Below are 288358 nucleotides of genomic sequence, written 5' to 3'. Positions count from 1 at the left end.
ATGACTGAAACAGTTATCTTTGGGAAGTAGCCTGTGAGGTAAACGCCTACGGCCAAATTTTTTTTTTAAAGAGGACTCATTGTTATGACGGAGAAGGCAATGGCAGCCCACTCCAGTACTCTTGCCTGGAAAATCCCATGGACGGAGGAGCCTGGTAGGTTGCAGTCCATGGGGTCGCTAAGAGTCGGACACAACTGAGCGACTTCACTTTCACTTTCCCTTTCATGCATTGGAGAAGGAAATGGCAACCCACTCCAGTGTTCTTGCCTGGAGAATCCCAGGGACGGGGGATCCTGGTGGGCTGGTGTCTGTGGGGTTTCACAGAGTCGGACACGACTGAAGCGACTTAGCAGCAGCAGCAGCAGCATTGTTATGAATAGAACTTCCTTTAAGGGCATAATACATCACACAATGGCACAGTTGTGGGAATAGAAGCAAGAGGCTTACAAATAACTTGGATTGGAACCTTTGCACTTAGAGTAAATAATGTTCATGAATGGCACAGGCTAATAAAACTGTCCTAACTGGGGTGGCAGCTTGCCATCTGTGTGCTCCCAAGGCCTCAGGATGGGTTCCATCTCTGGGTTGGGAAGATCCCCTAGAGGCAGGCATGGCAACCCACTCCAGTATTCTTGCCTGGAGAATCCTCATGGACAGAGGAGCCTGTCGGGCTACAGTCCACGGGATCACAAAAAGCCCTACATGACTAAGTCACTGAGCATGAACATGAACTGGCGCAGCTGTCCAAGCTGAACAAGGACCTCTTCTCTCAGAGTTCCAGATGGGGCCCTGGGCACATCCCCTCTGCTTTCTGCTGGAGCCTACTTCCCTACCCTGGGACTTTGCCCAGGAAAGGAAGCTGAGACACACAAGTCTCCACACGCTTCTGCAGACTCCACACTCTTCCTTCTCCCCCAGTCTGTGGAGCAAAACCAATGCTATCTCATCTTTCCTTTCTGTTGTGTCAGGGCAGCCCCTACATTATAGTCTCCTTTCTGAAATGCTAGCTACCCTCCCACTTTCACTGGAGACAGAATAGAGGCCAGAGTGCCTAGACAGAAAAACTGCTCACCGATAAGAACACTTCAAAGAGCTGAACACGACTTAGCAACTAAAACAACAACAAAATGCACACACAGGATTCCATGTAAACTGGTGAAATCTAAGTGTTAATGAATTGGGTATATATCAGTTTCCCAGTTGTGATGTTGTGCAAGGTGTTATCATTGGGGGAAACTAGGTGAAGGGTAAAGGAGTATCTCTATATTATTTCTTTTTTTCTTTATTGGAGAATAATTGCTTTACAATGTTGTGTTTGTTTCTGCCGTACAACAACATGAATCAACCAAAAGTATACACATATCCCCTTCCTCTTGAACCTCCCTCCCACCCCCCTCTGCATTATTGCTTATAACTGCATGTGAATCAAAATTAAAAGTTTATTTTTTAAAAAAGAAGAAAGATAATAAAGTGGTTAGCCTTGTGGAGAATACTCCAGGCAAAGTGAATCACTTGGCTGGAGGCTGGGAAAGGGCTTCACAAGTTAAGGGAGCTAAATGAGATAGTGGTCGGAGCTCAGGCAGGAAGCTGGCATGTGGCCAGTGATGAGACTGGGGAGGAAGACAGGGCTTAGCACACGGGCTTTCCAGTTGCTGCTGCTGCTAAGTCACTTTAGTCATGTCCGACTCTACAGAGCTGTCAGCTATTTTGAATTTTATCTTAAGTGCAACGGAAGTATTTGAAGCAGGACAGTGATGTGATCAGATCTATCCTTTAGAGACACCTCCAACTTCATGGAGAATGTCTGGGAAGTAGATGAGAGGGGAAGAGGGGAGACTTCTGCAAGGGTCTAGGTGAACGAGAATGCTGTAATAGTTGGGGGTGATTTGGTGAGATATGGGCAACTTTTAGAGGTAGAATTTGCAAGTAGAAAATAGGCACAGTATATAGTAATGAAATGTATGGTAAGGGATAAAGAGTAGGAGCATGTCAAAGAAAATCTTTATGCTTCTGAAATGAGCAACAGAGTAAATAGAGGTGCTTTACTAAGGGGAGGAAGGATGAAGAGGAAGCGTGTTCAAAGGAACACTAAAGTGGATTGATTCTCACACCAATACTGCACAGTTCTAAATACAGAACTTCTAAATATGTTTGGTATATATGGGACAAGTTTCCCCAATTTCACTTTTCTTTTTACACACTTTCCTTGGCTTTCAATAACTTTTTGTTTTTCTATGTGATTAGAATCAGTTTATCTAGTTAAAAAAAAAATCATGTTGGCATTTTTACTGGGATAACAGTAAATATGTAAATTAACTTAGAGGTAATTGGTTTCTTCTTGGGCTCCAAAATCACTGTGGACAGTGACTGCAGCCATGAGATTAAAAGATGCTTGCTCCTTGGAAGAAAAGCTATTACAAACCTAGATAGCACATTAAAAAGCAGAGACATCACTTTGCCCACAAAGGTCTGTATAGTCAAAGTTATGGTTTTTTTGTACAGATGTGAGAGTTGGACCATAAAGAAGGTTGAGCGCCACAGAATTGATGCTTTCCAACTTTGATGCTGGATAAGACTCTTGAGAATCTCTTGGACAGCAAGGAGATCACACCAGTCAATTCTAAAAGAAATCAGCCCTGAATATTCATTGGAAGGAATGATGCTGAAGCTGAAGTTCCAATACTTTGGCCACCTGATGCAAAGAACTGACTCATTGGAAAAGACTGTGATGCTGGGAAAGATTGAAGGCAGGAGGAGAAGGAGGTGACAGAGGATGAGATGGTTGGGTAGCATCGCTGACTCAATGGACATGAGTTTGAGCAAACTCTGGGAGATAGTGAGGGACAGGGAAGCCTGATATGCTGCGCTTCATGAGGCCGCAAAGAGTCGGACATGACTGAGCTACTGAACAACAGCAACTGGTATCTTTATGAGGTTAACTTCCTCTTCAGGGACATAATAAACCTTGCCATATGCCTAAGTCTTCTTCAGACAGATCTCAATAATATTTTCAAGTTTTCTGTAGTTCTTGTACATTTTGTATTTGGCTTATTTAATCCATCTTTTTTGTTATTGTAATCGAGGTCTTTTCTTTCATTATATCTTCTAACTGGATGTTATTTGTACCTTTGAAGACTGTTATTTTATTTTTATGGTTTTCTATCTACCTTACTGATTTCTCTCATTGATCTAGTTTTTAGATTATTCTTTGAGGTTTCCTAGGTATAAAATACCTTTTGCAAATAATTTTACTTTCTCTTTCCTCATTTTTATACCTCTTATTTCTTCTGCTAAAATCTTGGCCTAAGCTCATATCTCTAAATATTGTTAAATAGCAGAAAACATGATGGACCTTTTTGGCTTGCTCTTGACTTTAATAGAACATTTTTAGGTTTTTTTCTCCATAAACTTTATGATAATTTGGGTGAGACAGATACTTTTTTAAAATCATGGTAAAAAGTTAATCTGTAATTTTTTATCTATTCAAAATCTTTATTAAGAATGGATGTTTATAAATAGATGAATCATAATCATATTACTTTTCTTTTGGGGGTATTTCTTTAACATTGAATATCCTTATTGAACTATCCTTGCATTCTCCAAATAAATTCCAGTTGGTTAAAAGATTACTCTTTCAACGTTTGCAGAGTTCTGTTTCTAATATTTTATTCATGATTTTTGTATCAGTGTTTATAAGTGAATTTAGTCTGTAGTTTTCTTTTTGTGCTACAGTTGTCAGGCTTGAGTTTGCTAGCTTTACACAAAGAATTTAAAAGATTTTCTTCTTGTCTATGTACTGAAAAGTTAGAAATTGTATTGGAGTCATTTGCTCCTTAGAGGTTTGGTAGAATTGCCTGTAAAATCTTTGAGCCTGGTTCTTTGGGGGTTATGAGTGTTAGAAACAAAACAACAGGCCCAGAATGGGGTTGCTTATGCCAAGCCCCATGCCACCAAACCAAGACTTAGTTACAACTTTTTCCAGAAATGGAATCTTAAACTAATCAGAAATCACCTGACCAGTACTAGGAGGTCATCTGTCCAATAGACCCCTGCCCTCCCCTAAAGGAAAGCAATCTTGCAATAACCAATCTCATTTTTTGCCTAGAACAATTTCCTTGTTCCTGATCCCTTCTGCCTATAAAAGTCTTTGTACAGGAGCTTGGAGCTTCTTTCTGTCTGCTTGGTTAAATGTTGTCCAACTCACAAATTGTTGAATAAAGTCAATAAGATCTTTGAAATTTATTCACTTGAATTTTATTTTTTAACAGGGAGAGAGACAATAGTTAGCAAGAAGCTCTTGGACAAATTCCTATTCCTTCTGTAATGATTGATCTGCTTATATTTATTTTCTCTCCTAAGATCAATTTCATCTTCCTGGAGAACCGTCCACTTTATCTAGAAATTTAGATTTATTTGCATATAAGTAAGAAAAGTAATTTTTTATTATTCTTTTAATTTCCTCTGTGACTGTGACTATCTCCTTTTTCATTTCTTATTTTGTGAATTTGCATTTTCTCTTCTTTTCACAATTAGTTTAGCTATTTCTCTATTTTGTTGATTTTTAAAAAGAAACTATTATTTATGTATTGTTTTCCTTTTCCTGTTCTAATTTCTAAATTATCTTTCTTCCTTTGGCTTTATTTTATTGTTCTTTATCTAACTTACAGATACTTACAGATACTTAAGATACTTACAGATATTTAAAGGCAGATACTTTATTAATTAGTTTTTATGTATTTCAGGCTATGAATTTTGGTCCTAAAATGTGATATTTTCACACTCATTGTTTTATTTAGTTTCGGCTCTAATTTCCTCTTTGATCTAAGACTTGTCTGAAACATAGTTTTAAAATTTCTAAGTGGAAGACTATTTTGCTTGCTTTGTTTACTTTTTTCATATACTTTATCTTGCATTATGATTAGAGATTTTATCAGTTATATATTTTAGAATTTATTGAGATTTTCCTTGTGGTTTAATATATAGTTGGTTTGTGTGAATGCTCCACAGGCATTTGAAAATAAGATGTCTCTTCTCAGGTGGACTTCTATATCTTCACTTTTTTAAAATATATATTTATTAATTTATTTATTTTGACTGTACTGGGTCTTGGTTGCTGCATGCAGGCTTTCTCTAGTTGCAGTGAGTGAGGACTACTCTCTAGTTGCAGTGCACAGGCTTTTCATGTGGTGGCTTCTCTTGTTGCAGAGCCCAGCCCTAGGTGCACACCAGCTTCAGCAGTTGTGGTTAACAGGTTTAGTTACCATGTGGAATCTTCCCAGACCAGTGATCGAACCTGTGTCTCCTGCATTGGCAGGTGGATTCTTAATCACTAGACCACCAGGGAAGTCCATATCTTCACTTATTTTTAATCCATTTGATTTGTTAGAATCTAAAAGAGATGAATTAAGTTTTCCAACTTCTAATGTTTCTATTTCTCTTTGTAGTTTCTGTACTTCTTTCTGTATGAATATTGACAAAATTATTTGCTATATAGATATTTTAAATGATTACATTTTCACTGTAGATTGCATCATCTATTATTAATAACAGGTCTTTATTTTCCCCCCTTTTTTTTTTTTGCCCTAACTTCAATCTTCTGTGATATTTGAGGTTAAGAGTTCTTTCTTTTGATTGGCCCGATATTCTTTTATCTATGTCTGATTTTGAAAATCATTTTGAAATAAATTCTGAGTACTTTGTTTTGGGTTTATCTTTTTGATACAGAAAATGTTATGTTTTGCCTTGTGATACAACATTACTGTCCACTTTAATAGATGAGTGTCGTCCCTTTACATTGATTTGATGTTACAGATGTGGTCGGCCTAACCTTGGCATCTCTATTAATCTTGTGTTTTCTGTCTTCATTCCCTTTAAAATATCTTCTACTGCATGATTTGTCTTTGCTTATTGTAGGTAGGAGTTTTACCTGATAATTTAGAAATGTAAAATGTTTGTCCTGGTGAGTTTCTTTATAACTTTATAGAATATATTTAGCCCTCTAGGTCCTAAGACAATATATTCTAACTCACAGCTGTGAGTAAAGCAAGTATATTCTACATGTCCCACATTTTCTTCTTCTTCTCTACCAGCCAATCTTTTTTATTACATTTTAATGTGTTTTACTTTTGTGTTTTTACATTTATTCATTTGTTTTTGGCCATGCCACCCAATTTCTGGGATCTTAGTCCCTCAACCAGGAATTGAACCTGGGACCTCAATGGCCAGGGAATTATCACTTTTGTTATTTAATGTGTCAGCTTTACATGGTTCTTTCGACTCTCTGCTAAGAAATTGTCTAACTTACATAATCTCTATATGCAGATAGAGTGTCTTTCTTTGTTGATAATAATACTCTTGATCTTGAAATCATTCTTTTTTTTTTTTTTTTTTTTTTTTTTTTTTTTTTTTTTTTTTGAAATCATTCTTGTCTGATATTAATATGGCCACTGCAGTTTTCTTTTGATTAGAACTCTCATGAAATATCTTTTCCCATTATTTTAACTTTACTCTATTTGTGTCTCTGAATTTTAAGTGTGACATACATAGCATTACAGTTAGCTCTTGGGTTTTGTTGTTTTTAATTTTTTAACACAATCTATTTTTACCTTTTGATTAATGTGCTTAGTCCATTTATATTTAGCATGATCCTTGATAAATTTGGATTTGATCTGCCACTTTGCTTTTTGTTTTCTATTTGTCTTATCTGATTTTTTTTTTTTTAGTTCTTCCTTTTGTGCCTTCTTTTTTTAATCAGATATTTCTTAGTCCAAATTTTAATTTTCCCATTGTCTTATTAAGCTATATCATTTTGCCTTATTATTTTAGGTGTTTCTCTAGGGGCTATCCTTATGCTGAACATATAACAGTATGTTGTTTTTCAGTCGCTGAGTCGTGTCTGACTCTTTGCAACCACATGAACTGCAGCACTCCAGGCTTCCTTATCCTTCACTCTCTCCCTGATTTTGCTCAAACTCATGTCCACTGAGTCAGGGATGCCATCCAACCATCTCATCCTCTGTTGTTCCCTTCTCCTCCTGCCCTCAGTCTTTTGCAGCATCAGGATCTTTTCCAATGAGTCGGCTCTTCACATCAGGTGGCCAAAGTATTGGAGCTTCATTTCAGCACCAGTCCTTCCAGTGAATATTCAGAGTTGGTTTCCCCTAGGATTGACTGGTTTGATTTTGCTGTCCAAGGGACTCTCAAGAGTGTTCTCCAACACCACAGTTCAAAAGCATCAGTTCTTTGGTGGTCAACCTTCTTTATGGTCCAGCTTTCACATCCATACATGACTAGTGGAAAATTCATAGCTTTGACTATACGGACCTTTGTGGGCAAAGTGATGTCTCTGCTTTTTAATATGCTGTCTAAGTTTGTCATAGCTATTCTTCCAAGGAGCAAGCGTCTTTTAATTTCATGGCTGCAGTCATTGTCTGTAGTGATTTTGGAGCCCAAGAAAATGAAGTCTGACATGGTTTCCACATTTTCCCTATCTATTTGCCATGAAGTGATAGGACCAGATGCCATGATCTTAGTTTTTTGAATGTTGTTTTAAGCCAGCTTTTTCATTCTCCTCTTTCACCTTCATCAAGAGGCTCTTTAGTTCCTCTTCACTTTCCTCCATGAAAGTGGTATCATCTGCATTCTGAGGTTGTTATTTCTTCTGGCAATCTTGATTCCAGCTTGTGTTTCATCCGGCCCAGCATTTTGCATGATGTACTCTGCATGTAAAGTGAAAGACTTATTATAAAGTGAAAGACTTTATATAAAGTAAAACACTTTACATAAAGTGAAGGACTTTATATAAAGTGAAAGACTTTATATGCAGAGTACATCATGCGAAATGTTGGGCTAGATGAGTCACAAGATGGAAACAAGATTGCCAGAAGAAATATCAACAACCTCAAATATGCAGATGATACCACTTTAATTACAGAAAGTGAAGTGGAACAACAGTATACTTAATATCAGATTACTTAACACCAAAATGGGAGTATTTTAAATAGGAGTATTACAGATGATTCTTGAGAATATCTCAACATAGGACCTGAAGCCTTTGGAAACTTTCGTATAATAAATTTTTCTTAAGAAGAAAATAATCTGAATCTGATGTTGATGCTTGTTTTGTCTCTTCAGACTCAGTGTGTGTGTGTGTTAATTTTTTTTTTTTAACTTTTTAGCATGTCTTGTAATTATTGGTTGGAAGCTGTATGTAGTAAGAATTGAGGCAGATAAGCATTTAATGTGAGGCTTTATATTAATCTAACTAGAAGGTGGGCTGTGTTTGATGTTTGCTGTAGCTACAAGAGCCAGAGATTTGAAATTTTTCTAGTGTTCTTGTTTATGTCTCCTCTTTTGACTTCAAGTTTCATAACTGTGCTTCCTCGGAGAGAGTCTGCATCTTTCAGCTATAATCCACTCTTATTGTACTGGTCCCCACTGATGTGTGATAGTGTGTAGAGGAGGGAAAACAATTTATAATTTTATGATTGAATCTTAGTCCTTTGTCGGTCTGTGCTTTTAGGCTGTGATTTTCACAAGTATTTCTTAGTTCTCTCTTCCTCCACCCTTGAATGAGGTAAGAAGTCTGAAGGGCTGGAGTGGAAGAAATGCTCTTTCTTTATACCAGGTGGGATAGGCTCTAGTGAAGCCTTTTACCCTGGAGAATAGGCTTTGTTATGGAAAGTACTCTGGACATATTTCACAATGTTTTCTCCATCCTTACCCCTGCCAGAGCCATATAGGGATTTTTCTTGGCTCTTCACCATGAGAACTTGGTGGAGTTTCCAGAGATAATAATGAAAGGGTAGGGCCCTCTCCCAAGACTGTGGCCCCCACACTCAGCCTCCAGCAATTTGTCCAAATTATTGTTTAAGTTTATGACTTTATCAGCTTCAGCTCCAGGTAAGCAGATCTCACTGTACTCTCTGGATTCCCCTATCTCTGCAGATCTAGGGGAGCCAGTTTTCTCTGCAAACTCAATTCTCTGATGAGTCCAAGAAACATCATTAAGTTTTAGTTGGTTTAACTTTTTCTTGTTGTAAAGATGGAAGTGATGACTTCCAAGCACTTCACATGTCAGAGCTGACCCTGGAAGTCATTTACCCTTGTTTTTCTTATTTTTCTCTTGCTGCTTTCCATTTTTTCTATTTATCATTGACTTTCTGCAGTGTGAATGTCTGTGCCAGAGCATGGTATTCTTTGTATTTGTTCAACTTGGAGTTTGTGGAGCTTTACCGGATTTTTCTTTTTGTTTTTAAACTTTGGCTGTGTTGGGTTTTCATTGCCGCGTATGGGTTTAGTTGCTCTGTGGCATGTGGGATCTTAGTTCCCTAACCAGGGATTGAACCCACGTTTCCTGCATTGGAAGGCAGATTCTTAACCATTGGACCACAAGGAAAGTCCCTTTACAAGATTTTTTTTTTTTTTTTACAAAATATTACTCATATTTTGCCAGATATGAGGAGTTAGCAATTTTTCTCTTGTATTCTGTCTCTCTCTGTCTCTCTTCTTACTTTTGAGATTGAAATTTAGTATTATGTTGGACTGCTTGATACTGTTCTATAGGCCTCTGGGGATCTGTCTTTTTCTCACTTGTTTTTCTTTCTGCTCTTTAGGTTGGATAATTTCTGTTTGCTGCTGCTGTCAACTTCATTGATTTCTTATTCTGTCATCTCCAATCTTCTGTTGAGCCTATTCAATAGATATTTTTTTTGTTTCAGTTATTGTACTTTTAGCTTTGTAATTTTATTTGGTTTTCTTTTATAATTTTAATGTCTCTGTTGACATCCCCATTCTATTCACTCATTGAACTCACGCTGCTTTTAATTCCTTAACCATGATTGTAACAGCTGTTTAAAAATCTTAGCGTACTAAATGTAACATCTAAACCAATTTCAGCAAGGGCTCATAAACTGTCTTTTGTCCTAAATGTGGGCTACGCTTTCCTGTTTCTTTACATATTTGGTAATTTGGGGGTGAAAATTGAACATTATGAATGATATGTTATGGAGACTGCCTTCTGTTACATTCATCTGATGATTGTTGGATTTTGTTCTGTTAGCTACTTGGTTTGCCTGAATCCTAGCTGTGAACTTTATCTCCCTTACAGAGGGCAGCAGCTGAAATATCTGCTCAGACTGATTAGCTGGCTGCCTTGCTCCTGGGGGTGTTCTCTACCTATATAGTTAAGCCAAAAGTTCAGGAAGAGTTTACTCAGATTTAGGGTCTCATTCTCTCTGAGGTTTCCTTGCTTCCAGCTGATCTGCCGGGCCCAGCTCTGGCAGATACCACAGGCCATTATGGCTTCAGCTTTATGTCACAGCTGTTCATGAGTTGGAAACACTTACAGTCAAGAGTGACAAATATTGTCCTACTTGTGCCTGTCCTTTGTTTCATCCAGGAGAAAACCTGATTGTCAAGGCTCACATACCCAGGCTCCACAAAAACAAGCCTAGCCAGATTCTCCTGGACAAGAGACTACCCAGCCATGATCGATGGGGTTCCCACCTGCTGTCTCCTGACCCCAATCACACATTACCACCCAGGCTGCCCTGCATGGGGCTCCAGCATCTCCTCTGTGTTGCTTGCTACACACGTGAGTGCTGAGTCCCTTCAGTCATGTCCAACTCTTTGTGACCCTATGGACTGTAGCCAGCCAGGCTCCTCTGTCCATGGGATTCTCCAGGCAAGAATACTGGGGTGGGTTGCCAGGCCCTCCTCCAGGGGATCTTCCTGACCCAGGGATCTAACCCACATCTCTTTAAGTCTCCACTTTGGTAGGAAGGCTCTTTACCACTAGTGCCACCTGGGTAATAAACGCTTTCTGTGACTGTCAAAAAAAAGAGCGGCAAAGACACCTGCTGTGCCTGATGCAGTTCTGGCTTTTGAGAACATATTCCTCTCACATCTGCCTTTTTTTTCTTTGAGGCCCTTGGGGTCTCTCTCACACGTGTATAGGTTAGCAGTCAGCCAAGCATGTGGATAGAATTTATACTCATATTTGGTTACCTACCCTCTCTGTGGTTATTTCACTTCCAGCATTTCCCACTACATTTCCAGGTACTTTGCAATCCTCAGTCCCATCCTCTGACTCTTTAGACCAGGCAGCCTTCAACGTTTTGCTGTTTAAGCTGAACACAAGTTGGAGGATACACAGAGTCAAAAGAACAGTGAATAACAAATCTTACCTGGTTCAGTTTTATCTTTCAAATGTAGATTTCTCTCTTGTTTCTGCCTCTTGTTTCCCTAGACAACTGCCTGACCCTCAACCCCCTATTACTGCCATACACGCACAGTTTATTAACCAGGGGTTTGGGCAAAGTTTACACTCATATTTTGAGTTCATTCCTTCTGAAACTCTCTTGATTTAAGATATCCTAAATTCTATCTTCTGCCACTTTCAGCCGGTTGAAGCTGTAATGTTCTGGAGTAAGATTTTGGACTTGGAATAGAAAATGCTCCCAGGCACAGTAAGCCACACACTTGCAAATTTTTCTCTTACAGTCATCTTTTAAGAGTAAATTCCCCTGCAGTTTCTACCTGTTTCAGCCACTTTCCAATGCCTTCAGATGGTTAAAAAAAATTTTTTTTAAACAGTTTTTGTAAAAACTTTCCTGGGAAGGCTTGCTGGAGGTAGCTCAGATGGTTAAGAATCTGCCTGCAATGCAGGAGACCTGGGTTCAATTCCTGGGTCGGGAAGATGCCCTGGAGAAGGGAACGGCTACACACCCCAGTATTCTTGCCTGGAGAATTCCATGGACAGAGGAGCCTGGCGGGTTATGGTCCATAACTGAGCAGCTAATACTTTCACATTCTTCACTTGCTGAAAAACCACACACCACAGTCGTTAGTGAAAGTTCCAAAGGGTTTCTTTTAAAAACGTATTTATTTTTATTTGGCTGCCCTGGGTCTTCTGTCACTGCACTTGGCCTTTGTCTAGCTGCAGCCAGTGAAGGCTGCTCTCTAGTTAGGGCATGTGGGCTCAGTAGCTGTGGCGAACTGCTTAGTTGCTCTGCAGCGTGTGGCATCTTTCCCAGACCAGGACTCTAACCCATGTCCCCTGCATTGGCAGGGGGATTCTTAGCCACTGTATCACCAGGGAAGTTCCTACAGAGGTTTTTTGTCTAGTTTTGTTTGCTATTGCTTTTATATAACTTCTTCTTTTGTTTTGGTAATATCTTGATCGGCTTCGCTGGTGGGTCAGCAGTAAAATATCTGCCTGATAATGCAGGAGATGCTGGTTCGACCCCTGGGTCAAGAAGACGTCTGGGAGAGGGAAATGGCAATCCACTCCAGTATTCTTATCTGGAAAATCTCCTGGACAGAGGAGCCTGGCGGGCTATACAGTTTGTGAGGTTGTAAAGAGTCAGACACAACTGAGCGCAACCACACAGGCACTATTATAACTTTTGCTTCTGCTATCAAACATAATATAGAAAACCCAAGAGAAGAAAGAAGTATATTGCATTTACTCATATTTTTGCTTATATTCTGACCTCCTTCCTAATGTCTTAAGATTTCTTCTTTTTATCATTTCCTTTCTGTTTAGAGAAACTTCTTTAGCCATTCTTTAAGGGTAGATCTGCTGGTGACAAATTCTCTTGGTCTTCCATCATCTCAAAATGTCTTGATTTCTCTTTCTTTCTTGAAATACATTTTCACTGGATATAGGATTCTAGGTTGAATTCTTTCATTTCAGTACCTTAAAATATTGTGCCACTCCTTTACCCATGGTTTCTGATGAGGAATCCTATGAGTTTGTTTTTCACTTAAGGTTAAGTCTCATGTGTTTTTAAGACTTCTCTTTGTCTTTAGTTTTCAGAAGTTTGACCACGATGTGTCTCCGTGTGGATTACTTTGGGTTTATCCTGTTTGGTTTTAGCTTAGCTTCTTGAATCCGCAGATTTATACCTTTTACAAATTTGGGAAGTGTTCAGCTATTATTTCTTCTAGTACTTTTTCAATCCTGTTGTTCTCCTCTCCTTCTGAGATTATGGTGACATATACATTAGACTTCTTGTTATCAGTCCCACAGGTCCCTTTGGCTCTATTCCTTCCTGCTCCCGACCCCCAATTTTTCAGGTTGGATCATTTCTGTTATTCTATCTTCCAGTTCACTGATTCTTTCCTTTGTCCCATCCATGCTTCTGGTGAGCCCATCCACTGAGTTTTTCTTTATTAGTCATTATATTTTTAACTTCTAAAATTTCCATTTGGTTCTTCTCTGTATCTTGAATTCTTTGCTGAGAATTTCCATTTTTTCCATTTCAAACTTATTTGTAATTGCTTGTTGAGGTATTTTTATGATTTTTATGATAACTGCTGTCAAAAGTCTTTGTCAAATAATTTTAACATCTCTGTTAGATGTTATCATGCCAGATGTGCTGGCATCTATGGATAGTCTGTTTTCATTGAATTTGGGATCTTCTTGGGACTTCGTATGCTGAGTGATTTCTTATTGAAAACCAAACATTTAAAAATTTATTATGATTCTAAATCTTATTTAAATCTGATTTCTCTAGCTTCCTCTGACATTATTATGGTAGGGGTAAGGGAGAATGTCAGGTTGCCCAGGTAACTTCTGTTGAAATCTGAAGGTTTATCCTGGGCTGTGCTGTGAGTCCCAGCTCCCCACTGAGCCTCCACTGCTACCTGTGTGGGTGAGAGTATTGTCACCGCTCTCCATGTGGCCGCCAATGACACCATGAGGAGGGGAAGCTTTCTAAGGCCCTTCAGGGATGCCAGGAATGAAATCCTTCTCCCTTCTCAGCCTTCTTCTATACAACCCCAGTGCGGGGATTGGGGCACTTCGTTACAGGCTGGTGAAGGTCGAGGGTTAAGCTCCCCATTTGGCCTTTGTTGGCATGGCTATATGTGAGGCCCCAGTTTTTTTCAGTGGAGATTGGCTGAAGTAGAGCTGTGGTTGTCTAAAAATTTTCTGTCTTGTTAGTCGGTCCCCTTCCTTGTCCTTTGCCTAGAGAGAGCAGGCTTCTGCTAGGTGTTCTGTCTTTTTAATCTGTATTCTTTAGTGTTTTCAGGTTGCCGACTTTCCCCAAGTCTAGAATATATGAAGCAAAAAGAAAACTCAAGGAACTCAGTAGCGTGTAATTCCTTGGTACATTAGTTTGTCGGGGCTGCAATAAGAGGCACCACAGACTGAGTGACATACACAATAAAATTAATTTGCTTACAATTTTGGAGGCTAGAAGTCCAAGACCGAGGTGCCTATAGGGTTGGTTTCTTCTATGTTCTCCTTCCTTGGCCTGTAGATGACCACCTTCTCGTTGTGTCTTTATGCGTGCACACATCCCCCTGGGGTGTGTGGGTCCAAATTTTCTCTAGACTACAGTCCATAGGGTCGAAAAGAGTCGGACACGACTGAGCGACTTCACTTTCACTTTCATGGAGACACTAGTCATATTGGATTACAGCCTGTCCTGATGACCTCATTAGACCTGAATTACATCTCTGAAGATCCTGTCTCCAAATATAGTCACATTTGGAGGAACTGAGGGTTAAGATTTCAACATTTGAGTTTTGGGGATTCAGCCAATAACATATGGATCCCGAGATTCCTGGCTTATCTTCTTTCTCTCCACCTTTCTGAGTCCTTTATGTTTGTTTTGTATATAATATCCAGGGTTTTTAGCTATCGTTAGTGGGAGGAATAGGGAATAGTCAGTCCCCCATTAAATTGTCAGACCGTTAAAACATAGTTGATGACTGAGGTAGGGTCTGGACTAAGGCCATGGAGCAGAGCTCCTTTCATTGGAGCTCTCAGTTCTCAGGCAGTGGAGCCCCTGGGAGAGCACCTGGTATAAAGGAAGAGACAGACTGAAACAACAAAAAACAAAAAAACAATCAGAAGTAAGGTCCAAGAGCCCAAGGAGCATTTTAGTAACAATGTTGTAAAAAGTGAGGTACTAGGTGGCTTAGGAGGTAAAACTGAAGGTTTTCAACTAGCCAGAGAATGAAGGAATTCTTGGTTCTAAGCATAGGACTAGAACTTCTTCAAGACACCCATCCCAGGATTGTGGGCTCATCTTGGGAAATGGCTCTAGAGTGAATCTGAATAATCATAACTTTTGCTGAGGATAGGAACCCCAATATAGAGTGTGACACAGAGAGGAAACCACCTCCCATCATGATTGCATGGTTGTTGCCTTGGCAAGCTGAAAATGGTCTGCACCAAGGCCAGCAGGGTCCATGCAGCAACACCTATGACAATGGCAGATGTCCTGCTGCATTGGCCAAAGGGACCGCAGACTGTCTCCCACAGTAGACGCAGCCCTGGTGCTCATGAGAGATCAGAAGCTGAGATCAGCAGACATGAGAAGCTGCACTGGAGTGGAGTTCCAAGCCGCCCTCCCACACCCTCGCTTCGCTCCTCATCAGGCCAGCTGCAGACTCCTCTGAGCATGCCTGGGATTTCTCACATATCTCTGAGATACTATCCCCTGGAAAAAGCTGCTTTTCTTACCGGTCATGTAAGTGGTTACAGAAGCATCAAGATTTGTGATATTGATATAAGAATGACCTGACTTGCAGTTAGCGGGTACATTAAGAGAAGCACATTAGTCATTATTATAGCTCTTGTCTGAGTCTCTGAGCTGCAGCCAAGAGGGGAAATGTGGGTTTTAAAAATGAAAACATCATTTTTATGCAGGAAGTACTCCAACACCTCCTGTTTCCTCACAGTCCTTCAGCTTGTCTGGTTTCTGCCTTGTCATCTCATTTAAGTTAGGATCGTGCAGCAGGCTAGAGAAAAGGGAAAGCCTGTCTGGAGCTGAAAGAGCACCACTGGGGTTGGCAACACATAGCATGATTCCTACCTTCATTTTCTGGGAGCAAAAGGAGAGCTGGGTCTTCAAATGCTCTGCAGACATTCTGGTCACCGACGCTGGAGCATGCATGTCTCATATTCATGACCATCAGCCCTATAGTCGCTGATTTCTACTTAGCACTTACTAGAGGTCAAGAGTGGAATTTCTTCTTCCTTTATTGCTTCAAAAAGGCCCTCATCAGGGAATTAGGGGGGAATTACACTTTAGGATCCAAGACCTCTAACAAGATGAAAAGAAGTAACACAATCACTTGCCGTTATCTTAGACAGATTCCTTAGGAAGAGGAAAGTGTGCCATTTTGGCTGGAGTAGACAGGAGCCATATGTTGTCACAGAGTAACATCTTTGATTTTATACAGAACTCAGGTTCATTTTTAAATCTTATTTTCTCTCTGAAGGGCTTTCTCTTTCAGTTACTGCCTACAGCTTGAAGCTAGGACCCCATGGAGGAGACCTATAATCCTGCACTCCATTTTGCAATAATTATGTTATGTTCAAGCAATGATGTCTTTAGTTTTAAAGTGATCTTTCCTTAGTGCAAATCTGACCTTGTCAGGCGGGGTTAGATGCCTGATCTCGGTGTCCTTGTGATGTCTATACCTTTATTAGCACTCATCACACTGTATTAAAATCCTGATGTACTTATCTGTCTTTCTTACTTGGCTGTGAACTTAACAAGTAGGGGAACTGCCTATTACTCATCTTACAATCCCACAATGTGGCAAAAATCCTGAAACATAGGTGGTTTTCAATAAATACTTGTTAGTTAAGTGAAGGGCTGACAAAATGATCAAGTGAATGACTAATCCATGATTTTTTATTCTGAAGAACAGTTCAACTTGGCATTACTTGCTTACTTCCCAAGTGTTCAGTGTTCAGTTGCTAAGTCTCGGCCAATATTTGCAACCCCGTGGACTGAAGCACACCAGACTTCCCTGTCCTTCACTATCTCCTGGAGTTTGCTCAAATTCATCACCATTGAGACTGTAATGCCAACTAACCATCACATTCTCTGCCGCCTTCTTCTCCTTTTGCCTTCTATCTTTCCCAGCATCAGGGTCTTTTCCAATGAGTTAGCTCATTGGACCACTTTGGGTGGTCAAAGTATTGGAGCTTCAGTTTCAGCATCAGTCCTTCCAATGCGTATTCAGGGTTCATTTCCTTTAGGATTGTCTGGCTTGATCTCCTTGCTGTCCAAGGGACTTTCAAGAGTCTTCTCCAGCACCACAATTCAGGCATACATGTTCATTAAACTCAGTAAATATTTATAGGCCACTTAGCTATGTGCCAGCCCAGCACTGGAGGTACAACGATTAAGAAGCACAGTGCCCAGAAGTCTCATGTAGCTTCCGATCTGGAAAGTGGTACTGCCACTGGTCCTATAGTAGATAAATACCACAGGTTAAAATAGCCTTACATCAGACCAGGTCAATTCTTCCTCCAGTAAGATTCAGGCCTGGTTATCCTGCCAGATAAATGAGTTATGAAAACAGCAGCTGGCCTTTTCCGGTCATGTTCCCAGACCAGGAAATGGGTCTGCATTTAATAATGCAGCTATGTGACCTGCCACAGAGGTGCAATGGCCCTGAGACAAATGCAGAAGTGGTCTTGTTGCAGTAAGGTGGACCTCTTCAAGGACCTGAGAGTGGACTCTCGTCTAACACTTGGAAATGAATTGTCCGATGAGATACACATGCTGATAAAGCAAGAGACTTTATTGGGAAGGCGTGCCTGGATGGAGAGCAGCAGGAGGACCACTCTATCACGTGGCTTGCAGTCTCAGGTTTTATGGTGATGGGGTTAGTTTCTGGGTTGTCTCTGGCCAATCATCTTGCTTGGCCCATGTTTGGTGACTCAGGGTCCTTCCTGCTGGCGTACACATCTCTCAGCCAAGATGGATTCAAGTGTGAGGGTTTCTGGGAGGTTGGCAAGACTCCTCTCTCCTCCTTTTGGCCCCTCTTGAATTCTCCCACTTAGTTTTCGGTGGCAGCACCTCATTCTTTGTAGTGATCTCCTGTGTGAGACAACTCAGGCAAGTGGTTGCCCTCATGCCTGGCCAAAGTGGGCGGTTTTTGTCAATGGTTCCCCAACAGTCTGACTGGAAGGGATGGGGGAGGGCTGGTGGAAAAGACGGGATTTGTGAAGCTGCATTTCCCCCCCAGCTCTAACTTAGTGTGGGTATTAGAAAGGACTTTTGGTGAATCTTTTAGAAGGGTATTGACAGACTTGTGGGAATGCCAAAACCTCCAAAGTCACCAGCAGTGCCACCACTGAATGAAGATTTTTGTCCTTTACCGAGTCTTCCCTGGTGGTTCAGATGATAAAGATTCTGCCTGCAATGCAGGAGACCCGGGTTCAATTCCTGGGTCAGGAAGATCCCCTGGAGAGGGAAATGGCAGCCCATTCCAGTATTCTTGCGTGGAAAGTCCCATGGACAGAGGAGCCTGGTGGGCTACAGTCCATGGGGTCACAAAGAGTCGGACACAACTGAGCAACTAATGCACACAAAGTATCACCATGTGCCTGTCACGGAGGTAGGACAGTGAGAATTTGGAGACTTAAGACCCTTCCTGGCAGCTCGAAAACCACAGGGTGAAAGGATACTGGCTATAAGGGTCTTTTTCATTTTTGTCATTCCTTCAGAAGCTAGTAAAAGCTATTACAGAGTTAGGCTTAATAAGGAAGATGGGAAAACTAAGCTCACTCAGTCACTTTCAATGCTTTAGTTTTATGTAGGCAGCTCCATTCATCTGTCACCGTTTCTCAATTCCTCACCAACAGTCACAAAGTTCAGGAAAGATGGTAATATCTTTATTCTGAAGAGCCAGACATAAGCCCAGGTCTGGTTGGGACATTTAGTCCTAGATGGGAAACTGGCAGGGGTGAGACTGAATTTCTGGTCTGAACATGGCAGAAGCTCCTCACTGTCTTCCTTTTGCAAGAGGTTTTGACAGAGCAAGTGCACATATGATGAAAGAGAGGGAGAGAGAGGCAGTGGGGGAGGGGGTGAGCGCAAGGGGAGTTCTTTGGAAGCCTGGTATGACTCTGTCATGTTTCATCACCATCACAGACCAAATCTGAAGTAAAAAATGGCAAAGACTCAAAGAAAATAAGTCATGCAGACTGGGTAATGACCTAATTAAAAAGCTACTCTATCTGCTGCCATGTTCTATTTATAGCTGAAATATGAGCATTCCTGACAGGAAATATAAAGTATAGCAAACCTAAGATTTTAAGGTGGTAGGTTCAGGTTTGCATAATAAATCATTCCTCTGTTCATGAGGCTGGATATTTTTATTCATATGATTTTTCAATTTTAACGAAATTGTTAGTTCATTCTCTTTTCTGTATGAGATGACATTCATAGGATTTAGTTGCTATTCAGGGATGGTGGAGAGAGAAGGAAAAGTATCTTTTTGTTTAAAACATTTTGCTAAATGCACATGAACTTCATGCATACAGCATTACCCTCAGTATACCTTAATGCTTGTTCTCAGTGCTGGCTTTTTAGGTTATATTGTAGCAGCTGTTTTTTCCCCTAGAAATGACCATAAATAATTGTATTATGTTTTACTGAAATCATTACAAAATTAAAACAATAAGAAAAACAAAATCTTTTTCAAAAAGTATCTAGACCCTTATACTAAATGTTAAGAGAAAAAAGCAGAATACATATTGTGTGAGTAATCAGGCCCACATTTCTGAAGCCCTGTTATCCAGGACCTGGATGAATATGCCAGCAAATCCCTCACTGGCAGAATTAATCTTTCATGAAAGAGTGTTTTTCAGTTTTGGGGAAAAAAAATATTTACTAGGCTCTTCAGTTCTACAAAGAGTGCTATTGAATCTGAGGGTAATTCAGAATTTTTTGAAAGAAAAAAATGTACAGACCCTTCCCCACTCCCCAGAGCTGATGTAAAGTATTTTTTTTTCAGTACTATAAAAGTATATATTTAAAACAAGTTTTAAAATCTTGATCTTCGTGGCTCTTGTATAAGTGCAAAGCCAAAACAAGATGTGATGTTTAATTTCATTTGTCAACTTGGTAAGGCTACAACGCCTACATATTTAGTCAAATTTCAGGCTTAATGTCCTGTGAAAGAATTTTTAGATGAGGTTAATACTTAGATCAGTAGGCTCCAAATACAGTAGATTACCCTCCATAATCTGGGTGGGCCTTGTCTAATCAGCTGAAGGCCTTAGAAGACTGAGGTCCCCTGAGGAAAAGGGAATTCTGCCTCCAGATAATCTCTGGGCTCAAACTGCAGCATCAACTCTTCCCTGAGCCTCCAGCCTGCCAGCCCATCCTGCAGATTTTAGATGCCAGCTCCTATAACCTCATGAGTTTCTTAAAATTTTCTCTGCTTCTATCTGTATTCCTCTCTCTCTCTCTCTGTCTCTCACTCTCTACACACACACACACACACACACACACATACACATACATGTCCTGTTGGTTCTGTCTCTCTGGAGAACTCTAGTACACAGATCCACAAATTAAGTAACCATAAAGTATGAAACCAATAAAAGTTGAAATTAACAACTCTAATAGAATGTGACAGATGTTGTCAGTTTACTAGTCTCTGATGTTGAATTTCATGGTGGAAATATGGCTTCTTGGAATTATTTCAATTTTTTCATCTGTTTCTATATTTGACTTTAAAAATACTAATGCCAAGAAACATTGCCTATATAAATGCATTGTAGAAAACAACATAAATAACTTTGCTCAGTAGCTTCAATCATGTCTGACTTTTTGAAACCCTATGAATTGTAGCCTGCCAGGCTCCTCTGTCCACGGGACTTTCTCAGGAACAATACTGGAATGGGTTGCCTTGCCTTTCTCCAGGGGATCTTCCCAACCCAGGGAACAAACCTGCATCTCCTGCATTGCAGGCAGATTCTTTACCACTGAGCCACCAGGTTTTAAGATTTTATTTTTGCAAGTCTTGGAAAATTAGACCTTACATTTCATTAAAATTTTAACAATAAGAAATCTACAAATAATTCTATAAAGTTGCTTAATTCACTGGCATGCATGTATGCTCAGTCATTTCCAACTCTTTGCAATCCTGTGGACTGTAGCCCATCAGACTCCTCTGTCCATGAAATTTTCCAGGCAAGAATACTAGAGCAGGTTGCCATTTCCTACTCTAAGGTATCTTCCCAACCCAAGGATCAAACTTGTGTCTCTTGCATCTCCTGAATTGGCAGGTGAATTCTGTCCCACTGTGCCACCTGGAAAGCCCTTAATTCATTGGAGGGTAACATAAAAACCCTCCTGAAAGTGGGCATAGAGGGAACATAATAAAGGCCATATATGACAAACCCACAGCTAACATCATATTCAACAATGAAAAGCTGAAAGCATTTCCTCTAAGATCAAGAACAACACAAGGATGTCCTCTCTTACCACTTTTATTCAACATAGCTTTGGAAGTGCTAGCCACAACAAAGAAGAAAAAGAAATAAAAGGAATCTAAATTAGAAAATAAGAAGTAAAACTGTGATAGTCTGCAGATGACAAGATACTATACATAGAAAACTCTAAAGATGCTACCAGATGTCTACTAAAACTCAAATAAATAAATAAAAATAAAAAGCCAAATAAATAAAAATTAAAAAGATTGCCAAGAGAAATATCAACAACCTCAAATATACAGATGGTACTACTCTAATGGTAGAAAGTGAAGAGGAACTAAAGAGCCTCTTGATGAGGGTAGAAGAGGAGAGTGAAAAAGCTGACTTGAGACTCAACATTAAAAAATTAAAATAAAAAACTAAGATCACAGGATGGAAGCATCTGGTCCCATCACTTCGGCAAATAGAAGGGAAAAAAGTGGACGCAGTGACAGATTTTACTTTCTTGGGTTCTAAAATCACTGTGGACAGTGACTGCAGCCATAAAATTAAACGATACTTGCTCCTTGGAAAGCTATGACAAACCTAGAGAGCATATTAAAAAACAGAGACATCACTTTACTGACAAAGGTATGACTTTTCCAATAGTCATGTATGGATGTGAGAGTCGGACCATAAAGAAGGCTGAATGCCAAAGAAGCTTTTGAACTGTGATGTTGGAAAAGACTCTTGAGAGTCCCTTGGACAGCAAGGAGATCAAACCAGTCAATCCTAGAGGAAATCAACCCAGAATATTCATTGGAAGAATTTTGCTAAAGCTTCAATACTTTGACCACCTGATGCAAAGAGCCAACTCATTGGAAAAGACCCTGACCCCAGGAAAGATCAAAGGCAAAAAGATAAGGGGTCAGCAGAGGATGAAATGGTTAGATAGTATCACCAGCTCAAGAGACTTGAATTTGAGCAACTCTGGGAGATAGTGAAGGACAGAGGAGCCTGGCGTGCTGCAGTCCATGGGGTTGAAAGAGGCAGATAAACTTAGGACTGAATAACAAAGATAAAAATCTCTTAAATCTACAGTATTATCTAATTCAATGATTGATGGGACTGGGAAGAAAAATATTCTTCATTGTAAATAAACTGCTTTAGTTGATGCATATAAATACTGGGCACCCAATGCAACTGCTTTTAAATATGAATGTGGAAGGACGATCTTTGTAAGCAGCATGCTCGCATCATCATATGCACAAGCTGATTCTATTCTTCTAGCAATCTCTTCAAGCTGTTACAAAAACCCTTCATGGTACAGTGTGCCATGATAGCATGTGGGCTTCAGCTCACAAACTTCACAAGTGCAAATGAAAGCACTAAACATTCTTGCCAGTTGTCGTTTACAATCTATTTCACCAGATAATCCAGAATATAATTTTATTATTTAGGTTATCATTGAGAGAAAGGTAAAATATATTTAAAGTAATTGTATCTCTTTATATGAAGAGCTCTTAAATATTAGCGAAGAAAGATAAGTAATCTTATTGACAAATAGAGAAAGAATATGAATAGATACATAACAGCAATGAAATTAAAATGGCATGTAACAAATGGAAAGACTTCTGCTTAAGCATGGCAAATTAAACATACGTATTTCCCCTTGCTTCCTTCTATACTCTGTTAAAATTGCAAAAAGTAATGAAAAAGCACAGCTCACTGGGAAAGGCATGAAAGCAGATGAGGAACATGGATGTCATTTTGGAAACTGGGAAGCAAGTAGACGAGCGACTCTCACTTAGCAGCCAGAATGGAACCTGAGACCACAGGAGTGGCGGGTAAGGGTGGCACACAAGCAAGAAGAAGGAAATCCATTCACACCGCAGTCCTCTGAGGGCACAGGGATTGTTTATTACAAGCTTGGTTATAATGGTGTTGTTTTTAAGCCATATATGTGTGTATTATTGACCCTTGCCCCTTGGTTTCATGCCCTTGTGTAGTCTCTTCCCACACTAAATGCGGTGGTATAAGTAATAGGACCTTGTGGCAATGACAAAGTGTGACCTCAGAGGCTAGGTCACAAAGATTCTATTGTTCTGCCTTCCTTTCTCTCATGGAGAACCGCTCTTGAATAGGGCAGCTACATGTTATCAGGACATAGGAGTGGCCCTATGGGGAGGTCTGTGTGTACTGACCACCAGCCTTGCTAACCGTGAGAGCAAGCGAGCCATTTGGAAGCAGCTCCGCCAGCAGAGCCAAGCCTTCAGATGACGGCAGCCCCTGCCAACAGCCTGGCTGCAATCTCAGGAGAGACACTAAGCCAGAAACACCCATGTAGCTGCTCCAGGATTCCTGAAGTGGAGAACCTGAAATGAGAAACCTTTCCTAGCCACTGAGTTTTGGAGAAATTTTGTCACACAGCAACAGACAACTACTGTGAGCAACCATAGACTAGAAACATTGAAGAAGAAGGTGCAGGAAGTGACAGGAGAGCCTGAAGTAGCCATAGTTCAGTGTGAATGCGACTGGCCACCAGGACAGAAGACCCCAGGATGGGCATGTGAGACATACAGACATCTCTTAGAAACTCCTAGAAGTTTTACGGAGTAAAGGCACTGTGAGAATAGTAGCGGGCAGGCTGTTTACTCAGTTGCTCAGTCATGTCTGATTCTTTGTGATCCCATGGACTATAGCCCATCTAGCTCCTCTATCCATGGGATTCTCCACGTAAGAATACTGGAGTGGGTTGCCGTGTCCTCTTCTGGGGAATCTTCCCACCCCAGGGATAAAATCTGTGTCTCCTGCATCTCCTGCATTGGCAGGTGGATTCTTTACCACTGGGAAGCCCAGTGGGAAGGCTAGACTCCTGTTAATGGGGAATGGGAAGCGCAGGTTGTTTAACAGTGGGGTAGCACTGCACCAGGACACAGATGACTCTCTAAGCCAACAGTGATGTACCTATGTTGTTGTTGTTCAGTTACTAAGTCGTGTCCAACTCCTTGTGACCCCATGGACTGCAGCACATCAGGATTCCCTGTCCTTCACTACCTCTCAGAGTTTGTTCAGATTCATGTCCATTGAACCGATGATGCTATCTAACCATCTCATCCTCTGCCAGGTTATATATAAAACAGCTGGAAGGAAATTTTAATAATGAAGGTATCTGGATGGTGAGATTATAAGTAAACATTTACCTGTTTCCTTAGTCTGTTTTGAACCTTCCACATTTTCTGCAGTGAGCATGTGTTGGGTTAAAATTTGTTTTAATTGTGGCAAAATACACATAACATAAATTTTGCAATTTAAGTGTACAGTTCAGTAGTACCAAGCCCATTCACATTGTTGTGCAACCATCACTGCTATCCATCTCCAGAACTTCTTTTCATCTTGCAAAACTGAAACTCTAGACCCATAAAACAACTCTCCATTCCCCCTTACCCAAGCCCCTGTTAACCATGACTCTACTTTCTATCTCTATGGAATTGACTGTTCTGGGGATCTGTGTAAGTGGATTCATGCAATAGTCCTTTAGTGTCTGGTTTGTTTCACTTAGCATAATGCCCTCAAGTTTCAACCATATTATAGCATATGTCAAATTTTCCTCCTTTTTAAAGGCTGAAAAATATTCCATTGCATGTATATACCACATTTCGTTTATCCGTTTGTCTGTTGGTGGGCACTTGGGCTGTGCATCAGCCTGCTCAGGCAGCTAGAACAAAATACTCAGACTGGGTGGCTAAAACAACATAAATTTATTTTCTCACAGTTCTTCAGGCTGAAAATCCTACATCAAAGTTTTGACTGATTCAGTTTCCGGTGACGGCTCTCTTGCCAGCTTGCAGACGACTGCTTCCTTTCTGTGTCCTCATACGGCCTTTCCTGCATGTGTACACACAGGAGGGGGACTGCTTCCTCCACCAGCTCTTCTCTGTTGTTGTCGTCTAGTCGCTCAGTCGTGTCTGACTCTTTGGGACCCCATGGATGGCAGGATGCCAGGCTTGCCTGTCCTTCAGTATCTCTGAGTTTGCTCAAATTCACGTCCATTGAGTCGATGATAACATCCCATTATCTCACCCTCTGTTGGACCATAAAGAAGGCTTAGCACCAAGGAATTGATGCTTTTGAACTGTGGTATTTAGAAGACTCTTGAGAGTCCCTTGGACTGCAAGAAGATCCAACCAGTCCATCCTAAAGGAGATCAGTCCTGAATATTCATTGGAAGGACTGATGTTGAAGCTGAAGCTCCAATACTTTGGCCACCTGATGCAAAGAGCTGACTCATTGGAAAAGATTGTGATGCTGGGAAAGACTGAGGGCAGGAGGAGAAGGGGGTAACAGAGGATCTCTTCTTATAAGGGCATTAATCCTATTGGATCAAGGCACCTCTGAAATTAGGATGCCCTCCCCCGCAGGAGATCAGAAAACTTGCACTCTGACATTTTTCCTCCCTGGTTTCTCAGAGTTCGTATGAAGATCACTGCTTGTGTTAGCAGGTCTTGTGGTCAACAGAGATGTTAAGGGCACAGGTTAGAAGTCACTCCAGTCCTGAGGACGTGAGCTGCTCACCCTCTTGGTGGGGTGCACCTCAGTAACAGAGAAAACTTCTTCCAGGGTATTGCATTGATGGGTTAGTTATCCACTCATTTCTCTCTCAAAAAAAACTTCCTCTAAGCCCCAAGAGTTGCTCCTTATGAGGTCAGCACCTGTGAGATCTGGTGCTGGGTAGGGCTGTGCAGAGCATGGCATCCTCAGTGGAGGAAAGTGCAAAGCATAGACATTAACAACATGGAACTCACAGCAGCCAGAAAGGTGTATGGGCTGGGAAAAGTCTGGGGGTGAGAGCACCTAGTTAGGAGGTTTTCCGGGGAGAGGTAAAGGAAATCATGTGATGCTGTTAGTGATTGTATTTATGCAGCACTTGCCCCCAGGACCAGGGAACAGAGGTGAGAGACTGACCCCCTAGGGCCTCGGGAGCAGAGCGCCTGCATGAACGGCAGTGTCCAGAACTTAATCTGTTAGGGGGTGCTTAGCTGCCTTTGTGTTGGAGGTGACCAGATAACTGGGCACTTCAGCTTCCTTCCCTTTGGTAATATTTAGCTATTAACCCACACACTATGACCAAATCAGCCTTTTTCATTTTCTTTTCTTCTTGAGGAAACATGTGTAAGAGACAAAATGGGACTTCCCTGGTGGTGTGGTGGATAAGAATCTGCCTGCCAATACAGAGGACATGGGTTCGATCCCTGGTCCAGGAAGATTCCACATGCCTCAGGGCAACTAAGCGCATGTGCCACAACTAGTGAGCCCCTGTGCCTAGAGCCCGTGGTCTGCAACAAGAGAAGTCACTGCAATGAGAAGCCAGCACACCACAACGAAGAGTAGTCCTCAGGCTCCACAGCTAGAACGCCCGAGTGCAGCAATGAAGACCTGGCGCAGCCAAAAATAAAGAAATAAAATTTTTTTAAAAAGATTGAAAAAACCCGCACTGAAAAGGAAGGAAAGGCAAAATGATTTCTGTCAAGCATTTACTTTCCTTCATTTTGGCAGCTAAACTGGTTTCCAAACCATACCTACGTTTCTGTCTCTAAACCATATTTTGATGTTACAATTGTCCTGATAGTGATATCTATTGCTAATGGGGAAAGTATTGAACAACTGTGGCTGCATCCTCTCATGTAATTTCCACACCACAAATGAAGCGTTACTAGTTCCGTTTTATATATGGTGATTTTATAGATGGCATTTTATAGAAAAGCGAGGCAATCAATGAATGGGGAAATTCATTAATGAATGAAAGAATTATGAATTAATGAATGGAGCAATTAACCAAGGAGCAATTAAATAACTTACCAGTTGATATAGCTAGTAACTGAGGAAGCCAGAGTTTGACCTTAGCATATCCTCCTCCACCCACCATGCATCTTCCTTTTGGCCTGAAACCTCCACAAAATCTGCAAGATTTATTTTCTGTATAACTGACTTCACTCATACCTGCACTCCATTCCGTTTTAAATAAGATCCCAAACAGTCTGGGAAATGTGTCCATTGTAGGCTCAGCTCTCCAGCAAGTCCAAAGCAGAGTGGTATCTGTTGTTGAGGAAGGGGGATTTGTGAGAAATTTGGTTTTGTGACCATAAGCCGGCTGTAGGGCTGATTCACCACCTTTCCAGGCCCCGTGAAACCCCAGCAGAGGATGCTGACAAACTTTTCCCTGTGCTGAATCAGGATTTCACAGACAATGAACACAAAGACCTGTCACCCCTACAGAAGAACAATGCTGTCCTTCATCCTGGTGCATGACAGCCAGGCCCCAGGCAGACCCAGAGTGGGCCCTGTAGGGTGGTGGGCTGCCCACTTCCTGGACCACCCTCCTGGGCCCCTCAGATCACATGGAGGCTGATGCTCAGATGACACACTTCTGAGTCAGATCTTCCTCATGGAGTGGAATTTAAGGATGTTTTCCAATATTTCTCACCCCCTCCCTCCCCCACGCTGCCTTCCTCATGGAGTTGACATGGCAGCTGCAGCACCTAATGGGGTATTAATGCCTGGAAATTGGTAAGTACCCCATACCAAGAAACTGTTGTTGTTGTTGTTTAGTTGCTAGATAGTGTCCAACTCTTTGTGATCCCATGGACTATAACCTGCTAGGCTCCTCTGTCCATGGGATTTCCCAGGTAAGAATACTGGATTGGGTTGCCATTTCCTTCTCCAGGGAATCTTCTTGACTCAGGGATTAAACCTGAGTCTCCTGCATTGGCAGGTGATTTCTTTACCACTGAGCCACCATGGAAGCCCATATCAGTGGATAGCATTTTCAAAAATAAACATAAAAAATCCTAGAGGGAGAAAGGAATGGATGATAAGCACAGGCTCACTGTACATGTGGGTGATATTGGGTGAAATGTGGCTTAGAAAACAGTCCTTGTCCCCCACCCCACTTCCCAAGCTCCACATCACTGTCCCAGCAACGCATGACCAATTCCAGGGTAACTGTGCCCATCTGAAGATGGCCTGAGAAGAGGCCTTTCTAACTTTCTAAAGCCAAGGAAGTCACTTGTGTGCAAGATATAAATCATAGACACACAAATCCCTCTGTTTCACAGGGAAGCGTTAAACACACTGCCTATATATAATAATGTCTGTCATTACTCAAGAAGAAGTTGTTGAGGATCTACTATTAATATATGCCAGGCATTGGAAGAGACCAATATCTCAAAAAATTGTTATAACACTGTGTGGTAAGTGCTATTTCTCACATGGTATTTAAATTAGAAGATAATAGTGGATTATATACAAAGTAATACAGGATCACATAGAAGGAAGCAGATAAATCTGTCTGGGAGAGCTGAGGAACACATCACAGACGTTGAACTTCGAGCTTTGTTTTAAAGGCACATAGGAATTCATAAGCAGAGAATTTGTAGGTTACCTTAGGCAAATGTTGTTGTTGTTTAGTCCATAAGTCATATCCAACTCTTTTGTGACCCCATGAACTATAGCCCGCCAGGCTCCTCTGGCCGTGGGATTGTCCAGACAAGAATACTGGAGTGGGTTGCCATTTCCTCTTCCAGGAGATCTTCTTGACCCAGAGATCAACACGTGTCTCCTGCATTGCAGGTGGATTCTTTACCCACTGAGCCATCGGGAAATCCTTATATATTCATTAACTGGGCTTCCCTGGTGGCTCAGATGATAAAGAACCTGCCTGCAATGCAGGAGACCTGGATTCCATCCCTGGCTCGGGAAGACCCCCTGGAGAAGGGAAAGGCTACCAACTCTAGTATTCTGGTCTGGAGGATTCCATAGACTGTATACTCCATGGGGTCGCAAAGAGTCAGGACACGACTGAAAGGCTTTCACTTTCACTTTTTAGCTTTGCTAAGCAGCATGATGGGTTTGTGATTGCAAATTTAAGAGTGAAAAGCCAAGAGAACTGAATTTGTATGGTTTAGCATAACTTTGAGAGCTAAGGCAGAATGTGGGTGGGAGAAAGAAAAATCTAGGGCCTGGTTTGGGGGAGGATCACAAAAAACAAACTTTTTTCATTAATTCATTTATTCAGAAAATATATATTGAGCTCTTCTCATATCCAGAAACTGGAGCTAATAGTAGTGAATATCAACAGGACTTAAGGAGAACAGAAATATCTACTACCATGCAGATTTCTAATCCCTGTCGTCTCTCCTTCTAAATTTTCAGGAAAGTTTGTGTTCTTGTTAGTCTTTTGGTCTAGGGCTGCAAACTGGAGGCTGTATTTTCTAGTCCAAGGATGCAGTGAATCACAGAGATCACTTCAGAGATGAAGATGCTAGGTATCAGATGCAGCCAGAAGAGAGTTAGTCCTTGGAATTTGCAGAATTTGTATAGGACACAGGAATTTGGAATGTGGGGTCCAAAGCAATTCTGTCTAGATCTCTAAGGCCAGGGAGTCTCAACTCCAAATTTGGTTTATTCTTTGTTGCATCATCTTTTCCCACCACATCCTAAATACTGGTATTTAACAACGTTCTCATCTTACTCCCCTCTTTTCTCAGTCTGTGTGTTTTTCCAAGGAATTGTCATCCAGGTCTATAGCATCAGCAACCACCTCTATAATTATGACTCATAAATCTCTCTTCCTGCCTCTCTTCTGAGCTCCAATCCCTTATTTTTTAATTTGATACTGGATATCTTTTTTTGAACATCCCTCATGTAGTCAAAAATGAAAAACCAAATGCATCATCTTCATCTTTAGTTGTGTTTGCCTATGTTCCCTGTGTTGGTTAATGTCTCCACAAACTGCTGAGGATGTCTTTGAATACTTCTCCTTCCAGTCAGGCTCTGAGTCCCATTAATTCCTAAGCATTCCCTAAATCCATCTTGTTCTCTCTACCTGCTGTGTGATCACTGTTGGAATTCATCATCTCTTACCCTGTCAGTTACAAAAGAGTCCTATTGCCCCCCCATCTCCCCGATTGAATCCATCTTTCATACTTTTAACAGAATGGAAAATACAATTACTGGTTTTCTACCCAAGATCCACTAGCTAATTTTTCCTTCCCAATGACCTAACTCACTTGTTCCTTCTTAACGGAACCTCAATTTTGTTCAGGCATCCTCCCCTCCCCATATAACCCCTGTACCTTGGGGGACGCTGACCCCAGTCCTAGTTCTAGGAACTAGTCCAGTTATATAGGAGATGTCCACCTTATTGTCAGCAAAGAGTTAAAAATTAGTATGAAATTGATTCTGCCAAATGAGACAGGAAGAGAGATTTGTTGGAAGCCACCAGGAAATTGCTTCTTAGTCTTCTTAGAGGGCCTGTGGGAAGCCACTCAGCAGATATGAACACGGAAACATTTAGTCTCAGTTGCTACTGGCAGCTGTTCTCCAGTAGAAGAGCCAGCTTTAAAATGAAGCCAGCACTGTGGACAGCAGAATGGAGAGACAGATAGACATCACCAGCTTCTGTAGTAACAGACCTCTATCACCTCTAGACTGATTAGGTGAGTCAATTGCCATTATGTCAGTTAGTTTAGGGGCTTCCCCAGTGGCTCAGCACTAAAGAATCCATCTGCAATGCAGGAGATGTGGGTTCGATCCCTGGGTTGGGAAGATCCTCTGGAGGAGGAAATGGCAACCCATTCCAGTATTCTTGCTTGGAAACTCCCATAGACAGAGGAGCCTGGTGGGCTACAGTCCATGGGGTCACAAAGAGGTGGACATGACTGAGTGACTAAGCATGTATGCAGATAGTTTAAGCCTATTTTAGTTGGCTTTTCTGTTACTTATAGCCAAATGTATTCTACCAGAGAATACAGAATGATTCTCAGAATCACAGAGTGATTTAACATAAAGATCATGTTATATAAATCTGCTTGAAGGCTCTCCACTCCTAGAGACAAAATCCCTTCTCACTGCTTCAGGGCAGAATGCACTGGAGGCTGCCTGCATGACTTACAAGAGCTGATGGCAAATATCCCTTCTCAGATCTGCATTTGGTGATGCCATGGTACAACTTGAAGTTGGCCACTGTAGGAGTATTTATACTTAGGGAGTTGGAAAATACTGCAAATCAGGGCTTTCTCTCCAGAGAGCTGGCTGTTAAGCATTTACCAGCACACCACTGCCTTGGTGTAACATTCCAGACCTTTCTGAGTTGGCTCAGGTCTGCCTCTTCAGCTTCTTCTCTTCCCCTTAGTGTCCCTGTTGCTCTAGCTGGATTGAACTTGTCATTTTGAGTTCTTACTTAGAATGCCTTCTCCTTCATCCTCAGGGCTGACTTCCCCACCAGGCACATGAGTTACTGTGCATGGAGTCCATAGAACTTTCAGGGACCCGTAAAAATGTCTTAGCTTCTTTTAAAATCAAAAGAGAAAAATGAACTTTTAGATAAAAGCACTTTACAGAGAAGAAGAAATATCGTATGACAACCCTTATATGTGGAATCTAAAAAGAAATGATACAAATAAGCTTATTTGTAAAACAGAAAGAGACTCACAGACTTAAAAAGTGAACTTATGGTTGCCTGTATTTAAAATGGGTAACCAACAAGGACTTATTGTATAGCACAGAGAACTCTACTCAATGTTATGTGGCAGCCTGGATGGAAGGGGAGTTTGCGGGAGAATGGATACATGTATATGTATGGCTGAGTCCCCTGGCTACCTGAAACTGTTACAACGTTGTCAATTGGTTATACCCCAATACAAAATAAAAAGTTTAAAATATGGAATTAAAAAAAGAAAGTGCTTTAATATGTAATATTATATATTTGTCTTCTACCTGTTCCATCAGTAAAATGTAATTTTAAATTATTTCTTAGGAGGAGAAAGCCCACAAGAGCAAGTGTCCAGATCTCATGAAAGTTACTGTGTGGCCCTAGCTCATCTATCTATCAAATTCATCCCAGTGAAGTTTTTCTAAACTCCTCCAAATTAATTCTCCTACCCATCACGATACTGTTTATACTTTTAAAATAATTCTCATAACAAGGTGTGATGTAAATAAATAAAATTTCTGTATAATAACACATCATAATAACACTCATAGGTGTATAAATATCTACCCCTCTTCACAAACCTATGAGTGTTTTTGAAAACAGCCATTCTATTTTATTTTACTCTGTAGCTCCAGGATCTTGAATGAGCTTTTCACAACAGGTGCTATACATCTTTTCTTTGAATGAATGAATGAGTGGATGAAAACCTATGTGTATTGGTTTGCTCAGGCAAACTAATAATATAACTAGTATAATATTAATAATATAAAATAATAATACCAAAATACCACCCACCAGGGGCTTCAGTAACAATTTATTTTCTTACAGTTTTGGAGGCTGGAAATCCCAGACCAAGATGTTAGGGCTTCCCTGGTGGTTCAGTGGTAAAGAATCTGCCTGCCAATGAAAGAGACACAGGTTTGATCCCCCATCCGGGAAGGTCCCACATGCCGAGAAGTAACTGACCCCATGTGCTACAGCTATCAGCCTGTGCTCTGGAGCCCAGGGACTGCAACTGTTGAGCCCATTGCCGAACCTGCTGAAGCCCATGCACCCTGCACCTGTGCTCTGCAACCAGAGAAGCCACGGCAATGAGCAGTCCCCACACTGCAGCCAGAGAGCAGCTCCCACTCTCCACAACTAGAGAAAAGCCCTCACAGCAACGAAGACCCATCACTGCTGCTGCTGCTTCTAAGTCGCTTCAGTCGTGTCCAACTCTGTGCAACCCCATAGACAGCAGCCCACCAGGCTCCCCCATCCCTGGGATTCTCCAGGCAAGAACACTGGAGTGGGTTGCCATTGCCTTCTCCAAAGACCCAGCACAGCCAAAAGTAAAAAAAATTTTTGAAGAAATCACACTGATTAAAAAAAAATTGGGTGTCAACAGGGTCGATTCTCCTGCGGCCTCCCTCCTTGACTGGTCACCTTCTCCCTGTGTCTTCACAGGGTCTTTCCTCTGTGTGTGTCTATGCCCTAATCTCTTCTTTTTAACTCGATTACTCCTTTAGACGCTTTTCCCAAATACAGTCATTTTCTTAGCTACTAACAGTTAGGACTTTAGCATAGGAATTTGGGGAGACACAGTACAGCCTGTAACACTATGCTATAATGTATTATATTATTTGTTTTCATTTTAGTTTCCTCACTGGGCTAGACTGTGAAGTCATGAAGGGCAGAAACTCTTGAGTTCTTCCTGTCTCCATTACCTAGTGGAACAGTGCATGGGTGGAAAGTATCACGGGAATGTTGTGCACGGCCAGGAAGGAGGCATGGTTCGTGAGGCAAGCCCTCTGGTGACAAGAGATTGCAGAGGCTTCTGGGAGCCAACAGCACTGGGAGAGTATTGAGAGCAGGAACTTGACCATTCTGCCTTGAGCTGGAGTAGCTTGTGTTGGACTGCTTTACACTTGACTTTGATGGATGCTTTAGAGACAGGCCTTAAAAAGCAAACACAGACTTCCCTGGTGGTCTAGCAGTTAAGAATCTGCTTGCCAATGCAGGGGACACGAGTTCGATCCCTGGTCTGGGACGATCCCACATGCCAAGGGGCAACTAAGCCCATGTGCCACAACTTCTAAGCTGATGCTCTGCGACAAGAGAAGCCACTGCAATGAGACACCCAGGCACCCCAACTAGAGAGTAGCCTTTTCTCCTAGTGACTGGCGAAAGCCCCAGTGCAACAAAGAGGACCCAGCACACCCAAAAAGAAAAAAAATGCTTCTGAGTTTTTAAAAGCTTATTTATTAAGAGTGATTTGCATAAAATAGTTTTGTAAAAGGGGAAGCTGTTTTCTTTTTTCCAAAAGGTTTGTTAGGTCATTACGAATCACAGGAATACTCTCTGATTGTACCATCCCCAAAAGATGATGTATATACAGCTGAGGGTAATATGAATGTTTTTGATAGGATGATGGGTTAAAGTCCCAAGCTATATCTTTCCACTTAAGCTGCATTTCTATCTTTCAGAAAACTGGAACCTATTCTAAGCTTCTAAGATGCCAAGACGCCCTGCCATGTGATACACATTTCTCGGATTATATCCCATTTTTTATTCTGGTCGTTTTGGCTTCTCACCTCAGATCACTGAATGTTGAAGCTGAAAATCCATTTCCTTGTGTTCCAGCTGAGGAAACAGAAGGTCACAGAGCGGGTGAGGGGTTGAGTGTAATCCGAGTCTCTACCTCACAGTCTAAGATTATTTCCAAACTTTCTGCTTCTCTACCACTCAGTTCTCAGGCTTTGCTTTCAATCCTTTCTGAAACAGAAGTGGACTTGGAGTATATACGTAAGAGGTCAAGTATCCAGCAGATAGATAAATGGTTGTGCATGCATGTGAAGTGCTTCAGTCATGTCCAACTCTTTGTGACCCTGTGGGCTATAGCCTGCCAGGCTGTTCTGTCCCTGGGATTTCCCAGGCAAGAGTACTGGAGTGGGTTGCCATTTCCTCCTCCAGGGGATCTTCTCAACCCAGGGATTGAACCCCAGTCTCTTGTGTCTCCTGCACTGGCAGGTAGATTCTTTACCACTGTGCCACCTGCGAAGCCTCAGGCCTGAGGGTTAAAAACAAACCTGGGGGACTTCCCTGGTGGTCCAGTGATTAAGAATCCTGCCAATGCAAGGGGTGTGGGTTCAATCCCTGGTCAGGGAGATAAGATCCCACGTGCCTTGGGGCCAAAAATCAAAACATAAAACAGAAGCAATGTTGTAACAAATTCAAAAAAGACTTTAACAATGGTTCACATTAAAAAAATCTTTAAAAAAACAAACACAAACCAACCCTGGGTTGAGACAATTATGCCTGGAAAACAACATTGTTGTTCCACTGTTCACTCCTCAACATGCCACGAGCTCTTCCTGTGAGCTGATGCTGCTGGGAGCAGCAGGCACAAGTCCCCAAATCACCCAGGATTCACAGCATTGGCTTGCAGAGACACTGCCACTGTTTGAATTATACTCTGTGTCACTTTCTAGGTGTGCTGTGGAAAGTCACTTAGGGACCAGACTGTGGTTTCTCTGTCCCCAGTTCGACGTGAGTTGTCATACATTTGCACATAAGACTGTCTACCACAATTGCCAGGCTTCCTAATAGGTGCTCAAGAAGATTTTAATAGTCACTGCAATTGAAGTTCCTAAACAAACTTGAATGGACCAGCAACGAATTCTAAACGAGCCTAGAAATCAAGGAGTTCTCTAAGTGGAATTGCAGCAGTTCCTCTCGATTCCAGAGAGATACAGAAGCACCATCCCCATTTCCTGCCCAGTGACAGGACACCTGGAGAGGGGTTTAATTGTTGTTGCTCAGTCATTCAGTCACATCCAACTCTTTGTGACCCATGCACTGCAGCATGCTAGTCTTCCCCGTCCATCACTATCTCCCAGAGTTTGTTCAAACTCACGTCCATTGAGTCATTGATGCCACTCAACCATCTCATCCTTTTTCATCCCCTTTTCCTCATGCCTTCAATCTTTCCCAGCATTGGGATCTTTTCCAGTGAGTCGGCTCTTTACATCAAGTGGCCAAAGCAGCGGAGCTTCAGCTTCAGCATCAGTCCTTCCAATGCATATTCGGGCTTGACTTCCTTTAGGAATGACTGGTTTGATCTCCTTGCTGTCCAAGGGACTCTCAAATCTTCTCCAGCACCACAGTTTAAAAGCATCAATTCTTCAGTGCTCAGGCTTCCTCATGGTCCAACTCTCACAACTGTACATAACTACTGGGAAAACCATAGCTTTGATTATATGGGCTTTTGTTGGCCAAGTGATGTCTCTACTTTTTAATATGCTATCTAGGTTTGTCATAGCTTTTCTTCCAAAGAGCAAGCTCTTGGTAAAGCTTGGTAAAATGAGGGAACTTCCTGGCTGTCCGGTGGTTAAAATTCCACATTTCCACAACAGGGGGCTTGGATTTGATCCTTGGTGCTGTGGGTGTGACCAAAAAAAGGAGGATTATTTCATTAAAATGAGGCAGATTCTGCTGAGAGCCTTGCAAGCTTGTCTCTGGACAGAGCTTACCCTGAGCAGTCCACAGAATGCACGTTGCGTAGCTTGCCTGCACACACACCTTCCACACTCCAGGTGTTTTAGCCACAGCTGGCTTCATCTTTACAGTGTGCTGGGTCTTTCCTGACTCTATAGGGTGTCCATACACCTTCAGGGAAGCCAGAGTCATGCTTCAGCATTTGTCATGACACTTTCCACAGTCTGTAATGACTTTGAAACAGAAGGGAAGGGGCAAAGGGGCAGGGCATAACCTTTGAAAGAATGACATAGCCTGAGGACATAACATAAATAGATTAGAGTCAAATGGGTCCAAGATGGCAGACAAGTCAACTTCAACTAGAATTTGATTCTCATTATATGCTCCTTCGGACACGACTGACGCGACTTAGCAGCAGTAGCATATGCTCCTTTTTACACATCCGCAAGCTAAATCATACACCTAAAGGATCCATGACAGTTCCAAAGCCGACCATCAAAGACCAAAAGGTGGTTATTGTTATTGTTCAGTCACAAAGTTATGTCTGACTCTCTGCAACCCCATGGAAAATAGCATCCCAGGTCCCTGGAGTTTGCTCAAATTTATGCCCATTGAGTTGGTGATGATACCTAACCATCTCATCTTCTGCCACTCCTTCTCGGTGGCCCTATTACTGGAAATCTCTGCTCTTTCCCCCAAATAGTTTGAATAATCCTCCCACTCACTAGCCTATGAAATTACCCAGCCCATGAAAGCTAACCACACCACATTTTGAGGCTGCACTTGCCTTCTGTGATGGCTTGAGCACTTGTCTATGGAGTGTGTTTCTCCCAAGGCCTTTCTTGCCTTCTGAGATGGCCCACACTCTGTGTGTGGAGTGAGTTTCTTCTCAATAAATCCACTTCTTACCTACCACTTTGAATCTCACTGAATTCTTTCTACAATGAGACATCAAAAACCTGAGCTTCATTAGTTCCTGAAACCAGGTGTGTGATCTCAGTTAGAGTTTCAAAGAATAGCAAGGAGAGATAAGAAAGCCTTCTTAAGTGAACAATGCAAAGAAATAGAGGAAAACAATAGAATGGGAAAGACTAGAGATCTCTTCAAGAAAATTAGAGACACTAAGGGAACATTTCATGCAAAGATGGGCATGAAACAGAAAGATATTATGCTCTGACAGAAGCAGAAGATATTATGTAGAGGTGGCAAGAATACACAGAAGAGCTATACAAAAAAGGCCTTAATGACCTGGATAACCATGATAGTGTGATCTCTTGCCTAAAGCCAGACATCCTGGAGAGTGAAGTCAATGGACCTTAGGAAGCATTACTATGAACAAAGCTAATGGAGGTGATGGAATTCCAGCTGAGCTATTTCAAATCCTAAAAGACAATGTTGTTAAAGTGCTGCACTCAATATATCAACAAATTTGGAAAACTCAGCAGTGACCACAAGATTGGAAAAGGTCAGTTTTTTTCCCAATCCCAAAGAAGGGCAATGCCAAGAATGTTCAAACTACTGCACAGTTGCACTCAATTCACATGTTAGCAAGGTAATGCTCAAAATCCTTCAAGCTAGGCTTCAACAGTACAAGAACCAAGAAATTCCAGATGTACAAGCTGGATTTAGAAAAGGCAGAGGAACCAGAGATCAAATTGATAACATCCACTGGATCATAGAAAAAGCAAGAGAATTCCAGAAAAACATCTACTTCTGCTTCATTGACTATGCTAAGGCTTTTGACTGTGTGGATCACAACAAACTGTGGAAAATTCTTAAAGAGATGGGAATACCAGACCACCTTACCTGCCTCCTGAGAAACCTGTATGCAGGTCAAGAAGCAACAGTTAGAACCAGACACAGAAAAATGAGCTGGTTCAAAATTGGGAAAGGAATACATCAAGGCTGTATATTGTCACCCTACTTATTTAACTTATATGCAAAGTACATCATGCAAAATGCTGGGCTGGATGAGACACAAACTGGAATCAAGATTGCTGGGGGAAATATTGATAACCTCATATATGCAGAAGACAGCACCCTAATGGCAGAAAGCAAAGAGGAAATAAAGAGCTTCTTGATGAAGGCGTAAGCTGCTGCTGCTAAGTCGCTTTAGTCGTGTCCGACTCTGTGCAACCCCATAGACGGCAGCCCACCAGGCTCCTTCGTCCCTGGGGTTGGAGGAGAGTGAAAAAGCTGGCTTAAAACTCAACATTCAAAAACTGAAGATCATGGCATCCAGGTCTATCACTTCATGGCAACTAGATGGGAAAAGAATAGAAACAGTGACAGACTTTATTTTGGGGGGCTCCAAAGCCACTGCAGATGGGTGACTGCAGCCATGAAATCAAAAGATGCTTGCTCTGTGGAAGAAAAGCTATGACAAACCCAGTGTGTGTGTGCATGCTAAGGCCCTTCATTCATTTCTGACTCTTTGTGACCTTGTGGATTGTAACCCACTAGGCTCCCTTGTCCATGGAATTCTCCAGGCAAGAATACTGGAGTGGGTTGCCATTTCCTACTCCAGGGGATCTTCCTGACCCAGGGATTGAACATGCATGTGTTACGTCTCCTGCATTGGCAGGCTGTTTCTTTACCACTAGTGCCACCTGGGAAGCCCCAACAAAACTAGACAGCATATTAAAAAGCAGAGCCATCACTTTGCTGACAAAACTCCGTATAGTCAAGGCTATGGTTTTTCCAGCAGTCATGTACAGATGTGCGAGCTGGGCCATAAAGAAGGTTGAACACCAAAGAATTGATGCTTTTGAATTGTGATGCTGGAGAAGACTCTTCAGAGTCCCTTGGACTGCAAGGAGATCAAACCAGTCAATCCTAAAGGAAATGAACCCTGAATATGCATTGGAAGGACTGATGCTGAAACTGAAGCTCCAACACTTTGGCCATCTGATGCAAAGAACTGACTCATTGGAAAAGACCCTGATGATGGGAAAGAATGAAGGCAGGAGGAGAAGGGGACGACAGAGGATGAGATGGTTGGATGGCATCACCGACTCAATGGACATGAGTTTGAGTAAGCTCTGGGAGTTGGTGATGGACAGGGAAGCCTGGTGTGCTGCAGCCCATGGGATCACAAAGAGTCAGACATGACTGAGCAACTGAACAACAACCTACTACCCACAAGCACATAGTCCCCAGACTTGTTGGATCCAGGAGTTTGATGATGTTGACTCCCAAATACCTCACTACCAACCAATAAGAAGAATGTCAATGAGCTGATCACACACCCCACAACCCCACTTCCTTACCCTGTCTTTATAAATCTTTCCTTGAAAACCATTAGGGAGTTTGGGCCTTTTGAGCACCAGCTACCTGGACTCCTTGCTTGATGCCTGCAATAAATGCTGAATTTTTGTTCACCTGGTGCTAGTAGGTTGGCTTTACTGGATGTGGGCAAGCAGACTCAAGTCTAGTTCCATAATGAAGAGATGATATTGTGCCTCTCTGTTGAAGCAGGGGAGAGGGGCTTCACTCAGCTCCATACTTCCCCTGCTTGGGCACTTTGAGGGGCCACTTGGAACCTGGGCCTTCTGCAAATACAGCTTAAAAACCACTGTGGTAAGAAGAGACTCCTCTATCAAGGGGACTTGGGGTCCTAATCACTGAGGCCTTCCTAGCCTCTAAGGCCCAGAGAGCAGACATGAAGCTACAGGTAAGGGCTATAACATCAGCTTCACTGCAAGGGCAAAGAGAAGGTCTTTCTGCGGCTTTCAATCTCATCATGCCCCTACCAGCCCACTCTGTGAAGAAGGATCATACAAGGAACCGAGGCCTGAAACTCCTCTGGTTTGGTTCAACAGCAAATCAGCTGAACAATCCCCCAAACTATGTTCTCTGTCTATTGCAGAACACTTGATGGTGAGGAACCTACCGCCATTGATGCCACACAGGGTCCTGTGTGCTTCTGGGCATGGAGACCTTTTTGTCCTCCATTTCTTATAGGCAAGACTCCAGCCTCCATGGCCTTCTCTGAATCCCAAAGGGCAGAACAGTTACTAATCAAAGGAAAAGGAGCCATGAAACCTGAAGGGAGATTTAAGGGACCGGATATGTTCATCAAGATTAGGAGAGGACCACCTGAGACCCTGCACATACCCATATCTTGTCAGCAACTCCACCCTTTTGAAACTTTGCAGAAGAAAGAAGAATGCAAGACTGTTACTGCCTTGATCCTTATCACCTCTCCCTACTCACCAGGGAGGGGGCACAGTTCTTGAGACATGACCCTAATGTGTTCCCCCTTTGCCTGGCAAAGTTGTAAAGCCTCACTTTCCTTCTCCTCCATAACTCTGATCTGATATTACTGTTTGGCATTGGTGCACAGAAAGCCAAGATTTTGGCAACACCATCAGGGGTTCAAGTTTCTGTGCTGGGAGGTGGGCATCCTATTCGGCTCCAGCCTCTTCCTAACTCACCTGGGCAACTACCTTAGACATCCTGGTGTCCTCCCCTGCAAGCAGATCTGCCACTGCTCCTATCTCTCAGCATGCACACATGGCTGTACATGCTGCCATGCTTGTCAGACAACCTGCCCTTGACAGCCATGTGGAGAGAGGAGGCTCCTCTGTCCATGGGATTTCCCAGGTGAGAATACTGGAGTGGGCTGCCATTTCTTTCTCCAGAGGATCTTCCTGACCTGGGGATTGAACCTAAGTCTCCTGCAGTAGGAAACGGATTCTTTGCCACTGAGCCACCACTAAAGGCTGCTTTTGAAGCCCAGTTCCTCCAGGAAAACAGACCCCTGTCTCTGAGCACTGCCAACATGCTCCCTCCCCCCTTCAGGAGCCATTTTCTTTGTTCTTAGGCACAATGGTTGACCAACACCCTTTCCTCCCAGGTCCCCTCCCCACCTCTCCAGAGATTTTCTTTTATAACAAGGTTCACTTACGCACGCTTCAGGAAGCTTGGGGCAGGTGGTCCCTGGGGCTTTTTCTCTGCAACTGGCCCCTTGCCTTGTTAAAGGAATAGGGACTCCCCAGCAATCTCTGGTGGTACTTCAGGGGAGCCTAGAAAAGGCTGACATGCCTGGGTCCAAACAGAATAATTTGATCTCAAAAATCACTTAAGAGCATTAGCCCAGATTAGAACAGAATACCACCTAGGACAGTAGCTGGTAAAGGATGTGAAGAGACAGTAGTCAGAGCAGGAGAAAGGGGACCCTTGATAAATATTCCTTAGCAGCCGCCCTCTCCAGCACCCTTGCTCCTTTACCAATCCATGGGTAAATGATTTCTGTGACTTTGGGTGGGCCCAGGACAACATCTTCCCTGGTGGTTCAGACGGTAAAGAATCTGCTTGAAATGCAGGAGGCACGAGTTTAATCTTTGGGTCAGGAAGATCCCCTGGAGAAGGGAATGGCTACTCACGCGAGTATTCTTGCCTGGAGAATTCTATGGACAGAAGAGCCTGGTGGGCTACAGTCCATGGGGTTGCAAAGAACCAGACATGACTGAGCGACTTTCACTTTACTTTACAGGACAACATCACAGACCCCAACCTCCAGACAGAGTCTATGGGCAAAATTGGGATTAGCAGATAATGCGGCAAGATGCTGAGGGAGGTAGTGTATCTTGTGTCTGTTGATAGGCATGTTAAAGAGAGGAAGGAAGGAAGGGAAAGGGAGTAGGGGAGGGAGGGAGGAAGGAAGGAGAAAAAGGAAAAAAAGAACTCAGCCCCAAATTACACACCATGAAGAAGAGAAAATATATTACAATCCAGAGAACCACAATTGCATATGTCTTTTTAAATATCAACTCACCAGATTTTTCTGTAAAAAATTAAAAAAAAAAAAAAAAGAGCAAGCAAATTAAAATTCCTTCCTGCTCACTTCTGAAAGAGTCTTAATCTCACAAGGGCAGACGATAAACAGAGCTCTCTTTCAGCAAACACTGATCCATTGACACAGAAATTGTCTCCTTTTCAAACAAAGGCGGATAGACAGGCCAGCAACGATCCCTTACGCACCATCCTGTATGCCCCCTGCACCCGCCTGCCTTGGATACCTGCCTTGACCTGTTGCCAGCAATTATAAATGGCATAATGAGATTGTGCCAAGTTACTGAGCTTTGATCAAAGAAAATTCAGGCAGAAGGCAGGGTATATTTTAGACTCATCTTCTTTTATTTGTGGCCCTTGTACAGATGGAGTTTCAGGTTCCCATTCCCTGCCTTCCTTTGAAAGCAGCTTTGTCTTTTTCCTGGACTGAAGCATTGTATTTGCTGTAATCACTCCAACATATAAAGCAGCCATTTCTAAGGTGGCATCTGCTTTTACGGCTCACACCATGAAAACATTGCAGGGCAGAACTCCCCACCCATATCTAGCTATGTGTTGGTTTATAGCTATGTGTTGGTTTATAGTCATGGGGAGAGAGAAAATGCTGGTTATTTGGTGTATTAGTATGCCGGCCCTGCCAGAACAAAGTGTTGCAGATAGGTGGCTTAAACGACATTTATTTCTCCCAGTTCTAGAGGCTAAAAGTCTGAGATCAAGGTGTCAGCAGGTTCGATTTCTCCTGAGGACTCTTCTCTTGGCGTGCAGATAGCCACCTTCTCCCTGTGTCTTCACGAGGTCTTCTGTGTGTGTGTGTGGGGGGGATGTGTACTCAAATTTCCTCTTCTTATTGGATTTGGGCCCATCCCAGTGACCTCATTTTACCTTAATTACCTATTTAAAAACAAATCTCCAACTACAGTTACATTCTGGGTTCCAGGGGGTTCAGTCTTCCATATACGAATTTTAGGATACACAATCCAGACCATTCAGTTCAGATTAGTTCAGTTGCTCAGTCAGGTCTGACTCTTTGCGACCCCATGGACTGCCCCACACCAGGCTTCCCTGTCCATCACCAACTCCTGGAGCTTACTCAAACTCATGTCAATCCAGACGATGATGCCATCCAACCATCTCATCCTGTATTGTCCCCTTCTCCTCCTGCCTTCAATCTTTCCCAGCATCAGGGTCTTTTCCAATGAGTCAGTTCTTCATATCAGGTGTTTGAAGTATTGGAGCACCAGCTTCAGCATCAGTCCTTCCAAAGAATATTCAGGACTGATTTCCTTTAAGACTGACTGGTTTGATCTCCTTGCAGTCCAAGGGACTCTCAAGAGTCTTTTCCAACATCACAATTCAAAAGCATCAATTGTTCGGTGCTCACCGTTCTTTATAGTCCAACTCTCACATCCATACGTGACTACTGGAAAAACAATAACTTTGACTAGATAGACCTTTGTTGGCAAAGTAATGTCTCTGCTGTTTTAATATGTTGTCTAGGTTGGTCATAGCTTTTCTTCCAAGAAGCAAGTGTCTTGTAATTTCATGGCTGTAGTCACCATCTGCAGTGATTTTGGAGCTCAAGAAATTAAAGTCTGTCACTGTTTCCATTGTTTCTCCATCTATTTGCCATAGAGTGATGGGACCAGATGCCATGATCTTAGTTTTCTGAATGTTGAGCTTTAAGCCCAATTTTTCACTCTTCTCTTTTGCTTTCATCAAGAGGCTGTTTAGTTCTTCTTTGCTTTCTGCCATAAGGGTGGTGTCATCTGCGTATCTGAGGTTATTGATATTTCTCAGGGCAATCTTGATTCCAGATTGTGCTTCATCCAGCCCGGCATGTCACATGATGTACTCTGCATATAAGTTAAATAAGCAGAGTGACAATATACAGCCTTGATGTACTCCTTTCCCAATTTGAAACCAGTCTGTTGTTCCATGTCCAGTTCTAACTGTTGCCTCTTGACCTGAATACAGATTTATCAGGAGTCAGACTGAAATTGATTGAAGACTTAAATTTAGACTTAAATTGAAGAAAGTATGGAAAACCACTAGACTATTCAGCTATGACCTAAATAAAATCCCTTACAATTATACAGTGGAAGTGAGAAATAGATTTGAGGGATTAGATCTGATAGACAGAGTGCCTGAAGCACTATGGACAGAGGTTCGTGTATAAGGGGCAGGGAACAAGACCATCCTCAAGAAAAAGAAATGAAAAAAGGCAAATTGGTTGTCTGAGGAGGCCTTACTAATAGCTGTGAAAAGAAGAGAAGCAAAAGGCAAAGGAGAAAAGGAAAGATATGCCTATTTGAATGCAGAGTTCCAAAGAATAGCAAGGAAAGATAAGAAAGCCTTCCTCAGTGAGCAATGCAAAGAAACAGAGGAAAACAATAAAATGGGAAAGACTAGAGATCTCTTCAAGAAAATTAGAGATACCAAGGGAACATTTCATGCAAAGATGGACACAACAAAAGACAGAAATGGTATGGACCTAACAGAAACAGAAGATATTATGAAGAGGTTGGAAGCATACACAGAAGGACTATACAAAAAAGATCTTCATGACCCAGATAACCACAATGGTGTGATCACTCACCTAGAGCCAGACATCCTGGAATGTGAAGTCAAGTGGGTCTTAGGAAGCATCACTACAAACAAAGCTAGTGGAAGTGATGGAATTCTAGCTGAGCTATTTAAAATCCTAAAAGATGATGCCATGAAGTGCTGCACTCAATATGCTAGCAAACCTGGAACACTCAGCAGTGGCCACAGGACTGGAAAAGGTCCGTTTTCATTCCAATCCCCAAAAAAGGCAATGCCAAAGAATGCTCAAACTACTGCACAATTGCTCTCATATCACATGCTAGCAAAATGCTAGCATGCTCAAAATTCTCCAAGCCAGACTTCAATAGTACCTGAACTGTGAACTTCCAGATGTTCAAGCTGGATTTAGAAAAGGCAGAGGAACCAGAGATCAAATTGCCAACATCTGTTGGGTCGTACAAAAAGCAAGAGAGTTCCATAAAAACATCTATTTCTGCTTTATTGATTACGCCAAAGCCTTTGTGTAGATCACAACAAACTGTGGAAAATTCTTCAAGAGATGGGAATCCAGCCCATAACATTTGGTAAAAATTATACTGTTAGTTTGACTTTAACCCTTTCTCATATAGAGAACAGCCTAGAATATTGGAAACAAAAACAAAATAAAACAAAAACGCCGTTCGACCACATCTGCAGATGCTAGTTGAGGACTCTGGCCTATTCAAAGGGAACTTGCCATTTTAAGTATCATGTTGTGGGAAACCCTGTCTATGGTAAATCATGAGATGAATTTTTTCATCTGATACTTCTTCAGTGACCTCAGAGGACTTGATTAATTAGTGTACTAAAGTGATGGATAAATAGATCCCTTAAGCACGCAATACTTCCATTAAGAGAAACGTATGTACGTCAAGGCTGTATATTGTCACCCTGCTTATTTAACTTATATGCAGAGTACATCACAAGAAATGCTGGGCTGGAAGCAACACAAGCTGGAATCAAGATTGCCAGGAGAAATATCAATAACCTCAGATATGCCAATGACACCACCCTTATGGCAGAAAGCGATGAAGTACTAAAGAGCCTCTTGATGAAAGTGAAAGAGGAGAGTGAAAAAGTTGGGTTAAAGCTCAACATTCAGAAAACTAAGATCATGGCATCTGGTCCCATCACCTCATGGGAAAACAGTGCAAACAGTGTCAGACTTTATTTTTTTGGGTTCCAGAATCACTGCTGATGGTGATTGCAGCCATGAAATTGAAAGACGCTTACTCCTTGGAAGGAAAGTTATGACCAACCTAGATAGCATATTTAAAAGCAGAGACATTACTCTGCCAACAAGGGTCCTTCTAGTCAAGGCTATGGTTTTTCCAGTGGTCATGTATGGATGTGAGAGTTGGATGGTGAAGAAAGTTGAGCGCCGGAGAATTGATGCTTTTGAACTGTGATGTTGGAGAAGACTCTTGAGAGTCCCTTGGACTGCAAGGAGATCCAACCAGTTCATCCTAAAGGAGATAAGTCCTGGGTGTTCATTGGAAGGACTGATGTTGAAGCTGAAACTCCAATACTTTGGCCACCTGATGCAAAGAGTTGACTCATTGGAAAAGACCCTAATGCTGGGAAGGATTGTGGGCAGGAGGAGAAGGGAACGACAGAGGATGAGATGGCTGGATGGCATCACCGACTCGATGGACATGGATTTGGGTGGACTCAGGGAGTTGGTGATGGACAGGGAGGCCTGGCGTACTGCGATTCATGGGGTCGCAAAGAGTCGGACATGACTGAGTGACTGAACTGAACTGAACTGACTGATGGAGCAGACCATTTAATGGGCTTTTGGGCTCAGAACTTGCCACTTGTGAGTCTAAATCAAATGCCTGTCTTTGATCAGCACATTTTCCCTTGTTGGGGGCTGTTAATTTTTTTTCTTTCCAGATGATATTGTTCCATTTAGGTTTATTAGACCTTTCAAACAAAGGCTTTAAGTCAGCCACATAATGCAGTATTATGACATAAGAATTTCTTGTGTGACCAACCCTAGGAAAAAAGAAATTCTTAATTTTATTGAAGAAAAGACATGTGATTCACCTCTGCACATGCTAGTGAAAGATCAGTTCCTTAGACTAGTGTCTAGGAAATCAATAACCCAAAATACTTCTGCTGCAATGACAGAGCCCATGTCATCGTCAGCTTTCTCTTCTCGGTCTACCCTCCCACTTCCAAGCTTACATCTCCCACATCTAACTAATTCTCAGCTGGTATTGCTCTTGTGAACTTAGATCCCAGAGACTTCTGAGTACTACACTTGTCCCCTTATTTTTCCCACAGACAATTTGAACTCAACATGATCCAAAGAGACACCACTATTTTACTCCCAAACCTGCTCCTCCTCCTGTATCATCCCTGTTTGGTCAAATGACACCATCATCCATCTGGCCTCCCCGCTATTCAACTTACCAATTCCCGAAGACTCTACTTCATAAGACCTCTTGAATGCACGATGTCTCTCTTTCCCTACTGCTGCTGTCCTAGACTCTGCCCTCAAGTGTTCTCCCATGGAGCACTGAAAATCTAACTGGTACAGGGCATATCATGGTTAACATAATGGTTAAGGGCTATCCAACATCAGGATTTGGACTCTGGAAGGTCTGGATTCAAATTTCAGTTCTACCACTTAAAAACTGTGTGACTTTGGGCAAGGTATTTCATCTCCACAAGGCTTGACTTCCTCGTCTGTAAAATATAGAACATATGTAATTTCACATGAGATATCATATGCAAAGTACTTACTACAGTGCCTGAAATATAGTTCTTTGATTTGATCATCAAATTTCTCTGGTTGTTATGTTCTAGGGACCTCAAATTTCCTGAGAAGGGCACACAAGACCAGACCCATCACCTGTTTCTGTCTCTTGAACCCTTTTAACACCCTGCTGCATCTCCACCCTGCTGAACTCTCTGAAGTTTCTAGAATGAGCCGGGTTTTCTCTACTGGCTGTAACTTTACGTAAGCCAGATGCTCCCATGACCTGACCACATGCCTTCTTGTTCTCACCTTCTCCATCTTCAAAATCCAGCTCAGGACTCACCCTTCCAGGAAACCTGCTCTGGTCCCTTCAGATTGGGCTTCATACCTCTCCTCCTCATTCTAGTAGCTTCCTCCTTTTATAGCACTGCTGCTGCTGCTGCTAAGTCGCTTCAGTTGTGTCCGACTCTGTGCGGCCCCATAGACAGCAGCCCACCAGGCTCTGCTGTCCCTGGGATTCTCCAGGCAAGAACACTGGAGTGGGTTGCCATTTCCTTCTCCAGTGCATGAAAGTGAAAAGTGAAAGTGAAGTCGCTCAGTCGTGTCCAACTCCTAGTGACCCAATGGACTGCAGCCCACGAGGCTCCTCTGTCCAAGGGATTCTCCAGGCAAGAGTAGTAGAGTCGGTTGCCACTGCCTTCTCCGTATCGTAGCACTTGTCACACTCAATTCTATTCCTTTGTATACTTATATCCCTCCCTTTTCTTACTAGACACTGCCTTATGCCTTGTATGGGTAATTCCTGGCACTGAGGCTGGTATATTGAAGGAATGGTAATAGCCAACATTTATTTAGCACTTAGCATGTGTCAGGGTAATATGACCCTAATTTTTTTTGTTGAGCTCCACCAATGTTGAGTTTGTTTTGTTTCCTGGGGGTGAGGGCAGTAGGGAACAAAACCCTTTTTAAAAGTGTTTTGGTTATCTGATCAGATTTGGAAAACTTTAAGTTTGGCAGAAATCTGATTCATCACTAATAATGCTACTATATGTCTCCGTCTTCATGAGCTTCCCAGGTGGTGCAGTGGTAAAGAATCTGCCTGCCAATGCAGGAGACACAGAAGACATAGCTTGAAACCAGGGTTCAATCCCTGGGTCAGAAAGATCCTCTGGAGTAGGAAATGGCAATCCACTCCAGTATTCTTGCATAGGAAATCCCATGGACAGAGGAGCCTGGCAGGCTATAGTCTATGGGCTCGCCAACGAGTCAGACATGACTGAGCATGCATGCACTACTCTTATATGTCTCTGTATTCATATTTGCTGCATGTCTGTAAGAAGAAAGTTCATAGGGAGGAGGCTAAGCCAGGTCCCCAAAAATCTGTTCCTCAAGCAGCCCTGAGTACTGAGAAGTCAGACGTTTTCTTCTTAGACAAGCGTCCTTTGGACTGCATTTGTCCTGGTTGTTGTTTAGTCTCTAAGTCATATCTGACTCTTTTGTGACCCCATGGACTGTAGCCCTCCGGTCTCCTCTGTCCATGGGATTTCTCAGGCAAAAATACTGAACTGGGTTGCCATTTCCTTCTCCAGGGTATCTTCCAAACCTAGGGATTGAACCTGCATCTCTGGCATTGCAGGTGGATTCTTTACCACTGAGCCACCTGGGAAGCCCCTCTTTTGTCCTGGGTCACTCAACAAAACCTTATGAAATAAAACTCAAGAACACAGTGCTATATGGAAGAAGTCAGACACAGAAGATCATACATTGTATGATCCATTTATATGGAATGTCCAGAATTGTCAAATCCATAGAGATAGAAAGTAAATTAGTGGTAGCCTAGGGGTGAGAGTGGGAACAGAAACTGACTGAAAAAGGACAAGAAGTTATTTTTTGGAGTGGTGAAAAGAACTAAGATTGAATTATATTGCACAACCAATATAATCCTTGGTTGCACAATTTTGTAAATTTTCTAAAAAGAACTATCTAATTGTATATTTAAAATGGATTAATTTTATAATATATAATCTATACCTCAATAAAGTTATTTTTGTATTAATTTCTTCTGAGAACTTTCCTTGGTCCTACCTGGACTCCATGAGAGTCTGATTCTGGGAGTTGTTTTTTTATTCAGTCCCTAAGTCCTATCCAACTCTTTGTGACCCCATGAACTGCAGCATGTCAGGCTCCCCTGTCCTTCACTATCTCCCGGAGCTTGCTCAAGCTCATGTCCATTGAGTCAGTGATGCCATCCAACTATCTTATCCTCTTTCGCCCCCTTCTCCTTCTGCCTTCAATCTTTCCCCACATCAGTGTCTTTTCCAATAAGTCAGCTTTTGGCATCAAATGGCCAAAGTATTGGAGCTTCAACTTCAGCGTCAGTCCTTCCAATGAAGAGATCTCTCCAAACCTTCCACCCTCCGGGAACTGCAAGTAGGTTTGGTTTGTGGTTTTACAGCTCAGCCAGTATCTTGGGGAAACTGAGTCACAAAAGTGTAAGTGATACCTTGAAGCAATTATTCCAAGACTATGAAGAAGTTATCTCAGTTTGTGAACACATACCCTCCAGGGCATAATCCTACCTCTCATCTATATTTATACTGTAACTCAGATTCATGTACTTACCTTCCTAAATGGCATAATTTCACTAAAGATAATTTGGCATTATAGTAGCCACCCTCCAGGAAATTTTGATAGAAATAAAATTATTTATTTAAGAGATATCTTAGAACAAAAAGGAAGCATTTCCAAATATCCAATGTTCTACATTTTTTAAATTGGTATGAGAAAGTGGGAAATTCTAAATTCTAAAACTGCTTCCTTAAGAGATTCTTTGGCCAAGGCAAAGAAAAATGTGAGCAACATAAAACTGTTTCTCCATTTTAATCCCTTGCTGTGCTGTGCTGTGTGACTCTTGAGACATTACATACTGTAGCCCACCAGGCTGCTCTGTCCATGGGGATTCTCCAGGCAAGAATACTGAAATGGGTTGCCATGCCCTCCTCCAGGGTATCTTCCCAACCCAGGGATCAAACCCAGGTCTCCCGAATTGCAGGTGGAATCTTTACTGTCTGAGCCACCAGAGAAGCTCAGGAATACTAGAGTGGGTAGCCTGCCCTTTCTCCTGAGGATCTTCCCGATCCAGGAATCGAATCGGGGTCTCCTGCATTGCAGGCAGATTCTTTACCAGCTGAGCTACCAGAGAAGCCCCTTTAATCCCTTAAGCACAACTAAAATATAACAGCCTTTTTTCTCACTATTTCTCTTTCTCCACTCTGTGCTTGTCTATCTTTTCTGCCCCTGCCCTACCTCAATCGGCCTCTTTCCTTCCTGAGGAGCCAGAAACTTCAAAGTTCAATTATTTTTTCAATTTAAATCCTCCTCAGAATAGAGACAACCCTTTACGATTGATATTAAGTCCTCTTCTTGCTCTGAGCCAAGGGCCATTGTCAAAGTTTTTCCAATGTCTTTGGAGAAATTTACAGAGGAGTTTAAAATAGTCTTAGGGGGACTTCCCTGGTGGTGCAGTGGTTCAGACTCTGCACTCCCAATACGGGTGGCCCAGGTTCAATTCCTCGTCAGGGAACTAGATCTCACATGCTGCAACTAAGACCCAATACAACCAAATAAATAAATATTTTTAAAAAATAAAAATAAAATAATCTTAGAACATGTAATCCAAAACTCACAGATCTATACCAGTTAGTTCATATATTAGTAGGAACCTCAGCTGCAAAATAAATAAATAAAGGTTGAAAAAGCAGAATGGGAAGATCTAAGGATGCCTTAAATTGGCAGAGGAAATCAGAGGAATTTAGAAAAGCTGCAGGTGTTGAACAAGATTTTTTGAAAGCTCCTCCCAGCTCTTCCCTATGGAAACGGATTGAGCTCTGATTCAGTCCTACAAGCAAAAAAAGAAAAAAAGATCCATTGGAGAAACTAGAAACAGGCTCTTTTCTACCTATAGACGGCATTCCAAAGTAGATCCTTAAGCAATTGTGCCCTCACTTTTTATAAATGGCTTTAATCCACAAATAAGGGATTTAATATACAAACAATACCTAGAACGGGAAAGAGCCCCACTGCCAGACCTGACCTCCAGCCCCTTGCTGAGCAATCCAAAAGGAAAAATAAGGCTCAGAATAAACTCATGATCTTACAAAAGTTTCAGTAAACTACAGTCCATGGGCCAAGACCCTGACCTGCCTGTTTTTGCAAATAAAGCTTTCATGTAACACAGTCACCCTTATGTTTACACAGTGTCTCTGGCTGCTTTCTCAACCACACAATTAAAAGACCACGACAGGGCCATAAGGCTTGCATAGTCCAGAATGTCACTATCTGCCTCTGGCAGGAAAAGGCGGCCAATCCTTGGAATCACAAATAAAACAGTCATTAATCCCCAAAGGAGGGAATCTCTAGGCAAAGGCTCTTCTAGAAAGAATGAGATAAAAACAGTTGTTCTGCCTTAGCTAAGAAACTAAAGGGGGAGAAAAATGAAGTGATTGACCAACTAAAATACTCCAGTGGGGAAGTAAGCACTTAATTTTCTATTTTATCCTTAAATCAGAAGGAGAAACCTCTTTAAATATTAACAGACAACATTGCTAAATTTTAATTAATTCAGATGCTATAGAATAAAAATAATAATGACATAATATATAAACTTTAAACCTGCCACTGTCTTAGAGTCAACAACTAGTCAGTTGGTGGGTATCAAACGTTCCCAATGCCAAAACAGTCTCCCTCAGATCTATAACCAAGGTACAATTTTTCCTCCTCCTGAATCATCAGCTGTTGATGTAACAATAGGGAGGGGTTACTATGCAAATTAAAATGCCAGATTAAATGTTCTCTAGGGGGCGTCTTCCTTGAAATCCTCCCAAACTCCCCTATTCGCAATGAGATCATAGCTAATCTGGATGTTGATTTACTGTTACTCTAGTAACTGAATTAAGCCCAGATTGAAGATATCGAGAAGTTCCAAACATTTTTTAGAAATAGGCAGGATTTAGGAGCTACAATGAGGTTCAGATTGATTTATCTAAATCTCTGTCCAAACTGTGCCATGGTAGAGGCCATGCAAGCCAGTTGTGTCTGATACGTTTCAACCTTCTAGACTGTAGCCTGCCAGGCTCCTCTGTTCATGCGATTTTTCAGGCAAGAATACTGGAGTAGGTTGCCATTTCCTGGTCCAAGGAATCTTCTCACCCAGAGACTGAACTCATGTCTCCTGAGTCTCCTGCACTGGCAGGTGGATTCTTTACCACTGGGAAGTCAAACGGCATAGCATCCTGTTAAACAAGAAGCTAAAGAAGAACTTTGGAAAAGATCCTGATTCTGGGAATGATTGCAGGCAGGAGGAGAAGGGAATGACAGAGGATGAGATGGATGGATGGATGAATGGCATCACTCACTCAATGAACATGAGCTTGAGCAAACTCCAGGAGATAGTGAAGGACAGGAAAGCCTGGTGTGCCATAGTCCACGGGGTTGCAAAGAATCGGACATGACTTAGTGACTGAACAACAACAACAAAGAAGGACTAAAACCAATCATTAAAAGTCTTAAATAGGGCTTCCCTGGTGGTCTAGTGGTTAAAATCCGCCTGCCAATTCAGGGAACATGGGTTGAATCCAGGAAGATCCCACCTGCCAAGGAGCACCTAAGCCCATGTGCCACCACTACTGAAGCCTGTGCGCCTAGAGCCCATGCCCCATGACAAGAGAAGCCACCACCAAAAGAAGCCCGTGCACCTCAACGAGGAGTAGCCCCAAATCACTGCAACTAGAGAAAGCTTGTGTGCTACAACGAAGACGTAGAGTAGCCCCCAAAGTTAATATTTTTTTTTAAAAAAGTGTAACAGAAAAAAGCTTATACCAATCCACACTCAGGGTGGTAAATAACATACACATTCCTTGCTTCCCTGTAGTACCAAACCCACATCTAATTTCATATTAGTGCCTCCTGAGGCTGCATATTTAACAGTTGTAGATTTGCCTTCTGCTTACCTCAGCGTCAGGGCTTCCCTGGTGGCTCAGACGGTAAAGAATCTGCTGGCAAGGCAGGAGACTTGGGCTCGATCCCTGGGTTGGGCAGATGCCCTGGAGGAGGGCATGGCAACCCACTCCAGTGTTCTTGCCTGGAGAATCCCCATGGACAGAGAAGTCTGGCAGGCTACAGTCCCTGGGATTGCAAAGAGTCGGACACAACTGAATGACTAAATATACCATGTACATCAGCATCAGTATCTATTTATTGTTCATTGCCCAGGGGCAGTGAGCAATATGCCAGGCCCACTATACCACAGGGGTTTAGAATCTCCCTCCTACTTTTCACAAGTCTTCAGCCATGGTCTCAAGGACCTTCATTTCCCTAGGACTTACTCTTTCCTGGGCTTCCTAGGTGGCACAATGGTAAAGAATCTGCCTGCCAGTGCTGGAAGTGCAAGAGACTCAGGTCCCGACCCCTGAGTCGGGAAGATCTCCTGGAGTAGGAAGTGGTAATGGGGTCCAGTATTCTCACCTGGAAAACCCCACGGACTCAAGAGCCTGGTGGGCTATAGTCCATTGGGTTGCTGTAAGAGGCACACCACCGAGCAAGTATGCACACACTACTTTTAACCACTATATGATGACTTTTTGCTGTGTTCTGAAGATGAGGGGAGCTCTGAGACTGTTTCCATCTGTTTCAATGTTTTAGCTCAGAAAGGAGGAAGGTTTCCAAAGAGAAGTTATAGTTTTGTCAAAGTAAAGTTCACTTCCTAGGACATGTTTCATCCCAAGATATCCTGCAGGGCCCTGTGGCACAAGGCCTTTGTGTCCCCCATTTCTTTGACTATAGGAAACAATATTCATTCAGCCTCCACGACCTTCCCCAAGCTCCAACGGGCAGATTCAAGCAGTTGTTAATTGAGGAAGGGAGGGATGTGAGACTAGGGAGAAACAGTCAAGTAGGCTTCAGGCAAGGTCCTGCTTCCCCATCAAGGGATACACACAACAACAGCTTTGAGCTATCTTGCAGATACTTAACCCCCTCTCCAGGTGGGGAAGTTAATGACTAATGATGGTATGCTGCCCACAAGCATGTAGGCCCTGGATCAGTCGGACTTGAAGGTTGATGTTGCTGAGTCCTACTTATCTCAACACCAACCCATCAGAAGAATGTTCACGAGCTGATCACACCCTCTTTGGACAATTTATATAAAGCTTCTCCCGATCGTCCCCAAATTTGGACACATGGTTTGAGGGCATGAGCCCACTGTGCCCCTCTTTGCCTGGCAAAGCAATAAAGCTATTCTTTTCTACTTCAAAACTCTGTCTCTGAGATTTGATTTGGCACTGCTGCACAGAGAAGCTGAGCTTTCAGCATCACCAAGGAGGTGACACACTGCAGGACCTTCAAAACTTTCCCAGGCCGGTTATTAAGAGACAATTAAGATTACAGATCAATTATACTTCACTTTAAAAAAAAGAAGAAGATTCTCAGGTCTCACTAGCAGCTGCAAGCTATGGCTTCCAGCTTCTCTGAAATTGCCTTGTCACCATGTGACTTTACCAAGTCCTTGGTAAGCAAATATCTTCCCTGGGACTCTAAACATGCTGCTACTGCTGCTGCTAAGTCGCTTCAGTCGTGTCCGACTCTGTGCGACCCCATAGACGGCAGCCCATCAGGCTCCGCCGTCCTTGGGATTCTCCAGGCAAGAATACTGGAGTGGATTGCCATTTCCTTCTCCAGTGCCTGAAAGGGAAAAGTGAAAGTGAAGTCGCTCAGCCGTGTCCGACTCTTAGCGACCCCATGGACTGTAGCCTACCAGGCTCCTCCGTCCATGGGATTTTCCAGGCAAGAGTACTGGAGTGGGGTGCCATTGCCTTCTCCGCTCTAAACATGAATGGGGCTTTAATGACTTAAAATTAGCTCTTAACAATCTCCCTCTCTGGCCTTCCTAGTTACCATAAGCCTTTCTACATATTTGTACGTGAGACTCACATTCATGAGGATCACCAGAGGCCAATAATCTACTACAATCTGTCTTGGTCTAGTGGCAAAGCTAAGCCACGTAAGTGCAATAACCACAGCAGCCCAACTAGCCAAACTTGGTTTGTCGGTGTGTATTATTTTTTAATTTTAATTAACTTATTTATTCATTACTGTAAATGGGTCTTCTCTAGTTGGAGTGAGCAGGGACTATCCTCTCGTTGCGGAGCTTAGCATCTCACTGCATTGACATCTCTTGTTGCAGAGCATGGGTTCAAGGGCAGGGGCTTTGGGAGATACTGCTGCATGTGGGCTCAGGAGTGTGGCTCACAGGTTTAGTTGCTCTAGGCCATGTGGGATCTTCCCAGGACAGGGATCAAACTCACGTCTCCTGCATTGGTAGGCAGATTCTTAACCGCTGGACAACCAGGGAAGTCTGGTGTGTATGTTTTTAATTGAGAAAAATAAATGCATACAACCTGAAGTTTTCCATTTTAATCATTTTTAAATTCAGTGACATTAATTACAGTGGCTATGCTGTGCAACCATCACCACTATTTATTTCGAAGTGATCGTTCATCAACCTTTCATCTTTCTAAACAGAAACTCTGTAGCCATTAAGCAGCAACTCACCATTCCTCTATCCACATTCCCCGGTAACTTCTAATCTGCTGTCTATGATTTAGACAGTTTACATAAGTGGAATCATACATTTGTCCTTTTGTGTTAGGCTTCTTTACCTAGTATAATTTTTTCATGGTTCATCTATGTTGTGGAATACATTAAAATCTCATTTCTTTTTATGACTGAATAATATACTGCTGCAAATACCACATTTTGTTTATTTATTCATCTACTGATAGATACATTTGTTGTTTCTATTTTTGGCTGTGGTGAATAATGCTTCTATGAACACTGATGTACAAGCTTGTGTACTGCTTAGGTCCCTGATTTCAATTCTTTGGGGTGTATACCTAGGAGTGGAATTGCTGGCTTATATGGTAATTCTGTTTAACTTTCTGAGGAACCACCAAACTTTTTTTCACGGAAGCTGCACAATTTTACAACCTGATAGGCAGTGTATAAGTGTTCCAATTTCACTGCATCCTTGCTAACACTTGCTATGTCTGTTTTTTTAATTATCACCATCATAATTAGTGTGACATGGTAGCTCATTGTGATTTAGATTTGCATTTCCCTTCATTCACTGGGTCAGGAAGAGTGAAGAAGGAAATGGCAACCCACTCCAGTATTCTTGTCTGGGAATCCTATGGACTGAGGAGCCTGGTGGGCTACAGACCATAGAGTTGCAAAACAGTCAGACACGATTTCCTGACAAAACAACAACAGATTGACTAATGGTATCTAGCTTCTTTTCATCAGCTAAATTTTGACTTGTATAACTTCTTTGGAGAAAAGTTTACTGAAGTCCTTTGCCCATTTTAAAATTGAAATGTCTTCTTGTTGAAATGTACGAGTTCTTTAGATATTCTGAGTATTAAACTTTTTCACATATATGATTTGCAAATATTTTCTTCCATTCTTCAGGTTGTCTTTTAACTTTCTTGAGTGTCCTTTGATGCACAAATGTTTTAGTTTTTTTTCTTTTTAAAAATTTTATTTATTTTTAGTTGGAGGATAATTGCTTTATAGTGTTGTGTTGGTTTCTGTCAAACATCAACGTGGATCAGCCATAGGTATACATATGTCCCTTCCCTCTTAAGCCTCCCTCCCAAGTTTTTGCTTTGATGACATCCAATTGAGTTTTTTCTTTTGTTGCTTGTGTGTTTGGTGTCAAACTTAAGAAGACATTGCCAAATCCAAGCTCATGAAGATCTTCCCTGGGGCTTCCCTGGCAGTCCAGAGGTTAAGACTCTGCACTTCAAATGCAGGGGGCTCGGGGTTAGTCCCTGGTCAAAAAACTAAGATCCCACATGCCACTCAGCACAGGGCTTGCCAGATAGCTCTAGATAAGACGTTTAATATATGCACAGAGGTTGTCCATGGTTTTGGAATGCTTTTGAAACAAAAAGGACTCTTATCCTCAGCAGAAAACCCAATTAGGAATGAGAGCATATCCAAGAAGAATAGAGTAAGGTGTGGGGGCCCTGAACCAGAGTGAAGGCCACCCCATTGTCCAAGTGTTTGTGATCCACCCCGTGTTCTTTTTTTAGATGTAAACACTGAACCTAGTGTAAAGCTGCTGGCATATTATTTGTTTGCTTGTTTTTTTCTTTTTTTTAAGCAGAAAATTTCTCTTAAAATAGAGTTGGCAAAGGGGGTGAGGATGAGGCTGAAGACACACCTTGTTGTCTCCTGTGTGGCTGTGACTTACTAACTCTGGCTGATAGGGCACTCTTACAATCCGAGAGAGGGTTTTGAACCCTACGTACCTGAAAGGACAAGCCAAAGTCTGGGAAGGAGTTAGGCTGCCTGGAACACCCATGCTGCTTTCAAAGGCAAATAAGACTGAAATACAACTGGAAGAAGGATTTTAAGGAGGAGAGATTCTCTGAGGAATCAGTTATTTTAAAAATAGCAGATTTGAGAAATGGGAGAATTCTTCATTCATCTTTGATTTACAAAATAACAATTTAAATGTCAGATGTTCCCCCCTCTTAGCTGTATCCTCAAATTATCTCAGTGTAATTCTTGATCTGGGTTACCTTGCTCTCTCACCTAGCCTGTGGTATATAAACTAGGATGGCCTCCTCTCCCTCTTAAAATCTACTACCCCAAAGTGAAATGAAACCCACCCTCTTTCTTTGACTCAGGGGAAGATGGCGACTTCTGAATACATTTCTCTTTACTTTCATAAAAGGTTTCCCCTTAACTATTTATGCCTAGAAAGTTTATTTTCTAGTTACAGATGAACTGTTTTCTTGGCCTCTTTTCTACCTTAATGGAAAAACTCACTGAAGACCGTTCGGGGAACAGTCCCTTGGGAACTTCAGCCCCCAGAGACTGGAAACACCCACAGTCAGGGTATCTGAGCTCAGGTCTGGTTTCCTGGTCTTTAAGCCAGTTGTTCTCAGGCAAGCCATTTAAATTTATCCATAAAATGTGGATAATAATATGCATTCCATCTGCTTAATCAGCTGTTGTGATGACCAAATGAGATAATGTCTGAGAATGTGCACTTTAAAAGGGACACAGTACAAAACGTACAAATCTGTGAGTGGTGGGATTATAGGCCATCTGGTTTTCTTCTTTGTGTTATCTGTAACTTACACTTTAAAATATAACATTTAATTGTATTAAATGTTCTATATTTTTAAAAGAAAGCATACAGTGCTATGCAAGTAAAAATTAAAATCAATCTTCTTAATGGTGTCAGGGTGTTTCTGTGGGATCTGGGCATGCAGAAAATAGTTAACCTATGTATATAAACATTAGATAGGGAAAAAGTAGAAACAATGACAGATTTTCTTTTCTTGGGTTCCAAAATTATCACAGACAGTCACTGCAGCAATGAAATTAAAAGACACTTGCTCCTTGGAAGAAAATCTGTGACGAACCAGACAGCATATTAAAAAGGAGAGACATTGCTTTGCTGACAAAGGTCCATCTAGTCAAAGCTATACTTTGTCCAGTAGTTATGTAGAGATGTGAGAGTTGGACCATAAAGAAATCTGAGCAGAGAAGAATTGATGCTTTCAAACAGTGGTGCTGGAGAAGACTGTTGAGAGTCCCTTATATTGCAAAGAGATCAAACCAGTCAGTCCTAAAGGAAATCAACCCTGAATCATTGGAAGGACAGATGCAGAAGCTGAAGCTCCAACACTTTGGCTACCTGATGTGAAGAGCTGACTCAATGGAAAAGACCTTGATGCTGGGAAAGATTGAGGGCAGGAGGATAAGTGGGTGACAGAGGATGAAATGGTTGGATGGCATCATCAACTCAATGGACATGAGTTTGAACAGACTCCAGGAGATAGTGAAGGACAGGGAATCCTGGTGTGCTGCAGTTCATGGGTTCGCAAAGGGTTGGACACGACTTAGTGACCGAACAACAATATAAACATTAAGCAAAATAGAAATAAGACTTTTGATAGTTCTAAGAAGTAAGCCAATTCTTAGAAAATTGGTTTGTTTAGATACAACAAATGGCTTTACCTAGAGGTAGTAGAGGCCTATTACTGAGAAGTCAACCTCTAGTTTCTCCAATGCCTGCTGACACTGAGGGTTCACCTAGTATCTCTCCTCCGGTTGTCAGATCTCAGGATCTCCCAGCTCCGTGACAGGTCTTTTTTTTTTTTTTTGGTTGCACTAGGTCTTCATTACTGCTCATGGGCTTTCACTAGTTGCAGCAAGCAGAAGTTACCCTTCATTGTGGTGCACAGGCCTCTCACTGTGGGAGCTGCTCTTGATGCAGAGCATAGGCTCTCAGCCCACAGGATTTAGTAGTTGGCGGCAGGTGGGTTCAGTAGTCGTGGTGCATGTGCTTAGTTGCTCTGAGGCATGTGGAATCTTCCCAGACCAGGGACTGAACCATGTCCCCTGTATTGGCAAGGAGATTCTTATCCACTGTATCACCAGGGAAGTCCTCATAACCCTTCTTTGTCATCACACCTCATGCCTGGGCAGCCAGGTATTTATCAACAGCTTCAGGAAGGCACCACACAAAATTCTGGACCACTCTGCATAGCTCTCTCTCTCTCCTCTCCATGTTCTGCCTGATGAGTTTCAGCTGCCTCTGTTTCTCCATGGTTCCAGAATTGAACCCTCCCCACTCTGCTGGAATTCTGGAAGTGTGTCTGGATGGCAAGTCAGGGTAATCATATTTGTGACTGTCTTATTTGTGATCACTCTCTCAGGGACCACAGTTCCTTGTTGCCTGTTATCTAGTAGGCAAAAGCAGCTGTTTCCTGGGTTTTGTTCATTTTTCTAGTTGATTTGGGTGGGAGAGCAACATTGGTACCAGTGACCCCATATAGCCAGAGTCAAAAGTCCTCAAACAAATTTTTGAAGTTAGGGCTTTCATCTCCTAAAGGAAATTGCTCATATTCTGGATTAGAAATTTGATGAATGCAGAACTTACTGGGCCCAAAGGAGCAAGAAAAGAGGCTTCATGTGGGTAGAGTGGCATCTAAAACAGGCCAATGGCCTAAGGATCATGATAAATAGTAGCACATTATCCAGAGGGCAGGCTCCAAGAATAAGGGAAACACTGAGAGATCTTCTTCTACTTCACACTTTTGCCTGGAGCCCACCTTGGGAAGGACAAGGGGCAATGACAGCTTTCTTGATCTCTAGGTCCATATATTTACCTGCCACTTACCTGCCACTTACCTGCCACTGGTCTTCTAAATGGAAGCTCCCCATATGCCTCAAAACTACATGGACTTCTCTTGTGGTCAGTGATTAAGAATCTGCCTGACAATGCAGGGGACATGGGTTCAATCCCTGGTCCAAGAAGATACCACATGCAAGGGGGCAACTAAGCCCGTGTATCACAGCGACTGAGCCCACACTCTAGAGTCCGTGCTCTGCAACCAGGGAAGCCAGCGCAATGAGATCACTCTCTGAAGCTAGAGAAAACCATGCACAGTAGAATCCAGTGCAGCCAAAAATAAAATAAATAAACAAAATTTTAAAATATATGTATCCAACCAACTTCTTCCTTGTCTCCTCCAAAGACAGTTCCTCCTCCTTATATTCCTTCTCTTTGGGAGAATCAGCAGCATTCACCTGCTTCCCTCCCTGAAACAGATAGCTAGGCCGCCCCTTGCCTTCTCTTTCCTCCCTCAGACCTAGTCAGTCACTGAAACCTGTCAGTCTGATGGCCTCCACTTTACCCGCGATGAAGGCACCTTGTCCACCTGTGTTCTACTATATGCCTCATATAATAGGTGTTCAAGAGATAGTTACTGATGGACTTCCCTGGTGGTACAGTGGGTAAGAATCCACCTGCCAATGCAGGGGACATGGGTTCAATCCCTTGTCCGGGAAGATTCCACATGCCGCGGAGCAACTAAAGCCCATGTGCCACAACTACTGAGTCTGTGGGCTGCAACCACTGAAGCCCGTGTGCCTAGAGCCTGTGCTCTGCAACAAGAGAAGCCACTGCAATGAGAAGCCTGTGCACCACAAAGAAGAGTAGCCCCCAATCTCCACAGCTAGAGGAAGCCCAAGGACAGCAATGAAGACCCATTGCAAGCAAAAATAAATAATAAATAAATAAGCAAATTATTGTTTAAAGAACAAAAGAGATAATTACTGAGAGAAAGAATAAATGAATAAATAGATCCTCACTGAGGGCTAAGGCCTTCATCTTTTCAGATGAACAGCTATAATAGTCTAAAAAAGACAGCAGGCAAGAAACACTCCAATTCATTGACCACATCTCTGTCAAAGGGATTGTTCTAAAGTGCTCTCAGTTCTTGTTATTCACTGGAGTTATGTCCTATGCTGCTAAGCCGCTTCAGTCGTGTCCGACTCTGTGCGACCCCATAGACGGAAGCCCGCCAGGCTCCCCCGTCCCAGGGATTCTCCAGGCAAGAACACTGGAGTGGGTTGCCATTTCCTTCTCCATATGTTCTATGAAGTTGCCACAGATACTGAATTAGCAAATACTGAACCATTGCTCCTGAGGGAAAATGTAGGATTAGGTTCCTGAAAGCCTCTGGTCATAACATTTTCATCAGCTAATCAGTACGTAAACTTGTCTTATGTGCATTTCTGTTTAAGGACACCTTACTTAATCTATCTCGCTGATTCATTAACATTGAAGTCACAGGCCCAGCATGACAATGCATGCCTGGACAGTTCTATCTAACACACAGTGTTTTCTCCATAGTGCCCATAGGAGCATGACAGCACTTCAGCATTTTAAAATACAAAATTGCCAAAAAAAAGTGCAAAAATGTCCCCCTAAAAGAGAGGGCACTAAATAGACTACAAACAGCACATTTTTTAGAGTAGGAGTTGACGCAGGAAGGCAGAGATTCCCATGCTCCACCTCAGCTGGGGATGTGAACACTGGGAGATTCAGATTTTTCACTTCTTGGTCCAGGTCCACAGATGATCACAAAGTACTGCAAGTGTTAATTTTGAGCTTACAAATAAATTTCACTAAGTAGACAAATTGGCAAATCCAGAACCTGCAAATATAGAGCCTGTAAGTGATGAAGATGGGTCACAGAACTCCATCATGTCACGCCCTGCCTGAGCCCTCAGTGCCTTATTCCTGCCACCGAGAAACTGGGCTTTGTCTACCCCACCTCAACAATAGAACCAGGTCTGGATATTTAACTTCTGAGCCTACATGCTGGTCTCCTGTGCTTATTGAGGGGAGAAACTGTATTCCTATCACATAATACAGTGGCTGGCACATAGAAGTTATTTAATATATAGTAATTTTTAAAAAATAAGTTAATAAACCAATAAAGTGAAAAAAAAATAATGGTAGATCTCAGGGTATCTAGGATAGATGACAGAGAAGCCATTACTTTAAAACTGATTTCCAATTTATTGTTAATAAATTGCCCGGGGTGAGTGCATAAATCTATTTGACTGATTAATTAAACTTTAGTACCAAACTTGCCACCAAAAAAATTGAAAAGGTAGTAATCTGTTGACCAGATCACACCACTCTGCCATGCAGTTGGATTAGCTGGTCGAGCTGAATAAAGCTCAATTCACTTTTACTCTGCTGTGTGGAACACTGATGACTTTGTCTAAATTAATTCTGTCTAATGCTCCTGATTCTATTTACATTCTAATTTCCCTTTGCTGTTTGTGTGAATTCCTGGCCAATATGTGCTGAGAGCTTTTGGTCTTCTTCCACTTTCTGTCCTGCGAATTTTAACCCCATTGTTTGATTTTCATTTAAATAGTGAGTGGTGCCAAGTGGGGAAACTCCATGATTTTCAGTTTCAGTTCAGCTGTTGTCTAAATGGGATTTGCAAATAATTTTCCAACCAAAGGATTCTTGGAAATGCTGGCCATTATATAGAGGGCTTTTGAATGGTTTGTTTCAACTTGATTCTTGTCAAATGAATGGCTTTTACAGTGTGACAGTCCCGGTGATCAGTGTAGTCATTCTCTCAACTATCATTTTATTCAGGATAAGAAGGAAAGCGTGTATAGATATATAGTCTCTGAGGGTAATTCTCAAATCTCTATTTACCACCAGTCATAAAATACTAGAGGCTTCCCTGGTGGCTCAGTGGTAAAGAATCCATCTGCAATGGAGATTTGGGTTCGATCCCTAAGTTGGGAAGATGCCTTGGAAGAGGGCGTGGCAACCCACTCCAGTATTCTTGCCTGGTGAATCCCATGGACAGAAGAGCTTGGCGGCCTATATATAGTCCTAAGGTCGCAGAGAGTCAGACCCTCTCTGACTGAAGCGACTGAGCACCCACACGTCAAGTACTACGTGCTTTGTTAAGGATCTCTCTTATACCTCTCCTCTCCATCCTTAGAGCCAGGCCCTCGATCTAGGGCCCAGCTTTAACCTCCACAGGGATGGAGGAAGACATTCACTTCTTAATTGTTCTTTCCTTCTTTCAGCATGTCCACTTCTTCCCCTCTCCTACCACAACTGCCTTGAGCCCTGCCACGTTAATGTTCCAAAACAGATTTTGCTCTCTCTCTTCTTCCACCAATGTGGTGTGTGTGGTTGACTCTATTCTCATAGGTCACCTCTGGAGATTTTCAGGATTAAGTGATTCCTGGCCAAGAAACAAAAGCATCATCATCTCATTCCCCAGATGGATTTGGATGAACACTGGTAATAAAATCAGGTCTAACTCCAAGAGGAGACAGTAGAGAAGAGCCAGGCTGGGTCTTTAAGGAATCCCACATGAGATGACACCATACTTTAATGCTGTATCACAGTCTCGAGCTTCTTATCTCATCATCACTATCTGGACTGTTGGACAGGTTTTATTGGGAAATTGATTTTTTTTGTTTCTATGCTTCTGCACTAGTAGGTTCAGTATTAAACATATGAGACCTTTTTTTTTTTTTTTTTCATATGAGACCTTTTGTTTGAAAAAATCAAGATGCAGATTTCATCATTCCTGCTCTAAAAATATCTGTGCTCCCTCTCTGTTGAAGAGCAAATCCCTGAGCTCTACCTGAACTTTATGGCTAATGAGCCCACCTGGTCTCTGTGGCGTTCCTCAGCCTCAATTACCTGCTTCATTCAGATTACCATCCTCATTCTTGCTCACAGGCCCCCTGTCCAGACCCCCTGTCCATCTCCATGCTGTGGAGCTCATGTGGGCCCCTGTCCTGGAAAGTGAAAGTGTTAGTTGTTAAGTCGTGTCCAACTCTTTGTGACCCTGTGGACTGTAGCCCATGAGGCTCCTCTGTCCATTGAATTCTCCAGGCAAGAGTACAGGAAGGGTTGCCATGCCCTTCTCCAGGGGATCTCCCCAACTCAGACATTGAACCCGGGTGTCCTGCATTGCAGGCGAATTCTTAACCATCTTAGCTACCAGGGAAGCCCCCCTGGCCTGGGAGCCTGTCTTTTAACTCCTTAAAGGCCCCTTTACAGCCTCACTTCCAAGGCCTTTCTCTGTTGCTGGTCCCTATCTGGGAACTCCTATAGCCTGTAGCATTCTATTTTGGCGCTTATATTATTCAATAATACTTTTTATGTTCTTAACTCTTTCATATATTTTTATCTGAATCCTGGGGATTCAGGATTTGTTTTAAGCCAGCACTGTCTGATAGAAATACACAATGTGAGCCACAAATGCAAGCCTCAAATGTAATTATAAATGTTCTAGAAGCCACATTAAAAAATAAACAGGTGAAATTAATTTTAATAGTATATTTATTTAACCAAATATATCCAAAATATTATTTCAAATGCAATCAATTATTTATGAGATACCTTACATTCTTTATTTCATACTAAGCCTTGGGAATCCAGTGCACAGCACATCTCACTTTAGAGTGGCCACATTTTGGGTGCTTGGTGACCCTTTGGGGCTAGTGGCCACCATACTGAACAGCTTAGCCCTTGATATCCCACAAGGTTGGTGATGGTATAACATACACAAAGAGCGTGAGCCGACACACTGCTGTCACACTGGAGGAAGGTCTCCAGCACAAGTGTCAGGCCCTGACCCTGCTCTGCTTATTGGTTTATTGTTGGCTTGGGTTCTGCAGTGGCTAAGAACATCCACTCTGCTGCAACGTATATAGAGTTAACAACATGGTACTTTAACATTTGAAAAGCAGGTAGACTTCATGTTATGTGTTTATTATCACAATTAAAAAAAAAAAAAAAAAGAACATCTGCTCTGAGTCAGAGTGGCCTTAATTTCAAATCTCAGTACTACCAAACTACGTATGTGAACATGGGCAAGTTAATTTTCTTCTCTTAACTCTGGTTTCATCATCCATAAGCGGGGATAATTACACCAACCTCAAAGGAGTGTTATGAAGAGTAAGTGAGATACTGTCTGTAAAATGCATTACCCCAGTACACAGAACACATCAAGCCCTTAAAAATATGGGGCTTTACTACTATCATTATCACCATAAATGATGTATTTATTAATATGGGAGATGAGATAATTCTGGGAAAGATAGGTATTAAGTTAAAGAATCAAAAAGCTTTTCCCAGATTGGATGCACTGGGTTGAATAAAGCAAGCTGAAATTTCTGTAAACAAGTGAAAGTACTGCACTTAGGTTAAAAAAATCCAACTACACAAAAATAAGCTTGCAGCTAAATTGTAGTTCATGTGAAAAGAAACAATTATTTTATAAGTTGAAATTTAAGTTAATTCTATAAATTAAAATTTATATTTTACTAAATATAGTTGGGATAAAATTATACCTTTTATTTCATTACATATTTAATGTAAAATGCAAATAGTACAAAAGGGTATAAAGAAAAAGGTTAAAAAATCTCCCTCTGAGAACTTTCCTTTCCTACTCCTTAGAAGTAAGGAGCCACCTTCTTACATGTCCTTCCAGGAATGCCTGGTGCCTAAATAAATATTTATCTGTTTATCCTTTAAAAGTTTTAACACTTATGGGGATAGACTGTTATTCTCTTGTGCAACTTACTTGAAAAGGGGATAAAACTAAAGCCGGATTAAAGGTCAATATTATTCATAAATGGGATGGGTCAACTCCAAACTTTAATTTGATTTTAAGCTTCAAAAGAAGTAGGCTAATGGTAAAATGAAGGAAATATTCCAATGCTATTTAGAACTTGTCAAATGCATCTGAGATTTTTCACTTTCATATAGACACTATCTTTTAAGAAAAACACTGACAAACTGTATGTGTCTGGTGGAGACTGATTAAGGGGACAAAGAATTCAAAACCATTGGCAAGCTGCAGGGCTGCAGGATGTTTAACCGGAAGTAGGAAAATCCCAGAGGAATGTTCCAGCTGTTGGCGTGGGAGGAAATGCAGTCCTCCTAACCATCTCAAGGAGCAACTTCGGGACTCCCTGGGGGTTCAGTGGCTGAGACTCTGCAATCCCAGTGCAGGGGACCCAGATTCGATCCCTGGCCAGAAAGCTAGATTCCACATGCCAAAACTAAGACCTAGTGCAGACAAATAAATAAATTAAAAAAAAAAAATCTTTTTAAAGGAGCAGTGTCAGAGCAGAACCAAGTTTCTAATCCTAGTGTTAATCACTCAGTCATGTCCAACTCTTTGTGACACCATGGACTGAACCCCACCAGGTTCCTTTGTCCATGGAATTCTCCAGGCAAGAATGCTGGAGTGGGTAGCCATTCCCTTCTCCAGGTGATCTTCCCAACCCAGGGATTGAACCTGGGTCTCCTGCATTGCAGGCAGATTCTTAACCATCTGAGCCATCAGGGAAGCCCCAAGTTTCTAATAGTTGGGGGCCTATTTTTGACCAGGTAAAGACTCCTGTGGAGATAAATGAGATAATGTACGTAAAAGGGCTTTTAAAGTTGCCACCACTGAGGACAATTATTTCTAAAAATTCAAAAAGTCTGAAATCTGAAAGGACAAATTTCACCCAGTTTGACCCTGATTATTTCAGATGTTTATGGAGAGGATGGTACCTCATTAACAAAAAGAATTGCCATGTTTTTCAAAGCATTTCATTCCTTATCTCAGAGTGACTTATTTTGTATCTCTGAGCCTGGCTCATTGCTTGGCACAAAATAGATCAAAGTGCAAAGAAGAAAGGAAGGAAGAGGTGAGGGAGGTAGAAAGGAGCGGAGAAATGAATAAATGATATTAATCCAAGCATTTTCCATTCTCTTTATGATTTTTTCCCTCCCACTCACTTGCTCATCTATTTTTCGGTCTCCTCCTGCCTGGATTTCTCACACACACTACCCTAGTTCTCTACCCACATCTCCCTCTTCTCTCCCACTAGATTTGAAGACTGTTCCTTCTCATCTCTGAAGGGCATGTTATTGTTTGGTTAAGCTCCTCAGCTAGGGGCTTCATCTTGCACTTCAGAAAATCAAAGTGCAAGTGGTGGATTTTTCCCAAACGTTCTAATTCATTTACTGCATTTTCTAGGTTTCTGCACTCTCTTTGGCTTTTCTTTTTTGTTTTTTAACTTCAAAGGCCTAGTGAGTGAAGGTGTTTCCAAATACTGGTTGAAAGGTACTCTCCCTGTGTTCTCTTCCATTTCAAGTGTTTTAACCATCACCTCTAAGTGTCCACTCTGGTCCAGCCTTTCACAACCAAACAGCTCCCTGGATTCTGTCTCTAGCATCTCCCCAGTAAGAAAACAGTGGCCTTTGTCAAGATCCCATCGTTTAGAGATAAACAAACCTAAGCAAACCAGCTACTTTATTCCTTATTTATCAGATGGAACTCTAATGCTCACCTCTCAGATGTTGTGCAGGCTAAAGGAGAAAAATCTATGAGAAATCTATCAAGTGCTAGTTTTTTGTTTCCTATCATTTTCTTACTGCCACCTAATTCAGGTCTTCATTTCCTCTCAATTCAAAAATGCATTAGCAAGGACTTCCCTGGCAGTTCAGGGGATAAGACAATGGAGGGAGGGTAGGTTCTATCTCTGGTCTGGGAGCTAAGAGCCCACATGTCTCGAGGCTAAAAAACCAAAATACAAAACAGAAGCAATATGTAACAATTTCAATAAAAACTTTCAAAACAGTCCACATCAAAACAAAGAAACAAAAATCTTAAAAAAAAAAAAAGATGCATTTGCCACTCAACTATTCTCCCTGGCTTTAATCTCTGCCTCCACCTGCAACCTACTGAATATGCAAGTGCCAGAATGATCTTCTAAGTCTCAGGCTATGTTGCTTTAAGGGGCTTCTCTGGTGGCTCAGACAGTAAAGAATCTGCCAGCATTGCAGGAGACCAGGGTTCAATCCCTGGGTCGGGAAGATCCCCTTGAGAAGGGAATGGCTACCTACTCCAGTATTCTTGCCTGGAGAATTCCATGAACAGAGGAGCCTGGTGGGCTATACAGTCCATGGACTCAAAAAGAGAGTTGGACACAACTGAATGACTAACACTTTCACTTTCATGTTGCATTTAAAATGCTTAATAGCTACCCCTGGCTAAGAAATAGAATCTAAACTTCCAAGCACTCATTCTGAAACCTTCCCTGGTCTAAGGTTAAGAGCTGTGGTTCTCGCCTTCCCACCCTTTGTCTCCCAAATGTAACCCTCCTTCCAAACAACCAGGACTCTTCCCATCCCTCGCTGGTCTGGCTTCACTTACTGAAAGCCTACTTATCCTTCTAGCCCAACTTAAATGAACACGCTCCTAGAACATCTTTTCTACACCCCTCAAAGAATCTTTTCCTGCTGGAACTGCCAGTGTTTGCTTTCTACTTCTATTACAATGTCATCTCTCCTGATAGACTGTACATGACTTGAAGTCATGGATTGAACCCCAGCCATCTTTATGTTAGTCATAGAGCTTAGCACCGGGGTTTACAGATAGTAGATACTCAAAGTTACATCTAACGATACATTCTTGAATTTTTTTTTAAATATCACTAGGTGCCTAGCATCGTGTCAGTTGCTATGGCAGCTACAAAAAGCCTTGCCCTTGTCCCTGACTAAATAAACAAAATATTGTTGAGCTTACAAAGCTACCATGTAAGAACGATGTGTAGGAATCTAGGAGACATTGCTTTGGGAAAGATATGCAGTGTGCTTCCTTCATTCCTTCTCCTGGAAAGAAAAAAAAAAAAGAAGAAGAAAGGAGTAAGAATCTATGACCACAGGCTAAGTTCTTAGTTCACTTAGTGTCTACACAGTTGTATATAAAGATCTTTGAAAGGCTTTGTGTACATTTTTTAATTTATAACTTGCGTTAGAAATGACAGAAACATAAGAAATTTTATCTTGGAATAAATACATTTGCTAAAATTGAGGCCAAATACATTGCACAGTTGATCTCAAAGTATTCTAATTTTAGGTCTGGCCACAAGAGAAAAATGTTTACTATGGACAAGAAAACATGGTTTTCTCTCTGGTTAGCAGAATTTAGGGCATCGATTCTAAAAAGACAGCTCAATCAACTTACAATGTATTTTTCAGGTTATTTCTGTAATATCCACGATCTAAGTTATTAAACGTTTAGAATCACAAAAAAGCACAAAAGGACTCTGTGATGTTCCAGAAAGCACATGCCAAGTGGGTAGGGATTAGAGGTGGAATGAAGGCTGGATTAGTGGAAGGAGAGGGTGGAGGGAGATGAGGATGGTCTCAGTGAGTCTTTGAAAGTTCACACTGAGATCAGGTGCACTGCTGGCTGAAAAGGCTGGGAAACAAAGCTGAGATCCACTGAGTGTCATCAGATGTGAGGTCAGAGCTCTCAGGCCCAGGTCCTGGACACTGATCTACAAAAAAGTCTAAGAAGAGGTATGGGTTAATGACTACAGCACTGAAATAAAAGTCTGTATTTTCTGACTTCCAAGGGCTTGTGAACAACAAACAAAAGAGGGAAAAGACTGATTGAGCTGCATAGGAGATGGCTAGGGTTCACTGTGATTTGAGGTCAGAAGGCTGGCGTTTCAGATTTAAAGCAAAAACACATAGTTTCAGAAGTTTTTAAAAATTACTTCATTCCCGACATAAGCATGAACCTTATAGGGTACTTATATTTGCCTTTGAATAAGCACGAACTATTGAAGAAGGAAATGGCAACCCACTCCAGTATTCTTGCCTGAGAAATTCCATGGGCAGAGGAGCCTGGTTGGCTGTATATTCCATGGGGTCACAAAGAGTCAGACATAGCTTAGCTACTAAACTACAATAAAGCAGGTACTATCTGACATGCCCCATGGGTGTTAAAATATTTAATGGGCTCTTGCATAATTATGTTTTGAGTTTATACAAATAAAAACTTAATCAGTATCACAGACATTCTGCAGAAATTTCTCTTCACATGGGATGTTATCGTTTGTGAATATAAATGATTTCTCTTCATTGAGCATATACCTGAACATAGAACCTGCTTTGAAAATTGTAGGGTTTGCATCATGTAAACTGTCTCTCTTGTCCTGGCACCAGGGACCTCATTCTGCTATCCCACTGGCTCCAACCCTCTTTCCTTCTGGCCATGTGTAATCCTCTCAAGTACATGCTTTTGGTGACTTAAGTGCCCACATACTTGTGACTCAGATGGTAAAGCGTCTGCCTACAATGCGGGAGACCCAGGTTCAATCCCTGGGTCAGGAAGATCCTCTGGAGAAGGAAATGACAACCCACTCCGGTACTCTTGCCTGGAAAATCCCATGGACGGAGGAGCGTCATAGGCTACAATCCATGAGGTCTTAAAGAGTCGGACATGACTGAGTGACTTCACTTCACTTCACTTCATACTTTGAAATTATTTCTTTTCTTATTGCACCATCACATAACCTGCTACCACCTTACGTCAATGATTTCTGCTAATTACTGTAGGACAGACAGCAACTTGACACACCAAATTAAAGCAATCCACGCCAAGGTGGGAAGGAAAGATCAAATGTCTCATCCCTTCCTCTCCCACCTGCCTTACTCTCACACAAGCAAATCTGTAACTCTCCCAGACACCCACTGTTTAAACAAGCAAATGAATGAATATCTGAATTAGGAAATGTAACTAGGCAATTAGTGGAAGGTGAGGCACAGTGATGAGGATGAAAACTCTGGGCACTGGGTGGGGTGAGAAGCCTTCATGACACTCTTGCATCACACTGCTTGCGCTGGGGCTTTTCCATGTTCCTCTCACCCGGTTGCAAGTGTGTATCAAGAACATCTGCCAATGTTGCAGATTGATTCTGGAGAGGAGTCTATGGGGAATGGTAGATAAAGGGGGGGAAAAAAAAACCCCAAAGTGCAGGGCTCTTTAATGTCTGCAAGTGTTCAGAACACTTTATAATTGTGATCTCATTGAATGCATTTAGAACAATTAAGTCCCTTTTATAACGAAAGCCAACAGTAGGCATTATAATGTATCCATTCTCTATATACTGCATTAGTTTTTAATCTGCAGTGAGGCTGTCTCTGAAAATCAGTCTTAACTTCTTTACTGTCTCTAATCTGGTTGTAACATCTGTCATTTTTATTCTTCCTCCAAAAGATAGAGCCTTCTTTCTTTTCTCTCCCTCTCTGAGATGTGAATCGTATTTATGTTTGCCTCAGAGCTGAAGAATAGTTTCTGAGATATAATCCTTTTCTCCACTCTCCTAACATTTCCATTTAGAACTACTCATGTGTTCACAGCCAGGTTGAAGGACACGTTTGTTCGCATTTTGAGGTTTCCAAAGATGACTCTTGGCTCCTCTTGGCCAAGCTCTTCTTGACTCAGCGCTCCTCTTGGCTGCTGTCAGTACGAACAATGGTATGGACATTGCCATTTACAGAGAAGGCCAGTGGGCCCTCAAGTGAACTAGTGACTAGCCCGAGCCTGGGGGCCTAGCTCTCCAGGCAGGAAGTCACACTTAGCAGGAGGCGGTCTAGATTCAGCCCTCGGCGACCGGCGAGAGCGGGGGTGGGGTGGGGTGGGTTCCTGTGGCCAGAGCCTCGCCTCCTCCCCCGCGGTCACCGCGGACCCCGCCGGCTGCGACCACGCCGCCTCTAAGGACCGTGACCGCGGGCGCGATCCCAGCACTACCAAACCTCCCCGACGTCCTGCCTGCCCCGAAGGGGAGCCTTTATACCCCGATTCGCCGCACCAACTGGTCTCGTCAGGTCGCATCTGAGGTGACCCTCCCCTATCAGTAATTACAAGTAGCTTTGGGGTCTGGTGGCGGAGCCCACCTTGCCGGGAGTGGGACAGCCAGGGAGGGGCTCGACTCCACGAGGAGGGCTGGCAGGCGAGAGTCCCAGGAGGTGCTAAAGGTGAGCCAGGGATGGGCCCGGGAATGGGCGCAGGGGTGGACGGTAAGTGGGCGGGGCCGTAGGAGAGCCGGGGAGGTGGGGCGCCAAGAGGGCGCGGGCGAGGGGAGGGGCCGCAGGGAGGGGCGGGGCGTAGGCGTAGGCGGGGCGTGGGGCGGAGGCAGGGCGCGGGGCGGGACAGCGAGGTGGGGAGGGGAAGTGGGAGGGGAAGTGGGCGGAGCGCCCCCGGGAAGGGGGCGGGCTGGGGAGCAAGGGCCCCAGGCAGCGGCGACGGTGGCTGCGGACCAGAGAGCGCGCGGTCTGGCCGGACGGGATGAGCGGAGCCGGGGCGGCCGGCTCCGTGCGCGGGCTGCGGGTGGACGGGCTGCCTCCGCTGCCCAAGAGCCTGAGCGGGCTGCTGCACTCGGCGTCGGGCGGCGGCGCGTCGGGGGGTTGGCGGCACCTGGAGAGGTTGTACGCGCAGAAGTCGCGCATCCAGGACGAGCTGAGCCGCTGGAACGCGGGAGGCGGCGGGGCTCGGGCGGCGGCGTTGCCCGCCAAGCCCCCCAACCTGGACGCCGCGCTGGCCCTGTTGCGCAAGGAGATGGTAAGGGAGGTCCGCGGGCCGGGGCGGGGGTCCTTCCCAGCCGGGCTCGCCGTTCTGGGAAAGTTCGCCGGAAGTCCCTGCGCCACCCTCCCGTCTCAGGCTCTTTGGCCCTAGGCGCCGACTCCGAAAGAGGGACACTGCCCTCTCAACTAACCCGTTTTGCTTGTCCTCTCTGTGCCCACTACTAGACCCTCGCCCAGAGAGGTACCTCTTTCAAAAGGCACCTTTCTGGAGACCCGGCGCCCCTCGTCCGGCCCCAGCTGGCTCAGAGACCCAGGAGGCGCGGCGTGGGGCTGGCGCTTGGCCTGGGGCCGGGGGTGGCTGGTCACCCTTCCCCAGGGGGCAGCAGATCTCCCGGGGTCGGGGGGCGGCCTTCACTGCGCCCGCGGGGTTAAGAGCTGTGTGCGATTGTGTTTTCCTGCCCTGAAGAGGACAGCTTTTTGTCCTCGCGAGTGTAGACTGCGAATTGGAACAGCCCTCGCCCCCTCCCCCCCACCCAGGGCGCGTGCAGAATCGGATTACAGCGGAGCGGCTTTGGCCCGCAGATGCCGGGAAAGTGGCCGCTCACCCTGACAGTCTCCGCGTGGTAGCCGGTTCCCCAGGCCCGCTAAGAGAGGACTGGGGCGGTGGCGTCCTAGCCATGTGGGTGAAGCCCATGAGGGTTCTTCAGGTTGTGCCTGGGCTGCAAACAATGGGGCTTAGTTTTTCTCGGTCGTTGGGAAGTATAGTAGGTGTTCGTGGACTAGAACTAATGAGTTAGGGTGAAGCCATAAGGAGCTCAAGGGTCTCCAGCTTTCTCCAGGCTTAGGCCAGCTCAAAAGAGAACAGAAAAACTTCCGTCTAACGCTCCTGCAGGCCTCTGATCACCTTTCTTGGCCCCTCTTTCTGTTTAGAATTTGCCCTTTCCTTTTACCTAATGCAGATTCGCCCCTTCTCCTGGCACAGGTAAATATTAAGGAAATCTAATATATGAAAACTTTTTTCCCCCCAAAATAAATTGGCACCCAAATTTATTATAGGAAACCTTTAAATATGCATTTGGTATATATATTAAGGTATTATTTAGAAAAATTAAGTTTATGCATTTCTTTCGGAAAAATATCTGTCCTGAAAACTAAGAATTAAATCTAGAAAAACAGTGTTAACACCTTTAAGCAATTCAGTATTGTCTGCCCACTCTGTGGCTGCCATTGAAGTGATTTCCAATTCTCCCTGAGAGGATTTTCTAAGCTTTTTACAGAATGACTTAAATTTCAAGCCAACTGTTTTTATTTATTAATCAGCATTAATCAACACCAGCATTGCACAGCTGGTAAGCTGTGTTTTCATTAGATAAGCCTACACCCAGTATGTTTAGAGTCTGAACTTGGATGCAGCATAAATAAAGAGGGTGAAATAGGAAGACTCGTCCTGGTTAATTTACGGGACCAGAGACAGGAAAACCTCAGGCCACTCCCCTTGTGAAGCTCTCTCTGCTTTATAAACATGCTCTGGAGTCTTGCACACTCCTAAGTGGTAACTTGGAAGTAACCGTGCCGTTCCCGAAAGTGTTTTTCCAGGTCCCTCCTGGTGCAACTAAAGTACAGTCACAGCCTTCTAATTATGCCCTGGACCAGAGCTCTCTGTCAGCCTATCTGAAACACAAGAAAAATAAACAGCCGTCCTGGGTCTGTCTGATATTTAGCTGAGATAAGGACAAAACATGGCTACAGGCCTTGACAAGTCCCTTTCAAGAAATGTCACAAGGTCTTTGGGAATACTCTGGGTTTTTTTGCCTATTTGAGATTTACTAACCTAGGGCTACTAGTAGGGTCTGAGTGGTTGCTTCAAACTGAGGCTTCCACAGGAGTGGGGGTGGGGGCTTGCAAGATTAGAGTTGAGAGTGTGTGCTTGAATTATCTGCCAAGTAGTCTGTGTTGATCTATTTAATTTGAAGGCCTTAGGTCAAATCTGTGCCCAGGAAACTAACAAGAAGTCCTGGCAGAATGTAGCTAGTTCCTTTTTAATAAGTTGTATACAAGCACAGAGCAGCAGTAGTGTGGAAGCCCTCAGAATGTGACTGCATTTTAAGAAGAGAGAATGGGTGATAGAAAATCCAGACTGACGTGCGCTCCTGTTGGAATAGGGCAGACGTGGACATTGCAACTGTGAGAGGATTGGTTGGAGCCAAGTGGGCTAAGGAAAGCCTTGAGTAGCAAGGAACAGGTATAGCAGGAGAACTGGCTTTGAAGAGTTAATGTGAAAGCAGGGTGCTTAGAAGGGCAAGCTGGCTGGGCTTGGGAGTTACTGGAGATGTGCTCGGAGAGATGAGAGCCTGCAGCAGCCTGGGGACCCCGGAATGTGAAACGAGAATCAAAAGGGAGACACTTCATTGAAATAGAATCCACAGGACTTGCTGGGTAAATATCAGAGTCAGGACGGTGATGATAAGGAGCCAGAGATGACTTACTTTTTTAAAAAATAATTTTATTTATGTTATTTATTTTTGTCTGTGCCGGCTTTTGTCTAGTTGGGGTGAGCACAGGCTACTCTCTAGTTGCAATGAGAGGCCTTCCTATTGTGGTGGCTTCTCTTGCAGAGCACAGGCTCTAGGGCTCTCAGGCTTCAGGAGTTGTGGCACAGGGGCTCAGTAGTTGCAGCTCCTGGACTCGAGAGCACGGGCTCAGTAGTTGTGGTGCATGGACTTAGTTGCTTTGTGGGATGTGGGGGTCTTCCTGGACCAGGGATTGAACACGTGTCTCCTGCATTGGCAGGCCGATTCTTTACCACTGAGCCCCAGCAATAACTTAAGTTTTTTAATGGAAAGTGCCCCTAAGTAAACAGTTAATAATTACAGTCAAGCTTCCCTGATGGCTCAGTTCAGTTCAGTTCAGTTAAGTAGTTCAGTCGAGTCCAACTCTTTGCGACCCCATGGAGTGCCCCATGCCAGGCTTCCCTGTCCTTCACCATCTCCTGGAGCTTACTCAAATTCATGTCCATCAAGTTGGTGGGGCCATCCAACCATCTCATCCTCTGTCGTCCCCTTCTCCTCCTGCCTCCAATCTTTCCCAGCATCAGGGTCTTTTCCAATGAGTCAGTTCTTCGCATCAGGTGGTCACAGTATTGGAGTTTCAGCTTCAGCATCAGTCCTTCCAATGAATGAATATTCAGTGATTTCCTTTAGGATAGACTGGTTGGATCTCCTTGCAGTCCAAGGGACTCTCAAGAATCTTCTCCAAGATGCTTCTTCAAAAGCATCAATTCTTCTGCGCTCAGCTTTCTTTATAATCCATTCCTCACATCCATACATGACTACTGGAAAAACCATAGCTTTGACTAGACAGACCTTTGTTGGCAAAGTAATGTCTCTGCTTTTTAATATACTGTCTAGGTTGGTCATAGCTTTCCTTCCAAGGAGCAAGTGTCTTGTAATTTCATGGCTGCAGTCACCATCTGAAGTGATTTTGGAGCCCCCAAAAACGAAGTCTGTCACTGTTTCCGTTGTTTCCCCATCTATTTGCCATGAAGTGATGGGACTGGATGCCATAATCTTAGTTCTCTGAATGTTGAGTTTTAAGCCAACTTTTTCACTCTCCTCTTTCACTTTCATCAAGAGGCTCTTTAGTTCTTCTTCCCTTCCTGCCATAAGGGTGGTGTCATCTACATTTCTGAAGTTGTTGATATTTCTCCCAGCAATCTTGATTCCAGCTTGTGCTTCATCCATCCCAGCATTTCGCATGATGTACTCTGCATATAAGTTAAATAAGCACGGTGACAATATATAGCCTTTCCCGATTTGCAACCAGTCTGTTGTTCCATGTCTAGTTCTAACTGTTTCTTCTTGACCTGCATACAGGTTTCTCATGAGGCAGGTAAGATGGTCTGGTATTCCCATCTCTTTCGGAATTTTCCACAGTTTGTTGTGATCCACACAGTCAAAGGCTTTGGCATAGTCAATAAAGCAGAAGTAGATGCTTTTCTGGAATTCTCTTGCTTTTTTGATGATCTAATGGATGTTGGCAATTTGATCTCTGGTTCCTCTGCCTCTTCTAAATCCAGCTTGAACATTTGGAAGTTCACGATTCACATACTGTTGAAGCCAGGCTTGGAGAATTTTGAGCATTACTTTGCTAGTGTGTGAGATGAGTGCAATTGTGCGGTAGTTTGAACATTCTTTGGCATTGCCTTTCTTTGGGATTGGAATGAAAACTGACCTTTTCCAGTCCTGTGGCCACTGCTGAGTTTTCCAAATTTGCTGACATATTGAGTGCAGCACTTTCACAGCATCATCTTTTAGTATTTGAAATAGCTCAACTGGAATTGCATCACCTCCACTAGCTTTGTTCGTAGTGATGCTTCCTAAGGCCCACTTGACTTTGAATTCCAGGATGTCTGGCTCTAGGTGAGTGAGCACATCATCGTGGTTATCTGGGTCATTAAGATCTTTTTTGTATAATTCTTCTGTATATTGTTGCCACCTCTTCTTAACATCTTCTGCTTCTGTTTCCTGATGTCTCAGTAGTAAAAAATCTGCCTGCCAGTGCAGGAGACATAGGTTCGATCCCTGATCTGGGAAGATCCTACATGCTGTAGAGCAACTAAGCCCATGTGCCATGACTATTAAGCCTGTGCTCTAGACCCCGGGGGGCTGCAACTGCTGAGCCCACATGGCACAACTACTGAAGCCTGTACGCTCCAGAGCCCGTGCTCAGCAACCGGAGAAGCCGCTGCAGTGAGAAGCCCGAGCACCACAACTAGAGAGTGGCCTCTGCTCGCTGCAACTGGAGAAAGGTCCTCAAGGCAAAGAAGACATGGCATGGCCATAAATAAATAATATTTTAAAAATTAGAGTCCTAGCACCTGATCACTTTACTATTTGGGGATATCTCCTGGTAGGCACAGTGTAAATGTTTTCCTTACATCATCTTATTTGATTTTTATAACTTCTCCATGAGATAGATACTGAAAGTCTACGTTTTAAAAAATAGGATTCAGAATTTAAGTAGCTCACCTAAGGAGACAAACTCAGCCAGACGTGTCTAGCTCCAAGACCCTGTTAAATCATAGGGTTTTACCGCTTTGGCGGGGTGGCATGTGTTGCAAGTATTTTCTAGGTCAGTGTATATTATAATGTCTTGTCTAACTCCGTGGAGTGCCATTATATGGCAGTAATAACTTTGGTCATTCATTACTGGGAAAGTAGGGGTCATCACAGCAATAAGGGTGTCAGGAGAAGTGGCTGCTTATGGGGGAAGGTGGTTTGCCGTTACATCACTGGAAGAGTATGTTAAACGTTTCAGAACGTGGAGCCAGAGGCTGGCAGAGCCTGGCCTGCAGATAACTGATTGACGGATGGTCAGGGCAGAACATGGGGGAGCTGGTGTTGAGGGGCGCCTGTGTGGGTGACACCCTGCTCTGCTTTGAGAGTCCTGATGTCCACTGGAGTTTCCGTACTTCCTGTGCTAGTAATGGGCTTACTCTCAAGTTCCGTGCCATTGTGAGCTCCCCTCCCCTCCCCCAGTGAGCCCATTTGGAGAGCTATGAGGGTCAGACAGATGCTTTTTGCTCTTTAGACCTGAAAGCATCCTTTAAAACAAGAAGTTCAGATTGTTTTTTTCTCCCCCCGAACATCAGAGAGCATATTTGGATTGTATCAGACAGATGTTTACCACATGTCTGCTGGTTATAAAGTTTTGTGGTGGATACAGGGCTGAACTAGGATATAGGGCTGAACTATCTAGGTGTTAAGGAGCTTATAACATTTAGCAGAGGTGGGCATCTTTACAGGAATACAATTGCTGTAGTTTAGACCACGTGTCATTTTTCATGTCTGAAGACTTTATTAGTAATAGAGACTCAATTTGAACCAGCTCTTGCAAAAGGAGAACCTTGTAGGGCTGGATGTGTACAGAGGCAGACTAGAACCAGGGTTGGTGGGGAACCCAGGAAGGCTACTCTATTCTTCTTTACCCTCCTTTTTTTTTTTTTCCTACATTTTGGAATGTGACTGTCAACAGTATCCACACTCCCAGTTTCAGCCATGCTTCTTTCGTGGAAGAATACCAGTGGGCTCAGCTTGGGGGGTCTGGACAGCTATTGGTGACTGAGGCCAAGATGGTGTTTTATTTACTAAGGTGATGTGACCGTGTGGATGGGGTGCAGGGCTGGGCATCCCTAAAAGAAGAGTTTGCAGAAATGGAGCAGGGGGCTGCTGCTGGACAGCAAAATATAAGATACCTAGTATTTTTTTGATGCTACTTAGAGACTTAGCAGGAGTATTTTTTTTACCATTTTTTCGTTTTTAACTTTTATTTTATATTGGGGTATGCTGCTGCTGCTGCTGCTGCTGCTAAGTCGCTTCAGTCGTGTCTGACTCTGTGCAGCCCCATAGACGGCAGCGCACCAGGCCCCCCCGTCCCTGGGATTCTCCAGGCAAGAACACTGGAGTGGGTTGCCATTTCCTTCTCCAATGCATGAAAGAGAAAAGTGAAAGGGAAGTTGCTCAGTTGTGTCCGACTCCTAGTGAACCCGTGGACTGCAGCCCACCAGGCTCCTCTGTCCATGGAATTTTCCAGGCAAGAGTACTGGAGTGGGCTGTCATTGCCTTCTCCATATTGGGGTATAGCTGATTAACAAAACAATGTTGTAATAGTTTCAAGTGAACAGTGAAAGGACTCAGCCATATATACACATGTATCCATTCTCCCCCAAATTCCCCTCCCATCCAGGCTCCCACATAACATTGACAGAGTTCCATCTGCCATACAGTAGGTCCTTGTTGGTTATCCATTTTAAATGTAGCAGTGTGTACATGCCCATTCCAAACTCCCTCACTGTCCCTTCCCCTCATTCTCCCCACCCCCCACCCCACAGCCATAAGTTTGTTCTTTAAGGCTATGAGTTTTTTTTCTGTTTTGTAAATAAGCTCATTTGTATCATTTTAGATGTCACATATAAGGGATGTTGGGTTTCCCTGGTGGCTCAGACAGTAAACAATCTGCCTGCAATGCAGGAGACCTGGGTTCGATCCCTGGGTTGGGAAGATACCCTGGAAGAGGGTGTGGCAATCCACTCCAGTATTGTTGCCTGGGAAGTCTCATTGACAGAGGAGCCTGGAGGACTACAGTCCATAGAGTCATAAAGAATCAGATATGACTGAATGACCAACACTTCCACTTTCTTATAAGGGATGTCAAATGATATTTCTCTTCTGTCTGCCTTCCTTCACTCAGTATGACAATCCCTAGGTCTATGTTGCTGAAAATGGCATTATTTTGTTCTTTTTAATGGCTGAGTAATATTCCATTGTGTATGTTCCACATTTTCTTTATCAGTTGCTCTGTTGATGGACATCTAGGTTGCTTCCATGTCTTGACTATTGTAAACAGTGCTGCAATGAACATTAGGGTGCTAGTATCCTTTCGGATCATGTTTTTATCTGGATATATGCCCAGGAGTGGAACTGCAGGGTGCTATGGTAGCTCTATATTTAGCTTTTTAAGGAAACTCCATACTGTTCTGCATAGTGGCTGTACCAATTTCATTCCCTGCAGACCTCTTTCTGGATAAAAATACTTTGGCCTCAAGGGCCCCGCAGTTTGAAAGAGTTTTATCTGGTTTGCTGACAGGATCTCTGTTGGCATTTCAGATCCTTGCATGTGGTTGAAGGACACACGTAACTCTCAGGGTCCCCAGGGATCCTGGCACACATCTTTCCTTACAGGGCTCTTCAGAGACCACTGCCCAGAAGCCCTGTAAGTTTAGCCCATCAAGTTTAGGTCCTCAGAAGCATCACATGAAAGTGTGGAGGCAGAAAGAGAGCCTCAAACATGGGGACGGGAGATGGCAGGTCTCTGAGGATTCTTGAGTTCCACTTCTCAGACCATCAGCAGCACCTTTCTAAATAGTAACTTTGGAAACTCTTGGCCTCATTTTTTCTTTTTTTTTTTTTCAAACTATCCAATAGTTGCTTTGGTTACCTACCTGTGAGTGGGAAGTTGTTCACACAGAACTTTTGAGTTCCTGAACTACAATGGTTTGGGTGAAGAATTGAATCTGAGAAAAAAGGTTTGATTCTTGAGAGCAGCAACACTTAACTTTCCAACATTTTACTTGTTGTTCAGTTGCTAAGTTGTATCCAACTTTTTGCGACCCCATGGACTGCAGCTCACCAGGCTTCCTTAGCTTTCACTATCTCCTGGAGTTTGCTCAAACTCATGTCCATCTAGTCGGTGCTGGCATCCTACCATCTCATCTTCTGTTGCCCCCTTCTCCTCTTGCTGTCAATCTTTCCCAGCACCAGGATCTTTTCCAGTGAGTTGCCTCTTCCCATCAGGTGGCCAAAGTATTGGAGCTTCAACTTCAGCATCAGTCCTTCCAATGAAAATTCAGAGTAGATTTCCTTTAAGATTGACTGGTTTGATCTCCTTGTAGTCCAAGGGACTCTGAATAGTCTTCTTCAGAACCACAGTTTGAAAGCATCAGTTCTTCAGCATTCAGCCTTCTTTATGGTCTAACTCTCATATCCGTACATGACTACTAGAAAAACCATAGCTGTGACTGTATGGACCTTTGTTTGTTGGCAAAGGGATGTCTCTGCTTTTTAATACACTGTCTAGGTTTGTCATAGCTTTTCTTCCTAGGAGTAAGGGTCTTTTAATTTTAGTTGAGACAACACCTAAATGCCTGACAGCCTTGTGTGGTGAACTAGGAACTAGGAGACAGGCATGAACTTGAATAGCCCAGATCCCTGCAGAGTTCAGTCTTCACCCTATACGAGACAACAGGATCTCACAGAGGGGGTTCGAGTCTTTAAATGGGCTTATGGTTGGAGGTCCAATCTCAAGTCAAGCCCATGCAGTGCCTTCTGGAATAAGAGTGTTAGCTCTCAATGCAGGGTTCTTGGTTGGCCTTGGTCAAAGGAGACTGGGGATGGCCACTGGCCTTTAATATTGTGTGGGCACCAACCTTTTCTCTTGCTTTGTCTAAAAAACACTAGACACTGACATGAAGTTTTCTGTTTATTGTCCAAGAACTTGGTTTCCTGATTTTTAGCTTCAGATTTTCTTCCTTTACTGAATCTACTCTCGCAGAGAGGCAATTTCAATTAGTTATCATTCAAGAAAAGGACAAAATGCAAACTAACCTTCAAATGGGTGTTGAATTCCCATGTGTCATTAGTTAAGTCATGGTTTTTCCTCTAGTCCCACTTGATTTATAGAATCAACTGCATTCATATCTGCATTCATCATCTTAAGTAGTGAACTTTCAGGCCTTTGACACATCCTTGATGAATGGCCCACTGTTTGTGATCCCAGAACTGACGGATTGGAAGGAAAGCATCCCATTTCCCTTCTCTGCCTTCTCCTTTGCAATTTCATTTTCATAATTTTAAAAAATTTTCTTACAGAAATAGTCACCAAGGGAATAACAGTACTTATACAGGAATATCTTTTGCAGTGATATATAGTAGTATTCTATAATAATAATATAAAACAGTATATTTTATATATAATATATAATTCTGTTATAATAATATATAACAGAATATTATACAATTGTTGAAAAGAATGTAGTAACTATATAAATGAATATAGGTGTTCAAGGTTTGGAAAAGTAAATTACAAAACAGTGCATATATACATTTGTATGTGCATTGTGTCGAACAGCTAAAAGTGGATATGTTTAGAACAGTAGTTCTTAAATTATAGCCTGAGGACACCTATGGGTTCTCAGATCCTTCTGTGGGGGTGTCCTTAATTAGGTGGTGGTCATATGGGCAAATGTGATTTTCCAAAATAGTACCTAAGGAAATGTATCAACATTTGGAGGGTCTACATTCAGTGAATCAATTTTCCACAGTTTTCATGTAACTAATGCTTGGTGCGTGGTTAAAAGATCCATTCAAAGTGCAAGACTGGTGGATTTTAATGAAACAGTGTTAAAAGCTTATTGGCATAGTTTCAAATTCCACACTGGAGCCAGCTTAAGGATAGTGCCAAACAAGAATATCCACTGTTAACTTGAAAGGTGGTTTAAATACTCCTTTTTCCCAAGTACATATCTGTGTGAGGCCAGGCTTATTTCAACCAAAAAGGCATGTTATGAAGGATCAAGTGCAGAAGAAGATAAGCCAGGCATTAGAAAGATTTCTTACACAATCTCATTTATAAAAATGTGAGGTATGTTAGCAGTGGGTGTAGTGTTTTTGAATGGCTTTATATGACAGTTTCTCAGTTTTCATTTCTAATAAGGTAACTATTGATAGGTATAACTTACATAAACAGGAGCTCTTTGGGACCCTCAGTAATTTTAAGAGTCTAAAGGGGTCCCAAGACCAAAACACTTTAAGATTGCTGCATTAGGACATGAAATTAGGGAAGACTGTATAATTATGAGCCATTGAATTTGTAATGCAGTCAGAATATTTTATTTTTGTAATTGGGAAAGAAAGTAAAGGAATATGCAAAGACGTGTCTTAAAGACAGTGGTCAATTGCTTTTTTTCTTTTTCCTTCTCTGCGTAGGACAGAATGAGAGGAAATGGGCTTCATTGGTACAACCATTATTTTAGGTTAGAGATGGGCAAGGATGTCTTCACAAGCACTGCTGAGTTGCAGAATGGGCTCCATCCATCAGCGAGGGTGCCTTCAGGTGTAGCAGCTGGTCTGCTTGCTCTCTCTGAATCACCAGGGCTCTTCTGAGGCAGTCCTCAGCTCGGTGGGGCTGCACTGCTAACAGGAGATGAGGTTGATGGACACGTACCCCCTGGGGAGGAGCCGAGTGACTGATGGAAGCCGCTTAGGGAGTCCAGAATCAGAGTTCACCTGGGAGCTTGGGGTCCTGCAGGAGTATCTCCGGCCAGCTCAGGCAGCTGAGTTCATAGCTTTTTCTCTGTCAACACCAATGAAGCTTTTCTCTTTGGTCTTCTTTTTCTAAACAGTATGCAGGTCAGCGTTCTTTTGTCAACACATCCTTTATTCAGCAATCAGATTATGATCCATTAAGTCACTGTGATCTTTATTACATTCCAGGCCTGCGGATGCATACTAGACATTTATTAAATTTGGGGCATTTACTAATAGTATTGTCTAAAATAAATTTACAAGCCATTTATTATGTTTTTAAAAGTTCTCTCATTATGAGTTAATACATATTCATAGTAGAAAATCTGGAAAACTAGGAAAGGTGAAAGTCAAAGTGTTAGTCACTCAGTCATGTCTAACTCTTGTGACCCCATAGACTGTAGCCCACCAGGCTCCTCTGTCTATGGGATTCTCCAGGCAAGAATACTGGAGTAGGTAGCCATTCCCTTCTCCAGGGGATCTTCCCAACCCAGGGATCGAACCCGGGTCTCCTGCATTACAGGCAGGTCCTTTACCATCTGAGCCACCAGAGAAAATTCAGAAAAGCCAATAATAAGAGTCACTTGTGATCTCAGCAGCTTGCTGCCCCCAGCTGACATGGCGCCGTCTCCCAGTGTTGTCTGTGCAGGCTGATGGTCGGGCATGCATGCTGGAGCACTACCACCTGGCTGCAGCCCCTTGCTCTTAGTGAAGGGCCTGCATCTTTCAGGGCTCAGTTTCCTCATGGTAACAGAATCTACACCTACTTCACAGAACAAGGATGAGGATCACCTATTTGTGTACAGCTGAGATTTTCTACTCCAAAGTCACTAGCAATGAACTGGTTAGCTGGTTAAAACTTATATGATATTTTAAGGTTTTTGGTAGACATTGTCAGTGAGTCCTCCTGAGAGGTTTTACAAGCATGCAGCCCTACTAGCAATGCACATAAGCTATATACTTTATTATAACTAGTTTTTAAAATTAAGAGTAACATCCTTGTTGGAAAAGAAATTTTTTAGCAGTAAAGAAGGCTGTAAATATCCAGTCCCACTTTCCAGAAGTAAATTCTGCTCACGGACATTTTCTCTTCTACTCAAAAGCTTGCATGCGTGTATGCATAATGTATAAAGTGAGGTCCTACTCAGCATACTATTCTGTACCTTGAACTTTTGTGCCTAATGGTGTGCATTGGTCAGTGTCCTACTCTTGTACTTAGAGAGCTGCTCTTTTAAGTAACTGCCTGGTTTTTATTGTATGTGTGTGTATGTGTGTTTAGTTGCTAAGTCGTGTCTGACTCTTGTGACCCCTTGGACTGTTGCCCACCAGGCTCCTCTGTCCATGGGATTTCCCAGGCAAGAATACTGGAGTGGGTTACCTTTTGCTTCTCCAGGGGATCTTCCCAACCCAGGGATCAAGCCTGGGTCTCCTGCATTGCAGGCAGATTCTTTACCACTGAGCCACTACAGAAACCCTTTTATTGTCTGACTGTAATATAATTTTTTCAGTCAAGTTTCTATCATCCATTATGTTTCAAACTAAACGTTCACCCATCAGACTTTTTCTGCATCTGTCTCCATATTTTGGGGCCCCCTGTTCCTGATTCTATAGCTTAACTTCAGACCTATACATCCCTTGTACCATGTGCTGCTGCTACTGCTGCTAAGTCGCTTCAGTCGTGTCCGACCCTGTGCGACCCCATAGACGGCAGCCCACGAGGCTCCGCCATCCCTGGGATTCTCCAGGCAAGAATACTGGAGTGGGTTGCCATTTCCTTCTCCAGTGCATGAAAGGGAAAGTGAAAGTGAAGTCGCTCAGTCGTGTCTGACTCTTAGCGACCCCATGAACTGTAGCCTACCAGGCTCCTCCGTCCATGGGATTTTCCAAGCAAGAGTACTGGAGTGGGGTGCCATTGCCATGTGAGGTGGGGTATTTTTCATCTTATGGTTGAGGAATCACAGTAGTAGGAAATAGTGAACTGGCAGGGGAGAAGCTCATTGCAGAATGACCCCAGTTTGACCACTGGGACTAAACCGTGCTGACACCCGATTTACTCCCCTCCCCCTACCCTGGGCCCAGGTTCCTATATGGACCTGGGTACAAATAAGACCATTTCCTCGTACGTTTGTCTTGTTTTCTACTCATTGCTATATTTTAGAAAAAGTTGCTTTTATGTCTCTTGGAAAAGAGAGACATAAAAGAGCTTCATACAAGCACGAGAATTACCGCCAACTTTTGTTTTGGGGCTTCCCTGGTGGCTTTTAGTTTGTTAAATAAAACAGACTATTTTTCTTAAGTATGTTTTTCACTCCTAAAAGCTTCCTAAAATTTTTCATGATGCTTTGTTTTCAATCAACATTAATTTCCCACTACAGTTCTCTTTCATCTTCTAAGCCTTGTATCCTAACGGTAACATTTCTATTATCTAGAAGTCAGGAAGAACTTCTAACATTACCCTTCAGGGATATTCAGAGACTTGGTGACCCAAAACCCAGCTGGGAACCACCATCCTGTCTGAGGTGTATACATGTGGCCAGCCCATTGTGAGTTTTGAAACTGTTTTGAGGGTGGTTCAGGATTGTTTGGCCCTATTGTTGGAGATGCTGGGGATGGGTGAGCCACCTGTGTGTACAGCAAGTGCGGTGCAGGGAGTTCTGTTTGTGGGATACGTTCAGGAAGGAAGCAGGAAGCCTGAACAGAGAGAGGAAGGAGTCAGGCCAGCAGTTTAAAGCGTGGAGATGAGTGGCTTGTTCTTGATTGTCTCAGAGGTCTATGACAAGGGGCTACAAATTACGGGGTCTAAGAATTCTGTACTTTTCTAAAATGAGGCTGTCTGAATTTTTCAACTGGGTTTTCAAGAAAGAGCTGTATTTTCTGAATCCAGCTGTGACTCAGCACCTGTTCTTTAGGGAACACATCACTAAGGTGATGGGCTTCTGCAGTGGGATGAGGACAGGGGTGAGGGTTAATGGGCTTGCTGAGGGTGTGTTCCCCTGCCTCTCCCCACTTTTTTTTCTGGAAAGATGAGAAGTTCTTGTTCGTGGGTGATTTAATCATGTCCCAAAACGTAACTGCAGTTTAGTTCTCTTGGCTGGGCCTTCTCTCTGCTTCCCACACCCCCGAGCCTCATGGCCTCCCTGTTGAGAGCCTGCGCTCTGTCCCTGCCTCCCAGCTGCTGGCTCTGCAGTGAGCACTCAGGAACGAATCTTCGTTTGTGTCTTCTCCTGTCAGGCCAGAGGTGAGTGCTTTTCTGATGACGTGGCGAGAACCATGTGGCCTGTGGCTTTCCTCAGGGGCACCTTGGGGTGAAGCCAGGAGCCTGTGGATCCCAGCACGACCCACTGCCGGGTCGCTTCACCACCCGACGTTCTCTGGGAGGGCATCGGAGTCTCTGTAGCTTTCCCTCAGTCACCAGTGTCTGAGTTTCCTCCACAAGGGTCTGCACTGGGTGCTGAGGGACCTAAGGGAGAGATGGGTCCATGCCTTCCGGGCATGTCCTCAAGTAGGAGAAGGAAGACCATGTGCACCCACAGCAACGGTAGAGAGTAATCAACGCCATGAGACAGGCAGAGATGGTGAGGGAAGGTGAGGAGCACTGGTGACTGAGCCCATCCAAGTCAGAAGAGAGGACGGGGAGCTGGTGTTGCACTTTTAAAAATATATATATTTATTTATTTGTTGCTGCGCTGGGTCTTCATTGCTGCATGCGGACTTTCTCTAGTTGCGGTGTGCGGGCTTCTTGTTGCAGTGGCTTCTCTTATTGTGGAGTATGGGTTCTAGGGCGCTAGGGTTTCAGTAGTTGAGGCTTGCAGGCTCTACAGTACAAGTTCAATAGTTGTGACACATGGACTTAGTTGCTCCATGGTGTGTGGGATCTTCCTGGATCAGGGATCCAGCTGTCTCTCCTGCATTGGCAGGCAGATTCTTAACCACTGGGCCACCTGGGAAGCCCGGGATGCAAAGGGAAGCAATTATCTTCCAATTTAAAAAAATAAATTAAAAAAAGGTATGGAAAAAACTTGGAGAATTAAATAAAATGAATCTGATGCTATTAAAAAAAAAACAACCCAGAGCCAGGGGACAGTCAGGATGAAGGGACCTCACTGACCAGTGGAGGAGGCACAGGGAGAATTGTTCCAGGTCAGATTATGGGATGCCGCCTAGTGATTTTCAATTTACCTCTAGAAAATTCAAGTGAAAATGTTTAAACTACTTCAGCAGGGGAAGAGATGTCCTGAGTGGGAAGCTAGATTGCTTCTGTATGTACTTAGCTCCTGTCCTCCTGGCTAATCTGGAGGGTTGCTGGTGAACCAGAGGAAGTTGAATCTCATGCCTGAAGGAGGCGGCCCTGAGAAGCCAGGCTGTGGGCGTGCACACGTGTTGTGTTTAAATCCCTGTTAAATTAGTCCAAACCCTCGGCATCTGTTGGCTTGTGTAACAGGCGTGTATAGGGCTCTGCTGTATTCCTAGGTGGGTCAGACTTAGTTTCTAGGCCAGCATTCCGCCCGATGACAAGGCAGCTTTGTGAGTCACCTGCCGCCACAGTGCAGAAAGGTCCAGGTTATGATCCAACTCCTAGCCTAGCGTCTCCCACATAGGCCTGGGAATACCTCGGACACCTCAGCACCTAAGGAGAACAACCTGGAGCTGCACTCGGGGCAGCACGGCGTTGAGGGAAGTCAGGGCTTCTGCAGTCACCTGTGCCCACCTCCAGTGGCCCAGGAGATTGGCAGACCTGGGCCGATAGCACATTGCTCTACTACTTTTTCCTTTATAGTTTTGGGTTCACTAGAGGTAAAGAACCCGCCTACCATTGCAGGAGACGTGAGAAATTCAGGTTTGGTCCCTGGGTTGGGAAGATCCCCCAGAGGAGGGCATGGCAACCCACTCCAGTACTCTTGCCTGGAGAATCCCATGGACAGAGGATCCTGGGGGGCTGCTGTTCACGGGGTCACAAAGAGTCGGACAAGGCTTAGACAATTAACAACAACAAAAACAACAACAACAACAAAATAGCCAATTAACTTTTGAGAGTAGGATGCCTTGGGGTGGAGTGGTGCCTGGAGGCCATGCCCCCAGCTTGCCAAAAGTCTCTTCCTGGGAACAGCTTCTTTAGAAGTTCTACCATAGAAGGAATTCTGGAATGATGGGAATCACTCCAGAAACAACAGGGCCTACCTCTCTGTCTGGGTCTTCCTTTGAGTGTCTTGGCTAGCAAGCCAGGTCGGTGCGAGCGGCTCTGTTTCTGTGGTCTGTTCAGCTGTACTGGAGAGTCACTGGTGAACAAGAGTGGTTGACGGTGTGAAGAGTGACCTGGAATTTAGTCTTGTCACAAGACAGCTTCCCTTGTGTAGAAAATATCATTGCTGGGTAATTATAAAGACTAAATCCTTTGACACGTTCTGTGTTTATTTAAAAAATATATTTATTAATAAATATTAATATTTAATTTATTTTTAATAATTAAAAAAATTTTTTTTTATTTTTTACATTATTAAAGTATGATAACACATTTACAGGAGACTTGGAAAATACAGAACAGGGTTACATATAGTTCCACTATATATTACAATTATTTTTTTAAGCAGATAAATTAAGCTTTTTAGTTGGAGTTTCAATATCAAACTCTCAAAAATTAATGGCATAAATATACAGAGAAGTAGAGGGATATAGTAGACCAGAAAATGCACTGTGAACCAATTCAACATAATTAAGATTTATACAATTTTCACACAACAGTAGGATACAAATTCTATTCAAGTTCCCATACACTGTAAACTAGGAGACAGTGAAACATCCAGGGACATAAAACAAGGTGCAAAAATTTCATGGTCTAAAGGTATTGAAACCATACAGAGTCTGTTCTCATATCACTGTGGAATTATGTTAGACATCAGTATCAAAAGATATTGAAAATAACCCATATATTTTCAAGTGCAGTATCACTTTTACCAAGTGAGATCTTCAACTTAGCCATTGAAAGCCTCAATAAAGTTAGACTGCAAAAAAACACATGTTCCCTGTATTTGTGTGTATTCTTTCCCATGCATCTTGAGTGCTTTAGCGTAGTGCTTGGTACGTGGGAGACATTTGATTGCTGTTTATTAAAATAGTTGATATTTCATTTAACCCTCCCAATAGATTAAGAGAAATTATTCCATTTTGTCATCAGCCAAGGCATAGAGATGATAAATAAGTTGCTCGAGAGCCCAGAAGCGGAAGGGCCCAGGGCAGGTCTCCTGGCATCTGTTTAGAGTTTCCCATCTTGAGAGTCCCTGAAGTTGGCTGCTCAGCAGCTTGCTCTGCATCCCCGTTCCCAGTGGTCCTAGACCCGGGCCGGAGTCAGAATCTGCAGGCTTCACAAGAGTGGTTCTCGCGCACTGGAGAGAGTAGATGCGCTGGTCTGGGCTGCGTGTCTAGATGCATTAACCCTTCTCTCTCTGGGATTGATGAAAACGATGCATTTTCCTGTCCTGACTGTTCTCTTTTCCCTGGGATGGGCCACTGGGGGAGGTAGGAACTTGAAGATAAATGTGTGACTTTGAAATGTTCTTTGTTCTGTTATCACTTGGGAAAATAGTTCCCAGGGTAATCTGTAGAGGCCCAGGTCTTACTAAGGCTTATTCAGTTGTTCTCTCTGGGGAGTGACCCCACAGCCATCTTAGGAGGAGATGTCCTCTTGTCCAAAGGAGAGGGAGTCTGACTCCTTGTGTGTCTGGAGACCCAGCTGATTGGAGGGTGGGTACTCCAGGGGGCAGCGTATGACACTAACTGCTGAGCTACTGGTCCTGGCACAGAGACTGTTGCCTCAGGAAGGAGAGAACACATGGGGGTCTTCTCTGAATCTGTTCGTAGCAGGAAGAGATGACACACTTGCCTCTTGGTGTCCAAAGTGAAGCTGGCTGGTGCTTTCAAAATGTGCAAGGCTGTTGCTCTGCAGGGCGTGCCCGATTGCTGGGCGATGTTCTGCAGGCCGGGCCCGCTGCCCCACAGGTGTGATCGTTCCCTGACATGTTAGAGGTGTGGGCATTGCATAATTAAGGTTTTCTCAAAACTGAAAATCCAAAGTGTTCAAGTGATGCTCTGAGTCGCTGGCCATGTGGAAAGAACATGCTGGCACGGGCAGATTGCTGACTGAGAGCACCGCTAAGATTCCACTCCATTGCTGACTTCTCACTTTTACCTCTCCGCCCCTTCCCTCAAGGTTGGCCTCCGACAGCTGGACATGTCCTTGCTCTGCCAGTTGTACAGCCTCTATGAGTCCATCCAGGAATACAAGGGAGCCTGCCAGGCAGCGGCCAGCCCAGACAGCACTTACGCTCTGGAGAACGGTTTCTTCGACGAGGAGGATGAATATTTCCAGGAGCAGAACTCCCTCCAGGATGGGAGGGAGCGAGGCCCCCCGAGGGACCTGACGCTGCCTGTCTCCCCACTCCCTGGCGGCGACTGGATCCTGGAGTCCATCTAAAGGATGCAAGAGGGAGGCCACCATCAGCACGGGCTTCTCTGTGGGCGGTCCTCGGGCCTGTGGGACCAGTGCTGCCTGTTTAATTTGCAGGCGGGGAGATATACCTGGGTGTGGGGGCTGTGTCTCTTTGGAGGTCCACTTTCTGCTGAGGTGATCTGGAGGTACTCAGCAGTCTCCTCACACCTGGTCCTAAGACCCCGTGGCCAAGGGTTTATACTGAGAGAGTAACGAGAGGATCCCTGGAGAAGACCTCCCATATTCTGGACAAGATGAAACAACTTGTATGTAGCTAGTTACTTTTCTACTGGTGGGGTTTGCCTTGGATTTGCAGTGTGTGAGAGCTCACATTTCACTGCTGCCTTTCCTCAGGACCTTCTGCTGCCTTTGTTGCTGTTTCATGAGCTTTGAAGCCACATGGTTGAGCTTTATTTATTTGTAAGCTGCATTACTAGTTGTCCAGGGGACTCAGTAAAAAAACTGTACTGAGAAAGTAAACCTTTCAGGCCACACCAATCAAGAGACTTGCATTCTCTGAACCTGTCCAAATATTTTGTGTCATTCTCTGTGTATCAGAGATGAGTGGAAGACAGTGCAGAGATACCTCGAGTTGGGGAACAAAACTGGGGCAAGCGATGTGTTGTATCTGTCACTGTAAGATGGTGAACGTTTTTGGTTTTAAAGATTCTGGGTGTCAGCTATAGTATGTTAGAAAGCAAACTCTTTCACTCAAAACGGTGATCACCTGAAGCCTTACTATATTTATTAAAATCTTTTATGAACACTTAACACTTTGTAGGTTAAAAGTAAAGATAAAAGGCTAAACTATCTGTGGTTGTATATTATTTTGGTCTGAGTTATGACTCATAAACTTTCATAACTCGAACGCATTGAATCCAATCAATGACTGAAAGAAAACTGCAGTTTTTTCACTTGCCATTAAGAATTTTGAAAGAAGCTTTGTTCCTCTGTTGGCCCATCCTTAAGGTTGTTTTATCAGTATACTGCAACATACTTAGGTCTCAGTGCTGTTCAGTCATTGAATACTCTGGATCCCTTGCTCCTCTTCTCTTTGGTGCAGTAATTGCTTATTAGCACCTTTTTTGGGTCAGAGAGAGGAAGGAAAACTCACCATGTTAATTAGCCTGTTGACAGCCTGTTATGCACACAACTCTGTGTCGGGAACTGGGGTGAGGGGCAGAGGATGAAGAGTTCCCCTGCTGATTTTCTATGTTGAAAATGGTCACTGAAATGAGGGGTGGCAGTAAATTGCCTTTAGCATGTGGCCTGACTGGTGGGGGGAATATTGAAAGCGGTAAAACCAGGTGAAGGAGAAGGGGGCGACAGAGGATGAGATGGTTGGATGGCATCACTGACTCCATGGTCATAGTTTGAGCACACCTGGGAGATGATGAAGGACAGGGAAGCCTGGTGTGCTGCAGTCCATGGGGTTGCAAAGAGTCGGACACAACTTAGTGACTGAACAACAACAACAAGACCAGGTGACATCTGGTTGTCTGCTGGAACCTCTTTCTCTGAGGCTGGTTCACACCCTGCTTCACAATGAGTTGAACCCGAGACCAGCTGACCTCAGCCTTGACCACACTAAAATACTTGGGGGAACTTTTAGAACAATATTGTTTGTTGTTGTTGTTTAGTTGCTGAGTCATGTCCGACTCTTTTGTGACCTCATGGACTGTCACCCACCAGGCTCCTCTATCTGTGAGATTTCCCAGGCAAGAATACTGGAGTGGGTTGCCATTTCCTTCTCCAGGGGATCTTCCCGACCCAGAGATCGAACCCATGTCTCTCACATTGATAGGCAGATTCTTTACCACTGAGCCACCAGGGAAGCCCGGAACGGTATTGAGCCTGGATTAAGACTCCCCCTTGCCCTTGTCTCCTCTCCAGCATCACTTTGATTTAATTAGTAAGGAGTGAGGCCTGGGCATCCCTATGGTTATAAAAGTCACCCAGGTGATTCTCGTGTAGATCTAGTTGCGATCTAGAGTTCAAAGTGTAGTCCAGGGAGCAGGCATCACCGGCAATGCGGAACAGAATCTCACCCCACCCAGCCTTCTGCCCCAGGTCCTGGATGCAGCTTGACAAGATTCCTCCCGTGGAGACAATTCTTCTGCACAGAGTTCCAGAGGAATGCTGCTTTAAGTCAGCCCACAGCTGCTCCGAGAGGGCTGTGGTGCCCCCCTGCAGCACTGAAGAATTGCTTGGCCTGCCCCAAACCCCGGGCCACTGTCCTCTCAGAGAGCCAGGCTTGCAGGGCTGGGAGCCCTCGGATTCAGAATGCAGGCGTTCCCTTGTCTGCTGCCTCTGGCTCCTCCTAGACCTGCGGTGACTCATGGTGCCTGTGAGTTTCTGAAGGCAGGATAGTGTGTCAGAGCTCAAGGTGGAATGAATCAAGGTGAGCAAGGGACCCTTCCCTTCCTGTTGGGCTGACATGTTCCTTGCTCCTGTTGTGAAGTGGTGTATACATGTAAACCCCTGCGGTGGCTAATGCTCCAATTGAAATATATTAATATATAAACCACCCCAAACTTTCTCTTACTCCACAGGTAGTGTACTGCTGTATTTCTCAGCAAGGAGTATTAAAATTCCCCAGATCGTAACATGTTTTCTAATAGACCCTTCTACCAAGGTGCCTTAGATGATTAGAAAATAAATTCCATCGGTGTCCTTTTTTGCTTCCTGGCATAAATCATTACCTGTAAGTTCAGAGTGGATCTGTCTTCGTACTCAGTGACCAGCAGAGAGATGTAGGTGATAAGGCCATCTGATGTTACCTGATGAAGGCTGAAGAAATTGTGAATTACTTTGAAGGCAACATCCATAGCAGTTAAAGATAAACACCTTCAGCTTTCTAGGCATAAGTGCAGCGAACTCGGAATTGTTGCTAGTTGAAGTCTTGGAATTCACAGATGATACAGTTCTTGTTATGTGCCCAGTGGAATTCACAGTTAACCAATCTGGCTCCTTGCTTTCATTTCTCTGTAACCTAGGGTGATGTCATTCATTCACCAAACCTTTATCTAGCATTTTTTTGTATTACAGTGATCCAGGTGCCAAGAGCAGATGAATAAGAGCCTCTGGCAGGTGCTGCTCTTCCACAAATAGCCTAGTACGTGATTTTAAGTATTGTGACGGGGCAAGTACCATGGACCGCTGAGTCCTCGAAGGAGACTCAACCATTGCTTGAGGATGTTGGTGAAGATAACATCTAAGCTGGCTTTGGAGAGTGAGTTCTTCAAGAGGCAAAGAGTAAGAAGGAATGGTGTAAACAAATTCTCCAAAAACATTTATGTGCAGTACTGTGTGTGTTCATAAAACATTTTCATTTCTATAATTTAAATGGATTAAGCCACTTACTTAAGACCATGGCTAAATAACAGCAGAGCTGGAGTTCTCAGATGCAGTTTGTGCTTTATGTTTAAGGCACAAGCAGGTGCAGGTATAATGTGAAACCTAAGGAGATTGTCTGGTATAGCCCCTTCACCTTCATCACAGTGCTTTATTATTTAATGATTTGTTGTGTAGTGCTTTCTGCAGGATCTTGGTCTAACTTCTACACGCACAGGCCATATTTCTTTCAGAGTCTGTGATGATAAGTATATGCCAAGTGTATGTGTGACTGAAAGACTCTAGCAACCAGCATCACTTCACTGTAGGCAAGTTGGCAGTTGAGTCCCATTTTTTTTTTTTTTTTGCAAATTAGAATTCTTTGTATATGTGTGCATGTGTTATAAAACAAGGACAAATGCTACTTCAGTGTTTGTAACCTTGTGTGTGTGTATGTGTGTGTGCTCAGTCATGTCCGACTCTTTGTGGCCCCATGGACTGTAGCCTGTCAGGCTCTTCTGTCTGTGGAATTTTCCAGGCAAGAATACTGGAGTGGGGTGCTGTTTCTTCCTCCAGGGGATCTTCCCGACTCAGGGAACCTGCGTCTCTCGTGTCTCCTGCATTGGCAGGCAGATTCTTTACCACTGAGCCACCTGGGAAGCCCATATGTATATAAAATATACTAAAATATATTTTATTTATAGTATTTTACTAAAATACTATATACTAAAACACCCACATGGTTCTGCTGTGTTATTTGCTCTCAAGAAAGGGGCAAAGTGAAGAATCCCAGTGCAACTCGGTGGGCCCAAATGTGGACCTTCCCACAGACTATGGTGTGCTTGCCCCACCCCCAGACCACTATCCCTTTTGCTATTCCCAACTCCCAGTTCCTGCAGCAGGAAACCCCAGTGGTCTGGCCTGGGCACTGGGGGAGTCAAAGGCACCTGCAGGGCTGACTGGGTGAAGGAGGACACGTGACCTTTAAAACATAAAAACAACGCTGCAGTGTGGGGAGTGGGCTGTGTGGCTTGGGCAGCTGCCAGGGCCCTGTCCTCTTTGGTACAGATGGATGTGGGATGGCCCTCCTCCAGAAGAAAGTATTCCAACAGAGTACTCCTCAACATTGTTTTGGGTACAAAATAAATGCAAAGCAGATGGCTGGGTGGGGAGTGGAGCAGGCTGGGCCAGCACCCTCCGCAGACCTCAGACCATGGCCGCGCTCTCGGGGGCTTCTTTGAGGGGAGTGGAGGTGCTGCTGCTCCGGAAGATTTGCAGGCCCAGCAAGTAAAAGCCCAAGCCTGTCCCATCTTGTCCTCATGGATTGTACTTTCAGTTCACAGAGATGTATCTGAGCCCATTATATATGGAGGTAGTAGAACTCATGTTGGAAGATAACATCTGGAGGTTACACCTGAAGAACAGCTGACACCTGCTGTGTTAGTGTCACGGGTGAAAATGCTTTGGGGCCATGTGGGCCTCCCGAGCACCTAGTGGGGGCTTTGGAGAGGATGTCAACAACCTGCCCGATGCTTTTGTTCTAATCAACTGTGATGAGAATGCCTGATTTTTCACCCCACTTCTCTGGCCACCAGTTAACTGAAAGACAGGTCCCTGGATACCCAGCTTCCAACCTGGTTCTCTTGATTCCTTGAAGAACTTGCACAAGCAAGTTGAGTATCTATGGAATGCTGAGCAAAAACCCTTATTAAATACATGAGCGAAGCAAAATTAGCAAAATAAAAGCAGGAAGCAGTCATAGGTAAGGAAGAGTTATGACTCTAGAGAGGCAGGTGCCTGTAAGAGGAGAGGGCAAGGGGATGAGAGAATTACACACTGCCAACCTCAGGCAGAAGCTCAGAGACCCCTCTCTGCTCTCCATTACATCTCCAAGAAGGAAGCACTAATGAAAGTCAATGACCATTGAGGTCCCAGGAACACAAACCACTGATAATGGGAAGGCCAATTTTGGTGGGAGGAGTACTTGTGTGAGACATAGACATGGTTGTACAGGCTCTTAAAGCCTGTTGTACACAGTGAAGTAAGTCAGAAATAGAAAAATATTGTATATTAACACATATATATGGAATCTAGAAAAATGGTACTGATGAACCTATTTGCACGGCAGAAATAGAGACCAGACTTGTGGATGCAAGAGGAAAGGAGAGAGTGGGACAAATGGAAAGAGTAGTATTGAAACATATCTATTACCATATGTGAAACAGATAGGTAGTGGGAAGCTGCTGTATAACAGGGAGATCAAACCAAATCGGTACTCTGACAACATAGAGGGGTGGGATGGTATTGGGGGTGGGAGGGAGGTTCAAGATGGAGGGGACGTATGTATGCTTATGGCTGATTCACAATGTTGTATGGCAGAAAGCAACACAACATTGTAAAGCAATTATGCTCCAATTAAAAATAAAGAGAGAAAGAAATAGACATGGTTAAAGCACAGTCACCATATGACCTGAGAGCACTTCCCTGTCTTACAAGGGCACAGAGTCAGAGAAGAAGAGTTAGGACTTAGCTCTGCTCTGTTTTGGGATTTAGGGAAGAGAGCAACTTACTTTTCATTCTGTCTATCCTGTCCTCAGGGTGATAAGATGCCAGGGTGGGCCCAGGGAGAAAGGGCAAAAGAGGAGACCACTTAAGATGGCCTCTAAACGTCATTTGTGTTAAAGCCAAGAAGGCTCTAAAATTCCCAAGTCCAGCACAATGGTAGGAAAACCATGGGGATCTGAGGTTGAAGGGCAGGCTGGGAAGAGCGCTCATTCATCTGATGTGTCCTGTGCAGGGATGCCCCAGGAATCTAGATGGAGGTGAGTTTGCAGAATGAGGAGGGCGCTCGCTCACCAGACTCCACCTGCGGCTACTGTGTGTCCCTAGCATGCCCACTGGGCACTGGTACTCTGGGCTGATCCCCATCTGCCTTCCTGGCAGAAATACTGAGTTGGCCAAAAGGTTCGTTACTGGTTCCCCTCTTAGGCTGTTGTGGGAAAAACCGAAGGAACTTTCTGGCCAACCCAGTACTAGGTAAGATATATTCAACTCATTTCCCCTGGGGTCATATACCATGTGACTTTTCTCAACAAGCTAGTATCAAGACACATCCTAAATGACCATGTCACTGAGCAGTAATTTACACCAGCTCAAGCACCTGGACCAAAGCACTTCCAGTGTGCTGGGAACTTGAGTTGGAAGGAGCCCAGTATAAGACGTGCAAGTTGAGCTTATCTCCCCCAACTGTGGAAGGAGGAGAGGGAACATGCCCCCTAGGGCAGAAGGCACACTCTAGTGCAGACATGTGCCTGGTCACACACATTAATCATTTTAAATGGATTGATATGATTTATGTATCACCTTTGTTTAAAGAACTCCTCTTAAGGCCTTCCCTGGTGGCTCAGTGGTACAGAATCCGCCTTTTGATGCAGGAGACACGGGTTCGATCTCTGATCTGGGAAGATCCCACATGCCACGGAGCAACTAAGCCCGTGCACCACAACTATTGAGCCTATGCTCTAGAACCTGGGAGCTGCAACTACTGAAGCCCAGCATGAAGTGCATGCTGAGCCAGTGCTCAGCAACAAGAGAAGCCCATGCACCCACCACAACAAAGAGTAGTCCCTGCTTGCTGCGACTAGAGGAAAGCCCTTGTGCAATGAAGACCCAGTGCAACCAAAAATGTGTGCATGCTAAGTTGCTTCAGTCGTGTCCAACTCTTTGTGGCCCTGTGGATTGTAGCCCACCAGGCTCCTCTGTCCATGGGATTCTCCAGGCAAAAATACTGGAGTGGGTTGCCATTTCCTACTCCCAAGGATCTTCTTGACCCAGGGATCAAACCCATGTCTCTTGTGTCTCCTGCTGGGCAGGTGGATTCTTTACAACTAGCACCATCTGGGAAGCCCAACCCAAAATAAAATAAGTAAAATTATATTAAACTCTTTAAGACTGCTTTGTAAAAATTCACACAACACAATACAGGCATTTTTTTTTTTTTAAGTGGGTTTAGAAATCAGCACAAAGGGAATACAAGGGCAGGGAAGATAAGATGAAGCCAGGTGTAAAGTCAGCACGACAAGCACCCGCTGTGAGACAGACAAGTTGTTCTATTCGCCTGCAGAACATAAATGAAGGAGTTTCTGACCTTGAATTCAAATTGAGGCCATGGGTCGATGGTGAATGCTCAACTCCAGAGCAGGTGTTTGCCTGGGTATTTCCCTGCCAAATGTGTTCGAGCAAGGTGACTTCTGGAAAATACCGGGAGGAGTTAGAGGACATTCCCTATACGTCATGAGAGAACTTCAGAGCTGCGTGGAGTCCACTCGCAGCCGATGCAGAAAGTCCCTTGCAATGCCCTGAAGACATGGGTTTGATCCCTGTGTCAGGAAGATCCTCTGGAGGAGGGCATGGCAACACACTCCAGTATTCTTTTTTTTTTAATTAATTATTTTTAATTGAAGGATAATTGCTTTACAGAATTTTGTTGTTTTAGACAGAGGAGCCTGGCAGTCCATAGGGTAGCAAAGAGTCGGACATGACTGAAGTGACTTAGCACGTACATGTATGAGTGTGTGTGTTGGGTGTGGGGCTGTTATTAGCCAGATGATTTTGTAGTAGGCTGAAAAATGCCCCCCGCCAAGATATCTGGGCTAAAGATATAGTCTCTGGAACTTATAAATGTTACCTTATTTGGACAAATAGTTCTTTACAGATGTGATTAAAGATCTTGAGATGACCAGATCATCCTGCATCACCCGAGTGAGTCCTCAGAAGACAGAGGCAGAAGGACGACTTCCCAGGTGGTGTGGTGGATGGGAGTCTGCCTGCCAATGCAGGAGACATAGGTTTTATCCCTGGTCCGAGAAGATTTCACCTCCTGCCGGGCAGCTAAGCCCGTGTGCCACAACTACTGAGCCCGCGCTCTAAAGTCCAAGACCCACAACTATTGAGCCCTGTGCCTAGAGCCTGTGCTCCACAGCAAGAGCAGCCACTGCAATGAGAAGCCCACACACAGCAACGAAGAGTAGCCCCTGCACCACAGTGGAGACCCAACACAACCAAAAGTAAATAAATAAAATTGAAAAATAATCCTATTTAAAAAGAGAGAGGTAGAGGGAAATTTGACTCATGGAGGAGGAGGTGCTGTGAAGATGGAGGATAGACTGGAGTGATGTGCCCACAAGCCAAGAACTGGCAGCAGCCAGCAAAAACTGAAAGTGGCGGTGGGGTGTATTCTCCCTTAGAGCCTCTGGAGGGAGGTGGGTGGCTGTCCACCCTTGATTTGGCCCAGTGAAACAGACTCTGACTGAGCACAGGCTCGGTAGTTGTGGCACACAGGCTTAGTTGCCCCAGGGCATGTGGAATCTTCCCGGACCAAGGATCAAACCTGTGTCCCCTGCATTGGCAGGCAGACTCCCATCCATTGCACCACCTGGGAAATCGTCCTTCTACCTCTGTCTTCTGAGGATATTTGTGATAGCATTTAGGACTCACTTGGGTAATGCAAAATGATCTGGTCACCTCAATATCCTTAATCACATCTGTAAAGAACTTTTTATCCAAATAAGATAACATTTACAAGTTCCGGGCTTCCCAGGTGGCGCTAGTGGTAAAGAACCTGCTTACCAGTGCAGGAGACATAAGAGATTCATGTTCAATCCCTGGGTCAGGAAGGTACCCTGGAGGGGTGCATGGCAGCCCACTCCAGTATTCTTGCCTGGAGAATCCCATGGACAGAGGAGCCTGGTGGTCCATAAGGTCGCAAAGACACGACTGAAGCAGCTTAACATACACACATATAAGGTCCAGAGACTATCTTTGGCCTTCCTGCCTCCATTGTGAGAGAATAAATTTAAGCCACAAGCTTGCTGTAATTGTTACAGCAGCCACAGGAACTGACACAGATTTTCTGGGCACTCTTGTGTCCTTCCCATTTAGCTATTTATCTATGTTGCAACAGGACAGCAGCATTTAATCTGCCAGCCAATACACTGTGCCCTCTTCCCTTTCAAAATACCCAGAATACATTTCCTGGTGGGTTCTTAGTGGCAGCTCCTAGGGTTATCATGAGGATTAAGTGAGTTAATGATTATAAAACCCCTGAAATAGTGCCTGGCAGAAGATAAATAATAAGTATATATAACACTTCTAAAATAGGAATGAATGAATGAATATAATCCTCTTTTCAGGTTCCTGATTTTGCAGTGTGTTTCCTCTACTGGCTTGTCAGCCAGAGAACATTTTAATTTCATCTTGGGTTACTAACTTTCCCTTCAGAATGAGTCACCAACTTTGTATTGTAAATAAGGTTATGGTTCAGTTCCGCTCAGTCGCTCAGTCATGTCCGACTCTTTGCGACCCCGTGAACCACAGCACACCAGGCCTCCCTGTCCATCACCAACTCCCGGGGTCCACCAAAACTCATGTCCATTGAGTCGATGATGCCATCCAACCATCTCATCCTCTGTCGTCCCCTCTCCTCCTGCCCTCAATCTTTCCCAGCATCAGGGTCTTTTCAAATGAGTCAGCTCTTCGCATCAGGTGGCCAAAGTATTGGAGTTTCAGCTTCAACATCAGTCCTTCCGATGAACACCCAGGACTGATCTCCTTTAGGATGGACTGGTTACATCTCCTTGCAGTCCAAGGAACTCTCAAGAGTCTTCTCCAACACCACAGTTCAAAAGCACCAACTCTTCTGCACTCAGCTTTCTTTATAGTCCAACTCTCACATGCATACATGACTACCGAAAAAACCATAGCCTTGAGTAGATGGACCTTTGTTGGTAAAGTAATGTCTCTGCTTCTTAGTATGCTGTCTAGGTTGGTCATAACTTTCCTTCCAAGGAGTAAGCATCTTTTAATTTCATTGCTGCAATCACCATCTGCAGTGATTTTGGAGCCCAGAAAAATAAAGTCTGACACTGTTTTCACTGTTTCCCCATCTATTTTCCATGAAGTGATGGGACCAGATGCCATGATCTTAGTTTTCTGAATATTGAGCTTTAAGCCAACTTTTTCTACTTTCCTCTTTCACTTTCATTAAGAGGCTCTTTAGTTTTTCTTCACTTTCTGTCAAAAGGGTGGTGTCATCTGCACATCTGAGGTTACTGATATTTCTCCCGGCAATCTTGATTCCAGCGTGTGCTTCTTCCAGCCCAGCGTTTCTCATGATGTATTCTGCACATAAGTTAAATAAGCAGGGTGACAATATACAGCCTTGACGTACTCCTTTTCCTATTTGGAACCAGTCTGTTTTTCCATGTCCAGTTCTAACTGTTGCTTCCTGATCTGCATACAGGTTTTCAAAGAGGCGGGTCAGGTGGGCTGCTATTCCCATCTCTTTCAGAATTTTCCACAGTTGCTGTGATCCACACAGTCAAAGGCTTTGGCATAGTCAATAAAGCAGAAATAGATGTTTTTCTGGAACTCTCGTGCTTGTTCGATGATCCAGCGGATATTGGCAATTTGATCTCTGATTCCTCTGCCTTTTCTAAAACAAGCTTGAACATCTGGAAGTTCACGGTTCACATATTGCTAAAGCCTGGCTTGGAGAATTTTGAGCATTACTTTACTAGCGTGTGAGATCAGTGCAATTGTGCGGTAGTTTGAGCATTCTTTGGCATTGCCTTTCTTTGGGATTGGAATGAAAACTGACCTTTTCCTGTCCTGTGGTCAGCGCTGAGTTTTCCAAATTTGCTGACATATTGAGTGCAGCACTTTCACAGCATCATCTTTAAGGTTATGGTTAGATGTGTTCAGTATCAGAAAGTAATGACAAAACTCTTAAGGATCACAGCAATTCTGAGGAAAGAACACAATAAAATGCTCATCTTCTACAGCTTCTTCCTTGTAGCCAGAGGACTAATATTTAATCTGGTCCTAGGCATTTGAGTTCCCTATTTAAAACTCTCTTTTCTCTGTCCCTAACTGTATTTGAAGCACATTATCCTTTTTCTTAGCAAAGAGAGAATGACCTGGTTACCCACCCCCTGTCCCCCTCATTAGATGAGGGGTGGAGACTAATATAGATCCAGGGACCCACCATTAGACTAAAAGTGGAAACTAATATATATACCCAGGAATCCTCCATTAGACTATATAGCAGAGACCAAGACAGACCCAAGGATCCCCCAGGGATCCTCCACTAGACTACAAGTGGAGGTCTCCATGGATCCCCTGTTAAACTAGAAGTAGAGACTTAAGTTTTAGTCCCATTTCTATCACTATATGCTTGTGTGACCATGGGCATATCCCTGAACCATTCTAAGCTTCAGTTTCTTCATGTAAGACTGATTTCTAAAGTACTTTCCACTTTTCGATTGCTATTTGCCTTGTCTTGTTGTAAATAAATAAAAATATGCTGTTTGGCTCTCATGGACACTATGATGCTTTCTCCCTAATTTAGTTCAAAGGGCTTCAAACACTCTGATAGAAAATCTTTTAACAGAGGACCACTTGTCTATTTTCTTTGTGCCTTATTCATCTATATTGTGCTCTCATAAACTGAGTATGTTTTTCTTCTCTGGTACTTGGTGTGTTGAAAACTCATCATCAACAGGCTGGGTAGCCACTGTGACCATAACTGATCCACAGTTGTGATTATAAGGTAATTTTCTAGAATGGCCTGGGTGCATGTGCTTTTTCAATAAAATTGTGGATATCTAAAAGTAATTAAAGTTTTATACCTTCAGGAGAATTTTGACACAAATATCTTTTTTGTAAGACCATCTTTCAGTGACTGGGAGAGAGGAATGGCTTGGAAAACAAACATCATTCTGAAGCACCAAGCACCACCCCTTCCTCATCTTCCCAATATAATTCTAAGTTCTGTTGTCTCAGGAATCATAGGGCAAAATTTAACAACTGTAAAATCTAGGTGTTGAATAGATGTTTTCACTGTACGATTCTTTCAACGTTTTTGTATCTTTGAAATTTTTCCTAAAACATGCTGAAAAAGCATAAAGAGAAGATAAATTCCTGGGCTGGGCAGTAGGGCCTGGCCTGGGGACGGGAGAACTGGTCACTCTCAACATGACCTGGAGGGCAGCTTGCCTTCTTCCTGGAGTCTCGCCCTTTCTTTTCCCACTCCGACGAGTGATGTGATAAATACACTTAGTGGAGTCTAAGATCATAGCTGATGAGATGGGTCTCCTTGGCAGTCCCTCCCACCCTCCCATTCTGCAGCACTTTGCTACCTACTGCTCATGGACACCTCATCAGCACCCAGGAAAGGGGTTTTGAACACTTGCTTTGTCTTTAAAACTTAACAAATACCTTTATGGTGATCAAGACAGACAGACTGGGATGTATAGAATATAAATTTATAAATAGATGATGCAGTCTATTTATCTTAGCCAAAGATTTGAAAAGCTATGATCAGTGTATTTTTTAGGTCATTTCCCCCTCATACTTGTTTTTTAATTGATTTTTTTCCTTTGGTTGTGTCTTTGAACCATGTTTTCTCCTCCTCTCCTTAAACTGACAGGCTCCATCTGGTGGTCAGCAGTCCTCTCCATTCTATGACTACTCTGTAATGTTATTCCAATGGGTTTTGTCCTGTTTTTTACTTTGCTGAGCTGTGTGTGCTAAGTCGCTTCAGTCATGTCTGACTCTTTGCAACCCTATGGACTATAGCCCACCGCCAGGCTCCTCTGTCCATGGAATTCTCCAGGCAAGAATACTGGTGTGGGTTGCCATACCCTTCTCTAGGAGATTTTCCTGACCCAGTGATCAAACCTGTCTCCTGCATTGGCAGGCAGGTTCTTTACCACTAGCACCACCTGGGAAGCCCGTTTTTTTACTTTGGATTCTTCAACTATCTGTATGGTTTCATCATCCTTGGGATAAACTGCAACTCACGAGGCCCTTCATAATCCAAACTGTACACATCTTCCATATGTCGTTTGTAGGACTCCCACTGCTCACACTGTGCCCAGTTGAGCCATTTGCTCTCAGCCCCAGCCCATGCCCATTGGCACTCTGCCCTCCATGGGCTTGTCTGCATTGCCTTCTCTTCCAGCTCTGCCCCTCCCCCTTCCCTTGGAAGACCTTTTTGACTTCTGACTGTAACAGGTGTTCCCACCCTACCCTTCCCGAATAGCCTATACTCACTGCTTGATAAAAAGACACTGTGCTGCAGTTACCTACTCCTATTTCTAAATCCATCACTACTCAGTAAATGTCAAGAGGGCCAGGTCCCATGTCTTTTTTTACTACTGTATCCATACTGTCTGACCCTAACAGACTAGGTGCTCAGTATCTGTGGAGTGAACAAGTGAAAGAACAAATGAGTGAAGCAGAGAGAGAGAAAAGGAGAGAGGCGATGTTTACTTATTTAGTAACAGCTCTATTGAGATATAATTCACTCTTGTTAGATGTACAATTCAGTTGTTTTTAGTTATTTATTTTTGAATCAGCTGATTTTAAGAGTAACTTAGTTACAGGGGAAGATTCTGAATTAAAAATTCACAAAAGCTCAGTTTATTGTGACTTTACTGAGAGAAAAGTATTTCTCTTGTAAGAACACAAAGTATTATTTTAACCATTAACATTTAAATTAAAAAGATATAAATATGTCAAGGCCATGAACAAAGATCTTTTCTTATGTGTGACTCATGAATTCATGTTCCTTCAATTCTAGCGCTTACCTGAACTGTCTATAATGTATGAATCTTCACTTGTTGCATACATTAGTTCCTGCAGCAACATTCCTTGTGTTTGTGTGAGTGTTTCTGTATGTGGTTTAGTTGTTTCCTACATGGGTTAGCAGTTCCCAGTGCCATAACCGTTGCTTTCTTTCTCAGGAAGTATATCCAAATCTTTGCTTCATTTTACACAACAATAATGAGAAGATTGGTTTGTATTTTTACGTCTTCTATTTTACAGATGCAACCAGTCATGCCACAGATAGTAAAAAATGAAACTGTGGATAATAAAAAAAGTATTTAGAGTGGCACATTCAGCAAAAAAGAAAATCAACAAATACTTATTAGGGCAGGCTCTGTACTACAGGAGACACCATTACCTCAGGCCTGGTCTGTCCTGGCACCAAACCAGGTTGAGGGAGTCAGACATAAATACCTGGCATTTTAATGTAAAGTGTAAACAAGTATAAAACATGAAGAGGATAATGGTTTTCAAATGGCTGTTAAAGACAGGGGACCTTCTCCTCACAGAAATTATACTGGATAGCTGAAAAGGCAGAAGCACTAAAAAAAGTGGGGGCAAGGCCTTCAGCACTAGGACAGTCTCAGGAGCTCTGGGAATGTGACTGAGCTGCCCTGGGAGCTCAATGGAAGGAGTGAGTGTGACAGACTCAAATTTTTGGAAAGTCTTCATTCCACAGAGAAGCAGAGGTGACTGAATCTGGTTAGTGGAGAAGAGTGTGATATATCTGGAGATGAGGAAAGGGTAGTAGAGAACGTGGGTAGAAACCTGCCCGCAGAGGAGAAATGAGCCCTAACGCTAAGAGAAAACTGAAAGGTGCTGCTCAGGAAGAGACCGAAACTCTGACCAACAATAAGAAGTGGTGGAAAATCCAGAGAGGCACCAGAAGTGGTGCTCTGTGAGGATGGATTGAAGGTTGGTGAGGAGGTTGTTACAAACTTAGAAGCAGGAGATGATGAGGGTGGAGCCAGGGGCTGAGTGACAAGATGAAAAGCTCGCAGGGGACTTCCCTGGTGGCACAGTGGATAAGAATCTGTCTACCAACGCAGAGGACACAGGTTTGATCCCTGGTCCGGGAAGATTCCACATGCTACGGAGCAACTAAGGCCGTGTGCCACTACTTCTGAGCCCGAGTGCTACCACTACTGAAGCCCATGCACCTAGAGCCTGGCTCTCAACATGAGAAGCCACCGCAGTGAGCAGCTCAAGCACTGCAACCACGAGTAGCTCCTCTTCGCTGCAATTAGAGAAAGCTGTACGCACAGCAGAAGACCCAGTGCAACCAAAAATAAATAAATATTAAAAAAACAAAACAAAACTAAGAACAACAAAAAAAGCTCTCAGGAAGATTCTGTTTTGGTGAGGGCTGGGGATACTGAATTCAATTTTAGAGGTAAGAGCCAGGCTGTCCTGGAATTATCTTGAAGGCAGTGGAAGGGCATGAGTGACCTGGCAGAGCAGGAGGACTGGAGGTATCGGGTCTGAAAAGACCTGGAAGCAATCTGCACTAGATGGGTCAAGCCATGCTGCTGCCAAAGCTGAGTGTCTGGACAGCAGGAGAGAAAAGTGGAGGGCTGAGGAAAGACATGGGAGACAGACAGGGGTCGGTGGACAAGGAAGGTCTGATGACAGGAAGGGCGCAGGCAGCCTGTCTGAGAAGGTAGCAGCTTCCAGAGCAGAGCAGCGAGAAGGGCCCTGACAGAGCTGGGGGCTGGCTGCCTTCTGTTTTCAGGAGCACCGACTCAGGAAACTGGGGGGGAAGTGTGTTTTACAAAGAGGAGAGGCAGTGAAGAAATGGGCTCAGAGCAGCCTGTCTGAAGTAAAGAGCTGCCCGTGTCTGCTGGCAGAGGGGAAGGAGTCACTGCAGAGGAGAGAGGGTGAGGAAGCAGCAGTGTCTGAGGACCTGGAGAGGAAGAGGGTGAGCTGAGCATGGAGGGCGGGAGGGCTGCTGAGGCGCCGGGAGAGGTGGAGAAGGCTTAGAGCTGCATCTGTGGGATGAGGGGGTGCCCGAGAGCTGCTTCAGCTTACCCTGCCTGCTCCCTCCCTTCCTCACCAGCTGCCACTCCTTCCAGTCTACCCCAATCACGCATCCCAACACAGACTGGGAGGCTGGCTGTGGTCCAGAGGCCTGACAGTGACCAGAGGCAGGAGGATACCTTCAGGTTGTACTCAGCTCTGGAGAGGAAGATAAGCTGATCACAGCTCCGGAACAGGAGGGAGGGAAGGAAGAAAAAAGGCAGATGATCAAGCAAGTGCTGAAGAGGAAAGGAAACTCAGCGAGTTTGTGTTAAGTCTCGATTCTCAGCAAAGTGAGAGCAGACACGGGGTAAGTAACGTGGGGAAGACTTCAGAACAACTGCTCCAAGGCCACTGTATGTGTGATGGGGGGCAGGGGAGGGAAAGGGGTCCACAGAGGTGACAGACAAGACAGAGCACAGCCATGCTCTGTGCAGACGCAGGGATGACCCGCCAAGCTTAGCAGAGAAAAGAGTTGATGGACTCACCCCAAGAACTCTAACGAGGACGCTGATAGAAGGGCAGGGAACCGGCTGTTTCAAGGGACTAATGGAGGACAATGCAAGCTGCCTATAGGTTCCAGGCACAGTTAAGAGAGAGGCAAATGGAACAAAAGGAAAGGAAAGTAGGTTTCGGGGAGAGAGGTAAAAAAGGCAGCAGAAGGCAGGGGTGGTGGGAGGGAGGGAGTAGAATGGTTGGAAAGGGTGGGAGACAGTTGTCAGCGGGACAGACTTCAGCATCTGAGGTTTTGGTAGGAGTGAGCTGGAATGGAGATGTTAGAGAACTGTGAGAATAGGGACCCGGAAACAACAAAAACATAGCTGCTGATGTCACTGAGGGTGACAACAGAACTAGAGCACAGAACCCTAGGGTCCCCGAGGGAGACAGAGGTGACCTCAAGGTACCCAGGTGCTGGGGTGGGGTGGGGGTGTTATGTATGCTGCAATGACATCTGTCTAATTTGAGAAAGACACCTGTCTGGGTGCAAGAACACTGAGAGATGCTCTGTACCTCTTCAAAAGTCTTGAGATTTATAGATGGCACAGTCACTTCCAACAGCCCATTCCATCCTCTGGAAGAAATAGACCATGGTGCTCTCCACCAGTAAGCCACTCAAGATGGCCAAGAAGGTGAGCTTGCGGTTGATGTTTAGGGCCACTGAAAAAGAAAAGGCAACTGGTAAGTTCTTAAGAGTTTAAATGATACTGGCATGTAAATTGTGTGGCAATGTGAATGGAATGGTTTTGTAAAACTGTTTCTTAGAAAATCTCTATTTGTTCCTATTAATCTATGTTGTTACTTTTCCATCTGCAAAGCTTTTGGGAGAACCAAAACATCTGCTGATAACAAAAACACCAAGCTTCTGCTCTCATCAAGACAGATTTGCATGAATAGTAAACAGGAAAATAAAAGCTAAATCTTAAGGTTATAAAGAGAATAACAGAAAAAAAATGGATACTCTTGGTTTTATAGTTTATAAGATGATAAGCATTATAAGAAATATCAGATTAATACATTCATTTACAATAGCACTTCTCACAATGTATGGGATAAAAGGCGACATGCAGGGCTGCTTTACCCTTCCTCAATATAGTAAGAATTCTCCTGAGTTGTGAGGCAGATACCTGGCATTCTAGCCTGGCTTGACAACTGCCTGGCCATGTAACTTTGGACAAGTCACCAAGAGCTCATTCATAAAGTGGAGGTAATAATAGTTGCCCTACTGACTCCACAGGGCTTGCCTGGTGGCTCAGTGGTAAAGAACCCACCTGCCAATGCATGAGACATAGGTTCGATCCCTGGATCAGGCAGATCCCTGGAGAAGGAAATGGCAACCCTCTCCAGTATTCCTGCCTGGGAAATCCCAAGGACAGAGGAGCCTGGTGGGCTACAGTCCATGGGGTTGCAAAGAGTCAGATATGACTGAATGACTAAACAACAACAACTGACCCCACAGGAACATTTTGAAAACTAAAAAGTACCATGTGATTAAACTGAACAAATACTGAATATGTGCCATGGATAAGGCACTATGAAAATGTTAGGCATTGTTATTATTCTACAAAGAGTTCCAGTGTTTAACAGGTTATATAAAAACTGTACTCTAGAAACAAGGCTTTATAGATTGTATATGGGTTGAAAGCTGAGAAAACAGAGTAAGATAGAAACATACCTCTGATTGCCTGAAAGTTTGATGTAAGGACAAACACTTTAATGAGTCTGAGACACAGGGGTGTGTAATCATGTTCCCAAATCACAGCTGGGATCAGCAAGAGTTTTCCGTAGCTGGATAACAATAATGCCTTCAGCAGCAAAGTAAAGTTGAGTTTTTCTTTCGCTCTTATGGGTCGTTCTACCCACAGGAAAGTGAAAATGCCAATAAAATAGGCGGTCTGTTCTAAGGAAGAAATAGAAAATAAAGATACAAATGTCTCAATCCAAACCAGAGCCCCCTAAAAACAAATAAATCACAATTCCAAAATACAGCTTATCAGCTGATGACAAAAGAAATGCTTTATCAAGATCAAATTTTCTGGACTTCCCTGGCGGTATGGTGGATAAAAATCTACCTGCCAAGGCAGGGGACATGGCTTTGATCCCCTGTCTGGGAAGATCCCACCTGCCATGGAGCAACTAAGCCTGTGTGTGACAACTACTGAGCCTGGGCACCTAAAGCTTGTGACCCACAAGAAGAGAAGCCACAGCAATAAGAAGCCCACATACAGCAACGAAGAGCGGCCCTCGCTTGCCGCAGCTAGAGAAGCCCAACAAGCAGAGCAACGAAGACCCAGTGCGACCAAATAATAAATACTACTATTAATAATAATGGCTTCCCCGGCAGCTTACTGGTAAAGAATCTGTCTGCCAGTGCAGGAGACATGGGTCTGATCCCTGGTCCAGGAAGATCCCACATGCCATGGAGCAACTAGGGCTGGGTGCCATAACTACTGAGCCCACACGCTGCAACTACTGAAGCCCTTGTGCCCTAGAGCCCATGCTCAGGAGCAAGAGGAGCCCCTGCAATGAGAAGCCCACACCGTAACTAGACAGTAGACCCCAGTCACTGCAACTAGAGAAAGGCCTGCACAGCAATGAAGACCCAGCACAGCCCAAAATTAATTAATTAAAAATTTAAAGACAAGTCATTAAAAAAATTAATAATAAAAAAAGAAATTTTTCTTTTTTAAATAACCCCTGTCTCTTGTGTCAAATCCTTCTGGTATCATTTCCAAAACATATTTTGATAATTCTTTCATGAAGTACTTCACTCTCTGGAGAAAAAGTAATTCTGGGAGAATTGTAATCATCAACTTTCCAAAGTTCCTTTTAGGAAATCAGGTTGTTTAAGCATTTTTACTCCTAGAGATCTCCACAGAGAAAATGGACACGAGAATGGAAGCTTTTAAAGCTGGAAGATAGGACACAGCCTAGGAATTACATATGAAGGTGTTTTTTGTTGTTAATTCACCTACTCTTTATGGAGTGCCTCTTAGCCATAAGACCTTGAATAGTCTGTTATCTAAATTAAAAGCATCCAATATTCATCTTAACAAACTTTTTGAGTGTAATTCCATATCCTTCCAGAAAGTATGCAGAGACAGAGTCCAGACTCTAAGAAGCAATAGTTCCCATGGTATCCTACACTCAGAACAGAGTGCAATCTGTTCTGTTCCCAACTAGGAATTTAACAATATCTTTTAACTGCATTATTTTTATTAAGATTGTTATTAAAAAGACTGTTAGTGCTCTGACTACCCAGCTGCATACATTTTGATTGGTCTGTCCCTAATTCTGTTTTCTCCTATGTTATTGTTCAGTTGCTCAGTCATGTCCAACCCCATGGACTGCAGCACACCAGGCTTTCCCGTTCTTCACCATCTCCCAGAACTTGCTCAAACTCATGTCCATTGAGTTGGTGATGCCATCTAACCATCTCATCCTCTCTCGTCCCCTTCTTCTGCCTTCAGTCTTTCCCAGCATCTGGGTCTTTTCCAATGAATCAACTCTTCGCATCAGGTGACCAAAGTATTGTAGCTTCAGCTTTAGCATCAGTCCTTCCAAAGAATATTCAGGATTGATTTCCTTTAGGATTGATTGGTTTGATCTCCTTGCAGTCCAAGAGACTCTCAAAAGTCTTCTCCAATACTACAGTTCAAAAGTATCAAAGTGCACAAAACATGGTTCACTGGAAAAGGAAATGGCAAACCACTTCACCATTCTTGCCTTGAGAACCCCATGAACATATTATGAAAAGGCAAAAAGATTTTCTCCTATAAGCTGTGTTATTTAGGTTTCTACAGGATCACGTTTTTTTTTCTGGAACACATGTATTATATCATAGGAGAAATAACTGCATTCCTTCTAAAATGTTCTATAACTGAATCTAGCCAAAATAAAGAGGTTCCAAATATAGGAGATTAGGATCCATCATCCAGTTAGGATCCATAATTAGGATCCCATTTCGGTGGGACCTTCCTGATTGTTTGCTTCCCCAATAGCTCAGTTGGTAAAGAATGCCTGCAATGCAGGAAACCTGGGTTCGATCCCTGGGTTGGGAAGATCCTCTGAAGAAGGGAAAGGCTACCCACTCCAATATTCTGGCCTGGAGAATTCCAAGGACTGTATAATCCGTGGGATCGCAAAGAGCTGGACACGACTGAGCGACTTTCACTTTCAGGATCCATAAACGTAATTTAGGATGGTTAGCCCCCATGGAATTTGATATAGTCTTCAGGGGAGACACACCATCTCCCTTCAAAATGACTGAAGGGCTCGTCCACTGCAAGGATCTGTTCAAACAGGCAGATTATACAGCCTGGGTTTTTAACTGATAATAATGAAAATAATCAAAATAAACAACTTCCTCACAAGAACTGTCTAACAATGGTGGGTGTTCTCGTGTCACTGAACACACAGTCTTGCAGGAATCAAGAGAGAAGGGTTTCCTGCATTGGAGAGAATGGCAGACTACATCATACCTTTCTAGCTTAGAACTTGGGAGACTGAGGAAGCTGCACCTGCCCTTGGGCTCCACACAGTCTTTCACAGGCAGATATTAGACAGCCACTGGCCCTTAAGGCTTTCACAGATCAGATGGGTTCAGGAGGAGCAGCAGTGGAGAAAGAGCTGCAGTGGGGAAAACAAGAGACAGGGTACCAGGAGACCCTCCCCGGCTCTGCACTGACCCTAACCTGCTGGGGGGAACTTCAGGGAGACACTGGCCGTTCCTGTTTTTGTGCTTTGACAACCGCAGATAGGGACGGCAACCCAACCTACCTACCAAAGAGGACGGTTGTGAAAACTGAGTTGATGATACTGTAAAAACAGTTTTTAAGTTATAAGATGCTAGATTTGTGTAAGACATTCTTTATAAGCTGTTTTAGGGATCTGCAACCTAACTAGGGATTAGATTAAGACACATATAAATGTAATAGGAGAAAACAATTTCTGCTCAAGTGTCAAAACAGCCACTATAGAGTAAGTGCTACAGAAATTCCAAACTATCTGAAAACAAGCTTGGTTGGTTGACTGTTTTTTTTTTTTTTTAATTATAGACATAAAGCAGTTCGTCTACAGTAATTTTAAGAGTCTTTGCTTTAAAGCTTAAAATTATATTAGATTCTAGCTCTTGGTTTAGGTGATTTGTTCAAGGACGTTTTTAACATTATTATGTACATTTGGGAATTCTTAGCAGATAGATGAATTTTAAAACCACTGGGACTGGATGAGAGGGCCAAGGGAGTGAGGGCAGCCAGAGAAGAACAAGGGACAAAAGAGGACACACAGTCCAGAAACAGACATGTGACACTGGAGAGGTGTGCAGGTGGCACTAGTGGTCAAGAACCCGCCTGCTAATGCAAGAGAAGAGACCTGAGTTCAGTCCCTGGGTCGGGAAGATCCCCTGGAGGAAGGCACGGCGACCCACTCCAGTATTCTTGCCTGGAGAATCCCATGGGCAGAGGAGCCTGGCGGGTTACAGTCCATAGGGTCACAAAGAGTCAGACATGATTGAAGCAACGTAGCATGCAGGCATGGAGCTTTAATAGTACTAAAATAATATTTCAGTATAAGGAAAAAGGTTTTAGAAGTAGAAAAGCATGGAAACCAGTAAGTAATAACATAGTCACAGAAATTAATTCAACCCAATTCTGACCTAAGTCACAAATTCCAAATTCTGTAGAAAAGCAATTTCAGAACTCAAAGAACTCTGGGGAGTAGCCCTTTCCCTGCACATAGTATATGAGTAGGTAATTAGTATAATAATTAGTAATAATAGTAATTAGTACAATACACTGAAATAATGTCTGGCAGTTATTAATAAACTAAATCAAGATGAGATTTTTTTTTTTTTTTGAGATTTTTTTTAATAAAGATCAGATTCAAGTAATCTTCAGATTGGATAATTATAAGTTAAACTGAAGAATTTTACCCAAGATATTGTTTCTCAAAATACTTTATGAAACACCTGTATCTGATAAGCATAATCATTTCCATGCCCTACGTGTGGTAACAAATAAAAGTAAGAAAGCAGGTAATTTAGACAAACTCACCTAGCAGATTAGTGGCATAGCTGAAATTTAGTCTCAAGTCCTCTAGCTAGCTCCTCTTACCAATGATTAAAACCATGCACCTTAATTTTAAAATCAAAATAGTCAGTCAAATAACAGTAGAAAGCATGGCTTCTTCCTACCTAGAGAAGCAATTGCAAACATTCTATAGAAATCCCATTCCTTAGCATATCTGATAAAGTCGTCAGGATCAATGCTTCGGCTGGAATCTTGAAGCTGCCACCATCGCAGGTATGCTTCACAAAGCAGACAAAATACGCAGAGTTTTCCGTGCATCTGTCAAAAAGACATTGCCATCCAATCAGGTAAAGAAACAACTACTTAATATACACAGGCACAGACAGAGCTAACTTTCGTGGGTTCTGAAGAATGTCCGATCTAGTAGCTTTTCAAATTCAGAAACTGCCCAGTTAAATGCAAATTGTATTCAGTCTTTAACCACTAGGTCTTAATCAGCAGTGTTCAGAAGAAGCGTCAACACGGGGAGATTTTTCAAAATACAAATGTCTGGGCCCCAGTCCTGATTCAGAATCTGTGGAAGGAAATCCCAGGCAGGCATACTGTGTGTGTAACACTCAGGCAGAGGGTGAGCTCTAATGTGCTTCCCTTGTTAAGAATCACTGCTTTAAACAGTTCACTTCATCCTTTGTTATATTCTCAACATTTGTCTGATACACAGAATCAAGCAAGAATTTATGTGACTCAGGATGGGTGGAAGCAGCAATAAACACATTAATCTGAAGATTTCATGACACCTCATAAGAAACTATTAGTCTGAACATGAATTTTTTAAAAAATGCCTCTAGGTTGGATGAGTATAAACTAAAATAGTGAAAGACAGCAATTAAAGGTGGCAAATCAGTTGGAAGTTTTAAAGAGTCTGAAATTTTGGCAAAAACCAGAAAATGCTAGGCAACAAAAACTGGCTTTTTTCTATATATTTCTCCTACTCATTGAAATTGATCCGTGTAAAGTGGGGAAGAGAAAGCGTGTCTGCAAAGCTGATGTGGTCCATAGATAAGCATGGGTGTGAGCTTCTAGGGCTGCCCCATGGAGCACACTGCTGCTCCGGGCTGCACTTTGGCATCCACTAGGGAGATTCAAGGAATACTCATGTCTGGATTCCATTGCCAAAGATTCTGATTTAACTGGTTCTGGGTGAGGCCTCAGCTTGGAATAATTAACTGCTGCCCCCACCCACTCCCCCAGGTGATTCTAATGTGTAGTCAAGTCTGAGACTTCAATTATATTACAAAACTGCCTGGGTTATTTAACTTGGGGGAAGGAGGACAGGGATAATAAATTGCACTGTTACTGTCCCTGTTAGCCCAAAATTAGGGTTGCCAGATTTGGCAAATAAAAATGCAGGACATCCAGTTAAATATGCACTTCAGATAAACAACAAATACTTTTTTCATGTATGTATGTTCCACGCAATATTTAGAACATATGCTAAAAAATTAGTTTATCTGACTTCCAAGTTTAATTAAGTGTCCTGTATTTTATCTGTCAATCCTAGCCAAACTATTAAGAGTAGACAAGTCAATTCACTAAATTGTACATTTCAAAAAAAAAAAAAAAAAATCAACTGTATCTATTAGGACTTTTCTGATTTTTCATCTCATGTATTCCCTCAACAGGCTTCCCTGGTGGCTCAGTGGTAAAGAATCCACCTGCAATGCAGGAGATGTGGGTTGGATCCCTGGGTCGAGAAGATGCCCGGGAAAATGAAATGGCAACCCACTCCAGTATTCTTGCCTGGGAAATGCCATGGGCAGAGGCGCCTGGTGGACTACAGTCCATGGGGTCACAAAGAGTTAGACACAACTTAGCAACTAAACCAATCAGCCATTCCCTTAATAGCAGAGTATACCATGCAATACATTACATTTTAAAAATATTTTTCTTTTAATGTTTGCTTACTTTTAGGGATAATTCTCTCCCTACCAGGTTATATTTAATTTTATTCTATTCAAAATTATTGTTATCTGTTTCAAAAGGTAACCTACTAAAAAGGCAATCCAGATGATGGTTTGTCAACTTCCTGCCAGTGACCGTATTTTAAATACACACTAGACATTGCACACCTTATTAAAAAGCAATGCCTGCTATTTCCAGAAATTTCCAGACATTTTTGATAAAAGACTCACTCCTTAGAATTTCTTTCTTTAAATAATGTTCTTTAATTCTGTTCAAAACTATTATTATTTCAAAATGCAAAATCATCAAGTAAAATTAGAAAAAAAAATTATCACAACTTACGTTTATTTTGGTATTGAAAAGAATATGCCTGTAGGCCTGGGCTTTGCATAAAATAGCATTAATCAAGATGATCACAGGATCGTACTCGATGTATTTGTCTACAGGTTTCTGGCAGGATTTCTGAAATAATGCAAGACAATATTAGAAAAAATATATTCATACATTCTGAAATCTTAGAGGATTTCAAAACAGCAGATTCTATTTTGGATTTGAATAGCAATAAGGTTGTATCAGCATTTATTTAGATGCCTTCCCAGGTAGCACTAGTGGTAAAAGAATTTGCCTACCAATGCAGGAGACGCAAGAGATGCGGGTTGGATCCCTGGTTGGGGAAGATTCCCAGGAGAAGGATAATGGCACCCCACTCCAGTATTCTTGCCTGGAAAATTCCATGGGCAGAGGAGCCTGGCAGGCTCCAGTCCATGTGGTCGCAAAGAGTCAGACACAACTGAGCGACCAAGCACGAGCATTTCTAGAAACTTCCATTCAGATATAAAATGTTCATCTATACAAGCCTTGGTTTCAAATGAGTAAATATGATCTCCTAGGGTAAAAATATTAATCTTTTAACCTCATATTAAAAAGCTAAAAAAGATATTTGATTTAAAGACATTTCAGGCAGGAAAATATCTCAGAAAATGCTACTTTCAGTTTGTAGGAACGGTTATAAAATAAGTAAGTTCAGAATGTACTTTCATTGCCTGTTGACTAGATGGCCCCAACTTTGTGGTTCTTGAAATATGATTTGGAGAAAGGGGTTCAGAAAAGTAACCCTGCACCTAGAACTTCTGAGAGCTACAGGCGGGCAGGAATCCTGGGGTGGCACCTACCAAAAAGAGCCTGGCTTTTTCTTTTTCTCCGTTGAGAACATGGCAAGAAAACAGTACACCCTGGAGACCGCTGGCTGTATGTAAGGAATTGGGTTGTGCTGCCTGGTTCTGACGGAGAAGGCAATGGCAACCCACTCCAGTACTTTTGCCTGGAGAATCCCATGGACGGAGGAGCCTGGTGGGCTGCCATCTATGGGGTAGCGAAGAGTCGGACACGACTGAGTGACTTCACTTTCATTTTTCACTTGCATGCATTGGAGAAGGAAATGGCAACCCACTCCAGTGTTCTTGCCTGGAGAATCCCAGGGACGGCGGAGCCTGGTAGGCTGCCATCTATGAGGTTGCACAGAGTTGGATGCGACTGATGTGACTTAGCAGCAGCAGCAGCAGCAGCAGCATCCTGGCTCTGAGTTGCCCAAATCAAGGCCCTTGGGCTCTTAGCAATTCCTGTTAAATGGCTTTTTTTTTTTTCCTTTTGGACATGTGATTACAATGTTATGAAACCCCAGTACCATTAGAACATACAAAATGCAGGTATAGGAACAAGCTCATTAGAATTGCAACACTTGAATCAGTATTAGCTACAAAGTTGCAGGGCTACTAGTCCATGCATAAACTAATGGATACAATTAAAAAACAAAACAATTTTGAAACTCTGAGAGGATAAAATAGAAATACAAGAAGTGATGGATATGCAAACATACTAGGATGACCTTTTGATTACATCAAAGTGCTGGAAGAAAAATGGAGTGCATTGAAGAATAGTATCCCTGCACTCCCAATGTCATAAAGAGTTAGATTCAATTCCAATTTCAAGTTTCTCCATTTCACTCACGTCATTACAAGAAGTGTGTGTTTGTCTAGTCATCAGGTGAATCAATGAAGGGAGATGTGCTATTACCCTGAATTTAAATCCACCTAATAGATCTGAGGTGTAACAGGTTAGGCTTTTTAGCTGAGCAAAGAGAGAGCCAGTGTCTAAACAGAAGCCACAGAATCAGAAATTATATATACACAACACAGCAGTTTTCTAGATCTTCTCCCTGTGCTACTCATGTGGCAAACACTTCCTGTCTTTATACAAATAAGAATGGAAGGCCAGAGATGCTACTTCATTTTAAGATGAAACCAGAGACTGGTCAGGGATCTTCTCTCTGTCCTTTAAAAGTCTTTGAAACCCATCGCCGGACAGCATCAAAAGTCCAAGATGGGATTTGGACGTATTTTAAAAGGAGGTAGGCAGAAACCAGCAGCAGGAGACAGGGCAGTGTAGCTATTCCTTTTGCAATCACTTATCTGACAAATGTCGGAGAAGGCAATGGCACCCCACTCCAGTACTCTTGCCTGGGAAACCCCATGGATGGAGGAGCCTGGTAGGCTGCAGCCCATGGGGTCACGAAGAGTCGGACACGACTGAGCGACTTCACTTTCACTTTTCACTTTCATGCATTGGAGGAGGAAATGGCAACCCACTCCAGTATTCTTGCCTGGAGAATCCCAGGGACGGAGGAGCCTGGTGGGCTGCCGTCTATGGGGTCGCACAGAGTTGGACATGACTGACACGACTTAGGAGCAGCAGCAGCAGCAGCAGCATCTGACAAATGTGTTTGGAATGACTATTACACCAGACCAATAGCTCCCTTTACTTAGCCATTTCTATGGACCAGGCATATCCACAGTGCTGGATACCAACCCTGAGACATAAGCTCTAATCTCAAGGACTTTACAGTTTAGAAAGTGAAAGTGAAAGTCGCCGAGCCGACCAACTCTATGAGACTCCATGGACTACAGCCCACCAGGCTCCTCTGTCCATGGAATTCTCCAAGCAAGAATACTGAAGTGGGTCTCCATCTCCTTCTCCAGGGGATCTTCCCAACTCAGGGATTGAACCCAGGTCTCCCACACTGCAGGCAGATTCTTTACCCTTTGAGCTACTTAGGAAGTGCTGCCCTGGTGGCTCAGACAGTTTAGAAGGGGAAGGCAAATAAACATGCTACTAAAAGTGCTACAATGGAATAAGCACAGGGTGACATAAACCGAACAGAAGAGGTGACTGCTGGTATCACGTGACACGCTATGGGCTATGCTCAGCTTCCCTTCCTAGCATGCTGAGGATTTTAGAAATACTGAGAATTCATTAAAGTCTGCTGGTTCCCTCCCTATCAGTTTAGGCTGAATTTTTTCCTTGTTCTGCCTCTACTATTTGCTTTTCATTTGAGTGCTTCCTTCACCTTGAATGTAATGCACACACACACAACAAATGTAGTAAAACATCCTATGGGGAGATAGCTAAATTGAGTAAATACGGTTTCTTATTTCTGGAAGAAAAGCTATGACCAACCTAGACAGCATATTAAAAAGCGGAGACATTACTTTGCTGACAATGGTCCACCTAGTCAAAGCTATGGTTTTTTCAGTAGTCATGTATGGATGTGAGAGTTGAACTATAAAGAAAGCTGAGCACCAAAGAATTGATGCTTTTGAACTGTGGTGTTGGAGAAGACTCCAAGTAGATCAAACCAGTCCATCCTAAAGGAAATCAGTCCTGAATATTCATTGCAAGGACTGATGCTGAAGCTGAAACTCCAGTACTTTGGCCATCTGATGTGAAGAAGTGACTCACTGGAAAAGACCCTGATGCTGGGAAAGATTGAAGGCAGGAGGAGAAGGGGGCGACAGAGGATGAGATGGTTGGATGGCATCACTGATTTGACGGACATGAGGTTGAGCAGGCTCCAGGAGTTGGTGAAGGACATGGAAGCCTGGCATGCTGCACTCCATGGGGTCGCAAAGAGTTGGACATGACTGAGTGACTGAACTGAACTGAATGCTTCTGGCAAAACTGATCCATTCTATATCATTTATTATTAATAGTCAAGTATCCTGAAAGAGAAGTTTGTCCTCTAAGAAATCCCTACAGCACAGGGACCATGAACACCCAGGAAACTCAAATACTGCTTCCACCAGCTCAGTCTTAATATGGATATGACTTAGTTTCTGCTGCCATATTCTCTAATTCTACAATGAATCACACCTCTTTCAGAATATGAATCGGTCACTTTTTTTTTTAATGAATATTCTTGCTGCTTCTTCCTTCCCATCATCTCCAGGATAATTCCCTTCCCCCACTCATTCTCAAATCTCTTTAACTCCACAATAAGCAAGCACATATCTGAAAAGTGAAATCCATGAAACTTTACATTCCTGCGAGGGTAATGCTGTCTTATTCATCTTTGCACCCAGCAACCAGGGGTGAAAGCTGCCTCCTGTTGTCCTGAACAGAACTAAAACTTGGGACAACCTCAAAGAAGTCTTGTTTCATTACCATAATGGATTTAACAAATATCTGAGCAGTTAAAATAGGTCAGGCTCTACAGGACATTAAATGTACAATATCTTTAACATAACTGTAATAAATTGTGAAATGCTGAAGCGGAGAGAGTGACTAAAAGCAAGGGACATGCTTCCGTTAGAAACAATTAGAGAAACAGAGATAGGCAAGGTGGAAGACATGGCAAGAGAAAAGCAAAAGCAAAGGGAGGGGAGATTAGAATGAAAAATACTGGTAGGAGATCAGGTTGAGTATAGTGCTGACTCCAAATTCAGCAGAGAAGAGACCAAAGTATGTATAAGTTACTGACTGTAACCACCTAGAAACTGGATATTGTTTCCACAACAAATAGCGTGATGTCAGACTTCTCTGGCGGCAGAGTAGATGAGAATCTGCCTGTCAATGCAGGGGACACAGGTTCAATCCCTGGTCTGGGAAGATTCCACATGCTGCAGGGCAACTAAGCCTGCACACCCCAACTACTGAAGCCCAATCGCCCAAGAGCCTGTGCTCCACTAGAAGAGAAGCTGCCGCTATGCGAAGTCCGCTGACTGTAATGAATAGCCCCCGTTCACCGCACATAGAGAGAGCCCTCGTGCAGCAATGAAGACCAAGCGCAGCCACAAATAAGTAAAGAATAATAATTTTAAAAAAATCTGTAGCTTCATCATATATAAAAAACAGCATGATATTTAAAACTCTTTTAATCTCAGGACTTTCGGACAGCCTTTAAACAAATAATTATTTTATGGTTTAATTGTCAAAGTCTGGCACCAAATGAATGATTTTTCTGAGTAATGCAATTATGCATATTACTAAGCATTAGTATAATATAAACAAGGTTAGTACAAACTCCATCTCATTATGGAATGATTGTGTACAATACTTCAAAATGTATAGTACCACCATTCAATATTCCAAATATTACTCTAAAATCTGTCTCCTCGGTGAGAAAGTGTAATTCTGGGGGTCTGGGGGTGGAGGGAAGTGGGCGATAGTATAGCTGTTGACCTAAATAGCTATCCAGTAATTATCTTTACATAAATAAAGGTACAGAGAAGCCAGTGTCTGATGGTTTGAAAGGGATTTTGTTGTTGTTAGCCTAATGCCAGTAATTTTTTAAAATATAAATTATTTTATACTAATAATGATTGCTAACTAAAATGCATAGGCATTTACTAGCTTTTCTTTGGACAAACAATATTCACAGTTATGTGACTGTCATCTTTCAGACAGGCTATTTAATTGGACTAGCCCAAAGTTATTAAGTTTAGACCACATATAACTTTCTGTTCTCTCCCTCAGACCAGGATGGCTAAGGATATGATCATCTAAAAAGCTAGAAATGGTTCATTCATTCAACAAATACTTATTTAATAACCATGTATCAGACACTGTCCTGGGGGTGATCCAACCACATTAATGAATAAAATATATACAATCTCTGTCCTTGTATAGCTTACATTCCAGTGGAAGGAGACAGACAATAAATAATAAGGTCAATTACATACAATATTAGAAGACGATAGGTACTATGGAGAAAGATAAAGTAGGGAAAGGTGATAAAGTTTACCAGACTTGAAAGGGAGATCATCATTTTTAATAGGGTGGTTAGAGGAGGCCTCTCTGATAAGATATTGGAGAAAAGTCCTTGAGGAGGTGAGGGAATTAGCCAAGCAGCACCTGAGGGAAGAGTGTTCCAGGCAGAGTGCAAAGTCTCTGGGCAAGGAACTCTCCTGGTTAATGAAATATGAGGCACCCAATGGGACTGCAGGAGAAAAAGGGGGCCTTAAAACCAGTGCAAGGATTTTGGCTTTAACTCTGAGATGAAAGTCACTGGACGGTTTGATCAAAGGAATAAAAGAATCTAACTTAATTTTAAAAGGATTAGTCTGGCTGCTGTGTCATAAGGTGCAAGGAGACATAGGGAGGCCACCTGGGAATTGTGACAACAACCCAGATGAGACACAATGGCATTGTGGACCACATTTGTAGCTGTAGAGGTGGTGAGAAGTAGAGGATTCTGAATGTAATTTGCAGACAGAGTTAACAGGACTTGCTGAGCAACTGCGGAGAAGGCAATGGCACCCCACTCCAGTACTCTTGCCTGGAAAATCCCATTTACGGAGGAGCCTGGTAGGCTGCAGTCCATGGGGTTGCTAAGAGTCAGACACAGCTGAGCAATTTCACTTTCACTTTTCACTTTCATGCACTGGAGAAGGAAATGGCAACCCACTCCAGTGTTCTTGCCTGGAGAATCCCAGGGATGGGGGAGCCTGATGGGCTGCCGTCTATGGGGCTGCACAGAGTTGGACACAACTGAAGCGACTTAGCAGCAGCAGCTGAGCAACTGAATAAGGAACGTGAAAGAGAAGAATCATGGGTGACTAAAAGATTTTTTGGCCTTAGGAATGAAAATGATAGAATTGCCATTAACTGAAAGTTTGAGATGATTAGTTACGTCCAAGTGGAGAAGTCAAGTAAGTAGCTGGATATTTGAGTCTGGAGTTCAAGGGAGTTCAGGTTGGAGGTATAAATTTGGGAATTTTCTACATTTAGATGGTATCTAAAGCTACGAGCAAGAATGAGCTCTTCAAAGGAGAGTATATAGACAGAAATAGGTCCAAAAACCAAGCATCAGGGTACTCTACTGTTAAGAGATAGGAAGGGAGGTAAGGCAGAACCAGAAAGGAGATTGAGAGGAAAAAGCCAGCAAGACTAAGAAGAAATCTAGAGCATGGTATTCTGGCAAGTGAACATAGCATTTATGGGAGGAGGAAGCAAGGTGGGGTACATGCTGTTGACAGTTAACTGGGAATGGGCTAGCAAAGTGGAAGTCAATGATGATCTTAACAACGCCAGTTTCTAGTGGAGGGCAGGGGTGAGGGTGGAGTGGAGAAGAAAGCCTGTCTCAAGTAGATTCAAGAGAAAGTAGGAGAGGAAATAAAGAGAACAAGTGCAAACACCTCTTAAAGAATTTTTGCTGTCAAAGGGAGGAGAAAGAACAGGAGCTAAAGAAGGAAGTGAGGTCAAGAATTTTTTTCTTTTAATGGAAGAAATGATAGTATTTATGTTAATGAAGTGATCCAGCAGAGAGCAAGAGAGTACTGCTATAGGGGTGTCCTGAAGTAAATGGGAGACGATGGTGCTTGAGTGGAGGCATTGGCCTTGGACATGTTTATGAAGAGTTCATTCTTAGTAACAGAAGGGGGGATTGGGCAGATGCATTTTGAACACTAGTACTGGGTTTATGTGGTTGCATAGTTTGTGGAAGTTCTCTTAGCGAAGCAGGAGAGGATATATGTGAAACTTGAGGAGAGACAGAGTATTATTCAAAGGAATGGGAACATGAATGGACTAGTGAAGTGTACCATGATGGACAGATGGCATCAAGGCCTACCTGAGGTTAGTGGTCATGAATTTAACGTGTTTTCTCCCCAGCAAAGCTCAGCGGCAAGAGTGTAGGGTCAGATCAGACAATATGTTTCAATTTTGCCAAATGAGAGAAACGATTTGAAAGAAGAACAGGAAATTGAGAGTGCAGGCACAAGAATGATTATTAATACAATCATTCTTGTGCCTGCACTCTCAATTGAAACAGGTACACATTCACACTGTTGACTCCCTTGCAAATTACTCTTGCCATGTTTTTGAAATGAGAATTATTAAAAAGTCATCAGGAGATCAGAAAGGGGACAAAAATGTATTGACTGCCTATATTGTGGCAGATTCTTTGCTAATGGCCCCCCAAAGAACCTCCCAATTGTGGTTTTTTAAAACATGAAGTTATTCTCTGTAAATAGACTATGGAACACCTCGAAAACAGAACTTTTACTTCCTCCTTTTCGGCTTTTATATCATCAATGTCCAGCATAGTGCTTCGTACATAATAGTGTACATTCATGAAACCTGAAAAAATATTCTAGGAAAATTTACTCTAGGTTATGAAGTGTTAAGCCAGTAACATCTGTCTAATCAAAGGGAAAATAAGAATGAAATAGTTTTGCTGCTGCTGCCGCGTCGCTTCAGCCGTGTCCGACTCTGTGCGACCCCATAGACGGCAGCCCACTAGGCTCCCCAGTCCCTGGGATTCTCCAGGCAAGAACACTGGAGTGGGTTGCCATTTCCTTCTCAATGCACGAAAGTGAAAAGTGAAAGTGAAGTCGCTCAGTCGTGTCCGACTGTTCGCGACCCCATGGACTGCAGCCTACCAGGCTCCTCCGTCCATGGAATTTTCCAGCCAAGAGTACCGGAGTGGGTTGCCATTGCCTTCTCCGGAAATAGTTTTGATGGGAGCCCAAATGTCAGCCTAATCCGATCTTTAAATTTCTCTGCACAACGCATGCATCCATCTCCGTCCAAGGATTTGTTCGCCCGGGTCAGCAAACACGACCTGTATGAGCAAAGTGCTGTGGGTTACACTTCTCTACCACTACAGGTATTCATGCAAAGGTTCGACTGAGCCGGAACGGAAATGTCAAGCATCGAACAGAAAAGTCTGTATTAGAGCACTCGGAAACTCGTTGATTTTTGATCATCTTAAAAAGCTGGCAAAGATTCCACGGTCTCTCACGGACCCCAAATCTCGCTGCGCCATTTTTTTCCCAAGGACACCCCACACTGACAACTCACACAGATGGTTATCTTCAACACGCCGTGGTTATAGTCTCGGTACAACTCCTTGGCCTCTTGATTGCATTCGATGCACCTGTATTGGCAGGAGGCCGAGGCAGCAGTAGTCGAAGTCACTGTCACCTCATCCGTCTTTCCCATTCCCGCTGTCACCCCTTCGGTGTTCCCTTTGCCAGGCCGAGGCCCACTCCGCCCACCAGTGCCCATTTCCACGCAACTGCCAGCCAGAACTTCCGATTCAGTGGCGGGGGAAGACGTCAGACGGCAGACCGGAAGTCTTGCGCCGGACGGTGCTTGCTGGGACTCGCAGTCCCAGCACCCTAAAGGGGCTCTCAGGCTAGGCTGAGCTGGGACTACAACTCCCAGCAGGCAGTGCTGTGACCACCCCTTCTCCCGCTCCCTTGCCACAGCCCACCTGCCCGCCGCGGGTTAAGGCTGGGAGGGCGCAGCGCGCCGCGAGGGCCGCCGCACATGCGCCTTGAGGGAAGATGGCACCTGCCGGCTGCTGCTGCGGCGGCTGCTGGGGCGGCGCTGTGGCCGCCGCGGCCGCCGCCCGGCGCGTCTTGGTGCTGCTGCTGCTGGGGGTTCTGTCCGCCGGGCCAGGACCCGGCGCCTTAGCCACCGAGCACTACTCGCCGCTGTCCCTGCTCAAGCAGGAGCTGCAGCACCGGCAGCAGCAGGAGGCCCCGGCGGGCGGCGGTTGCAGCCCGCAGTCCGGGGACTGGGGGGACCAGTACTCTGCCGAGTGCGGCGGTGAGTGGGGGGCGGCGGGCGAGCGTCAGGGTTGCGGCGGAGGGCCAGCGCGGCTGGGCCGTAGGGGCTGCGGGCTCCCGGGCCGGTGCTGGCCACCCTGGCCTCGCTGCAGCCGGCCGCGGCGTGTACCCCTGCGGGAGCCGGCTTCTCAAAATGTTGCGCCAGGGCAGCTTCCCGCCGCTCGCACCCACGCCTCTGCGCGCCCTCCTCCCGAGGCCGCCTTGGGGAGGGCAGTGAATAGTGAAAAAAGCTGGCAGCATTCTCCGGAGGCCAGGGCGGGCTCTCTGCAGCCGTAGCAACTTTTGAAAGGGTGGAGGAGGAGATGGCAGGTGGCCCGGGCCAGCCTCAGTCTCTGCTCCGGCCCCCTGCGGGTGCTGTGTGAGCGAGGGAAGGAGCAAAAAGGACCGGACCCGCGCCCGGAGCGGGGATGTCTGGCTCATCTTAGGTCTGGAAATCAGATTTCCTGACCTCCCTTTTGATGTTTTGTATTAGACATAGCCTCCGAGAATTTGATCCCTGGAAAAAAAGGAGGGAACAGAAGAGTAACCTCATTTTATCTGTTCATTGACATCTTGCTTCCAGTTGTTTAAGATTGACCTGTGATCTGTCAGGTGTCTCACAGAGAGTAAAAATAGCCCTGCAGGCTCCCATGTATGTCAGAGCAGTGCGTATGTCTTGGAACTGGGCCAGCTCATTCATTTAGATTGGGCACTATTGGCCTCAGTTTATTCCTCAGAGTCAAGGTACATACGTACATTTTTTGAAGTTCTGTAGTGGGTCCTTTTGGGCTTCCTTGGTGCCTGCAATGCAGGAGGGTTGGGAAGATACCCTGGAGAAGGGAATGGCTACCCACTCCAGTATTCTTGCCTGGAGAATCCCACAGACAGATGAGCCTGGTGGGCAACAGTTGTCCATGGGGTCGCAAAGAGTCAGACACAACTGAAGCAACTAACACTTTCACTAAGTGGGTATTTTTACCTTTCAATCCCCTCCCTTGTCCTTCCTGTTTCCTCTTGGCCTGTGTGAGTTCCCTTAAGGTTTGCTTTTGAAACGTTGGGGTCTGCTTGACTCATAGGAGCTGGCTGGTTGGTTTTATGGCCTGACAGCAGTCTGGCATTGTGTACCTAGGAAGACAATAAGTATTTTTGGTTGAGATGAAATGTCGAGATTAGCACAGTGTGATTTCCTTTCAGCACAATCTGACTTCCTTGAGGAAGTCTCACTCGCTGAGGGCTATGTGACTTCTGTATTTTGTAGTAAGCCGAGGCCAGTAACAGCATAAATGCACAGTGAAAGGAGAATAGCTTTTACCTCTGTCACTTTCTGTGACTCTGATCAGGTTAATTGCCTGTCTTTGCATAATTGCCTCCTCTGTAAATTGAAGACTGTTCCCTAATGACAGGGTTTCGTTTTCTTCACAAGGATGCTGTGAGGAAAATGAGAAATAGCTGTCATGCACATATGCAGTGCTTGCTGTGTGCCAGGTGCTGTTTTAAGAACTTTAAGTTGGTAAGGGAATTCTCCTAGCCTGTTAGAGCCCTGATAACTGTGTCACTGGATGGTAGGAGTTTTCTGACAGGCAATTAACATGATCAGAGTCACAGAAAGTGACAGAGGTAAAAGCTATTCTCCTTCCACTGTGCATTTATGCTGTTACTGGCCTTGGCTTACTACAAAATACAGAAGTCACATAGCCCTCAGCGAGTGAGACTTCCTCCTTTTCTAGGAGGAGAAAACAGAGGCACAGTGAAATTATTACTTTCCTGAGGGCCCACAGTTGGAAAGGGAAGAGCCCAGGTAGTCAGACATCTGACAAAATTTGTCTGAAGCACTCAGTGGTTATAATTAGGAAAACACATTTTTAATATTTGCAGGCATATAGAAAGTAGTGTATAAACCTTCCCTTCTTTTCCCTCCTATATTCAGATGATTCTCACTGGCTAAAAGAGACCCTGATTCTAGAAAATGAAGGATACAAATCAATTTAATTATGAAATCAATTGATTTTGTTGATCTAGGTAACACATTTCATTTTGTAGCATCAGGCTTATGCCAATGGCTGAGAGTCCTCGTTGGAGCCGACTCTGACTTGTATTATGCTTGTCCCCCAAATAATGATGAATGTCGGTTTTCAAAACCAGGGCATTTGGAAGAATCCTGTTCATCCTCCATGCCTTCACATACAGAGCCTAATGTTCTCTGCTTCAGAGGATGAACAAAGGCTTTAAGCATTATTTAAGTGTTTCAGTTTGCTCTTTATCTCCTCCATGTAGTACTTACTTTCTCTGTCTTCCAGATGGCCTCCCCTGACATGAATGTTCTAGTAGCAGCTGAAGTGGCGTGGCTGCTGCTGTTGTCACCCAGGAAGTAATTGCCAGGGTCAACTGCTTATGCTGTATGGGTCCCCAGGTGTTCCTGTTAGTTTTACTGGCTGCAGTGTGTGACAGAAGCCCTCTCTTTTGTGGTAGAAACTCACCCACGTGTTTCTCTTATTTCTCCATCTTTATCCTAGATGGGTAGAAGCAAGTGAAACCTACCTCGGTCCCTCTCTGTTCCAGGAAGAACAGATGTAGCAACAAATTCAGGATTTAGAGCGAGCCAGATCATAGCCTGAGGGGCTCATGCTCTGCATCCGAAGCCCCTAGATGATCAGTATCAGGTCTAAGCAAGTGCCAGGATCCAGAACTAATCAGTTATTCAAAATCAAGACGTGACCTCACCAACTATTAATCGTATCACTGGGCTATCCAGCCCCAAATCAAGCCAGCCCCTTTTCAGAGGGTGGACACAGCCACACAGTGGCTTTTCAGAAGCCTTCCCACTACTTCTAGATATAAATAGCTGAGTTGATGCTTGCATGAGCCTGAATCTGCACAGTTTTGGATGAGCTGTGTATATATTCTCTTAAGACAGAAACGTCAGTGACTGTAGGGCTGAGGAGAACGGCTGGTGAGAGCTGTCAGTCTGGAGAGGACAGTGGCAGGAATCCAGGCCCCAGGGAGCAGCCTCGGGGGGCCCAGTTGCCCAGACGACCAGCTTGGATGGTCTCAGTGCCACGGGGCTCAGCCTGGCTTTCCTGTTCCCCAGCCCCCCTTCAACTTTTTCTCCTCTAGCATGTTTTTGCATTTGGCATTTTGTTTGAATAGCATGTGTAACCACAAACTTCTGATACTCCTGTTTTCCTATGGTGAAAATCATCCTACTCTTTTAAAAAATGAATACTGTAATGTACATATTTTTTTAAATAAAAGTAAATGCTCCTCCCCTTCCTTGTTATCTTTGCCCTGTTTGTAGTTTGGAGTTGTGAGAAAAAATTAAGGAACAGAAGTTTACGCCTAATTCTTTCCCCTGGTTTTATACTTGTCAACACTGCATCCTTATTTAACACAGTGATTGGCACTGAAGTAGGTACTGTTTTTGTCTCCATTTTACATAAGGGGAAACTGAGGCAAAGAGCAGTTAAGAATGGTTACTCAGTAGAGAGTCAAGCCAGGGTTTGAACCTGGCCTGTCTGTCCGTGAACTACTCATCAGTAATATTTGCATATTAGTATAATTTGTGTGGGTTGCTTCAGTCATGTCTGACTCTTTGCAACCCCGTGGACTATAGCCTGCCAGGCTCCTCTCTCCATGGCTTCTCCAGGCAAGAATACTGGAATGTGTTGCCATTTCCTTCTGCAGGGATCTTCCCAACCCAGGGATTGAACTGTGTCTCCTATGTCTCCTGCATGGGCAGAAATATTCTTTGCCAGTAGTGCCACCTTCTTACTAATATTATTGATAAAGTCCTGTGCCCTCTCGCTTTGTTTGTTGAGAGTTATATTCTTAGGTGGCTTGTCCTAGAATTTTATGTTTACATATGTGCAGGGTTGTTCCATTGAATCTAACATTTCGGACTGTAGAGGGGACTGGTCTGTTCTATAACTGAACACCTATGTGTATGCCTCCTGGATGCTCCTCAATGTTGTCAGCTCTGGGGTTACAGCACAGTTGGCTGAGCTCCTCCATGGAGCCTGTGTTCTGCTGTAATAAGGAATCAGCATGCAATAGGCCTGGTGAAAAGTGCCTCTAGGAACAGAGTGGTGTGGGGATGCTTCTTTGAGAAGCCCTGGGAAGGCCTCTGCTGAGGTGACATGAGGAGAGACTCGGATGGGGTGAGACTTGGAGAAATCTTAAAAAGTGTGTTATTCACTCAGTCCTGTCTGACTCTTTGTGACCCCATGAACTGTAGCCTTGCCAGGCTTCTTTTGCCTGGCAAGGATTCTCCAGGCAAGAATTCTAGAGTAGGTAGCCATTCCCTTCTCCAGGGGATCTTCCAGGGATCAAATCTGGATCTCCTGCATCACAGGCAGATTCTTTACCATCTGAGTCACCAGGGAACCGCGATATCCTTAACCTGACACCCTGAAGTCACAGATCTGGTAAAGTAAGGTCTAGTTAAATTGTCACTTGTCCTTTAATTCAAGAAATCAGGTTTTCATTTCTGCTCTTCCAGCCAAAGTTAAGCTGCATCTCATTCCAACGTGGCATTCATCTGTATTAAATATGTCTTTACGTGTTCTTTATAGACGGTCCAGCTGTATTTTAGTTCAAACATATGCATTTCTAGTACTTGTTTCAAAAATACTTTTGTTTTCCTTATTTTAAAATGTATTAATGGAACAGTAAATTTATGTGACTTTTTTTCTTGCTACTGTCTTCTTGAGAGTTTTTTGTCTACTCCTAGGTGAGGTGGTTTAGTACTTGATGTCTTTATGGTCATTTTCAGATGGCCACCTTCATCCAAATGGTGGTGTTGGCAACTATCCATGCTTAATGCCTCAATCAAGTCCAATGATTAATTTACAACCTGAAGTAATTTTCTTTAGTTTGTTGAAATTAATAATCCCAGATTTGAGTTTATTCCATTTTATCACCGTTCTTTATGGAGAACTGAATATTAATGTCTGTCTGATTTGGGAGTTTTAACTGCCAGATAAACAAGGAAGTAGCTGTGAATGTAGCTCTGTGTTTTTGACAGTCAGACAGACTTAAAGATTGTCAGTATTTATGAGCTCTCTCTTAATTGAGGAATTGGTTTTTTTAAATACATGAAATTGATATTATTGCTCACAGCCTTAAATTGTGGCTGTGTCTTCAAGGTGGTAAGGAATCAATAGAGGGAAGCCTCTGTAATGAGAGCCATTTCCTCTTTTGTTCTGGCTGCGGGGAAGTTGAGAGCCAAGTTTTATGCCCAGTCATGGCAGCAGTAAGTAACCCTTTCAGTTGCACTGTTTCCTTGACCCCTTCTTCCCTTGGCCCTGATTTTCGGTGTTATTCATCATACACAGTTTTGTGACTGATCTCTTCTGATCTTTTTAAAGCACACAAATTTGCCAGTGTAAAGGAGCTAGCTTATTTCAAGCACAGAAGCTGAGGCTTGGAATGATGAAGAGATCCATGTATTGTTACCTCAGCCAGCCCAGGCCACTGATCATTGGGAGGGTGAGCAGCATTTTTCAGAAAATCCTCTGATTTAGGGGTGGTTCTTTGTAGTGAGCACCCAGTGAAGCTGATATCCTATGGTATTTGCATTTGTTGTTCAGTTGCTCAGTCATGTCCAACTCTTTGTGACCCCATGAACTGCAGCTCTCTAGGCTTCCCTGTCCTTCACAATCTCCCATAGTTTGCTCAGACTCATGTCTGTTGAGTTGGTGATGCTGTCCAACCATCTCATCTTCTGTCGTCCCCTTCTCCTCCTGCCTTCAATCTTTCCCAGCATCAGGGTCTTTTCCAATGAGTTGGTTCTTTGCATCAGGTGGCCAGATTATTGGAGCTTCAGCATCAGTCCTTCCAATGAATATTTGGAGTTGATTTCCTTTAGGACTGACTGGTTTAATCTCCTTGTTGTCCAAGGGCCTCTTAAGAGTGTTCTCCAGCACCACAGTTCAAAAGCATCAGTTCTTCAGAGCTCAACCTTCTTTATGGTCCAACTCTCACATCCATACATGACTACTAGAAAAACCATTGCTTTGACTATATGGACCTTTGTCCACAAAGTATTGTTGGCAAAGTAATGTCTCTGTTTTTTAATATGCTGTTTAAGTTTGTCATTGCTTTTCTTCCAAGGAGCAAGCGTCTTTTAATTTCATGGCTACAGTCACCATGGTATTTGCAAATGGTATTTTCATACTCACTAGCTTTTTCCTGTAGAGGTGTTGTCATTAAGAATTACTTTATCTTTTACAAGTTTCTGTACGCTGGTAGATGTGTTCTGCTTTGGGTGACCTGGTGGCTCAAACAGTAAACAATCTGCCTTCATTGCCGGAGACCCGAGTTCAATCCATGGGCTGGGAAGATCTTCTGGAGGAGGGCATGGCAGCCCACTTCAGTTTTCTTGCCTGGAAAATCCCATGGACAGAGGAGCCTGGCAGGCTACAGTCCATGGAGTCGCAAAGAGTCAGACACAACTGAGTGACAACACTTTCACACTTTCACTTTTGGATGACAACGGTTATTTTTTTCCCCTCTGGATGCCAGCAAAAAATACATGGCCTGGGCTTTAAAATCTAACTGTGTGGAGCATGACTACGGGAAGTGGCAAAGCACTTTCTCTATAAAAACTTTTCAAGAAGTGTCTTTTACAGTGTGTAGAGACAGCTTGGCTTCTTTGCACTTGGTAGCTACTTGGCTGACTGACCAACTTATACAGCATCTCCTTTTCATAATGTAGTGTTTCAAAGAGGTCGTCTTTTCTTTTTGTTTAAGCTTGTTATCTTGCAGACAGAATAAGTACAACATTTATCAAAGCAGAATTTTAATACTTTTCACTTTGGGTTAATGCTTGCCAACATTTTCCATCTGCTATCTTTTTTATTTTCACTTTTTATTGAAATATGACATATGCAGAAAAATGCTTGTATCACAAGTGTAAAGCTCACAAAGTTTTCACAAACTGAGTAATGGATGTAACCAGATAGAACCCCAAACCAATAACTGCTATCTGTTCTTAAGCGTGTTGATAGTCTTATTCTGTGTCACCCTTGTTTCATTGAGAAATATTTGCTGCAGCTTCATTTCTGACTCAGGAACTGGCATAGTGCATGGACTCTGCTCAGGTGCTGGCGTTCTTCACTTGGACACACGGGGGTCCTCTGTCAGGAGGTCTGTCCTCTACTTGGCACCACTTCTGCACAGGAGACCACTTCTCTTGTGACTTTTTTCTGCCTGTGTTTGGGATGTTCTAAGTGACACCATGTTTCCTTGTCAATAATGGTTTCACATTACTGCCTAGATCTGCTTCAGCTTCCCCAGTAGAGATGACGATGTTTGACAGTAGGTGTGGGCTTATGAACAAGTCTTCAGCTCATAAAAGTACACTTTGAGCATCAGATCTGTTTTCAGTCCAGTTTAAACTCCAGGCTAAATGATCAGCCTTTGTGGATAAGGCCTGCTGCCCTGTTGGTTGCCTGCAGCACCTGCCACCCTGTTCTGTTCTTGAATTGGTGCTTCGTAATTTGCTTCCATGCTTCTTTTTCCATTCTGTGCAACTGGCCAGCTCCTTTTGGGTTTATACATTCTGTACATGTGTTAATACTTTCATGTGAGTTAATACAGCTTCAATCAGATTATGTCCACATTTTGCTGAAAAGCCATTCTCTCTTTAAGATGGCTTTTGCGGATCCTTGTTCTAGAGGATTAATTATATATGTTGACTTTATAATCTAATTCTCAGTGGACAGCCTCTATTTTCAATTTGTTTTATGATAACTTACACATCTCAGGTACCGATGAATAATATTAGAACAAAAGAAACATATAAATTCTTGAGGAGGAGAATTTTCCCAGTTACTACTTTTCCTTTTATTACAGTCTGAAAAAAAGTACCACTTGGGACCATCCAGGAAGTTAATATACATTATCTCTGTTACTGAACCGAACTTGAGTCTGCTTGCCCACAGCACAGCAAAGCTGGTCTGCTGATACTGGGTTGTCATGAAGGAAAGTTCAGTGTTTATTTGCAGGGCACCAAGCCAGGAAGAATGGCAGCTTATGCTCAAAAAACCCAAACTCTCCATCAGCTTTCCGGGAAGGGTCTTAAAGGCAACATTTGGGATGAGAGTTAGAGGCTGTGGATTTTCTTCTGATTGGTTGATGGTGAGGTAATTAGGTGATGTTTTGAGACTCTTAATCATCAGCCTTCTGGTTCCAGCCAGCCTGGGGCTACAGGCTTGTGGTCAGCAGGCAGTCACCATCCTCCACCTAGGTGGGCTCTCCGCTTCTGCAGAACATCTCCAAGATATGCATCAGATTGTTATGTATATCCCTTCAGGAGGAACTGGGACTTTTATTGCTGAACTATTATTTAAGCTACCATTACTTTTCTTGCTTTGAATTGACGCTTTTGAATTGTGGTGCTGGAGAAGACTCTTGAGGATCCCTTGGACAGCAAGGAGATAAACCAGTCAATCCTAAAGGAAATCAACCCTGAATATTCATTGGAAGGACTGATGCTGAGGGTCCAGTACTTTGGCCATCTGATGTGAAGAGCCAACTCATTGGAAAAGACCCTGATGCTGGGAAAGATTGAGGGCAAGATAAGAAGGGGGCAACAGAGGATGAGATGGTTGGATGGCATCACTGACCCAGTGGACATGAGTTTGAGCAAACTTAGGGAGATAGTGGAGAACAGAGAAACCGGTTGCTACTGTCCGTGGGGTTGCAGAAAGTTGGACACAACTTAGCAACTGAACAACAGCAACTTTCCTTGCTTGACTGCTTTTCCTTAGTTTCTGTATTCCCTCACTTCCCTAAATGGTTACTGCTTGAATCTGCTCTTTGAAACTCAGGGAAGGCCTAGGGAGCTAAAGCCTTGTTTCTACAAACAAGAAAAAGGTTATATGGAGGGGCTTTTGTACCTGGTTTTGTACTTGGTTTCAACAACTCCCACTTTTCTTTGATGCTCCTCAGTCTTGAGGGGAACAGGGGCAGAATGAGAAAGAGAATAAAGTTTTGAATAGAAAGGTTAGTCATAAACTTGGCAGGACAACTCAGTGTTAGGGGGACCCAATTTCATCCTCAACAGTGGTTGTCTTACAAATGTGGAAATTGATAAAAGCAAAGGTACTATAAGTTAATGCCATGTAGCACCTGCTTGGCCTTCAGGTAGCTCCTCCAACCACAGATTACCCTACAGTTGGGACTACAACTGTCAATAAGTGTCTGGCACTTGACTTCCAAGTTCTAGCTCCTCTATGGGAAAAGCCCAGTCATGCTTGTGTTCAGGTGAACCAGGCCCACCATCTGTTACACCTAGAGTGAAGAGGTCAAGTGATGAACACAGCAGCAGCTGTGGAATTGCTTATAAAACATTTTCCTTCAGGGATTGGCCGTGGGGTTTGCTGCTGGCAAGCTTTCAGTCAGTTTTTACTTGCAGAACAGGAATGTGTGTCATATGCACTCTCCTTCCAGTGACTCGTCTCTCCTCAGCAGGAGGTAATGCTCTCCTCTCACTTGATTGAGAAGGAAGCAATCAGGAGAGAACTTTCATGCTTTCCCACAGTCCTAGCTGTGATCCGGTTGCCTTGGAGGGTGCTTCTGCCTAGTGCAGCATTCTCCTTGTGGCCAGAGTCATTCCTTCACATCTTCCATCAGCATACAAATGGTTATGATAGCTCCCATCTTGCAACAAAGACAGGACCACCGAGTTCTTCCAGCCACCACCTCATCTCTCTGTTTACTTTTACTGCAGAATTCCTCAAAGAAGATGTTTGTATATACTGTCTCCATGTCCTACAGTCAGGTCCCGTATCGTCACCAAAGACACTCTTCTTAAAGTCAGCTGTGTATAAGGTTTAAGAGAAAAAAGAAAGAAGCATTGCTGCAGTAAATTGTTACTAGGCCCCTGCATTGGTATGATGAGTGATGACGAATGTGCTGTGTACCTCTATCCATGGAGTATCCTGGAGCACAACTGTGGCAAATCTTCATCTCATTGTTTCTCTGTTTTGTGACCTTGAACATGTCTATTAACATTGATCGTCATTCCCCTTAGTTACAATGAGCCCAAAATATGTTCTAACGGTTTCAGAGAGTGGGGCATCAAAAAAAAAAAAAAAAAAAAGGTTTGTGAAATTATTTTGAAAACTGTAAAGTACTGTGGAGACCAAAACTTCAGGAAAGCAGGAGGAAGAAATTTTCAGGAAAGAACCAGCAATTTTAGCCTAGATATACATACTAACATTTCACCGTCATTCTGTGAACTGTATGCATTATGTCCATTCTTCACAATTGCCCTGTGAGGGTATGTGGTGGTACTTATTCCTGTTTTACAAATGAGGAAACTAAGGTTAAGAGAAATTCAAGAACCTGCCCAAAGTCAGCTAGCCAGTTGGGCATGTAATCTGAGTCATCCTGTGCTCTGAACCACTCTGTTACTTTGCTGCCAAACTAATTAATTACATTTGAAGACAGAGAAAGAGTAGATTTAAATATTAAAAGAAGAGCTGGTTCTTTGAAAATACAGACATAAATTAGACACTAATTTAGCAAGGCTAATCAAGAAAAATGAGAAGAAACCAGTATAGCTGTCCCTTGAACAACATAGGTTTAAACTGTGCAGGTTCACTTATATATGGATTTTTTTTCAGTTGGAGATGCTACGGTGCTACATGATCTGTGGTTGGTAAATCCGATTGTGGAACTGCGGATTCGGAGTGCTAACTATAAGTTATACACCAATTTTTAACTGCACGGAGTATCAGTACCCCTAACCCCTGTGTTGTTCAAGGATCAACTGTATTTCCCTTTAGGAATCATTGTAACTCCATATATCTTTATGACAAAGATGTAGAACAATTCTAAGAAACAATTCTAAGATCCCTCCTCAGAAAAAGGTAAATTACCAAGTTTATTTTCCCTCTGCCTCTTAAATATCTTGTCTCCATCAGGGTCAGCTCTTTCTTCTCATTGAACTTAAGCTTTCTTAGGGATCCTACCTGCTTAATCATCCACTGTTAATGATTATCAAATTTTTATCTGTAGCTCTCTCTCTGGAATCTCCTTAATACACTCAAGACAGCTCCTGGTTTAGCATCTCATGAACACTTGCTTAAACCCAAAGTTAGCGCTTTACTCCCCTCTAAAAGCACTCTTCCTCTTAACTCCCAACTTCAGTTACTGGCACAGCTCTGAATTTCTAGCTGCACAAACTGGGAATAGTGCCTCTTTCCTCTTCCCGTGCCCAGTTTTACTCAAAAAGCCTTGTCCTTTTTACTTCATATCTCTTTAGACTATGACCCTGTTTTAACTCAGTGGCCTCTACATATGTTGGGACTTTCCTGCTTTTTAACTGGTCACAGCCTCCACCTGGCCTTCCTGCTCCAGTCTCCAGTCCTCCTGTCACCACTATCAGTGATCTTCCTGCTGAAGCTTTCTGTGGCATCTTAGTATTAAAGAGGAAAGGAAATAAATGAACTGGATACTAAACTTGAGAAACTAGAAGAGGAAATAAAGGAAATTGCAGGACTAAAAAAAATAGCCAGAATAAATGAATTAGAGCAACAGTGAAATTGATCAATAGATCCAAGGGCTTCAAACAAAGGATAGAATAGATCAATCTGAGAAAGCTACCATGTAAATAGGGAGCAGATACAACTGTATGTAATGAATGAGGGGGATATGTGCACCACTGGAGAAGCCATTAGAATTAAGAGACAACTGCATAGAAATCTCTGCTAATAGGTTAAAAATATGAAGCAATAGAGAAATATCCAGAAAAATGATGCAGAAGAAAAAGATGAGATTCTGTAATGTGTTTTGAGAATATTTCTGCGGTAATCACAATTCAATTACTTGTATGACCTAAACAATGAGGAAAACAACAGGTTATTATTAGAAGATAGTTGACTCCATAGTGAATTAAATATTTTTAGGCCAGACAACTCTAGTTACAACTAGAACAAACTCTTTGCCTATCACAGACCTTACCAAACCACCAAAAACACCAAACCAGCAAAAACACTGATGCCAGAATCTGATAAAGTTGGGGAGTGGGGGAAGGAAAGAAAGCTGTTAACATAGTTATAAAAATCCCAAGTAAAATATTAGTAAACTAAAGCCAGCAAATAAAAGAATAGTCTGCCTTGATCAATTAGTTTATTCTAGAAGAACAAAAGAACGTTCAACTTTGATCACTTGATAGATCAGAGGAGGAAAAATCGTATGATTAGCATAGAGAAATATCCAAAAATCACCTGATAAATTTCAGTCAGCTTTCCGGATTTAAAATTTTTGGTGAAGCAGAGAATTCTTCCTTTATATGGTAAGATATATCAATCTCAAAATAGCTACATACAGCAGCTTCCTCCTGGATGTTTAAAAATGTTAAATAAAAATTTATTATTGTCAGAAGTTGAGGAAATTCTGGGTCATCAATGACATGTTAACGTCAAGAATAATCTGGCATGCCTTTTGTCACTAGTGTTGTTGAGCACTTGGGGAGGTTTTATTCAGTACAATAAGATGCTAAGTGAGTATAAATATTAAAGAGACTTTGATATAATTATGTGTAGTTGATACAGTGATCCACTGTAAGACGTTAATAGAGCAGTTAAAAGTTCAATAATGTGGAGGTAAAATATTCGCCTCTAGTCAATTAAGAAGACAAAAGATTGACAGCATGCTGTATCTCTGCCTGGACCACTCTCCCAGTCCTGCCAGTCTCCCAAGGACCTTCACCTGTCAAATCCTTAACTTTGTTTGGATCTGCTTTCACTCTCAAGCTCCAGGAGTTGGTAATGGATGGGGAAGCCTGGCTTGCTGTAGTCCATGGGGCCACAAAGAGTCAGACACAACTGAGTGACTTTCACTTTCACATAAATCATCTCAAAGATTTTTTTAAAAAAAAAGAAGTCTAGGAATAGCTCCCTGGAGAAGGAAACGGCAACCCACTCCAGTATTCTTGCCTAGAGAATCCTGTGGACAGAGGACCCTGGTGGGCTGCCATCTATGGGGTCGCATAGAGTTGGACGTGACTGAAGCGACTTATCATGCATGATGCATTGGAGAAGGAAGTGGCAACCCACTCCAGTATTCTTGCTTGGGAAATCCTGTGGACAGAGGTGCCCGGCAGGCTACAGTCCATGGAGTTGCAAAGAGTCGGACACGACTGAAGCGACTCAGCAGCAGCAGCAGCAGCAGAAATAGATCCCAGTGTCTAAATGTCTTATAAAGGTGTCATTCAAATTGATAATTTCATAAGTGTCCCTGAAGCAACTGGCTAACTATTTGGAAAATAGATAATTAGAAATTACTCCCTATATCTTAGGCCAGAATAGATCAGATGACTTACAAATTAGCAAAAGACATGACGCGATTTGGACTTCCCTGGTGGCTCAGTGGTACAGAACCTGCCTACAAATGTAGGAGGTGTGGGTTCGATTCCTGGGTAAGGAAGATCCTCTGGAGAAGGAAATGGCAACCCGCTCCAGTATTCTTGCCTGGGAAATCCTGTGGACAGAGGTACCTGGCAGGCTACAGTCGATGGGGTTGCAAAGAGTCGGACATGACTTAGCGACTAAACAGCAACAACAACAAAAGCAATTTACAAAAGAGATACAAATGGCCAATAAATCAAAAGGTTAATCTTCCTGTGTTCAGATTGGGAAAGATAAAAAGAATGGCAATATTCTTAAGTAGAGAGAGATAGTGATGTTATACACTGCAAACGGGAATGAAATTATTTTTAAGTATTGGGATGGAAATGGAGCAATACAATGGGAAGAGTTAAAATTTTTGCCTCAGCAATTACATGTGTTATACTTTAATTGCCCAGTTGGGTAAATTTGCAAAAGATGTAGCCCAAGGATACTCGCTGAGACAGTATCTATATTAAGGAAATAAGAAAGGACATCTTAAATATTCGATGTGAGGAGTGTGGTTATATTCTATGAAGTGGAATAGCCATTTTAAATTATGTAGATGATTATTTGTTGAAACTGAAAAAAATTCCACAAAGTGGAGGGATTGTTAGAATACAGCCAATGTCTATGCTGTGCTTTAGCACAGTGCTTAGTGGGTGGTAAGTTCTCAAGTTGTACCTTTTTTAAAAGGTAGGAGAGATAGGTTGTAAATTAATGCATACTCAACTACTGATAACAAGCATTACTGCTTCTTCATTCTTGTCAGACTAAAGTCTTTCTCTGGGTCCATTACTTACCCTAGTCTGACCACTTACCTTTTAAACTCATGTTTTTTTATTTTCCAGTACCAGCTCCCTCCTAGCTAGGGTTGTCAGCCCACTGCCCCTTTGCATTTGCTTGCCATTGTGTTTTTGTATACCACTCATCCTGCCTGGAATACTCCTCCCCTTTCTGCACCCCAGTCTGAACCCACCCATACTTGAAGCCCCGCTGTACTTAGTGAGACTTAACATTCCAGCTTCAGTCTCTGCTCCCCACCAGGGCTCATGTGAAAATTCAGCTAAATTGGGTCATGTGGTTCCTTGAACGTGACTGCTGAATTAGAGCACATTTACAAAAATAATTTATTGAAGCAAAATTCACATAACAAAACATTAACCTTTCTCTAGTGAACAAGTTCAGTGGTATTTAGTACATTCACTAGTTAGTTCAGTTACCCTAAGACATTTCCTGTCATTCCAAAGTAAGCTCCCTTGTCATTCCCCTCCAAGGTACATTCTGTGTCTGTGGATTTGCCTATTCTGGGTATTTCATATAAATGAAATCATACACTACGTGATCTTTTGTGTCTTGTTCCTTTCACTTAGTTTTTGTTTTGGAGGTTCTTACATGTTGTGATATGTATCAGGCCTTCATTCATTTTTAAGGCTGAATAATATTCCGTTGTATGTATATATCACAGTTTGTTTATCCATTATCTGTTGATGGACATTTAGGCTGTTTCCACCTTTTGGTTATTGTAAGTAGTGCTGCTATGAACATGTGCGTATGTGTACTTGTTTGAGGCCCAGTAGTCAGTTCTTTGGGGTATACACCTAGGAGTGGAGTAGTGGGACCAGAAGGTACTTCTGTGTCTAACCTTTTGAGGAGCCACCTAACTCTGCAGTGATCACACAATTTTACATCCCCATCAACATTGCACAAGGGTTCAATTTCTCTATCTTTGTCAACATTTGTGATTTCTCATTTAAAAAAATTACAGCCATCCTAGTGGATGTGCAGTGGTGCTTCATTGATTTGTATTCACTAATTAATAATGATGTACAGCATCTTTTCATGTACTCATTGGTTGTATTCTTTGGAGAGTTGCCAGTTCAAGTCCTTTGCTCATTTTTAAATAGGATTGTCCTTTTTTTGTTGAATTTTACAAGTTTTTTATATAGTCTAGATTCTAGACCCTTAGTACGTATTTTTAAAAATTTAAAATTTATGTATTTAGTTTTTTTGTTGCACTGAGTCTTCATTGCTACACGTGGGCTTTCTCCAGTTGTGGTGAGTGGGGGCTCCTTTCTAGTTGTGATGTATGGGCTCTAGGGCACGGGCTTCAGTAGTTGCAGTACATAGGCTCAGTAGTTGTGACTCCCAGGTTCAAGAGTGTGGGCTCAGTTATGGCAAATGGGCTTAGTTGTCCCATGGCATGTGGAATCTTTCTGAACCAGGGATAGAACCTCTGTCCTCTGTACTGGCAGGCAGATTCTTAACCGCTGGACTACCATGAAACTTCCTGAGCACATATCTTTCAACATTAGGTCTTCCTGACTTAACTTTGCCCTTCTCTTGGTGATTTTTTTTTTAACCTCTGGTTCAGTTCAGTTCAGTTGCTCAGTCATGTCCAACTCGTTGCGACCCCATGAACTACAGCACACCAGGCCTCCCTGTCCATCACCAACTTCCAGAGTTTACCCAAACCCATGTCCATTGAGTCGGTCATGCCATCCAACCATCTCATCCTCTGTTGTCCCCTACTTCTCCTGCCCTTAATCTTTCCCAGCATCATGGTCTTTTCAAATGAGTCAGCTCTTTGCACCAGGTGGCCAAAGTATTGGAGTTTCAGCTTCAACATCAGTCCTTCCAATGAACACCCAGGACTGATTTCCTTTAGGATGGACTGGTTGGATCTCCTTGCAGTCCAAGGGACTCTCAAGAGTCTTCTCCAACACCACAGTTCAAAAGCATCAATTCTTCGGCACTCAGTTTTCTTTATAGTCCAACTCTCACGTCCATACATGACTACTGGAAAAACCATAGCCTTGACTAGCCAGACCTTTGTTGGCAAAGTAATGTGTCTGCTTTTTAATATGCTATCTAGATTGGCCATAACTTTCCTTCCAAGGAGTAAGCGTCTTTTAATTTCATGGCTGCAATCACCATCTGCAGTGATTTTGGAGCCCAGAAAAATAAAGTCAGCAACTGTTTCCACTGTTTCCCCATCTATTTGCCATGAAGTGACGGGACCGGGTGCCATGATCTTAATTTTCTGAGTGTTGAGCTTTAAGCCAACTTTTTCATTCTCCTCTTTCACTTTCATCAAGAGGCTCTTTAGTTCTTCTTCACTTTCTGCCATAAGAGTGGTGTCATCTGCATATCTGAGGTTATTGATATTTCTCCCAGCAACATTGATTCTAGCTTGTGCTTCCTCCAGCCCAGCGTTTCTCATGATGTACTCTGCATATAAGTTAAATAAGCAGGGTGACAATATACAGCCTTGACGTACTCCTTTTCCTATTTGGAACCAATCTGTTGTTCCATGTCCAGTTCTAACTGTTGCTTCCTGACCTGCAAACAGGTTTCTCAAGAGGCAGGTCAGGTGGTCTGATATTCCCATCTCTTTCAAAAATTTCCACATTTTATTGTGATCCACACAGTCAAAGTCTTTGGCATAGTCAATAAAGCAGAAATAGATGTTTTTCTGGGAACTCTCTTGCTTTTTTGATGATCCAGCGGATGCTGGCAATTTGATTTCTGGTTCCTCTGCCTTTTCTAAAACCAGCTTGACCATCTGGAATTTCATGGTTCACATATTGCTGAAGCCTGGCTTGGAGAATTTTGAGCATTACTTTACTAGCATGTGAGATGAGTGCAATTGTACAGTAGTTTGAGCATTCTTTGGCATTGCCTTTCTTTGGGATTGGAATGACAACTGACCTTTTCCAGTCCTGTGGCCACTGCTGAGTTTTCCAAATTTGCTGACATATTGAGTGCAGCACTTTCACAGCATCATCTTTCAGGATTTGAAATAGCTCAACTGGAATTCCATCACCTCCACTAGCTTTCTTCATAGTGATACTTCCTAAGGCCCACTAGACTTCACATTCCAGGATGTCTGGCTCTAGGTAAATACTGCCAGAGAGTAGGTGTCCCATGTTAGAATCTTAACCACTGTGTTTGTTGTTGCGAGGACAGTCACTGATAAGTTTTTAAGATTCTTTGAAACTATAAAATGTTACCCACTTGTAAAGATTTTGAAAGATGGGATGCTCCTTTTAATGTTTTTTGTGTTTGTCATTTTTTTTGTTTTGTGGATGCTTCACATTGCAGTGCGTAGTTAAGTGCTTAAGAGCCATAAATCTAAAGGGAAGAGAATAACAAGGACTGTTTGCTTTTCAGAGTCATCCTTTTTGAATTTCCATGACTCCGACTGTGAACCCAAAGGATCACCACCCTGTGACTCGCTGCTTTCCCTGAACACTGAAAAGATTCTGGTATGTATCTTTTGTGCCTCCTGTTTTGGAGACCTGGAAATACAGTGATACGAGTTCCCTAAGGCAGAGATGGCCTCTGTTTTATCCACCAGGAGTTGAATCCAGTTGCATAAGATAAAGATAGGTCATCTGTTGTTTAGTCACACTGAATCATTATGTCTTATGATTTGGATGGTTGGTCATTCTGGACCTAGGACTTTTTACTTTTAAGTTCCAAGGAATACAAAATAAATAACTTTATTTCTAGGAGCCTTATCATTTGCAGGTGTAGTATGATCTAATTTTTCTAGCCTTGCCTGTGTATCTTTTATGTCTGTTTTTTATCAGTACCAACTAAACTGTCCTGAGACCTCTCCATTCCAGAGATGAGTACCTGGCACTGTGTACCTGTCTGTGCTAGTGTGTGTCCTCCTCCAGCCCAGCTGCCTCAAGGTGCAAGGGTTATTTGTTCACACTTAATTATGTGAGGCTGTTATCCTTTCAGTGCCCAAGGTTAACATTTTTCCTCTAGACCTTTTCCTTTAACATCCACATAGATTGTTTGCTTCTTTTGCTTCAGAATTTCCCTTTAGTATACTCTTTATTTTCCAGACAAAGCTCTGTCTTTTTATGTAAAACTACAGAATATGGGTAAAAACTGCAAATTAGTGAATGGTCAACTGATTATACCTAACTCATTGCATAGCCATCAACTTGATATAGGAAAAAACATGTCCAAAACTAGAGTGGGCTAACTTGTGAAGTAGTGAGTTAACCATCACTGAAGACATTTGAGTAGAAACTGGTTAATCCCCATCTTGGAGAAGCGATTAGATTATGAGTTATTAGGGACCTTCTTGCTGATTCAAATATTATCTACTAGTTGCATTTCCAGTTTAAGAGGGCACTAGCTAGAAACCTATGGGAGAAAGCTTATTAATCTAGGCCTTTTGTTTTCCCTAGGTTGAAAATATGGGAGTTAAACTATTCATTTATTCATTAATTTTTCAGATATTTATTTTGTACCTATTTGTGCCAAGCGTTGTGCTAAGTAAGTACTTAGCCAGAGAATGGTAAGCCCAATAGCCTTGGCCTCAGGACTTAGGGCTCCTGTAGCTACTAATCAAATAATTATACAAATAAACATAGAAGTACAACTGTGCGAATCATATGAAGAAAAAACAAAGGGTCAGTATTCCTGTTGATATCAGGGAAATCAGGCAAGACAGCTTTCAGGATTTGAAAGGTAAGCAGGGACCTGAAAGGTGGATTAAAATTAACCTACTAGCAGTGTGGCGGAGAAGGCAATGGCACCCCACTCCAGTACTCTTGCCTGGAAAATCCCATGGACGGAGGAGCCTGGTAGGCTGCAGTCCATGGGGTCTCGAAGAGTCGGACACGACTGAGCGACTTCACTTTCACTTTTCCCTTTCATGCACTGGAGAAGGAAATGGCAACCCACTCCAGTATGCTTGCCTGGAGAATCCCGGGGACGGCGGAGCCTGGTGGGCTGCCGTCTATGGGGTCGCACAGAGTCGGACACGACTGAAGCGACTTAGCAGCAGCAGCAGCAGCAGCAGCGTGGAGCTGTGTGTTTAAACTACTTTGATCATAGCTGCCCACTTTGTCCACAGAAGATATCTCTAGGTGTGATATTAGAAGTGGGAGAGATTCTTTTTTGATCAGGAAAATAATTTGTCCATATTACACTTTTCCTGCCCATTTCTGTTATAGAATAAAAAACACTTTAAATGCAGATATGATCTTCAGTATATTCTTTTTTTTTTTTTTTTTTAATAAATTTATTTATTTTAGTTGGGGGCTAATTACTTTACAATATTGTAATAGTTTTTGCCATACATTGACATGAATCAGCCATGGGTTTACATGTGTTCCCCATCCTGAACCCTCCTCCCACATCCCTCCCCATCCCATCCCTCTGGGTCATCCCATTGCCCCGGCCCTGAGCCCTTGTCTCATGCATCGAACATGGAATGGTGTTCTGTTTCACATATGATAATATACATGTTTCAATGCTATTCTCCCAGAACGTCCTACCCTCACCTTCTCCCTCAGAGTCCATAAGATTGTTCTATGCATCTGTGTCTCTTATTCTGTCTCGCATATAGGGTTATCGTTACCATCTTTCAAATTCCATATATATGCATTAGTATACTGTATTGTTGTTTTTCTTTCTGGCTTACTTCACTCTGTATAATGGGCTCCAGTTTCATCCATCTCAGTAGAACCGATTCAAATGTATTTTTTTCAGTGGCTGAGTAATATTCCATTGTGTATATGTATCACAGCTTCCTTATCCATTTCGTCTGCTGATGGACATCTAGGTTGCTTCCATGTCCTGGCTATTGTAAACAGTGCTGCGATGAACATTGGGGTACACGCGTCTCTTTCAATTCTGGTTTCCTCGGTGTATATGCCCAGCAGTGGGATTGCTGGGTCATATGGCAGTTCTATTCCCAGTTTTTTAAGGAATCTCCACACTGTTCTCCGTAGTGGCTGTACTAGTTTGCATTCCCACCAACAGTGTAAGAGGGTTCCCTTTTCTCCACACCCTCTCCAGCATTTATTGCTTGTAGACTTTTGGATAGCAGTATATTCTTTTTTTTTTTTAATTCCGGTCCGCGCAGTGCACGCCCCCGCCCGGCTGTGTGTGCCCTCATCGCCGCTCCGCTGTGCACACTTCAGTATATTCTAGAGGTTGCTTGGTAGATGATTTATTTTCATGAGATTTCATTTCTGTTCTCATCCCATCTTTTTGCATGAAGGCTTGGCAAATGGTAGACCCGCATTGAATACTGGATGAAATAATAAGGCTTATAAAGTATTAAAAAGCATTGTTTATAGACTGCTTTCCTTGACTCTACACTACTTATTAGAAAAATGTTTTACACCTTGTGTGTTTGTCTGTAAGCAGCTGGTAAGGAGGAAGGACTTGTGTCTGGTCACACCTGGCCGTACATACAGCGCTGTGCTGCCCTCGTGGGTTGTTGAATCTGTCCTTTCTAAAAGAAACCGAACCTGGTTCCCATGTATGGAAGCTCCCAGCTGTAGAGCAAAGCGAGAAAGAGCTGACAGAGTTTCTCTCTAGCCATCAAGGTTTTACTGGAAGAAATAAAGTGTAAATGTTCCCAAAGGAGTAGAGTTTTTTGTTTTCATTTTGTTTGGGGTCCTGAATGGAATGAAGTCCTGAGTCCTCGAGGTGGGATGCTTTTCTGACCTGTATCTTCTAACTTGTGTTCTAAGCAGAGGTAGCTTATTCTTGACCTGTTTTCTAGGCATACCAAAAACCACTATGTATCGGAACATCAGTCTGGACTTCAAGAGTATAGGGAAAATAGGTGGAAATGCCTTTTATTCTGTAGAGTCAGTGAAGGCCTAGAGTCTACGGCTAATGAGAACCAATCATTAGCTAAAGAGCATACCCGTCAGTCAGAAGAGTCACCCATGGGAAATTATTTGACTGTCATACCTGCCTGTAGAGGCATCAGTATGATGGATTAAAAAAAAAAGAGGAATTCAAATAATTAAGATGTCACTGAGTTCTGATCCTGAAGTTTTGCCAAAAGCAACATCTGTAGTTTTATCCTAGCTTTTCCTATCTATATGTGTGTTCAAGTTTTAATCATATCTTAGATGAATCTGGTATGAAGTTATCATTTTAATCTGTATCCTGTAGGCTAAGCATATCATACCATAGCATCGACAGTAAAACCTTTTGACAAAGTGATGGCTGTTTGCATCATCAGATATGATTTGTTTTCCAAAGCACAACAGAGCCATCATTTTGTATGTTGGAACATTACTGCCTGTAAAATCATTCCACTTACTAAATTAACTCTACTTTGTTTTCCCCTAGTTTCCACTTTTACTTCAGCTGTTATGCCAAGTGTGCATATGTGTGTCTGTGTGATTTCTTGTACTGTGTCAGGCAGGATGGTTATGTTCATTGCCTGCTATGCATTGTTTGAGTGCATCTTGCTTCTTGGTCAGGTTTTACTGGCCCTGTTATGGCGTCATCCCTGTACAACTTTTGTCTCTTACTTCTAAAGAGTTCTTTACAGTTTATAAAGCAATGTTCTGTTATCAAGCCACTTTGGAGACCAGTCACTAGAATGTGATCTTTGTAACGTGATCGACGTCATTGAGTAGTCTGTGGAGGGAGCTTTGAAACAGCCGGGAAGATGAATCTTCATGAAAGTAAAAAGATAGGTGTTCCTGGAAATCGAAAACCACTAATGATAAGGGGAAGAAGCAAGTTGGTTATAGCACGAAATGTGTCTTAAAGTACATCATTGATATGACTGAATGTCAGTGTTTTCTTGCTTCCATATAAATTAAATGTAACTTTAATTTTTTTAAATACAGGTTTCGCTTTAAGTTTCTCTTCATTTGAGATAAGCTAAAATGTATGTTTGTCTTTATTTCAGAGCCAGGCCAAGTCTATTGCTGAACAAAAGAGATTCCCATTTGCTACTGATAATGACAGCACAAATGAAGAGTTAGGTGAGACTTGACTTGGGGACTTTTCTTGGGGCATTTGCCTAGAATTTATGATTAGATGCAGAGTGGGTAGGCAGGATGGTGAGGCAGAAAGGACACAGAGCCTGGCTCTGCCAGCATGAGTGGTTTGATCTTGGGTAGGGCATTCAGCTCTTGTGAGGGTTTGATATTTATTATGTCATAAAAATAAACAGTCTGGATGGAATCAGTGTTTCTATGGAAATTAATAATTATGGTATGAGTTCTAATGAGCTATTAGCATCCATTAAAAGATTATTTGTGTGCTGTCATCAAATATGAACAATATAGAAGTAAAAGCAGACGAGAACCACACCTCCTCTAGTCTTCGGTGTCACAACATAGCTAGGTTTCATTAGTTTTACTCGTGGGGCCAGTCAGTCATTGTTGGTCCAGACTTGTGGGTGTAGAAAGTTGAGTTCATTCTGATCTGCAAATGGGTCATGCTGTTTGGCTTGTTCAGTTCAGTCACTCAGTCGTGTCCGATTCAAGGCATGTCTTAAAACAGCCTCGTTTCACCAATGTCTGATATGCTTTGGGTGTGTCTACATCATTGCCTAATCAGCTCGCACTTGAAGGAGTGGAAACAAATTGAATATAGGACTGAAGAGTGCAGTTGGACAGATTTCACAGAAGGGTGTGCTCCTGGTAGCCCAAAGCACCTGAAAAAATTTTTCTCTGTCTGATTTACACATAATTATTTTTATCCTTTCTGGTGCCATATGCATATTATGTTAAGGTTGAGCACTATTTTGAAAATATTAATCACCTTTTATTCATATTCTTTGAGTAAGCTTTGAGAATTAATTATCCTTTAAGGCATCAGATTTTGGTCTCCTTTGTAATCCTTGAATTCTATTCAATCTTATATTCATTTATTAAATAATGAATTAAGAGTGTAATATGTGCCAGACCTGTCCTACGCTCTAAGAGTAATCCTAGTATATCCTCAGATAGTATAGGCTCTAAGCTGGTTTAGGATCTTCTGAACGTCAGTATTTATTTTTTTTCTTGGAAAAATGACCTCTGTAAGCATACATGTTGCAAGGAGATGTGGAATTGCTGGTTAATAACAATTTCTGGGAGATTCCATTTATCCTAGTTTTCTCTTTATGTCTTTGAACTCCCACAACCAAATTTGGATCCTAGTAATAATTTTTTTGTACAAGATTTAGATTACTTTTCAATGCATATATATGTGCTAGTCATGTCCGACTCTTGAGACCCCATGAGCTGTAGCCCGCCGGGCTTCTCTGTCCATGGAATTTTACAGACAAGAATACTGGAGTGGATTGCCATTTCCTCCTCCAGGGGATCTTTCCAGCCCTGGGATTGAACCTGTGTCTCTTTATGTCTCCTGCATTGACAGGCAGATTCTTTTCACTGCGCTACCTGGGGGTTTTCTCAAAAAAAAAAATCTACTTTTAGATGGAAAGATTTGAGAGCTGCATTTGATTTTATTTGAAAGGAGTTCAACACCTTGGCCATGAACAACAATTTAAGCATGTTTCTAAGTCTAATATTTATCCCCTAAAGCTGTATATTGGAGAAGGAAATGGCAAACCACTCCAGTTTTCTTGCCTGGAGAATCCCGGGGACAGAGGAGCCTGGTGGGTTGCTGTCTATGGGGTCGCACAGAGTCGGACACGACTGACGCGACTTAGCAGCAAAGCTGTATTTGTTTTTATGGGTCACATTCATTTGTTCATTCAATAGATACTTACTGATTATGAGAAGATAGAGAGGAAATTCTGAAATTTTTAAATCTGAAAGGATTTAAGAAAATTTTCTACAGGCTTGTTAAGCAAGACCTGGAGAGAACAATTTCCCCATGGTAACACAGCCAGTGAGTGGCAGGGCCAGAGTCTGAGCCCAAATCTTGGCTTTCTAAAGTATCTTCCTGCACTCAAAAAAATAGTTTTATGTTTCAGTCCCTGTTCATCCAGTCGTCAAGGGATTCAAACCATTTTTCAGTCCAGCCCAGTGCACAGTAGTTTCAGTGCAGCCTTGATTTTTCTCAGGGTAGCATGGTGGTTAGGATGGTGGGTCCTAGAGCCAGGCTGCCTGCTTCCCTTGTCTCACTGCATGTTGTCTTTCAACAGTTTAAATGCTTCATTTCCTTGTCTGCTGATGAGGATGACAGTTGTACCTGTCTCACTGCAATTAAGGAGCAATTGAGTTACAACACGTGTAAATAGTTAGGATGGTACCTGGCACCTGTTAAGAATATAGTGCATGTTGCTATTATTGTTGTTATTTTTACTACTAATGCTCCTGATTCCCACCAAAGAGGTCTCTGGCTAGCCCATTATCTGCTACAACTATCTGAATAGTATCCACTCCTGTTATTCTGAACTTGAATTTGACTTTAATTGTCTTTTCAACGAAATTAGGATGAAAACAGACCTCTTTTCATGTTGAAGAATGCACCCCAGAGCTCTTGTATTATTATGATGCTCAGTGTTTTGAACTTTACTTTTCTGAGGTTAGTTATAAAATCTGTTTCTGCATTTAATGTATTTACTACTTTTTCCTGTCAGGGAATTTAAACTGAATGACATTAAAAGTTTCAGTTGCCCATCTTCTTGAATACTTATGTCCTTAAACTGGAGGGTAACAATAAAGCTTTTTTTCCCAAAGCAATAGGTCAAATAAGATCAAATATTGAATTAAGAATATAATTTTTCAGAAATATTTGGGACTTTAGGGAATTAGGGCAAATATTGCAGATGGAAATATATTCTAGAATATTAAAATTTATTGGGTTTTTTTTTTTTTGGACAGGTGAAGTTTAGTCAAAATACTGCCATGTTTTAACAGGTTGTCCTGACTCTAACTTCAAAATACCACTGACATAAGCAGTTTGATTATCTTTAGAGTATATTTTGAGTAATGTTTTAACTGTATTTTGAATAGAAGAGCTAGGGAAAAGACTGCGACTGCATATTGCACTGGTGTGAATTATATCTACAGTTAAGCATTATATTAATACTTATATAATACTATAGTAATTAGAACCTCTCTTTTTGTTCTTAGTAGGTAATTGGCAGTAAATTGAGCACCTGCAGATATCAAGATATGCGATGCTCTTTGGGTATTTCTTCTAATGTTCATAGTAAAGTCACATTGCCATGTTATATGGATATTATGTAGGCTTATTACTAGCTCTTTTGAAATATAGATAGGAAATATCATAAAGATTATTTGGTATTTGAAAGTGAGTGATGGGCTTAGACAAAGATAATTACTTTTTGCAGGCAGATGTTTTATAGATGGCTTTAATAATTTAAATCTAGATAGAACTAGACTGACTAGCAAATGCCAAATGGTAGGAGAATTCAATTACATCTTATTAACTCTAAGTTTCCTTTAACTGCTTCTAGTCCTTGGAGCTGCCTTTTAAGATTTGGTAAAGAATTTAGTTACCTGTTTCAGTCTGAGATCCTTTATTCATTCCTTTAATGTTTCTGTATTCTTTTTCCTAGCTATTGCATATGTGTTGATTGGCAGTGGTCTCTATGATGAAGCAATAAGACATTTTTCAACAATGCTTCAGGTAATTTTTCTTCTTAATCATATAATTGCAAGTTTATAGTAATGACAAAAATATGGACTCATGTGTAGCTAAGGTGCTGCAGTAAAACATAGATTTTAAGATTTTACAAGAAAATAAAGGAAATCAGCCCTGACTGAGCCCTTTCTTGGTGGTGCAGGCCTCATAACATGTTCTCATTTAATCTTTGCAGTGTTACTTTATTTTAAAGGAGATCAGGCGATTTGCTTGTAGTCTCCCCACCATCAGCAGGCAGAGATGAGATTCAAATGCAAGTTTCAGAAAGACAAACATTAGCTTCAGTTCATTTTCCTCTCTACCTTGATATGTCTCATGAGATGCAGACACTGGAAATTCTTGGAATTACAGATGTTTACTCTCTGTGCAGGTGCTGATCTGCATGGTTAAGTCCACTCATGGATTTGTTTCTCACCATAAAGTATAAGACTCTTCAGTAGGACCGTTGGACCTCTGCTGACTGATGGCTATGTTAAAGTCTGGTTCAGACCAAGTGCTTAAATACCTCAGTATAAGAGCTGCATAGGAGACCTGTAAAATGCAGCCTGACATTATTGTCCATATATCTTGGGTCATTATTTAACCATATTCTGGTTGATGCTTGGCCATTATCCATTATCTGTTCAGGACGGTCAAGTAAGGTTAGAAATACCTGAGTTTTAATCTATCTCTGCTGCTCACTAGAAAGTTATTTAACCTCCTGGTTGTGGACATAATGATAACTACCTTCAAAAATATTCTAGTTCAGTTTAAATGAAATATCTTAAAAAGTACTTTACTAGATGCCCGGCACGTATAGTGAGTGCTCAGTTAATTTCAGCTACTCAAAGTACCATTCTGGCATAGTCATCTGTGCTAATACAGTAAGAGCCAGTAGATAGTTTACAATTCAGCAGGCAGATTAAATTTTAAAATACCAGTTTTGAAAATTTTGCTCTTCTTTTCTCTTTTTAAACATAGGATTATGTTGATAACTTGGTCTTCACTCTCAAATAATCAATAAGATGTTTTTATAGTTATTGTATTAAAGTCCTTGCATCTAAAAAGCTATGTGTTTGAGTGGTCATATGGGATAATATTCTTCAGTGGAGTTTAAAGTACAATGGGTAGATTATAAAGTTTTAAAAATCATCCTTTTGTTTAGCATTGCAGTATTTAAAAAGGTAAGAAAGCACTGGTTTGAAAGGGGGGCTTTGGTACATATATAAGAGCACATATCAGTTAGTTTATGATAGCCACCAGAAGACAACAGCATGAGCTTGCAGATGTATTATCAGTTCATTCAGCTTTTTGAAAAATATTATCTGTCTAGTTGAAGGCAATATAACAATGTTAAATAAAATACTTTAAGTAATAAAAAATTTCTTAATTCTGCCACTCTAACATTAAGTTTTTTGTTTATGATCTTTTCAAAGTATGCGTTTTTTTTTAATAATCTGAATATATATACTATTTTGTATTACTTTTTCACTTAATTTTATAAATTTTTTCAATGTTTCTCTACAGTTATTATTTTAATAACTCTATAATATCTCTGGTGTCCATTTATTATTGTAAAACTTCCCTTGCATTTGTGTTCAGAAAGTAGATCAGAATTTTTCTCTTTGTGCTAAGAAAAGATATTAGTATACTAAAGTTTGATATAGTATTTTCATCAGTCTACATTGGGTTGCTTTCAATTGATAGATTTTTCTTTGAGAATGTGTGGAGTATAAATTGAACGGCTGATTCTGATGATCCAAACTACTGATAGGGCAGGAATGGAAGTCAGGGGAGCAGCAGAAAGTTCAAATGCTACAGGTCCATGGAAGACAGGCCTGGGTCAACATTCATAGCACATCTTTACATGGAATTCAATGCCCTTGGCTTTCCTGCTGGTGCTCTTCTTGGTGATGTCTCTCTTCCCTTCTGTTTTGGTTCTTCCCAGCCTTTTCTGCATCATAAGACATGTGGAAAATCCTATTTTCATGACACACTGGAATAATAAGCAGGAGCAAATGTAGAGGCATCCAGATAGAGCGTGGTGAAAAGCTGTCACATTTTCTTTATGTTATATGACTGCAATAAATATATGATACACAGATTTGATATTAAATGATAAAATTCTTTTTTAAATTTTAATAAGACTTGATCCTGCTTTTCTGGATGTAGTTTTTCTATATTAGGCTTTATGTTTGAAATTGATGCACATAATTCCTACTAAAGAGTTTTTCATTGATTTCTTCAAATTCTTGATAGCGAATTTCATTAAGGAACTGTACAACCAGGTGGGAGTGAATGTCCAAAGAACAGTTATTGGTACTTCTCTAATTGACCAAAACTCTTTTTCTTATCATGAATCAGAATTTACATGTCAGTCTCTTTAATTGTATTTTTACAGTATGACCATTTTTTAAATCTAAGTGCTCTTCCTTTTCTTTTTTTGGCAAATGTAGCGATACTTTGTCTTGCAGTAATGAAATTGGTTTTTAGCCCAGCAGTACTTTTTATTTTTATTGTCCATTATTCAGAAGAGTGGTAAAGTATTTCTTCAAGCGTGAAGAGTTGCCTCATTAGGACTCAACCCAGCATCACTGGAGGATCATTTCTGTCAATACATTGTGTCAACTATTAGATGTCCATCTGTTCCTTGCAGGACCTTCTACATGTGCAAAAACTCCATATTTTTTTTGGCTGCACCATGTTTTAGTTGCACAATGTCGGATCTAGTTCCCTGACCAGGGATTGAACCCAGGTCCCCAATGTTGGAAGCATGGAGTCTTAGCCACTGGACCATAAGGGAAGTCCCCAAAATTCTATATTTTTAACCCAGTAAACAAACATAGGGGCTTCCCTGGTGGCTCTGATGGTAAAGCGTCTGCCTACAATGTGGGAGACCTGGGTTCGATCCCTGGGTCAGGAAGATGCCCTGGAGAAAGAAATGGCAACCCACTCCAGTATTCTTGCCCGGAAAATCCGATGGACTGAGAAGCCTGGTAGGCTACAGTCCGTGGGGTCTCAAAGAGTTGGACACGACTGAGCGAATTCACTTCACTAAAAAAACATACCTTAACAAATCTTCAGTGATAACTGTTCACAGACAAACTTTTCCAGTTGTTTTAGTTTGTTGTTGTTGTTTAGTAGCTAAGTCTTGTCTGACTCTTTGCAAAACCATGGACTGTAGCCTGCCCAGCTCCTCCGTCTGTGGGATTTCCCAGGCAAGAATACTGGAGTGGGTTGCCATTTCCTTTTTAGCTGATTAACTCTTGACAAAATGTTTCTCTTGGAAGGCCTGCAAGCTCCAGCATGAAGCAACAATGCTCGGAATAAGATTCCATTCATAGAAAGCTGAAGACAAATGGGGCCATGGGTGTTGGGATTTTATTATATTTACCATGTGAAATTTGGATCTATGCACGAGGACGCTTATATTCCAGAATGACCTGTGGATGTAAAGCTTTTATACCTTCTTGTTGGCTTAGTTGCAGGATCAGAGAACAAACTTATGGGGTATTTCCATAATCTTTGTTGTTTCAATGTGTTCATTTTAATATTTATCCAAATATGGATTGTTTAGCACATCTTTAAAGGAAGACATTATTCCCTGAGCATCACAGTTTCCAACTGAACACAATTTCAAGATTTATTAGATCTGTCCATCTTCATTGGAAACTCTTTGATTTTAAAAGCTTATCAGTTGGTATTGTCTCCATGTCCATGTCTTTGTGTCCTTTCCACACATGTTGGTGCCTCCATCATAGTGTTCTTGAAAGCAGGAAACTCTCCTGGTTTCTGTGCTGCTTCAGTGCTCATGCAGGGCTGGGTGACCTAAGTACTGTGATGATGTTCAATGAGGCAGTTGACCTTTGCTATTAGTTGTGTGACTTTGAACTCATCTGATTCTGATCTGACTGTAATGGAACTGAATTCATGAAAGAACTTTGTTTTTTTTTAACATTAGCAGACAAAATGTAAAACATTCCTCTGTTCATGATCTTGTAGCCTAACTTGATGTACATATGTATGTGTACCTGCCACTTACACAGAACTCAATCCTCCTTACATTGCTGTGCAGTGTCATTTTTGATTTCTTTGTCTTTGATCCAGTGACTTGCAGGTTTTAACAAAAAGCCAACCTTGTGGTGGAAAAATGAATATTTGTAAATTTTAAAATCACTATGTAAATAATATAATGAAGATGGTAAATTAGACCTTTATGGGTTTAAAAAAATTTATTATTTTGACATTTGAGACATCTAAGTGGACCTGACTCCAGTAAGCTAACTATCCTTTTATACCATGATTTTGTATTTGCATAAAGTGAATAATATTGGACAATTGAAATACTAGTTTAATTCATTTAAAATTCTGAAAAGGTTCTAAAGTGTAAATATTATTAGACTTGTGTATTCAAAAAACTTCACAATGATATTCTGAGCTCAATTTGTTTTTAGAAATAAACTTTTTTATTTGAAAAAATAGTTCATTGTGACATTTCATAAAGAAAGAATTGTGTCTTGTTAACATCCAAAGCCCATGATAAAATAATAAAGTTGTATCAATCAAAAAAAGTAATAAAATCTACAAGTTAAATTTAGGAACCTGTTTTGTATTGTGGTATGATAGTAACCACAATAATTATATGAGGCTTCCCAGGTGGCGCTAGTGGTAAAGAACCTGCCTGCTGATGCAGGAGATATGAGATGTGGGCTAGATCCCTGGATTGGGGAGATCCCCTGGAGGAGGGCATGGCAACACACTCCAGTATTCTTGCCTGGAGAATCCCCATGGACAGAGAAACCTGGAGGGCTACAGTCCATCGGGTCGCAAAGAGTCGGACGCGACTGAAACAACTTAGCACGCATACACAATAATTATATATTCTTTTATGTTATTGGAAAAGAATTCTAAAAGAAAAATATAAGCTGAATAATAGAGGAAACCTGAGTAACATGCATCTGTAAAGTATTTAGGCTTTCTCCCTTCAATTTACAACAACATAGAGGATGTTTAGTTATTGTGATTGTTATCATAGTTACAGTCTAGTATTACAGGTTCCAAATCAACTGCATACTCTCCCCTGAACCTGCCACATCCCCCCACCCACAACTGAGAAAGAATCTCTAGTCATACCCTCGTGTCGCCAAGCTCAATGAATGGCACCCCTCCATAGGATTACAACATGCTTCACACATATGTGTGTCACTTACTTCATCACCAGCTCTGTCTGTGTATCTCCTAAGGATCTCCTTCATCCATCTGCTGCTCCCAGCTCTGTTCAAACCATGGCCAGCCACTTTGATCTGCCAGATGACAGATGGGGCCAACATTTCCTGGCTTCTCTCCTCACACCCTCCACACACATGCACATGTGCACACCATACAAACATGTACTTTAAACACTCATATACTTTGCTGTTGGTTTTAGGTTAAAGATAAAAATCTTTAATATGGTTCCTACCTACTTTTCCAATCTCATCTTGGAGATGCCGTATTCTCTGCTTCCCTCAGAGTCTTTGCGCCATCTGGACCAGTCATTCTGGGATTCCCCCACCCCCTAAGATCTCAGTCCAGGTATTTAAGTCTTTATACATTTTATAAAGCACCATGTATCTCTCTCACACTTATTGAGGGTGTAACTTTACATTTATATTTGTGGTTCTTTGGCTGTGCTCCAAGAAGGCAAGAATCTTTCGCCATCTGTGTTGGTTTTTCTTACTATGGTATTCGTAGCACATGGGATGGGGCATGGCTCATAGCTGGCCCTGAGTAAATATTTGTTGAAAGAATGACTAACATCCATATGACATATAGTGAAAGAGAAGAGGAGCATACCTATTTTCCAGAGGCATCTGTAAGGAGTTAGAGAAGAGGGAGTGTTTGAGCTGAGACTTGGAGGATGGAAAGATTTTCCTGGGCATAGAGACAATGGGTGGGTGTTTCAGGCAGATGAGAGCATTTGCAAATGCGCCCAGCTTGGGAACCTGTGTTGCATCTAGGGAACTACTGCTGCTGCTGCTAAGTCACTTCAGTCGTGTCCGACTCTGTGCGAGCCCATAGATGGCAGCCCACCAAGCTCCCCCATCCCTGGGATTCTCCAGGCAAGAACACTGGAGTGGGTTGCAATTTCCTTCTCCAATGCATGAAAGTGAAAAGTGAAAGTGAAGTCACTCAGCCATGTCCGACTCTTAGTGACCCCATGGACTGCAGCCTACCAGGCTCCTCTGTCCATGGGATTCTCCAGGCAAGAGTACTGGAGTGGGGTACTAAGTAATACCAATTTTTAGAGTATGAATTGTGAATGGGGGAATGAAAGGAGGTGAGTGGTGATGCAGAAAAGTGATCAGTGATTTTTGCAAAGGCATTTAGATGTGACCTCACTGTTTGTCAAATTCTGAGGCGCTACCCTTTAGTAGATGCTGAAATTAATTGGTGAGTCAAGACTAACAGTTTTTCAATTAAATATACCTGATAAAGAAATATCAGATAACATTGTGTACAGCAAGGCTTGAGGAGACTTAGTGAAGCTTTTGTTTCTGATGTGTTTATGTGTATATTTATGTATATATCTATGAGTGTACTGGGTTACAGTGTAAAATGTATTTCCTAAAGTGAAAAATGTTTGAATTTTGCTGTTGTACGTGTTGGGAAGCCAATGAATAATGTCAGCCAGGGAAATGTCATGATCAGACTTAGTGTTAGTTACCTCTTAACATGGGCCTGGAGACTGGATGGGAAGAAACAGGCAGTGGTTGAGGCCATTGCAGTAGCCGCATGAGAGGAAGTGGCTGCTGGATCAGGAGATGAAACTGCCAGGATTTCTTGAGTATGTGTGTTGGCTGGGGAGATGAGGATGACTCCCAGAGTGGCTGGTGAGGCCACAGGGTATATGGAGATGTCAGTGAAACAAGAATGACTCTTTATTTTTAATTTTCTATTGGAGGGTAATTGCTTCACGATGTTTTATTGGTTTCTGCTGTACAATGTGAATCAGCCATGTGTGCTGTGCTGTGCATAGTCACTCAGTCATGTCCGATTCTTTGCGACCCCATGGACTGTAGCCCACCAGGCTCCTCTGTCCATGGACATTCTCCAGGCAAGAATACTGGAGTGGGTTGCCGTGCCCTCCTCCAGGGGATCTTCCCAACCCAGGGATCGAACTCAGGTTTCCCGCATTGCAGGCGGATTCTTTACCATTTGAGCCACCAGGGAAGTCCCAAGAATACTGGAGTGGGTAGCGTATCCCTTCTCTAGCAGATATTCCTGACCCAGGAATCGAACTGGGGCCTCCTGCATTGCAGGTGGATTCTTTACCAGCTGAGCTACCAGGGAAGCCCAAATCAATCATAAATATAGATATATCCCCTCCTTCTTGAGCCTCCCTCCCACTCCCCATCCCACCCCTGCAGGTCATCACAGAGCACCAAGCTGAGCTCCCTGTGCTATGCAGCAGCTTCCTGCTAGTTACCTGTTTCACACATGGTAGTATATATATGTCAGTGCTACCCTCTTGATTCATCCCACCCTCTCCTTCTCCTGCTGTGTCCACAAGTACATCCTCTATGTTTGTGTCTCTATTCCTGCCCCACAGAAAGTTCATCGGTACCATAACTCTTTATTTAAATGTACTTTTTTCTAATTTACCTCTTTTCTCAGTTGAGGAGAAAGCTTATAGAGACAAATCTGAAAGTGGGGTTTGCTTTCACTGGAGCCTGTCCTCAGCAGGCATGAGCTACATGGGATCACCAGCCGCCCCCTCCTCTCCAACCTGGACGAGGTGCTGCTCTGTCACTGTTCTGCCTTCTGGCAGGTGCCGGTCCTAGGGAAGCATGTGAAGACTGTCTTAGATTCCTCAGTGGGGAACTCTCTTTCCTGCTTTTCCTTACCCTCTGGCCCTGGATCCCACTCCCAAACTACTTGCTCTGCCTTTCTTTCAACCAGGAAGAATATTTAAATGTTGAAGTTTTATCTCCAGGTGACAGAATTATAGGGTGCCCTCTACCTTCTTTTTTGTGCTTTTCTTCATTTTCTAAATTTTCTATAATTTATAATAAGTTTCCTATTTAATTTATTTAAATACAGTATTTTCAATTGATAGTAAAGTTTTATACTACTTTCTGTAGTATGTTTTACTTAACATATTTTTTCTGATTATAAACGTATGTGTGTGTTAAAAGACTTAAAAGGAATGCATCAGTGTATTAAGCAGAATAGGAAGATATCTAGTAATCCCACTTTGCAGAGAAAATTACTGTTAGTATTTTGGAGAGCATTTTTCTATGCACATACTGACCCACATAATCATATACAAGCCTTATTTATAGGAGATGACTACCATTCTTCTGTCCTTCTGTAACTCGTACTTTTCTCCATTTAGCGAATAGCATGGGCAGCCTTTCATGTCAGTTACACACATGTTATAAATCAGAGATCCAAGACTATATGGGAGCCAGAGAAGCAAATTAAATGAGCAAAGTGAATTTATGTAGTGTAGAGGCTCATGGTAAACTGGTGAATACATATCCTTCTTCTAAATAGGCAGCCAGTACTTAGCTCTAGTTGGGTTTTTTTGTTGTAGTTGTTGTCATGTTCTCACATTCTCATGCCCAAATGTGAGTCTGTCATTGTTGGGTTTTTTATTTTCCAAGAGAAGCTAGAGATCTGTAATTGTTTACCTGACTTTTTTCAACTTTCCATATACTGTGAGGCTCATCTGCTGGCTGGGTTGCAACCAGTGATGCCTTGTATGTGTTAGTCACTCAGTTGTGTCCAACTCTTTGCGACCCCATGGGGTGTAGCCCACCAGGCTCCTCCATCCATGGGATTTTCCAGGCAAGAATACTGGGTTGCCATTTCCTTCTCCAGGGGATCTTTCTGACCCAGGGATTGAACCTGAGTCTCGTGCATTGCAGGCAAACTCTTTACTGTCTGATCTACCAGGGAAGCCCCAACCAGTGATGCACCAACTTACTACTTGATGTGGTGTACCTGATTCTGTTTCTGGTAGCCTTTTTTTGGGGGGGATGTTGTTTTTTAGTGAATAGCATCTTATCCTTTGTTTTTTCCCATTTACTCATCATTTAAGTTGATGTGTCTTTTTCTGCAATACTGGCAGACACTCAGTCACAGATTTGAAACTGATTATAGACTGGTCTGCAAGATACATCATCTGATGTAGTCCTGTTAAATTCTTCACTCACGACCTGATAGCCAGAGGCTATGTACTCTTCTTTCTCAAATGTATAGGGAAGGGTTCAAAGAAGAGGGTAAGAGTTGCACAGGTTACATGCTGACAAGTGGTGTTTCACTCTGCAAGTGAGGCAGTTCATACTGCTGGCCAGCGTATGGGACTTGATGGAAGGGCGGCAGATGCTCTGTCCTTGGGCCTGAGAGGCGTTTTATCCAGTGCACATGGGAGCAGGTTGCAAGAAAGGTCTGGTTCTTATTCTGAGCCATTAGAATAAAGGATTGTATTATATTAATACCTGATAGATTGTGGAGCCAACTCATCTCTTGTTCCTCACTGAGCTGGTGCTGATGGGTTCTTTCCTTCTCAGATTATTTCATGACTATTTGAAAACAGATGAACCAGGAAGAGGCGTCACCCAGTCCATTACTCCTGTCTCTGTTTCTCTGAGCATCCATTTTCTCTCTGGGCTGTGACTGCTGGTGCTGCCAATATAGAGTTGTTGAGAAGATTATATTTGAAGATGACTGTGTGAAAGAGACTAGCACAAAGCTCAGTAATATTGGTTTTATTTTTTTAGTGTTTTAAAATGTAAAACTCTTATTCGTGTCTCATTCAAATGAGCTTTAAAAATGTAGACTCTTTTGGTCAGGGACTGTGTATTGATTGACACGAGTGATGGTAGCATAACATAGAGCTGTCATTTGCAGCATTAACGTGCTTTAAGCAGAAACTGATTTGTTTTGTTTTGTTTATAGTTTTTGACGTGTTTCTGTTTTGGTCTGACTAGGAGGAGCCTGATCTGGTTAGTGCAATTTATGGCCGAGGGATAGCCTATGGAAAGAAGGGACTACATGTGAGTATGGAATAGTCACACTTGCCATAGTGTCTACATGACTGGACTCAGACCAGGGTTTCCAGGGAGCCCCTCCCTGCTCTCTGAGCTCTGATGGGACACGCAGTGGTGTTATCCCAGTTCACAGATGAGACAGTGGCCATAGGGGACTTCCTCAGGATTAAGTGGCTGGAAAGTAGAGGGCTGGGAATTTCTGCCCAGGTCTTCTGAGGTCAATTTCACCTAACTTTCTATTCCAAAAGGACAGCCTTTGCCAGCCTAAACTTTAGTTCATGATGAACTGAACATAAGCCAAGAAAAGCATGAGACCTTGACAGAATCCCTGAGAAATACTCATTGGTGTAAGAGAGAGACTGGGTATCAACAGTTTACAGTACTTAGAATCTTTCAATTTTTAAAGCTCGAATAGAAGAACAGAAGTTTTTTTGTAAAATATTATAAAAAATAAATTTTTTAAAATTTGTTATATATTATACTTTCTTAGATAGATATATCTTTAGAGCCTTATTCCACTTATTTCTTTGAGGAGTGTGGGAAGAAGGTTATAAGAAGTATATTTTTTGGTCAAACAAAGGCACTTTGGTGTAAAAATGAAGACTTTCCTGAGATTATATAGTGAATAATGAAGTGGTCTAGGTCAGATGTCCAAATTTTCAGTCTTGAACATTATACATGAATTTTTTTCTCTTATATTAAAAATATTCAAATGAAATTATGCTTTGAGGGAGAAATGTCACTTTGTATTTTTGTGAATTAAAAAACAATTGTCCTAATTGCCTGCTGGCCTATTGGAGAAATCTTGTATAATATTGTATACTTCTGAGACATGAGAAAGTAGACTGCACAGGAACACAGATTTGGAAATAACGGAAGATGTTTAGGAAGGAAGCAGTGTTACATTCAGAGCATCAGTAAATAGCCCTACTTAGGTTCAGGGCATCAGTAAATGATCAAAGTTGCCCTAGTAAAGGTCAGAGATAAACTGCTTCTTCCTCATTCTCATCTCTTTTCATTTTATATCTGAAATTTGCTTGTATCTTTAATGTACTTTTAATGTAAAAGTAACATCCTCATGTATTTTTGATATGAAAGTAATGTGTAAATTTTAAAGAGAACAGGCTTACCTAGGCTTCTCTAGGAGTAGGTGTATAGGCCTGGAGGGGTTTTGACTGACACTAATTTGGCTCCTCTGTTCCCACATTGCCACTAGTCAGCATCATTTTGCACACTGGTATCCACATGCTCATCCCTTGAAATTGGCTGATGTAGTGTTTAAATAGGTTAAATTGAGAAAACATCTTGCCACCTGTGGAATTTGTGCTAGGTAGCCAAGTCCAACATGGGTAGGTAGACCTGAGCGAGTTAAATGATTATAGCTTATTTAACTTGGCAGATCTCTTACATAGAAGCTAAGTTCCTGTTTATTTCTAAATAAATAGTTATGTCATTACTAAATTATTAGTTTTTTCAGAAAGTCTGTTCAAACTGGTTTTGAGTAACAGTGTATCTCATACTGAGCTAATGCCTTTTCAAGGACGTTAAGAATGCTGAGCTTGCTCTGTTCGAACTGAGCCGAGTAATTACCTTGGAACCAGATCGTCCAGAGGTATTTGAGCAGCGAGCAGAAGTGAGTGTGGTTTTCTTTTTCCCTCTGTTGTTACTGGATTTTAAAAAATCTCAGATTTTTTTTTCCTTTTATTTTATTGCTGATAAATTTTAAGCCTCCCGTATACCTATTGTGTTTTCCTCCATAGGTACATAATGCATTTAAACAGTTGAAATTACTAGAAAACTATGGGCTGAGTGATATTCTTTCCTGATTTAACATGTTAAATCTTTCCTGACATGTTAAATCTTTCCTGATTTAACATGTTAAATCTTTCCTGATTTAACATGTTACATCTTTCCTGATTTAACATGTAATAGTAACATTTAGTATTAAAAATAGTTATGATGTGTACCACCACTGTCCATGTTCATTGAAAAATATGACATATGACATACTTTATTTGGCAAAACAGTATGACAGTATGGTCAAATGAAGTCTATAGCCTTTCGAAGCATGTTTGTGTATGTGTGCGTGCTCACTTGTATCTAATTCTTATGAGATACACCTATCTACATAGAGATGTAGACTAGGTAAGGGTGACCATAACCGGAACTTAGGACTCAAGGTGGAGACAATTCCAGGTAATATGTGTGACAGTGGACACCACAGGAGTGGGTGCTTGTTCAGGAGCAGAAAAACGTTGTCTGCTGGATCCCTGGGACAGATTGGCAAGGGGACAGGTGTTGGCAATATCTGCAGAGGCCTTGCTGAGGAGGTGATGCTGGAGCTGCGTAGGAACCATGTTCTGGGGAACCAAGTGGAGAAGGGTGTTCAGGCCAGAGAAAGGGCTGTGTGCCAAGGCACCCTTTTTAATGTTTTTAAATGAAACCTGTCCATTTTAGCATTTTCATTAAACACTAGTAAACTATCCAAGTTTCATATTGTATTTATTTTATTGCACATTTAGCCATATTAAGAGCTTTAGAATTTATGTTAATATTTTCAATCTGAATAGAACTTAACTTTTAATTATCTGATCTGGTGGGATTTCGTAGCTGGACTAAAGGGACAAATGACTCTTCCTCCCTCTTTTGAGGGAGAAAGCTTAACAAGCAAAGGGAAAGCTAAATCTTTTAGTATTTTTAAAACTGCACTTGTGATGTTTTTGTTCTCAAAATTATAGTGTGTTAAATTACAGTTCAGTTTCTTAAAATGAGTTTTTTTGTTTTATTGGGGATTTGGCTTTCTGAAAGAAATTCTTTCTCAAATAATGAAAGAATTCATGATCTCTTGTCTCTTTTGGATTGCTCCCCTAAGGGTTGAATGACTGTAATCTGTTCGCTGCTGCATGAGAGGCCTGTTGGTTTTTAGGGTGAGCGTTGGGCATCTCACTTGGTGATGCTCTGCTCCAGGGAGTGGGTGCTGGGTTTTTCCCCGCATCACGCTGATGCTCTGCTAAAATGTTATGGTAAAGCATGAATTTAATTAAGTGCACTTAGAAGACTGATTTGGCAGCTTTGAAAAATTTGTTTATCTAATAAAAAGCTAATTGTGTACCCAGAATGATATTGGTAATCAGAAAACTGATTTCCAGTGATCTTAAAAATATATAGTAATATCCCCCTTTTCTGGCATTATTAGGCAATAATATCATGATATAGTGATTTTTCCAGCTAAATTACAGTATACTATTTGTTTATGTCAGAAATTGTTTTATGAGAAACTTTTCACTTTTATACTTTCTGATATCGTCTATATTTAGTGAATGTAGTTTAACCTTTTTTAGTTACTCTGGTCATTATTATGCATATTGATTTTTGTGCTGGGGTGCAATAATTCAGTTATGTTAATACTAATATACTAGGTTGGGATATTTTTCCTTCCAAAATACAACCCTAGACCACTATGCTTCTTGAATTCTAAGGGCACATATTCCATTTCTTTCCTCGCTCTGAGCTGTTTCTCTTGCTACTAGTGGTATGCCTGCCTCAATCTTCTCTCTTGCTGGTTTTTAAGTTCCTGCAGAGGAAGAAACCAGTTAGTAAAACTTGATGGAAATGACCTGTTATAAGAACAAATTTAACCCTAATTTAAGAACATTTGTTCCAGATGAATTGCTTGAGCTTGATTGCATGAAACTGATACCCATTTTGGATTATTTTACGTCTTTTGGGTGAAATTTTGCATTCTGAACTGTCTTCTGTGTTGTCATTGTTGCCTGAACACAGCTGATTGCTGGATCAAAAGAGCATTCAGAACAGGCCTGCAGATGTTTTTTCACTACCTCATCATAGCTGATGAGTTGAGAGTTGTTCACATCGGAGGACTTACACAACGCCTGGAATCCCAGAAATTGCCATTCAGCACTTAATACCACAGATGGTATAGCTAGCTACCATGGGGGACTCCAGTCTGTGTTGATCAGTTCCTCTATTTTAATGGCTTAGAGTTAACTTTCAGATTAATCTGACATGCCAAATTTTGTTCCGAAAGGTAAATGATAGGTTGGGGAAAAATGGTCACACTTCAAGAAAAGCAACATGTATTATGACATAGAACATGAAACAGTGACAAGGCAATTGCCATGGTCACAGTTCTTCAGCATCCCCTTGACTGGACAAGGTCGGCAGCCCCTCAGCTGTTGATTTTGAATCTCACTGCACAGTACGTGGAGTCAAGGGTTCTAGGCTGCTGAGAGAGTCACATTATAAGTGTGGGGTGGTGAAGTAGACTTGAAAAGTCAAAAGCATTGGCAGTTGTAGGGGCAATCACTGATACTTTTCTCCCCTAATTACATTTTTGGGTTTATAGATTCTGTCCCCTCTGGGACGAATTAATGAAGCAGTGAATGATCTCACTAAAGCTATTCAGCTTCAGCCCTCAGCACGGCTGTACAGACATCGCGGGACCCTGTACTTCATATCAGAGGTGAATTATTTTTGCCTTGAAACGTGTTCTTTGATGGTGGTAAAAATTTCAGCTTTCCTTCTACTTCAGAAAGCTACTATTTGATAGATTTGGGTTTGGGGCTGTAGATTAATAGTTCGTGCTATAAGACAATTATGAAAGCATTTTCTGTAGCTGAAATTGAACCCAGTAGAGAAATATTAAGTACTAGAAACACATTTTCTTGCTTGAACTGTCATCAGTAACTAATTCTGGGCTAGGGGAAAAAAGAAAGAGTGAGAAACAAAGAAGATAAATTTGGTTTACAGATTATACCTTAACTTTTCTTGGAAGTGTCAGCATAGAGAAGCAGGTGTGCATGTTATCAATGTGATCATTAAACTTAGGGGTACAATTTGAATTTCTTTGGGTATCACAGCCCAAGAATCATCACTTGAACTAATGTGGCTTTCCAGACTGTAGCTTCTCAATCTAGCAAGATTACCTTTTATCATGAGTGGTATTTATAATTGCCATAGCTATTTTTGTTGGTTTACAGTCATTTCAATTACAATTTTCTATTGCAAAAATAGAAAATAGATTTAAAAAAATAGAAAATAGATTTAAAAAAACCTCAGTATAACACATTTTAAGGTTGATCTATATTATAATTATTTTAGACTTCAAAATAATGAAATGTTAGTACTAAAATAATTTGTAAAGTATCTATAGCAGATTATGACTTTAATAGTATTTAAAATAATATTCTTTTGTGGTTGAGATGGTATGCTTAAATTAAACGTTTGTGAGTTTCTCTCATCAATTAAAATCAACTCTTTCAACAGTGTAAGCATGCTTCTAATATTTGTAGTCATGAAATGTTTCCTTGAAAGCCAGAAAGGGCACAGAATAAATTGAGATTTTTTTTTTTCCTCTATCAATCAAAAGTAGGACATGTCCAATGTCTAACGAATACTACTTTATTTTTTTTTTCATTCTCCTTTTTGTAGGACTATGCAACAGCCCACGAAGACTTTCAGCAGTCCTTAGAACTGAACAAAAACCAGCCCATAGCTATGCTATACAAAGGTTTAACTTTCTTTCACAGAGGACTTCTGAAGGTGAAAGTGCTGTGCAATATGTGTACCTACAGTGATACTAGTTCTCCCTCATGGTGGGAGGAATTGAGCCGGGGTTTAGTTTGACAGGTTTTAAAATGACATCTCACATGTCCAGTTGGTTTATTTTAGAAAGTAGTTTGAATCAACAAACTTATTGAGCTCCTACTGTCTGATACGTACTTGGAGGAAGGTGCAGAAGGGGAGAGGATGAAAGGTTATAAGGGAGAAATAATGCTTTACACTTGGACAGACACAGTTTACAAAGCCTTTCTCCACGTATGATTTATCACCTGGTGAATAAACCAAAGAAAGTAATATCAGCAACACGCTTTGGAAGCCATGGTGAGAGGCTCTCATTTGAACTCAGGAGTTAAGAAGGTCCAGAGAATAAGTGGACATCATCTTGAGTTGGAAAGCAGAGCAGAGTTGGGAAGAAGGACTCTGAGGCTGAGAGGAAAGTGTGAGTAATGACCTGGGAGACACACCCACGCTTGTGAGGAGATGGGGCTGGGCCCCCGGAAAGGGAGTCCTGGAAAGTTGAGAGCACTCTGCTGAGCATTTTGACTTTAGCTAGTAGGCCCGGAGGAGCTCTGAAGTCTACATTCGGGGGAAATAGAGAGTTGAGACTCAATCTGTACTAAGGAAATGGTTGCTGACGTGGCGGTGGCTGAAGAGGGTAGGGATAGGGACTGACCAGGAGATGCTGCTGCATTCAGGTCAGGAGTGGCCAGACTGCCTGGGTGTGCTCTGGGGGCTGCGGGAGGGGTCCCAGCACTGTTGCTTGAAGACTGCTGTCTGGAGGAGGAGTCAAGGGACAAAGGAGATGCTCTGTCTCAGCTGAGTGGGGCTGAAAGTCACCACCAGCTACCCGCCCCTCCTCTGGCTGGGACTCTGCCTTCTCCATGTCTGTTCCTGGATCCTGTCCTGCAGCAGCTTCGCTCTTGCCAGGGGGAGGGGCAGAAACACAGCTGAGGGTGGAGCTCTGGCCCTCATCCCAGACCTGCCACGTCCAAACTGCCCTATTGAAGACAGGCTGGCCTGAGAGCCACAGACAGTCTGCCCGGCTAGGTGAAGACACTCATTCTGACCAGGAGGCAGAGAAGTCAGAGTAGGTTGCACTTAACCTGAACTTTGGAAGGTGGGAAGAGCTTCAGTAGCATGTAGCAGAGAAGAATACATGGATGTTATCATTGAAAATAGCTCTGAGGATCTGATACACACATAAACACACTCACTTGGAGGGTGGGGAGAAGGTTTACCTTTTAAAAGGCCATGAGTTGTAAATCCTCCATGTTACAGATGGTGCCTGTCACATAGTAGGTGCTCAATAAGTATCAGTGGGGTAAATTTCAAAGGCAGAGTGTTGAATTGGAAGGTCATGCTCCGAGCTCTTGCTCTGAATCTTATTATCTGCCCTGCTGGACATGCTGCTTCAATTCTTTCAGCCTTTCTATCCACATTTATCAGGTAGAGATGATGCTACTCTGTGTCTCTTGAAGTGGAAGTGAGAATTACATAAAATAAAATGTGTGAAAGTCCTTTATAAACTGTAAACATGAATCTGGTATTATAGATTATTTTCCATGTGAGAATTTAATCTAAGTCTTATAGACTCTAAAAAAAATAACTCCCATCCATTAAAAACCAAACTTGAAGGAATTAATTTTGCAAATCTTATTTCATATACTTCATCTCCATTTTTGCAAGTGTGTAGAGGTGGTCCTAATAAGGACCCTTTCTGTTCCCCTCAGGATTCAGACAGGCAATACAGGCTTTGAGCTATTTAAAATGTGCTTTGAGCAGCTGCCAGATGATTTCTTCCAGTTTATTTTGTCTCTGCCCTCTATTCCTCTCATATTCTCTTCACCTTCAAGTCACCTTCAATTAAAAAATTCAGAATTACAATACTGTGTTCAGAATCTATCCCTTGAGTATCACATGAAGGAGAAAGAAATTTGAAATAGAAAAAAATGCCAATTATCAGTACTGAGAGGGTAAAAATATTTTTTTAAAGTAAACAAATGTAAACAATTGATTTCACTTTTAAGCCACATTTAGGAATGTAGGCAAGAAGGGCCCTTTGTGTTATTTCAAAAAGAATTTTTTCAGAAAAGACTGGTAATAGAAACACTGAATAGAAACTGAACATGGACTAAAATTCAGTTTGGTTTATTTCACATCTACCTGATGAAAACCTAGAAACAGTGCTTTCATTCTCTGAGTATTAGAAGCCCCTCAGTGAACCAGTCTCACCACATGATTTGGTCTTTCCTCCTTTTCACCACGCTCACCAACACAGCAGTGATGTGTATAATAGATGGGAACTTTCTTTTTGCATTTTGTAGATCTGCTGTCCGAGGAAGTCAGAGTGTTTACGTATTGTCTCATTCATCCCAACGGCATCCCCATGATGTATAGAAGGAGCAGAGGGTGTCCCCGTTACAGAGATTGGAAAACTGAGTGGTGAAATGCCTTAATTAAATTAATGAACCTAGTTTAGATACCTGTCTTTTTCTTGTTAACTGTAGAGGCAAAGTATTAAATGGACCAACGAATCTGAGCTATCTTTGTATCCTAAGGGTGGTTTCTCCAGGTTAATAGTCCTGAAATTAAGTGGACGGTTGCTTATTTAATTTATGATATAATAACATTAGAAATATATTAGGGTATATTACATGACAAATTTCATGGTTGTCCAATTCAGTAGATATATCAGACATTTTGGATATTCCTAGGTAATAAAAACAGCAGAAACTTTTCTGTTGAATTCTACTCATTTTGTAAGGATGTTTCAAAAATGGTATATTCTGAACACACATTTTTATAAGTCTTTACTTTGAGGGTTACCTGTTATGGTTCTGTTCAGTTATGCTGAACAGTCCCAGGGTGTGATGGCCGCCTCCCAGCTAGTAAGGAAGATGGCGACTTAAATGGTGATGATTGTATTTGCTCTGCAGACGACTTCAGAGCCAGTTCACGTGCTTAGAGATAGTTCAACAAACGTAGTTTCTTTGTTCCCAATGGCTTCAAATCTTGATTCTGCTATGTCCCCTCTTTGGCAGAATGAGGTAGAGAGCTGTGCAGTGATTAGACAGGAACCCCGAAACCAAAGACTCTTAAAAGCTGAAGAGAAATCAGACTTTGAAGAACTGTGGCGTCCAAGCATGCTGTAAGTGCAGTGGGCAGCAGATGTCCCCTGGGCATCTCCAGTAGACGTCCACAAATGCTCCAGACTTCACACATCCCAGTGGACTCACACCCTCCCCCGCCCCACGGCTGTCTGTCTTCCTATACTTCCTCACGATGGTTAAGCCCTGCCTTCCACCCAGGCTCCCAGCCTAAGCTCTTCCTGCCCGCTCCTCTCCCTCATCCCCAGATAGCCACCACATTCTGTCTTAGTGTGCCTTTTAAAAAAATCTCTCCTGAATTCGACCCTTCTTTTCTCTCCTCAGAGACACTGTCTCAGTCTGAGCTTTCATTATCTCTTGCCTGGACCACTACAGCCGCCTCTTACCTGGGTTCCATCCTCCCACTTATCCAGCGTGTCTTTTCTGTTTTTGCCAGCAATTCTCATCTCTCTGAAGAGTAAACTTTGTGAGGTGTCCCCCCTCCTCACAGCCCTCAGTCCTTGTTGCTTCAGGGCAACACCCAGGCTGCGGAGCATGGCAGAGGCCCTCCCTTCTGGCCTCCGCTTTCCCTTTCCCCCACTCCTACCCGTGCACCCTGCACCCCTGCCCCTCTGACTTTCCCTGCGTCAGCGAGTGCTCTGTGCCCCTCTGTGGTACCACCTCCCCTGTCCAAGATGCCGTCTTTCTTTACCAAACTCCTCGTGCTTTAAGACCCAGCTCAGTTGTCACCTCCTCCCTGTAGCCTTTTCTGCTCTCCCAGGCTCAGTCAGTTGTTTCTTTCTCTTTTTTTCCCAGAGACTTTTACTCATATCTCTGTTGTAGCTCTTAGTTTGTATTCTAGTAACCTGGTAACATATTTGGCTTTCTAATGATACTGCAAGTTCTTAGAGAACAGACATAATGACCTGCCCATCTTCATGTCCCCTTACCTCCTGCTGTCCCTGGCACATAGTAGGCGCTCAATAATGTTTGTTGAATTAAAAATGCAGTTGTAAAAATCCTGAAAGATCAAGACTATGTCACAGCAGGTAGCCTAATTAACAGTGGTCTTTAACATTTCTTCAATGTTAAAAAATTACCCTTTTTCATCTGTCTCCCAAACAGTAGCTATTCAGTGAGATTCCTTAATGAGGAGGTTTTGTCCTCAGTATTGCCTTTGAAGAGTTTCAAAGCCAGCCTCTTGCCCTGCTGGCCTCCCCTGAGAAAATCAAGAAGCAGGGGATGAATGGCTTTCTGAAAAGACTCAATATTGTATAACTTTTGCGAAACTATTTTGTGTGCCTACCAGGGCATTAAATATTTATTGAGTGCCTACCATGTACAAGGCATTTGATATCTCTAATGATTTTCTGCTATGAATTATCTAATCGGGTTGAAATGATCTATCCCAGAGGTTTTAAAGTTTTTTTCTCCATTAAAGCTCTTAGAGATTGTGATATTTTACAGCCATTAAGTAAGATATGTCTTCTCCTTGGGAAATATGTGAAATATCTGTGTAATTTTTTATTATAATAAATAACATCATAATGAAAAGAACATTGAATACCCAGTGTAAGCCTAGGATGTTTATTTTGAAACAGGGGCATGTTTTATCACCAGTTTCCACAGAGAGTCCCTTTGCAGCCAGGGCTCCCCCCAAGAGCATAGTATGTGCAGTTCTGGAAACTTAGTGCCTCCTGGAGCTGTGCTGGCAGGAGCCATCCCCCCCCTCCCCCCGAACTTGAAGATTTCTCTTTTATTTTTATGCTTTCTTTTCCCTGTAGATCATGGGAATCCTTCAATAGCTATCCTGGGAACCTTTTTTCTTGTTTTATCAATAATTTCATGTTGGGCTTGCTTTTTTGTCTCTCTTGTTGGTTTAATTTCAAATGCTGCCAGTTGTGATCATTTTAGATTATTTCATGTAGCTGTTAGGCTTACTTTTGTTCCATAGAGTTTTTATTAAGTAATGATATTAAAATCAGGGTGTTATTGGTAGTCAAAGTCCTAATGAAAAACAGAAGCTGTTTTCCCATTTTGAAAGGAGAAACTTAAGGCTCTGTTGTTGTTCATAGTAGTGTATTTGTTTACTATTGAAATTAAATCCTCCTGACTCATAGTTTATTGTGGTTTCTACATCTCTTTAAGTCCTCCTATTCTGAAAAAATCACTCAGAGACCATGTATTTTATATATACTGTATTAGTCCTTTAGTAATTTGAGAGAAACTCAATTTTAACAGTTAAGCAAATGAAGTAATTTTCTGTGTTCTTTTTATAGGAAGCTATTGAATCCTTCAAAGAAGCTCTGAAGCAGAAAGTTGATTTTATTGATGCATATAAAAGCCTGGGACAGGCCTACAGGTGAGTAAAGCACTAATAGTCAAGGTAGGAGGGTGGGTGTATAGTGGGTAGCCTCTTGTAATAGGGATCTGTTTTTAAAAGTGTGTTTCTTAACCAAGAGAGATGGTTGTTCTAAATCACATAGGTGCTCACATACTTGTTGAGATCTTCTCTGGGCATAGAAAAAACCATGGGTAAGAGGATACCATAATGCATGTTACTGTGCCTTAAAATAACCTTGGTCTGTATATATTGGCCTAGAAAACATTAGTCCTTCAAACGTAGTTGCTTTGAATAATGGCATTCTGAGGTGTTGAGTTACAGATGATACTGCCTTTTTTAGGCAGTAACTAAGGTTAACACCCACATCACTAGAATCTGTTTAAAGATCCTAGAATTGCGGGATGGAAATGTTGCAAGTATGTTGCATCAGGAACAAGCAGCAATGCTTGGCTTCCTTACTACATGCATTACTCTGACCATCAAAGCTATTCTGACTTTTGGTTTAAAAATTTTCTTTAGCATTCTGACCTGTATATAGGTACTATAAATGTTAGGAAAGAGAAAGATAGTGACAGAAATCTGTGAAAGTGTTAGGTGCCTTACTCAAAAAGGATTTAATTCAAGAGCTTATTTATCTGATTCCATAGTTAGAAAAACTCTCTTATACTGACTTGGAGAAAGTATGTTTGGATTCATTCTAGGTTTAAGGGATGGTATTTATCTGTCCTGTCCCATGGAATTGTTGGAAATATAAGTTGAAAACAGATCTGGAAACACCTAGCAAATAGTAAAGTGCTGTATAAATGTAAGTGGGTGTTATATATATATATATTATGTATTTATTGTTTATATAAAATTGACCTGGGATATTTTAAAGCTTCTATTATTTATAAAATTTTTAATATACAAAATAAGGCAAGGCTGGTCAGTAATAACAATTTTCACTCTGAAATGACCACAATTCTAAAATATACTTCTTATTTCAAAATTTAAATTAGATAATGATTTATTAGATTTTAACTGAAGTAACTTAAACAACAGGAAAAATAAATTTTAAACCTATGAATTGGGTAAAATAAAAAAGCAAACACCCACATTAAAGTATCTTATTTATAGATTGGATCATAATTCTGAGGGTAACTTAATTCTGTATGTTGTGTGCCTGTATTGTGTTCATCACTGTTGTTAAATACCTAGGGAACTGGGCAATTTTGAAGCAGCCACTGAGAGCTTTCAGAAGGCTCTGTTGCTCAACCAAAATCATGTGCAGACCCTCCAGCTCCGCGGAATGATGCTTTATCACCATGGCAGCTTACATGAAGCCCTTAAGAACTTCAAGGTGAGCATCCATAAGAGAGAAGCACTGAAACTGCAATTTGTATTCTTCTTCTACAAAGTTTCATGGAATGAATGGAGTCGGTGGGGTAGGCAAGAATAGTGCTTAGACTTCAACAAAAGGAAAGAGGAAAGAACCATTGCCTTGACCAACAGACTGATTTACAGAGTATGTATTTGGTCTGATTTAACCTGGAGGGAAAACTTTCCTAATTCCAGTTTATAAGTCCAGATTAAACAGTAAAGCACTTTAAAGGTTCCTAAACTGTATGGATTCTAATACAGTCTTTTCTCCTTCAATGCCTCAGCGATGTCTGCAGCTGGAGCCATATAATGAGGTGTGCCAGTACATGAAAGGACTCAGCCATGTGGCAATGGGACAGTTTTATGAAGGGATAAAAGCGCAAACTAAAGTTATGCTAAATGACCCTCTCCCAGGCCAAAAGGCCAGCCCAGAGTACCTTAAAGTGAAGTATCTCCGAGGTAAGTCCAACAGCTGCAGAGTCATTGACTCTATGAGTGCTTAGAGCTGCAGGAATCATACTGCTTGTCTCTGATGTTACCTATTAGGCAGTTGAGTCTCAGGGAAGCTGGGTGACTTGCCCCCAGCCACCCTCTGGTTAGTTGTGGTATCTGGACTAGAGAGAGCCCATATCTCCTAAAGGCCAGTCTTGGTTGTTCTTTTTTTTTTTTGCCTCTTCCTCACATTTTTTCTTTCTAAAATTAAAAAATTTTACTTATGCCAAAACAATGTATTTTGAACTAAATATGACAGTCATCTGGGTATCCTTGTCTTGTCACATCTCAACCAAAAATATAGGAATGACAAGCAAGTAATCTTTTTTAAAGTTTTCACTGTTAAATAAGAACTTAGTATCTTTGATCTGTCATTCTTTCATATCAGAATTCTCACATATTTTGGAGAATTTAAATTGAGATGAAAAAGAAAGCAAATCTTTGAGTCTTACCCTTTTTCTGCTATACATAGACATTTTTATTTTTCATATAAAGCCCAGACATTTACTTTTATTTCTTCTCTTTCCTTTTTCATTAGCCCTCTATTATAGTACTGTCCAAGTGAAAAAATTGCAAGCCATGTACGTAATTTTAAATTTCTAGTAGCCATGTTAAAAAAGTAAAAACAAACAGGTGGAATTCATTTTAATAATATATTGTCTTATTTAACTCAATACCTCTACAATATAAGTTCAGCATATTATTATTATTATGAAAACACTATTTATTGGCTGTTTTACATTTCTTTGTACTAATCTTTGAATACGGTATATATTACACTTATAGTTCATCTCAATTTGGATGCTAAATTTTCATTAGAAATACTTGGTCTGAATTTAGATTTAATAAAATTTAAAATTAGAAAAGTAGACTGATATATGCAAGTTATTCCAAACATACTGCATTTTCTAATAATTGAATAAAGCATCAGTTTTAAGTTTAAGTTTCTAATTAAGTAAAATTTAAAGTTCAATTTCTCAGCCACATCTCAAGTTCTCAGTAGCCAGCTGCTAGGGACTACCTTTTGGACAGCACAGCTCTTTACTCTAAGTTATAATTCCCTCTTTTTTCCTGGTTTAGGAGAACTTGGACTTGTGAGCTATAGACTGAAGATGGAGGCACTCCATTTCCTGGTTCTTTCTACACTGCTTCCCTAGAGATAAGCAGCAGTTGGTCAGTCAGTTGATGAAATTGCATACATAGTCAGTACATCTATCCGTTGACAAGCAACCAGGCTTTGTCTAACACTGAACTTGCATTCCTAGGCTCTGGAATTGAATAGTGAGATCTTTCGTATTGCTTATGGAAAGGTGGTTAAAATATAGGCAAAGTGGACCCAGATGGACTGGTTTGTATTTGCCCCTGGTAATAACTTAAGTCAGCAGAAGGCTACCTCCATTATCATATAATAGTGACTTACTACAATTTGGAGTTTCCACTTAGAATTCTTGTAATTAAATAACAGTTTGTTATGAAGTATTTGTACTTCGTACAGATTGGGTATAAAAAATTATAGGTAGCCATAAAAACTGTTTCAGCATATTTGGGTGTGTCACATATCATTTCCTATCTGCAGAGTATTCTCGATATCTTCATGCACATCTTGATACTCCCCTAACGGAATATAACATTGACGTGGATCTGCCTGGAAGCTTTAAAGACCACTGGGCTAAGAATCTGCCTTTCCTCATAGAAGACTATGAAGAGCAGCCAGGGCTGCAACCCCACATAAAGTGAGTTATTTAAATGAAGACTTTTTTTTCTTTTTTAACACCAAGCTGTTAAGTTCATCATAACATCTCTTGCCCGATAATAGCTTTCTATCTATGTTTCTGATGAATTTATTTTTGAATTTGATATGTCTGGAAATAATTTCTTTCAGTTTACCTTTGGATATATGATTTCCTTTTTAAAAAAATTTTTAATTTTTAATTGGAAGATAATTGCTTTATAATGTTGTATTGATTTCTGCTATACAACAACGTGAATCAGCTGATATATACATATATCCCCTCCCTTTTGAGCCTGCCTCCCACCCCCTATCCCACCCTTCTAGGTCATCACAGAGCACCAAGATGAACTCCTGGTGCTATAATGGCAACTTCCCACTAGCTGTCTGTTTTACACATTATAATGTGTATGTGTCAGTGCCACTCTCAATTCATCCCACTCTCTTCTCCCCACCCCACTGCGTCCATAAGTCCTTTCTTTACCCTGTGTCTCTCTTCCTGCCCTGCAAATATGATTTCTTTTAGCCCAACATTCCATGGTAATTTAGGGTACTTTCAGACTTCAAATGTACTTACAATTCTTGGTAGCCTTTGATATGCAGTATTTTTTTTTACCATATTACTTTAAAACAAATTTCTTAATATATTAAAAATTTGGAATTAGAGTGCTGACCAACACTGCTGCAGTATGGCAGAATAGATCGGCTAAAAGGCTATCTCATTATAGAGCAATTAAAATAGAAATTAATTCCTGGGAGTCTAGCTGCTTTAAAAATTAGGAAAAATCTATAAAGATCAGCCCCCTCAATGCCTAAAAAAAAAGAAAGAGAAGATATTCAGACCAGAGTGATGGGTGGTAAACACATATTAAAGGAAAAAGATATCCTACCCAGTGGAGTGCCCTGAAGCATGAGCAGGATGGGTTTGCTGACCTTCCAGGGGCTAAAGTGATCCAATATTGGAGGCATTCCCAGGATCTCAGTGGAAGCAGATACAAATCCTTCCTGGGAAGAAATTGGTGCTAATATGTGCCCTTGAGTATTCCCACAGCTTAAGATCATTAGTATGAGAATCAAAACCAAGATGACCAAAGCTATTTGTGAGAATCAACAGAAACAACAAACAATAGACTTTAACCCTTATGGACTTCACATACTGAAATTGTTGAATACAGACTCTACAATAACTCCAGATGAAGTGCTTGAAGAAATTATGGAGAAATCATAAACATGAGCAAGAAACATGAGATTATAAAAGACCAGATTAAAAAGATAGTTAGATGCTCTAGGAATAGAAAATATAGTCATTGAAATGTAGAATTCAGTATACAGACTAAAAATCAGATTAGCTATAGCTGAGAAGAAATTGCAGAATTGGAAGATGGGGCATTAGGAAGTATCCAGAGTGGGGCACAGAGAGTCGAGGAGTTAGAAAACTTGAAAGAGAGAAGATGTGTAAAATGTAAGAAGGGCTAACATGTATCTAATTGAAACTTAAGAAGGAGAAAATAGCGGAGCGGCAATGTTTGAAGAAATAATAGCCAAGAATTTTTCAGGACAAAGGATGCTTATTAGTAATTCTATAGTTTTTTTAAAATGTGGGGTAAATACAAAGAAATCCATTCAGATACACCATAAGTAACTGGAGAAAGAGAAAAACCTTAAAAATAGGAAAGTCATATCACCTAGGGTCAATTATTAGACTAACTGTAAACCTTTCAACACTAACAGTTTACACAAATTAAAAAGTAAAAGTCAAACAACCCATTCCAGTTTTAAAAAGTGCAAAAGACATGAACAGGTAGGAGGGAGTCAAGATGGTGGAATAGAAGGACAGGAAATTTGTTGCTCCTGACAAGTGCGTCAAGAATACATCTACAAACAGAACAGTTCTCATAGAGCACCTGCTGAACGTTAGTGGAAGACTTTGGACACCTAAAAGAACAGGAAAAATGCCTTTACAACCAAGTAGGATGAAAGAACAACAACAACAACAAAAAAGAGGAATCAAAAAAAGGACTGGCAACCCTGGTGGGAAGCTGAAGGTGAGGGGAAGTCCCCACACTCAGACAAATTCCCTCATGGTGGGGAAATCAGCTGGGAACAGAAAGAGACCTTTAGGGGATCAAAGGAGAACACAACAGATGGTCTGTCAAAGGTACAACAAAGTGAGAACTGCGTGCATGGTCTATGCTGCAGCTCTGCACATCCCAGCCTGAGTTGTGAGTCACACATGCTGAAAAGTGGGGTTTGGAATGCAGACCCAGGGAGGGGACAGCTGTTGTCTTTGAAAAGACAGCCTGTAGGGAAAGGAATAACGGGCTCCAAAACTGCGAAAGTTAGTGGAAAATGTCCAAGACACCATAGAAGTAAGGCTTCATTGTTGAGTGGCATGCAAGGGGCAGGGCTGCCATTACAACCCCCTTCTGTACCTGCTGGCTTATGCCTCCGTGGGCACTGGACGGGGCAGCCATCTGAGCAGGCTTGCCTTCCCCTTAAGCCAAGGCCTCCTCTGCCCAGGTAGGCTCTGGGGTCCGAAGCAATGCCCTTGTCAAAGCCTCCTTGGGTGCTCCTGCCTGAAACAAAAATCCACCAATGCTGGCAGAGGCTGAGTCTAAAGCATGGAGTTAAAAAGAGAGCAGATCTGGGGAAAGGAATACTGTTACCTGAGCAGATACAACAGGGGACAGAAGTGAGGGGCTCCATTGCTGGGAATGGCCCTAGAGGAAGCATGGTCTGCCTAGGAAACGAGGCATCATTGTTGAGAGGCATGGAAGAAGTGGGCCTGCTACATCCCCCCACATGCCATCCCCTGCCTCCACCAGCACTGGGAGAGACTCCCACCAGAGTGACTGCACCCTAGTCTGTTGCAACTGCCTTCTGGTCCCTACCACTGCAGGCAACTCATGCAAACCCTAGTTGTGGATGCTGTACTCCTCACCAGCCTGAGGGAGTAAGTGTGTCCCAATCAGCCACTGTTTTCATTCCTTCTCACCTAGACGGGAAACAGATCTGAGAGGGTAGCGCAGGTTCAGAGTTGGGGCCAAAACCAAAACTGAGCCCCAGGGGCGGGGCAACTAAGGAAAAGGAACAGAAATCTCTCTGTGCAGATGCCCAAGCCACAATTTAAATTCCTGAGATCAGCTTGGTAAATCCTGTGTCTGTGGAGCACCTGAGTAGACAACAACTATTCCCACAAATGAGATCAGTCAGCAGTGGACTGTGGGGGTAGGTACATGTGGGAGTAAGGCCAGGTCAGAGTCTGAGCTAGCCCCACAATGCCCAGAGACCTAGCTAGAGGTATTGGAGGGCCTCCTGGGGAGGCAGGGACTGGGTCTGGCCCACTATGAGAGTAAGGATACTGACAGAGGAGGCCCCAGGAAAATATTCTTATTACTATTATTCTTTTTTTGTTCGTTTCATTTTGTTCAGTTGGTGGTGGTAGTGTTTTATTTTTATTTACCAATTTCTCTAATATATACTTTTATTTTCCATTTTTACTTTTTTGATATTTTGTGTTCTTTTTCTTTTTGTTTTTTGGTTCTTTGTTTATTCCTTTATTTTTTTCTCATTCTTTTTGATTGTTTTTATAGGTTTCTTTTATGTTATCTTCACTTTTTTGTGTATTTCCTTTCTATATTTGTTTTCTTTTTCTGTTTTTATTAGTTTAGCCCTTATTGATTGTTCTCATTTTTAATTCTTTGTTCTCTTTTTTTTTTCCTTTTATTCTTTTCTGTCTGCTTCTTTGTTTCTGTTTGGTTTTGTTGTTATCATTTGTCTTGGATTTGGTGTGTCTGTTTAATTGTTTTCTTCTGTTTTTTTCTTCTGTATATGTGTTGTGTTGTTGGTACTGTGTGTTTGGTTTGGTTTTTGCTATTTGTCTTGGGTTTTATTTGTTTTCTTCTTTTTTGTTTCTATTTTCTCTGGCTGCAATGCATGGCTTGCAGGCTCTTGGTCCACTGGTCAGGGTTCAAGCTTGGGCCTCCAGAGTTGAGAGTGCTGAGTCCTGACGCTGGACTACCAGAGAATTCCTGACCCCAGGGAATAGTAATTGGCATGTGCTCTCCAAGAGGTATCCATCTCAATGCCAAGACTTGTCTTCACCCAACTGCCTTCAGGCTCCAATGCTGGACATGCCAAACAACTGGCAAGACAGGAACACAGCCCCACCTATCAGCAGACAGGCTGCCTAAGTTGTACTGAGCTCACAGACACCCCCAAAACACACCATCTGACATGGCCCTGCCCATCAGGGGGAAAAAACTCAGCTCTACCCACCAGAGCACAGGCTTCAGTCCTTCCCACTAGCAGGCCGGCACAAGCCCCTGGACCAGCCTCACTCATCAGGGGGCAGACAGCAGAAGCAAAAGGAACAACCACCCTGCACAGTAGGTTAGACAAAATAAAATGGCAGAGAAATATGTTGCAGACAAAGGAGCAAGGTAAAATCCCAACAGACCAAATAAATAGGAAGAGGAAATAGACAACTTACCTGGAAAAGAATTCAGTGTAATGATAGTAAAGATGATTCAAGATCTTGGAAACAGAGTGGATGCACTAACTGATAAGATACAAGAAATGTTTAACAAAGATTTATGAGAAATAAAGAATAGTCAGTGATGAACAACACAATAACTGAAATGAAAAATACAGTAGAAGGAAACAATAGCAGTCTACCTGAGGCAGAAGAATGGATAAGTAAGCTGGAAGAGAGAGTGGTAGAAATAACTGCCAGGGAGCAGAATAAAGAAAAAAGAAAGAAAAGAAATAAAAACAGGCTCAGCGACCTCTGGGACAACTTAAACACACTAACATTTGAGTTATAGGGGTCCCAGAAGAAGAGAAAGGGAAAGGGCCTGAGAAAATATTTGAAGAGACTGTGGACAAAAACTTCCCTAACATGGGAAAGGAAATAGTCACCCAAGTCCAGGAAGTACAGAGAGTGTCATATAGCATAAACCCTAGGAGAAGCACACCAAGACACATGTTAATCAATCTAACAAAAATTAAATACAAAGAAAAAAATATTAAAAACCGGAAGAGAAAAGCAAAAAATAACATACAAGGGAATCCCCATAAGGTTATCAGCTGATATTTTAGCAGAAACTCTGCAGGCCAGACAGGAGTGGCAGAACATATTTAAAGTAATGAAAAAATAAAATATGCAATCAAGATTACTGTTCCTAGTAAGGATCTCATTCAGATTTGACAGAGAAATCAAATCTTTACAGATAAGCCAAAGCTAAGAGAATTCAGCTCCACCAGACCAACTTTACAACAAATAAATGCTAAAGGAACTTTTCTAGGTTGGAAACACAAGAATAGAAAACCTACGAAAACAAACCCAAAGCATTAAGAACATGTTAAAAGGAACATATGTATCAATGAATACCTTAAATGAGAATGGATTAAATGCTCCAACCAAAAGACACAGACTGGCTGAAGGGATACAAAAACAAGACCTGCATGTATGCACTCTACAAGAGACTCACTTCAGACCTAGGGCACATACAGACTGAAAGTGAGGGGATGGAAAAAGATATTCAATGAAAATAGAAATCAAAAGAAAACTAGAGTAGCAATACTCATGTCAGACAAAATAGTCTTTAAAATAAAGACTACTGCAAGAGACAAAGAAGCACACTGTGTAATGATCAAGGGATCAATCCAAGAAGAAGATGTAACAATTGGAAATATTTTTGCACCCAACATAGGAGCACCTCAATATATAAGGCAAACACTAACAGCTGTAAAAGGGGAAGTCTACAGACAGGGACATGATAATAGTGGGGCACTTTAGTACTCCACTTATACCAATGGAAAGATCATCCAGATAGAAAATTAATAAGGAAACACAAGCATTAAATGACACATTAGACCAGATAGACTTAATTGATATTTATAGGATATTCCCTCTGAAAGCAGCATACGCTGTCTACTCAAGTGCACATGAAACATTCCACAGAATAGATAACATCTTGAGTGACAGTTCAGGCCTCAGTAAATTTAAGAAAATTGACATCATATCAAGCATCTTTTCCAACCATGACACTATGAGATTAGAAATTAATTATAGGAAAAAACTGTAAAAGACACAAACACATGGAAGCTAAACAATAGCTTCCTACTAAATAACCAAGAGATCACTGAGACATCAAAGAGGAAATAAAAAAATACCTAGAAACAAATGACAATGAAAACACAACTGCCCAAAATGTATGGGATGTGGCAAAAGCAGTTCTAAGGGGGAAGTTTATAGCAATACAGTTCTACCTCATGAAAGAAAAATCTCAAATAAACTACCTGACCTTACATCTAAAACAACTAGAGAAACAAGAAGTAAAACCCAATGATAGTAGAAGGAAAGAAATCATAAAAATCAGAGCAGAAATAAATGAAATAGAAATGAAAAAAAAATAGCAAAGATCAGTAAAACTAAGAGCTGGTTCTTTGAGAAGAAAAACAAAATTGTTAAACTTTTAGCCAGATTCATCAAGAAAAGGAGAGGACTCAAATCAATAAAATTAGAAATGAAAGAGGAGAACTTAAAACTGACATCACAGAAATACAAAGGATCAAAGGGACTACTATAGGCAACTGTATGCCAATAAAATGGACAGCCTGGGAGAAATGGACAAATTCTTAGAAACATACAACCTTCTAAGACTGAGCCAGGAAGAAATCAGAAAATTATGAACAGGCCAATCACAAGTAATGAAATTAAAACTGTGATTAAAAGCCTTCCAACAAACAAAATCCAGGATCACATGGTTTTACTGGCAAATTCTATCAAACATTAAGAGAAGAGCTAAAACCTATCCTTACTCTTCAAAAGAATTGCATAGTCATTCTACAAGGCCACTATCACCCTAATACCAAAACCAAACAAAGATGTCACACACAAAAAGAATGTTACATGTCAGTATCACTGATGAACATAGATGCAAAAATCCTCAACAAAATACCAGCAAGCCAAATCCAGCGACACATTAAAATGATCATATACCATGATCAAGTGGGATTTATCCTAGGGATGTAAATCAATGTGAGACACCAAACTGAAGAATAAAAGCCATATGATTATCTCAGTAGATGCAGAAAAAGCTTTTGACAAAATTCAGTAGTCATTTATGATTAAAAAAAAAAACTCTCTAGAAAGTGGGTATAGAAGGAACCTACCTCAACATAATAAAAGCCATATATGACAAACCCAGAGCAAGCATTATTCTCAATGGTGAAAAGCTGAAAGCATTTCCTCTAAGATCAGGAACAAGACAAGGGTGTCCACTCTTGCCTCAATTTTTCAACATAGTTTTGAAAGCCCTAGCCATGACAATGAGAGAAGAAAAATAAAAGAAGTCCAAATTGAAAAAGAAGTAAAACTGTCACTGTTTGAGATGACATGATAGTATCCATAGAAAAACCTAAAGAAGCTGCCGGAAAACTACCAGAGCTCATCAGTGAATCTAGAAAAATGAGAGGGGACAAAATTAATACACAAAAATCTCTTGAATTTCCTGTACATTAGCAATGAGAGATCAGAAATTAAGGAAACAATCCCATTTACCATTACAACGAAGAGAATAAAATACCTAGGAATAAATCTACCTAAGGAGGCAAAAGATCTATATGTAGAAAGTTATAAGATATTGATGGAAGAAATCAAAGATGATACCGAGAGATATACTATGTTCTTAGATTGGAAGAATCAGTATTGTGAAAATGACTGTACCACTCAAAGCAATCTACAGATTCAAAGCAATCTCTATCACATTACCAACGCCATCTTTCACAGAACCAGGAAAAAATTTGCAATTTGTGTGGAAACACAAAAGATTCCAAATAGCCAAAGCAATCTTGAGAAAGAAGAATGGAGCTGGAGGAATCAACCTTCCTGACTTCAGACTATACCACAGTAATCAAGACAGTATGGTACTGGCCCAAAAACAGAAATATAGATTCAGTGGAACAGAACTGAAGGCCCAGAGATAAACCCATGCATTATGGGCACCTTGTCTTTGACAAAAGGAGGCAAGGATATACAATGGAGAAAAGACAGACTGTTCAATAAGTCATACTGGGAAAACTGGACAGCTACATGTAAAAGAACGAAATTAGAACATTCCCTAACATCATATACAAAAATAAACTCAAGATGGATTGAAGACCTGAATGGAAGTCCAGACACTTTTAGAGGAAAGCATAAGCAGAAAAACTCCTTGACATAAGTTGCAGCAAGATCTTTTTTGATCCACCTCCTATAGTAATAAGAATAAAAACAAAAATAAGCAAGTGGGACCTAATTAAACTTAGAAACGTCTGCACAGCAAAGAAAACCATCAACAAGATGAAAAGACAACCCTCAGAATGGGAGAAAATATTTGCAAGTGAAGCAACTGACAAGAGATTAATATCCAAAATATACAGACAGTTCATGCAGCTAAATATCAAAACAACAAATCCCAATTAAAAAAAGTGGGTGGAAGACCTAAATAGACATTTCTCCAAAGAAGACATACCGACGGCCCCCAAATACATGTAAAGATATTCAGCATCACTTATTATTAGAGAAATGCAAATCAAAATTATAATGAGATACCACCTCACACTGGTCAGAATGGCCATCATCAAAAAATCTACAAACAACAAATGCTAGAGAGGGCATGCACTGTTGGTGGGAATATAAATTAATATAGCCACTACAGAGAACAGTATGGAGATTCCTCAGAAAATTGAAAATAGAACTGCCATATGAACCAGCAATCACATTATTGTGTATATAGCCAGAGAAAACCATAATTTAAAAAGACACATGCACTCTGGTGTTCACTGTAGCACTAAATGTGCATCAAGAGAGGAATGGATGAAGATGTACATACATACAGTGGAATGTTACTCAGCCATAAAAGGAATGAAACTGATTCATTTGTAGAGACTCATACAGAGTGAAGTCAGAAAGAGAAAAACAAGTATCACATATTAACACAAGTTTGTGGAATCTAGAAGAATGTATAGATGGTCTTATTTGCAAAGCAGAAGTAGATACACAGACGTTGAGTGTGGATACTGAGGGGAAAGGAGGATGGGATGAATTGGGAGATTGGGATTGACACATATGTGCTATTGATACTATGTATAAAATAGATAACTAATGAGAACCTACTGTATACCACAGGAAACTCTACTTAATTAATGCTCTGTGGTGACCTAAATGGGAAGGAAATCCAAAAAAGAGAGGATATATGTGTACATATAGCTGATTCACTTTGCTGTACAGCAGAAACTAACACAACATTGTAAAACAACTAATAAATCCAATAAAATTAAAAACTAAAAAAAAAGAGACATGAATAGGTATAATCTTACCAAGGGGAAAACATGAATGGCAAACATAAGACCACATGAGATGTTTCACCCACTTAGGTAACCAAATATTGCAAAGCTTGATGATAGTAATATTGACCAGAAGCAGGATCAAGGGGAAATTTTATATACTTGGCTATAGATTACTCCATTCACTTTGGCCAGCAGCACTTTTCATTATCATGTAAAATTGAATATTTGCATATCCTACAATCTTTCTATTCTGCTCCTGTGTATATTCAGAATAGAACCATATGCTTGTGCACATAACTACTTGGAGGCCTGTTGATAGCAGTATTTGTTCACAATTGGAAACAAAATCATCCCAAATGTTTATGAGCAGAAAATTGGGTACATGTGATACTGTTACACAGTGTGGTATTCTACAGCAGTATAAACAAATGACCCAAGTAAGAGTGTGGACTAATTTTGCAATATAATGTTGAGTAAGAACAGCAAGTTGGTACATTGCTATGTCACATCATTTTTTCCATAAAGCTCATAAGCAAAACTATAGAATAAAGACATAAAAATGTAACGTATTTTTTTAAAAGGAAAAGGTAAGGAAATTGTGAACAGAAAATTCAAGGTGAGTAACCTTTTGCCGGGGGGCAGGAGAATAGGATAGTAAAGTGACATACACATATAGGTGGAGCTACATAATTATTTTGGTTCTTCAGTTGAGTAATAAGGTTGTATGCTTTTGTAAGTTTCAATAATCAAGATAATAAAAACAAAATAGATTGCTCAAAGGGCTATATGTTCTCCAGCACCCCCTTTTAGAGAAATACATGATGCAGGAAAGCAGGGAGTGTGAAAGCCAATCACCAGGCTGACCCCAGGCTGGTGTCTGGAAACGGGGATTTCAGAATCTCCTCCCACCCTAGGTGCCCAGAGCTAAGAGTGGCTCCCCAGTGCCTGCACCCTGTGTATGAACAGTGTGGTTCACACTGAACATCTGCTCTCCTCTGGGGACTTGGGGTACCTGCCGGACAGGTGTGTTCACAAGATCAGTGCCTGGTACAAAGTGTCTCTTGAGCATTTCACTCAGGAAATTAGTGTCACCTGTCTCCCCAGGGTCCTGAAAGCGTGCCTGGTTTCCTCTAGACTTCATTCCCCCTACTCCCTCTCCGTGCCTTTTCCCTCTGACAGTTGTACTGTGTTCTCACAGTGCCCAGGAGTCCTAGTGAATTACTGAACCCAGAGGGTCTTGGAGACCCCAACACAGCCTGTAACTTAGAATTGCAGGCTTTGTTAGAAAACTTTTAGCAGGTTGACAGTTAAACAATAGTAGTCACATACACACTCAAGTACACTTGGCGTAATATAACTTGGAGCCCAAGTAGGGGATGGGCTTACTGTCGGGGTTGATTGGTTACTTGTCAGAAGAGGCAGTCCATGCAGGTTATGTGTTCTAGAGCAGTTTACAAAATAATTAATTGGTTGCAAACTAGTTACCAGCATTACTAACAAGCATGTGACAGTCATTGTGCACACACTGTCATAAAGAGTACTTTTCACTTGTGTCTGGTGAGGTACTAAGCACTGAAGTAAAGATGATGTGGTCAGAATTTTCTCAATTATGTTTCCACTGGAGGAAATGACTGCTTTTCAAATGAAATTGGATAACCAGGTATCTGTTGTAAAAGTCTTTATCGTGTACATAATGTTTCTTCCAGAGATGTGTTACATCAGAATTTTGAGAGTTACAAGCCTGAGGTCCAGGAGTTGATTTGTGTAGCTGATCGTTTGGGATCCCTGATGCAATACGAAACACCTGGTTTCCTGCCAAACAAGAGAATACACAGAGGTATTTTAAAACGATCTGAAATGGAGCAAGGATTGTTAAACTGTGTTGTACTTTTGAAAAGAATCGTTTGTTGTGCTTACTCAAAATCTCCATGTGATAAAAACAGAAATGAGCAGATTCATTCATATTGAATTCTGAGAGAAGAATGCATCTGGCTTTGGCTCTTACGCTGTTGCTTTGGTGTAGGTGTAGAATGTAGGTCATCAGTTATTGCTTTAAGTTAGACAGCTCATCCACCAGAGCCATCTCCTTCCTGTAGGGTGAGGAGGAATTTGAACCTCAGTTCCTTCAGGATTGAGAGGAGACAAGTCTGAGGTTGTCTCCAGTTTTCTCTAATAGAGCTGAGTTTTAGTCAGGCCATCATGATGGTAATGCATCTCTGGTCTTGTTGAATTACCAATTCTTGTGATTCTCTTTTAATATAATGATTCCTGAGTTGTTCGTTGAGTTGTTGGTGAAGATCATTCCCTCTAAAGGGTACTTACAAACTCTGTTTTCCCCATATTTCCTTCTTTTAGCCATGGGTTTGGCAGCATTAGAAGTCATGCAAGCTGTACAGCGTACCTGGACGAATTCAAAGGTTCGAATGAATGGGAAAACACGGCTAATGCAGTGGAGAGACATGTTTGACATCGCAGTAAAATGGAGACGGTAACTGGCATTTAAATGAAAATAAACCAGAAGTCTAATCAATGTAATATAATGTTAAGTCTCCTCTAGTTAGCAGATTCTGAATCCTGTGTTATTAACTAATGTGTGTGCCAGTGCATTCAGTCATGTCTGACTCTCTGTGACCCCCATGGACTGTAGCCTGCTAGGTGCCTCTGTCCATGGGATTTTCCAGGCAAGAATACTAGAGTGGGTTGCCATTTCCTCCTCCTTTATTAACTAATAATAGATCTTATAAGTTATGTTTCCTGCTGTTATTCATTTTCATGAGAAAAACACTGCTCTACTGGTAAACCTGCACTGACTTCTTACTTGGCCCAGTTGGAATATCTTTGGAATTTGCAGGTTTGTGTTTCATATTTTTAGGAGTAATGGACTGAGAAGTTGTTTTCTCCCCACTTTCACAAAGACTTGTACATGTTTTATTTTTAATGCTTTTGAACATTTCTAGGTTTTATAAGGTCTTTGTTTTTAATAAGCTCTATTTTATAGGATTGCTGACCCAGACCAGCCGGTGCTGTGGTTGGATCAAATGCCAGCACGAAGTCTCAGCAGAGGTTTTAACAACCACATCAATTTAATCAGGTATGAACATTCTGCTTACCTTTCCTGTTTTTGTAGCATTTTTTTTTTTAATTAATTTAGTTTTGGCTGTGCTGGGTCTTTGTTGCTACATGCAGACTTTCTCTAGTTGTGGTGCCCAGGCTTCTCATTGTAGTGAGAAGTGGCTTCTCTTGTTGCAGAGCACAGGCTCTAGGTGTACAGACTTCAGTAGTTGCAGCATGAGGGCTCAGTAGTTGTGGTTCATGGACTTAGTTGCCCTGAGGCATGTGGGATCTTCCCAGACCAGAGATCAAGCCCCTGTCCCCACATTGGCAGGCTGATTCTTAGCAACAGGACCACCAAGGAAGTCCAAGGAGGTTATCTTAAATAATCAATTTACAGAGACTGCAAGCAACCCGTTTTTCCTTTCTTGGTGACTTTTGGACACAAATTAGCCCTGTACCTCCAGGGTCCTGCCTGCGTTCCTTTGAACTGGCCTGGTTGCAAGAAGAAATGTTGTGCCTCCTTTCCAGTCTCTTTGATGCGAGCTCAGTTGAAGGGTAGAATGCCAGATTTTTGCCTAGATGTCCATCTTTAAATGGTCCTAAATTATCATAGAAAGTACTTAGATGGACAACATTATGTTACCATTATATTATATACTTATAATATTGTGGCTCAAAGAATTATTGTAGTGAGGGAAAGGCTTCCCCCTTGTGCCACCCTGCAACACACAAAGGGTTTGATTCAAAGACATTGGGTGCTAAGCTACCTTCTTGGGAGGTTGGGCCAGGCTAACTGGAGAGCTTTTGTTTTGTCCAGAGGCTTCTGACAAGTTGGGGGTGTGGGTGAAGTGCTCACGCTGTCATCCCACCCCCTCAATAAATGATGAGCAAATATTAAAGAGCAGCAGCTCCAGGGGGACCCACTGAATTTAATTTTAGCTAAATTTTACGAATATGGTAGTTTTGTCACATTTAAAATGCTTCTAATTCCAGAAGCCTGAATCAAGAAAATATTCTACTATACAACTTCAACATTTGAGTTTAATGGAAATGTTATTAGGATATTTATTGTTTTAATTTCTAGAAAATAAATTTCCTTTCCCCTGTGACTTGTATATTCATGTTTCTTACAGAATAATCTGTGACATTTACAGGTAGACTCAACTAGCTTTAACTGAAGGCCACTCTCCATGTGCTGTGCTGCATGGTGGTGATGTGGCAGTGAAACACAGCTCCTGACTTCAGAAGACTCATAGCTTAGTGAGGGAGGCAGACCAGTGAACTACAATGCAATGCTGAGATTGTGCTGCTCATGTGTACAGGATGCCAGGGGTCCCAGTCCAGCCTCAGGTGATGCTGTTTGCTGCTGCTAAGTTGCTTCGGTCATGTCTGACTCTGTGCAACCCCATAGACGGCAGCCCACCAGGCTCCACCATCCCTGGGATTCTCCAGGCAGGATCACTGGAGTGGGTTGCCATTTCCTTCTCCAGTGCGTGAAAGTGAAAAGTGAAAGTGAAGTCGCTCAGTTGTGTCCGACTCTTAGCAACCCCATGGACTGCAGCCTACCAGGCTCCTCCGTCCATGGGATTTTCCAGGCAAGAGTACTGGAGTGGGGTGCCATTGCCTTCTCTGATGCTGTTTAGATAGATGGAAAACAGAGAGAGGTGGATGAGGCATGAACAACTGCCCCCACCCCCCCAACACCAGTGAATTAGGCATGGTCAGGGAAGTACAACTGTGATTAGTTTATGGTTAAGGAACTATCAGAAATCAACCCTAGAAAGATGGGCAGTAGCCAAAACATAAATAGCTTTTTTTCCTTAACAGATAACCAACATACCCATGCTAAGTCATTTTCTGTCTGGAAATGATAACCATTCAGAGCTCAGAAGCAGAGATGTGGCCTGAACAGATTTGTACATATGGATGATCACTTTGGCCACAGGTGGCAAAGGCAGCGACTTCCCTTGGAGGGATAGGGAGTGGTTAGAAAGTTGTGTAACATTCAGGTGCACTGGTGCAGAGGTCTGGAAAGCTCTGTGAAAGTGAGCCGGAGGGGGAGAGTGGACACGAGAGGGCAGGGTCGGAGCACCGGTGATGGGTTAGAAGTGGGGGTGAGCGTGCAGCTGTGGGGATGTGGTTGCCCCAGGAGGCCAGGAAGCCCCAGGGCAAAAAGCAGGTGAAGAGGTTTGGGAGCTGGAGTGGATTCCTGAACTTGATGTTTGACACGCCAGTGGGGAACCCAGGGAGCTGTATCCAGGGAGTAGTTGACTCTGTGTGCTGTTGGACTCATGCGTCAGCGTGTTGGCTATACATGAGGTTCTGGGAGGGTTTGTTGCTGTTGTTTTTAAAATAATTTATTTATTTATTTTTTGGGCTGCACTGGGTCTTCATTGCTACAGGCTGGCTTTCTTTAGTTGCAGCGAGTGAGAGCTAGTGTCTAGTTGCAATGCATGGAATTTTCATTGCAGTGACTTCTCTGATTGTGGAGCACAGGCTCAGTAGTTGTGGCACACGGGCTTAGTCAGTCCGCAGCATGTGGAATCTTCCCAGACCAGGAATCAAACCTGTGTCCCCTTCATTGGCAGGTGGATTCTTATCCACTGTACCACCAGGGAAGTCTTAGGATAGTTTTGAAAATGGAGGTTGGGGTAGAAATGGGAGGAAAATACTATTTAGAGTGGTGGAGGGGGTGAAGACAGTAGTAAGTTACAGGAAGAAGGGGTATTAGCAGCTAATGCTGTCAGGAACACTGAGAATGGGAAGGAGCATGTTGCTGGAAAAGGGAAGGGATTCTTAACGGTAAAGTGGCAAGTAAGCCTGAGCCTCATTGAAGCACCTGAGAACTTTTCTCCCTGCTTTGGCATCTCTGGACTGAGTTTGGTACCTTTCTTCCAGAGTACTCTCCGTTGCTGACCATCAGTTTTGCTAAGACAGGCGTTTGTTTCTCCCCTTCTTTCACTGCAAACAAACCAATGCCCCAAACCTCTTGGCTACATTATTCTCACAGCTCTCTTACTGTCCTTTTGAATTAATGTTGAAATTAGATACTGTGGAACATATCTCGCTGTAAAAACATTCTCAACATATATTTTTTTCTTAACAGGGGTCAGGTGATCAACATGAGATACCTGGAATATTTTGAGAAAATTCTTCATTTTATTAAAGATAGAATTCTAGTTTATCATGGGTAATCTTTCAATTTTCTTTTTCATGGTAATGGATATATTTTATATATTTTTCATTAGTTATATTTATGAAACTTGAAAACCACGCCTATTGATAGACTGAACAAAATATATCACATTTTTACATAGTGTTTGGAATCAAAAGCCTTTCATAATCATTTATCAACCTTCTTTTTAATAGCTTTACAAAATCCATGGACCTCAACTGAGTGTTTTTAATCTTACAGTGCTGTGGCTTTTCTAGCCTCTCTCCTGTCTTTGAATTCAATGAAAGCAGGATGTTTCTTTAAATTTCTTAATTAGGGATTAAATGGTGGATTTCAGCCTTAATACTCATTCTCCCTCAACTGAGAGGCTGTGCGGTGTAGATAGGACAGTGGACAAAAGGCCAGGGAAAAAGAATTCTGAAGGTTAGTTGTCACCAAGTAAATATAAAATTGGTATAAAAGCCTAGTAGTATACTTCCGTTTGAGCAACTTTAGGAATAAAAAACATATACTTCTAATTTCATAGTTGGAATAGGAGAATCAAAAGTTTTCTGACCAAGCCCAGACCCATGCATGTCCACATAGACACTGGCTGTCTATCGTTCTGGTTTTCCCTATTTCACATCTGGACAGATGCTATTTCCCTAATTCTCATCTGTAGCCCAATACTTATTAGATTAAACTCGTCCATTATTTCGATACTTTCATTGTGGCCCACCATTTTGAATATTGAGCCACTTGTAATTAAGGATTTATCTAAATTAAAGGTAATAGCATAATTAATTACTGATTTCTGTGTTAATTTTAGTTGCTATCTCTCTTTCTTTCCCCTTTAAAGAGCTAATAATCCTAAAGGATTGTTGGAAGTTAGAGAAGCTCTGGAAAAGGTCCACAAAGTGGAAGACCTCCTTCCAATTATGAAGGTAAATTTATCATCAAAATCACAGTAGGTGTCTTTAGGGGAAAATATTAGTACTCTTTGAAAGAAGAACTCATTATCATTAGATGCATATTTGTTAATGTTATTAGTATTTTAAGTTTTATAAAGTGTGCCACTTAAAAACACTGATAAAAACACATTCTGAATAATAACCAAAATTAAAGCAGATCCTAGAAGGTAGGAAAATGCAATAAAGAAAGCAAAGTCAGTTCAACTAAAAGTTTACAGAAAGAGAAGGGGGAAAATTAAGATAAGGAGGGAATGTATATAATGGGTGATGTGTCTCGAGTAATTGATTCCCTTCCTGAAAGAACAAGCATCTCAGATTGGTGTTTTAAAGCCCAGCTGTGTTCTGCTCACTGGAAACACCTGCAACAAGATGATATTCAAAAAGTTCAAGGCTGAAAGGTAGGCCAGGCAAATGCTGCTGGAGCAAAGCAGGTGTGGCAATATCAGTATCAGAAGTATTTGAATTCAAGATAAAAGCCCATCAGGGGGAAATAATTATATTGTTTTAAAAGTATAATCCATTAAGAAATTAGAACTTTATGAACCTTTTCTCCAAACTACCCAAAATGGGCCCACAACAGGTACATTTGATTTTTTTCAATTAATAGTTTGACCTATAACATAAAACTTGAATAAATATTCTCCTTGTAGCTATAGTAGATAAGACTGATATACATCAAGTAAATGTTAAGAAATTTCTATGAATGACAAAGCTTACCCATTTCGAAAGAATAACCAGGAGGCATCTTTTCATGGACAAAGCCACGAGCTGACCCTGCGCCCCGGGTCCACCCTGCTCACTGGGCTGGGTAGTCTCTCCTGGTTCTATTCCAGGTTCTTGTGTGCTGATGAACCTTGTTTCTGGCCGACCTGGTTATTTTCAGGGTCTCGTGAACTGAGGTGTGGTTCTCAGTCTTCTCAAACCCGTCTTAACTCAGCAAACATGTTCAGATGGCCTACTGCGCTAAAATCAAATCCATAAGAATGTATCCCACATACTCAAAAAATCCTTTAGAAAGTCACCATAGTGCTGTAAAGGAGTTCTAAAAGGTAAGCTGTTTATAGGCAAGAAACAGTAGGTCAGCATTCAGGCATATCTTCATGAGAAGCCACAAAGAAGTAGCCGGTTGCTTACACATATGTGTAAAGTCTTGGTGAATGTGACAGCTCCAGAGGCAGTCCTGTAGCTATCTGTCATTTGGCGACTCAAGTATCATGAGCTATGACTTTAGTGATATTGTTTTCCATAATGGTAAACCACACTTAATAAAGTTCTGTACAATATACAGATTTACTCTTTCCTCAACTTATATGCTGTTTGCATTTCTAGAAAAGTCAGTGGGTATTTCAACTGTAACAGATATTTAGCATGTGAGTGTAAAATGGAGTCTGATTCCAGGCCTAGGTAATTATTACATTATAAACAGCTTCTTCGTACATGTGCAAATCCAGTGGGAGTCATGCCCGTGTGATTGTCCCTTGCACCTCATCCTTGTAGCCACACTCTCCTCTGAATTCCCCAAATGTCCCCCAGGGGGCAGAATGGCCCCACCAAGGACTGCTGGATGCACCAGACAGAAAGAAACTGGAGCCTGACTCAGATTTTAGTCTTTAGCTTTCCTATGGGTATTTTCGGCGTTTAAATTTACTATATTAGGCAGAATACAGAATCTACTCAGGGATATTTTAACACATATATATGAAAGTGAAAAGTGAGAGTGTTAGTCGCTCAGTCGTGTCCCACTCTTTGTGACCCCATGGAGTGTAGCCTACCAGGTCCTCTGTCCATGGAATTCTCCAGGCAAGAATACTGGGATGGGTTGCCATTCTCTTCACCAGGGGATCTTCCCAACCCAGGGATTGAACCCAGGTCTCCTGCATTGCAGGCAGATTCCTTACCGTCTGAGCCACCAGGGAAGCCCATAGTATGTATGTATGTCTATGTCATGTCTGTCTGTGTGTGTGTGTGTGTATTAAGAAAAGCATAATGCACAAAAGGCTGCAGTTGCGTGGAGAGCTGCTAAGGGGCCCAGCATCACCCACCCACCCAGTGTCTGGCTCCCAAGGCAAAGTCATTGCCTGTTTGGCTATATCTCACTGTGGCCCTGCACACCATGCCTCCACCCAGGCTGTGTGTGTACTGGTGTTTCTAAAGGCATACATAGAAGCAAATAAAAATATGCCTTTGTGTTTAAAGTGCTTGTTGAATATGATGCCCTGACAGGTTCTTCTGAGATACACGATGTACTTCTGCCAAACAGCCAAGTTCAGATATACCTCACTTCCCCTCTGGGCAGCTGGTTAGTGAATTAGGGGCTGGATGTCATGAGGCCCTGGGTCTCTGTTTCCATGTGCAGCTCAGGCAGGACCTCACCTTGCCTCACCTCACCAACTGGGTTTCCTCACCTGTAAGATTGAGATCATGTCCTATCTTATAGGCATGCTGGGAGCATTAAAGAGAGTTGACACATACCCTTAAGTGTTAGCACATTCTGCCCTTAAAAGTCCTTGTCCTCATACAAAAACATCTCTTGTCTCAGCCCCTGCTGCTGGCCTTCCTGCTCACATCCACACATCTTCACCCTTCCCTGGACCTTAGTGAATGCCCACCGATCACTGTTTTTAGACAGAGTTTTCCTCCATTGTGTTTAGTGAAGCACAACCTCTTTTTATTTTACCATCGATTCTCTTATTCAAGTCTGTCAATCCTAAAAAATGTTGGCTACACTTAGTAACTGAATTTGGGGAGGATGTTTCTGGAGCAATGACAACACCTATTTATTGGCTTTTCAGTTTGTCAGAAGTGTTTTAAACAGAAAGCTGTGTTCATACTCAACACCCTTAAGAGCCACTCTTACCTTTAATTCCTTTAGAATACTCTGCTTTGTTACTCTGTGGTCTGCACAGTTGGGGTATGTGCATGTGTGTGTATAAAATTCTCAGTTGACAAAATTCTGAGTACTTTTCAGACAGATAAGAGTCTACTTTGAAGAAGCACTAGCAAAAATGCATGGTGCTATTTTGAATTGTAAGTTGTTGAATACAGCTATTCTGCTAAGTGTCAAAGTTTCTGCCAATTAAGATGAACAAGAGAAAAGACCCAAAGGGAGCTCTTAGGAGTGAGAGTTGCCATTGAAGGAAGGCTGTATGCCTTTTGCTCTGAGGTTCTCGTCTGGCCTCTGGCAGGGGCCGTGGGGAGTGTGACTTGGGCCGAGAGAGTGGATGGGGGCATAGGGACAGGTGTAGGCATCCTGGACACTAACACAGGACAGAGGACATGATGTCTTGCATTCTCTGAGCCTTCTTAGAAACATCAAAGTCAGAGTTGGCGCTGCAGATTGGGAATTTACAATGAATCTCAGTAGTAATGTGAATTTTCTTTTTCCTTGAAAGCAGTTTAATACTAAAACAAAGGATGGGTTCACTGTGAACACCAAAGTTCCCAGCCTCAAAGACCAAGGGAAGGAATATGATGGCTTCACGATTACGATTACGGGAGACAAGTACGTGCGCTTCCTAAGTGTGGGTGTACAGAGGGGGTCAGGTGTCAGAAAGTGTGCAGACGCTTGGTATTGCCAGAGGAGGTTTGACATTCTGGACTTTTGCTGTCTCCTGAAATGGAGATTGTCAAGGTCCAGTGTATCACTAGAACCAGCTTTTTTGAAGCTTGTTGTGAGGAAGACTTTTACCAATTAAGTGAAAAAAAGACGTGAGATTGGCAGATTGAAGGCTGTTATTCGAATTTTAAATATAGTTTTAATTCATTGTGGGAGTATAAGTACATCTTATTGAAAATTTAGAATATAGATAAGCAAAGATAAATTTTAAATCATTATTTCCTTTAAAAACTAAGATTATACTGTACACATTGTTTTATAACCTGTTTCTTTTCTACCCTTGCTATGAACGTTTTCCCATACTTTATTCTTAAAAGCATTTCTAAAAATTGCATAGTATTCTATTTGGGGGATATTGTAGAGTTACTCCTACTAGTTTTTACTTGTCATTGATCATTAGGATGTTTTCCACTTTTTCACCTTATATAATAGCACCAAATGAAAATTTGTATTAATAATCATTTTATGTACATCTGAAATCCAAACTTCACCTCGGAGCCTCCACATCCTTGAGCTTTGGTGGAATGATCTTGACCCTCCCCAGTCACTGCCCTCCCACAACACGCATTCCTCAGTTGCCACCCTGAGCTCCACCACATCTGCATCAGGGGTGTCTGGCAGCTCAGCGTTGGGACCCACGTCCTCTCAGCCCCTCTGCCTCCTGGTCTCTTGCTTCCTTGTCAGAACTCACACCAGCCTTCAGGAAGAAACACCATTTGGCAAAGATTCTGTGACTCTTCCATTTCTTTGAGGTCTCCATCTCTACCCGAAACCACTTATCAAAGTACCTTCCCAATAAAGATGGTTCGCCTCGCATAAAAGGAATTCCAGGGTTTTCTATTGGTGTAAAATTATTTTCTCCTTCCTCTTCACCCACCCATGATTAAGTTCCCAGCAGAAATGGAACTACTAAGTAAGAGTGCATAAATCCTTCCCCCAAACCTAGCATCTTCCTCAACTGTCTCTTTTCATCCCATTTGCTGACAGTCTTGCTTGGGGCCTCTGACTCCCACAAGGACTCATGACTCATATCTCCATCTCCGGTCTCCTGGTGCCTGACCAGTGCTTCAGTGGGCTTCACTCCACAGGGTGTTCCCCTGGATCCAAAAATCCCTCCCTAGTCTGAACCCTGCCATTGCCTATTGACACCGAAATCATTTCCCCTGCCAGACAGTCAAGGCCTTTTATAATAATGGCCTTGAACAGTACTTCCTGCTTTACCTGAAGCACTTTCCTGCCAGAACCAGGCATGCCACTTCAGCTGGATGACTTGTTCCCCAAGGTCACCTCCTACCTCTTGGGTATCTTTCACTCACATCCTCATCTTGAAGACCCAAGTTCTGGCCCCTTCTTCCACAAAGCATTTTCTGTTTTCTTCCACGTCTTCCAAATTAGATCAACTTTCTCCCCTGACCCTCTGATGGACTGTTACGGCCCTACGCATGAACTCATAATCATCTGTGACCTTGTTTCCCCCTCCTTTCCTCGATAAAGACAGCTCCTCTGCCTTGTTGTTCTTCATAGGATCTAAGGACTATTTTCAGCATTTTGGTACTGGTGTTATACAGCAAATACCTGTTGCATGGAACTTTTATCCTCCATGGGGCCTCACATGCAGCAGAGCTTTAACATTGAAACCGTGGAGGCCCAGAACTGGTTTTCTGTGCACAACCCCGGCTCCTGCTCTTCTGTTGTAATAGGGTGATTGTCTGATAAAATCGAAACACATTGAAATATGTACTCTGTATAGTTATTTCCTCCTCCATTGGCCTAAGCTCATAAGAGACATACATATGAACCTAGAGCCTATTATACATATTGAAGTTAAGTCAGAAAGAGAAAAACAGCTATCATGTTTTAACATATATATATGGAACCTAAAAAGATGGCACTGGTGAACCTATTCTCAGGGCAGGAATAGAGACACAGACATAGAGAAAGGACTTGTAGACACAGCAGGGGAAGGAAAGGGTGGGATGAACTGAGAGTGTAGCATTGACATGTGTACATTACCATGTATAAAACAGATGGCTAGTGAGAAGCTGCCGTATAGCACAGGGAGCTCAGCTTGGTACTCTGGTGACCCAGAGGGGTGGGATGGGGGGTGGGAGGGAGGGAGGTTCAGGAGGGAGAGGATGTATGTATACTTATAGCTGACTCATGTTGTTGTATGGCAGAAACCAGCACAATGTTGTAAAGCTATTATCCTCCAATTAAAAATTAAAATTAAAAACAATTTTTTTAAAAAAAGTACATATGATTAAACTGAGCAAAATCTATTTGTGAAAAAACTGCCTGCTGTGAGACACGCCTCGGCAATCTGCTCAGAAAGGCGCAGACAGTCCTCGCGTGTCCTGCCACATCACTGGGTGCCACCCCTGCTGCTCTCCCCACACCCTCGCCCGCCTGTGTTTAGCTCTTTGAATTGTATAATACATGCCTCTGACATACATTCTTGTATTTTTAGGGTTGGCAATATACTATTTTCTGTGGAAACTCAAACCACAGAAGAGAGAACACAATTATATCACGCCGAAATAGATGCACTTTATAAAGATCTAACAGCAAAAGGAAAAGTACTGATTCTCTCATCAGAATTTGGGGTAGGTTTCTGTTTGTCTTCATTTTATCCATGCTTCTTATGATTCTTTTGTCCTCTTTCACTGGGATCATACATTTATGCTTCAAATCAGCTTTAAATAACCAGTAAATATTTCTTTTAATATTCTTGTAGAGACAATTCCCATATTTAATAACTGCAGAAACTGAGGAAGGGGAATGTATGAAGTTACTGTGTTATATATATCATAAATTGGAGCTTTGTCAATGTTTAAGTGTTGTCAGTATTTAAGTGGACAACCAATATTTAGGTTGTCCATGATGGACGTGACTGTTTCCTGAACTGCGACCTCCTCCACCATTGCTTTCTGATTCAACGGGGAGCTACATCCTACTCCCAAGGAGCTACAGTGTTACCTGCATGATTGTAGCTGTCACTGTCTGGAGAGTATAGGGGGTGCTCCATCCACATTCTGGAATGGATGCCCATGGCTTTTGGAAAGTTCCTTTATTTCTCTGGATTTTATTCAGTTTATACGTATAATTGGAAGAGGGTGTGGCAACCGACTCCAGTTTTCTTGCCTGGAGAATCCCATGGACAGGAGCCTGGCGGGCTACAGTTCATGGGGTCACAAAGAGTCAGACACAACTGAAGAGATTTAGCACGCACACATATACATAATTAAGTATACTGATCACCTAAATCTCAGTGGCGGGGGTTTGGGGTGATGCTAATCAGAATATTGGAGTAGAGAGGCCTGTGGTTGGAGAAAGTATATTCAATATTATAAGCACTTTGTTTTATTTTAATCCTAATGTATATTTCGACTTTGCAGATAATGTTATAGACCAAAACAGATACCTACATTTATCAGAAAAAGGTTGCCGTTTTGAAGGCAGCTGGGAGCATACTGCTCAAAACTAAACTGTACATATACCCTTTCATTAGAAAAAAATGATGTGAAAGAGTATAAAATATTCAGGGATATGAAAAGTAGGTCCTTGTAGGAGAAGAATGAAATAATCCTCTTCCTAGTAAATGATTCTGCTGTGTCTTGTATAAAACTCATAAAAATGAGTTTATAATCTATTATTTAAGTTCATGAGCACATATCTTTTTTTCCTAGGAGGCTGATGCTGTTTGCAACTTAATCTTATCCTTAGTTTATTATTTTTATAATTTAATGCCGCTCTCTCGTGGATCCAGGTGGGTGATATCCTATAATCTGACAGTTTTGTAATGAAGAACACACACCTTTTGCTTACATTTGCTGTGTGGGTATGAGTACAGGTATCCTAGCAATGGCGAGAAGCCCCCTTTGTTTTTCCAAAATCTACCCGAAAGTGATGTCCTTGATCTACTGCATCATCAAGGATTCTGGAAGGTAGTTCTAGCAGAAGATTCTTGGTGTTTATAGGCTGGAGCTCATTCATTCACAAAAATGTATCCAAGTCTCACTCTGTGCACACATGTGCTCACTGTGCTTTAATTCCTGGTGTTTGCCCAGACTGTACCCTGCTGCCCCCAAATTTTGGCCATTAGTTGACCTTTAGCCCTAGTGTTTAATACTTTTGCATCACCAGCCATCCCAAGGTATTATTACTGTTATAAATGAATTCTACTTAGCGAATTCATCAGGAGTCTTTCAAGTGTCATTCAAACAAGGGTGTGTCTGTAGAGCTTTCTTTTTATTCCCTTTTATTTGGTACCGTGTACGGCAAATCAGGCAAATGGCATATACTGTTGTTAGCACATGTTTGAATTTAAGATATTTTGGTTAAAATCATATACTTAAGTGTCTTGATCTCTGATTAATACTTTAGAAAGTAAAACTCTCCTAAATGTGGTAGTAAGTTTTCTTAAGCTATTCAAAAAGCATTGGGAGTTGGGCATAATGTGCACAGGGGGTCCACTGTGTGGTGATGGATGGAAACTAGGCTGGTGGTGATCACTCTGTGGTGTAGACGTGTGTACCTGGAACTTACAAAATAAAAATGGTCTTGAAGTAAAATAGGAACAGAAATATTGTACCTTCAGCACAACTGTTATTAGAAATGCTAACTAGATATATAACATGCAGGAGGCCTCCATGTGCCCTGTTCATCCACCACTTGCAGGCACTGTGCACACGTGTGTTCACACAGCAGCTCTGTGGGCTTCTGTGTCACTTGAGAAGGAGGTCCAACTCAGTCATCCCCGTCTCCTCCTCATCCCTTGCACCTGTCCGGTCCCTGACTAAGTCTCCTCTCCTCTCATGCTCCCTGCGCCTGCTATAGCTCCAATCTGCTCATCTCTTGCACTGACCTTTCTTTTTTAAAAAAATATTCATTTAATTCTTTATTTTTGGCTGCACTGGGTCTTTATTGCTATGTGGGGGCTTTCTCTAGTTGCAGTGAGCTGGAGCTACTCTTTGTTGAGGGGGCATGGGTTTCTCATTGCAGTGGCTTCTCCTGTTATGGAGCACTGGCTCTAGGCGCTCGGGCTTCAGTAGCCACAGCTCTCCAGCTTAGCTAATGCTCTCCAGCTTAGCTGCCTCGAGGCATGTGGGATCCTCTCAGACCAGGAATCGGACCTGTGTCCCCTGTAATTCACAGGTGGATTCTTGACCACTGGACCACCAGGGAAGTCCTCCTGCTTATCTCTTGCACTGACCTTTCTAACTGGTCTCTCTGTTTCCAGGCTTTTCTTTTTCCCTCTCTGTGCCCCAGTTCTTTATATCTGTCGGCTCGGGTGCAAACTCAGTGGTGTGATGCACAGTGCCAGCTCCCCCCTGCCTTGGTTTACCATGGCCTCATCACCTTTCCTGTTATCTACCCTCTCTCCATCCTCACTCTGGCCCCTCCACCACATGCCCTGCTTGTCCAAACACCTTCCTGTCCTTCCCAGCCAGCCCACTTCCCTGCCTTCTCCTCTACTTCCTTTGCCCTGCCCATGGCCTTCAAAGATAGAGCACATGTGTCCATGGCCTCTGAGAGCTTCCCTATTAGGTGACTGCAGGACTGACTCCCTTTCTCTGGTGTCCACTTGCAGAGGCAAGAGCTCTGTCTTAGCTGTCTTCGTCCTGGGGTGCCTCTCACAAAGCACACAGCTGGCGTCATAATAAAAATGTCAGAACCCAGAGTGAGTCTGGACATGCCAGGAAGGAAGTCCACATAACTCAGCCTTCAGACCAGTCTGTTAGTACTTCCCGAGATGCGTTCTTTTTCTTCTTTGGGGCCAAAGTTTTTATTGTTAAACTTGTTTGCATTTACAAAGTGTATTATATATATGCATTTTAAAGCCAAGCCTCATACAGTTAAAAATATAAGCAAGCAAGGACTTCCCTGGCAGTCTAGCTCTTAAGACCCCATGCTTCCAATGCAGGGGGCTTAGATTCAGTCCCTGGTTGGGGAACTAAGATCCCACATGCCATGTGATGTGGCTGATAATGAATTTTTTAAAATAATAGAAAGCAGGCACATTTTCTAATTCAGTGTTTCATAAGAATAGGAAAACCAATTGAAAAGAAAACTCCTAATTAAAAGAAACTTTTTGTCTCAGAAAAATATTATTGTTACACATTTACCCCTAAATTAGTAAATCAGTCAATATTTTTCTTAGTAAATTAGCAAATATTTTTAGAACAAATGAAAATATTCTTTTGTTTAATGTCCAAAGAATTCTTAAAAGAAATAAAATGTCATCTTTTAGGATCGAAAATCCATGATGAGCTCTAATGTGGTAGCTGTTTGTGGCCTGGGACTGACCTGTAATTGTTCTTTATCTGAATAGTGTGATTGCTTACTCAGTGATTGTGGGAGCGCTGATGGCAAGTGGAAAAGAAGTAGCAGGAAAAATTCCCAAAGGGAAGGTATGTTGGAGCTGGAGCCAGAAGGGAAAAGTTTCAATCCCAGTCTATGGAGTTTTATGTTAAGACACACAAATGAACTGAATCCCAAAGGGAGCCTCCCCTCCATCTTTAACCACATTCTTAAATCTCTTTCTTTTTCAGTTGGTTGACTTTGAAGCTATGACTGCCCCTGGTTCAGAGGCCTTTAGCAAAATAGCTAAAAGCTGGATGAACTTGAAAAGGTAACTGCTTGATAGGGGTCAACAAAAGGATGTGAAATTGGAATTGTACTCATTTTTATGGGTTATGATTATATAATGGATTTAATCTGCTTTTCAAAGTTAACAAGTTTTTGTTGTCATTTATGACCCCTTAACAGGTGAGTGTATGGATAAAAATGAATAATGAATAAAATAAGGAAGCCAGTTTGTGAAGGAAGGGTTACAAATGTCTTATTTATATAGTCAGATATTCCTACCTCTTGGCTTATTGATCCTTTGTCCCAGACTCACAGGGTCAGTATTCAGGAGTGATTTTGAAAACTGAGCTGGACCTGACTCAGACTTCTCTGGGTGGTGGCACCTGCCTTTCAGCTCCATTTTTCCTGTACTCTTTGTTTGGGGAAGGTGGTACTTTACTGTAATTTAGGTACAAAATACATAGGAGTCAGGGAAAGCTGCAAGAAATTACCCCTGACGGTTACCGTGGGAGGGCCCAGTACTGTGAACTTCCCTGGCTCTTGTTTTCAAAAGCACCACAGGGGCACATAAATATATATATATGGGCTGAAATTAAACTCACAGGTGCTTTCATAGTTAATTTTGTTGTTGTTGTTGTTCAATCCTAAGTCATGTCCAACTCTTTGTAACTTCATGGGTTGCAACACGCTAAGTTCCTCTGTCCTCCACTATCTACCAGAGTTTGCTCAAATTCATGTCCATGGAGTCTATGATGCCATCCAACCATCTCATCCTCTGCCGCTGCCTTCTCCTTTTGCCTTTAATCTTTAAGCACATCTCACTATTTAACCATATTGACTCTTGCTCCTTCTCCATGTTTTTTTTAATATCATAGAAACTTCCACTTTTGCCTTTCCATATCTGTTCAACATAGCAACCACTCTAAAAATTGCTGGGTAATCTGTTCTCTGTTTAAAACAGAAGTTTGTCTCTGTAAGATACTTTGGTCCCGTTTGTAAGTATTCCATTAGCTTTGCAATGAAAACTCCTAACAGTTACACCTCCTTCTAGTATATTTTTGTCTCAGGTTTACTAGTTTACATATGTTTTAGTAACATGACCATAAGGTCAAAGGCCTTGCCTCTGTTTCCTGCATAATTTTACAGTGTTGATCTTTCAACAACTCTTTGAGGAAAAAATAGCAACGCCACCTTATTTGTGCAGCTACAGGTTCACAATGTAATTGACACCCATTCCACACTCCTTGGAGAAGGCAATGGCACCCCACTCCAGTACTCTTGCCTGGAAAATCCCATGGACAGAGGAGCCTGGTAGGCTGCAGTCTATGGGGTCGCTAAGAGTCAGACACGACTGAGCGACTTCACTTTCACTTTTCACTTTCATGCACTGGAGAAGGAAATGGCAATCTACTCCAGTGTTCTTGCCTGGAGAATCCCAGGGATGGGCGAGCCTGGTGGGCTGCCATCTGTGGGGTCACACAGAGTCGGACATGACTGATGCAACTTAGCAGCAGCAGCAGCCACACTCCTTAGCAGGAGTAAGTAACTCTGGGAGTTAGGAATACCATCCTTCTTGCTGCAAATACAGGGAAGTGGGTCTGAGAGGAACCACTAAAGCTGACAAGGATCAAGGCTGGATCCAAAACATGTGTCTTCAGGTTCCGTGTCTAGCATGTGCCTTGAAGGGACGTGTGTGCGTAACACTCACTGTGTAAGTCAGAGATTGATTTTCTTTCCAAAGACTGGTTCAGTTTACCTGCATCTCACGATGGGAGCCTGCTGATACCCCAATCATTGCTGCAATAGAATCTGCTCTGCTCACAGGTCCCCCTGCTATGTGATGTTGTCCGATATCACACATGTGGAGTACTGTAAATTGAATATTGTAATAGGAATTGATATAATATAAGCTTTGCCTTTTCTGGTAAAATTGTGTTGATTTTCACACCCTTTCTTTGCATTTTTCTCTTTCAGTATTTCACCTTCTTATAAGACTCTTCCGTCCGTGTCAGAGATGTTCCCAACATTAAGATCAATGATCGAGGTGCTAAACACAGACTCCTCTCCACGCTGTCTTAAGAAACTCTAGTTACGCTGTGGTATTTATACAAGTAAAGGGCCGGACCTCTTGCTTCTTAAGTTATTTTTTAAAACATGGAATTATAAAGAAATTAGGTCCTTTATTACTTTTGATACCAATTTTTGATAGGAATTGAATACTTGAAATCATTTTATTTACCTTTCTGAACCATAACAGAAATCATGGAAGAGGGTTTTGAGGGGACAGAAGAGCTCTGTGTCTGGGAGGGGAGGCATTTGCATTATCCAGTGGCCTCTTGGTTTCCACTTACAAAGTCATATGACGCCTTCCTCATGGCAAAAAAAGTTTACTCCAAAAATTAACAATTAAAGGGAGCAAAAGCTACAACAAAGCAGGAGTGTTTTCATTCCTCTAAAGATCTGGATATTTTTTCAAAGGCCTTCTTTTTATGCACACTGTGATAAGGCATCTTGTTTTCAACTGACATCATCCTTACGTGTGGGCTCTCCGTTTTGTTTGCACCGTGGAAGATTGGTGGCCATCAGTATGCCTGGAGCTCATGACCCGGGACACTTATGTTGAATGATACAGACAGTATTTGCCAGTGACTCAAACACTGAATTATTGAAACATGTTTCATTTGTTTTTGTCCTCTTTATTGGAAAAAATAAACGGGGTGATTTCTATAAATCACCAGTTTTTGACACTGGATTATGTATGTTTTTATTTTGTGAACCAGTTTCATTTTCAGGTATAAGAACAGTCAGAAAATTGCTAACTTTCTTTTGCAGACAGGGTAAGTGACAGTGCATAAATGGGTTCAGTTAAACACCATTTCCAGTCATTTTCATTTGTCTTTGTTCTCTGTTAAAGAGTTAAGCTAGTCACTGCTTTCTGTTATTTAGTTTCTGTCTTGCAGACTCTTGTGAGCAGGACACAGCAGTGTCTGCATGTCTGCAGGCGTCCATGCTCGGCAGAGACTCCACACTGGCACTCGCAGCATTATCAGCAGAAGGCGGCTACTTGGACAAATAGGACCTGCCCTTTGGACAGGTGCTGTTCTGGGCACTGATGTGGGTTTCAGAACAGTGAGATGTGGCTCATGTTCTCATCTCATCTGGATGATGATACAAATCGTCAAGCACACCTCATTTTATAAGGAGAGCTCACACCCACAGTCAGCTTTCCCCAGAGTCTTTGTTTTCATTTTACAGATAAGAGGGTTGAGGCTTTGGGAGCTTGATGACTCTCCCAGGTGCCCCCAAAGCCAAGGTGCTAGGATCCAGCCAGGCCTTTCTGGCCCCAGGGCCTGTCCTGCTCCACCGTGGTCTCAGGGCACCAAGGATTCGTTCCCAGGTTCTTCTCAAGATTCAACATGCTTAATTCTGTTTCATGCAAAACCTCCATCAATCCGTTACATTGCTCTGCACTCACAACTTCCTGCTGTTTGACCTGCATCCAGATATAGCTTACAGGATTGCAAAGTGAGAGGGGGATTGTAGAGACTAAGCAAAGGAGAAATGAGTAAGTTCTTAAACTTTTCCCTCTTTTTGCCTATCATCCCAAAGTCAAAATCTTTCAATTTCTTCAAGGATTTTTCTTCACTTTATCACCAGCTCTTCAAAATTTTTAATTGTGAGACACCCATTTTTCAGTTAGGGAAATGCTCCAAATAAACTAACTGACTTTTCTATGACAATATGTCCAAACCCCAAAGTTAGAATGTAATTTTTCCTTAAAACTTAGTTTACCAACTCCAAAATACTACATTTCAGTTTTTATTTAATTAGTTTGTTTTCTCCTCATGCAAGTATTATAACTCTCATATAGAGCTCCTCAGGTGGCTCAGTGGTAAAGAATCCACCGAACCTACCAGTGCAAGAGAGGCAAGAGATGCGGGTTCAATCTCTGGGTTGAGAGGATCACTTGGAGTAGGAATGGCAACCCACTCCAGTATTCTTACCTGGAAAATTCCATGGACAAAAGAGTCTGGCGGGCTGCAGTTTATGGGGTCCCAAAGAGTCAAACACGACAGCATGCATGCATCATTAGACATACTGAAATGCTAAATTCTGTGATTGCAGGATGTTCTGGGAAAACCTTCCGTCTTCTGCCTGAGTCCCAGAATACTTGAGCCAACTTGACTGTGGTCTGAACAGAACATTATGAGCAGGTTTGTTTGGTGGCTGAGAAGATACTGTCTATTGGGCTCCTCGTCCATCGTTGAGAGTTTTTGTCTCAAAGCGATGAAGTTTTGGCATGCATTTTTATATCATAATATTTAAAATTCTCTCATCACATCTTCTGTTAAATTGCACCTAGAAATCTGAGTTCCATCATGCAAGTTGTCCTCTGTTTATTTTATTTTACTTTATTATTTTGGCTGTGCGGGCTCTTCATTGCCTCTCAGGCTTTCTCTAGTTGTGGCATACAGGCTTCTCATGTTGTGGAGCATGGGATCCAGAACACGCAAGCTTTAGTAGTTGCAGTGCGTGGGCTCAGTAGCTGTGTGAGAGCTCAATTGCCGAGTGGCCTGTGGGATTCTAGTTCCTGAAACAGAGAGTGAACCCATATCTTCCGCATTGGAAGGCAGATTCTTAACCACTGGACCACAAGGGAAGTCCCTGTCCTCTGTTTAAAACTAAAAAAAAAAGTTTTTAAAATTAGAATCGGGTTTGCCTTTATCCTTAAAATTTCATATTGAAAACTTTTGATCACACTGAAGAAACAAAACTGCTCTTTGTCTTTTTGTCTGTGTTTGGTTTTTATCTCATCAGATATCCTGATCCTTTTGATCTCATGTGCGAAAAATCAGGAGCTCTCCTGCTAGACTTGTACCTGAGCCTACTTCCCCCAGCCCTTAGCTTGCATGACAACCGGAAACACCAGATGTGAGGGGCTTTCCTGCCCCAGGTCATATTGGAGTGTGAGAGGCTGGGTTCCCACTGTTTTGTGGGTTAGTCTAATTGTGTCCCTGAATTTTAGTTCTCTTATATTACAACTGTTACCATTAGAAATTCTTCACACATTAATAATTCATTTGCCTACTAGTTGTCGATCTTAGCATCCTCCTACCCGCAGATGACTTGAAGTGTGTGTTAGAGGGAACTGTGGATTGGTCCAGAAATGTCATCCAGGATACAGTCCATTAACAAGCCAGCTCTTCTCTCCCTCTTACAAAACACCCTCCCCCCATCGCTCCACTTCCCCCTCAGCTGTGCAAAAAGCTGACTCATTTGAAAAGACCCTGATGTTGGGAAAGATTGAAGGCAGGAGGAGAAGGGGACGACAGAGGGTGAGCTGGCTGGATGGCATCACCAACTCAATGGACATGAGTTTGGGTAAACTCCGGGAGTTGGTGATGGACAGGGAGGCCTGGTGTCCTGCAGTCCATGAGGTCGCTAAGAGTCAGACACGACTGAGTGACTGAACTGAACTGAACTTGTTATAGACTTTTCTGAATATCTCAGGTCTATTTGTAAAATTGGTTCCTATCAACAACATGTTTAAACTTTCAAAAGACTAAAACATCCTCTAGGTAAAACCTATTAGCAAACTAGGAATTTTTTGTGGAACATTTCCAATGAGTTAAGTGTGAGGGACAGGAAATAACCTGCAGCTCACTAGTGCTTGCCTTCCAAGCAAGATGTATAGAGAGAGCAGAGATCAGCAAAATCCCCTAAAGAAACCTGTTGTGTTCCGGTCCAGCAAGATTTGGCTGTGTTCATGAGTATTCTTATGTCTGGTCTGTCGAGTCAAGTTTACATCTAAAATGTCTCAGATGTGCTCTCGTCCAGCCATTATCACTGTCACACCAAAATTTAAATCTAAAGTGGTTGAATAAATGAAGGTACACACGTGCACCATCCGAAGTGCTCAGAAGCAGCTGGTGGCTGCCATATTTGACTGGGCAGATATGGCCGTCATCACAGGAAGTTGTACCTGGACAGTGCTGCTGCCCTGAAAACAGACCACCCCTCCACACCTGTGCATCAGACAATAATTAGAGTGGGAGTCCATGTGGTTTTAAGCAAGAGTACAGGTTTTGAGATGTTTAGGGTAAAGACCACAGAGTTTAATTGCAGTGCAGGGAGATAAATGGGAGAGAGGAAAAAGGAAATCACCAGCACCAGCTTGAAAAATCCACTGATTACTGACTCTGGGGGCTGGGGAGAGGCCTGAAGTCAGGGGCCTCCCCCAAGAGATTCACACACTGGTAGTCCAGGAACCATACATGAGAAACAAGCTAGGACATGAAAACCCATTTTGCTGCCTTGGGAGGTTTTTTTTGTCCCCTTTATGAAAGGGGACAAGTACCCCATAGGACCAAGTATCTTCTTGAATAATACTGTAATTGTGATGAGAGTAATGGTAGTTCTTTTGTTCTTCAAGCCATGTTCCCACAAATATAAAATCACTTTCGTTCTACAATTTGTAAGCTTAAACTTTACCAGTATTGTGTAATTGGTAGTCCATGAAGGTTGGGTATGCAAATATATATGTAAATAATTGAATATACCTCCATTCACAGCCTCCAATTTCTACCAGTAATGAAGAGTATAAACCGTCCCAAATCACGGTGATTGGGCATTTCCAGTTTCAAATTGCTTTGTTGAGCTGGCGGCTCAGCTGCTGCGCTGTGGTCAGTCCCCACTGGGTGCAGAGGGCCCTGGGCTCTGGGGCAGTGGCTGCATCTGTGATCACTGCTCTGGCAGGACTGGCTCACATCCTGGGCTCTGCCCCCACCTCTCCTTCTCTTCGGTGGCCCCTGAAGACTGTGCTGAGCATGCCAGAAGGGGCTGACCTGTGCACTCACTCTAGAAGCTCCCCCATGGGCTGTGGCTCCTCTGCTCTCCAGCCCTGCTGAGCGGGGCCTTCTCCTTGGGGCTGGGAGCATCTTCTGCGGGGGAGGAACCCGTGGAAGCTAACACATCATGAGCACTTACTATGGTTGACATATTTCTAAGCATTGTACTTAGCTCATTTAATAGTCTTAAGAGTGCTAGGATGTAAGCACCGGTGTTATCTCCACTTTGATGTCTCAGATTGAGGAGTGGCTTACCTGATACAGCTCCTGAATTGTGCCCAAGTGCTTGCCACTTAACTTGGGTAGTGGGGTAGTGGGGATGGGTTCCAGCATCCTTAACCTTAACCCCTAGATATATGTCCACTTTCACTCTCCTTTTTCACTTTCATCAGGAGGCTTTTTAGTTCCTCTTCACTTTCTGCCATAAGGGTGGTGTTATCTGCATGTCTGCGGTTATTGATATTTCTCCCAGCAATCTTGATTCCAGCTTGTGCTTCTTCCAGCCCAGTGTTTCTCATGATGTACTCTGCATATAAGTTAAATAAGCAGGGTGACAATATACAGCCTTGATTGACTCCTTTTCCTATTTGGAACCAGTCTGTTGTTCCATGTCCAGTTCTAACTGTTGCTTCCTGACCTGGATACAGGTTTCTCAAGAGACAGGTCAGGTGGTCTGGTATTCCCATCTCTTTCAGAATTTTCCACAGTTTATTGTGATCCACACAGTCAAAGTCTTTGGCATAGTCAATAAAGCAGAAATAGATGTTTTTCTGGAACTCTCTTGCTTTTGTGATGATCCAGCGGATGTTGGCAATTTGATCTCTGGTTCCTCTGCCTTTTCTAAAACCAGCTTGAACATCTGGAAGTTCACGGTTCACGTATTGCTGAAGCCTGGCTTGGAGAATTTTGAGCATTACTTTACTAGCGTGTGAGATGAGTGCAACTGTGCGGTAGTTTGAGCATTCTTTGGCATTGCCTTTCTTTGGGATTGGAACAAAAACTGACCTTTTCCAGTCCTGTCGCCACTGCTGAGTTTTCCAGATTTGCTGGCATATTGAGTGCAGCACTTTCACAGCATCACCTTTGAGGACTTGAAATAGCTCAACTGGAATTCCATCACTTCCACTAGCTTTGTTCATAGTGATGCTATCTAAGGCCCACTTGACTTCACATTCCAGGATATCTGGCTCTAGGTGAATGATCACACCATTGTGATTATCTGGGTCATGAAGGTCTTTTTTGTACAGTTCTTCTGTGTATTCTTGCCACATCTTCTTAATATCTTCTGCTTCTGTTAGGTCCATACCATTTCTGTCCTTTATTGTGCCCATCTTTGCACGAAATGTTCCCTTGGTATCTCTAATTTTCTTGAAGAGATCTCTAGTCTTTCCCATTCTATTGTTTTCCTCTATTTCTTTACATTGATCACTGAGGAAGGCTTTCTTATCTCTCTTTGCTATTTTTTGGAACTCTGCATTCAAACGGGAATATCTTCCCTTTTCTGTTTTGCTTTTAACTTCTCTTCTTTTCACAGCTATTTGTAAGACCTCCTCAGACAGCCATTTTGCTTTTGTGCATTTCTTTTCCATGAGGATGATCTTGATCCCTGTCTCCTGTACAATGTCATGAACCTCCGTCCATAGTTCATCAGGCACTCTGTCTATATGCAGATGACACCACCTTTATGGCAGAAAGTGAAGAGGAACTAAAAAGCCTCTTGATGAAAGTGAAAGAGGAGAGTGAAAAGGTTGGCTTAAAGCTCAACATTCAGAAAACTAAGATCATGGCATCTGGTCCCATCACTTCATGGGAATAGATGGGGAAACAGTGGAAAAAGTGTCAGATTTGATTTTTTGGGGGCTCCAAGATCACTGCAGATGGTGATTGTAGCCATGAAGTTAAAAGACACTTACTCTTTGGAAGGAAAGTTATGACCAACCTAAATAGCATATTAAAAAGCAGAGACATTACTTTGCCAACAAAGGTCTGTCTAGTCAAGGCTATGGTTTTTCCAGTAGTCATGTATGGATGTGAAAGTTGGATGGTGAAGAAAGCTGAGCACCGAAGAATTGATGCTTTTGAACTGTGGTGTTGGAGAAGACTCTTGAGAGTCCCTTGGACTGCAAGGAGATGCAACCAGTCCATCCTAAAGAGATCAGTCCTGGGTGTTCATTGGAAGGACTGATGTTGAAGCTGAAACGCCAGTACTTTGGCCACCTCATGTGAAGAGTTAACTCATTGGAAAAGACCCTGATGCTGGGAAGGATTGAGGGCAGGAGGAGAAGGGGATGACAGAGAATGAGATGGCTGGATCATATCACCGACTCGATGGACATGAGTTTGGGTAAACTCCGGGAGTTGGTGATGGACAGAGAGGCCTGGCGTGCTGTGATTCATGGGGTCGCGAAGAGTCGGACACGACTGAGCGAGTTAACTGAACTGAACTGATATGACCACTTATTACGTCAATCAGATAAAGAAAAATAGGGTTACTATATGATGCATCAATCCTACTCCTGGGCATATATCTGTAAAAGATAGAAACTCTAATTGAAAAAGATACATGCACCCCAGTGTTCATAGCAGTACTGTTTGCAATAGCCAAGACATGGAAACAACTTAAGTGTCCATGGACAGACTAATGGAAAAGGAAGATGTGGTACACAGTACTTAAGAGAATGTCATGAGCAATTTGTAACTTAAAAAAGTTTGGTGCTTAGCTGAAAAAGGAGAACTTATCTGCCTAACTAGTTCTCTGGAAATGTATGTGGTTAGCTGGCCAGCTGTTTGCAATCAGCTGGTTAGCATGTTCAGAATATTTGTATTTTATCATAAAGGTAAGAAAGCTTAATTTTTTAAATAATGGGACAAATAATGATTGTCAGCCAAAATATACTACTCCAAAGAATTCCCTTCTGTTTCCATTTTATTTCTAGTTTAATTGTGAATGAAAGTTAACTTTTATTGAATACTCTTCTATATCTATTAAAAATAATCAGATGATTTACTGATATAGTAAAGTGTGTTACCATATTTCTTGCATGGATTATCTTTAAATTCCTAAAGTAAAAATATTTTATCAAAATATAAAAAAAAAGTATGATACCTATACACTGTGGAATATTACTCAACCCCAAAGAAGAATGAAATAATGCCATTTGCAGCATCATGGATGGACTAGAAATTATCGTACTAAGTGAAATAAGTTAAAGACAAATATCATATATCACTTATATGTACAATCTAAAATATGACACAAATGAACTTATTTACAAAACAGAAACAGACTCACATAAATAGAAAACAAACTTACGGTTACCAAAGGGGAAAAGTAGAGGGCGGGACAAATTAGGTATTTGGGATTAACAGATACACACTCCTATATGTCAAACAGCTAAACAACAAGGACCTAGTGCGTAGCACGGGGAACTATATTTAATATCTTATAATAACCTAAAATTGAAAAGACTCCAAAAAAGCACACACATATATATATACATATATATACACACACAGTGTGTGTGTGTGTGTGTAGTTGAATCACTTTGCTCTGTACCTGAAACATTGTAAATCAACTATACTTCAATTTTGGCAAAAGTATTAAAGGGAAATAAAATGTGAAAAATACCATGCTTCACTGAAAAATAAAATAAAACTGACTTGACCATAGCAGGCCCAGGGATGAAGGGATTTGACCTGGGTGGAAGAAAGGAAGGAAAGGAGGGAGGATGGGAGGAAGAAAGAGAAAGTTGTAAAGTGCACCAATTGCTTCCAACCATATACCAGGTAGAAATTCCACTGTATTTTTTGAGAATCTTAATGGTTAAGAATCCACACTACCAATGCAGGGGCACTGGTTCAATCCCTGGTCAGAGAACTAAGACCCCACATGCTGCATGGTGTGGCCAGAAATACAGATATAAAAAGATATAAAAAGCAAAATGACTGTCTGAGGAGGTCTTACAGATAGCTGGGAAGAGAAGAGAAGTGAAAAGCAAAGGAGAAAAGGAAAGATATTCCCATCTGAATGCAGAGTTCCAAAGGATAGCAAGGAGAGATAAGAAAGCCTTCCTCAGCAATCAGTGCAAAGAAATAGAGGAAAACAACAGATTGGGAAAGACTAGAGCTCTCTTCAAGAAAATTAGAGATACCAAAGGAACATTTCATGCAAAGATAGGCTCAATAAAGGACAGAAATGGTATGGACCTAACAGAAGCAGAAGATATTAAGAAGAGGTGGCAAGAATACACAGAAGAACTGTACAAAAAAGATCTTCATGACCCAGATAATCATGATGGTGGGATCACTCACCTAGAGCCAGACATCCTGGAATGTGAAGTCAAGTGGGCCTTAGAAAGCATCACTATGAACAAAGCTAGTGGAAGTGGTGGAATTCCAGTTGAGCTATTTCAAGTCCTCAAAGGTGATGCTGTGAAAGTGCTGCACTCAATATGCCAGCAAATTTGGAAAACTCAGCAGTGGCCACAGGATGGGAAAAGGTCAGTTTTTGTTCCAATCCCAAAGAAAGGAAATGCCAAAGAATGCTCAAACTACCGCACAATTACACTCATCTCACATGCTAGTAAAGTAATGCTCAAAATTCTCCAAGCCAGTCTTCAGCAATACGTAAACCGTGAACTTCCAGATGTTCAAGCTGGTTTTAGAAAAGGCAGAGGAACCAGAGATCAAATTGCCAACATCTGCTGGATCATCACAAAAGCAAGAGAGTTCCAGAAAAACATCTATTTCTGCTTTATTGACTATGCCAAAGCCTTTGACTGTGTGGATCACAATAAACTGTGGAAAACTCTGAAAGAGATGGGAATACCAGACCACCTGACCTGTCTCTTGAGAAACCTGTATGCAGGTCAGGAAGCAACAGTTAGAACTGGAACAGACTGGTTCCAAATAGGAAAAGGAGTCCATCAAGGCTGTATATTGTCACCCTGCTTATTTAACTTATATGCAGAGTACATCATGAGAAACACTGGGCTGGAAGAAGCACAAGCTGGAATCAAGATTGATGGGAGAAATATCAATAACCTCAGATATGTGGATGACACCACTCTTATGGCAGAAAGTGAAGAAGAACTAAAGAGCCTCTTGATGAAGGTGAAAGAGGAGAGTGAAAAAGTTGGCTTAAAGCTCAACGTTCAGAAAACTAAGATCATGGCATCTGGTCCCATCACTTCATAGGAAATAGATGGGGAAACAGTGGAAACAGTGTCAGACTTTATTTTTTTGGGGCTCCAAAATCACTGCAGATGGTGATTGCAGCCATGAAATTAAAAGACGCTTACTCCTTGGAAGGAAGGTTATGGCCAACCTAGATAGCATATTTAAAAGCAGAGACATTATTTTTCCAACAAAGGTCTGTCTAGTCAAGGCTATGGTTTTTCCAGTGGTCATGTATGGATGTGAGAGTTGGATGGTGAAGAAAGCTGAGCGCCAAAGAATTGATGCTTTTGAACTGTGGTGTTGGAGAAGACTCTTGAGAGTCCCTTGGACTGCAAGGAGATCCAATCAATCCATCCTAAAAGAGATCAATCCTGGGTGCTCATTGGAAGGACTGATGTTGAAGCTGAAACTCCAACACTTTGGCCACCTCATGCGAAGAGTTGACTCATTGGAAAAGACCCTAATGCTGGGTAGGATTGTGGGCAGTAGGAGAAGGGGACGACAGAGGATGAGATGGTTGCATGGCATCACCAACTCGATGGACATGGGTTTGGGTGGACTCCGGGAGTTGGCGATGGACAAGGAGGCCTGCTGTGCTACAATTCATGGGGTCGCAAAGAGTCGGACATGACTGAGCGACTGAACTGAACTGAACACTCCTATCTGTTTTTTGTTGTTGAGTCACTTGGTTGTGTCCGACTCTTTACTACCCCTTGCATGGCAGCATTCCAGGCTACCCTGTCCTTCACTATCTCCCGGAGCTTGCTCAAACTCATGTCCATCAAGTCAGGATGCCATCCAATCATCTCATCCTCTCTTGTCCCCTTCTCCTCCTGCCTTCAGTCTTTCCTAGTATCAGGGTCTTTTCCAGTGAGTCAGTTCTTTGCATCAGGTGACCAAAGTATTGGAGCCTTAGCTTCAGCATCAGTCCTTCCAGTGAATATTCAGGACTGATTTTTAGGATTGACTGGTTTGATCTCCATGCTGTGCAAGGGGCTTCTCCAGCACAGTTCTTCTGTGCTCAGCCTTCTTTATGGTCCAACTCACATCCATACATGATTACTGGAAAAACCATAGCTTTGACTGTATGGACCTTTGTCTACAAAGTGATGTCTCTGCTTTTTAAGATGCTGTCTAGGTTTGTCATACCTTTTCTTCCAAGGAACAAGTGTCTTTGAATTTCATGGCTGCAGTCATCATCTACAGTGATTTTAGAGCACAAGAAAATAAAGTCTGTCACTGTTTCCATTGTTTCCCCAGCTATTTGCCATGAAGTTGATGGGATTGGACGCCATGATTTTAGTCTTTTGAATGTTGAGTTTTAAGCCAGAGTTTTCACTCTCCTCTTTCACCTTCATCAAGAGGCTCTTTAGCTCCTCTTTGCTTTCTACCATTAGGGTGGGTCATCTGCATATCTGAGGTTATTGATACATCTGGCAATCTTGGTTCCAGCTTGTGCTTCATTCTGCCTGGCATTTCACATGATGTCCTCTGCATGTAAGTTAAATAAGCTGAGTGACAATATACAGCCTTGACATACTCCTGTCCCAATTTTGAACCATGTCCGGTTCCAACTGTTGCTTCTTGACCTGCATAAAGGTTTCACAGGAGACAAATAATGTGGTCTGATATTCCCATCTCTTTAAGAATTTTCCAGTTTGTTGTGATCCACACAGTCAAAGGCTTTAGTGTACTCAGTGAAGCAGAAGTAGATGTTTTTCTGGAATTCCTTTGCTTTTTCTATGATTCAGCATATGTTGGCCATTTGATCTCTGGTTCCTCTGCCTTTTCTAAATCCAGCTTGTACATCTGGACGTTCACGGTTCACATACTGTTGAAGCCTGGCTTGGAGAATTTTGAGTATTACTTTGCTAGCTTGTGAGATGAGTGCAATTGTGTGGTAGTTTGAACATTCTTTGGCATTGCCCTTCTTTGGGATTGGGTTGAAAACTGACCTTTTCCAGCCCTGTAGCCACTGCTGAGTTTTCCAAATTTGCTGGCATATTGAGTGCAGCACTTTCACAGCATTATCTTTTAGGATTTACGAAATAGCTCAGCTGGAATTCCATTACTTCTATTAGTTTTGTTCATAGTGATGCTTCCTCAGCCCTGCTTGACCTCACACTCCAGCATGTCTGGCTCTAGGTGAGTGATCGCACCATCATGGTTATCTGGATCATTAAGATTTTTTTGTACAGTTCTGTATATTCTTACCACCTTTTTTTAATATCTTCTGCTTCTGTTAGGTCCATACCATTTCTGTCCTTTGTTGTGCCCATCTTTGCATGAAATGTTCCCTTGGTATCTCTAATTTTCTTGAAGAGATCTCTCATCTTTCCTATTCTATTGCTTTTCTCTATTTCTTTGCATTGTTCAATTTAAGAAGGCTTTCTTATCTCTCCTTGCTATTCTCTGAAACTCTACATTCAGATGGGCATATCTTTCCTTTTCTCCTTTGCCTTTCACTTCTCTTCTTTTCTCAGCTAGACAACCGTGTTGCCTTTTTGCATTTCTTCTTCCTGGGGATAGTTTTGATCACCACCTCCTGTACAGTGTTATGAACCTCCATCCATAGTTCTTCTGGCACTCTATCAAATCTAATCCCTTGAATCTATTTGTCACTTCCACTGTATAATCATAAGGGATTTGATTTAGGTCATACCTGAATGACTTAGTGGTTTTCCCTACTTTCTTCAATATAAGTATGAATTTTGCAATAAGGAGTTTATGATCTGAGCCACAGTCAGTTCCCAGTCTTGCTTTGCTGACTGTATAGAGTTGCTCTATCTTTGGCTGCAAAGAATATAATCAATCTGATTTCGGTATTGACCATCTGGTGGTGTCCATGTGTAGAGTCATGTCTTGTGTTGTTGGAAGAGGATGTTTGCTATGACCAGTGTGTTCTCTTGGCAAAATCCTGTTAGCCTTTGCCCTGCTTCATTTTGTACTCCAAGGCCGCCAAACTTGCCTGTTACTCCAGGTATCTCTTGACTTCCTACATTTGCATTCCAATACCCTATGATGAAAAGTACATCTTTTTTTTGTGTGTGTGTGTGTTAGTTCTAGAAGATCTTGTAGTTCATCATAGAACCATTCAGCTTCAGCTTCAGCATTAGTGGTCGGGGCATAGACTTGGATTACTGTGGTATTGAATGGTTTGCCTTGTAAACAAAGCAGTATCATTCTATTGTTTTTAAGACTGTACCCAAGTGTTGCATTTTAGACTCTTGTTGTCTATAAGGGCTACTCCATTTCTTCTAAGGGATTCTTGCCCACAGTAGTAGATATAATGGTCATCTGAATTAAATTCTCCCATTCCCACCCACTTTAATTCACTGAGTCCTAAAATGTCAATGATCGCTCTTGCCATCTCATGTTTGACCACTTCCAATTCACCTTAATCCATGAACCTAACATTTCAGGTTCCTATGCAATATTGTTCTTTATAGCATCGGACTTTACTTTCACCTCCGGACACATCCACACCTGGGCATTGTTTCTTCTTTGACTCAGCCTCTTCATTCCTTCTGGAGCTATTTCTCTGTTCTTCTCCAGTAGCATGTTGGACACCTACTAACCTGGGGCATTCATCTTTCAGTGTCATATCTTTTTGCCTTTTCATTTTGTTCATCTATCTGCTAGGAGCCCACAGATGTGCAGTGATGTCTGAGGAGTCACAGAAGGCATCTGCAGAGTCATCGTTTTAACAGGGTTTCTCCCCTGCAAAAATTCATTCACTAGTATCTAATAAGCTGTGACTCTTTGTGGAAGGATATTCCACCTTCACTGTTTCTCTCTTGTTTCTCTCTTGCATGTGTCCTCTTGTATTTAACCAGGCATGGCATGTGGGAGAAAGCTTTCCTGCACTCATTGCATCCATAGGGTTTCTCTTCAGTGTGAGTTCTTCGATGAGAGTCATCTTTGTAGTGAATGCTTTCCCACAATCACTGCATGCACTGGCTTTCTCTCCTGTGTGAATTCTCTGTTTAATGAGTCCTGATGTCTGCAAACAAGATTTTCCAGAGTCAGTACTTATATGCTGACTGTATGAAATCACTGATGTGCCATGAGGCATGCCTTCTGGCTGAAGCTTTACCACTCATTGCATCCATAGTACTTCTCTTCAATGTGAGTTCACTGATATATAATAAGATTGCCCTTCTGTATGAAACCTTTCCCACATTCCCACTACATATATAAGATTTCTCACTTGTATGTACTTTCTAATGCAAAACTAGCACAATTTTCTGGAGAAATCTTTCCCATGCTCACTGCACACGTGGCGCTTTTCTCCTCTTTTGTTTGGCAGATGTATCTATCATAGCTTTACCTTCTCTCAGAAGGCTTTGCACATTCAGTTCATTCATAGGGCTTCTCTCCTGTATGAGTTCTCTGGTATTCAGTTAGCTTGAACTTTCTGAAGAATAGTTTACTACATATACTTCATACATGAGGTTTATTTCCCAAAGGAGTCTTTTGTTCAGTAAGCTGAAATTTCCTGAAAAAGGCTTTTCCATACTCACTGCACATATGGGGTTTCTCTTCTTTATGAGTTCACTGGTGTTTGGTGAGCTTGAACTTCTTGAAGAAGGTTTTCCCACACACACTACATCCATGGTGTTTCTTTCCTGTATGAATTCTCTTATGTTCATTGAGCCAAGACTTCTTGAGGAAGGCTTTTCCACATTCAGGACATTCATGGGCATTCTCTATTTTGCATATTTGCTGACATTTAATTTCAGTATGAATTTGCTCATGATTAGCAAGGAGAATGGAGAAGGAAATGGCAACCCACTCCAGTATTCTTGCCTGGAGAATCCCAGGGACGGAGGATCCTGGTGGGCTGCTATCTATGGGGTCGCACAGGGTCAGACACGACTGAAGCCACTTAGCAGCAGCAGCAGCAGCAGCAAGGAGAAAGGATCTTCCATCTCCAATAAACTCAGCAGGCTCCTTTTGGTTATAGCTTCTATTCTGGTTGACTATATCTAAGTATGATTTCAAAGTTGTCCTGTGTAAATGAAACACATCATGATTTGGCCTTAAAGGAAAACAACTTTTGCTCTAATGAATAATATTCCCAAATGCATTCTGTTCATAACACTGTTTCATCCTCTTCAGCATATTTTGGATTTGCCAGTGTGACTGCACATGATCATTGACTTTCTCAGTTTCTGGATTAGGGTGACTTCATCTTCTAAGATCCATGGTGATTCGCTTTGTTCCAGGTTTGCTAACTTGATGCCCTGCTGATACCAGGTAGTTTTCCCTTCTGAGCAGGGATCAGGAGCTGCCACTCCTCCCAAGTAAAGTCAACCCCACATCCTCCAGAGTGAATTCCTCTTGATCCCACTGATCTCCTAGTGGCTATACTTAACTTATGAATTCTTTCATTTCCAGTTCCCCTTGATAAGTGATTTCTTATTAGGATTAATCCAATGATTGCTGGAAGAAATATCAATAACCTCAGATGTGCAGATGACACTACTCTTTTTTTTTTTTAATAAATTTATTTATTTTAGTTGGGGGCTAATTACTTTACAATATTGTAATAGTTTTTGCCATACATTGACATGAATCAGGCATGGGTTTACATGTGTTCCCCTTCCTGGACCCCCCACCCACCTCCCTCCCCATCCCATCCCTCTGGGTCATCCCATTGCCCCGGCCCTGAGCATTTGTCTCATGCATCAAGCATGGAATGGTGTTCTGTTTCACATATGATAATATACATGTTTCAATGTTATTCTCCCAGAACGTCCCACCCTCACCTTCTCCCTCAGAGTCCATAAGACTGTTCTATGCATCTGTGTCTCTTATTCTATCTCGCATATAGGGTTATCGTTACCATCTTTCAAATTCCATATATATGCATTAGTATACTGTATTGGTGTTTTTCTTTCTGGCTTACTTCACTCTGTATAATGGGCTCCAGTTTCATCCATCTCAATAGAACCGATTCAAATGTATTTTTTTTAATGGCTGAGTAATATTCCATTGTGTATATGTACCACAGCTTCCTTATCCATTCGTCTGCTGATGGACATCTAGGTTGCTTCCATGTCCTGGCTATTGTAAACAGTACTGCAATGAACATTGGGGTACATGCGTCTCTTTCAATTCTGGTTTCCTCAGTGTGTATGCCCAGCAGTGGGATTGCTGGGTCATATGGCAGTTCTATTCCCAGTTTTTTAAGGAATCTCCACACTGTTCTCCATAGTGGCTGTACTAGTTTGCATTCCCACCAACAGTGTAAGAGGGTTCCCTTTTCTCCACACCCTCTCCAGCATTTATTGCTTGTAGACTTTTGGATAGCAGCCATTCTGACTGGTGTGAAATGATACCTCATTGTGGTTTTGATTTGCATTTCTCTAATAATGAGTGATGTTGAGCATCTTTTCATGTGTTTGTTAGCCATCTGTATGTCTTCTTTGGAGAAATGTCTGTTTAGTTCTTTGGCCCATTTTTTGATTGGGTCGTTTATTTTTCTGGAATTCAGCTGCAGAAGTTGCTTGTATATTTTTGAGATTAATTGTTTGTCTGTTGCTTCATTTGCTATTATTTTCTCCCATTCTGAAGGCTGTCTTTTCACATTGCTTATAGTTTCCTTTGTTGTGCAAAAGCTTTTAAGTTTAATTAGGTCCCATTTGTTTATTTTTGCTTTTATTTCCAATATTCTGGGAGGTGGGTCATGGAGGATCCTGCTGTGATTTATGTCGGAGAGTGTTTTGCCTATGTTTTCCTCTAGGAGTTTTATAGTTTCTGGTCTTACGTTTAGATCCTTAATCCATTTTGAGTTTATTTTTGTGTATGGTGTTAGGAAGTGTTCTAGTTTCATTCTTTTACAAGTGGTTGACCAGTTTTCCCAGCACCACTTGTTAAAGAGATTGTCTTTTCTCCATTGTATATTCTTGCCTCCTTTGTCAAAGATAAGGTGTCCATAGGTGCGTGGGTTTATCTCTGGGCTTTCTGTTTTGTTCCATTGATCTATATTTCTATCTTTGTGCCAGTACCATACTGTTTTGATGACTGTGGCTTTGTAGTAGAGCCTGAAGTCAGGCAGGTTGATTCCTCCAGTTCCATTCTTCTTCCTCAAGATTGCTTTGGCTATTCGAAGTTTCTTATATTTCCATACAAATTGTGAGATGATTTGTTCTAGTTCTGTGAAAAATACCATTGGTAGCTTGATAGGGATTGCATTGAATCTATAGATTGCTTTGGGTAGTGTGCTCATTTTCACTGTATTAATTCTTCCAATCCATGAACACGGTATATTTCTCCATCTGTGTGTGTCCTCTTTGATTTCTTTCATCAGTGTTTTATAGTTTTCTATATATAAGTCTTTTGTTTCTTTAGGTAGATATATTCCTAAGTATTTTATTCTTTTTGTTGCAATGGTGAATGGTATTGTTTCCTTAATTTCTCTTTCTGTTTTCTCATTATTGGAGTATAGGAATGCAAAGGATTTCTGTGTGTTAATTTTATATCCTGCAACTTTACTATATTCATTGAGATGACACTACTCTTATGGCAGAAAGTGAAGAGGAACTAAAGAGCCTCTTGATGAAAGTGAAAGAGGAGAGTAAAAAGCTGGCTGAAAACTTAACATTAAAAAAACTAAAATTATGGCATCTGGTCCCATCACTTCATGGCAAATAGATGGGGAAACAATGAAAACAGTGACATATTTTGTTTTCTTGGGCTCCAAAATCACTGCAGATGGTGACTGCAGCCATGAAATTAAAGAATGCTTGCTCCTTGGAAGAAAAGCTATGACCATCCTAGACAGTGTATTAAAAAGCAGAGACGTTACTTTGCCTACAAAGGTCCATATAAGTCAAAGCTATGGTTTTTCCAGTAGTCATTTGTGGATGAGAGATTTGGATCATAAAGCTGATCACCGAAGAAGAAAGCTGAGTGCTTTTGAACTGAGACGTTGGAGGAGACTCTTGAGAGTCCCTTGAACTGAAAGGAGATCAAACTAGTCAATCTTAAAAGAAAATCAGTCCTATGTGTTCATTGGAGGGACTGATGCTGAAGCTGAAGCTCCAATACTTTGGCCATATGAAGAACTGATTCATTGGAAAAGACCCTAATGCTGGGAAGGATTGAAGGCAGGAGAAGAAGGGGATGACAGAGGATGAGATGGTTGGAGGGCATCACCAACTCAATGGACATGTTTTTGAGAAAGCTCTGGGAGTCGGTGATGGACAGTGAAGCCTGGCATGCTGCATTCCATGTGGTCATAAATAGTCGGACACGACTGAGTTACTAAACTGAACTGAATGAGAAAAACTGTATAATATCTCAAGCTTATTCTAGGCTTCATGCTGCCAATTTTTTAAATTCTGCCTTATAATAATTGGCATTATGTATTTACTTGTAATTTTTAAAATATTTGATCTTTAAATATTTGCATCTTAAGTGCCTTTCAGTTCAGTTCAGTTGCTCAGTCATGTCTGACTCTTTGCGACCCCGTGAACTGCAGCACGCCAGGCCTCCCTGTCCATTGCCAACTCCCGGAGACTACCCAAACTCATATCCATTCAGTCGGTGATGCCATCCAACCATCTCATCCTCTGTCATCCCCTTCTCCTCCTGCCCTCAATCTTTCCCAGCATCAGGGTCTTTTCAAATGAGTCAGCTCTTTGTATCAGGTGACCAAAATATTGGAGCTTCAGCTTCAACATCAGTCCTTCCAGTGAACACCCAGGAAGTGCCTTTATTGACTAGTAAAATCATGACTTCTGCAATTCATTCCGTATCAAGAAGTCTTCATTAAAGCTATCTTCGTCAATCCCCATGTTACTTACCTCTCTACTCTCCCTTTATATATTTCCTTCCTCTCCACCTTTGGATCAACTAACCTATATTTTAACACTGGTGATGCACATGTGCGGTAGCCCAGCCCCAGCTCCCCTGGTGAAACCCAGACTGGTTCAGCCTGAGCAGTCCCAAGCTTCCCAAGACCATGGTGGCACAGGACGAGACCAGAAAGCATTGAGATCACACACTGCTACATTTCTCCTTAACTTTTATTTATTTAGTCTGCATAGGATCTTTGTTGCTTTGCATGGGCTTTCTGCAGTTGCAGCGAGTAGGGGTTACTCTTTGTTGCAGGAACAACTGAGTTGAAAAGATGATTTTCAGGCCATCACACAATAGACAAGGGACACGATGTCCACCAAATGGCTTGTCATTGTGATGGCTTCTCTTTTTGAAGAGCACAGGCTCTAGGCGCGTGGGCCTCAGTAGTTAAGGTTTGCAGGCCCTAGAGGGTGCAGGTCTCACACGTTGCAGGTGGATTCTTTACCAGCTGAGCCACCAAGGAAGCCCAAGAATACTGGAGTGGGTAGCCTATCCCTTCTCCACCAGATCTTCCCAACTCAGGAATTGAACCAGGGTCTCCCAACCCAGGAATCAAACTGGGGTCTCCTGCATTGCAGGTGGATTCTTCACCACTGAGCCCCCTAGAGGGTGCTGCTGCTGCTAAGTCGCTTCATTAATTGTGGCACACTGGGCTCTGTAGTGGTGACTCGCAGGCTTAGTTGCCCCACAGTATGTGAAATGTTCCCGGATCAGGAATTGAACCCCTATTCCCTTTATTGACAAGCGAATTCTTATCCACTGAGGCACCAGAAAAGTCCTCTCCTAAACTGTTTTGAACAATCAAAATACCTTATATAAAAGAGAAAAACAGTCTTGTCAAATTCTTTCCTTCAAACAGTATAAAAGTCAAAGTTAAGTCGTTCAGTGGTGTCCCACTCTTTGCGACTCCATGGACTGTAGCCCACTAGGCTCCTCCATCCATGGAATTTTCTAGGCAAGAGTACTGGAGTGGGTTGCAATTTCCTTCTCCAGGGAATCTTTCCAATCCAGAGATCGAACCTGGGTCTCCCACACTGCAGGCAGACGCTTTACCTTCTGAGCCACCAGGGAATCATTCAAACAGTATGAATGCAATGAATTCTTAGGTGAGATGTTTTTTCCCAGTAGCGCTAAGCATCTTTTTATTTGTTTTGTGTCCTGATTTCAGATGTTCTCATGATCAGTATAATGTATGTGAGTCAACATGCTAACTGCTGGGCACAAGATATGGGGAGCAGGATGCCAGTTCTTTATACTGGCAACCAAATGGATATTGAATACAAGTATTGCAAATGATTTTTACATTTAAATTTGAACTTATATTTTAAAACTGAATGAAAAATTCTGCTTTATTAAAGAAATTTGATTTTAAGTTTAATTTAATTATATTTATAAATTATAATTGGTATCATTTTTTATTTTATTAGATAATCTTGAACATTTTAGAAGAAAAACTTTGAAACAAACTTTAAAACATTTTTACATTAACTTTAATTTACAATAAATTTATAATAAATTTATAATTTATTAATTATAATAATTATAAAATAAATTATAATTTATTAATTATAAAGTATATCCAAAGTTGGTATACATTGACTACAATTACATCTTATTTTTTAATCCTTTAGATTATTGTTGTTTAGTTGCTAAGTCATCTCTGACTTTTTTGTGACTGCAAGAACTGTAGCCCACCAGGTTCCTCCATCCATGTGGTTTCCCAGGCAAGAATACTGGAGTGGGTTGCCATTTCCTTCTCTAGGGGACCTTCCCAACCCAGGAATCGAACTCATGTCTCCTACATTAGCAGGTGGATTCTTTACCACCGAGCAATGAGAGAATCCTTTTAGATTATTACTAGAGCACAAATTATTGCAAATCCTGGCTATAAAAACAGTAATGACTTTGTTGAATTGAAGTCAAGAAGGATAATTTGTGGATTTAATTTGATTTATGAGTCATGTTTATCTTTATTACTCAGGCAGACTTCACAGGCTATGGAGAACACCCAGACATGTAATAATGATTAAACTCAGCTATCTTTGGTATTTTGCCAACTTTGAAATATATAAAACCTGTACCCTTACATATATTTATCCTTTTTTGTTGTTGAAATGTACTAAGATAAAAGGACACAATGTATTCTATTTGACAATAGGTTTATAACTTCCAAATATTTAGTCATATGAAATGTGGGCTTCTGTCTATAGCCTTGATTCAGGCCCTCAGAATATTAGGGCTGGGCTGGAAGGTGGTGTTCTCCTTCTCTTTTTCAGTAGCTGTCTGCAAACCCTCGTTCTGCACATGGCAGGCTTGGGGCTACTGCAAGCACTAGGCTTTGTGTTGGGGACCCAAAGACAGTCCATGACTCTTAGTACTGCTGGAGGATGATGTCAGGGAAACGACTCTGATATGCCAGGTGACCACCGATAGAGGAACTATCATCGGTGGCCACAGGGTAGAGTCCTGTGACGACCATGTAGTAACAGCAAAAAAGGGGATGGGCATTCTGGGCTGAAAATCCTCAACTTGTCCAATATGCTTTGAGAGAATGCAGTTGTTTAATTTTGTTCAGCAGACCTTCCTTCTTAGTGGTTTTAAGTCATACCTTTATCTGTATTTAGAATAATGGATCTTTCCTAACTGAGCATTATTTCCAGAGGTGAAACTTTCCAAACCTAAGTTACAAGATGGATGGTCATACACCCTAGTTTGCTCAGAACCATCTCAATTTATGCCTGTTGTCCTACTGTAATTATGAATGGTTCCCCTTTTCATTCAAAGATACTCTGATTTAGATGCAAGTTCATACAGCGCCTCTGATGACAAGTGGCCTTTTGTTTGGTGAACATGAATGCTAATTTATATTCTTGTTTGGTCCACATGGTGACTTCCTTCTAGACTCAGTTGGCCATCATTTGTTGGCCAGCAACTATTAGAGGCCAAGCAGTATCCTGGATGCTAGAGGTTGAGTAAGAAACCCTTTCCTGAAGGAGCCCATGGCTCTATCAGGAGAGAGAACACAGATGAGGTCACAGCCTATGAAATGTGGTGCCAATGGAGCCGGGGAGAAGCTCTGCTGAGGAAACTGGGGCAGACCTAGAAAGGATGAAATCTGACCCCATAAAGAATGGACCACTAACATGAACCCCAAAATTGCAGGCTCTGGCATATTGGGATATACCTCTTATTTTTATCAACTGCATCATACAAAGCTGAGAAGTTCATCATCATGCAGATGACAGCTGATGGGAGAGATGCATCAGGATGCCTTTCTGATGGTGAATTTGGGCCACCTCGTGGGCTTCCCTGGTGGCTCACATGGTAAAGAATCCACCTGCAATATGGGAGACCTGGGTTTGATCCCTGGGTTGGGAAGATCCCCTGGAGGAGGGCATGGCACCCACTCCAGTGTCCTTGTCTAGAGAATCCCCATGGACAGAGGAGCCTGGTGGGCTACAGTCCATGGAGTCACAGAGAGTCGGACACGACTGAGTGACTAAGCGTGACACAGCACATCCAAGGTCAGTCTTTCAGTGAGTGTCTTAGAGTCTGCAGTTAGGGGAGCATACAGGGACTTGCTGTGCCTTGTGTAGGGGACACCAGAATGTCCTCACAACCCTGGAAGAGGACGCTGTGAGATTTCACAGTCAGCAATCCCGAGAGACAGCTCTCAGACCAAGGCAGGCACATGAGCTGTGCGCAGCATCCAGTCAGGAGACCTGGGTTCCTGAACCAGCCCTGCTGGCTACCACCAAGCAAATGACTTAATTCTTCTGGCATTAATTTATATGGAAAATGAATGTGTGAACCTAAAGATGGTGTTTCTTCTGGCCTTAAAAATTTTATTGTATAGTTATCCAACTACAAATCCTTAAATCAAATGATCTCTAATTAGCTAACTTGAGAAGATTCAGAATAATCAGAGCTAATTTAAAATAGTTTCTCCTTTTTATATGCTTTTGGTATAACTAAAAAAAACTTAAAAATTTTTTTTTCTTTGTAGTTCATTTGTTGTTGTTGTTCAGTCACTAAGTCATGTCCGACTCTTTGTGACCCCATGGACTGCAGCATGCCAGTCTTCCCTGTTCTTTACTGTCTCCCAGAGTTACCTCAAATTCATGTCCATTGAGTCAGTGATGCTATCTAACCATCTCATTCACTGCTACCCATTTCTCCTTTTGCCTTCAGTCTTTCCCAGCATCAAGGTCTTTTCCAATGAGTCAGCTCTTCACATTAGGTGGCCAAAGTTTTGGAGCTTCAGCTTCAGCATCAGTCCTTCCAATGAATATTCAGGGCTGATTTCCTTTAGGATTGACTGGTTTCATCTCCTTGCAGTCCAAGGGACTCTCAAGAGTCTTCTCCAGCACCACACTTCAAAAGTATCTATTCTTTGGTGCTCAGGTTTCTTTATGGTCCAACTCTCACATCCATACATGACTACTGGAAAAGTCATAGCTTTGACTATATGGACCTTTGTCAGCAAAATAATGTCTCTGCTTTTTAATATGCTGTCTAGGTGGGCATAGGTTTTCTTCCAAGGAGCAAGCTCATGGCTATATCTGCAGCTATTTACATCATGAGAAAACAGATCCTATAGAACTATGTTTTTGATGAGGTAGTTAACCCATAGCTCTTATCTGTTCAAACTTCTTGGTCATAAGTGTAGGTAATTAGTTTCTGTCTGGGGAAAATTGTTGGTGACTGTGGGGAAAAGATGATTTTCAGGCCATCACATGGTAGACAAGATACACAATGTCCACCAAATAAGGATGAGGAGGAATGTATGCTAGGAAACCTCTTCCTATTCTGGCTCTCAGTGTTATAGGTGTCTTTCCAATACAAAAAAAAGGGGAAGATGTGACACAGGATGCTGCTTACAAAAACCTGTCTGTCTAGAGTTCAGACATTCTTTCATTCATCCCAGCCATTCAACCAACAGATGTTTACTGAGAACCCATCATAAGTGCTAGACACTGAGTTAAATGCTGGGGAACAGAAATGAAAAAGACACAATCTCTGCCCACTTACAGGAAGGGCAGGAAGGAAATATACAAGCAACCATAATAATCACAGCTGACTTGTTGAGCATTTACTGTTGTCCAGGCACTGTGCTAAGCACTCACTTGTATTGTCTCATTTAGTTCTCACGTGAGACACGTAGAGGGGGAAATGAAATAATGCATCGAAAAATGCAAGTGGAGAAAATGTAAGAAAGTTGGGACTTCTCTGGTGGTGGTCCAGTGGTTAAGAATTTGCCTTGCCGAAAAAAAAAAAAAGAATCCGCCTTGCAATGCACGGGGTGCAGGTTCGATCCCTGGTTTGGGAACTAAGATCCCACATGCCGTGGAACAAATAAACCCATGCACCATAACTAGAGAGCCTATGTGCCACAACTACTGCATGCCACACACCACAATTAGAGTCTGCATGCCACACATGATGCAATGAAGATCCTGTGTGCTACAACTAAGATTGTGCGTGCTAAGTCACTTCAGTAGCATCCAACTCTTCGCGACCCTATGGACTGTAGCCCACCAGGCCCCTCTGACCATAGGATTCTCCAAACAAGAATGCTGGAGTGGGTTGCCATGCCCTCCTCCAGGGGATCGTCCCAACCCAGGGATTGAGCCCATGTCTCTTACGTCTCCTGTGTTGGCAGGCAGGTTCTTTACCACTAGCGCCACCTGGGAAGCCCCGCAACTAAGATTGGATGCAGCCAAATAAATAAATAAACTTTTTTTTTTTTTAAGAAAGTCACCTAAGATCACACAGCCAGCAGGTGATGGAGCTGTATTAAGCCTTGGCTATGTGATCCAGAGCCCATGTCTTCTTCAGATTCAGCAGGTGGCAGGTGTCTCCACAGAAAATCAGTAATCATGGCCAAGAGAGAGAAGGGCTGCAACAGAGCTGGGGAATATTGACATCTGAAATGCAAAGTTGAAAAGGGCTGGGGACTGAGGCCCAGCGAGATTGCTGTAGAGAAAAGGGCAGATTTTCCCTCCATGCAGACAAGTGATTCTGTCCACACCCAACAGATACTTCTGGTTTCACTTTACTTTCATTAATTTGGTATTGGGACTTTATAAATAAGTTAGTTTTGAGGGCTGGGGAAAAGGCATCCCCTGACGTGCTAACTTCGGGCAATAGAAAGATTATTTTCTTAAAATAATTTTTATTGGAGTATAATTGCTTTACAATGTTGTTAGTTTCTACTGTACAACAAAGTGAACCAGCTACGCATATACATATAATTAGTTCTTCTTTAGCAATGAAGTGAAAGCCACTCAGTCGTGTCCAACATTTTGCGACCTCAAGGACTATAGAGTCCATGGAATTCTCCAGGCCAGAATACTGGAGTAGGTAGCCATTCCCTTCTCCAGGGGATCTTCCCAACCCAGAGATTGAACCCAGTTCTCTCACATTGCAGGCAGATTCTTTACTAGCTAAGCCATCAATGAAACCCTCTTTAGCAATCATTATCATTTTACCAATTCATCCTAAAACAAATCCCCATCCCTTATTTACTCTAGTGCAACAATACAAGTTGTAAAAACAAACTATCACTGTCACTTTTAAAGATCTTTATACATTTTCATATCATTTATTAAAAAAATTTTTTTAAAATCTTTATTTGTAAAATGGGATGTGGTTCTTACCAGCCGTCAGTTGACTGATACTCGAGGGCCTAAGAGCTGCAGGGGAATTTCTCCTTTCAAAAGGAAGTCAGGAAAGCAGGCTGAGCTGTGTGGTCCAGCCAGTCTCCCAAGAGGCATGTGATACTCTTTCCATCACCTTTCTCCATTATGCCTTGGTTTGAAGTCAGAGTATCCCATCACTAAGCAAACAGTGGGGTTAGAAATCACGAGAAGCAAGAGGTGGCAAGCCAATAAAAGAGCAAGTCATGGAAGTTTTGAGTACGAAGACTCATAAACAACAGGGTAATGACATCCATGGGCCATTCCATGGGTATGGCCAACAGAAGCTGCCTTGCCTTTCCTGGGCTTTCGTCCTCCTCTGGAGAGACTCCTTCACCAAAGAATGAGGATTTAACCTTTAGTTGCTAAAATGAGCTTAGATGACAGCTCAGACCCCTCAGTCTGCAAATGGTCTTTGATTAGTACAATTCACAGGAAAGGTTCTCAGATTCAAATGAGTCAAGAAAATTACCCTAGTTTCAGCCTCTCACAGGGAAAATTCCGCTTGTACTCTGGATCCTGTGCCTACGCATGTCCACTATGATGACAGCATGCATCCCTGTAAATGCAGTTGAGGGTCCGTTGACTTCTTGCAAACGGATAAGCTTCCTGCTTTCCCTTTGGTAGCTCTTAATATTCAACAGTGGACTTGTTTCCTAGCAAGAACTATATCCAGTAAAGATCCTCTGTACCAAAATTCAATGAACATACGACATAACTTTTCTGGAGGAAAGCTTGACAATGTGTATCATATCCTTAAAAACATTTACTCTTATATCATTATGTAGATCCCTTTGAGTGGCAAGAAACAGAAACTTCGGGGTGGGAGGTAGGAAGGAGGTTCAAGAGGGAGGGGACAATATGTATATCTATGGCTGATTTGTGTTGATACATGGCAGAAACCCTGGTGGCTCAGATGGCAAAGAATCTGCCTGCAGTGCAGGAGACCTGGGTTCGATCCCTGGGTTGGGAAGATCCCCTGAAGGAGGGCATGCAACCCACTCCAGTATTCTCACCTGGAGAATCCCCATGGACAGAGGAGTCTGGTGGGCTACAGTCCATGGGGTCACAAAGAATCCGACAAGACTGAGCAACTACGCAGAGCACAACACAGCATGGCAGAAACCAACACAATATTGTAAAATAATTATCCTCCAATTAAAAATAAACAAATTAATAAAAATAGAAAAAAGAAGCAGAAATCTCTTTAAGATAATCATAGGCGAAAGGAGAGTTTCCTACAAGGGCAGAAGCCCGTCCTTGTGCTTCCTACCACTAGGCCTTAGGAAAGGCCTCAAAGAAAAGGGATGGCTGCAGAGAAGGCCAGATGTTTACGTTCTCTTTCTCAAAATCACATTTTGAAAGAATAGGATCCGCTCTCTCTCTGTCAGTCTCTGCTGCCCAGAGATTGTCTGACCTGTCTCTGAGTCCCAGTTTCAGGTACCTAAAAGCAGTAGTCTGATTGGCCCTGCCCCGCTACCAATCAAGGAGACAGGATCACAGGTACAAAACCCAGCTACCCACAGGGGGAGCAGGGGATATGGTTTTGGGAAGTGAGTTTTACTGAGGACCTTCCTTCTGGCGTTTACAAAAGTCCCAACATATGGGTTTGATTGGATAAATTATGTATTCCCTAATTTAGAAATACTATTAAATCATTTTTCAAAATATTTAGCAAAATTAGAAAAATGTTCCTAATATTGTTCAGTGAAAGGGGCAAGTTACAGAGAAACATTTGTTTTTTATTATGTAATAAAAATAACTATTACATAATGGAAATAATTTTACTGTTGTTTTTAGTATGTACACAGATGCATGGAGAAAAGATTACTGTACAAAAGAAAATGTTCATGTATACATTGTGTGTGTGTTTTCTCTATTTTCAAATATTTTGTGTTGATATTTATGACTTTTATAATCAAAGTAAATTTATTAAATTATTTGACAAATTAAATTAATAAACTTACCTGAGATGGAAATTTTAAAAATTCAACTTATATCCTGAATGAGATATTTACAATTTCTAGAATAATATAAGTAAATGCAATAAAAGGTTACCTAAAAAGAATAAGTAATAGTTTGGGGAAATAATTAACTGCTTTAAAGTTTTGCGATGTTCTATTTAAATGCTTCTTTAAATTCAGTGGCTCAGCTGGTTAAGAATCTGCCTGCAATGTGCGAGACCTGGGTTCGATGCCTGGGTTAGGAAGATCCCCTGGAGAAAGGAAAGGCTACCCACTCCAGTATTCTGGCCTGGAGAATTCCATGAACTGTGTAGTCCATGGGGTCACAAAAAGTCAGACACAATTGAGAGACTTTCACTGAAGTCAGTATTTTGAAAACGTTCCTGGTCTGAAGTCACATTTGTTTAGAAGCCAAGTTTTTTAACATCTTTTTTAATGTATAATTTAAATACTGCATGCAGTTTAGGAATACCAATAACTGCACTAGTAAGTATAATTGGAAAATGTGGATAAGTCAGAGAGAGAGAAACATTCAGTGGGAAAAAGATGATCACATTGTTCCATACACACCACTGGTGCTTCTTTCTTTACAGTGAAGTGAGAGAATTGCTACTCTGATTTATAATATTTAGCTGTTTAAACATACGGCATATGACCCTCTGCCTGCCCTCCTGCTCCAGCCCTTGAACGTCAGGGTGGCTGGCTGTATACTCAGCACATTCTTCTGAACCAGAGGGAGGGGCAGCTGTAGTGGGGGCCTTGCCATCTGCAAATCAGGGTTGGAACACTGTGGCTATTCTCAACCATCTCTTCCACATACCTTCCCAGCTCCTCCATCCACTTCTTTTTTTTAAAAAAATTGTTTATTTATTTTTGGCTGTGCTAGGTCTTCATTGCTGCGCTTGGACTTTCTCTTGTTGTGGCGAGTGGGGGTTACTCTCTAGTTGTGGTGCACAGGCTTCTGTTTGCAATGGCTTCTCATGTTGTGGAGTGCAGGCTCTAGGCTTCTGGGCTTCAGTAGGTGCAGCACTTGGGCTCAGTAGCTGTGGCTTGTGGGCTTAGTTGCTCTTCAGCATATAGGATCTTCCCAGATCAGGGATCAAACCCGTGTCCCCTGCATTGGTAGGAGGATTCTTATCCACTGTACCACCAGGGAAGTTCTAGTTTCCTATCTTAGAAGATGCTACAAGGAAACCCCAATGCTCATGACATCATTAGGTGGGGACTTTAGATTTCTGCAGGGCACTTTGCTTTTTAGACCTTTGCTACTCAAAGTGTAGTCCACAGGTCCCCAGTCTCAGCCCTGGAAATGGGGTGGAAATGCAGACTTCCAACTGCCTGAGGGGCAGCATTGACTCACTATTGCTTGGAATCCTAAGAAACACATTTGGGAAGGGCTGGAAGAGAGGCCCACACAGCCCCTGCTCCTTGGGCCTTGGGGAATGTTAGGTCCATGAATCAAGGCAAATTGGAAGTGGTCAAACAGGAGATGGCAAGACTGAACGTCGACATTCTAGGAATCAGCGAACTAAGATGGACTGGAATGGGTGAATTTAACTCAGATGACCATTATATCTACTACTGTGGGCAAGAATCCCTTAGAAGAAATGGAGTAGCCATCATGGTCAACAAAAGAGTCCGAAATGCAGTACTTGGATGCAATCTCAAAAACGATAGAATGATCTCTGTTCGTTTCCAAGGCAAACCATTCAATATCACAGTAATCCAAGTCTATGCCCCGACCACTAACACCAAAGAAGCTGAAGCTGAACGGTTCTATGAAGACCTACAAGACCTTCTAGAACTAACACCCAAAAAAGATGTCCTTTTCATTATAGGGGACTGGAATGCAAAAGTAGGAAGTCAAGAAACACCTGGCATAACAGGCAAATTTAGTCTTGGAGTACAGAATGAAGCAGGGCAAAGGCTAATAGAGTTTTACCAGGAGAACACACTGGTAATAGCTAACACCCTATTCCAACAACACAAGAGAAGACTCTACACGTGGACATCACCAGATGGTCAACACTGAAATCAGATTGATTATATTCTTTGCAGCCAAAGATGGAGAAGCTGTATACAGTCAGCAAAAACAAGACCGGGAGCAGACTGTGGCTCAGATCACGAACTGCTTATTGCCAAATTCAGACTTAAATTGAAGAAAGTAGGGAAAACCACTAGTTCATTCAGGTATGACCTAGATCAAATTCCTTATGAGTATACAGTAGAAGGGACAAATAGATTTAAGGGTCTAGATCTGATAGACGGAGTGCCTGATGAACTATGGACAGAGATTCATGACATTGTACAGCAGACAGGGATAAGACAATCCCCATGGAAAAGAAATCCTAAAAAGCAAAATGGCTGTCTGAGGAGGCCTTACAGATAGCTGGGAAGAGAAGAGAAGCGAAAAGCAAAGGAGAAAAGGAAAGATATTCCCATCTGAATGCAGAGTTCCAAAGAATAGCAAGGAGAGATAAGAAAGCCTTCCTCAGTGATCAATGCAAAGAAGTAGAGGAAAACAATAGATTTGGAAAGACTAGAGATCTCTTTAAGAAAATTAGAGATACCAAAGGAACATTTCATATAGGCTCGATAAAGGACAGAAATGGCATGGACCAACAGAAGCAGAAGATATTAAGAAGAGGTGGCAAGAATACACAGAAGAACTGTACAAAAAAGATCTTCACGACCCAGATAATCACGATAGTGTGATCACTCACCTAGAGCCAGACATCCTGGAATGTGAAGTCAAGTGGGCCTTAGGAAGCATCACTACGAACAACGCTAGTGGAGGTGATGGAATTCCAGTTGAGCTATTTCAAATCCTCAAAGGTGATGCTGTGAAAGTGCTGCACTCAGTATGCCAGCAAATTTGGAAAACTCAACAGTGGCCACAGGATGGGAAAAGGTCAGTTTTCGTTCCAATCCCAAAGAAAGGCAATGCCAAAGAATGCTCAAACTACCGCACAATTGCACTCATCTCACATGCTAGTAAAGTAATGCTCAAAATTCTCCAAGCCAGGCTTCAGCAATACATGAACCGTGAACTTCCAGATATTCAGCTGCTTTTAGAAAAGGCAGAGGAACCAGAGATCAAATTGCCAACATCCGCTGGATCATCGAAAAAGCAAGAGAGTTCCAGAAAAACATCTATTTCTGCTTTATTGACTATGCCAAAGCCTTTGACTGTGTGGATCACAATAAACTGTGGAAAATTCTGAAAGAGATGGGAATACCAGACCATCTGACCTATCTCTTGAGAAACCTGTATGCAGGTCAGGAAGCAACAGTTAGAACTGGACATGGAACAACAGACTGGTTCCAAATAGGAAAAGGAGTCCATCAAGGCTGTATAATGTCACCCTGCTTATTTAACTTATATGCAGAGTACATCATGAGAAACGCTGGGCTGGAAGAAACACAAGCTGGAATCAAGATTGCCGGGAGAAATATCAATAACCTCAGATATGCGGATGACACCACCCTTATGGCAGAAAGTGAAGAAGAACTAAAGAGCCTCTTGATGAAGGTGAAAGAGGAGAGTGAAAAAGTTGGCTTAAAGCTCAACGTTCAGAAAACTAAGATCATGGCATCTGGTCCCATCACTTCATGGGAAATAGATGGGGAATCAGCGGAAACAGTGTCAGACTTTATTTTTTTGGGCTCCAAAATCACTGCAGATGGTGATTGCAGCCATGAAATTAAAAGACGCTTACTCCTTGGAAGGAAGGTTATGGCCAACCTAGATAGCATATTTAAAAGCAGAGACATTACTTTGCCAACAAAAGTCTGTCCAGTCAAGGCTATGGTTTTTCCAGTGGTCATGTATGGATGTGAGAGTTGGACGGTGAAGAAAGCTGAGCGCCGCAGAATTGATGCTTTTGAACTGTGGTGTTGGAGAAGACTCTTGAGAGTCCCTTGGACTGCAAGGAGATCCAATCAATCCAACCTAAAAGAGATCAATCCTGGGTGTTCATTGGAAGGTCTGATGTTGAAGCTGAAACTCCAATACTTCAGCCACCTCATGCGAAGAGTTGACTCATTGGAAAAGACCCTAATGCTGGGTAGGATTGTGGGCAGGAGGAGAAGGGGACAACAGAGGATGAGATGGTTTGATGGCATCACCAACTCGATGGACATGGGTTTGGGTGGACTCCGGAAGTTGGTGATGGACAGGGAGGCCTGGCTTGCTGCGGTTCATGGGGCCGCAAAGAGTCACACACGACTGAGCAACTGAACTGAACTGAATTGGAAGAGAGGCGGTCAGTGCTATAAGTAATCCTCAGGCAGGGAAGATGAGAACAGAAAGCCTGGACTTGGGCCTTGGAGAAGAATAAGAAAACAGAGAAGAAATGGTGAGAAGTCCAGGACAGCAGCAGAGCAATGGAAACCTGAGAGGCGAGTTTCCCACCATGTCCAGAGCCACCAGGCCTGAGTGTCTCGTTCAGCAGGAGGAACCTGAAGCTTGGCATTTAGGCGACAGATTACAAGGTGTGTGTGTGGCGGGGTTGGGGGTGGGGCACTGCCTTATAGGGACAGAGGGCAGGGGAAAGATGACAAGAATCTGAAAGGGGTGAGAAAAAAGAATGAAGTAAATCAAGAGATGAAATAGCTAGGAGGTATTCCACACACATTTGAATGATAAAGGGGGCCACAGAGGCAGCATTGCAGACCCTGTGCTTTTTGGGGATGCACAGAAAGACCCTGGGCAGAGGATGAGAGCAAAGCCTAGGTCAAAGGAAAACCAGAGCAGGACAGCAGTCAAAGTGATAAAAACATATTTCATTTGGGGCTAGCACAATAGGTTGTCGAGTTGTGGTGCTGGAGAAGACTCTTGAGAGTCCGTTGGACTATGAGGAGATCAAACCAGTCAATCTTAAAGGAAATCAATCCTGAATATTCACTGGAAGGACTGATGCTGAAGCTGAAGCTTCAATACTTTGGCCACCTGATGCAAAGAGCTGACTCATTGGAAAAGACCCTGATGCTGGGAAAGATTGAAGGCAAAAAGAGAAGTGGGTGGCAGAGGATGAGATGGTTAGATAGCATCACCGACTCAACAGACATGAATTTGAGCAAAGTCTGGGAGATAGTTAAGGACAGAGGAGCCTGGCATGCTGCAGTCCGTGAGATCACAAAGAGTCAGACATGACTTAGCAATTGAACATTTCAACATTAAGTAAGTTCAGTTGCTCAGTTGTGTCCGACTCTTTGTGACCCCATGGACTGAGGCACACCAGGCTTCCCTGTCCATCACCAATTTCAGCATTGCTATATGGGAAAAGATATCTCAATATAGAACTGGCCTCAATTCCAAGTAAGACATGGGTAAGTGGGATTTAATAGCTGAGGAGCCAAGTGGGGACCAGTGGATGGTAAATTACTAGGAGGAGACATCAGGGTAAGTTGGGGAGAGTGTGTCTGGCCAAAGAGATCTAACAGAATTCTAGCTGAAGGCAGCTCAGGGTGGTCAGAGGTTATCTGTAGGACATGGAGTGGGGGTGGTGAGAAACACTATCAGATATTGAGGATGGGGTTCTCATTAAATTGACTTAGCAAGGTTCTTGCTGAAACTGAATTTTGCAAAGAAGTACACAGATGGGCCTAGGACAAGGTTCAGGAGTCTGCCTAACTGAAGTTTGGCCAACAAAGAATCTTTGTCCCTGGAGATGGAGGGGCAGCTTTGGTCCCTCATAAGGTGAAAATACTCAGTCCTCCTGGAATAACCTTGTGTACCCCACAGCCCTCCCCACGGCAGGCTACCATGGCCATCAGTTCTCTTCCCTCACCCTGGGCTCAGCTCCCTGGCCTCAGAGGTACTGCCGGCTAAGCCAAAGAGGGCCTCCTCCTTTTCAGCCTCCTGGGCTAAGTAAGGACATTCCTGGTCTGGATATAACAGGAGAGACTCCACGCTAAGAGTCTGCACTGCCTGAAGACCCATCTGGGTGCCATTTCCCTTGCCTATGGTTCTGAGACCATGGGAATCCTGGCATCAGTGGCTCTTCCCGGGCAAGCTGGGGTCTCCTCTTGGACCAGCGAGGCCTCTGCGTGCCATGTCTCCTCCCCAAATCTAGCTCCTCCAGGCACCAGATTCTGCTCCCCACTCCGTCCCTGTGATGGCAGCCCTCCTCATTGGCTGGTTTCCACCCTCCCACAGTCACCCTCACTTCTTTTCCACTCTTTACCCCATGATCCCAATCTCTTCCTGCTCCTTCCTCCACCCTTCACAGCTGCTTTGTATTTTGGATATCTCTGAAATCTGCCCACTCCTAGAGTTTCCTCTCTGGACCCCAAGGGTGGAAGAAGTCTCTCCACACCACATACCTCATGCACACGTACCATCCAGCCACCTCCCACTTGCTCTGGTGATGGAATTTAATTTTGAGATCCTAATAGCTTTGAGATCCTAATCTGTGCCTGGCACTATTTTAAGTACTCTGTGTGCTGTGCATAGTCGCTCAGTCTTGTCTGACTCTTTGCGACCCTGTGAACGGTAACCCACCAGGCTCCTCTGTCCACAGGGATTCTCCTGGCAAGAATACTGGAGTGGGTTGCCATGCTTCTTCCCAGGATCTTCCCAATCCAGGGATCGAACCCAGGTCTCTCACATTGCAGGTGGATTCTTTACTGTCTGAGCCACCAGGGAAGTCATTTAAGAACTCTATGTATGTGGAAATGTGTCCATGTCACACCACATGAACAGTGGTGGCAATACCAGAATGTGGGCAGCCTGGCTCAGACTCCACACCCTGCCTCTGTGAAATCACACTTTCCCTTCCCAGCCCATCCCTCTCTACTTGAGGGAGACACAACCTTCTGGCTGGGGAACATTTAGCTCCATGAAGTTGTTGTTCAGTCGCTCAGTCATGTCCAATTCTTTGCAACCCCATGGACTGCAGCATACCAGGCTTCCCTGTCCTTCACTATCTTCTGGAGTTTGCTCAAACTCATGTCCATGGAGTCAATGATGCAGGGAAGATGTGAAAGCACCCAGCAGAATGAAGGACCAATCATCTTTTGTCAACACATTAAAAAAAATTATTTATTTTTGGCCTCTCTGGGTCTTCATTACTGTGTGAGGGTTTTCTCTAGTTGTGCAGAGAGTGGGGGCTGCCCTCTTGTTGTGGAGCATGGGTTCTAGGTGCATGGGCTTCCGTAGTTGCTGCACATGGGCTCAGTAGTTGTGGCTTGCAGGCTACAGAGTGCAGGCTTGGTAGTTGTGGCATACAAGCTTAGTTGCCCTGAAGCATGTGGGATCTTTCCAGACCAGGGATCAAACCCATTTCCCCTGCATTGCAATGCAGATTCTTAACCACTGAACCACCAGAGAAGCCCTGTCATTTTCTTAATAGGGGTGTTAGCAGGACCTAGGTGGTGCTAATGTGCCTATAGCACTCAGAGCTTCTTAGATGAAGGTTTCTATTAAACAGATGAGATCACCTTCAGAAAATCCCTTGATTTTGCCCCCAAATATGTGATAGACAGCAACCCTAGTTTTTGCTTCTCTAACTCTAATTTAGAGGCGAGTGCAGAACTTGTGCACTATTTTGTCCCATCTAGCTCTTGGCTATTGATATAAAAGCATAACTAGTATTTCTATGATGTAGTTTTCTTGACATCTCTGGTCTCTGTTTTCTGAAGTTTTCAAAACAGTTTAATTAAAACTGTCTATATTACTGGGGTTTTAGCCTAACAATTCTTCTAGGGACCGAGGGAGTTCACTGAACAGTGACAGCCTATAGGTGCTGGACAAGCAGGGAGAAGGGTCAGCAGATGAGGTGGGCAGGGAGGCTCCCAGTGGATGGCTTGTCCATAGGTGGGCATGTAGCCACCTGTGTAACCACTGTGGCCTCCTTGGAGTGACTAAGGTCAATAACTATGATGTGCTTTCTATTGTGCTGATGGGCATGGATGCCACACCACCAGAGTACAGTGAGAGGGGACACAGTGAGGTCAGTGAGATGACATTTAAACTAAACTTTCAATGATAGGTAGAATGTGGACAGGTGATCATGAGGAATAAAGACTTTGTAAACAGCTAGATTGCTGGGCACAGAGCTAGGAATGAGGATGATGGCGATGTGCTGGGAAGGAGGAAGGCCAGGGAAGACCAGAGAGAGTCGAGGCTTAAAGTCATAACAGAAAGGGAGATACCCAACTGCAGGCTTTGTGGAGGAGGAGGAGGCTGGCAGAGTCACAAAGGGCAGTTTGGAGGGCGTGGCTTGGAGTTGGGAAAGCCAGGCATACCAGGGTGGATGATGAGACCTGGAGTATGGTGGGAACAGTGGAATAAGGACAAAGTGATATTTTGAAGACCATTACAAATATGATACACCTTGTTTACCGAGTAGACCTCTAGGATGAAGTTGTGAACTCTGTCACAACATGATGTGGATCAAGTTACTAGCGAGATTTCCTCTTCCATCCACCTCTCATCCATCTGAAAAGTGTTTATGAAAGGCACCCTTGGGCACAGGCCAGAGACTGCCATTTACTCAAAGGCAGGAGCTGCTCTCCTTTGCTTCCTGTCTTGCAGGTTAGACAGGGTCAGGTTCACTGACAACAGAACACATGTTTCATATTTTCAGTGTTCAGTAGCATCTTTCTCGCTGTTTGGAAATGAGAATGACTCACAGTACTTGACAATTTTAATGTATCTATTACACTAAACAATATTTTCACAGAAATTAAAAAATAAAATACAATCACAGAAACTTAAACGGTTTTCATTTTTCCATATTCATTTCAATTCTTCATAGCATCTTGGTATGGCATCACCAACCCAATGGACATGAGCAAACTCAAGGAAATAGTGAAGAACAGGGAAGCCTGGAATGCTGCAGTCCATGGGGTTGCGAAGAATTGGACATGACTTAGCAACTGGACAACAAATTTTGATAATATTTTAAGTTAAAAAGATTCAAGGACATAGATCAAATTCAAGCAGTCACAGTAGAGTGAAAATGCCATGGTTCCTGAAAGTCAGTGTGTTTAGCTTCATAAAGATTTAGCCAAGTGCCTGTGGTCTGGCTAATGATGAAAGAAGCAAGGAGCATGCTGGCTCACGTCTCCTGTTGAGCAGAGAGCTCCAGCGGGTTCCATTGAACTCTGCCAGGGAGCTTGGATGACCATCTGCAGATCTCAAAGGGGTGACATTCACAATGCAAGAGCCAGGGGCCCATTTTAACAAATGTCAGAGCAGCATGAAGAGAACAACAGAAGGAAGAAAAATGCATTTCACATCTGGGAGTGTGTGGAAGTTGAGAACAGATTGTTTAGAGGAAGACAGAGAAAGGAATTCCCTTTACTTCTCAATCATCGCCACAGACTTTGAAAATTTATTTATTTATTTTGGTTGCACTGGGTCTTTGCTGCTGTGTGCAGGCTTCCTCTAGTTTCGGAGAGTGGGAGCTATTCCTCATTGCGGTGCGCGGGCTTCCCGGGGGTGGGTGGCTTCTCTTGTTGCAGAGCACAGGCTCTCTCGGGTGCATGGGCTTCAGTAGTTGTGGCTCATAGGCTCTAGAGCTCTGGCTTAGTAGCTGTGGTACATGAGCTAGCTGCTCCTCAGCAAGTGGAATCTTCCCAGACCAGGGATTGAACCTGTGTCCCCTGCATTGGCAGGCAGATTCTCATCCACTGAACCACCAGGGAAGTCCCACTGTCACACTTTGATCTCTCCTCTTCATCAGCCATTTTTATCTCCTTCATCCGCTCTCTAACTACATTTATACACTCTCATTAAGCCAACGATTTTATATGAATTTGAAGCCATTTTCCCATTATCTGAGTTCAGGTTGATATAACAATGATACCACAGACTGGGCAGCTTAAACAACAAACAAGTATTTCTCATAATTCTGGAAACTGAGAAATGCAAGATCTAGGTGCCAGCAGATTCAGTGTCTGCCTGCCTCCTGGTTTGCAGATGGCCACCTTCTCACGGTGTCCTCACATGGTGGGGGGCAGTGAGACAGGCAAGCTCTTTTGTATCTTCTTATCAGGGAACTATTGTACCACAAGGACTCCACCCTTAGGACCTAATCAGCCCCCAAAGACCCCACCCCTAAGTACCATTCCACTGGGAATTAGGGTTTCCACATATGGATTTGAACTGTAACCCATAACACACATGGATAATGCCAAAAATGCTGGCATTGTTCTTCCCAGGACACCAATGTCTATCTGAGATCAAATTACAAAGGAGACACTGTCTCTTTTGTGCCTGTCTGCCTTCTTTTTGGTGTGATTATGAGGACTTCATTTGGGTGAGGTCTTTTTTTAAAAAATCCTATTTATTTGTTTATTTTTGGCTGCGCTGAGTCTTCGTTGCTTCACACTGGGTTTCTCTAGTTGCAGCAATTGGGCTACTCTCTAGTTCTGGTGTGTGGGCTTCTCAATGTGATGGCTTCTCTTGTTGCGGAGCATGGGCTCTAGGCTTTCAGGCTTCAGTAGTTGGGGCATGTGGGCTGCAGAGCCTGGGCCAGCAGCTATAGCGCATGGGCTTAGCTGTCCCGCAGCATGTGGAGTCTTCCCGGATCAGGGATTGAACCCATGTCCTTTGCACTGGCAGGCGGATTCTTAGCCACCGGACCACCAGGGAAGTCCCTGGACTAGGTCTTAAGGATTGAATTTCTATAGTTGGAGATAATGGGGTGGGAATTTCAGATGAAGGGGGAAAAAGTGAACAACTGCTTCTAGACCTATATTCTTACTAAGGACTAAAAATCTCAGGGGCTTTTCTAAATGTAAAAATTCACACAGATTCTTCTTGCTGTTTTCAAGAGGGCTTTTAGCATTTTTCACAGAGCAGATGAGCTGGTTGTCTTTGCTATGTGAAGTATAGTGTTGACAGGGAAGGGCCCAGTTTTGAGCCCCATGTGAATCCTGTGGCTTTACCCAGAGAAAGTGATTCTGTTCTTATAGGCACAGGGAGTGCCTCACACCTGCCTGGACTTGGTGACAGACCATGGTGGTTTCCATGAAAACTCTCTCTCCAACTGGAAAAATAACCCACCCCCTCAAAATAGTCAAAGCACATTTCCTGCCAAAAAGTAGTTCTGTGAAACCACCTCCTTGTCATTTCTTTCTTGCCTCATCCTTTTTTCGCCTTGATCATGAACACTGCCCTCCAATCACACAGGGAGTCGGTCTTCTAAATACACCATGAAGACTGTCTTCCATCGCCTGTTCTTTCTGGGTGTGGGAGTGAAGAGCAGAGAAGTGTCCTCTTTCAGGACAGCATCTGGAATAACCAGATGCAGGAATGAATCATCATCCCGGGGAGCCTGCCTGCCTCCAAGCTGTGAGCGTCAGTCAGGAGGGCTGGCTGGATCTACCAGCTGACTGCCTGCTATGTCGCCAATAGAGTCCCTTCCCCAAAGTATCAGCTGTTTGCCACAGTGCCTGGAATTTCACCATGAGCTTCAACAGCCAGCTTGCAAGAGTTGGTTACTTGACTCTTAGCAGGGCTAGAATGCTTGCCCCCAGGGCAACCTTGACCCTTCGGGATAGCCTTGCTGTTTGTGTCTCTGTTAATAGTTTCTAAAGGAAGGCACTGACCTGGGGAGAGGAGCTCTAGGACAGCAACTGTGAGCCAAGATGTCAGCTGTGTAATGGAAATATTGGTGATCATCTTGGGTATTCAATTATTATACTGAAAAAATTAATGCTATGTTTTACTAACAAGTAATTTAGAAGCTTTAATAAATTATAGCCATAAACCCAATTTATTATCTATCAGTAACCCAGTGATTAACCTTAGACACATTACTCTAATGTTAAGAGATTTTAAAAAAGGCAAAGGGACCACTGTTCTGTATCTCTTCATTCCACCCGATGGGGGGTGATGGGGGATAATCTCAGGTAAGTTTTTTTCCTTTGATGCCCCTGTATCTTTATCTGTAAAGAGGGGACAATAATGTAAAATATGTAACATTGATTCATTTCTTCATTCATAATTCATTCAACAAATAGTCACTTGAAGCCTTACTCTGAATCAGGAGGCATTATTGTTCCCCAAGAGTAAACAAGACGGGTAAGGATCTCCTTATTGTGGAGTTTACATTCTGGTAGGGACTCAAGAACTGTTCTGAGAAAAACAGCTGAAATGGCACATGCCAAGAAAGAACTCCACAGTTCAAGACATTGAAACAGTTTAATCCTTAGTTAAAGCAGCTTTTGCTATGTGTTTCTATACAGTCTCTAAGAAAAGTATTCTGGGAACAAACAGCAAATACCTCAATAAGATGCTGCTGAATAAAGAAATGCTGTTTGGAATAGCTCAAGGTTTTAAAGCATTTCAGAGGGTCAGTGACCACATGATCGTCTCTTCATTTTGTAAAGAGCCCACTGGCTAAGTCAAATTCACGAAGAACAAGGCAGGCTGCCTCTATCCAAATTCTTGCCTAAGAAAGATGCTTAGTGTTAGAATCATCCCACTATTTTACCTTATTACATATTCGGAGTTTACCTATCTTTACTGCTCTGAATCTATTTATCTATCTATCCATCCATTTATCTCCTAATTGCAGCAAAATTATTTAATTACTTTGAGTTTCTTATTATAATATGGAAGAAATTTTCTTTTAGCTACCTCTTATTACCCAGATCATGGATTTTACATAGCTTAGCTGATGTCCCTGTTTCATATTGCATTTATATTATGACTTCTCTGGTAATAAATTATATTTAATCTAAACACTTAATTGGGTTATGCTTTTTTGCAAAGAACATTTATTTTCGCAATTGCTGTGAAAACCACGTGGGACCAAGTTTCTAACAGCACTGAACTCTATGTGAATTTCAAAGCAACTTCGAAGATGTCAATTTCAAGAATACATCTTTAAACATCACCCACCTTATTAAATAAGTGTTCGCGGTGAGAAAGAAGAATTCAGATTGAACCTATATAGCATAGACTTGTCTAGAAATAGACTAGTACCAAAAAAACTCAACCTCCGGCTTGATAAGTAGTCCTTCAAATACTGGGCAACCCCAGCTATTATTTGGTGGTTTTTCCCACTGCTTTTCAATATGGTATGCTAATAACACTGTTGATAGCAATATCTTTTATTGTAGAGCTTGTCACATTCATGACATTCTAAAAATATTTTCTAAGGAATTCTGAACCAGAAGATAAAGCTATTACACATTTAAAACAGAACTTTGCAAGTTATTGCTACAACTGTGTTCAGAATTACCCAGGAGTTTTATTATTATTATTATTTGAGGTAACATTGATATTTATAACACTATATAAGTTTCAGAATTATCCAAGTGTTACTTCAGAGACAATGACCCTAAGTAACAGCTGAAATGCAGGGGTTTTTTTGTTTTAAACGTGGACATTTAATTCTCATCTGAGCCCTGTTACTGCTGCTGCTGCTGCTAAGTCGCTTCAGTCGTGTCCGACTCTGTGCGACCCCATAGACTGCAGCCACCAGGCTCCGCCGTCCCTGGGATTCTCCAGGCAAGCATACTGGAGTGGGTTGCCATTTCCTTCTCTAGTGCATGAAAGGGAAAAGTGAAAGTGAAGTCGCTCAGTCGTGTCCGACTCTTAGCGACCCCATGGACTGTAGCCTACCAGGCTCCTCCGTCCATGGGATTTTCCAGGCAAGAGTACTGTTACAGTCTTGTTCAAACCAGCTAGAAGCAGATGAGGACTGTATGATTTTAATGGCTGTGCTCTGAGACATACTTCAAAATGGCACACCTGACCCCCCCTCCCGCCCTCCCCCACATTGTTGGGATGTCGCTTCTCTGCCTATGAAAACTTCCTGCTGCTCTTCAGTTTGTTTGCAAACATCAAGCTACCTAGAGTTCTTGTGATTTCTGAGACTCCAAAAGGAATGTTGGAGAAAGGAAAGACCACATGACAAGTTTGGGGACGAAGTCTTCACCTGCAAAAGCAAAACGAAGTACAGGTGCACCAGCCCGCGGGCCCCAGATGCCTGCCCGGCAGTTCCTAACTCCCTTTTAGCGAAAGGCACTGTGAGCTACCCGACACTTCACTTTACTCCTCTCTTTTGGAGCCGCGGAAATTAATATTCTTTCAACACTCTACACACTAGTCCAGTCTCCCCAGATGATATCTTCGGCGTTCTCGCTGCCCCGAGCCCACCCCTTCTATCAGCTCACCGCGCCAAGACCCTGGTCCAGGTTTGGGGACAGTTCAAAGAAAGAGGAAAAAGATGGCTCAGCTGGGAAAGGGATAAGAATAAGGTGGCCTGTGGCTCGGTCCAGAAATGCCGGTCTTTCTTAGACACACGGAGGGAGAAAAGTTTCCTTTGTCAAACTAGTGACCACGTGGCGCTATGGCGGTCATCACCAGCAATCCCATCAGAGTGCCAGGCGCGGACCTGGGGACGTGCCAGTCACCTCCTGCGCTGGCCAAGGGGAGCCCCGAAAAGTGGGGACACCGCGGGAACACAGGAGAGAGTCGATCTGGAGGACGCAAAGAGGCGTAAGAGGGTAGCTAGGGGAGCTGCGCGTACGGCGGGGTTCCCGGTGGTGGGCGGATGCGGGCTGCGGGACGCGGGGTTCCCGGGGTTGGGGAGCCAAGACTGGGATTCCGGGGTGGGAGTGCGGAGGGCAAATTCTGGAAGCAGTGGGGTACAGTCCGCGGCATTCTCAGGGTGGGGGCGCGGAGGGCGGAGCCCTTGAAGTGGGGCGGGGAGAGGGGCGGGCCTTCGGGAGCTGGGCGGGCTCGGAGGCGGAGTTCCTGGGGCAGCGGGGCGCCGGGTTCCAGGGGACGGAAGGGCGCTGTTCGTGGGGCGGGGCGGGGGCGGTGCTCGGGCCTCCGGGCTAGGGCCGGGGCCGGGGCCCGGGCCGGGGCGGGGGCGGAGAGCTGCGGGCAGGCTGGGCATGGCGTCCATGGCGGCGGCGATTGCGGCCTCGCGCACGGCCGTCATGAGCGCTAACCGGCCTCTGGACGACCGGGAGCGGAAGCGCTTCACCTACTTCTCGTCGTTAAGCCCCATGGCTAGGAAGATCATGCAGGACAAGGAGAAGATCCGGGAGAAGTACGGGCCCGAGTGGGCGCGGCTGCCGCCGGCGCAGCAGGACGAGATCATCGACCGGTGCCTGGTGGGGCCGAGCGCCCCGGCGCCCAGCGACCCCGAGGAGCTCGCGCGCTTCCCCGGCTTGCGCGGGCCCACGGGCCAGAAGGTGGTGCGCTTCGGGGACGAGGTAGGTGCGGACGGGCCGGCGGCCCCTCCACCCCTCCCCGGCTACGCGAGGCGCCCGCGGCTGGGCAGACACCTGCCGGCTAGCAGCCGTCCCCCCAAGACGCGCGGGCAGGGGCTGGAGAGAAGGCTCAGGAACCCGGGTGGGTGGAAGGGGCGGCCTGGAGCCAGAGGTCGAGGGCTGGGGGGCTCCCCGGGAGAGTCTGTGGAGAACCGCCGAGAGAAGGAAGGAGGTCATTCAAGACCCTCCATCTAGACCTGCCCCAGCGGGCCGCAGGGGACCCGAGACTTCTCCCAGAGCTGGAGGCAGTTGCCGGTAGCGAGGCAGACCAATTGGCAGCAGCAGGGGATTTTAAGCCAGACCAGCCTAGGTTCTAATCTATTCTGCCATTTAGCTGTCTGGCCGTGGGTGACCTAACATTTTAGAGCCTCAGATTCCCCCAAGAATAATAATACCCACCCCAACCCTGCTAGGGAAGGTAGTCAACATTTTATACATAATAATATTATTAGTATTTGTGATGAGTTGTGCGGGGAGAGTGAAATTGTCAAGCAAGATAACAAGAATAAAGAGGTGCCTTCCAAGATTTCCCCAAAGCCTAAGATGTTTCCGAGTGAGCACCATGTACAGCTTTGTTTTGGGAGTGAGTGTGGTGGCCCCTCTTTTCCTTTGAAAAACACTGGATACGTTTAAATGATCTGTTGCAAACCTTTGGTACATATAAGGGCATGTCTGGGCCTCTGACTTAGACACTCTGCTGGGACTTCTAGAGGGGTGGTCACTGGAGGAAGAAACCCTGAAGCTAGAAGAAGCTCAGGGATGACCCATGGAAAGTCACAAAGGCCTGAGTGTTCTGTGCTGCTCAGAAAGTTGGCTTTTTCCTGGAAATGTGTTTAACTAAAACCTGTTTGATGCCAAATTTGTGGCTCTGGGCCTTTTCAAGCTCAACTTTTGGTCCAAGTCGAAAGCAGCAAGCAATATACAATGAAATCCGCATGCTTTGAGGCTGCAAGGATGAGGGGCCAAGCTTGGAGAGATTTTCTGAGGAAGTTGTGGACTGCGGAAGGAATTCTAGTGGAGAATGAGGTTTTAATCTGATTTTCAGGCGTGGGTGTGCAGAAATGTTGATTAATACAAAATGTTTGTGGTCATAAACCCACTTTAATGTAAGGGATGTGTGAGAGGCAGACATATGCTGCCCACATGGCTTTATTCTGACAGGATGAAAAGTCTTCATTGGATTTTAAACTCTAAAGGCTTTGCCAGGCAAAATGAGGGTGTGGTAACGGAAGGGATGAGAATATACATTTAAAATGTAATCCCAGAGCTGAAACATATTTAATGTGAAAATAAGCATCTCTAAAGATGTTTGCAGTGTTGGTGCTCAGATTTGGGTGATGGAAAAGCAGGCAGCCTCTCTTGGAAACGTCATGAGGAAATAAACTGTGAGAGGAAATAAACGGGCAAGTACTTACAGATGTTGGAGAGTCACTGTCATTTTCCCTTAGTTAGCTGCCTGGCTTGGAGAAGGAAATGGCACCCCACTCCAGTACTCTTGCCTGGAGGAGAATCCCAGGGACGGCGGAGTCTGGTGGGCTGCCGTCTATGGGGTTGCACAGAGTCGGACATGACTAAAGCGACTTAGCAGCAGCAGCTGCCTGGCTAAGAATATCCACATGCCTGTTCATTATCAAAAGGCCTGTGCCATATTGCTAATAAGATGTGACCAAGTGAATTGTGTACTCTGATTCCTTAACTGGGTACTAGACTGCGCCATTTGTGAATTTGTAAACCCAAAGCAATTTAACAGCCAATAGAACTTTTTGTTGTGGTACTTGCATATTCTTCCAGGAGCGTAAGAGCCCTGTTTTTCAGAACTGAACTCAGCTTTGCAAAATGGCCTGCCTGCGAGCATGATCTGCAAACCTCCTGCCAGGCTCTCCTGCCAGGCATTAGTGGCAGAGACACAGTGAGTTTGAAGAAAGGTACAGAGGAACATTGCCCAGAGCTTTTTTGTCTTTTTGGCTACAGTGATTTAATCCTACTAGGGAGTTTAAAGTGTGTTACATTGACTTGGCACCAGAGTAGAGTTGGTGGTCTCATGCCCAGGAGTACGGTTGTTCTTGGAGGAGGGTTGGCTCCAGGGCACAAGTGGTGATGATGGGGATGGGGTGGGGGTAACCCCTCTGTAGGCTGCTGGACAGAGTAGCCTGAATAGGTGGCCCCAGGCTTACCCAAAAGGGCCCTGAACCAGACTGAGTCAGCCGTTCTGTCCCTTCCTGTTTGATCTGCCTTCAGATGTAGTCTCTGTGGCCTCCACAGCCAGTCTTGGAACAGAGAATGCTCCTTGGGCTCCGCCACTGCCAGCATCCACAGTTGGCTCATTGAAGGATGGGTGCTCAGGTGAACCCCAGCTCTTGCTTTAGCCAGTGTCTGACCTTGGATGACAAGCAGGGTGGGCCTCGTAGATACTTGGAAAAGACCACCTGGGATACTGGGTTCCGAGGGCCTTTCCTAAGGCTATAACAGGAGGCACCTGGGCTTGGTTGTGAGTCTTGGGTTTGCTTTGGCTCCCCGTCAACTAACTTTTTGACTGTGGTAATTCATTAATGTCTCTGAACTCCTGCAGTGGGAAGAACATTAACAGGATGATAGTAGGAGAGGCCTATGAGATTAAAAATGGCTGCTGCTGCCAGTGGTGAAAATGTCAATATTAAGGTTGTTAGCTGTAGTCTCTCTGTGTCCACTTTTGAAATCACTATCATGAAATAAATTCCTGCCATTGCTAAGCTTAGCGTTGGTCCTGTAGAGTCCCACAGGAGACTCTGTGAGAAGGAGCTCTGCTCTGATGAGCTCTGGGGATTCACCTTGGGGCACATATTGAAAGCTGGGCTTGCTCTGTCCACAGTGTGGACGTGAGGTCCCCTGTCTCCTGATCAGCCACCATTCCAGCCTCAGATTGTGCCCCCCTTTCAGCTATCGTGAAGGACCAGGACATCACCTATTTCTTTGAATACCCTCTACCCTGTCGCCAGTAACATTTTTGTGTCCCAAACAGCCACATTTTATGTCAGATCATGCAAATACAGCCTTCAAATGTGACTGTCGTCCATTCATTTTTATGTGTTGCAGAAACAAGCAAGTGGTCATAGATCTTGGTGGCAGGGAGTGTGGTCAGGGCCCAGCTCACACGTCCAGTTGGCGCATGTGGGGCTGCTCTGGGTAGGACAGGTGTGGCACCATGCCATCTGTGTGTTCGTTTTTACGTTTGCTGTCTGTAAAGCAAGAGGACCAGTGTCCAGGCCCAGATCCACCCTTGCTGGGAGGACGAGCCTGACGCAGAGAGGGAGGCTGACTGCCTACCTTTGAGCGTGGAAGCCGTGAAGGGTTCTATCAGTTTTTTGGTTCTTACTACCTTGGCAGTCAAGCGAGTGACTATTTCCTTAAGCCTAGTATGTTAGACACTAGAGCCATTCATGCTTTAGGGATGCTTAGCCTTCCTAGGTGGCTCAGTGGTAAAGAATCAGCCTGCCAATGCAGGAGACGCAAGAGATGCAGGTTCAATCCCTGAGACCGGAAGATCCCCTGGAGGAGGAAATGGCAATGTGCTCCAACATTCTTGCCTGGAAAATTCCATGGACAGAGTAGCCTGGAGGCCTGCAGTCCATGGGGTTGCAAAGAGTTGAACATGACTGAGTGACTGAGCATGCCCAGCTCACCGGACCTCTCAGGCTTATAGGCCTTGCTTGGAACAGACAGGGACATTGGGCTTGCCTTTTGCATCACGTGCTTGGTCTGAACGTTAAGGCATGTTTGCAAATAGATGCTTTCAGCAGTTTGACTTCTCCTGTGCTTCTCAATTCCTGCATTATTCCTACAGCAGTAAAAGTTTGGGGAATGGCTTATTTCGGGAGATGAAGAGCTTTCATCTAGGGAGATTAGGTATCACCCCAGTCTGCCTCCACAGCTTCCTGTTATCAAATAGCAAAAACAGAAAACAAAACCCCGACTTTCTAGGCATGTGTAGCTCTCTGCTCCCTGCACTTGCTCCCAGATTCTTGCCACCAATCTAGCAGGATCTGAGAATTCTGAGCTCTGTGCCACAACTAGGCTCCAGATGAGCCATAAGCAGATGAACTCAGAAATTTGGGCAGCCGGAGTGTTGCTTCTCATGGACCTACTTGCCTGTTTCATCTCTTTATAAAAAAGTAAGTGGGGCTGGGCAGGAAGGATGTTTCCATGTGCCAACCTCAGGGACCCGGATCTGGATTTTGAGTGCTGGAGAATGTGGGTTGTAACCCCTGGAGCCAGACAGCTCCACCCCCTGTTCAGCAGCTTAGCATGACCAGCTGCTGTTGGAAGGAGGTGTTCCCCCAGCCCGTGTGTCCCTCCCCCTCCTGCAGGAACCAGAGGACTGGCTGGCTGCTCTTTCACTCCCCTGACTTTCACCTCCTTTTCTGGGGCTGAGTCTTGGCCTTCCTGACTCCTGCAGGAAGTCAGGAGACCCTCTGCAGACCTCTGAAGGCCCCTCAGTTTTCCACAGCCCCGCTGCCTGTCCAGCTCCTGTTCCCCCATGGCTGGTGAAGCACCCTTCCCTGAAATGCTCAGGAGGAGGGGGTCAGTGTGGAGCCCCCCAGTCAGCAGACTTTGATGAGCTGCTGGCATCCAGGCCATGCCCTTTGGGCTGCCTGCAAATGGTCACCTTGCCCCTCTCCTTAGGGTCTAGGCTGGCCAGCCTAGAGGTTTGTGTTTTAAAATAAGGTAATTAAATAAGTATACAATTTCTAAACTGACATACCTGTGTGTGCGTGCATGCTAAGTCGCTTCACTTGTGTCCATCTGTTTGTGACACCATGTACTGTAGCTTGCCACGCTTCTCTGTCCGTGGGATTCTCCAGGCAAGAATACTGGAGTGGGTTGCCATGCCCTCCTCCAGGGGATCTTCCTAACCCAGGAATCAAACCCGCATCTCCTGCATCTCCTGCATTTCAGGTGGATTCTTTACCGCTGAGCCACCAGGGAAGCCCAACGTACCTGTATGTTGCTGTTAAAAGTTTCAAACAGTGCAGAAGCAGCATTATGAAGCAGTTGGTAGTCTTTCCAGAACTCTCCTCAGTTATTAGATCTTCGTCAGATTTGAGTTTGGTTGGCTCTGTGGCTGCCTGATGCAGGACTTGTGACATGTGAGGTCACCTCTTCCCCTTTCGCTTCAGGAGCTTGGCTTTTTACTTTTCAGCCTTTGGCCCCCAAATGAGAAACTTGAGAGTTACTTTTTCAGTTTTTCGGACTTTTTTTTTTTTTTTTTAAGAGAGAATGCGTAATTATGAGCCCCACGCTTCTGTCTGGCAGATGCATGCGTTCTTTAGAAAAGATGACAGGGTGGATGTGGTTTATCATGTCCTGGTGCCTGTGCCCTGGCTCCAAGCAGGAGTTGAGAACGTGGCTGTGGGGCCATGTTCACCTCCACCTCCACAGGCTTTGAGGAGGAGGCTGTGGGTCTCTTCCACAGGCTTCCCTTTTCAGACAGATAGTTCTCTGTCCAAAGAAGCACCTGGCCTGGTGCCCCTGGAGGAGGAAGGGTATTGAAACTCTCACTCTGGGAGCTGAGGCAGCCACACTGGCTCCCCCTGGCCCTACCGGTGGGTGTGTGGCCCAGTAATTACCAGGGAACAGGTTTTGCAAAAAAGTGAAATGACTTGCTCCTTGTCTCCCAGGGTGAGGGGGAGAGCTGGGAAGCCTATTGGCACATCTGAAGTCATCTTGTAATTGACGGGAGTTACTTTGACATTCTAAAGCAAGAAAAAAAAAAATCCCTTTCTCAGAAAAATAAATCAAGGCCAGACCTGTCTTAAACTTCTTACTCTGTTCTCCTGGTTGTTTCCTTTGACCTCTCCCCCACCCACCTTCCCATCACCACCTTGGCACCGAGTTTTTGTTTTTGCTAAGGTCTGTGAAGGCCTGAGTTTCTGTACTTGTGTTCATGATGGACGCTGCCCAGTAGTTAAACTCGTTTTCTGTTGTCAGAACTGCAGTTTTGTACTTCCAGTGATGGCAACTGTCTTATCTCAGCAGAATTAAATGTATTCAGTACTGCAGGTCAAAGGGGAAAGCATCGATTCCATAAATATATAAACAATAGTCCCTAAGAATAAGCATTTGGTTAAAAAGAGCATATTCTTCTCCCTTACTCCTTCCTTTTTTATTTTTTTTTAGTGGACTTTATTTTTCAGAGCATTGTTAGGTTCACAGCAGAACTGAGCAGAAAGTACAGAGGTTTCCATATACCCACTTCCTTATACATGCACAGCTCCTCCCCCCACAGAATCAACAGCCCCTATCACAGCGCTGCATTTACTATAATCAGTGAACCTACACATCGTCACCCAGTTCATAGTTTACATTACAGTTCACTCTTTTTTAAAATTTATATTTTCCACTATTTTTTAATGATCTATTTAATTAATTACTTTTTGGCTGCTCTGGGTTTTCGTTGCTGGGCACGGGCTTTCTCTAGTTGCAGTGAGCAGTGCTGGGGGACTCTTTGCTGTGGTGCACGGGCTTCTCATTGCCATGCCTTCTCTTGTTGCAGAGCACAGGCTCTAGGGGCCAGGCTTCCCTAGTTGTGGTGCATGGGCTTAGTTGTTCCACAGCATGTGGCATCTTCCCGGATCAGGGATTGAACCCTTGTCTTCTGCATTGGCAGGCAGATTCTTATCCACTGTGCCACCAGGGAAGCCCTGTAGTTCACTCTTCATATTGGACATTCAGTGGTTTGGACTAATGTATGAGGACACAATTCCATCATTGTATTGATAGAACCATACAGAGTATTTCACTGTCCTAAAAACCCTGTATGCTTTTGCTATTCATCCCTTTCTCCCCTCCAGTCCCTAGCAACTGCTTATCTTTTTACTATCACCATAGTTTGGTCTTTTCCAGATGACATATGGTTGGAATCATGGAGTATGCAGCCTTTTCTGATTGACTTCGGTCACTTAGTAATATGCATTAAGTTTCTTCTGTGTCTTTTCATGGCTTGATAGCCCATTCTTCCTAGCACTGAATAATAGTCTACAGCCTGAATGTACCACAGTTTTCTTAGCCATTCATAGCCATTCACCCACGAAAGGACATCTTAGTTACTTCTAAGTCTTGGTATTTATGACTGAAGCTGCTATAAGCAGCCATGTGTAGGTGTTTATGTGGACCTAAGGAGATCAAACCAGTCAATCCTAAAGGAAATCAGTCCTGAATATTCATTGGAAGGACTGATGCTGAAGCTGAAGCTCCAGTACTTTGGCCACCTGATGCAAAGAACTGACTCATTTGAAAAGACCCTGATGCTGGGAAAGATTGAAGGCAGGAGGAGAAGGGGACTACAGAGGGTGAGATGGTTGGATGGCATCACTAACTTGATAGACATGAATTTGAACAAGCTCTGGGAGGTGGTGATGGACAGGGAAGCCTGGCACGCTGCAGTCCATGGGGTCACAAAGAGTCTGACGACTGAGCAACTGAACTGAAGTTTTCAACTCATTCAGCTAAATACCAAGGAGTATGATTCCCTCCCTTCTGTTTTTAACATGCTCCTGTGAATTTGAGGTACAGACTGACACTAAGCAGATCATCAGGAAGAAGGTGCTTGGTGCAGGATGTGCCAAGAGGCCCAGGCCAGCCGACATCCCTGAAGGGATGGGACAGTCAGCAACACAGGCAGTGTCTGTCCCGCTCCTGCAGGCTCTGCCATCTGAGTGTCATTTCTCTAGTTTGGAGTATTTCACAGTTTAAACTTCTTACCTTTAAGCCAAGATGCCACCAGCTATCAATCAACTGGAAACTCCCTCAATTTATGGACTTAGGAGAACAATGATAATATATAGTTCCAGTGAGCACTGCTTCTGAACCACTCAAGAAAAATCAGATGTATTTCTGGGGAGCTTAATGGTTGGGATTCTAACTTTTAGAGACTCAGCCCTCTAGATGGCAGGAGAAATTTAACAAACAGCACACCGTATTTTGACTCTACGACATCAGAGTATTTATAATTACATACTTATTGTAGTTATGCAGAGGCATTATTAGAAATCCTTTTGCAGTAGTTGTATGTAATCTTTGAACTCTGGAACGAATGAAATGAAAGCAGCCCTTTAGTTCAGTTCAGTTCAGTAACTCAGTTGTGTCTTACTCTTTGCGACCTGATGGACTGCAGCATGCCAGGCTTCCCTGTCCATCACCAACTCCTGGAGTTTACCCAAACTCATGTCCATCAAGTCAGTGATGCCATTTAACCATCTCATCCTCTGTAGTCCCCTTCTTCTCTCGCCTTCAATCTTTCCCAGCATCAGGGTCTTTTCCAGTGAGTCAGTTCTTCGCATCAGGTGGCCAAAGTATTGGAGTTTCAGCTTCAGCATCAGTACTTCCAATGAATATTCAGGACTGATTTCCTTTAGAATGAACTGGTTGGATCTCCTTGCAGTCCAAGGGACTCTCAAGAGTCTTCTCCAACACCACAGTTCAAAAGCATCATTTCTTCGCTCTCACCTTTCTTTATACTCCAACTCTCATATCCATAGATGACTACTGGAAAAACTATAGCATTGCATAGACAGACCTTTGTTGGCAAAGTAATGTCTCTGTTCTTTACTATGCTGTCTAGATTGGTCATAGCTTTTCTTCCAGGGAGCAAGTGTCTTTTAATTTCATGGCACAGTCACCATCTGCAGTGATTTTGGAGCCCCCCAAAATAAAGTCAGCCACTGTTTCCACTGTTTCCCCATCTATTTGCCATGAAGTGATGGGACCGGATGCCATGATCTTAGTTTTCTGAATGTTGAGCTTTAAACCAACTTTTTCACTCTCTTTCATTTTCATCAAGAGGCTCTTTAGTTCTTCTTCGCTTTCTGCCATAAGGGTGGTGTCATCTGCGTATCTGAGGTTATCAATATTTGTTCCAGCAATCTTGATTCCAGCTTGTGCTTCATCTAGCCCAGCATTCCTCATGATGTACTCTGCATATAAGTTAAATAAGCAGGGTGACAATATACAGCCTTGACGTACTCCTTTCCCCATTTGGAACCAGTCTGTTATTCCATGTCCGGTTCTAACTGTTGGCTCTTGACCTGTATACAGATTTCTCAGGAGGCAGGTAAGGTGGTCTGGTATTCCCATTTCTTTAAGAATTTTCCAGTTTGTTGTGATCCACACAGTCAAAGGCTTTGACATAGTCAATAAAACGGAAGTAGATGTTTTTCTGGAACTCTCTTGCTTTTTCGATGATCCAGTGGATGTTGGCAATTTGATCTCTGGTTCCTCTGCCTTTTCTAAATCCAGCTTGTACATCTGGAAGTTCATCTACTGTTGAAGCCTGGCTTGGAGAATTTTGAGCATTACACTGCTAGCATGTGAGATGAGTGCAAATGTTCAAAGAATTTGAACATTCTTTGGCATTGCCTTTCTTAAAGATTGGATGGAAAACTGACCTTTTCCAGTCCTGTGGCCACTGCTGAATTTTCCAAATTTGCTGACATATTGAGTGGAGCACTTCAACAGCATCATCTTTTAGGATTTGAAATAGCTCAGCTGGAATTCCATCACCTCCACTAGCTTTGTTTGTAGCGATGCTTCGTAAGGCCCACTTGACTTCACATTCCAGGATATCTGGCTCTAGGTCAGTGATTACACCGTCGTGGATATCTGGGTCATGAAGATCTCTTTTGTATAGTTCTTCTGTGTATTGTTGCCACCTCTTCTTAATATCTTCTGCTTCTGTTAGATCCATGCCATTTCTGTCCTTTATTGTGACCATCTTTGCATGAAATGTTCGTTTGGTGTCTCTGATTTTCTTGATGAGATCTCTAGTCTTTCCCATTCTATTGTTTTCCTCTATTTCTTTGCATTGATCATTGAGGGAAGCTTTCTTATCTCTAAAGCAGCCTTTAGATGTGATTTGCTGAGGCCTTTAGAGGTGATTTGCTTTCTGCCTTAAGGGTGGTGTCATCTGCATATCTGAAGTTATTGATATTTCTTTAGCAGCATCTGGATGTGATTTGCTGAGGCCTTGCAGTGTTTAGGAGACTGTTTGCTTTGGTTGATTATACTGATGACGCACAGCATGGTTGTACCTGCTTCAAAGTGGGGTAGGTGAAAGCCAGCCAAGAAAACCGCAGGCCTCTTGTGAGAGCGGCCAGCATCCAGGTTGGTTTACTAGAAATTCTTACTTGGGAATGATGAGAGCCATGTAGCAGTATTGATTGAGGCCACCTGTATAGATGGGCGGAGAAGGCAATGGCACCCCACTCCAGTACTCTTGCCTGGAAAATCCCATGGACTGAGGAGCCTGGTAGGCTATAGTCCATGGGGTCGCTAAGAGTCGGACACGACTGAGCAACTTCACTTTCACTTTTCCCTTTCATGCACTGGAGAAGGAAATGGCAACCCACTCCAATATTCTTGCCTGGAGAATCCCAGGGACGGCGGAGCCTGGTGGGCTGCCGTCTATGGGGTCGCACAGAGTCGGACACGACTGAAGCGACTTAGCAGTAGCAGTATAGATGGGGTGGCTTGGGCAGAGAGGTGGACACCTGAGCCGTGGAGGTCAGCACGTGCAGCCTGCGTGGCCAAGCGCCTCCATGAGAAGAGGGAGTCAGGTGTCCTGTGGAAGACTGATGTAGGTGAGCCGCCCATGGGAACAGCTGCTTTAGAATGACTTAGGGAGTTGTTGGATCATAACCAGGTGGCACCAGTGGTAAAGAATCCGCTTGCCAATGCATAAGATGCAGGAGATGCAAGTTCAATCCCTGGGTCGGGAAGGTCCCCTGGAGGAGGGCATGGCAACCCACTCCTGTATTCTTGCCTGGAGAATTCCCATGGACAGGGGAGCCTGGCAGGCTACAGTCCATGAGGTTGCAAAGAGTCGGACATGACTGAGCACACACACACACACAGGGAGCTGTTGGTTTTCTAAAACTATGTCAGGTGGGACCCACAGCTTCTGCCTGTTAAAACAGCAGCCTAGGTGATTCTGATTTACAGCTAGATCTGAAACCTTTAAGCTAGGAGTGCTCTTTAGAGAGCCTTGAATCTGGTGTCTATGAATGGCACAAGCATGGACCCAAGACCAATTAGGACCTAGGAAGTGGCCATCCCCTCAGGCTACCTGGGACAGGTGTGCCAGAGAGAGGGCATCTGCAGAAAGGTGTGGTTTTTTCAGGTTGCGGGGTGGTCCCCAGCCTGTCCATCAGGAAGGCCCAGAGAGGAAGCAAGACTCGCAGAGTGCTTCAGGGGTCTTCGAAGCACTTCTTTTGACTGATGTAGGAAAGGCACCTCTTCCTGTCCTCCGGCTGCTAGTGAGCTGGTTTTGTGGAGGGGAGGCTCAGAGTTGCTTTGTAATGCCCGTGCTCCTGGCCCCGCTTCCTCAGGCTGGCCTATGGGTCCTGCCAAGGGTCATCCACTGTGGACACTGCTGTCCACAGGTGCTGTCCCCCCACACACTGGAGACGAAATGAAGTTCACTGGCTCTGAAATTGGGAAGGAAGTTATAAAAGAAGAAATGACTCATTAGTATCCAGTCATACAGGAAAGGCTAATATTTATAACATTTCACCTTTGAAATGAATTTTAAGTCCAGAATTTCTCACTTTAGAATAGTTTTGGAATAGTCATGACTTTTACAGAGAAACCAACCAATTCTAGATGAGTTACTGTCGCCAAATAATTTCAAAGGCAAAATGACCAAAATCCTTAAAAATTTTAATAGTAAAAATTGCATTTAGTGTAGAATGTAGTGAATTTCAGGGTGTCTGGTATTGGTTGCAGCTTCTGGTGTGTTGGGAAATGTTCAACATCTGGCATCAGGGCAGTGAGGGGAGCAGCCTTGCTGTGGAGCACCCGCTGGTTGCCATGGAGATGCTCCTCTAGGTCCTGTCCAAGCCCCAAGGTGGCTCACGGAATCGGAGCCAGTCAGGGAGGTGCAGCAACCCCACTGTGTGTTGTTACAGATGCACTTTCTATCTTGCAGGTACAATAGACATAAGTAACGTCAGGAGCATAGATAATAGCAAGACAGACTAAAGTAATTAGGAAATGATGTTTTTAGTATTTGTTACCCTTGTCAGGGTTTTTTTTTTTTTGGCGTGGGGAGGGGTCACTTTTTTTTTGAAAAATAAATTAATTTTCAGAGCAATGTAAGGTTCCCAGCAAAACTGAGTGGAAAGTATAGATTTCTGACATACTCCCTACTGTCACACATGTGCAGTCTCTTCCAATACCAATGTGCTGCACCAGAGTGGGACATTTGTCACAATGGATGAACCTACATATCATTATTGCCCTTAGTCCATAGTTTGCACTGCAGTTTACTCTTGCTGCTGTACATTCTGGGTTTTGAGAAATGTATCCACCATTACAGTATGTACAGAGTAGTTTCACTGTCCTAAAAATCCTCTGTGCCTTCTCATCCCTCCTTCCATTTAACCCTGGCAACCACTGATCTTCTTACTGTCCCCATAATTTTACCTTTTCCAGAATGTTGTATAGTTCGAGTCATATAATACATTCAGATTTTTTTTTATTGTGGTAAAATATTCATAACAAAATTTACCATTCTCACCATTTTTTTTAGGTGTACAGTTACTACATTCACAATGTTGTACAGCTGCCACTACCACTGTCCATTTCTAGAACCTTGCAATTCTGATGCTGTTTTGCATCCAGCTGCCTGGAGAGCCTGCATTGCTGCCAGTGCTGTTTGTGGCTGGAGTCTGCAGCTGGCCAATGGCTGACTTCAGAGCTTCAATCGAATTTTTGTTTGGCATGTTTATTTTTGTTAAGTGCTTTATTATTTTTTTATGAGCTTGGAACTGCAGAAATCTAAGGAATTTGCCCCTTGACTCAGTTTCTTGCTGGAGCAAACAAAAAATTATTGACTTGACATCAACTCGTGGAGAAATCACAGGATGCCCCTCTGTCTGCAGCCCTTTTGGAATTTCAGCCAATATGGGCTGCAGCCACTGGAGCCTACTGGCTTACCAAGCTCCAGGCTACGTTTTTGCTCCTAAGAGTCTTTTTCTTTTTTTAAACAATAACTAATTCTTTATTACTCCATGAGTACATATACAAATTTTAGACATCTTATCCATGTCAATCAGAGATGACTACCAATAAAACTTTCCTTTCATGTTTGTTTACCAGATTTTATAAAATATATTTACTGTTTCCCAAATTCTTCACCAAGGAATTATGGGGAATAATTCTTTTAAAAGTATACAATATGAACGAGAATGATCAAATATAGCTCAAATGAAGCATTGTTATAGAAAGCGTATTTTATTGGTTCCCTCTTATATTCCTGTTCGATTTTTTGTTTGTTTCATGTAATATTGTCTTTTCATCTTCATTTTTTCTTTCATTCACAAAATTACCTAAGGAGGAATACATTTATAACTTGTATATGTATATTGGTAGGGAAGAAGATAGGCCAGGATTACTGTAGAAAAAAGCTGGAAAAATAGAAAAGAAGGTTGTTCCTAAGAGTCTTGCACTCATTCACCTTCCAAACCCCCAAACCTTCTTACTCTGTTCTTTGCAGATTTCAAAGGGACTCAAGCTGCATAATTAATATTCAGAGGATTGATCATATCACATGAGAAGGGATGTGTCCTGCTTTTAGCCAGTGATCCTGCTCCCTGCTCTGTCTCTGCCTGCCCACTGAATCTCCACACACCTCCTCTGTCCCCTGAGGTGGCCACTGGGTTGTCCCTCCCCTGGAGACAGGGAACACATTTGCCAGTTGGTTTCCCTTTGTCCTTTTTTCACTGGTCCAAATCTAGAATAAAGGGGACTTACATTACATCAGCCTCCTTCATTTTTCCCATCTGACAAAGTCTTTTTTGTTGTATTGCTTCTAAGAGGAACTTAGAGGGTCCTGAGATCATAGAATTTTACGGACTTTCAGGTCATTTAGCTCAACTACACTTTTCTCCCACTTCCTGACCACACACGCAGAGACCTGGACTCAGGGTCCCCTTAGCTGAGACTTGTTAACTCACATTTCTACTTTTGAAGGGACACAGTTTGTAAATTGAGGCGTAAACGTGGGCTAAACTGCACAATGCGAACACAGTGGCCCATGTTGCCTCACGTTTTTAGAAGTTTTGCCTGAGAGTCAAGAGTGATAGGAGACACAGCTTAGAGACTGAGGCTGGGAATGGAGTTTGTACTAAAAAAAAGTGGGCCCTTTGCAGAACTGGGCCGCCTCCTGGAGGAGGGGGAGTCAGGTGACCTACCTCTAGGGGCAGGGAGTGCTTCTGGGTGGGAAGACACCATGTACCTGGGGTGCTTTATGCAAGAACAGTCTCAATTCAATTATTTAATCCCCTTTTCAGTCTGGATCACCCAAGATATCCCAGTTTTTGGTTCAGAAAATATGATCCCCAATAGAAGCTGGGCACAGATGAGACATTTGCTAGCATAGGAATACAGGTGGAAAGACGGAGAAGTAGCCAAGGGAAGGAGATTTTTACAAGCCTTTGTTTAGGCTGGTGGACCCAAGGTCAAATTCTCGTGACTATTTTGAAGGGCTCCTTTTATCCTGTTCTGCTTGTGAGGGTCAGAATGATTCTGAGTTTTCATTATAATTGCATTTTCTTCATTGATTTGCTGATCATTGCCTTTCACATTTCTGGGAGGCACTTATTAGGATTGGGGGTGGGGCTCAATTTAAAAATTGGGTATGAGTATTGACTGCAAATAATTTTCTGACATTCTTTTCACTGTTGTTCAGTTACAAAGTCGTGTCTGACTCTTTGAGACCTCAGGGACTCCAGCAGGCCAGGCTTCCCTGTCCTTCACCATCTCCCAGAATTTGCTTGAACTCATGTCCATTGAGTCAATGAAGCCATCCAACCTTTTCATCCTCTGTTGTCCCCTTCTCCTCCTGCCTTCAGTCTTTCCCAGTATGAGGGTCTTTGCCAATGTGTTTAAAAGCATTGCTTTCATATGTGACCTCATTTAATCCTCACAACAATCCTGCAAGGCAAGTGTGATTCTTCTTTTACAGATGAGGAAACTGAGGCTCAAAAGGCTAAGTCATCATCCCCTGGCCACATGGCTAATCGCTGGTAGGGCTGAGACCTGAGCCCAGAAGCCCTGTTCCCTTTCTTCTCAGCTTCCCTGTCACCAAGTTTGTCCTGGGACTCCCAGGCATCCATCTAATATCTGTTTGGCAGGGGACAGGCATGCCTAGCAGCCTCGGCCCACAAAGTGAGGGGAAGCCAGATCCAGAAGGTCAACACATTCTCTGCAGAGTGTGGTGACGTCAGGCTTGTTTAGAGCCAGGAGTTGGGATTCTTCCTAAATTTTGGTTCCCCCATGGCCTTGGGTGGTTGTTTGCACAGGGTATGTTTGGGTTTGGATTTCAGATTTATTCTTGAATTTTTATTTCAGGACATAACTTGGCAAGATGAGCACTCTGCCCCTTTCTCCTGGGAAACAAGGGTAAGTTGGATTAAATTTAGATTTGTTTATCTTTTATAAAAAGTGATGTGGTTAGGTATTTTCCTTTCAGCACTTAGGAGGTCAGATGCACCCCCTGCTGGTAGGAAAGGAGAGGAGGTGGGGTGGGGCCTATGCTAAGTTAGGTGTTAGGTTTGGTGATGGATTTAAAGTGAGGGGGTTGGTGGCACAAGGGTCCATATGACAAAGCTTTGAGGGAAGCTTTTGGTTGGGGGTGGGATAAGAGCAGCTTTTATTAAAATGAAATCAGAAGGGCAACAGAGACAGCAAGTTGGGTGGATGTGGGAGCAAGAGTGCAGATCCATCAGAATTGCCTGGAAGAGTCAGCTCTAGGCAGAGAGTCCTGAGGGTGGAAGAGAGGAGGGAGAGACTGTTCCTTGTACCTTGTGAAGCTGGAGTAGCCAGTGGATACACACAGACAACCCAGCCTGGATCCCTGAATGCTGGTGTCCAGTCATTCATTCATTGCTATCAGTGTTATTGTTGCCGAAGTTGCTTAAGGGTATCAAGCTTCACTGGGTTGATCCATTTCCCCATTCTCCCTAGTTGTCCCAGAACAAGAGCATTAATAAGTAGCAAAATGACCAAACGGTAGGTGTCTCAAATCCAAGGAAAAAGACCAGGATTCTCTGAATTCTAGAACATTTGCTGCTCTGTGTTGGAGGGCCCTTTCCATAATGGAGGTGACCATAATGGCTCAGTGCCTGGACTGGGGCTGAGGCTTGAGGTCAGATCAGGGCTTTCAAGCCTGGTACTTGAAGGGGCTTATTCTTGTCCCTACAGTTGTTCATCCCAGTAGAAATGGCCTCCACGGGGCTGTAGGAAGGGTTGGTCACAGTGGGATGAAGCAGTGAGTGGGTCTGAGAGGCCTTCACATGGGAGTCTGTGTCTAAGAATAAATGACAGACTTGACGAGGGCCAAGGCGGATCCAGACAGCTGGCATCCTTGCCCACAGGTGGCACTGTAACCGAGACTGATTGCCCCAAGTGGTGCGATGCCCCTAGGATGAGGGAAGCCCATGAGAGCCAAGGTGATTCTTCTGTGAGAGTTAGGAGGTGGCTTTTGAGAATACTTAGCATTAATGCAGATGAACATGTTCATTCAGCAAACACACACTCCTGCCTTCAGGGTACCAGAACGTTGGGTCCTAAACGTCCTAAAAATAAAGATGCAAACAGCTGCATCCTGTGTGTCTTTTTTTTTTTTTTTTAATTTCTGAGGCAGATGAATAACCTAAGTCTAAACAGAGGGCAGGGCGAGTGACAGAGTTGTGCCTGGAAGCTGAATCCTTCAGGATATGGACACTGGTTAAGCGGTGGCCAAGGGTGGGTGGGAGGGAGCCGGGGATATGGAGGAGCAGCCTGGAATTGCAGTTTCAGAGTTCTGAAATCCAGCAGCAAATCCCTTGTCCAGTAACAGGGCAAAGGGAGTTGGAGGTGGGTAGAAAGTACATCACCACATTGGCATTCATCCAGGGCCGTTATGTTCCTTTTCTGGGGTTTCCCCAGATGGGTACCTGAGAAGCACTAAACCTATAGATGACACCCATGGAAAAGAAATGCAAAAAAGCAAAATGGCTGTCTGAGGAGGCCTTACAGATAGCTGGGAAGAGAAGAGAAGTGAAAAGCAAAGGAGAAAAGGAAAGATATTCTCATCTGAATGCAGAGTTCCAAAGAATAGCAAGGAGAGATAAGAAAGCCTTCCTCAGCGATCAGTGCAAACAAATAGAGGAAAACAACAGATTGGGAAAGACTAGAGACCTCTTCAAGAAAATTAGAGATACCAAAGGAACATTTATGCAAAGATAGGCTCGATAAAGGACAGAAATGGTATGGACCTAACAGAAGCAGAAGATATTAAGAAGAGGTGGCAAGAATACACAGAAGAACTGTACAAAAAAGATCTTCACGACCCAGATAATCACGATGGTGTGATCACTCACCTAGAGCCAGACATCCTGGAATGTGAAGTCAAGTGGGCCTTAGAAAGCATCACTACGAACAAAGCTAGTGGAGGTGATGGAATTCCAGTTGAGCTATTTCAAATCCTCAAAGGTGATGCTGTGAAAGTGCTGCACTCGATATGCCAGCAAATTTGGAAAACTCAGCAGTGGCTACAGGACTGGAAAAGGTCAGTTTTCGTTCCAATCCCAAAGAAAGGCAATGCCAAAGAATGCTCAAACTACCGCACAATTGCACTCATCTCACATGCTAGTAAAGTAATGCTCAAAATTCTCCAAGCCAGGCTTCAGCAATAGGTGAACCGTGAACTTCCATATGTTCAAGCTGGTTTTAGAAAAGGCAGAGGAACCAGAGATCAAATTGCCAACATCCGCTGGATCATCGAAAAAGCAAGAGAGTTCCAGAAAAACATCTATTTCTGCTTTATTGACTATGCCAAAGCCTTTGACTGTGTGGATCACAATAAACTGTGGAAAATTCTGAAAGAGATGGGAATACCAGACCATCTGACCTGTCTCTTGAGAAACCTGTATGCAGGTCAGGAAGCAACAGTTAGAACTGGACATGGAACAACAGACTGGTTCCAAATAGGAAAAGGAGTCCATCAAGGCTGTATATTGTCACCCTGCTTATTTAACTTATATGCAGAGTACATCATGAGAAATGCTGGGCTGGAGGAAACACAAGCTGGAATCAAGATTGCTGGGAGAAATATCAATAACCTCAGATATGCGGATGACACCACCCTTATGGCAGAAAGTGAAGAGGAACTAAAGAGCCTCTTGATGAAGGTGAAGGAGGAGAGTGAAAAAGTTGGCTTAAAGCTCAACGTTCAGAAAACTAAGATCATGGCATCTGATCCCATCACTCCATGGGAAATAGATGGGGAAACAGTGGAAACAGTGTCAGACTTTACTTTTTTGGGCTCCAGAATCACTGCTGATGGTGACTGCAGCCATGAAATTAAAAGACGCTTACTCCTTGGAAGGAAGGTTATGGCCAACCTAGATAGCATGTTTAAAAGCAGAGACATTACTTTGCCAACAAAAGTCCGTCTAGTCAAGGCTATGGTTTTTCCAGTGGTCATGTATGGATGTGAGAGTTGGATGGTGAAGAAAGCTGAGCGCTGCAGAATTGATGCTTTTGAACTGTGGTGTTGGAGAAGACTCTTGAGAGTCCCTTGGACTGCAAGGAGATCCAATCAATCCATCCTAAAAGAGATCAATCCTGGGTGTTCATTGGAAGGTCTGATGTTGAAGCTGAAACTCCAATACTTTGGGCACCTCATGCGAAGGGTTGACTCATTGGAAAAGACCCTAATGCTGGGTAGGATTGGGGGCGGGAGGAGAAGGGGACGACAGAGGATGAGGTGGTTGGATGGCATCACCGACTCAATGAACATGGGTTTGGGTAGACTCCGGGAATTGGTGATGGACAGAGAGGCCTGGAGTGCTGCAATTCATGGGGTCACAGAGAGTCGGACACGACTGAGCGACTGAACTGAACTGAACTGAACAGGCAGATGGGCAGTCTGCAGGTTGGAGTGGACAGGGGCACAGAAGGCAGCACAGATGTCCCAGGACTGGGCCATAGGTTTCATGATGTCTCAGTGATGAAGACCAAGAAATTGAATTAGTTAAAATGCCCGGAGCCCTACGTGCATTGTGCTCCCCTGAGAATATCTGCTCTCATAAGAATTTACCTTGTAAAATGTTCCGGAGTCAGCCCTTTGTGGGATCGGCTGTTTCTTCTGTTACTAACACAATGCAGATGACATTCTGGGACAAGGAGGGGGCCGCTCCTGGGGCAGCTGCTTTGAATGTGGCTCAGTGTGGGAATAGGTGCCTGGAAAAGGTCTCTAGAACAAAGTGTGCTGACATAATCCAGCGTGGGTTACACTTGTGCTGGTGTTAATTGTCCACAGATGGCATCCAGGTTCCCTGGGAACCTGCATAAATCAAGAAGGCTTGGTAGAATCACGTTGATTTGTTTTGCCCATTTTAACTTGTATCTTTTTAGTAAAAGATATAGTCTTTGTGGCTCAGAATTCCATTTCATGTTCCCTTCCAGTGAGAGAACCAGCTTATTTCATGAACTAGTAGGCTGTCTGTGTCCTCACCTTTCTGTTTGAGCTCTCAAAATCAAACTTACGTGGTTTAAAGTCAGGAGTTTGTAGAGGTAACAGAAGGTGTTCCAAGGAGCAAAAGACCACACCCCTGCCCTGTCCTTACCAGTCAGCATTCCACATTCACCTCTCCCCAGCCAAAAATCAAGTGCCTGCCTCCCTGAGTTGTCACACTCTTCCTTAGGACTTAAAGACTCAGGAGAACTTCTTTGGAGAGCTGCATGCAAGTGCCTGCCTCCCTGAGTTGTCACACTCTTCCTTGGGACTTAAAGACTCAGGAGAACTTCTTTGGAGAGCTGCATGCAGGAGGCAGGTTAGCCAGGGCAGAGTGGCCCTGACCTCCAGCTGCAGGGCTGGTGGCCCTTCATCATTTGAATTCTTTGATACATGACAGACACCCCACTGCTTTGTGACTGGAAACATTCGTTTCTTTGCTCCTGATTCTGTGGGCCAGTGGTCTGGGCAGGGCTCAGCCAGACTGTTCTTCTGCTGGCCTTCCCATGGACCTGTTACCAGACAGCTAATGGGAACCGCTGCTCTAGGATAACCTCTCTTCCATTTTCGGTTGGGGCCACAAGTATCCAGTGAGCTACATGGTAGCTGAAGAGTTCCCCTGGGTGAAAATGCAAGCTGACAAGGCCTTCCTAGGCTTAGGCTTGGGTATCAAAGTATCCCCTCTGCTTTGTTCTGCTGGTCTAATTGAGGCATAGTCTGGCTCAGATTTGGGGTTTGAGGACATGTATTGCAGCTTCTGATGGAGAGTTGCAGAGAATTTGTGCCATTTTGAATCTAAGACTCCATGCTCTGACAGCCCTGAAACCAGATCATTTCATTTGATTGTCATCCACTGATTTTTAAACTTTTTATTTTTAAATTTTGATTGTTATAAAATATACCTAACATAAAATGTAACATCTTAGCCATTTGTAAGTGCACACTGTTGTGCAGCCATCACCACAGTCCATCTCCAGAAGTCTGTCATCTTCTTAAACTGAAACTCTATTCCCTATAAACAGAAACCCCCCTCTCCCCTCCTCTAGCCCCTGGTAACCATCCTTCTACTTCCTGTTTCTATGACATCATTCACAGATTTTTCAAAAATTCAGTAGACATTGATTATACATCTACTCTGGGTCAGACATTATGCTTAAACTCAGAGATGAGTAATCACTTGCTCTCAGAAAACAGCCCAGTGAGGGGATGAGTGCATTTTGGGGACAGGAGGACAGCTTTAGGCACACAATCACTCCTTCAGTTATTTTCCCTCATGCAGTTAACACATATCTGCATGCACATTGGTAGATATGATCTCATGCTTCTATAGCTGTTCACTTCAGCAGGCTTTTTTTTCCCTTTTTTTTTTTTTTGGCCATGCCGCACGGCATGTGGGATCTTAATTCCCTGACCAGGGATCCAACCCATGCCCCCTGCATTGGAAGCACAAAGTCTTAACCATTAGACCGCCACTTCTGCAGACATTTAGTGACTGCCACTCAGGGTCTAGCTCTTTCTCGGCTCTGACTGCAGAAGGGGGTACTTCCCTGGTGGTCCAGTGTCTAAGACTCTACTTTCAATTCAGGGGGCACAGGTTGGATCCCTGGTCAGCAGCCACCAAGAGATTAGCTGAGGCTAGGGTCAGCCTGACCTGAGGTCATGACTGTCAGGCACAGAGTTAATCTCAGGGATTTGGGATTTCTTCCCAATTTTTGCACCTCTGCCTGGGCTCCTTCCTGGAGGCTAGCTCATGGCAGAGGACCTCTGCAGAAACCTGCTGAGGATGGACAAGCTAGTGTCGTCTGTCCCTGAAAGGCAGCTCTGATCAGGAGAGGCCTTAATGCTGGGCAAGCACAGTCGATCTTCCTTGGATCCTGCTCAGTCCTCTAGCCTGCCCTCCTCTCCTGGGTCTCTTCCTTCAGAGGCTGTGCCAGGCCCGGGGCCTCTGTTGCTCTGACCTCTTCCCTGTGGAAGGGAGGCTCAGCAGAAGTGCCCGTCGCAGCCGGTGAGGTGCTCTTGGTCATCATCTTTCCCCTCATCCGTCAGCCTCGCAGGTGTGCTTGGCCAGAGGGTGCCTGGAGGGCCTCACGGTGGATTCCTGTCCCATGCTCCTGAGGTTTCAAGAGGAAAACACTCAGCCTTGGAATGTCCCACAGAGGGGAGGAGAGGATTCTTGGCATTCCTAGTCCCTCTGGGCTGGGGAGTTCAGCGGAGACTCCTGCGGAGGCAGGTCAGGCCCTGGCGCTGGGGGGCTGGACTCTGGGGGCCCCACCCGCACGCTCTGTCCTCCCTCAGGCTATCTGGAATTTTCCTCTCCGCCCAAGTCCTTCCCTGAGGGTCAGCTGCCCCACTGGGGATAGTAAGGAAGCTGGGTGGGAATCAGCTCCTTCATCTCTAGCGGTCAGCACAGACCATGCCCAGAGTAGGGAGGCCTCCTAGCCCCTCTTCAGGAGGATAAGTAAATGCCGGGGCACAAAAGCATCTCCATACACTGAGGTCCACACCAGAGATTTGCAGGCAAGTCCAAGTCTTCCGCCCTGGGAGGTCAGTGTCTCTCTCCTGGTGTGGGCCAGGACAGTGGGGCTCAGAGAAGGCCGTAACTTGCAGGCATGTGGAATCAATGAAGAGAGACTGGAGCTTGGATCTGCCTGTGGCTTGCAGGCATCTCCTCCCCATGGAGGACAGAAGGGTGTTCCATCAGGTTATCCGTACAGGGAGGGTTCCCTGGATTCCCAGTTATAGCCCTGCCTGGCTCTCCCTCTTCACTGCCAGCCCAAAGTTTCTGAGAAGCAGGGGGCCATGGAGCCGTACCATCCCCCCATCACAGCAACACTCCTGCTTGCAGCCCCTCACTGAGACCCCCGTCTCTTCCCAGCAGTGAAGTCTCCCTCCTCGTCCCGATGCCCCTGTGCTGTCTCTCACTTACCTTCCTGAGATCCAGAGTGGACCTGTGGCCCCCTGCTCTTGTCCTGTCCAGACTCTCATGGGTGCAGTAACCTGTCAGCCCCTTCAACCCACGGCCCAGCCTGCTTCTTTGACCCCCAGGGTCCTTCTTGCTGGTTTCTCCTGCAGCCCTCAACCCTGCCCCACAGATCTGATGTCTCCTGCCTCAGTGCCTGGCCCAGCCCCTTGCCCCTGCCCTCAGCCCGCCCAGCCCCACTGCCTTCCCCATGCAGGTCCAACCTGCCCGCAGGCCCAGAGCGGATTCTGTTCCTTATGGTTTGCCCAGTCATCTCAGCAGCCTGGCAGCTCCCAGAGGCCCCTGCTCTGTGGTGAGCACCTTGGGGGCATTTCCTTGACAAATCCCGACAATGCGCCCTTTTACCTATGAGGAAACTGAGGGCTGAGTGAGGTGTGTGGGCTGGGTGTCCGAGCCCAGACCGTAGCCTTCACCCTGACCCGCAGCTGTCCCCCTTCCGTGTCCCCTCTGAGGAGCACCGCACTGGACAGACACGGCATTTGTGCTGTTGGTCTTTGCTGGGGCATCTTATCTCCATGAGGCGACAAGCACCTGGAGGGCAGAGGCTGCACTTCCCATGACCTGATAACTGCAGCTCCTCACACCCACCTCCTATTGGGCATCTGTGGAGTTTTCTCCAGGCTCTCATTGCCATGGAGCCCAGCAGCTGGGTGGAATGGAGCTGGACTGCCCATTGTCTGCCTGGCTCCCTGGGGAAAACACCCAGGGCCTCGGGATCAGGGGTGGGTGGTCCCAGGCTCTGCCCGCCAGGCCCCACTTGCCTGGAGGGTCTGACACCCCGGGTCTCAGTGGCTAGGCCTTGCTGTCTCTTCTCCAGGTTGTCATTCTGCTAATTTTGAGATTCTAAGTTTTTAGTATCTTCCCCTCTTCTTCCTCTTCCTTCTTTGAAGGGGGAGGTAGGGAGGATAAATGTTAAATGGTTTGTGAATTTATGGGGATTTGCTCTAGTAAACTATTATATTTTCTAACAATGTTTCTACAGCCTTTGTCTCAACAGTTTAGGTCTGCCGCAGGCTGCCAAGCCAAACAGTTAGTTTTGGCTGCCTGCACCCTCCTTTACTGAAATATTACACATTCCTCTCCAGTGAGTGGGACGTAAAAATAGAGCCTGGGCTCAGTTGTGGTCTTTCTGTTTTTAGAACAGACGTGGCCGGCTGAGACCCAGTTCCCCACATGGGCAGCTGACACCCCAGCTTGGCTCAGCTGGCCTGAGCCCCCCGGGTGCACAGCCCTGGGCTCTAGCCATCACCTGGGAGGTTGCAGGTGGGGTCCTCAGCATCCGTGTGAGAGGAGAGGGCTTCCTGAGTAGTCCCACCTCTCCCGTCTCAGCCCTCTTGTGTGAGACCGTGGGCTTGAGTCCCCCATGGACTTGCTATCTGAGTCGAGAGCTGTTGACCTTGGGCTGCTTTCTGTGTGAGGCACCCCATTGCTGGACCCAGTTCGGTGTGGCTGCCAGGTTCCTGAGAGCTCTTCCTCTGCACCTGGAGAAACTGACTTTTTTCCAGGACGGAGAACATCGCACGAGAACTTCCTGACTTTCTAGCATTCATCACAGGCTCTGGAGGCAGTCTCCCTGCTGGCCTGCCAGGTTCTGAGGCTGGGCTGTCCCCTCCTTCTCACTGATCGGCTCCAGTGTCAGAAGACCCCCTTTCCTAGCTTCAGGGGTCTGGGGAAAGTGAGGTCAGAGATCTCTTGGGGAGCCTACGGGACAGCACGGTGGCTACACCATGTCCCAGCAGGGAGTGTCTTACTCAGACTCCACGCCTGACAGTGGGCCAGGCTGGGGCTCCAGAGTCTCACTCACTTCCGGGCACAGACACTGCCTGCGTGTCCCAGCTGCAGACATTTAGCTTACGACCCTGGTGGCCAGAGGAAGGCGGGAGGGGGCCAGTGCCCAGAGGGCAATACTGACCTCCCCCAGGGAGCTGAGATACCTCTGACCAAGCAGAAGAGGGGCAGAGACCAGTAGCCTGCATTTATTGAGCACTTACTATATGCCAAGGCTGGTTCTAAAACAACAGTCCTGGGAGGTAAGGATAATCATTACTCCGTTTTTACTGGAGAAGAAAAGAGCTCAGTTTTGGGTTGGGTCATTGGTGTGTTTACCCTTAACTGAGAGGAGCAGGTTCCGGACAGAAGGTGGTTATGGCTCTGGTTTTGAGCCGGTGAGCAGAAGGCTCTTCTGAAGTGGACCTGGGGTTTGGGGGACGTCCCAGGAGAAAGTGCAGGAGACAGGACAGGCTGAGTCCTGGCCTGGTAGGGAAGGGCTGCCCAGGGCGCTGGAGTCATGGAAACAAAAGCAAGGATGCCTCCTCTAAAGCACAAAGGGAGCTGCAATGCAGGTGCTGCTTCTGTGTGACCCGGACAACAGTGTCTTTGAAAATGACCAGGAGCCATTTTCACTGTGTCCTGGTCCAGTTTTGCTGGTATTCTGGGGTCTTAGAGCCAAGGAAGATGAACTGTAGTCAGGGAAAAAAGGCCTTCTGTCCCTCTTCTTTTTCCTTCCCTGCCCCTTCCCAACAGGCACATGTTATTTTGTTTTTTATTTTATTATTATTTTTGGCTGCATTGAGCGCTCTTTTTTTTGCATGGGCTTTCTCTAGTTGTGGCGAGTGATGGGCTACCCTTTGTTGTGGTGTGCCAGCTTGTCATTGCAGTGGCTTCTCTTGTGGAGCACAGGCTCTAGGCATATGGACTTCAGTAGTTGTGGTGCATAGGCTTAGTTGCCCTGCAGCACGTGGCATCTTCCCGGGCCAGGGATTGAACCCATGTCCCCTGCAATGGCAGGCGGATTCTTACCTACTGCACCACCAAGGAAGTCCCCAGGCGTGTGTTTTCAACACAAACCACAAACCTTTGCCCTTTGGGGCGAGAAGTAGGAAAGAAAGAGACCCTCACCAGTGCAGCTGATCAAGGAAGACTGTTTCTTAAAAGGGGGCTATAATCATAATTCTATTTGCAGACTGGAAAACACAAATGCCTGGTTAAGAAAAAAAAAGTCCTAGAAGCTGATGTATTAGAACTTTATTTCTTCTATAACTTCTTATTTTTCCCATTTTCACCTTAGAGCGCCCCAAACCAGGTAGCCACCCCAATTCAGCATGGCCCCCTCTTCTACCCAGATGTCACCCTCCTGAGGAACTGTCATGAGGGCTCTGGTGGCCCACGGAGCCATAGAAGCCTCCGTGGTTGTGTTGCAGGTTGTCACTTCCAGCTCAGTGCTGCTTGGGTGTCCTGATGGAGGGCCTGAAGCAGCCCTGGAACCACTGCGACTCTCCCCAGGGTCCTTGGCTTCCCTCCCCAGCGTCCTTGGCTTGGCCCACTGCTGCCCTCTGTGTAGACCTGTGTTCAGCCCAGGCTTCCAGGGGCTTCTCCCCACTGGAGAAATGTTGATCCTAAAAAAGCCTAAAGTTTGATGAACTGCTCAGTATAAATACTTTTCTTACCCAACAATTTCTAGCTCAATCTCAACTCAGTTCTCTCAGTCTCAATTCCAAGCTTTTTTTTTTTTGGCACTTTGCATATTTAAAGAACTCATCATCTCTATGTCCACATTCTCCCTATATTTTATTGTGGAATTTGGAAATATGTGGGCTTCCCAAGTGGCTCAGTGGTAAAGAATCCACCTGCAATGTAGGAGACTCAGGTTCAATCCCTGGGTTGAGAAGATTCTCTGGAGAAGGAAATGGCAACCCACCCGATTATTCTTGTCTGGAAAATCCCATGGACAGAGGAGGCTGGCAGGCTACAGTCCATGGGGTCTCAAAGAGTTGGACATGACTGAGCAACTGAGCACGCACACATGCACGCATGGAAATATGGAGTATTTGAGAATGATTCCCTCAGAAACCTACAAATCAGATTAGGTTGCTGATATACAGAAATCCTGCTGTATATGAGGATCTCTGGTGTTTATAAAGACATTGTCCATAGCAGCCACTGGCTTTTTATATGTTATGTGATGCCCAGCATAGCTGCAAGCCTAGAATCACTTGCTCCAGATTGGAAACCCAGCCACACAATCTCTTAATGGACTATCTCTTAATCTCTTATGTGACCTAGGACAATTCACTCATTTGCTCCAAACTTCCATCTTTCTCTTTTGTAGGATAAAAACTTTTAAGATGAAAAACCCAACAAGAAAGGAAACTGAGTCTGGTGCACTGGATGCACTCAGAATCTACATTTGTTCTGAGCCCCAGCACCTGAGCTTTGATGTCGTTTCTTGGGTTTTGTATCTTACAGCCCTGAGCTTCAATGCAGCCTGTGCTTGTAGCTAGAGTTCCTTGTGGCCTCATCATCTTGAAGGGTGTCCTCTGGCTATCAGAATCTGGGCTTTTAGGAAAAGTCTCAGCCAGATAGAACATGTGCACCTCCCTGGGCTCAGGTCTCCAGCTTCTGTGGGAAAAGCAGTGTTTCTATCCTTGTCCTAACAAACATGTTGCAGTGGCGAGACTCCTGGGAGAGTGCTGTTTATAAAACCTAGATTGGAATCACCATTTATTAAATGAAGGTGTATGTATTAAATTAACAGAGAACCATGTTTTAATAGGGAACCAATGGTTGCAATTGCTACCCTCATACATAGTGAACAGCATTAAAAATTGGGGCAGCTCCTGGCAAACAAATTTGGTATGCACCCAAAATCATGATAGAAGAAAGGTTTAAACCTGCTGTAGTCTGGTGTTTCACTTCTGGAAATCTGACTAAATTAACTCCAAATGGGGAGAGCTATATACAAGAAGACGTTCATGACAGCCTTAATTATAACAACAAAAATTAGAAGTAGCCAATTGTCTGATAAGAAAGTGGGAAAGTAGATGGTGGGACAGTCACTGAATGAAATGTCTTATGCCCTTTAAAATGAATGGTTACAAAGACCACACCCCACCACTGATGATGGTTCTAAGTGAAAAAACAATACCCAAATTATATGCATAGCAGAACTGCAATGTCATAAAACACATATCTGAAAAAGATTACATGAGAATACAAAAAGAAATAGAGATTATGGGAAGAAGGAAAGGTTATGAATGTTTTTTTCTAATTCCCCAAATTTTAGCATATAGTTTTAATACTCTTATTATTTTTCTTTTCATATTTATTTATTTGGCTGAGACAGGTCTTAGTTGTGGCATGTGGAATCTTTTTAGTTGTAGCCTGTGGGATCTAGTTCCCTGACCAGGGATTGAACCCAGACCCCCTGCACTGGGAACTTGGTGTCCTAGCCACTAGACTGTCAGGGAAGTCCTGATACCTTTATTTTAAAAAGAAGAAGAAGAAAGGAATGTATGCGAGAGTAGAAGTAGAGAGGAAGAGAGGAATGTTCCAGCTTGATTTTAGAAGTCATTGAGGTAGCAGATTGCTCACTCTGTAGGATTTGGGAACAACACCTTCCAGGGTGCATTACTGTTAAGAGGGGTTAGGTTTCCACCCAGGGATTTGTTGATCATACAGCTCAACCTTGGCCTTCCCAGGTGGTGCGGTGGTAACGAATCCGCCTGCCGATGTAGGAAACTCAAAAGAGATGTGGGTTCTGTCCCTGGGTTGGGAAGATCCTCTGGAGGAGGAAATAGCAACCCACTCCAGTATTCTTGCCTGCGAAATCCAATGGACAGAGGAGCCTGGTGGGCTAGAGTCCATGGGGTTGCAAAGAGTTGGACACAACTGAGTATGCCCAGCTCAGTCCTACTGCTTTTAGTGGTTAGCAGCATCAGAGTAAGACAAGTGTCTTGGGGCTCTTGGATGTGGGATATGACCCTGCCCTCAAGGGTTCCCACCTAACAGGACCAGGATCAGCTGAGAGCAGCAGGGAAACGCTGAGGAGAGCACAGGAGAGGAAGCCTGTCTTGTCAGCCAGATGCCACAGACTGGGGGCATCCAGTAACAGACATTCACTTCCCACAGTTCTGGGGCTAGGACTCCAAGGTTACAGTGCCAGCAGGTTGGCCCTGAAGAGACTCCTCTTCCTGATTTACAGATGGCCTTCTTCTTCCTGTGTCCTTATGCGGTAGAGAGAGCGAGCATGTCTCTGTCTCATAAGGGCACTAATCCTGTCATGAGGGCTCACCCTCATGACCTCACCTAAACCTCTTAAAGGCTCTGCCTCCAAATACTAACTTTGGAAGTTAGGCCTTCAACTTAGGAATTTGAGGCACACAAACATGCAGTCCTTAGCAGGCATGAAGGCAGAGTGTGGGGCGTAGGGGAGGGGTCAAGTCTTTGTAGCTGCACTCAGGCCTACCCTTGACTTTCCTGGTTTAGTCCAGGAAAGCAGGATCTGACTGCTGGATTTTGTTTTCACCCTTGCCGGCTGTCATTAGTCAGGAAGGAAGAGGCCTGTGAGGTGGGGACTTGGTTCTGGGTTTGGATCCTCACTGCAGTGCTGTAAGGCTGACCGTGAGCCCTTCCTTGTTGTTGCCAAGGAGACAGTCACCCTCCTCAGGAAGGTGTGGGAATCTCTCTTGAAGAGCCAGGTGGGTGATCCGCTCACCAAGCAGAGGCCTTAGTCGTCAGTCAGAGGCAAGAGTCTCAGAAGTTTGTAGCATCCAGAGTGAAGGGCCTTGCTCTCAAAGCTTCTGCCATGTTTCAGGGATGTGATGGCAGTCCTGCAAATCACTACTGAGGACAGACAGACAGTTCTAGTAGATGGACAGCAGGCAGTTGTTTGCTACGGGAGATGTTTGGGCTGGCACACCTGTTCTGTTGACTGAAGGTGTTGCTGTACTTCTCCTCCCCTCCCCCATCCCGCTAGAGTCAGATGGAGTTCAGCATCTCCTCCTTATCCATCCAAGAGCCGAGCTGCAGCACCGCCGGCGAGCCCAGGCCACCATCCAAAGCTCCTCAGGGTTCACAGGCCCTCCGGCCCCCACAGGGCAGCAAGTCCTCCAGCCTGGATGCTCTGGGTCCTGCCTGGAAGGAAGAGGAGGCGTCCTTCTGGAAGATCAATGCAGAGCGGTCCCGCGGGGAGGGCCCGGAGGCCGAGTTCCAGTCGCTGACCCCCAGCCAGATCAAATCTATGGAGAAAGGGGAGAAGGTCCTGCCAGCCTGTTACCGGCAGGAGCCAGCCCCGAGGGCCAGGGAGGCGAAGGTGGAAAAGCCCAGCAGCCTCCGCCAGGAGCAGCGGGCTGCTCCCAGCGTCAGCACGGAGTATGAGAGGCCCCAGCCCACCCAGGCCTGCACCAGCTCTCCAAGCGAAGCCGGCCTCTCTGGGCCCGTGGGAAAGCCCCCCTCTCCCGAGGCCGTGGAGGACATGGAGGATGCTCTGTTCTTGGAACCTGTGCCTGTACAGGTGGGTGTCTCGCTTCAGCCAGGGTCTCCTTGCTGAAGGGATGAGGGCTGCCTCACACAGGTGGGCCACAGATGCCCATGCTTTCTTCTTCCTCTGACATCCCTCGGACGCCTGCTGGGTTGTCACTCAGCAACCAACAGACATGCAGGAAACGTGTTCAGTGAGCCTGTCTGGGTGCCATGACTTGTCTGCCTGCTGTGTGGTCGTGTCTCAGATGCCCCCCTCCCTTCCCTGCTTGTGTGAGGGCAGGTGACGAAGGATCATGGGGACAGTGAGCAGAAGACTCGAGGGGGAAGCTGGCAGTGTGGGTGGGGTTTGAATGCCAGCTCCACGCAGGGGCCTGGGAGGCTGGGCTGCTCTGTGGGTGAGGAAGGGAGCTGCAGGTGTCCTGAGGGCACATGGAGAAGCAGGCAGGACCCCCAGACCTCCACCAGGAGCAGCTGTGCTTGTTTGCAGATCACAGGAGACTCACTTCGGTAGTGATGGGCAGCTTCTCGTTTCCAAGCAAAACAAAGTTAGGTGTCCCAAGTGGAGTCCTAAGGAAAGGACTTCTTTCCGGGGATGCAAGAGAAGGAAAAGAAAGATCTGAGAGGTTCACTGCCGAGGTGCAGTGAGTCGTGACGAAAGGGCCCTGCAAGAGAACAGGCAGTGTGAGTGGCTTCTCCATGTTTTCCCAGTGTTGTGGAGCATCGGCTTTTGTCTTTGTTAGCTGGTCTTCATTACTTGAGAAAATTCAGCAAAGAGAAAAGAAAATATCTGGTTAGGACTTTAAATGGAGCTAGTGTTGAAGGCTCGCCCAAGTCCAAAATAAATAAGTGTGTGTGTGTGTGCACGCGTGCACGTGTGCGCACTGTAAGACACTTTAGTTGTGTCTGACTTCTTTGCAACCCCATGGACTGTAGCCTGCCAGGCTCCTCTGTCCATGGGATTCTCCAGGCAAGAATACTGGAGTGGATTGCCATGCCCTCCTTCAGGGTATCTTCCCAACCCAGGGGATCTTCCCAAACCAGGGGATCTTCCCAACCCAAGGATTGAACCCACGTCTCCTGTGGCTCCTGCATTGCAGGCTATTCTTTACTGCTGAGCAACCAGGGAAGCCCAAATAAACAGGTAGTAGTATTTCAGAGGGAGGCTGTGGTTTTGAGACATTGTTTTATAATGAACAAAGAGATACTTGGACAAGGCACGTCTGAGAACCATTTCTGGGGGAAAATGGTGGCCTACTCGTGGACCTGGGTGAGGCCATGAGCAAGGCTTCGTTCATGGAGATGGACGGCACTTCGCAGAGCTTTACTGCTTCCTGACCTTCAGAGCTTTTCTGCATGGGCTGCAGTGCTTGCCGAGGTCCTAGGGAGGCACAGGGAGGACGGCCATGGGGTGATGGAGGCCCCCCAGGTCTCCCAGGAGCACCACCTTGTGATGCTGGCCCTGAGGCTGGCTGGCTGCCTGCCCAGTGGCTCTCTCGCACAGACTCAGGCAACCCACTGCTCTCTTGACAGTCTGCACTGGGGTCTTCCTCTGAGGGAAGCATTTATATAAGATATGTGAGAATCTTAATTGTAAAGAGATGCAGGAAAGTGTTTGTGTGTAGGAATGGGGTGGAATATGGGACAGAGCCCATGAAATCCTCTGAAAGAACTGATTTCTGAGGGCAGAGCACAGAGTGAAATGCTGCTGCACTGAGAACACTGGTAGGAAACCAGAAAAAGGAATGTATGCCTGAACCCTTTGGCTTTTTAAGCTCTGACTCAATCTGAGGGGCAGCAAAAGCCTCAGACCTGCTGCAGGGGGAGCTGCTTAGCCCATTGCCTCTGTTGCCTCTGTGGCAGCGCCTTCCATCTGGCAGCTTGTGGAGGGCACAGTCTCAAGGCTGCCTTGCTCAGGAAGACTGCAGACACCAGGTAAACAGGTACTTGTGTTAGACCCAGCAGAAGGGTCTCTCAACTCAGGTGGCTGGCAGAAGCCTGTGGAAATATGTCTGAATCAGCTCACGGATGGCCCTTTAAAACCCCATGTCTTCTAAGTGGGCAGTCTGTGACCTGAAGAATGGTCCTGGGTTAGGGAAAATCACTCCAGAACCTGCCCACACCATCTGAAAGAAGTAAGTTTTATATCCATTCTCGTATTTTTCATTCCCTCAACATGGTAATTTATTTTGTTTTGTCTGTCACTGTGTATGTGTGTTTCATATTAGAAAGACTATCTTCTTAACGTGTTCTCTTACTCCACAGGTGACTAAATTTAAACATGCCCCTCATTCAAAAATAGAAAAGATACATTTTTCTCCTTTTCTCTCCAGGTGGGGTCTACAGTCTGCCCTCAGGCGTGCCTGGGGACAGAAAGGGGTATGTGTTGGATCCTGGAAGAGTTTGGCTTGCACTGAGCTTTATTTAATTTTCTGGTTCCCAGCACTGAGGCAAATTGAGGTCAGGGAGCCTCTGAGACGGAAGTACGCTATTTCATTTGGGTCATTTTAAATGAGATGCTGTTTTTAGAGTGTGCTGACTTGAAAAAAGCCTCATGCTTTACTTTGGTGTTTTTGTTCCTTCTACAGGTCAGCTCAAGTAATGTCATCTTGAAGACAGGATTTGATTTTCTGGACAACTGGTAAAGTGGATTAGACAGAACAAACAAACCAAGAATCCCCAAATGTTTTCCAAAGTGGTATGGTGAAGGGGGAGATTAAACAAAAGGGCAGCATTCCCACTCTTTCCAGAATCATTTGGAAGCTGGTTAATATTGCCTTGGCCAGCTCTTCAGATTTTTCCCTTTTTGGTAAGACCAGATATCTGTGCTATTTTCAACAATTTGATAACAGAAGTTTTACATCTGGAATTTTTAAAAACTCTTAGGAATTCAGTAAATCTTAAAAATAAAAGCTGTGCTCTAGCTTTACCCAGTTTTCCCCCTCCTTCGAGAAAGAGTTTTCTCAACCATGTCACAAAAATCATAGAGTGATTCCCACCTCCTCTCTGTCCCCACCCTTTTAAAAATGCACGGGGCTCCTTTTGATGGGTGGCTGTTGAGGACGTCCTCAGTAGTCATGGCGCTGGGCGCCCGCTGTGACCACGGGGAGACCTACCTGCCCCTTAAGTCCACACCAGCAGCCCCAGCTGTCCGGCTTCTGGTGCGGAAGCCACGCCTCTTCCTCTGCAGAAGCCACGCCTCTGTATCACGTGCCACCCTTCACTCCACCTCACTTCCAGGAAACGGATCATGGGCACGTGGCAGAGGTTGTCTTTAAACTGCCTGCCATGCTACTTACTCAGACTCTTCATCTTTGTTTAACAAGTTGCACGTTTTAAAGTTTTGTATTAACTTTACTTGATTTTGTATCTAGATTTAGCAGTTATAGGGCTACCGCTTTTCTTGGGTTTGTACCAGTTTCCCCTTGGAAGTTCTTTGCTACTTTCCTGACCTTTTAGGTGTTTCCTGTCCTGGGCATCTGCAGGAGTCAGGGCAGATGACAGGCATTGCTGGAAGACCAAGCTCTTCTGATTAGTTGCGTTGGAACCTTCTGGCGTGAAGCTGGCAGGGGCAGTGTATGTCCTTCATCCCAAGGACTGCTCAAGCTGTGTCATGATGGACCCTCCCTCAATCCTGATCTCCGACAGAAGTGGAGTCGAGTTTCTGCATGGCCCAAGTGGCGCCCCCTGGGGACCTTCGTGGTCATGGCAACAGCATCTCCTGGAGGTGGACTCGGCTGCCTGCTGTGGTCTCTGCTGCTGGGGTAGTGGGGAGGCGGGCGGGTTAGGGCAGCTTTGAGCCTACCCAGAACGGCAAGGTGTCCTCCACCCAAGATGGGATGGGGTAAGGTCAGAGGAGAGCCCCTGCCCAGTGACCCCAAGTGGTGTGAGCCTGTGGTCCATGCCCCGTCGTGGTCTCCATGTTGCCTCTCACTGTGTTCTCACCTGACGCCTTAATCTCTGCAAATCCTGCCAGTGAGCACCTGATTTCAGTATCAAAGTGTGTCTTTTTAAAATGCCTTTCTGTTTCATATGACATTCTGAAATGATTTCTAGAATATTTTATCTGGCTCCAAGGTAAAGCACATGGCAACTTGTTTTTTTCCCAGAAAGTTTCTGCCAAAACTGTGGCCTAGCCAACTTTTGGTTTGGTTTCTACCAATTGCATTATGTCCCTAAACCTCATTTGGCTCCTTGGGGTCTTGAGTTTGACCTTTCTCCTCTGGTGACTGACTGTACTGTGGTGAATACAAGTTCTTTCTGCCCTGTTTAAGTACAGTTGAAACATTCAAGGGAAAAAGATTCCTAGCACGGTGATGAGGGGGAAAGAATCCTAGAAATCCCAGCTGGAATTGCACAGCTGGGTACCAGCCCTACAGGTCAGCCACTGAGCTTCAGAGCTGGGCTTGCCACCTGTCTCCACTTGCAGCTTTGAGCACAGTGGACTGTGTTAGAATCCATGCTTGAAAGCAGGGTCTGCTTAAGAAAAAAAGATGTCCAGAAGTTGCATTCCTTAGTGTTGGCATATCAAGAAAGAAAAATCTGTGTCCTGGGACAGTTAGCCAAGGTGATCTATCTGTTCTTTTGAGAGAGAACTCTAATTTCTTTTCCACTTTCTCATAAAACCCAGTATTCCCATCAAGTTCTCCTGGTAGCTGAGGGGATTTGGGGATTACTGAAAGGTTCTGCCTCTTTTATCATCATCTGGGGTCCAGTACTCAGTGGTATTCAGGTCTCTGTAACAATGTCTAAAGTTTCATAAAGGTACAGCCTCCTTAGATTAAATGTAAAATCACAGCTTGGGAAATCCTAGAGGGAGTTGTGAAATTGTATTGCTTTGCTTTGCAAAGTAATAAAACTTGAGAGGGAGAGGTGATTGCCTGGAGGACGCATGCTCATGGGTCACCATCCTGCCTGAACTGCAGATTCTCCCCTTAACCCTGGGCAGTCCATGTTAAGATGGTGCCTTTCACCATCCTCCTGGGAATCTGTGTTTGGTGTGTCCAAGTAAGGGAAAATTAAACTCACATTTGCCACCTTTTTTTTTTTTTGCCACATATCAAGATGGCATTTCTAAAACCAGACGTTTATATTATTTTAAAAATGCACACTTTTCAGTTGAAGCCTAATATGGTTTTGCATCCTTCCTCCTTCATCCTGGCCACCCTGTTGTCTGCTCCTGAGTTTCAGCTCAGGGATTCAGTGTCTTGCTTTGGGTGACTAACTGCAAAATCTCCACCAGGAAGGTAGAAACCAGTCTCAGTTCTTTCACTTGGGATCCCTCCCCACTGTATCCTCTGGGTTTAGGGGTGCCACCTGCTTTGGGAACAGTGGGGCATGGCACCCAGCCCCATTGCATCCCTGTGGGTGTCAGAACAGCCTCTTCTTTGATACACATTTTCCAACGTGAAAAATTCTTACCAACTACTTGTAACTTGGTTGTATTTTGTATTAACAGCCTTTAATAAAGCCATTTAAAATTTGTTTGATGTGTCTCTTTGGGACCTCTGCTGGAGTTAGAAAGCCTGCTAGGATGATTGCTTTTGAACCCAGAGGGGAATAAAAGGGTTCATACTAGTTAAAACCAGCTTAAAACCTTGCTTCAGCAGGCCCACTTTGCACAGTCCTGCCTTGGCCCTGTGCAGGTTAGTGGGAAGCAGTAGCCAAGGTGAACAGGTCCCCAGTGGAAGAGGTGGGGTGTACCCCAGAGAGCTCTCATACAGCCCTCCTGTGACATGGAACCCAGGGCATGTCTTTCCAAGACAAGCTGATGGCATCAAGTGAGTGACTCAGAAGGGCAGTGCCATCTCCCCAAAAGCTTTCACCTTGAATGTGATTGAACCTGATTTTTCTTGAAAGAAATATAAACATGGCTCGTGAATTCTATTTTGTTGATTAAGGTGCAGGTGGTAGGTTACCAGTTGTAGATTGATAGAATGTTTAGATGTCAGTTTTTAAAACTAATACCCTCTTAGTACCATTTTTCTAGATACCATACATATGTGTTAATGTATGATATTTGTTTTTCTCTTGACTAACTCTGTATGACAGGCTCTAAGTTCACCCACCTCCTATTTGCAGGGCAGGAGTAGAGAAGCAGACATAGAGAACAGATTTGAGGACACTGCAGGCTAAGGAGAGGGTGGAACGAATTGACTGAGTAGCATTGAAACATATACATTACCGTTTGTAAAGTAGATAGCTCATGGGAAGTTGCTGTATAGCATAGGGATCCCAACCTGGTCCTCTGTGACAACCTAGAGAGGGGAGATGGGGTGTGGGGTGGGAGGGAGCTTCAAGAGGGAGGGGACATATGTATACTTATGGCTGATTCTCATTCCTGTATGGCAGAAACCAACACAACGTTGTAAAACAATTATTCTCCAATTAAAAATTAAAAAAACTAACATCCCTCAAGAAAATGGGGCTCCAGGTGTCAGACTTCTAAGTTATCATGCACAGTGGGGCCTTGCTGACCACAGATTTTGGGGTGAGCAAGTGATTTTACTTGCTGACTCTTTGGTATTACAGTTATTTGATGAAGTATGTGGACTAGCAAGTGTATGTATACCTATGAGAAGAGACAAAGTAGGTTTCCCCTAGGTTTGGCAACCTTTATGGTAGCTCAGTATGTGGAAACAACATAGCTACCAAAGGAAATAAAAGTGTTTCTATGCAAGAGGGAGCCATCAGCATAGACACAAAATATATCTGGGTGTATTCAACACTTGGCAGCCTAGAGGAAAGATGTTGAATCTGAGGGACAAGAATGCTCTTGGTTGTGGGGTGGGGGTATTCATAGGGGCTTGTTTAGAAAATTTCATTGGTCTGATCATATGCTTATATGTAATCTTCTAATGAACTTACAGGTGCCTTGATCCCAAAGATGGGGGGGCACCATAGGAGGGAATTAGTGATTCTGAATCCCACCAAAACTCAGGTGGAAAGCAAGTGAGCAATTCTGAATATAAAATTAAAAATTAACAGCAGCAATACCAACTAGAAACACAAATAAAAGGAAATCAACTCATAATGAGAATTGAAAATACAAGGTATCCAGGAATCAACTTTAACAAGTATACAGACTTTTTTTTTTACAAAGAAAACTATACAAGGAAAATAGAAGATGAAGAGCTGAATAATCCTAGGTGGGATAACAATATTATAAAACTTCATTTTCTTCAAATCATTTTATAAAGTTAGTGTAACCTCAACAAAAATTGCAGTTGGGCATTTGGGGAAGTTGGATAGATTTACACTAAACTGTAGGTGAAAAATAATAGTTCACTGAAAAATGAGAGAAACCTTGTCTGTCAGTTATGAAACATGTTTAGGGGTCTTGGTGCAGGAATAGATTATTAAATCAATGCAGAGCTTGGGGACAAATGGACCCATTAAAAGAGACTTAATTTACAATCAAAGTGACACCAGAAATTGGCAGGGGAAAGGAGGATTCACTATAGGGGATATCAACATGGATTCTTACACAATTCTACATAGAAGGTGGACTCCATAAAGATTCAAGACCAATTTATAAAAGATAAATGTGTAAAGCTAATAGAAATGTCTTGTGACCTAGGGCAAACGCAAGGAAGGACTTCTTTAGTAAAAGTTCAAAAGCACAAACCATAAAGCAAAATACTGATGAGTCACATACATGAAAATTAAGGATTTATGTCAGTGGAGTAAAATTTCAGTAGAGTTAGTGGAAAGGATAGGAGAAGATATGTGCTATGTCAACAGCAATAATGGACAAGTACTAAGAGTACATAGGGGACTTCTCTGGTGGTCCAGTGGTCAAGAATCCACTTGTCAAAGCAAAGGATATAGGTTCGATCCCTGGTGCAGGAAGATCCCACATGCTGCAGAGCAACTAAGCCCATGTTCCACAACTACTAAAGCCCACATACCTAGAGCCTGTGCTCCACAACAAGAAAGGCCACTGCAATGAGAAACCTGAGCACTGCAACTAGAGAGTAGCCCCTACTTGCTGCAACTAGAGAAACCCACATGCAGCAATGAAGACCCCGTGCAGCCAAAAATAGATAAAGTACAAAGGGCACTCTTGCAAATCAACAAAAAGAGGCCAGCAACCTTAACAGAATTAACATTACAGAAAATCCTTAAAAACTGTCAAGCATATGAGAAGTTGCTTAAAATAGTTGACGATCAGAGGGGAAAAATTGCTTGATAATGCCAAGTGTTGGCAGAAATGGAATAGAGCACTGGTTCTCAACCTTGGGTGATTTTGCCTTCCTTGGGGACCTTTGGTAGTGTGGGAAGACATTTTTTTCGTCACCACAACTGAGGGTGAGTATGCTGTTGGCATCTAGTAGGTGGAAGCCAGAGATGCTGCCAGACATCCCAGAGTGTACAGGACAGTCCCACGACAAGGGATGCCCTGCTGTGCCATGCTAAGTTGCTTCAGTCAAGTCCAACTCTGAGCAACCCTATGGATTGTAGCTTGCCAGGCTCCTCTATGCATGGGATTCTCCAGGAAAGAATACTGGAGTGGGTTGCCATGCCCTCCTCCAGGGGATCTTTCCAACCCAGGGACTGAACCTGCATCTCTTAAGTCTCCTACATTGGCAGTCATGTTCTTTACTATTAGTGCCACCTGGGAAGCCTACAACAAAGGATAAACTAGTCCAAAATGTCAGTACTGCTGAGGTTGAGAAAACCTGGGATAGAGGAACTGTACAGCCATTTGTTAAGAATAATCTGGTGCTATTTCACCAAACTGAGGGTCCCCTATTCTGGGACTCCACTGTTCCCCTCCAGGACATGTCTTAAGGAAATTCTCAATCAGGTACTTAAGGAAATATGTACAGGGCTGTTCACTGCAGTTCTGTATGTGGGAGTCAGAGGCAAGCTAGATGTCATTGGGAAGATGGTTAGATAAAATGTGATGGACCATCAAAACAGAAAATTAATAAGGAAACACATGTCTTAAATGATACACTAGAAGAGATGGATCTCATTGATATCTTCAGGACATTCCATCCAAATGCAGAAGAATACACCTTCTTCTCAAGGGCCCATGGAACACTCTCCAGGGTAGACCACATCTTGCATCACAAATCAAACCTCAGTAAATTTAAGAAAATTGAAATCGTATCAAGCATCTTCTCCAACCACAATGCTATAAGACTAAATATCAATTACAAGGAAAAAACTGAAAAACACAGACACATGGAGATTAAACAATACATTTCTGAATAACCAACAGATTACTGAAGAAATCAAAAGGGAAATAAAACAATTTCTGGAAACAAATGACAAGGAAAACACAACAACTCAAAACCTATGGGATGCAGCAAAAGCAGATTTAAGAGGGAAGTAAGTTTATAGCAATACAATCCTACCTCAAGAAACAAGAAAAACATTGAATAGGCAACCTAACTTTACACCTAAAACAACTGGAAAAATAAGAACAGTCCCCCCCCACAATTAGCAGAAGGAAAGAAATAATAAAGTTTCGAGCAGAAATAAATGAAAAAGAAATGAAAGAAACAATAGTAAAGATAAATTAAAAGCTGGTTCTATGAGGAGATAAACAAAATTGACAAACCTTTAGCCAGCCTCATCAAGAAAAAAAGAATCAAATCAACAAAATTAGAAATGAAAAAGGAGAGATTACAACAGACAATGCAGAAATACAAAGGATTATAAGAGAGTATTATGAACAACTATATGGCAATAAAATGGATAACCTAGAAGAAATGGACAGATGCTTAGAAAAGTTCAATCTTCCAAGACTGGACCAGGAAGAAATCAAAATTATGAACAACCCAATTACAAGCACTGAAATTGAAGCTGTAATAAAATCTCCCAAAAAACAAAAGCCCAGGACCAGATGGCTTCACAAACATTTGGAGAAGAGCTAATGTCTATCCTTCTAAAACTCTTTCAAATAATTGCAGAGGAAGGAACACTTCCAAATTCATTCTACAAGGCTGTCATCACCCTGATACCAAAACCAGACAAAGACAACAAAAAAAAGACTACAGGCCAATATCACTGATAAACATAGATGCAAAAATCATCAACAAAATTTAAGCAAACAGAATTAAGCAACACATCAAAAAGTTCATACACCATGATCAAGTAGGTTTTATTTCAGGGATGCAAGGATTCTTCAATATATGCAAATCAATCAATGTGATACACCATATTAACAAACTGAAAGATAAAAGCCATATGATAATCTCAATAGATGCAGAAAAAGCCTTTGACAAAATTCAGCACCCATTTATAATTAAAACTCTTCAAAAAATGGGCATAGAAAGAATCTACCTCAACATAGTAAAGGTCACATATGATAAGCCTACAGCAAACATTATTCTCAATAGTGAAAAACTGAAAGCATTTCCCCTAAGATCAGGAATAAGACAAGAGTGTCCACTTTCACCACTATTATTCAACATAGTTCTTGAAATCCTAGCTATAGCAATAAGGGAAGAAAAAGAAATAAAAGGAATCCAGATTGCAAAAGAAGCAGTAAAACTCTCACTCTTTGCAGGTGACATGATACTGTACATAGAAAACCCTAAAGATAGTATCAGAAAATTACTAGAGCTAATCAGTGAATTTAGCAAAGTTGCAGTATACAAAATCAATACACAGAAATCACTTGCATTTCTATATACTAACAATGAAAAATCAGAAAGAGAAATAAAGGAATCAATCCCATTCACCATTGCAGTCAGTTCGGTTCAATCGCTCAGTCGTGTGCGACTCTTGGCGACCCCATGAATTGCAGCACGCCATGCCTCTCTGTCCATCACCAACTCTCAGAGTCTACCCAAAACCATGTCCATCGAGTCAGTGATGCCATCCAACCATCTCATCCTCTGTCGTCCCCTTCTCCTCCTGCCCCCAATCCTACCCAGCATTAGAGTCTTTTCCAATGAGTCAACTCTTCGCATGAGGTGGCCGAAG

At 43.0% G+C, this 288358-nt stretch overlaps 4 protein-coding genes and 1 long non-coding RNA gene across 16 annotated transcripts; 4 read left to right on the top strand and 1 right to left on the bottom strand.

The window, feature by feature from the left end:
- The first annotated feature begins 23319 nt into the window (after positions 1-23319).
- On the top strand, positions 23320-26908 carry LOC145539126 (uncharacterized). The gene is made up of 2 exons (XR_014077584.1): positions 23320-24349; positions 24957-26908. It is a non-coding gene; the product is annotated as an uncharacterized LOC145539126 (long non-coding RNA).
- A 45835-nt stretch (positions 26909-72743) lies between these two features.
- FAM89A (family with sequence similarity 89 member A) lies at positions 72744-92185 on the top strand. The gene is made up of 2 exons (XM_081574407.1): positions 72744-73070; positions 91097-92185. Exons 1-2 carry the CDS (start codon positions 72798-72800, stop codon positions 91358-91360), a joined length of 537 nt encoding a protein of 178 aa, XP_081430533.1. The 5' UTR covers positions 72744-72797; the 3' UTR covers positions 91361-92185.
- Positions 92186-105092: 12907 nt separating this feature from the next.
- Positions 105093-125259, bottom strand: ARV1 (ARV1 fatty acid homeostasis modulator). Its single transcript, XM_081574406.1, has 6 exons — positions 125017-125259; positions 116224-116343; positions 114084-114237; positions 109566-109790; positions 108404-108550; positions 105093-105632 (listed from the first exon to the last, which is right to left on the bottom strand). The coding sequence occupies exons 1-5, from the start codon at positions 125221-125223 to the stop codon at positions 108408-108410; spliced, it is 849 nt and encodes a 282-aa protein (XP_081430532.1). The 5' UTR covers positions 125224-125259; the 3' UTR covers positions 105093-105632; positions 108404-108407.
- TTC13 (tetratricopeptide repeat domain 13) lies at positions 108270-205599 on the top strand. 12 transcript variants are annotated; one of them, XM_081574405.1, is made up of 23 exons: positions 108270-108522; positions 143336-143430; positions 147858-147933; positions 151434-151504; positions 161476-161541; positions 163076-163168; positions 165902-166018; positions 166987-167097; positions 172484-172566; positions 173746-173887; positions 174192-174366; positions 175976-176132; positions 187171-187301; positions 187820-187952; positions 188463-188555; positions 191625-191708; positions 192532-192616; positions 196039-196145; positions 198727-198862; positions 199946-200025; positions 202591-202669; positions 202811-202890; positions 204822-205599. In XM_081574405.1, exons 4-23 carry the CDS (start codon positions 151496-151498, stop codon positions 204934-204936), a joined length of 2076 nt encoding a protein of 691 aa, XP_081430531.1. In that variant the 5' UTR covers positions 108270-108522; positions 143336-143430; positions 147858-147933; positions 151434-151495; the 3' UTR covers positions 204937-205599. The 12 variants fall into 12 exon arrangements, with proteins under 12 accessions (XP_081430531.1, XP_081430530.1, XP_081430520.1 ...); XM_081574404.1 differs by having other exon boundaries at positions 196036-196145; XM_081574394.1 differs by lacking the exon at positions 108270-108522 and adding an exon at positions 125448-125769.
- Positions 205600-247234: 41635 nt separating this feature from the next.
- C2H1orf198 (chromosome 2 C1orf198 homolog) lies at positions 247235-282901 on the top strand. Its single transcript, XM_081574392.1, has 4 exons — positions 247235-247592; positions 263031-263081; positions 276915-277451; positions 280006-282901. The coding sequence occupies exons 1-4, from the start codon at positions 247269-247271 to the stop codon at positions 280060-280062; spliced, it is 969 nt and encodes a 322-aa protein (XP_081430518.1). The 5' UTR covers positions 247235-247268; the 3' UTR covers positions 280063-282901.
- Positions 282902-288358: the final 5457 nt, after the last annotated feature.

Source organism: Giraffa tippelskirchi, chromosome 2 (assembly GCF_054371585.1).
Source record: "Giraffa tippelskirchi isolate mGirTip1 chromosome 2, T2T-mGirTip1v1.2.pri, whole genome shotgun sequence".
In the NCBI taxonomy this organism is placed as follows: domain Eukaryota; kingdom Metazoa; phylum Chordata; class Mammalia; order Artiodactyla; family Giraffidae; genus Giraffa; species Giraffa tippelskirchi.
The sequence above is the reverse complement of the archived record's forward strand: the minus strand, read 5'-3'. Positions and strand labels throughout refer to the sequence as shown.

Excerpts from the sequence above, each read along its gene's own strand:
- FAM89A (XM_081574407.1), top strand. The coding sequence starts at position 72,798 with ATGAGCGGAGCCGGGGCGGCCGGCTCCGTGCGCGGGCTGCGGGTGGAC. Across the intron at positions 73,071-91,096 it reads CCCTGTTGCGCAAGGAGATG|GTTGGCCTCCGACAGCTGGA; the intron begins GTAAGGGAGGTC and ends CCTTCCCTCAAG.
- ARV1 (XM_081574406.1), bottom strand. The coding sequence starts at position 125,223 with ATGGGCACTGGTGGGCGGAGTGGGCCTCGGCCTGGCAAAGGGAACACC. Across the intron at positions 109,791-114,083 it reads GTTTGCAATTGCTTCTCTAG|AACAGACCGCCTATTTTATT; the intron begins GTAGGAAGAAGC and ends TTTCTTCCTTAG. Across the intron at positions 108,551-109,565 it reads AAACTTTCAGGCAATCAGAG|TGGCCCTAAACATCAACCGC; the intron begins GTATGTTTCTAT and ends TTTCTTTTTCAG.
- TTC13 (XM_081574393.1), top strand. The coding sequence starts at position 125,505 with ATGGCACCTGCCGGCTGCTGCTGCGGCGGCTGCTGGGGCGGCGCTGTG. Across the intron at positions 187,953-188,462 it reads ATCGCAGTAAAATGGAGACG|GATTGCTGACCCAGACCAGC; the intron begins GTAACTGGCATT and ends TCTATTTTATAG. Across the intron at positions 202,891-204,821 it reads AGCTGGATGAACTTGAAAAG|TATTTCACCTTCTTATAAGA; the intron begins GTAACTGCTTGA and ends TTTCTCTTTCAG.
- C2H1orf198 (XM_081574392.1), top strand. The coding sequence starts at position 247,269 with ATGGCGTCCATGGCGGCGGCGATTGCGGCCTCGCGCACGGCCGTCATG. Across the intron at positions 263,082-276,914 it reads CTTTCTCCTGGGAAACAAGG|AGTCAGATGGAGTTCAGCAT; the intron begins GTAAGTTGGATT and ends CCATCCCGCTAG. Across the intron at positions 277,452-280,005 it reads TGGAACCTGTGCCTGTACAG|GTCAGCTCAAGTAATGTCAT; the intron begins GTGGGTGTCTCG and ends TTCCTTCTACAG.